Genomic DNA, 288,358 nt, shown 5'->3' with positions numbered 1-288,358 from the left:
GGGCGGTGGTACACAAATGACACACAAGCGTATGAGTTTTTGCGAAGCCCGTGGTAAATTTGGCACTTTCAAGCCCGTTAAAGAGGAGCAGTTTTTTGAGGAGCTTATAACTAGCGCCTTTATTCATTGATATTTCGGAAAGCATTTAAGTAAACTTCGAAGCTTACTAGAAGTTTTGATGTTCACTGTTAACTGCCAAACTACCTAGTGATTGGAAGTATGCTTGTGATGTTCCTATATTTAAGAAAGGCAGCGATTTACTCTTAAAGAATTACCGCCCTATCTCATTAACATCACCAATTTCTAAAATGCTTGAATATGTAATATTAAACGCATTTCAGAATTTCTTGAAGTAAACTCTATACTAACTTTTATAATAGCTTTAGAAAGGGTTATTCAGTCGTGACTCAGTCAGTCACAGTGTTTAATTCAATTGCAGAAACTCTGGTTAAAAATGGTCAAATGAAGGTCATATTCCATGATTTCAGCAAGGAATTTCACAAAGTTATTCATCGTAAACTAATAACAAAATTTAAGGACATTAATCTGCCAGATATATCTATTACACGGATTGAAGACTACTTGACAGATCCTGCCGAGTTTATTCCAGTAGATGTGAACAATTTGAGCTTTCTTCCTGTAAAATCATGCGTGCCCCAGGGCAGTGTTCTGGTGCCAATTGTTGTTTTTGCTTTATGTAAATGACATTGTTAACGTAGTACTAGCAGAAACTGAAATCAGACTTTTCGCGGATGATTGTGCGCTTTTTCAAGTCACTTCTACTAATAATAAAAATAATTTCAATTTAAGTCTTAATACCATATTAAACTGGTGTGATGAATGTGGTGTGGCTCTAAAGGCCCACAATACTGTTTATCTTTTCGTAACTCGTAAAAGAACACCTCCTGATTTTACGTATAACATTGTCTCAGCATCATTTCAACAGGTAACAAATTACACGTATCTCGGCGTAACAGTAATTAATGTCTTGTATTGGAACCTACACATAGGCAACAGATGTTCTGCCGCCTTCCGTAAGTTTTTTTCTAAAACATAAGCTTAGAAATTGTCCTTCTAATATTAAGCTATTTAGTTACTTCACGTATATAAGAAATAAACTAGAATATTCTTGTGTTGTGTGGGACCCCTTCACTAAAGCTAACATAAAACAGTTGAAGCTGCACAAGGAAAGGCTGTTAGCTTTGTTTATTTTAAATTTAAAATTACCGACGCACCGCCTAAACTCATGGCTGCTAACAACATTGAAGAACTTCAACTGCGACGAAAAACGAACCGCCTCAACTTTCTTTGCTTACTTCCCAGTCATAAGTTAGCCCTTGGCCCGCATGTATATTTATCTCCTCTGTCCATGAGACATACATGAACATACATGAGACATACGTCCGTATTTTACTAACACCAATGCTTTAGCTTTTGCTTTGTTTCCCGCGTACTGTATTAGAATGGAATCGTCTAACTGACCTTAGCCAATTTTCTGTGACCTAGAGCCTTGATATGTAATGTTAATTGGTGTTTCCATTTGGCGTAATTTTTTCCTATGATATTTTTTCTGTTTATGCTTTTAACTTGCCTCTTGTACCTGTCCTGCTTGGACCGTTTCTTGGTCCGCAGTATGAAATAAGTAATAATAAAAATAAAATATAGGAATTAGACATTTCGAACAAATCAAAGACAAAGAAAGAAATGGTGACCTCAACATCGTGGCAAATTTGATTCACAGTAGCTCATGGGGTTTTGTACAAATTATTGGAGTACGTTTGCGAATTATTCCAGTAATCGAAATTACCAAATTTCAAAAGCCTACGCCCGCGCAATTGGTCTTCACGGTGGTCAAGACACCAAAGAAAGCTTATTGCAGTTGAATAACATAGCGGCATCGTAATTTTGCTTGAAATGTTAGCGCTGTGGTTTTGTAATACGGTTCCTACAGCTAAGATGCGTCACATTTTTAAGAAATAATCTGTTGACTAGTGTAATAAGCTGTTGGTGTAAAGTGCTCCGTGTTATTCATACATTTGAAAACAAAACCTTACTTAAAATTTCAAGATTAAGTTGTATTAGTCTCACACTATCGACAAGCTTCCATGGCTAATATTCATTGCACTCTCGTCGTTTTTTCAATGCATTATAACCACGCAAATAAATTTACACGCTCTCTTAAATGTACTATAGACTCTATCGAATTTGATTTCTTTGCTATTTCGCCACAATTTTATGCAGCATTCAGTACCACTGCATAGGTTAATTGGGTAGTGAGATTACACGTGAGTTACACTACTAGTTCCTGGTGACAACATATTACTGATTTAGGAAAAACCTCCTTATGAAAGCATACTGCGGTTTAGGAAAAGAGCAAAGTGCTTTCGCAAATAAAAGGACACCTAAGCAAGTATAGTTGTACAATCCCCAGTACTTCGCATTATTTAATAACACCCAATGCAAGGCGGCTGTGCAGTTATTGTTGTTTCTTAAAGTTGTTCTCACGATTCAAGCAGCACTTTAACGTGTGTTGTACTATGACAAAGCGCGGGCAGTAAAATGGAACGTTATTTACCTCGGTGCATCAGCGACATTTTGCAAGACCTCATACTTCCATTGGTACATAAAAAATTTTCGGCGTTAAAAGCTGACCCAATAGAAAGAGAAAAAAGTTGCTGCGAAACCCATCCAGCAAAAGTGCTCAGGCAATGTAGAGACACGCTGTCTTACTCAAGGCAGTTTTATTTGGAATCTGTAGTGGTAAATCTGAGAGGTTGCTGCTTCAGTTAAAGGCGGGATCCAGCCCACTTCGACTCTACCTCGCCTAGGGTCGTCCATGACAATGACGGCATGAAGATGACGGTGTGATGACGACGCAGTGACGACACTGTAATGACGTAGAAGGGATGATGTCGACGTAGTGACGAAGACGCCATCACGATAGCGGCACGACGGCAATGGGATGACGATTCCTAAATGATGAAGATTGTATGACGACAGTATGATGACGACGTGATGAGGACGATAGAATGAAGATCATGCCGTGACGACGGTGGTATGAAGATAGTCAGGTGAATATGGAATGGTGACAATGGAAAGATCACCATCGCATTGCGACGACGTTATGCCAAAGAATGTACGACGATGACTACCTAACGACGTTTGTATGACGGAGACGCTATGACGAGGATGTTATGGCATAGGGGCGTATTCAGGGCGTATTCAGGGCGTATTGAACGATGATAGCATGATTACGACGGAAGGGTGAAGAAGGACTGACGTCGATCGCACGACAAAGGCACCGCCACGGATGGTATGATGACGATTGGGTGACGTCTCTGAAATGATGACGATGGTACGACGACAGCGTAGTAACGACGGCATGTCAACAATGACGTGATGACGACGATGGCATGACAACGGTGGCATAATCATGATTCAATGACAACAGCGTGATTACGATGGAATGACATCGACGCGTCGACGAATAGCGCAGTTGGTGGTTTCCGCCTGTCTTGCTCACTTCTGTCGCTGCGGACGGCGTCAAAGCCATAAAAAAGAACAACGAACTAAGGAACGTTATTGCTTTAATCAAGCAGCTCGGATTACTTATTCTTCTGAAACATCTATAGAGTGTTAAAAAGAGTCTATGTATATTCAAACGCCTTTATAGCAAAGTGCTCGGGGCTTTCCAAATTCTTCGTTAAACAAGTCACCTTGGTGTAAAGGTCGCGCACCATACCACTCACAATAAAGCAGGCTAAACGAGTTCAACACAAGAAAACCTTTATTTATAATTTGAATACGAAAGAGACTTAGTCAACTAAGCCACAATGCTTTTTTTATTGTTGTTGTTTTAGCGCTTTGTGTATGACAGTATGGGTGGCTACGGCCAACCATATTGCACGTATGCTCACAACCTGATCTGTGGCGAAACGCAGAAGAGACGCGCAGTAAAGCTGCAGGTCGTCGAATGTTGCTGTCGCCTCCCTTGCCGTTAAATGTTTTGGTTCGTTCACAGGACCTTCATAACCGCGACTTTCTTTGACTTCCGCGTCCTTTCACCTTAGATGGCTTTAAAAACGTCGTTGGTCGACAGTTATAATCAGATCACCACGTCGTCATCAACTGCGGCGTATTCGGCTGTTGTCGCGATCGCTGACGCGTTGCAACAAGCAGCGTGCGAGTTGAACCATTCCTGGAGAAGTGCTGCAGGACTATACTCCCGATATCGGCACGCAGTGCGCCATGGCTAGCGCAGCTTTTAGCGCTAGCGAAGAGCGCGGTGACCCCTGCGGAGGACAGCGTGGCCGCTACTACGTGGCGTTAGTTTAACGAAACAAATCAGCCCTCGCGAACGACTAAATTCCTTTGCTTGTTGCAAATTCGTTGCAGTGCTCTTTGTTGTAGAAGCGCTCACAATGGCTATACTTTATTTCGGCAGGGAGATAATCAATATTTAACTGTAAAAGGCATTTCGTAGCAGATGAGTTCCGTCGTAAGGCGTTCGACCATAAGCAATAAGCAACGACGGTCCTGAAAAGGCTTCAGGAAAACGAAAGCAATGCAAAAAAATCTGTGCGTGCGAGTGTGTGCGTGCGAGTGTGTGCGTGCGTGTACGCACTGATGTCATAGAGGCCGCCGTAATGTTATGCTCTGTCTTGATATATGGCTGCGAATAAAAGAACAGTTCCGGTATTGATCCGCATAATACCAAAGTTGCGTGTTGTGTGCGTGATAAATCAGAGCACCCGAACGCCTTCATTCCTCAGAATGCGCCGTGGAAGGCTCTCTCCCCTCACTAGTGACGACGTTGGGAAAAATTTAATTGAAGCTTCACGGGCGCAGTACGAAACAAATTCGAGGCTGCTCCCATTCTGGCAGCCATCCTGAATACGCAATGAGTTTTCGACGACAGAAGGCAGCCTCATTACTTATGCTGTAGCAGTCTTCGGAGCACGGATAAAACCAGCCGCCGGTAGAAAGCGAGCTGTCTTGGGTCGTATATCTTTGGGTACGTATAGCGAGCAAGGAGAACATTCGGACATTGCCATGTGGAATATTTTTTGAGCACTACAACGAGTGGTCGACAACTGTTCGTCTTAGAGGCGACAATGGGAAGGAGCCTCAGTCGAGCACTTTTTCGCTTGCGTTTTGGTTGTTAGGAAGATAATGAGATTTAGAAACCGAGCAAACAAACAAACAAACAAACAAACAGAGCTTCTCTTTACAGATGTGTGTGTGTTTCCAATATCACCCCCCACTCGGTAAGTGCCCCGAATACAATTACGACAAAATGTTGGTCCTAGCCCACGAACAAACGAACATGTTTTGCTTGACCGAAACAACCTTTGTTTTTGCGTGGACGGAGACTATAGCCACTTGCTCGTATAACCGGACAAGAACAAATGGGGTCTGTAAGAAGACTGATCGGCCTCACACGTGGCTCTGTGGGCTGGTACGTACATGCTTTGTCTCTGCAGGCATTTAGGGCCAAGAACTAAGCCAAATAAAACCGTAGTTTTTTCTGCGCTCGGTATAGGAATGTGGCGAGCCAGCTATTTTGACTTTCGGCGCATTCGTCCTTCTAACTTCTACACGTGCCGTTCCAGGCCCTAAGAGCTGAAAAACCAACCGCTAGCAGCGTTCATTGGAATGGGCGTCTTCTACATGCCTATAAGCTGGGTTCCATGCAAAGCTGCGCGTACCCACAAGAACTATTGTTTACAGTCTGTATTCTTGCCCGAGGCTTGCAGCTCTGTGAGTATTGCACGGAAGACTGACAAGTAATTCTTTCTTTTCCTGCAACACTATCTTCCATGACGTCTTATGTGAAAAAAAAAATGAAAAAAAAACACGTTTGCGGGAAAATCAAGACCGACAATAACAAATATTTGCGTCCTTGATGCCAGGTTCATTTATTAGCTTAGACGGTTAGGTTCTATTTGAAAATGAATTGCTGCAAGGCATGAAAATTCAGTGAGCGTAGCTTTTTCTTTGCCGCCCAATAACTTTTTCCTCGAAAGCTCGAAGTAATGGGAACTTTCTATTTAATTTCACCTGCCTTTGCAGAAAGGCAACGAAAGAGAATGAATAATTATGTTGCCTCGATATCCAGCATAGGATCAATAATTATCTTCCTATTTGTCGTGGTACACTATATTACATTCTGACGATTAATATTAGATAAGACAAAAGAAGAAAAGTGGAAGAAATGCATAAAACAAAAACAAACTAAGGGGAAAAAATAAACTTACAGTGACCTAGAGCCAGTCGCTTGTTTCTCTGTTTACCAAGAGATTTTAGCGGACATAGGAACCAATCATGAGTGTTCGCATCGGAGGTCTTTGCCTTCCTATACCTCGTTACTCTGAGCATCTGTTTCAGGATTCGTAATATTTGTTATGGGCGAAAATCGTAACGTTTAGGGAGACCATTCTTGTCGCCTGTCTTTTTTTTTAGATTGCCTAATATTCAAGACAATTTTCCAAAATTCTAGATATATATACTGCTTTGCGAGGCATAAGTATGCCACAAGCTAAATGACCGTGAAGGCGACACGATCCTGCTTTTCTTTCGTGGGTTAGCTTGACAGAACATTTGTTGCACTACTAAAATTACCTAACCAGGAAATGTCGCACACATCTGCTTCGTGAAGGCTATGGGCTTATGGGAACGGCTGTAGAACTCATCCACTTAGTATTTGTATGCGTTGTTGGCTGCAGGAAAACAGCATCACTGAGGTACTCCGCACATTTTTCATAAAATGTATACGAGATACAGCCGCTTGTTCACACGCACGTTGCATCTATAAGATGCTAATATAATTATATATGTGCAATATTTCCGCAAATGCAACTGCGATAATATATGGCCCACGTTTCCTGCTCGTCTACGCCTGATCCCTCCAGCTGCATTGCGCCTCCAGTTCTTCGAGTCCACAGGACGCGCCTCCTCGGAACCCTCTGATACCCTCATCTTCAGTTGCTCGCGAGGCTGGGTCTTATCTCCTTGGCGGATTCGGGGTTGTACTTTGGAGTCAGGCTTCTGCGTATCGCCCTTCACTTCTTCCTTCGCGACGTCGGGGATGGGCCTAAGGAGGCTTAACGTTCGGATTACTCGGCGCACTGATCGGGAGGAGGAGACGGTGCGACAACCACTCGGCACTGATGTCCGAGGAGTGCGCGCATCGATCGTGCATTCCGAGCCAGGCGTGTTTCCCCCAGGCGCCTTGCGAAATCGCGGCTCTAATTAGGATTAATTGCCTGTCGCCAATAAAGTATACGGGGTTGGTCCCCTACGTCGGAATGGTCCAGCGTCTTGAAACAGTAATGCGGGCAACGTAGAGTCGCCACGCTACGTAGAGAAGACAAATTGATGAGGGTGATGATGTTGATGAACTTAAAGTCGGACACATACCCATTCGCGGGGATTGGCCAAGAGTCTGGGAGATTTTACATGTGTTCAATGCGAATAAAGTTAGGAATCTATAATTCTGCTGAATAAACTAGCGCGAGTTAAACCTACAAAGATTCACTTAGCAGTCATCTTAAGAGAACACAATAAAAGAAAGAAAACATGTTTATATATTTATAAATAGCCACCCCGTTATATATAGGCATCCCGTCAAGATAGCCATCTCGTTACGAGAGGCGAGGTTGCACTGTAGTATTAGTAGCCCATTATTACCAAGTATCATTTTCAGGGCGCTGTGCTTATGAACCAAGAAGCATCTGAAAAGTAGAACTTCGTTTCCTGCAGCTGGTGCTGTGAAGTCCGGTCGCAAAAAGGCGAGCATTAGAAATCCGCAAAAATCCTGCTCATCCTTTTGCTAATCCAGCGTTGCTGCGCCGCCTTAGTGCCATTTGCCTCCTTGCTCACTATTCTACTGGTACCGCGGCGTAATGAGTTAGAAAGGCTGCACTGCATTGTAGTTCATATAAGAAATACCTGCAGCGTACCGCCGCCTAGGACGTTTATTCGTTTCCGTGTTCAGTGCCCGTGGTTGCGCCTAAGACTACTTACTTGTTTGTACGACATTATGGACCAGGCTGCTGAATGGTATGATCTCCCCTGCGACCCAAATGAGTCATATCGGCGCCCCGCAAAACGTGCTCGCGACAAATCCCCGTACTGCTTGCTAATTTACCTGAGCGTTTGGTACTCGCTGTTTCTTGTGTCTGATGTGCTCGATAGGAAAGAGAGCCTAAGTTGAAGACAGTTACTTCGCGCGCACGATACGCGACAATCTTGCGCATTTACGCCGATTTTAATCCATTGTTTGTATAGCACAAACGTGACAAAGATTCCTGACATTATTTTGAGTGTTCATTTATTTGTTTGTTTGCTTGTCTGCTTGCTTGCTTGCATGTAGGCCAACAATCGGCGCACTCTGTCCCCATCGCAGGCCCCTTTCGGTATAGGGCCCGCCTGGCCGCGCGCGGCCGCGTCATATGCTGCTGCCGCCGGAGTAGAACGCCCCCCCCCCCCCCCCCATCCCTCTACTCCCCCGGTGCCCTAGGCGCGATGGAAGACGGCGTGCTTCCTTTCCGCTTTCCTCATTTGCGCGCGCGAGGTTTAGCCACCATCATCGGCTCACCCTCGCTCGCTTGCACTCGCACATGCAGCATACGGCGCGCGGCGGCGATTTTATCGCCCTTGGGCTTGATAAGAAATATCACGGCGACGGCAACGGCGACAGCAGAAATGCACGTGGAGAGTCCATATAATTGTTATCGCGATAAAGAGAAACAGAAACTGGAAAGACATCGCATCACTTAGCCAAAATACACAGTCGTATTTTAAGTTCCCTTTCTCTCTCAAAAAAAAAAAAAAAGAAAACACAATGGCGCCCTAAATTGTCCTATAAAGAGAAACACACAAGCATTCTACGCTTCCGACGCACCTGTAAATGGCTTTAGCGTGCTCTTCGTTTTCGCAGGGCAGCTAGTCTTTAAATTCAGTGCTAGTTCTTTGCCGTATGCTCGCTTAGATACCCGCGGCATCCTATCTCCGCAGAGCTCAGTAGCGGTGACGGTTTTTGCTGAGGATTCAAGACAAAGTTCTTCCTTGTCATTGTCTCTTCAATTTCCTTGAACTGCTTCATGTGTTTATTTGGTTCAGTCGTGCTTTAAAATCTTAATGTATTGTAAACGAAAGCGGGAATCGAAACTACAAATTATCCTGATCCTCCCCTGCTGGTTTTTGTTCTTTAAGTTGGCTTCTTCAATGTACAACAAAGTCGTGCAGCGAGAACACGCTCTACAGGAGAGACGGAAATGTATTCTCGGATAGCACTCTGTGTGGCCTTCTTTCCCTCAGTTATAATTGGTCGCTTAGGTATGGTATCCTTGTTGCTGTGTTTCTTTTGCCATGAGCTCCGATTCTGTTTTCTACACCTATTTCTATGTTCCAAACTCCAGAATAAGCCTTCGATCCATAGCTCCCTAAACAAAATTTATTCAATTATTCATTACACACCTGTAACTCACGACATTTTGGCCATGCAAACTTTGTACAGGTGAACCACGTAGAGCCATTAGCATTTCAGAAAAGCAGATATGAAGATACCTAGAAAATAAAGCACAGTCATATGTCCACTCATAGTACACTTTACTAGAAATAACTGAAGTTATATGCAAGTCTCATAAAAGCGCGCCAAGGTAGTATAACAATTACGGCTAGACTATGACGTTAGCTTATTACCGCTTCCCATCAAAAATAAATACTACAGGAGACGAATAAACCTGACATACATTAACAATGGTCCTGGCTGTATAAACTAAATGATGTCCTAATAGCATTCACACCTCGGAATATCGTGTAGTCACAGGCGGTCTTTCGCAGCGTCTTTCTGGAGGTACGTCGGGCTTTGCTATCTTGCTGTGTACAATTTGAACCTCGACTTCACCGTACGCATGAAATTTTGCTGTGTAGTGAATGGATATATCGACACTGAAAACCACAATGTTGTAATATGCCACAGATACAAAAAGCCCGCTCAGGTGTTAGAGAGGTACGGACATTGGTGGAGCTGCGAGCATAGTGCGAAAGTTACAGTGTTGGCATCATTTAGGTTGCATGCGGAAAGTACAACGGGAATAAGCAGGGCGACATGGAAACACAAAGGAAAAACAAATTGATCCTGTTTCCTTCACTGCCCTTGTTAATTGTTGTTCCGATCTGATTTATTACAACGTGCAAGCATAGTAGTTTATTAAGTCGAAGCACTCGCTACATTTTTTTTATACAAAAGGGAACTGTACATATTTTCTCATTTTTTGGCCCGCTCTCTGTTCGCACTATTTAGGAACCATAGATATTGTTTGCGTATAATAGAAGGACATGTAGAAAGCATATGTAAGAAGATAGCTGAACAACCAAGAGATGCGGCGCAATAATTTTTCACTTTACTTCTTTTTTAAGCAGGCAGCTACTGTCGTAGTAGTGCCTCAAATCATATCGCAGTTGCTGCTGAGGGTAACGCGAGCAAAATTATGTTTTGAATTTCGGCATTAAACTAGTCTGCCATGATATCTGGTAAGCTTCTGACGATCGCGTTGATCTTAGGTGGTTCGGTAGTGTGTTCCTATATCACAAACGTGTATAATATCAGTGTCCTTCACCACATAAGCATACCGTTTTGTGACGTCACTCTTGTAATTTAACATGATGAAAACACACAGGTAACATAACGCACTCAGCGCTTATTCTTTACACCAGCAAACTGGTGTTCAATAAGATGCTTCCTTTATTGGCAGGCCCCTACGAATTAATCAAACTGTATTTACGACAGCTTCTAAGCAACGCCTGCTCTTGATGTGGAAAGAAAACGTTATTGGTTCCGGAATATAATCTTGTAAAGGTACACCGACAAGACATTGAAAAGACGTATAAAAAGAAATCTTGTTACTTCGAACGAATAGGAGTTCCTTCTCCTAATCTCAACCCCTTACCGTTTTCAAAATTCGTTTATGCTGAACTCTAACCGTATCCATGTTGTCTACCACTCATGGCAATGTGTCACTGGTGGAACCAGTCGAAGACCGCTTGCGGTGTGGCCTCCGAGCTCGCCAGAGTCGCGCCGACGATGACTGAGCCCGAGTGCTCGCACGAAGTGCCCCTAGGCTGCGGTGCAGTCGAGAGCGTCTATGTAGGAAAAGTGTTTTACACTCGGGCAAAAAACGATATAGAGAAAGAGAAGAGCGCTTCCTCCTGATTCCGGAGTCGGAGCTGAGCCGTGAAGCCCGCGTCACGGCACTCTCACCGCCAATGGCGCAGCCAACAAAGCAGCACAACCTGGAAGGACAAAGCGGAGGAGCTGACAGGCCTTGCTCCGCGCGCACTTTTCGGATGACACTCGAGCACTCGCTCGACAGGCTGAGAAACGAGGTGCCGACTGTGCTGGGTGGAGACGACTGCGGGAAGCTGAAGTAGTTATGTGCGTGGGCGACAAACTGACAACGAGAGGCACAGTTGCCCTGAGGCTCGCCACGAGTTATCTCCGAGACACCGGCGAAGCACCGCGGGTGACTGTTCATCTGAATTAACAAAAAAAAAGCAAGGAAGCAGCTGCGTACAAAGGAGGAAATCAGGTGACGCGTACAAATATTCTTGTGGTTTACGCTCTAGGACCACAGATCCGGAAAGAGTAACTCATCATTTTCTTTCATTTTTCCTTTATTCTTTTCTCTTTTTCACCTATCGCATCCCTTTGCCCTTTTCCCAGTACAGGGTAGTCAATCGGAGATAATCTCTGTCTGGTTAACCTCCCTGTCTTTCCTTTGCCCCCCTCTCTCTCTCTCTCTCTCTCTCTCTATATATATATATATATATATATATATATATATATATATATAGGCGGCGCAAATGATTGCCACCGTCTGCATTGACACCATCAGCGTCCACGCACGTCTGCAAATTTTGGCTCACTTTGACAATAGCAATGCTGAATCTGCTTTGTGGTGGGCGGCTCGTCCAAGAGAAAAGGCCTAAGCGACACACACTTCGCTGAATGCAACCATTACTCGCATTATCTCTGATGCGTTAAAGGGCACTGTGCCTTTATAGAATCGCCTCTTGAATGGTAACAGCAAACTGTAAGGAGGAGCGTCAGTAATTGTAGAAGATTAAAGCAAGTATCGCAGCAATACAAAATGACAGCGACGTTATGAGGAGGCACTACTGCAACTTACCGCAGTGTAAGAACAGTGCCTGCGAGCATGGAATGATGCATCTGTCAAACTATTGTGCCTCCGAAAAGCGGGTACGCTTTTCTATCGTAAAGTGGTGATGCGGCTTTTTTCCCTACGAACACGTTTACGGTGCTTTACTGCGGGAAAAATTTATTTGTATGGCCTGCAATCTTATCTAACTTTATTTTTCAGGTGCTCACTCGTCAGAGGGAGCTGTTGTTCGACTGCCGCGCGTTTTTCGAACGTTTATCACGAAAAGCAGCAACGATATCTTTTACATCTCTAATATACACTACCACTGATTCTTTGGTCGTATGACGCGAAAGTTTAATGCAAATATGAGCGGTCAGTGAAATTTGAAACGGGAATAGGAAACACCTAAGGAGCATATTTATTAGGTGTTATTGCATGCAGGTGCGACACGTGATCACTCTGAAGCCGGTTTCTGAATTAAGCTACTGCTAATAATGCAGTGGAAGCTGGATGCGCAACATCGCATTAGAATTTGTTAGCGTTTGAGCGTACGGTAAGATTATACAATTCAATATCGGAAGATTTCAAGAAGAGCAGAATATGCGCCGCGTAACCTCTGCTGCTTGAGTCAATCCACGTTGATTCTGTGCATACAGTTAAGCTGTAAGGAGTCGTGGCGAAAGAGCAAATGAAGCGCATGTTACAAAAGTGACTGCGCGAACCAAACGTGACGTAATCTTTGTTTATTTGACCTCATGATGACACCACTAAGTTTTGCGTAACACACGCGCTCGCGTTCGAACTACCAACGCTAAAACAGTGTTGCTTCATAACGCAAGACCTGACTCTGGTACGCCTACATTTTTAAGAAGAGAGACTACAGATACTGGAGACGCTTTTATTATAGCGGCGCTCGTTGCCCTTTTGGGAGCTATTACGATCGTACATCTTCATAATAGCCTCATTTGCCGTCCCCAAGCAGCGTAAGGTGATGGCAAACGACCCAATATCCTTCACAACCATCCTAAATGACTGCGCAGAAGCAAAGAAAATAAAGAAAACATGACTTCGAGTCTACTCTTCTGACAGTCCTAAGACAGATAATAACAATAACACAACAAACCGACCCCACATCAATTGGGCGCGGTTCGAGAAGCACACTCACATCAGGCGCCTTCTGCGCAAAGCTTGACCTCGCTGTCGCCTCGAATCCTTACGCTATGTTCTTGCTCTTGTACGAACTACCAACGCTAAAAATGCGTTGATTCATAACGCGAGACGTGACTCTGGTACGCCTAATTTCTAAGAAAAACCGACTACAGATACTGGAGACGCTAATATTACAGAGGCTTAACCGAAGGCTCCTTCGCCTTCGGGCCATACTTTTTGAAGCGACTACGACTTTTGAAGCTGCCACCCTTTTTGAAGCGACTACGTAACAAAAAAAAGCGGTTGTTTCGTCGCGCAAAAGCTTCACGCAGTGACGTTATTTGGTCCGCTTACTACCGCACTGAAAGTGACTACAACGCAGCCGCCGCTAGTGCGAAACAGCATTTTTATTCTGTTACACTTCCCTCTATCTTGCAAAGTAATTATCGTAAATTCTGGACCATAGTTAACGGTACTCCAAGCAAAATAATCCAATTAACGTACCCAAATGATGAACCTGTTGCTCCTGAAGAATGCTGTAACGTATTTAATAATGTGTTTTCTTCCCATGTTACCACAATGCCACGTAGATTACCGCTTGTATCCAATTCTGGTTTTTCGCCCATGGATTCAATCTCTATTGACAGGGTCGGTGTTAGCTGCCTAATTAACAATCAAAAAACGTCCTCCTCTGCTGGCCCAGACTGCCTGAATTCAAAAATTTTGAAGTGTACTAATGTATTTTCTGCTCTGATTTTGTCGCACAATTTCACTCAGTCATTACAGCAGTCTGTTCTTCCACACGACTGGTGCGTGGGAAAGGTGATTCCAGTTCACAAATCAGGTAACACACACTTACCCAGCAATTACAGGCCTATCTCACTAACAAGCATTTCATGTAAAATTCTTGAGCATATCATATATTCACATTTGGCTGAGTTTTTAGAATCAAACTCCTTTTTCAACCCCTGTCAACATGGTTTCCGTAAGTTCTTTTCCTGTGAAACACAGCTCTTATCATTTGCTAACGATCTCTTTGCAATTTCTGATCTAGGTACCGACATTCACTGCGTATTTCTTGATTTTGCCAAGGCCTTTGACTCTGTGACCCATGATTTACTTCTTATTAAGCTGGCTGAACTTGACTTGGACGAAAATGTACTCGAGTGGATAAAAAATTTTCTTTCTAACAGGATGCAGTTTCTAAACACTAATAACTAATTCTCGGTTTTCTAACGTACCAGCAGGTGTTCCTCAAGGGTCAGTCCTGGGTCCACTTCTCTTTCTAATCTATATTAACGATCTTCCGAACTGCGTTCTTTCCTCTTCCATGAAGCTTTTCGCGGATGACTGTGTTCTGTACCGTAAAATTATTAATCCTTCAGATTCCCAAGAGCTGCAGGACGACCTCAACCACGTAATCGAGTGGTGTTCTAATTGGTGCATGCAATTAAATTCAAATAAATGAAAGGCCATGCGTATATCTCGTAACACTGTCACGCACACGTACTTTATTAATGGTGCACCTGTGACGTCAGTTACCTCTTACAAGTATCTCGGCCTTCACATATCAAATAACCTTTCTTGGCACTCGCATATTGACTATGTTACTAAAAACGCTAATCGCATGCTTGGTTACTTGCGCTGTAATTTTAGCTATGCCCTTCTTCCCTGAAGCTAACTCTTTATAAAACTTTAGTTCGCCCCAAATTGGAGTATGCTTCAGCCATTTGGGATCCGACTCAGTCTTCATTAGTTTCTACTCTTGAAAGTATTCAAAACCGCAGTGCACGCTTTGTCTTATCTAATTATTCTCGCTATGCAAGTATCTCTTCAATGAAACGAACTCTTAACTTACCTGATCTTTCGTCACGCCGCAAATCTTCCCGTCTCTCCCTTTTTCACAAAGTTTTTCACTTGAACCCCCTTTTAAAAGAAACCCTTCTTGCCCGTCCGTTTTATATTTCGGCCCACACTGACCACAGCCTTAACATCGGGGTGCCCTTGTGCCGTACAAAGCGGTACAGTGACTCATTTATCTCCAGGACAAGCACGGACTGGAATCGCCTTCCCGCATCAATCGCACTCATCACCGACCCTACTAACTTCAAGACCGCCGTTCCGAATGCCTTTCGTTAATATTTTTTTTTGTTAATACTTTTTGTTTGTGTTTTTACTGCATTACTTCCTGTTTTGACTCCACTCCTTTCTGTAACGCCTTCGGTCCTTGAAAGTACGTGAAATAAATAAATAAATAAATAAATAAATAAATAAATAAATAAATACTGCCAATGCTTTTTTGGCTCGATTGAGAACAGTGCATACCAATCGCTTTGTTTTTTTTTTTTTGCAGGCGTCCAAAGTTTCGGTGTGGGCCGAACTAGCGTTACGGGACGCTGTCGTGCCCGATCGACGTCTTGTACTGCGTCAGCGGCGTTGCCCAAGAAGCTAACGAAGATCGAGACTGCGTCCGGATGCGAGCGCGCATCTACCGGCGATTACAGTGGCTGGAAGACTTCTGAAATTACACGACTGAGGCTACTTTCTCGCGCCACGGCTTCGTCAGCTCCCAAAACACTTTATTTCGAGTGTCCTTGGGCCGCAACAAAGCTGCGCGTCTACCAGCTCCTGATTACCGGCGTCGTGACGTCGGTAGTTCCTGTGACCGGTCGCCGAAATAAAAGCATCTCACTCAGATGCAGTGGCAGAATATACGTATTTCTTTTTGGTTATGAGTTCACTGGGACTGATACTCACAATACACAAAACGTTTACTCAGCGAGGCCCCGCTCGGATTAAAATTAGCCCAAATTTCATCTCAGAAGGGATCGTCAAACTCACCGACGCTGTGACCTGAGTCTGAGTGAGTCGAATCGCGAATGGGTTTATTGGTCAACGTAGTTTGATTATTTTGATTTATTGATGCATTGGTCTTAACGTGCCAAAAGTGACACTTCTGCTTGTGACTCTTGACGTTGATTTCGATGCGTGTTAATATTGTATAACTTTGTTGCACTTTGCTATTCTTGTCATGTAAATAATGTTGCCCCCTTACACAATGACCTTCAATGGGCATGTAAGGTAATGTAAATAAATAAATTAATAAACAAATAAATAAATAAACAAATAAATAAACCGGACTGGTACACCATTTTGGTGAGATGACTATCCTTACCACCCTTCTGAAGTGGAACCAACATTTCCATCCACAGTGAACGCTGCCTTTTCTGTGTGTGATTCACATTGTGCCCTCTAGTCTGAGTATGCGCGACTAATGAATGTTTTATCGGGTTGACTGCTAATGTAAGCAATACCATGAAAGGAAGAAAAAAAAACCGACAGTTGCTGAATCGGTTAGCGTGGTGGTTTCGCAATCCAAGAAGCAATTTTTATTTCCACGCGGCTTGAGTTTTTTCGTACGGTAACACCGACGCCGACACGAGTGAGGCTATACGAGCTTCGTTTGAAAAAAAAGCGAATGCTTAGTCTCAAAGGCAGAACAGGCGAATTGTTGCCCTGGCTTGTGGGGCTTCGACACACGTTATTCTTCTGGTAGGTGCTCATACTTGTGATGATAATGGTCCCCCATCATGCTATTTATTTTCTCTGAAAAAATGAAGGCCCCTTCCAAGCGACTCGAACTACTACTGGCTTACGTTGAATCCATAATTATGAGGTTAACGTTATAGCGTTTGTTTGTTTGTTCAGTCTGCTTTTTGCATCCATTTAAGAAAAAGTGCATAGCAGAGTTCGCCTTCCTTAAATATTTGCAGTAGAATTCTGCGTAGCCAATGTTTGTCTTCAAATACGTACCTAAATATAATAGGAAAATGGTTTAAAGATCGTAGTGGGATTCGAAATGACACTAGTCACGTCACTGATAAGAGGCAGTTTGCCTCTTATCACTGATCGTCACTGATCGTACAGTTTGCCATTACACAACCATTTTGCGTTGAAATGAACAGGCTTCTGAACAACATTGGTATAGGGTTTCCTAGGACACATGAAAAACATTCTTTTCCAGAATGGACGCGCGCAGCGCGCAAAGAACACGAAGTCGCAAATTATGTTCACATTTATGCTAATTCCTGAATAAGTTACGCCAAGATGACACGCATTCGTGATACGCAAAAAGGCGCTTCAGCGCAACGGTGGCCAGAGCGGTCCGCTTTACCTGTGCCAGCACCATCCGCACAAACGCAGGTATGGGAACGAGATAAAACGAGCTGCGAGCAGCATTGCCTGAATGCAGCATTCTTACGAAGAACGGCCGGGAGAGTCCCAGAAAAAAGAAAAGCAGGAACATCAGATGAGAGTTAGCGAGATAACCCAAAGAAAACGGTAAGACAACAACGTTTAGTCGATGCGAACCGCGTCGTCGCTGTTTATATAAGTAGCCAACAACAAGGCAACAAGCTTTCCTTCGGCCACGCTCCATGCGTGGGCTTCCAGACCGCCCCTCCGCATCGCCGGTCGGTATGCGGAGAGCTTGCACTCGTTCTAGAGTAATGGAATTTGTGCTCACTTAGCAATGGCCGTCCTGTCCCTTCCTTTCCTTTTCGCCAAGCCGGCCATGTTTTTTCTCCCAAGAAAGAAAGCGAGCCATTAGAGGAGCTCCGACAACACTGTGCCCTTCCGTACGCCTGGTTGGAGTCAAGATAACCGCGTTTGTGGCCCCTGACTTCCCTCCGTGTTTGTCGTTTCCACACTAACGTGCTGACACATCCTTTGTTTGCGCAGGTTACCGAAGACGCAGGAAGTGCAGTAGCATAAGAGAGACTGCCCCTTGCGTTTCGGACAGTGAGGAAAGTTTACGTCGAGGATCGAAGACTAGTAAACGTTAGTGTGACCACGCACAATATTAAGTGCGTCTAGAGTTCTGCGCTGATCAATGTGACCGATAAGATGTATAGGGGACTGGCGATGCTTCTTGACACTTGAGGAAAGCTTAATTTAAATGTGGTTAGCGGCAGCTTATAACTTACCGTAACCTTTACTGTTACATTTCTCTTAAACTTCTGACCTGAAGGAAACAGCTGCGCAATGGGCAGAAAAATCCACTTTTAAACGAAACACCAAACTTGTAATAAGGCAATATAGCTGAAACCCTGGAATGAGAGACGGTAATATGGCTGACAGTACACATTAGGCTGAGATTTACACTTTCAAGTTTAGTTTACAGATTAGAGATTAGTTTATACTTTAAATATAATTTTACAAAAATTTACCTTGTGATTCCGCTGCAATAGGTAGTAAAATACTAAGTGCAATTTTCCTTTAACATTGTAAGGTGCTCCACGTTTCCTATAAGTCCTGTGTGCGTTTGCTTGTGCCTTTATACTTCGTATCAATTTTGTATTCCCTTTTTTAGTAAACGCAAGACAGTTGCGAATAAGTGCGTTAACTGGCTTTTCAGTAACTCTGCAACGCGTTCAGTTGTGTTCTTCCGCAGCTTCTTTAATCCGGTCTTACTACAGGGAACTTGCAGATTGTCTTCGTAGCTAACATTCCTGTCTTTGCGTTCACAGCGCTTAGCGCATTTTCTCCCTAAGTACATTTAGTTGTGCGCAAAGTGATGCGCACAAAGTACGTTTAATCAGCCAAAGTCAACAAGACAGTTGGCTACGATGCAGAGCTGTTAAACAAGATTCGATGTAAATTGGCGAGACATTCGGGGATAAGTTAGTCTGGGGAATTATTCAGAAGTCCCCTTTGCAACGCTCTTGAAGAAGCCTTAAAGAGTTTGTTGAAGACGTGATGAAAAATATTAATAATAACACTGACTCGACATTCCGGCCCGACGAAAGTGGGTCTCCAGCGAAACTGGTGACAACCATCAGTGCGACTGGTGAGGAGGGTATGCAACGCTCCTTTGCTATAGAGTAATGATAGTCGTGGTAACTTATAGTAATGGTAGTAATGGGAGTAATTGTAATCGTAACAGCACCCCGCCAACCATAGAGGCGCTGCAACAACATTGAAATCAGGTTGCTAGGCTGGTTCTTTCACATACGAAAATCAAGGGACGTCACACCAACCTCGCTAGCTGCCGTCGGGGCGGCAGATTGGGCAACGGTAATCTTTACCGCGAAACGTATGCGGGGAGGGCTTCATGCTTTGCATTCCTAGCAGGAGCGCCTTATCATCAATTATTCGGTTTTGATGCTTGTTTTGTGTTCGTTCTTTATTCAAACGAATGCTGTTTTGTATGTTGTATGCGTGATTTCAAAAAATTTAGGCACTGTTCGCTTCACTTTGCCGACTGCTTGAAGTCTCTGACTTACAGAGGGTACAAGCCAATGTTCCTGGCTCTACACTGCCGCCCGGATGGACTCACATTTTTGCTGACGGATGCGGACATGACAAATGCCGACCAGTGGGAGGCTAACCGCTTCACTGTCAAACAGCGTAATTAACTAATAATCGCTGTTTCAAGTAAGGACTGGTCTGTGGCCTAAGAGGGGTTAATGTTTGGCTGGTGGCGAGTGTAATATTAAATTGAATCAACTTTCTTTATTTGACATTATTGGGCGTGACCTCAGGAGCGCAGATGAAAATACAGACGTAATGCGGCATGGCCTGGGTCTATGCTGTCCGATATGGTATTCATTATCAAGCACATATAGAAATACACGTAGAAGCCATTGAAACTGAATACGACGACACTGCGAAATTGTTCGCGCAATAGTTGTAAAACCTTGATGCTGCAAATAATAATAAAAAATTCCCACAAACCAAGCACCGCGAAGCGGTTAGGGTAGCCTGCACATAAGCGATTTAACATAATGAAACAGCGATAGCACCCTAATGGCGTTATAGGCAGAACGCTAAAGCTTCGAAATATCCAGAAGAGCTCGCGGTGATGAACTATTTGAACAATAAGTCATGTGGCATTTTTTTTTTCAATTCATACGTTCAGTATACATCCTAAAACAGCAATTTCTGGTGTTGGTCGCAGGCGGCAGTGACCACAACAAAGTCGTTTCTGTAAAGAAAAAAAATAGGAGAGAGAGAGAAAGAGAGAGAGAGAGAGAGATTCTTGCATAAAACCAGCATTGAAATGCTATCATATGGAGAAACATCCAAAAAAACAATCAGTGCATGATATTACCAAGGATTATCTGTACGCATTCATGCGCAGCAAATCTATTGGGATAAGACATCTTAAACGCATTTTGACACCAATGGTACAACAAAATACAATTTCACGGTATTACATTTAACAGTCAAGCTTTGAATTTTGCCACGTTATCGTGCATCATGGCAGCATTTGGCAGTTCACTCCAGGTAACTACAGTTTTAACAATAATAGTTTCTTTAAGATTCTAGTTCGTATTTTGAAGGTGTGATGCGCTTGACGTATACTGTACGTGGCCTTTGTGTATCCGGTGTTTATATTAGACATATTGAAATGTTCCCTTTGGTATAGCCGCGGGATATATTTAAAAAAAAATTAAGATTAAGCTATTACTCTGCATCATCTTATGAACAGTCTGAATTCTGGACTTCTTCTGAAGATCTCATATCGACAGTTTTCTACGGTAAGAGTTAAAAATTAACGCAAGTGCCCTATTCCGCACGCTCTTGAGCTCGGTGGTATTTCGCTTTGCATGTGGCTGCCACACGGGACCTGAATGCCCTAGCAGCCGTGCCACAATTGCTTTGTAGGCGAGCAGGTTGACGTGTAATGTGACATGGCTGTTTTCGCCGTAGCATCGACATTTACTTCATGACTTACCACACACGTGCAAAAAAAAAGATAATCAACAGTTCGAGTTAATTTTGAGCTGTCAGTAATTAGTAGGCCGAGATATGTTTATTCGGATATTCTGTTTATAGGGGTTCGCCGTGTATGTTATATCGAAATGTAAGTGGTTTCTATTTGTGCGATTTGTAGTGTTTGAATCCGTTTGCCCGTTTTCGCACAGACAACCTATCAAGTTTCAGTGCCAACTGAGCTTAATCTTGTCACCAGTTGACCCTATATTAAGTATACAACAGTGTCATCCGTTTGATAATTTATGAAAAGAACCAGAGCCAAAAGAATAAAGAAGTAAGAAACCACAAATCATAATTATGAAATATCGAAAGAGTCAAATCAACTGAACGGGAGAACAAACTAATTGCGTCACTGTTTGTTACTTCGTGCGTTTGCCTGCTCGTTAGTTCGTTCGTTAGTAAGTTCATTCGGTCTATTCGCTTACATTGAAAATATATCTTCGATGGTTTCTTCACACTTTTTCAAAACACAAAAAAACTGCGAGCACAAAAAACTGCGAGCACGTCTGTCACCCTTAATCTCATTCTACGTAGGTCCTAATAAAGTGGAACATATTCGCAGAAATATTACGTTTGCGTGGAACCTTCGTTGAACGAATGACTTTTTTTGGGCGTCAGCGCTTCTTTTAGTGGGAGTTCTTTCCATTGCTACTGTGTAATACTCTGTGTTCCTGTAGGTTTCACTCAACAAGTAGAATGTGAACTGCAAAATCTTCCAATTATAATTGAAGCCTATGTGGACAGAAATTAAGGAGATTTAAGCGCGTAACATGACTGCCCTCACTAGAAGAGTGTTTGACTGCAGAGCATTCACCTAATTGGAACGCTGCCTTCTGGGGAAGCCATGGAACAGCGTCCGTATCGTAGCATCAGAGCAGCACCTTTCATGAACGAGTTGGCCAAGAACTCTTGAGTCGAGTGGAAGAGGCACACGCTTTGTGGCCCTTTCCACTACGTCTGGCTGCCGAAATGCCTCAAGGCCCAGTTTATAAACAAGGATCTCCGGGGCTTCTCATAGGGGTGGAAAGCGCTTTATCTTAAGGAAGGCGAATTTTCTCAGCGGTAGAGAGAGTTGCAGTTCGGAAGTTCTTCGGCAGGCTTTTGAGGTTGTCGCCGATTCTCCGGCGAATACACAAATCATGCACTCCGCCAGTTTTCTGCAGGTAATTACCCTGAATTGACTTTAGATTCGCTGTTCCTACAATCTCTAGCGCAACGACGATTCCCTTTGATGGCCTTTGGCTCTGTAAGACACGGAAAAAGACACAAGAGTCAATTACCAGCAGAATTCGAACAGGGAAAGGGCATACAGCTGAGTGAACCGCAGCAACAGGGCTTAGCTTGCCCCTCCCCCCACCCGACCTACCTTTCTTTTTTTTCTGACAGGTACGCTGACGTTTTTTCATGATGTAAAGCAATGACCTCTTCAAAGCAGTCAAGGTTAATTCGGAATACCGCGGTTAAATTCCAGAGTCATGTTTTTTTTTTTTTTTTGAAGTTGTCGGAACCAGTCGGGCTACTCACATATCCGCCATACTCAAATTACTGCTAATGATCCATGCCCATTCTGCGCGGCTACTGCTCTCAAAGGGGGCTCCAGCATCCTTCTCTAATACCAGGGCTTCTCTCGTAATGTAGGAACAAATCCTGCAAGGAATCGGCTTACCGACGATAATCAACGCACAAAAACACAAAGATAAGCATTGCCACATGGCTGGTGATTCCCAGTGTCAGCCAAGTTCCGTGACCTCGCTGTGGGACTGGCCGTGTAGGAAAACGAGACATTACTCAGACTTACGACGAAGTGCCTTTCAGGCAGAACGCCGAGTCTTCCAGCTCTACTCATTTTGTGAATTTCTTGGACTCTGCCTTGAACTGCTGTTTCCTCCTTAACTGCGACGGAGATGGAGTCTCACGCGCGTCTGCCGGACTCGGCAGTGTCCGCGACGGCTGCCTCCAGGAAGCGCAACGGCACCGAGAGCGACACTGACAGCGACGACACGATGCAGTACTACGTCAGCGGTGAAGATTCTTGTGACGACACCTTCGAGCTGGTGCGGAGTCGTAAAGCAAAGCGAAGATTTCTCAGCGCATCATCGAATTCGAGTGAGTCCACCGTGAGATCTTCGCGCAATACCGAGGAGCTCACCATCCTGTTCGCGCCAGTTCTCGCCACTGACAACCTGAGACGCCTCAACAGGCAAGCCGTGTCTTCACATCTAGAGGCGCTAGTTCCGAATGAAATCAAAGACATCAGAGTGAACACCCGTAAGAACGTCCTTGCGATTGACGTAGAACACGCAGCTGCGTTGGATTCTTTGCGCAATGTCACGGAACTTGACGGGATGAAAGTCCGCCCTCATATTCCGCTGGGCAAACAAGTCAGTACTGGCGTAATTTACGATGTTGACGAGACCATTGTCGACTCCGATCTGTCGATCTTAATCAAGCCGGCTACCGAAAACACCGTCATCACAAACGCGTTTCGTCTCGGCACGTCACGGTGTGTGAAGATCATATTTAAGGGCGAATCCCTCCCATCGCATGTAAAAGTGGGCCACTTTCGACACGCAGTTCGCCCATTTATACCAAAACCGCTGCAGTGTTGGAAATGCATGAAGTTTGGACACGTGAGTAGTGTGTGCAAGAACACTACCGTCTGTTCTCGCTGCACTGGGCCCCACACCACTAACACTTGCAAGGCCAATGTGCTGAAGTGCACAAACTGTAGCGGCCCTCACGATGCATCCTCGAAGGAATGCCCTTTGATACGAAAGGAAATGGCAATATTGAAAAAAATGGTTAGAGACCACTCGTCTCACCGAGAAGCAGCAGCATCTATTAAGCGACGACGATCACGTCGCCGACGTCGATCAAGAACCTCCAAAGCCTCTGCAGAACGCCAGCCGCGGACATTACCACCCGCTCATCCGCCCCGGCCAAACGCAGTCAGCTCAAAGGACACAGGTGCATCGAACAGCACGGCTGCTGACGCTTGGCCTGCACTCCCGCGGCTACATGCCCCTACTGAGCGAAATCAGAGCTCTACAGCAAGGGATACCTCATCTGTTCCTGATAAATTGTCAGACCAGGATCAACAAGTTGTTGTCATGATAAGCTCTCTGATGAGTGCTATTCGTGTTCTCCTGGACAAGCTACAGACACCAACAGCTCGAAGTGCGTTGCAAGTGCTGGATGCCATCAATCCGGTTCTTGAGAGCCTTCAGAAGTCCAGTGCTTGAGGGCTTCTACAGCGGAACCACGGCTCATCGACAACAACAGCGATCGTTCCGGGATTATGTCAGAAGTGCCTCAATATTCCAATGGAATGCGAGAGGCTTGAGGTCACGTATTTCGGAGTTGCGGCAGTTCGTGTTTGACAACCACTTCCCTATACTGGTTATCTGTGAACCGAACTTATCAGCCTCCATAAGACTATCAGGGTATGAACCTTTTGTTTCAACCACGTGTGTCCGAAGTAGTAAGGTTTTGGTTTACATCCGCAAAGACCTTACGTATTTTTCCCAACCCGTAGCGCCACACGACGGTAACCAATATGTCTGTGTTACTGTGAAAAAGAAGAGGCTGTCTTTTACTCTTATTGGCGTCTACCTATCCCCAACCAGTCAGTTTGATAGCAAAAGACTAGAAGATATCATGACTGCTACTCCCGGTCCTTGGATAATAACAGGGGATTTCAACGCTCACCACCATATATGGGGAAGCTCCAGGATAAACTCGAGGGGCAGGTCACTAATATCTTTTGCATCTGGCCACAACCTATGTCTTCTAAACGACGGAAGCCCGACATTTCTGCGAGGAACAACGTACAGCAGCTGCCTTGACTTGACTTTTGTGTCACGTTGCCTGACTTCGAGCGTGCAGTGGTTCACCGATATTGAAACCCATGGAAGTGATCACATTCCGACCTATGTGAGAATCGATGGATTAGACGCCGCATTACCGGTTGTATCTCGCCAAATCGACTGGTCAGTCTTTCAAGCTCGTGTAGAAGACACATGCAAGAAACGTATTGCACGCAAACTAGAAGAAATAATTGCTGACGCAATGCAAGATTGCACGCGTTGCTTCACACATTCATCAAAGCGTACAGAGAATGACATTGAGTTGGAAAGGCTTCGTGCACTACGTCGCTGAGCTGAAAGGAGGTAAGGGCGCACGAAGTCAATTCTTGACCTCAGAGAAGCTCGGCGCATGCAAAAGAAGATAAAGCGGCGAATGGATAAGCTAGCGGATCAAAGATGGAAATGCTTTTGCGAGTCACTGGACCCCCGCAAGCCATTATCCCGTGTGTGGCGTACCCTACGGGGTCTTAGCTCAAGCCCCCAGCAACGATGCCCTTTCAACGCCCTTGCTCTCTATGAAAACCGCCGCGAGATAGAAGTTGCGGAGGATTTTTGTGCGAAAGTCGCCGGCGGCACAAATTTAGTCTTTGACATGACTTTAGGTGACATCCCCGGTCCACGAGATACAAGTATGGACGTTCCATTCTCTATGGAAGAGTTAGAAGCTGCTATGGCGCTCTGTAGGTGTTCATCTTCACCAGGGCCCGATGGGATAACATATAGTGCTTTGCGCCACCTAGGTCAAGAAGCACGAAGAGAACTCCTCAGCCTTTTTAACAGCTCATGGCGAGATGGTGTCGTCCCACAGGAATGGAAACGAAGCCGCCTGGTACCGCTACTAAAAACTGGAAAGTCACCGCTCGAACTGGCATTGTATCGGCCGATAGCACTTGCCAGCTGCGTCGGGAAACTCATGGAACGTATGATCCTCATGCGTCTCGAATGGTACCTTGAACACAACAAAATTTACCCTGACTCAATGGCGGGATTTCGACGAGGCCGTTCATCGATTGATAGTGTCATCGATCTGGTATCATCTGTAGAAGAACAAAAATCTCGGAAGCGATTATCAGCAGCACTCTTTCTTGACGTGAAAGGCGCCTACGACAATGTTTCCCATCAAACCATTCTAGACGCACTTCTGACTGTTGAACTAGGAGGGCGAGTATATCGATGGATCAGAAACTACTTGACACAAAGGTCCTTGTTCGTGCGTACGGAAGATGGTCCGACTACCGACCACTACACATGCCGAGGCGTTCCCCAAGGCGGTGTTCTAAGCCCTGTTCTTTTCAACCTCGCGCTTCTTGGGCTGGCTGAATCCCTACCGGAAACAGTGAGTGTTTCAATATACGCCGACGACATCTGCATCTGGACATCAGCGGTCACTCGCCTGCAGGTTCGCACAAGGCTACAGCAAGCAGCAACACAGGCATCTGACTATCTTCGGACACAAGGGCTTACCATCTCAACAGAAAAATGTGCGTTAGTTGCTTTTACGCGAAAAGCGATGTCTGGTTATCCAGTGTACATCAATGGCCAGCCTATCTGCCACAAGAAAAATCATCGGTTTTTGGGTGTCATTGTTGACCGGGACCTCTCTTGGAGCCCTCAGGTTGCCCACTTGAAGAAGAGGCTCACATCTATTGTTCACATCTTCAAGTTCATCGCCGGCAAAACATGGGGATCGTCAGTGGGCTCCATGCTACAGTTATATCGAGCACTCTTTATCGGATTTCTACGCTATAGTTCTCCCGTGCTTGCTAAAACATGCAAGTCAAATCTTCGAGAACTTCAGAGCGTGCAAGCACAGGCACTACGTGTTTGCCTAGGCCTTCCGCGGAGCACCTCAACAGCAGGAACCATTATAATGGCTCAAGACCATCCAATCACGACTTACATCAGCACCGACTCGCTTAGGGCCCATGTTCGTCATATTTCACGGATTCAATCAAGCTTTCTTGCCTGTCTGCCAGAACGACGACCACAGGCATCCTTCTCCAACGAGGTCAGCAAGCATCGTGCCTCCCTACCATCGGGCTTCACACCATCAGCACGTTCAACCTCAGCTTTGTGGTGTTTAAAACAACCTCAAGTGCGTCTTATGGTTCCAGGGATAAGAAAGAAGACCGACCTGCCTACCTTGGCCTTGAAGCAAGCAGCTCTGGATTGTTTGCACACTTTCTACTTTGACCGCGTCCACATATATACGGATGGCTCTTCCACCCAGACCACCTCCACCGGGGCAGTGGTTATACCATCACGATCACTAAGCATCCGATACAAGATTTCTCACTTGACAACATCGACCGGTTCGGAGCTTGTTGCCCTCCGAGGTGCCGTAGATTATATTAACAACCAACCGGCTAATCGGTGGGCAATATTCTGTGATTCAAAGGCGGCCTTACAATGTCTTCTGTCATCTCTTCGTCGCGGGTCCTGTGAACAACTAGTGTCGGAGATACGAGAAATGCACCATGGTATCATAGCGAAAGGACACGACGTCGTGTTGCAGTGGCTGCCTGGCCATTGCGGTATCTCCGGCAACGACGTCGCTGACGAAGCTGCTAAGAAAGCACATGAAGGAGCAACCCTTGTTTCTATACCTTTATCGCGGACTGACGCAGCCCAACACTTAGGCAAGCTAGCGCACCGTATGACATTGGAGAAGTGGCACACACCTGATTTCACTCAACATCGATTGCATTCCCTCGATCCATCTATGCAACTGCGGCTGTTACCAGGGCTTCCGCGTAATGAGGAAACAATGCTGTGCCGCTTACGCTTGGGCGTCGCATTCACGAATGCATATACGTTTTTAATTGGAATGGCTGATAGCGCCGAGTGCAATGCCTGCGGTGTCGAAGAAACTATAGACCATCTACTGTGCTACTGCCCATCATTTGAAAATGAAAGACAAGAACTCTGCACAGCTCTCAACCAGTTAGATAGAAAACCGTTCACCTTGAACAAGATCTTGGGACCATGGCCTCGCATATCGCAGCTACAAAAGGCCACAAAAGCGCTGCTGCGATATTTGAAAGATACAGGGTTGAGTCAGCGTCTGTGATCCGGACTGAGTGACTGAACGATATCCCCGGTGGACTTTCTCTTCTTTCTTTAATCTTTCCGTCCCCGTTTCCCTTTCCCCAGTGTAGGGTAGCCAACCGGGCTCAGTCCTGGTTAACCTCCCTACCTTTCATTTATCATTTGCTCTCTCTCTCTCTCTACTCAGACTTACGAAAAGAACTACCTGTCGCTACGACAAAAGAGATACTGTTTGCCGACAAGGACGACTAACCGCACAACCCAAAATCGCAAATTTTGTAGGCTGCGAGGTAAGTTTCGGCTTTGATAACAAGCCTTACACCCCAAAGTAATAGAACAGTTTCTCTCGCTACGTCAAGAAACAGTGTTTCATTTCTTATTTGTGTTAGTTTAATCATGGTGTAGTACGTAAACCACGCATTTCCTTAGTTCCCTTTTGATAATACCGGTACAAGATTTCTTACACATGTATGCTAGAAGATCTTTATTATTAGCACGATACTACGAAAAAGCTTGAAATATTAGACATACTATAGGATATACAAACTACAGGTTTTTCAAGCAACGAAACGCTTGACATCCCACTTGAGAGCGGGGATTTTGTATGTAGCGTCAGGCGTTTGTTTCCTTTCTTTTATTGTGATACCAATTACACGCACCCTCGACGCCCATTCACGTTGTCCGTGCCGCCACGCCATCGTTATCATGGCATACCGATAACCATGCATGTGCGACTAACGCGCGGAGAGTTAAAGGGTCTACGTCCAGAGACAAGGTGTGCGTTTGGCAGCAAAAACGAGAAAATGAAGTAAGGACAAAGGCGGCGTTCTGCCTTCCGCTAATATAAACGCACACGCATTCCTACTGAGCTGCTGCGTACATGCTCAGATGTGAGCAGTAAACGTCAAGCTAACGTTATCTAACATTTCGCTCAGCGCTGAGAGAGGAAGCAGTCGGTTGGCCGTCAGCATCATTTTATGCGCAGTTGAGGTGTGACGCCCGCAACGCTTCTGACGGGGCTCATGACGCCAGCGTTTTCAGACGCCTGATAGCTGCGAGGGCGCTGTTCCGCCCTCCCAGCAGGAGTCGCCTCGCGTGCTGCGTGGTACCAACATATTGCAGCCGCGTATAGTTAGAACACTGCCCGAGGGGCTAAAGCGAAGCGCTAAACCTTGCTATCCCGGTGAGTGCTTCGCACCCCCCCTCCGCCTTTGTGCGTAACCACAACTATTTCTGCTCTGGTGGTCGGTATTTACTAGAATCATTGGCTGTGTAATTCAGCCGGAGTATATAGTTGAGCTACTTGGCTCAACAGTAGCCACTTGGCTACTGTTTGCTTCGTCTTAAAGTGAAAATGAGGAGGATTGCTTTTTTTAGGGTTGGAGGGGGGGAGGGGGGGGAGTTGGAAATCCTCCGATCGTTATGCCCCATCTATCATACTATAGTAGTTTATTTAGAGAGAGCGAGAGAGAGAGAGAGAGAAATGAAAGAAGGCAGGAAAGTTAACCAGAAACAAAATCTGGTTTGCTACCCAGCACTGGGGCTGCGAGAAGGCTACGTAGAGATAAAAAGGAGAGAGAGAGAGAGAGAGAGAGAGAGAACACATGCACACAATGACTGCTGTTCATAGCGTAGGATAACAGCCAACACTTGTCTATACTACAGTCGCTCGCGCATTATTGTTATCCGTGAGAAGTGCCACAGTGCATACGTAGCCATCTGCTCCAACGGCTAGTGAGGACGGGGCACGGGACCACTTCCAGAATGGCAGGCTTACGTCCGTTGCCTTTACAGGTCACGTTCACCTGGGTCGTGTGTTCCGGACTGCTCATTAGTGCCATGTTCCTGCAGAGGATTCGCTTCCAGCGTGGCCAGCATGGTTGCGCAGAAAGATGAGCTTGGATACAGCCAGCCAGCTCATTTTGCAACATGGATGATTCAGCACGACGACGGTGGACGCAACCGGCTACCTTCATAATCGTCAGCTAGAAGCCGCTTCACGTGGGCACGGCACCACTTCCCGAATGGCAGACTTACGTCCGCTGCTTTTTCAGGTTAGTTACCTGAAAGGTGCGGCTTGCGTTAAATCCAGTAATTATTGCTTGTTGGTGGTGTCGTGCCCACGAGACCTGAATGATGTGTTGAAAATGTCCTTGGCTCTTGCGCGTGAAATGTGCTATGCCTTGTCTGCAATAACACTGATGATGTCACGAGACGTTGAAACAAATCCTGGACCAATGACTAAGGCTCAAGAAGAGGCTTTTGCTGCTGCACTAGAGGCTGTTAAGAAATTAGAAGTGCACTCACGCTTGCTTTATCAGCTAACTAGTGTCAAGGCCAATAATACGACAGTTATAAACAAGTTTCAAAAGCTAGAAAACGAGCAGGTAACAACACTACTCACTGGACTAAAAGTTTCTAACCAGAACAGGAGGCCGCTGAAGGTGAAATCCAGTTGCTGAACGCCAAGACCGCCGCGCTGGTCAATACTACCGCATCCGGAAGCTCGGCTGTTACAACAGCAGGTGCTGATATCCTTCGCGATGTATCTGCTCGATTATGCACAATTTCTTCAACGTGCGATGACGCTGAGAATAGAATGCGACGCTCAAACCTACTCTTCTTTAACATAGCGGACGACGAAAAAAAAAGGACTGGGCTGCGTCCCAGCAGAAAATCGTTGATTTCTGTGCTGAAAAACTTGACTTCAGCCTATCAGGCACGCACTTCGAAAGGGTGCATAGACTAGGCAAGCATGCTGATAACAAACACAGACCCATCATAGCGAAGCTGACCTTTTATAAGGATGAAGAACGCATCTTGTCAGCTGCGCGAGAGCTTAAGGGCTCTGGGTTTTCGATACGAGAAGACCTCTCCCCAGCTACACGAGAAGCAAGAAGAAAACTGATCGAATTCGCGAACGCGAGAAAAACGTATTTCAAGCTCAGCTTCGACAGAATGCGCATAGATGACACAACCTACGTGTAGGACGGCGTCACTAGCACAGTAGTGCAGATGAGGAGATAGCTGAAGCATAGCACTCGGACCCATGACTGCCAGCAGGCACCAAAACCTCGGATCATACCGTCACTATATCGATATCATTTACTAATATTCGAAGCCTTGTGCGCAAGCTCGATCAAGTCTCTTTTTTCCTAGACGATACAGGTTCTGACATTATCATCTTCACGGAAACATGGCTCCATCTACGTAATACATACCTAATATTGACCCATGCGATCGCACTAGTAAATGAGGCGGAGGCGCACTTATAGGCGTTAGCAAGACGGAAACAACTTATTTAATTGATTCCGACACTAACCTAGAAATTGCCTGAGTTGCGTGCATGACTCGTTTGGAAAATTCTTGTTAGGTTGCTGTTATCATACTCCTGACTCAAGTCTGTTGTTTGTTAGCGACCTGCGAAGCAGCATAACTCACGCCGTTAGGGCTTGTCCTGATGAAAGTATTTTTCTCTTCGGCGACTTTAATCTTCCCTCCATAAACTGGAAGCAGTTGTCATCGACCTGCCGCCTTTCTTCAGAGTTCATTGCGTTAACATTGGATTTCAACCTGTCACAGATCGTCGGTCAGCCCACTCGTGGTTCCAATATACTGAAAATGGTATTGACAACGGTCCCTAATACTGCAGAAAAAAATAACATATTTAGATGGTTTCAGTGACCATAAATTATAGTAAGTAAACCTTAAAGTCCCGTCCCGTTTTTCTAGTGCCACAACCAAGATCATTCTTGATTATAACAGAGGAAATTACAGTGTTATTACTGTTCAACTTGAAACATTTCTTGTTAGCGTATTACTTCCTTGTTTTAGTAATCGAACAGTTCAAAATAACTGGGCTTGGTTCAAAAACAAGTTATTAATACTGGTTGGTCAGCATGTTCCGTTAATTAAAATAACAAATGATAAACGCAACCCGTGGTTCACTGTCACTTAACAAACTGAGAAATAAAAAGAAGCGACTGTACGCGGCCGCAAAACGCGCGTGCACTCCAATATCTTGGAAAAAATACAGCTACTTATTTATTTATTTATTTATTTATTTATTTATTTATTTATTTATTTATTTATTTATTTAATACATACTGCAGACCAATCTGGTCCAAGCAGGATGGGCAATACAATTCACAGAATATCTGTTTTACACAAAGGGAGAACAACAACAAGAAAAGAAGCATGGTAGTACCAGAGGAAAGAACACAAAAAGACATAAACATGTAGTCATATAGTGCGTCATAAGGTTCTGTTAGGCTATTCCAGTCGGACACAAAACGCGGAAAAAACGAAAACTTATAAATGTCTGTTCTTGCGAAGTAAGGGGTTAGAAAGTGTGTTTCGTAATGTCACGTACGTCTTGTGACCAAACGGGAAAGAAACTGCGTCTGATCAATAGCCATATTACCGTTAAGAAGTAACTTTAGGAAATTCAAACGACATTTCTTTCTTCTCGATTCAAGTAGCTCAATGTTGTTAGCTTTCATAAGCTCAGAAGGAGAATCAGTATACTTGAATTTGGAATAGATAAACCTGACAGCTTTCCGCTGAATTCTAACTTCTTAATGTTAAGCTTAGTATAAGGATCCCAAACAATAGAGCAATATTCAAGCTTAGGCCGAATGAATGTGAAATAGCTAAGAAGTTTGACATTAGGAGGAGGATTACGAAGTTTATGTCTTAAGTAACAAAGTTTGCGGAAAGCTGAAGAGCAAATGTTATCAATGTGCAGATTCCAAGGAAGGTTATTAGTGATTGTCACTCCTAGGTACTTGTAATTGGTAACCTGTTTAAAGGAAGAGATTTCTTAGAAGGTTTCTTGCAAAGCTACTGCTTTAGAGTACGCGCTGCTCGAGATAAGTAATTTTCGCACGATTTTCCATCATTGCTCACAACGAACACAAAATATTTTCGGAATCAGGGTGTCCGGAGCGACAGGACAGCAACATCATCTTGCCTGATAACGACCACATTCCAATTCTAGACCATGACTGTCCAAACGGGTTCAATTCATTCGTTTCATCAGTATGCACCATAGAAGATGAAGAAGATGACAAGATACACCATAGAAGATGATGAAGAAGATGCCTGAGGTAGCTGATCTTGACTACCCTTTTTTACAGCCCATCGACATTACTGTCGAAGGCATCGGATCCATTATAAGTAACCTGAAAGTGTCCACATCAGCAGGCATTGACGTCATAAACTCAAAGAGGCTAAAAACACGAAACACGGTAAAATATTATCTCATATATTCTGGCAATCGGTATCGACAGGAATGCTTCCCCAAGACTGAGTTTACATAATCCCCACTGGACACCTGCCTCTTTGCTGCTCTGTGTGAATCAACCCGGACGGACGCCACATGAGAGGCGGCGCATGGTCGGTGACAGCCTAAGAATTACGAAGATGCTCCACCCACAAAAACACAGTGGATGCACTCTTTACCTCTGCAGGGAAGATGAACCAGCTTGGGTCCGCTCACAGATTAATAACTTTGGGTGGCTAATGTAAATGCTAGGCTAATGCTAAATGAAAAAAATAAAAGCTAGTTGTTTCAAGCTGAATTAGTACCTCTGGCTGAGTAACATCAGGACGCCATATAACATGTGCCTAGGCGTTCAGGTTTCATATCAAACGGGTTAATCAAATACCGACCTACACGGGGGAAACAGTTGTTCTATAAACTCACAAAATCACCTGACGTCAGTTAAATAAGCGAACCTGATTGGCTGGCGCATCTTCGCAATATTTATGTTACTTATACAGTGTACATATAGCCTTGTAATCTTTAGGTTGTCGCCGACCGTAGTTCGAAAGGGGTGGCACCACTCCAAGATTTCATTCTTTTCATTTTCTACCTTACGAAAGCTTTGCTCTCGCTTCTAATCAGGAATTGTTTATTACAGAAGCCTAATCGTTTATTCGAGATCCGCCGATACAAGTCGGTCAGTGATCCACGCATGTGCTCTCTTTGGCCGGTGGGGAAAATGCCACAGCTATGCCTTAGTTTTTGTGTGCACACTCGTACGCGCATATTCATACACATACGCATGCACGCACGCACACACACAGATATAGTCATGGCACATTGGCACACGGTGACGCACGCACATGCAAACACATGGAGAAACAGACGTACACAAACACGCACTAAGACACTCATGCACAGAGACACACATAGACACGCACAAACACAGGCACGCACACATAGGTATTCATACATAAACACAAGCATGTCCACACACACGTGAAGACGTTTGGACGCGCATTGGATGATGCAACCACCATTACTGCGCGATATTTTGTTGTGTGGCGCTAACACCCCTATATTTCTCCTGGCTACGTCTGTAACAATATCGCTACAACTGCAGCAGATGTAGTTGGAATTAGCATGTAAGACGGCACACGCAATAGAAACTTAAAAAAAAGGCGCGTGTGTACGGAAGCAATTCATCTAATTTGAAAGTGGGAACGACGAGCTGTCCCAAGAAGTTTGGCCAATTGCTTTAGTCGCGTCTGTTGGCATGAATACTGTCGAGCGTGAACAAGGCTCAACTGTTCATCCCCACAACCCTCTAGCACCAAAAAGCTAATGCATGGCTCAGCACAATTGGCGGGGAGCATCTCGCATACGTCTAGGTGCATTTGGTTGAGAGCGACCTTTCACTAGCGACTAGCAGTGAGTCAGGAGCTGATCATTCTCCGCTCAATTACTGCAAGCTTCAATTATATCAACTGTGCCAGGGCTTCTCTCATGTTCCAAAAAGCAAACAAACAACAAAAAAGAAAGCAAGCACGCAAACAAAAAGAAGACAAATTATGCAGATTTGACGCACATGCTGGATGCGAAGCTTCTGTGGTGCGAGTTATTAAGTGCTGCGCAACTTCATGGCGATGCGTACAATCGTGTTTATCTTCAACTTACTAAGCGCGAAATTTCGTGCAATGTTTACGCTTATGCGGCGCACAGGTCATAATTTCATACAATCTTTGTCTGCCAACTGCACCATTCTCTGGCTATGCAGGAATCCAAGCACGCAATCGTGCAAATGAACAACTTGCAACGACTACGCATCGATGCCACGACGTGATGAAGGTTATAAGCACGGGTAAGTACGGCGCATACCTAAATACTATTACGAATTCCACATCCCTTCTGTCCCAGCAAGAAACACCCAATATGAAGGTGGTGGTGATAAAAATTCTTTACCTCTGCTATTTTCTACGTCGTTATTACAGCCTGCCCCACAGTCCTGCCTGTGAGGCCGAGCCCGATGGTTCGAATCCCAGTCGCCGTAGTCACATCTCCCGTGGACGCTGAATGCGAGAATGCGTACCAAGGACTGGGATCGCGTGAGAGAACAGTAGGTGGTGGAAGCCATTTCTTTCGTTGAGGAAAAGTCCTATTTAGCGCACAATTCACACAGAAGAAAAAAATAGGCGATAGTTAATCTGCTACCTTAAAAATCCAATTTTCAGACTCTCGTAGCCCCTTTTTCTTTTGCGAAGCTAAACTTCACAAATCGACTTTTTGAATTCCGTCCATTGTATTGTTTGACTTCCTTTGAGGGCGGAATGCAAGGACATTTATCAATTACAGGGTGAACATCGAAGAATCGCACGTGGTCAAAAAATCTCATTCTGAAACTCATAGTCCATTCTCATTTGGGACTTGGGACTCTACACCGAATAAATCAACCTCTCTGAAACCTAGTAGTCGTATCACTTGAAATTTATTAGCTAGCTCTTAGATTCTTTTGTAATAACCACAGATTTATTACGTGCCTGCCACTCGCTTCTTGACGAATACAAACACAGTGAGTTTGTGCCATAGATTTACAACGAAGTTGAACTAGTGACTACAGACTAGACACGGAACTAGATAGTGGCTTCATGGATGAAATTTCGGAATGTCAATCATCGCAATGTTGAACTTGCTTTCACCGTTGTGCGCCCCTCTTTCTATGTCATCACCATCCCTCATCATCCCTCCCCTTGTGCAGAGTAGCAGGCTAGAGCGCGTTAGCTCAGGGCGACCTCTCTCCCTTCTTTCAAATAAATTATCTCTCTCTGTTAGCTTGTCGCTGGTCGGCATTTTTCGCGTCGTCGTCCGTGGGCAAAAATGTCGGCGGATCCCAGAGGTTGCGAAATAACGGGCCGACCTACGGCGGAGGAGAAGCAGGCTTGAAGCACTCAGCAAAGCGAAGCGAAAAGAGTATACACACTTTTCAGTTACGCATACAACATACACAACATCGCTCGTTTCAATAAATAACAAGCCCAAAACTAGTATCTGAACAACATAATTGATGATAAGGCGCTCCCCGCATACGTTTCCTGGTAAAGATTACTGCTGCGCAAGCTGCCACGGCGACGGCAGCTTGCGACGTGGGAAATCACGTCACTAGCCTTTCATATATGAGATCACCAGCCTAGCAATTAATTTCATTGGTGCTACAGCACAGCTGTGGGTGGGCAACGTATAGTTAAGACTCCCAAGGAGCAGCGTGAGTATGAGGAGCGGCACAGGGAAAAAGAAACGGCAATACGACGAGGGGCAGCCTGCTGCCAAAATTATCATTACTCAAATATACCGTTACTACCATTACTCTGAGGCAATAAACCATTGCATACCCACCTCTGCAGTTGTAGTGGTTTTCAACAGCTTCACTGGACATCCATTTTCGCGGGGCTGGGATGGCGAGTCAAGTCTGTTCTTTTTTTTTTTTTATGGCACAGAGGAAGAAATCTCAACCGAGAAAGAAACTGGCAAAAACAAATAGCATGAAAGAAAGCAAGGTGAGCATACCCTGATGCAACGCGCTGTCGGAATGGTTCCCAGTAGGCTCCGACTGCTCTTCTGCAATGGAGCAGCAATTATATTTATTTTATGACGAAGCGGCTCTTCGGTCGTTCTCCAAGTGCTCAAAAGTAGCCATTAGGGCAACTGAGAGCTGGTCATAAATGGGAATGTGCTGTAACTAGCATTCCTTGTAGCCAAGCAAAGACCGTCGTGGCTGTTTTCTCTCAAGAAAAAAAAGAAGACGAGTCAGTGTTGACCGTGTCGCAATTCAAAAAAAAAATTATGGGGTTTTACGTGCCAAAACCACTTTCTGATTATGAGGCACGCCGTAGTGGGGGACTCCGGAAATTTCGACCACCTGGGGTTCTTTAACGTGCACCTAAATCTAAGTACACGGGTGTTTTCGCATTTCGCCCCCATCGAAATGCGGCCGCCGTGGCCGGGATTCGATCCCGCGACCTCGTGCTCAGCAGCCTAACACCATAGCCACTGAGCAACCACGACGGGTAGTGTCGCAATTCATAGATAACCATAAGATAAACCACTCCACAGCTTACACTATTTCAGGATTCGAGCTACAAGAATCGATATCATCGTTGCCGCTGCGGAACCTTGCAAGAGGATTTAGGATTTCCTTTGCTGCTACGCGATACATAACGCCGAGATACCAAAACCAGAAAAAGGGGGGCGAGGGTTGCTCAGCGAAGAGGATATGCTTGGTGATTGGATCGCGTGGCAATCGATGGGAAATGAAAAAAAAAGGTTTTGTTTTGCGTTGCTACGATCTTGAAATAGCATGCGGCTGTGCATTTATGGAGAAACATAAATAGGTTTCTCACGGACCTATATTTTTCTCACGAGGAAGGAGAAGAAAGGCTTATCCGATCTCCAATGCAATGCCGCGGAAATAAAAGGACCCTGCGTAGTTTTCATAAAAAAGGGTGCCGAAATAGGTAAAACAGAAAGGGCGAAATGCAAGGATGAAAGCTGCATCAGATCAACCGTTCGAAGCTCCTGAAAACAATGTTGCAGCTCTTACCAAGACTGATGGGCGTGACCAATAGTCACTGATATTGTTGAAATGTGCTCAGAGTGATCGCAGAACAAAAAGGGCTTTCGAATAGTGAAGCCCTGGAATTTATATATATATATATATATATATATATATATATATATATATATATATATATATATATGTAATATTGAAAAACCATACCGTCGGAATATCGAGTGAAGCAGTAAATATTTTCTGAGTCTTAATAGGGAAACCGTATCGTGGAGAGACAACATTGGAAAATGAAAACCAACAAATTATAAGTCCAGATGACGTAATTCTTTTTTTTTAGTTATTGCAGCGGCAACGTTTATATAGGAGTAAAACATTGAAATGTTACGTCATTTACTGGTTGCTTGTAGAACGCGGTGTGGCCGATGGAAGGGCATGGGTCGTTTCTTGTCCTATTATGGAGAGGCAATGACCATAGTTACCTCGTAAATACGGACAGAATCAAATATAATAGGCCACAAAATGTGAAATATCCTTGAGAAGAGTACTTCAATTTGATACAGAAATAATGAACCAGTGTTCAAAGTTTTACGTTTAACTAACACGATAACTTAACATAAATCCACTACAACTCTTAGCCGGATACCGATTGATTTAGTTGAGTAATTCATCAACTAGCTTGACCAAAAGTGCCGAGCAAGGGTGCATCGCATCTGGTCATGATAATAGGATAAATTACGTAAAAATAGATTACCATTACCAAGATTCATTGAAGTCTCTTAAAGGGAAGCTGAAGAGTTTTCCAGAAAAAATTAGTGAAGAGCTGTACGTAATGGTTTTCAACCCTCCGAATCCGAATATCGCATCGAAATTGAGCGAATGAAAGCGTAAACAGGTTTTATTTCGACGAAAAGTGCAGCAGAACCCTCGGGCAGCTCGCGCGCCTCGTTTCCGTCTGTGATTGGTCGGGCGCCTCGTGACGTCAACATTGGTATTCGTCCGGACCGGCCGCTGCCGCCACACATGAAGCACGGTGCAAGGTGGTTTGGCGCTGTGGTTTGGTGAGACGGTAACGGTAAATTTCGAGAGCTTGCGTTTCTCTGAGGAGTTCGGCGTTGCTCCCTACATGTATACGTAGCCGGCCTCTCCAAGAAGCAAAAGATGCTGGTAGCCAGCAGTACTTTCGACGCGAACGAAAGCGAAGTCTTAGCATCTCCTCGGGTTAGAAATGTTCTTTGGTGAGTGTGTTTCTTGCAGAGCTGTATTCAGCGATCCAGTGGGTTCGTTTTCGGCCATAAAATTGTACTGTTATGATCCTGCATGCCTCCTCGTGGAACGTAAGGAGGGATGGGATCGTCGGCATTTGTGCGCTGCCCCAAAGCTGTCGGCAATCTACACAGACGGTTTACATGCGGGAAACAATTTTCCGGCTCTTGTAGCACGTGTAGTGGCCTTCATCAGCGAGCCACCCGCACGCTAATCGTAACCGGAGCCGTAAAGGCGGAGAATTCCGTCGGCTACGTGAGACAGCCGCTTTCTCTCTGTGCGCGAGGGGGAGAGAAGCGTCGTGGCGTGCGCCGGCTTTCAAACACATCAAAACTTTCCACTTGCACTGCATTATGGTAGCTGCATGTTGACTGTTTCACAACACGCGTGCGAATAGAAACTTAACGGCGGTTTGCGACCAAACCTGCGTCAAGGGTGGGAGACGAACATGTACCTTCCGTTCAGCGTGCTAACACGAAGAGCTAGCAATAAATCAAAATCCAGGGTTGGACAAGTTCGTGTATTCATAAGGTCTTCCAAGACCAGTTACCATCCATCCGCCCGCACCCGTCCCGCCTTTGTGCGTTCGTTGCCCCGACCTTTTCCCGCTGCGTTTAGAAAGCCTGCTAGTAGAAAGTCGTACTCTCCCTCATTCACGCCTTATTGATAAACTCTGGTAGTAATCGTCGTCACGGACGTAGTTAGAGCGCAGCGCTGTTGTTCTTGAACGCTTGAAATTCTTTTGATTCACAGCAGCCTCCCACTTAGCTGCAAGCGTCTTGTCTTGCGGCGAGTAATGGAACATCGTCGCGGCCGCTGGTGTTCGTGCAACCGTAGGCTGCACAGAACGCCAGCATGATCGGCCCACCACTTCAATTGATACTGCGCACGTCAACTACCACTCTACATACGCACAAACAAAGGAATGCAGGCTCGAGCGAGGCAGATTATGACGGCACGCACGCAGAAACAAGCGCGGTCAGGCACGGTCGCGGAGACTGCGAAGGAGCGGGACACCAGGGCTGACGTCACTACGGCGCGGTTTCCGGTCTCCGCTCGCAGCGTTAGCGTCAGGAGTAGCGCGCGGCGCTCGACGGGGGGCAGAGCGACAGCGCAATTTTAACCGGCGATTACGTTGTTCCTAAATGGAAAATACCGGCCAAAATTTTACGCGCATGGTTTATAAGGCTCCCGCATCCGTATATGAGCGTCTTATTGAATTCGACAGACTCTTCAGCTTCCCTTTACCTATAGCCTCGCTCAAACAATGGCACCAAAACTGTAGTACTTCCTGATGTAATTATCGCAGCACTAACCTCACGTCCATCAGAAGCTCTGCCAGCAGCGATAGTGGTTTTCTATATATTAGCTGAAATACGCCGGCGTCTTTTGAAAACACCGCTTACGGAGAGTTTTATACAAACTAAAGGTTCCGGCCCAATGCACGGTGATGACGTATGTGCTCCCTATTTTGCACGTGAACATACTCATTACCTAATAATATTTATTCTTGAAAGAAGAGTACGAGAAGCTTGCGGCATCGAACACGCTTAGTACAGCACTTCTGTCAGGAAAGTGAGCTCAAAAAGCCAACAATGCACTTCCTCTTCCCCGTAGATTGCACATGACAGCTGACGGCAGAGAAGGGTAATTAAATTAGCTTTACTGAAAATAAAAATAAAATAAAAATACCAGCTTCTGGTGTGACATCACAATCTGACTTGAGGGCTCGTCCACAATTATTCAGTGGCGTCGTCTTTCGCTTTCACAATCGGTCGCGGTTTTCTGCGAGCCAGAGCCCAGGCAAGCGAAAACAACAGGCCTGTATACGCACACTTCTTGCGCGTACAGATGAATCACGCTTGCAGTCTCAGTTAGTTGAGAGCTGCGAAGCTGCGGCAGGCCTTGCCGCTTGTACTAGTGTCGATGTTTCCACATACCAAGTAGGTCCATGGAGCCGTAACACCGACGAGTGCTTGCGGGGCAAGCGTTCTGTGCGCTAAGCGTCACGCATTACATGCGCACGTGTTTAACCGTATAACTGAGCGAAGGAAGCCTTGGTCTCATATAGTTTGCTACAGAAAATCACTAGGGAAAACAGTGGCACTGCTATCGCACAGCAATCACATGGAGACGAACCATGCAGGAGAAAAAAATACCAGGGAGCGCACCTAGGGTTCACAAACCAACCTACTCGTTAATTCTTTTTCTTTCCGCCGGCTGTTTCAGGGCGCTGCAGACTCACTCTACCTACCCGGAGAACGAAAAAATAAATATAAAAGTGGTACTGGCGTGAGCGCAGGCGACAAGCGTGCCCCGAGGTCGGGCCTGCGACACACCACTTGCGTATCATGTTACACGATCACGTGGCTACAGTGGAATTTCCGGAATCTCCTTGGATTACACTCTCTCTCTATCCCTGTTTTTTTTTCTGTTTTTTGTGGAGGGGCGGGGGAGCTGGGCGTTGAGGTTGTCACGTGGCACTCCCTCCTATTTTTTTCTTTACTCCATGGGACGAAGGGTAGTCGTTGGATATGTCTATTCCCCGTGCTCGTTGCTTCGTACGTTTCTGCGGAATTATTTTTTACGCTTTAACTTTCCGAATTTTCAAGAAATCAAAGTATCGTTAGCATAGCAAGGCAGTAAGCTACTGCGCACATGCATAATCATTGCACAATGTGTCATTTATAGGGCAATATTGTATCAAAAATTAGGATGTTAAAAAAAAAAGAAAATAATGCACGTGCTCCATGCATTGGGGGCACGTTAAAGATCCCTTGGCGGTCAAAATTAATCAGGAGCCCCCAACTACGGTGTGCCTCATAATGAAATCGTAGTTTTGGCACGTAAGGGCCCAGAACTCAATTCAATTCAAAATTCTCAAAGCCGTTTCAAATCACAAGGAAGAAGTTTAGGAAAGCCTACGTATTGCCCATTATTCCCCTGCTGGCTGATCCACCCTACTTGCGACTGTTGTTGAAGACCACGTGCGGTAGGAAATGAGCATCTGCCAAGACTCAAGTAATATTGCGCAACAAATAAACGACGCGGACGTAAGAGAAGAAGACACACTAAGCTTCTGTTACGTCGGTGTCGTTTTTTTTGTTGCGCGATATTACTAGAGGAATACATTGCCAACTTGCTCGGAATGCTGTTCTCATGTGTCAAGACTTCAGCTTCAGGCGGAATACCTGTGGCTGCCTAACTTCTGTCTGCAGAGGATAACTAAGTTGCGGTCGACTGACAACTAGTTAGTCTCGTTTAGTATTGCCCGTAACTAAGGGCTCAATCGCCTTAGAGACGCTTTTGCTACTGGTAATTCCAGGTTTCTAGCAGTGGAGCGTGCCGACATAAACATGATCACTGCTATTTCGATAATTAGCGCTTCTTGTAAAGGAATGTTTTATCTCTTAGGAATGTGGACGTCATGCGATATTCCCTTATGTACTTCACACTTCTGCAATGGCGCAACGTGTTATAGGAGATTGGGCTTGCGAGGTCGTGATCGATTAAGAGTGCTTCTTGATTTCCGGGCAGAGTTCTGGTGTACAGGTGATTTGATATCGAGGCTGGTGCTCCTACAAGATAGAAGCTCTTTTTATTAGTTAACAGTAAGTTAACAGTTTCAATATGTACTGTAATTATCCATGATTTATTGTAACACCCTTATTAATGTTCGTCCATACGAATAAGCAGATCGATTCGATATGGGCACGTTGAAGTTTCACTTTTACGCATGGGGAAACGTTTATATAGGAGACATTTCCAGAGGCAAAAAGCGCAACTCGTCGATACATTTAGCAAGAATGATCGCATTTTTAAAGAAATAGACAACTTTAGAAAAGCGTTTGTCTCCTTATGTACGTTGAACGCAAGCTCCTTTGCGGGACGTTAAGGTGCGCGTCCCTTCAAGAGTTTAACTTGCGGTAACGCAAACGCAAAAAAAAAAAAAATTATGGGGTTTAACGTGCCAAAACCACTTTCTGAATATGAGGCACGCCGTAGTGGAGGACTCCGGAAATTTCGACCACCAGAGGTTCTTTAACGTGCACCTAAATCTAAGTACACGGGTGTTTTCGCCTTTCGCCCCCATCGAAATGCGGCCGCCGTGGCCGGGATTTGATCCCGCGACCTCGTGCTCACCAGCCCAACACCATAGCCACTGAGCAACCACGGCGGGTAACGCAAACGCAAGGAATACGTTAGAAGACAGGGCACCGTCTGGTGCCTTGTGCCAAATGTATCCAAGCCAAGGCAATTCATTAACAACCATCCTGTTGTTACTATGCGGACGCATCTCATTTATGCCTACGGACGCCAGAATCACCGAAAGATCTCAGAAATTGGACGCACTATGCACTCATATCTAGAGTTTCAGGTGAGTTTACAGGAAGCGAAAGCTTATTTCGATAGTTACTGGCGATGAACGACAGTGAGAGCTTAGCAATCACGAGAATGTGCGGTGAAGCGGGAGCCATGGGTGCAGTCATGTCCGACAATGCTATTTCTTAGCGTCCGTAAACACTAAGAACGTTAAACTAGCGCCTCCTCTATTTGTTTTTTAATGCCAGCCAGATGCGGCCGATCCGACCGTCCGCTACCCGCTCCGGTCGTCGTTTCCTGCTCTTCCCCGTCGGCTAGCGTTCGCGCTTGCTTTACGGTCGTGGGGGAGAGTACCATCTGGGTGGCGCCTCACAGCGGAAGTCGGAGGAAAATCGACAGACGCGTAATAACCTGACACCTGACAGGCGTAGGGACGCCTTCTCATCTGCCACTTCTCATCGGGAACGGCAGCGGTGCGCGCTCAGACGCCCACGTCACGCAAGCAGGCGTAGCGAAATTAGTCCTATTATCTGGGTAGCGTCGCATGGCGGCAACTGACCGAACTAACGCTCACGAACGGCTCCCATTGGGGAGCGAGCGATTGCACTGGCATTAACAAGAGAGAGAGAGAGAGAGAGAAAATGATAAAAGAAAGGTAGGGAAGTTAACCAGGACTGAGCCTGGTTGGCTACCCTACACTGGGGAAAGGGAAAGGGGGACGGAAAGATTAAAAGAAGAGAAAGTCCACCGGAGATATCAGTTGGTCACTCAGTCCGGATCACAGACGCTGACTCAATCCGGTCGCTTTCAAATATCGCAGCAGCGCTTTTGTGGCCTTTCGTAGCTGCGATGTGCGAGGCCATGGTCCCAAGATCTTGTTCTCCAAATAACGTACGTTGTCATTGCGCATGTAAACCGCAGAAACTCAATAACGTTCGCAGCATGCGCAGTGAGGACGACGCTATTTCTTTACTGACGTAATGCGTTTGCGTTCGGTTGCAAACGCTAAACTAAAACTGTCTAATAGCTATCAACGACTAAACGAAAATGTACATTCCAGAAAGATTATAATAAACGGGGAACGGTTATTATCGCGGTTACTTCATTGTTGCAAGAAGTACACAAGTACATGATTTATGCAACTGTTATCTCGCTTCCATTAGTGGAGCATTCGCCAAATTGAACTACTTTTGGGACGCTGGTGGCGAACTTAGAAATCCAATCTTTAATATACGAGGGCCTTTTGTATGTAAAATGAAGCGGTATACCAAGCAAACAACAATCGAAGACATGCTCCCTTTTAGTGAATTAGAGAGGGGCAAAATGCTATAGGTCGGTGAAATGCGAAAGAACCAATTTATTGACCCGCCGGACACAGTAATCTTCGGGAAGCAAAGTTTTAAATGACTTCCGAAATATCCATGCGATGCGCACACCATCATATACTCCACTGTAATGGCCTTTAATGACGTGTAATGACTGGGCCGTTTCACGGCGAGTTCGCATTTTCACGACCACTGCGCGAACAGTTTGAAAGTGGGCTTTGGGACCAGCAGTGGTTTGTCGTAAAAACAGCTAATTTCTTTGGCATAAACTCGGCAGCCTAGCCACAAATTGCCACGGGATTCTCTGGTACGCTTTTCTATTCGAGCTTTGGTTGAAGCCAAATCAGACACAGTACGTCTAATTGCCTTTTCACGAAAATAATCATAGCGTAGGGTATCTTGCGCAAAGTTTCGATAGTGTTCCATTTCGAAACTGCCAGGGCGTGGTGTTCTATTCATATGGTTATGACCAGGCACCTCATAAGGCGCTGAGGCGGGAGAGGCGGTCGAACGATAGGCGGAGGGAAGCTTGGAGCTCATCTGCGATTCCAGCTCTTTAAATTCAAAGCCTGTTATTCGGGGCTGCCGCACAAGATATGGCGCATTCTGTTCAAACAAAAAGGTGAAGTTTTTTTCCACATTAGTTCTGCTCTTCACGCAGGAAAAATAAAATAAAAAGTGTTTTATCCCCCTACCCACCAAGAAGCGAGATACGAAAAGTCAGGAGGAAAAGCCGGGGTGTCAATCAAAACACTTAAAAAAACAAGAAGTAATTTGCTGTAGTAAAGCGGAGATGGAGGGCAGAGCGTCCGCAGATTATTATCATTATTATTATTACTATTATTATTTGTTTTGAACACATATACACATATACACAGGTATCAAGAAAGGGAAAGCGAGGAGCAGGCTGGCAACTGCCACCGGAAGGGGCACAACGCCTGCCTACTCTTCTGAAGGGAGGTGACAGCAACACAGAAATGGAAGATAGGAAGGAGGGGAGGAAAAAGGAAAGAGGAAGATAGGTGCAGAAGAAGCATAGGAATAAAAAAAGAAGATACGCAGCAGAGACGCGCAGAAGGAGAAGCAAAAGTCAGTAGTCGTCAATCCTATGCATACCAAAGCGGTAGAAAAGAAAGAAATGTTCTGGCGCAACGCGTAGGAAGGACGCGGATTAAAGAAACACAAAGGGCGAGAACACTATCTCGTCTTCTTTTTTTTTTTTTTGCGCGTGCTCATTCGTTTTGTGTCATTCATTTCTGTCTTGCAGTGAACCGACTCTAACCCAAAACGCACTCTTATATAGAAGAAATAAGAATGTAGATACCGGGATTGTGATGAGATGTTGGGAAGAAGAACACGAGAAGGAAAGAGAGACAGGCAGAGACAGAGAGAGACACACAAAAAAAGAATTACCAAGGCTGCCAGTTCATCGTAGTATACAGTTTAGTGATGAGATCTCGGTAAGAATTCAGCGTTCCTTCGGTGAAACTTGCTGGTACACTGCCATCTGTTCACAGCCCGTACCGAGAGGCAGCGAACAGACTTCTGCTTTTGATTCTTTCAGCCGAGGCAATTTCCGTCTGCTGCCGCAACGACACGAGCAAGGTGGACATACTCTGTGGTTTGCGACGAGAGCCATTGATGCGCGTACAGCGTTTCTTCCTTCCCCTTAACTTTACTCCGACGCAGAGTAGCAGGCTGTAGTTAGGTAAAATTTAGGTCCCTTCTGGCTATGTAAATAAACCACCCCTTCCCCCCTCCACCCAGGCACACAATCACACGCGTGGGCGCACAGATCGATATTTCGCGGAATTCTAGCTCTAGGTTCAATATGTCAAAAGCAGAAATGCTGAACATGGCAGACCAATATCTCTATAGTTGCAGCGTGCTGCAATCGGGCGACTCGAAGTCTCTCTTTAATGCGACAGGAATTATACGGACACTTCAGGCGCATTTTTGCTGTCGACGTCGTCGTGATGTTCCGTATAAACTCGAAGGGAAATTGCACCGTTGCCGCACGCCGTCTGCTGCATGTGCGAGTGAAAGCGCGCGAACGGTGCGGACGATGGCGCCTTAATCTGGCGCGCGCAAGGGAGGAAATCTGAGATAAAACGCGCCGTCTTCCGTCGCGCGAAAGGCAGTTCGGAGATGGGAGGGAGGGGCGCCGTTGTTTACCACAGCAACTGCGTATTTCGCCACCGCGCACAAGGGTAAGCGACGATCGCAGCTCAATGTCGCGCGCGCTAGGGAGGAAAACGGGGAGACAGCGTGGGAGGCAAGCGGTGCGGCGTTCCACTCCGTCAGCAACTGCGCACTTTGCGGGGCCGCGCGCGGTCGCTCGCGCCCTATCTTGAAAGCTAGCTGCAGATGGTTCATACCATTGTACGTGCTGTGTTCTCGCAGCTCAGTTTGCGTTGAAGTTATAGACAGCACGAAGGTCACTTCGCTCGCTGCTGCTGCCGCGCTTCTTCACGCCAGCGTTTTGACAGCGAGTGTCAGCGGTCATCGAGTGTGATGTGTTTATGTTTGACTGCGCGAGCTGGCACCGCGCTTGTTAATTTAGTTAGTAAACGAATGTTTCCAAGCTTATACGGCCGATGAAACAGCTATCCTTGCTTCGTAAAGCTGTCTACTAATTTGCTATCGCAACCGATGCTACACCTTTCGGGAGAAACTGTGACTTTTTTTTTTTATTCGGGGCATTCGCAGCAAGTAATATGGTAGGAAAAACATCAAAATTTCATCAAATCTACGCATTCACGCCTGTGTGATGCAGGAACTGAAACAATGAGTTAGAGCATTTGTTGTCCGTTATTCAACGGGCTTGAGTTAGGTCTCCCTGAACACCTGGTGCCTAATATCCAGGACACGAGGTACAAAATGTGACGAATTTTCGCCGTAGACGCAGGTTCGGGACACTCAGGACACGTTGTGGGTTTGTCACGTGCTGCTCTCCAGGCACAGTTGACAGCAGGTGTCAGTGCCCCCCTAGCCAAAAGACTCCGAAGACGAACTTCCTCCACACGGGAATGGTTGCGTCGAAGGAAGCATACACAGAAATGAAGTTGACTACTGCCAGTGAAATATCCATGTGAACAACGAAGTAAAATTAGGCCGGCGAAAAAGAAAGTGTTCTTAGCCGCACATTCCGCATGCGATCGTATACTCTCATCTACGGCTGAATTAACAGTCCACTGACTTGCGAAATTGTAAACTTCGTAGTTTGCGTAAGCCAAATATTGCGCAGGAGAGAACGGTTTGTCATGCATGTAGTACATGTAGTGAAATTTAAAGCCGGCTACATCTACTGATTTTAGGGGCCCCGTTCCCATTTACTACTGCAACGGGCATTTCACGATCTTCATCGCAGATACAGAATCGCACTTGCGTGGAAGTTTACATGCAACTTGCATGCATCTGTGATCCAACTATTACCTGACAGACTCCGTGCGCTGTTCAAAGTGAATTACTTCAGCAAGTACATAGGACATACACAACCTGCTGCGGTCCTCCCCAGAAACGAGGACTACTGTGGAGAGGATTCTAGTAGCTGCCACGTGGGGGCATACGAATGGATCAAGAATAGAGTTACAGGTGCTGGCTCATAGACACCAAGTTCTCAATGCCTCTGCTGCAGTTTCTAAATGAGGAAGTCCTCGACATTTTGATTTAAATACACACAAGCACAAGCTTCAATTTCGCATCACCAAATGCACTGCTCGTCTTGAACCATACATATGCAGCGTGTGACCTGACATGCGCTCCTTAGAGTGCTTATTGCTTCAATTAGAGCTTGGTCGGACGCCCAAGGTGTTATCAAGCGTAGTTATCTGTGCATTACGGGCATGAGCCTGACACTGTTCAAGATATCGTATTTTTGTTGCGTCCCCTTGGAACGGCGTGAGCATATTTTAGTAGCACGCTCAAACAGCCGCGCGCCTGCTGGTCAGCGCTGGTTTCTTATGGCCGCCCGCAAAAGTTATGCTAAGCAATTTTAGAACATGTACTGTGAAGCTACAGTAACAGCGACAACACTGTAATCACATGCATCGCTGATCTTCGCATTGAGAATAATGGTAGTGAAGCTACTATGTGAAGATTTGGTTGAAAGCGAGAGAATTGGAAGTAGCCTATCAGTGATTTTGTAGTTGGCATTTTCGATTGACATTTCTACCTTTTTTTCTCTTTTCATGGCAAAGCTGTTAAGGGCGAGTTCCCTGACGATCGTGTCCGTGTGTTAACGCAAAACTGTTATCATCACGACTAGCTCCAGCATCGTCATCTTCTTCCACATCTTCTTCCACAGCTTTGTTAGCGCCCCTCGGCGCTACCGCGCGAAGGCGCTCGTGCCACTGCTCCCGCGTTCGCCGTCGTCGTAATAAATAAATAAATAAATAAATAAATAAATAAATAAATAAATAAATAAATAAATAAATAAATGATGCGTCTAAAACGTAATTACTTACTTTATTAATTATTATTTAATAATTAGTCAACTCAATGACGTAACCAATTTTACAGCAAATCACAGCAAAGCTACTAAGAGTTAATTCCCCCAGGATTGTGTCCTTGCGTAGACATAACATTTCCCATACGTGGGTCGAATTTGAAGACCGTGCAATGCCGGCCCGACGCGCGGGGAAGGTGAAGCAGGCGTTAAGCACTCCCCATACGTGGGCCGATCCCGTAGACAGTGCAATAGCAGACCGACCCACGGCGGAGGTGCAATTCGCCATTGTGGGGCCCATATACGCAGCGTCGCTTGTAATCCTTCTTCACAGAGTGGAAGGGCACTGGGTCCTTACCTCTGGGAAGCATCAGACACAGGACGTGCGTACGGCTAACCTACCTATTCTTTCTGTCTTTTTTGTCTCTTACAGTAGCTGCTCCCTTATCTAAAATGATGAGCCCGTCCTTTTCACACACGTATGCAAAGTATGTATAATGCATTAAGTAAAAGGAGGAGAAAAGAACATTTTCTTTGCTTCATTCCGTTCTGCGGTTTCACTCTCTCTCCTTATTTCTTCAGTTTCTCTATTCCGTTTATCCCTTATCGCTTTTTTTACAGTTTTCTTCTTTGTTTAGTCTTTTCGCGACTCATTCTTTCTAGAAAGCTCGTCGCACCGGAACTTTCATTGAATGCAATGCTATTTCTTTCAGATATTTCACTTATTCAGCATCGCAGTCGGATTCCAAGGTTGACAGTCTTATCGCTTGACGACTGTCGCCCTACGGGCCGAAGTGTTCGACATTTCTTCAAAACCACCGGCTTAAAACAACTGCGCCGCCACTTTCTAAGTTCCCGGTGATAACTGAAATATCTACTTTCTTTCAGTTCACGCTGCGGGTCTGTCTGCGTAAGTAGAGATCCCACGACGAGTATCATCTCCGCAGTGCCAACTTCTCTTTTGTTCTATTCTTCCACACTAACTTGGGGAATGGAAATACTCGGCAACGTTGCACATTGAAAACTGACACTACGAGTGACGGTCCACAAGGTGCCATCTAGATTCGAAAAGCCGCTCGGAGATACGTCGAGGCACCTGAGGCCCTTCCGCCGGCATGGGGATGCGTTCGAAAGAGTGTACCACACGTACTCTGGAAAGGAAAACACTCGCCAAACTAACAAGGAGTGACAATAATAAATAAGTTCAAAGTAAACACAAATCGGCACACTTCAAATATATGTGCTTCGTCAATTCGTAGGCCTCGTTTCCCACGGCGGAAGCTTAAGGCCCCTTCGCCCCTACTCCTCCCACAGCTCCGCCCAAGATCAAGACTACTCGATTTTACAACAATTATCAGAACCCACCACTGATGCGCCTGCATGATATCAGATCCCATGCAAAGAACAGGCCTAGAAGCATTTCAGAATATTGTACCGTAAGGTTGTCCCTTTCACTTTTTCGATATGCAGAACCACTGATTCATCGACAGCTCTTTGGAAAACGCGTGGAATTCAAACTTTAGAAGAGCGACGCATGGTTCAGCGACTCAAGTTTCTATTCATTTTTACTAAATATTGGCGACATGACCACAAAGACTTGCTATGTAGCTGAAACTGTTGAAAACTCGAATCACGAGGCACCGCCATGAGCGTGCTGTTGCCGCACACAGCCGGACGAACTAACATATTTAGGTATCCTTTCTTTCCTCCGCCAATAACAGACTGGAATGACCTTTTTCCTTAAGTATTTACCAGCAGTGAATCCAAAGAACATACCCCTTATTGATGGGTGTATTGCGTTATGTACGTCCTACGTTCTTGCTTGATGTGCATTTTTTACGTGCGCTGTAATGCTTGTATATTGTGTTTTTCTACGCCTTCCTGGCTCGCCCAATGAGGCTCGCAGTGCTATATAAATAAATCCAATGAGAGGACTAGGCGAGGCAGACACGGCCGACCAGATGCGCCTAACCCACACGACCGCCGTTCTCTTCCCGAGATGACCAGAGGCTGAATCCACAGAGCTTTTCGCTGAAGGTGCGGTTTGCCAGTGGCAGGCCGGCCTTATCCAATATTATGTTTAACATCGAGAATGCATGGTATCTGATTTTTACGAACAGTTCTACTGTGAGAGTATGCTTTGTTAATGCGCTTGCTGGGCCGTTATATTGTATGTTTTTCTTCTGCTCCTTTCCACTGCACACTTTTCATCCACCGTTCACGGCCGGCCGACTTGGCGAAGACTAGGGTCTCCAGGGTCACTGTGAAGAAGCGCGAAAATAAATAGCATCGGAACGGAATTGTTTCATTAAAGAACCTATCTTAACCCCTCCTCCCCTCCCCCCCCCCCCCCTTCTCCCAGTATGTGCGGTCGTAAGCGCTGACGACTTGCAGCTACTCCATTCCTCATGTGCTCACTGACGCCTAGTGGAAGTGTCCACTCAATAAAATAAAAGAAAATGCATGTCCCAAGGATGGATTCGAAGCCAATTACCCAGCTCCAAAGCCGGATGCTCTAGTAATTACGCAACAGACTCTCTTCCTTGTTGTTTCTTTATTGCACTACGCCACCGACGCATTGCGGAAAAGGCGGAATAAAGTAGCCTTGAGAATTTCCTCTCCTGCAAGTCGGTGCTCTGCGACGTTTGACGCGTTACTCGATTCGCGTGTCGACAATTTATTCACAAAAGAGTCAGTGCGTCAGTATCTTCTAGCTGATAATGACGACGAAGGTTATACGGGGCGCGTTGGGTGCCGAAATTCTCTGCGCGTCTTTCGTCGTATCGTGGAACTGTGGCGTGTTGTACAAGGTGGTGCACGTCACGTATTGTGTAGCGGCACGGTCTGATGCTGAATAAAATTTCCGCATGCTCTGCCAGATCCACCACGGTGGCCGAAGGAGGCGTTCTCTATGGAAATCTGAAGTGCGTCTCTGGTCGGAATGCGCCATTTCGCCTTGCTAGCTCATGGGTGCTTCGCGTCTACCGATCCCCACTGTTCGAGAGAACTGCAGAATTCCTATCCCAGCCCGAAATCCTGCCTCGATAACATTCCGCAAGAAAGAAAGGAAGAAAAAGGCAGCAAACGCGTGAAATAAGACGAAGATGAAATAACTTGGGATTGGTGCGTCCAGCGTTCTATAATAGCGAGTCCACCGGCCCGAGGACAATTGAACGCTGCCCGAACAATAAGCCTATGCCGACGCCAGGACCAGTTCTGTTTTGACAGGGTAAAGAAAGGATGAAGCCCGGAGTTGTCCGCCTCACAGGCTTGAGTTGAAATACTCCCGCCGGCGTCGTGCCAAACGTCAATTCGCACCGGCCACAATAAACTGATCCAGGGAGGTTTCGTAATACCCACACACGCTTCACCCAAACTTCGATCGATTGCGTTCGCAAGGCGAAAGCCAGCGGAGGAAATACAGTATCGCATTATTTTCTCAAACCCAGTGGGCGGTGCATGTCGCAACCTGTAAGTTTGTCTCCACGCGTTCTTTATGAAGAAATTAGGCTTACTTCGCGTAACCGAGATTTGATAACGATCAACAGGTGCGACTAAAACAACACGATCGCGGCAATCACGTCAATGTACGCTTCTTCTGCTCCTTATCCACCTGCTTGTTCGCTAAGCTTAGCAATGCGGGATTCTAAGGTTCCGTATTCGCCTCGTTCGAGCCGGAAACTTCTCAGCATTTGAGGAAACAATAGAAATAGATAGTCTACTGGGTATATAGTATTAGCTAAGTCTGCATATTTTTCTCGTTATGCGTGGTCTTAAGAACGTTCTGCTGGATTAGGTGTAGTCTATAGGTGGATAAGTTAAGCCATACCAAAAAATTGCGTAGCGGAAGAACGAAAAAAAAAAAATCACAGCTTTGCCTTGTGAAACCCCTGACATTGTTTAGGAATAATTATCGCGCCATGTTACGTCAAAGTGTGGGCCGGTCCCTGGGTAGTACCTTGTGAAACCCCAGAAATATTGTATGATTAATTAGTACGTCATCTTAAGTAAAACTGTGGGCCGATCCCAAAGTTAGTGCCGTCTAAAACTGTGGGACGTACCACAACATTGTGCGGTCACAAAATTTAAGCAGTCAGACGCTTATCTTACTCATCTTACGTGAGAGGTGACGCGATAGAGTGCCGTGCGCACTGATTCCACCCCATTCTCATCCGCAACCCGATTAGGAACACAGTCTTTCGCTGATTTCAAACAGAGGTGGAATACCCTACCAGCTTCTTTTCTCAATCCTTGAATGACGGCACATAAAAACAGGAATTTTAAAAATCAAAATGGGGAAAACATATCGAGAATAAACATAATCATCCATTGTCACTTGGGATGATACTTGGACTATGGCCAGTCAGTGGAATTGAACGAACAGCCTTCAATGCAACGAAATTGTTCTTTTTAATATAAATACGGATATCTGCCTAGGATACCATACGACAATTCTGGGCAGGAATTCACCTTGGCTGTTGATGCCTGTAAGTCTTTTTTGTTTTTGCTTTTTGTTGTTGTTGCTATTGTATGTGTTAGTGTTCGCGCATGCTAAAGTATAATTTTCTTTAACTTAATTATTTACTTCTAAAGCAAACTTTTTTTGAGAAAAAGTAAATTGAAGTAGCCGGAGATGCACGGAGCTTCAACCTCTCCCGTTAGACCCATTTCATCCTAAATAACCACGTAAAATCAACGGTAAATTGCAATTTAGCATCGCAGTTCCTTCACCTGTGAAATCTTAATCTTATTTTGCCTGAAGAAGGCTGCCTTGATTCGTGATTGACGGTATCCGTCCTCGGTGTACGTAGATAACACTCATAGAAAACAGACTGCCGGCGTCTATTGCCTGAGTTTAATGAATTCGTTTTATTGCTGAAGAGCATCGGGATCATAAAGCGTTCAATCATTTCTTTTTTTTAGTGCATGTGTGTTGGGAGTTTCTGGTGTCTCGCTGAGGCACCTGCTACTCCTGTGCATTCAACTTTATTTACAATGTGGTCTGTGACGTATGTGGAACTCAGTAAAGTCAACAGCTCGGCGAGTGGGTGACTGATCATCTTAGTATGTGGAAAGCAGCTCATATAACACGATTAAAGAAAGAAAAAATAAAGAAGCAATAAACGGACAACACAAACGCTTAATTCCCCCGCAACCACGCGATATTTATAGAAAAGCGCTGTTCTATGCATACACACCTGAGCCATCACCGTGTGACCGGAAATTCCACGATGTCACAAAACCAAAAACCTAAAAGAAAGCTATTTTGTCTGTAAAACCACACATCACGTTATCTTTTGTCTTTTTCTCACCTTCCAAAAGCAGTTGCATTTTCAATTCATCTCGTTTATTACCGCGCTTCGTGGGCTGCTTACCACTGTTCTAAAACGCATCGAAGTTAAAAAAGATACAGCAAGATTAAAACTGAAGATGAGCATTATGTTCACAAACATGCGCTGTGCTCCGCGGCACTTCATTAACTTGATGCGTAGAGGCTCATTCTCTTTAAACTCTTGCGCCAGAATAAATATTGCTTGCAACATCTAACAGCGAACCCTACCCAGCGTCGAACGTTCTTGTTCAGAAATGTGATAGGGTCTAGTACGGCTTATGTAAACTCAGTTTCTCTCAACTCCGCCATGATCAAACAGTATCCGTATTCTGTTCCACATCGTATATGCCGTTGAGCCTTCAAGGCGAAAAGAATAAATGTGGCTCATGCTGCAGCATAACCGATTCGGAGGTCCGGGCAACAATCAGAAGAAAAAAGGTGGTTTTGTTCTGAAACTGCAGGAGGCCGTTTCAAAATTCGTGCGCTTCAGCGCACTGCTCGGCAAGTGTTGTAACAAACGTTATGCAACACATACTTCGGACACCGATAATGTACGTACATCACTTAAACAGCAAGTCGCGTTATGTTTTACAGTTATGCATATAAAGTACGCAACTGCGCCATATTTGTACTTTGAAGCTTACTTTCTCCATTTAGCCGGCTCTTAAGGTCAGGTCAGTTGTAGTAATCCTTCGACCATTTCTCCTTACTTACTGTGCAGATCATGACCATGTGATTTATGTTCAAAGCTTGAAATATTTCGCCGCACATGTCTCCACTGACTGCACAATTAGCTTATGTTTTTTTTTTTCCATTTGACCAAGCCTCGCACATTACGAGAAAAGAAACTGCAAAATGACTTTTTTCCGGGCTTGTTGCTATGACGACTGAATAAGGCAAAGAGCGCGAATAGGTAAGCAGAGATAACAAGAATGAACGACATGGGCGTTTACATACAACTAAAGGTTAGTGGGCAGCGGGGAAATATACAGGCAGAAAAAGAAATGTTGCAAAAACTAAATCTCAAGCCGAGGCACGGACCTTTAGATTTCCAGCGATAGATTCCCGACAGGGGGTCCAGACGATCACGATTCTTGTAGGTAGGGCGCACTTTCGTAAGATGAAAAACGCTACTTGTAAGGTCTTATTTCTCGTGTGATTCTTGCAAGTCGCGTGTGAGTCAATGAGCACACTGATATCATCTCAGCCGGTGTTTTTGCCAATAGCCAACGTGATACCAGATTATTCCGAGCCAGAGGTGTCTTTGCGCAGCACCGCCATCACTGCGACCTCTGTCAGGTTTCGCTTCATTATCCGAACGGCGTGAGCATCCTGGTCTGGATATATGCGCCCCCCCCCCCACCCCCATGACACGAGGTACTCTGACGTCATCGACGCCGCGGTATCGTTGCAAAACCTGCACGGCGAAAAGCTGCGCTTTACTTCGATCAGCTTTTTTACCAGCAACCTGCTAATAAAACTACAATCTGGCGCGTGGTGAGGACACGTGAATGCTCCCTATAACTTCCGTAACTGGGCGGTAAATTGTAGCTTTATCTCATGTAACATTTCTGCGCTGCTTGCGCGATTATGTCGCAGGAACGAAAGCAAATCTCTGCTAATAACTGAGTCAATAAATAAAGAGCCCGAAAGCCTTGATATCGCTGATTCGGTTCGAGACGGCTTTCCCTCACCAGTGAGGATGTCAAAAGAAATCGGTCTAAAGCAGCGCGCGTGCAGCGAAAGCCAATTTCGAGTCTCCTGACAACCTTGTGCGATGCATCCTGAATAGGCGATTTTATTTATTTTTTGTTTAGGAAGTACTGCAGTCATTAAGGGGAACAGATAATCAATTATGCACACATCATCGCGATGGGCTACGGCGACAAATGAGAGCCTCATTAGTTATGCTACAACGCTCTTCAAAGGGCGCGTAAAAGCAGCCGCCATGCGAGTAAGCGAACTTATTCGCGTCGTATATTTACGGGCACGTACACCACTCAAGAAATTCATTTAGGCGTTGTCAATGAATTTTTGTTACCGCCAGAACAAGACGCTTGGCAACTGTTTGGCTTTGAGTCGATGATGTAAACGAGGCCCAGTAGTCTATAGTTCAGCTTCAGTTTTGTTCATTGGGACGATAACGAGATTTAGAGGCCGAGAAACGAAACGGCGCTTCCAACATTACATGCGGGCCTGTGCGGTCTCTCTCACTCACCGCGGTCCCTCAGTGGTTGTGGCGCTAGGCTGCCGAACACGAAGTCGCGGGTTCGATGCCGACAAGGGCGGCTGCACACACCGATGGGCGCGGCCTGCAAAGCGTATTCGTGTGCCGCGCATTGGGGCACGTAAGAGAACCGCAGGTGGTCAAACTTGCTTCGACATCCCCTGCTATATACGCCGCGTCTCATAATCAGATGGCGATTTGAGCTACGTAAAACACCAAAATTTATTTAAGTCTGGCACGCATCGACACTGGCCGAAAAAAATAAACTGTGCAAAAAAACAACAACAAAGCAATCGACAATGACTGTTTACCCAAGCGAACGGCGTAATGCTTCGAGTTATTTACTTGTTATTAGAGGAATGGCGCGCTTGAATCTCTACATTTGTTGCAGTGGGGATACGTAGGTAGGCTTTAGGTTAGGTCCACGACGCACGCACGCTGCAATAGCACCGCGCAAGATGACGTGTCCTTCGAATCGCCACCTTCGCGTCGGCGGTGAAAGTCTGGTCACCACCACGAAAACGCTCGAAAAAAAAAAAAAACCAAAGAAAGCAATTCGCTTTAAAAAAATATATACAACGGGTCGCACGGCCAAAGACTTTGACGAGCGGCACGATCATTATGAAAGCCTCGATGCTGTAAGAATAGCAGCCGCACTTCCCCACGGGCGAAAATCGCAGTATAGTTGCGCCTTCTTTCACTGTGTATCTCTTGAATTCATGTTGAGTGAATGCTTTATCTCTATGAATATACTTAAGCTGGTTTGTTGCGAGTAGTATGTTGCGGGATCTTTAGGACGAAGTGACCGGTATAACTAGCGAGTTCTTGTTGTCTTCGCTATTTGATCACCTAAGTCAAGCGCTTCGCTGTTGAGGCATTCGACTACGGTGCGTGCTTGTGCTTATGCGTCTCTGTATTACCCGCCCACACTTGCGCTTACGCTTTGTAATGCTGCTCCCGCTGCCGTGACAAAAATTGGTCAGCGTGCACAATGTGACCTCTTCTTCTCTCCATCTTCTCGTCTTTCGTGTTCCTTTTTACCCTTCCGGAAGAGGACAGCCGATAGGGCTCAGCCTGTCTAGCCTGCATGTCTTTCCGTTATCTTATCCCTCCCTCTCCGAGCCAAGAATGCAAATAAAAAGAAAGAGTGCATTCCAGCCGACGAACAAACGAGCTTGTTCTGCCTGACCAAAATAATATCTCAGCGTTCATGGAAGAGGTTTCCAACGCTTCCTTCATCATATAACCTGACCTGAACAAATCGGATGTCCAAAGACTGATCCGATTACGCATGGACGTAAGGGATGGTTACGTTCATATTTTGCTTCCCAGTCGATGTAATGAAAAAAAAAAGACCAAGCAGAACAATAAAGAAGCAATTTTCGTCCTTCAACGAGGAATGCGACGACCTTTCAGTGCTCTGGTGAGGCTATCTATTCCGAGTTTCCTCGCATTCATTTTTGCAACTTCTACATAAGCAATTCCAGGCACTCAGACCTAAGAGAGACCGTCCATGGTGTTCATTGCAGCGAATGTTTTCAACATGTCTGTAAGTTTCCTGCTGTGCACAGCTATGGAGACACCCAAGAACTCTCATCCACTGGCTGCATTCCCGTCGGAAGCACAGAAGTCTCCCAATAAAATCTTCTGTGTTTGCAAAGCTCTTTCTAGGTCATAATTTCTGTTTTTTTTTTCTTTTGCGCCTGCTATTCAGAGAAATTAGGTGAAGTCGTGTGTAGCAGTTCCAAAGGAAGCGGTTGCAGCCATGGCTGCATAGATGTGTGACACCCTATCATGCAGTCGCAAGATGTGGGTCGTACCAACATAAAATTACAGCCTAGAACATATAGATAGGGATAGGTAGGAAGTACAGCTCTAGTTTCGCGGTTTGTTTCCAAAGGCGTATGCCTTCACTAGGCAAAACTCTTGCTCGATATATTGTGGGAAACTTATCTTAGCCTAGTAATAACGGAGCCGTGAAACTTTTGTACGACTGCAGAGACGGGTTACAAGGATACCTTTACATAAAATTATAGAGGAAGAAGCAATACAACCGTATGCAGCCTCGTACGAAGAAATTGTGTGGGTGCTGAAAGGGGATGTACAAAAAAAAAAGTGCTGACAAATGCGCTGGAAGGTAACCTTTGTCATGCTGTTTAGAATGACAAAGAGGGCAAGGTTTTAGCAGGGTAAAAACGTGGACAACGGCTAATCGGCAGCATAAAGTGATTTCGCGTTTGCGTTAAATGTCCTGTCAGTTTTACCGTGAACCTTTTGTTCACAAGAACAGCGCATTGTTCCTGCGGCGAAGATAATGAATCACTCTCTAGTGAGCCGGAAGTTCCGAGTGCATTATGAATAGGGGGCGGTATACGATATCGCGACGTCCTTTGTGTTCGACGCTATTGTGTTAACGTCCGCCATCTGCTTTCGCATACGGTAACCTCGACGACTGAAAGACCATATTTATTAGATCAATGACTTCGATTCAAAGTATACCTGACAACAGAGACAAAAAATGTAACGGGGAACCTTTAAACTGGCAGACAGAGCTATTTAAGAAAATTCAGCACACCTTGCAGGCTTTCAGAAAGCATAAATTAACAGCAGCGTCAGCTCTGAGCGACTTCCTAAAACCGCCGAAGAATTCAGACATACAACCTTCAGCCATGGTGGAATATTCAGCAATATGATTCAAATCTGCCGAGAGAGAGATGGGGAGGGTTGAAGCAGTCGAAAGGGAAAGGCAGGGAGAATAACCAGGGTTACCCGATTGGCTACCTTGCACTGAGGAGGGGGAGAAGTGAATGAAAGATGAGGAGGAAAGAAGTCCCCACTTAGCACAAGCACACGCGGAACGCAACGTTCATCGTTCACCTCATAACAAGCAGTCGTACGGACTGGTGGGAGAGAGAGAGAGAGAGAGAGAGAGAGAATGAAGAGGAAAGGCAGGGAGGTTAACCAGATATGAGTCTCTGGCTTGCTACCCTACACTGGGGATGGGGGATAGGGGTTAGCAAGATGACAGAGAGGAAAACGCTAAAAAAAAGGAAAAAAAAGAAAGCGGGCTGGTGGACTTCAAGAGCACCGATCGATTACGTGGCTTTACGAAGTCCGTCATATCGGCGTCCTAAAGCTGTCCGAAACTCACATGGTGACCATTAGAAAGCTTTTTGAAATTCCGCCGGCTGCCACTGCAGCCACTTGATCTGCGAAGTTCCATTAAACATTCTGTCAGATGCGGGCTTTATAGCCTGCTAATTCCGTGAGGAGCATGGCGAAAGCTATCGGGTTTGTGCCAGTCAATGGATGTGGAGAGCCAGCTACGTGTTTCAAAGAAGGGGACGAGCGATTGATTTTCCCGAAATTGGAAATCTTAAATTGGAATTGGAAATTGGAAATTGGAAAATGTGTCGCCATCTTCTCCGGAAACAAGAAATTGTATAGTGAATAAAAGGTTATTCACCTGAGATAACATGAAAAAATGTTCCGTCAATAAAGCAGATTTCGCAAGCGCGATTAAACAATCAATGTCGAAAAATAATTAAACAGAAACAACATCTTAACGACACTTTCGCAGTTGCTACAATAAAACACAAATCAATCAATCGCGTCAGTTGAATAATGCGAACTATCTTTTAAACCACACTCCTGGACATGCTAAGTGCTAAAGCATACGTGCAAGATCCTGTTCATTAAGGACGAATAAGGAATCTTTTGTAGCAGACCGCAGTAATGATCTACGTTACTATATACTTTTCTACGCCGAAAGGACGACCACCAAGGCCATAATCGTTTGGTGCTTTGCAAACCTTCCATTTTGTTTATTTATGTCAGTTGAAGACGGCGTTTCCGTCAGAAACACTGTGAACCAATATCGCCCATTTCAGACGTCCATTTTTTCTACCTTCTTTTCGTTCAACAAGGAACCGTATGTAATGCAACTTGAACCTACACTCTGTAAGTAATATTTACAGTGAGCGACATGTACAATTTACGGGGCTTAAATTACGTAATAATTTACCATTAGAATTAAAACGGTCAGGAGCACCTAGTGATGAATTCAACAGTATTTTTTTTTTCGATTACTTGCACGTTATCCCAATTTATCCCGCATACCTGTTCTGATTGTTACTTTGTAACCAATTTACATATCGTGTCAGATTACATAGGTCGTGCGATCCCATGTTTAATAGTTAACTCTTCTTTTTGTTAAAGGATATAAAAACTTAATGTTTTATTATACCATTGCTTATCACTTTTTTGTATGTATGTTTGTATGTAAAACTCTATATTGGTTGTTGTGTATGCTCTTGAACTGTTATATTCACTTTTGGTTACACATAAACAATGTTCTTACTGGAAACTTGCACGGTATATATCCAGTGAAAGTGCCTGTGTCGTATTCTGCGATATATATTTTTTTAGTTCGACTCGTTACTAGCCTTTGGCTATGGGCCCAAACACGAATGTGCACATTTGCACGACATAATGTATAAGTAAAGAAGTTAAATTGGAAACTTGAAGTGCTCGGCCATAGTGCTCTATTAAAAATTTGGCGAAATTTTTCAACATGTCAGCGTGGGTGCAGGGCAATCACAGGCGTTCAAAGGAAGACATGGCGTTGTGTGTTGAATACGACAAGTACTCTTGTTAAAACGTTCATTCCAGGCAGGGGGTTCTCTTGTTCGACCACTATAAATCCCTTCTATTTGCAGGGAAAACACGAAGGCGGGAGATGGAAATTCAAGACGACGGGGAAAACGTGAACAAGGTAAATGTCGGAGCCAACGTTTCGACAGGTGGCCTTCTTGTCCATTTGTTGAGACGTTGGCTCCCACTTTTATCTTGTTCTCGTTTTGCTCATCGTGATATACCTGCAAGAGAGAGAGAGAGAGAGAGAGAAAATAATGCAGAGAAAGGCAGGGAGGTTAACCAGAGGTAGTTCCGGTTGGCTACCCTGCGCAGGGAAAGAGCTTATGCTACTGGAGAGGCTTGATTAGTAAGGAAATGAAGGCGTTGGTTATTCGCGAGAGCGAACGCGTTAGCGACGGTGGCAGGCCAAGTATTAGGCTGCAGCTGTGCACATTCAAGAATATGGAACGAAACTGTTTTCCATATTGGGTGCACAATTTTCTCATCCGCTTTGCGACGAAAGCAATCAAGTCACGTTTATTGGTGGTGCTAACTTGTCATTTCTAAACTGCCACCCCAGCCACTAAAATTACACGAGGCATATTCAATTAATCGAGCAGTCCATTGCGTGAAAGCCACATTTACAAATATAGGTGCACCTACCGAGACGTTGGCCCACCTCTCTGAAGCTGTTCCGGCGAGCCTGTATCATTTCTAAAGGTGCTTTTAGCTAGGTTAGAGTTAGCGAGTGAGTGAGTGAATAAATTTTATTTCAGAGACGAAGCTCTTCATGCCCGGAGGTGGGCGGCCATCCTATTTTATACGACGAATAGGGCGGCGGGCCGCCATTGGGTCATGACGACATTTTAAAAGCACGGTATTCGAACAACCACCGTTTTTGCCTAGCGGCTATTGTGTTGCACCGCTAAGCACGAGGTCGAGGGATCGAATGCAGGCCGCGGCGCTCGCATTTCCATGGGGACAACATGAAGAAACGCCCGCGCCTCGCGCATTTGAGGCACGTTAAAGGTCTCCAGGTGGTAGACATTTCCGGAGTCCCCTAAAACGACGTCCCTCATAATCATATCATGGTTTTGGCCCGTAAAACCCTGCAATTTTTTAAAAGTATCCGGATAAAACTTCGACGCGGGGTACAGTGCTGGCACTGTGTATACGTGTTTCTTGCGTCCTCGTTATATTTGCGCTGGTTAAATCTGCAATATCTCGCACCACGTGGCCCAACCTTAAGTACTCCTCATGTTATTCCAGGAAGCCGTGGCGCTGTCTGATAGCCTAGACCTGTTCACCAGCCGTAGCAGGTCCTGACGAGTTGAGTTTGTCTGCTGGGCCTTCCGCTGCTGTGTGACAATAATAAAATAATTTACCGAAGAACCCTGGCTATATGTGCTATAGTGCAGAGATGAAAAGCAAGCGCAGAAATGAGACAAGAACTAGTTAAGTATAGACACAAAACAATGCACAAAATGTTTTTCTTTTCGTGCAATGTTTATAATGCGCCCACCGAAAAGAAAAAGTAAACTATGGACACCACGTAAATTACCACCGTATAGCATTGCTGTGTTGTCTCACTGTAATAAATACAAGGCACTCCGGTTTCGGAACAATTCATCGCTCGCCCATATGCATAATTCCGGCGCGGCCGTCAAACAACATCCACGCGACGTCTTTATATTCCTGGATATTGATGTGACAGGCCATGCGCGCTTGCGAGAGCTTCTCCATTCATCGTGACAGGGCCTAATGGCATGGAACGGCCTATGTGCACTATCGTAGCATAAAGCATTCGACCATCATACCGAGGTGAAGTAATGTCGCCACTGCCTTGGCGTACAGACAGGCAACACCCTAAATATAGGCCAGCCAAGCATTGTCTCCATGAAAAAGTGCTACGCCAGTGGGAGACGCAGCGACGCATGTCATCTTCTCGGTGCCTGCATACTACGCATAGTAATAAAGAACTGCCTCGATGGGATAAATCGCGCTGCTCGTGTTGCAAACACAGGTCCACTGACACGCACACCCGAAACGTACATACGCAGAACATTAAGGAAGAAACGTACGCAGAATGAATGCTTAAGGTCCAACTGCCGCATAAATGCACTTGTGCTACATTGACAACAAATAATTGGTATATACTACTGAAACAGTCTTGGCCAAGCTGCGGGTAAGCATTATATTATCTCGTTTTCCTTACTAGCAGTATTTAAATAGCTCCTAAGCAGACGACGCGTATGCTTGGTTAGCAGATACGACGAAAGTCTCAGTATGTTGCCTCCGACATTTTTAAGCGTGCCGCAGGAAACTTTGTACAGCGCCTTAGCTCCGATGTCATCCCAAGGAGTCGCGCATGCTGCTGCTGCTGCTATCTTGTCAAATGCGTTCGTCACTCTTACAGTATTGTAATCACGCCGTAATCGTCACACCGTTCTCTTCCCTGTTGGCTCCTGGCTGCATTCTTGGATGATTGGCCGGTGCCGGACATTTTCAATTTTCAACATTCAATTTCCCGGTACCGCAAGAACTGTCAATGAATAAACGCCTCTCTGATGTTTGCCTCAATGCGAACAAGTTATTCTATCGGTGACCAACTTTCGCGGAAAGCACATTGGAAGTGTTCTAGTGTTTTTCTATTTGCCAGCAAACAACTTAGGCAGCGGTTTATTACTTTTTCAAGCAGTTCGCACGTTCAGCTTGTTAGCGCTATCGACCTATTGCTGCTGGCTAAGGACGCGTCTTTGACTTGTTGAAGTATCGAAATGACTGTTGCTTCCTTCCATGAAAGCAAAATATACCGAGCCGCCCACACGGCATTAAAACCAGACAAGAGTGTTTTCAGTGTTACAGGACCTAAGTACTTAACCATTTCATACATGCTACTATCGCCACCTAGTGCCGAGTTGTTGCAGCAATTGAGGGCAGTTTTAAGCTCAGCTAAGCTAAATGAGCGGTTGTAGTCGTCACTTCGTGCATATTTCCTATCAACAGGTTGTCGCTGTTCGCGTTATCTGAATCCCAGGAATGTTTGCGTGTAATGGGAAGCACTGTAGATATATTCAAAGTGTTCGACCAGACAATCCGTCGGATATTTTAGGTTCTCACCTTGGGTATTTACTATAACCCGGCCCTTTAATTTGTTTACCCTATTTCATGCTTTCTTCTCATCGGTGTCAGAATTCATACCGCAGGTGTACTTCATCCAACCCTCTGTCTTAGCACGTTGATGTCTTCTTTTACCCCGTGTCTTTATTTGCTTAAAATTATTCATGGTTTCGGAGGGTAAGGAGTAGCGAAGTCGTTACCAAGATTCGTTTCGAATTTTGAGTGCTCTTTCACATTCGTCGTTACACCACGGGATGCGACGCTTATTTGCCGGTCCGTTAGTTTGATGGGTGCATTTAGTGGCAGCCTGAATTATAAAGCCTGTTACAGACGACACAGCATCGAAAAATATTCGAAGCAGAGCACATATCGAAGCGCCGCACAGCATATTAGAAGAGGCAACATCATGCCGGCCTAAATCTGTAAGTTGTCGAAAAGGTTCTCAGTTGGCTGAGTCAACATTCAATCGGCGAACGTGTTGGGAGCCTTCATACTGGTTTGTTTGACTGCCGGGAAGGTGCCACTTCCGCAGGGGTTCTAAATCATGATCCACTCTAGATATGACAGGAGTGTACTTGACACTATGCTTAGGCCTACGGAAGAGTATGCCTTCTGGCAAGCGCTATGGAATCTAGGCTCTTTCTAAATAAGTAGGTATGTGCCGGAAAAAATTTCAAAATTCTATTAGGCGAGTTCTTGCATCGCTGCGAAAGTCTCCCCACAGAGTTTTGTGCATTGAAATCTCATGTGGGCATATAAGGGTCGGAAAGTTCGACGATAAAGTCATGAAATTCTGTTCTGGAAAGTTCATAGCTAGGAGCGGTGTATAAACTATTTGTAACTAGATTATCGTACAATATACTGCTCTAGGAGCAACTGGCCCAAGGGTTGTTCGGAGTTTTAATTGCTGACAAACAACACCCTTAGCAACTATTATAGCCACTCCGGCCGACGAAGCGGTAGCGTCATCGTGGTTCTTGCGAAAAAGGGCATATTGCCTTAGAATATGTGTGTGTGTGTGTGTCTGTGTGTGTGTGTGTGTGTGTGTGTGTGTGTGTGAGTGTGTGTGTGTGTGTGTGTGTGTGTATGTGTGTATGTGTGTGTTTGTGTGTGGGTGTGCGTGCTTGTGTGTGCGTGCGCGCGCGCGCGCGCGTGTGTGTGTGTGTGTGTGCGTGTGTGTGTGTGTGTGTGTGTGTGTGTGTGCGTGTGTGTGTGTGTGCGTTCGCGCGCGTGTATGCGCGTGCGTGCGTGCGTGCTTGTGCTCGTGTGCGCGCGTGTGTGCGTGTGCGTGTGTGTCCTGCTTCGAGATGGCTTTCCTGAACACACAGCACCCTCGGACTATATGTACGAAGAAATTGTGTAATGTCACAAAGGTTATGGAGAAGACCCCCAACGTTCCATTGAATTATTTGTGTGTCCATATTGAAAACAAGTGCGCTGTGTGTTAAGGGAATGCACATCTGCTTAGAGAGACCTTGTTGGGCCTTGTCATGCAAGGTTTTTCTTTTCTTCTTCTTTTTTTTCTGAGTGATTGCGAGAATCTCGCCACACCTTGGGCGCTGGCGGAGCCGTCAGACTCGCTTCGTCCGTCGCTTCTTGCGAGGCGATGCGCTGGACACGCACTCTCGCGAGCGTGTCCAGCGTGAAGGCCTCGTCTTGTGGGACTAGGCATTCACGAGCTCACTAGCCCTCTGTGGTATGTCTTTTCTTGTGTCTTCGTCTTTTTCGCGCTGTTCAACCTCAGTTCTCACTAGTCCGGGCTAGTGAGCTCCGAGATCACTAGCCCAGGGATCGATAGCCCCCTCATCTGGGACGGCAGAGCGGCGCTGGGTGCAGCTGCCAAGGAGCCGGATGGCGTCACCACCGACTCACAGTGTGAGGGCCGGACAGCCACCGGGGGCCGTCTTGGCGCTTGCCACTGATGCGTCACTTCGGCAAAGCTGTTCTTGAGCAGGTATGATACCCACCTGCGTGCCTTCTTGGATGATATTTTTTTCTTTGACTTTGATTGTGACAATTTATTTCTCCTTTTTCGATGATAGGCACTATCGCGATTATGCGGCGTGCTACCCACCAGAGTTGACCCAGTGTGGACTGCCCTTGCATGTTTCCGCGGAATGTTAAATGGCACTATGCTTGGCACAAGTCAACCGGCCTCGGCCATTCTTTGAACTGTGGACAAACCTTTTGTGCTTTTATCATCTGAGAGGATTTGGAACGTATGGCCTAACACGAATCTTGATGTATCAGGCCTCGACAGACACGGGCAGAACACTTTTACCGAAAGTAAGTAGTAGGTTTTTTATCTGCATTTCTTTTCCGTCCCACCTCCTCTTAACTCGTTTAACATTGATCAAATTCTGATCACTCCAGCCCTCAAAAAGTTCCAGCCACAGTCACCTCCAACAAATCAGCATCGGAGACGACGTCATGGGTGGTATTCATGGTATGATGCGCGGTCACTTTCACTGGAACATCCCCAAATGACACTAGATTGGGCAGTTTGTCATGTTGTATTTGATTGCGAAGCGACAGAGGCTGATAACCGTTATCCATTTGCGATACTTTATAACCTGTATGAAAAACTTTAGTCAGAGATTTGGAAACAAGAAAAGGTAAAATCGTTTTCCCTAGTGTGACTGGTTTTCAGAGTGAAAGACGTTTAATCGAACAACGTTCCGTATTTGACGTCAAAAAAACTGGAAAGCATGTTCATTGCGCCCTCTTTCCTTTAGGGAAAAAGGGCGCACCGGGAAGCACCGGGGGAGTTTAGGGAAAGAGCTGTGGATGCGTATGCCTGATGTTTTCAGCAGTGAAGCCAGCCACCTACAGTGGAGCCCCTCGAGCGGACGCCGCAAGAGTTGTAAGAAAACAAATCCTGCAGACACCAACTATACATTTCTGCTATAACCAAATTTTTCTACAACCAAGGTTGGTTCTTCGACACAAGGTTAACCCTTGCTGTCTAGAAAGTCGGACGCAAGAGACCAGACGAGACGACAGAAAAGATTGAAAGTTAGAGAGAAAAACGATGACTCGAGAAAAGGATAGGAAAAAAAACTAGCGATTTCCCACGGGTGAGTGAGTCCAGGGGCAAAGCTGAGGTCAAATAGAGGGGGGGGGGCGTTGTTGTCACCGCCAAGGGGCCTTGGAGGTCCAAACGTCCGGTATCGGCTCAACCTCCAGGTTCCCCTATTCCTCGGGCACGGCTAAGCCACGCACGGCTAAGCCACTCACTGTTAGGCGCTGGAGGGGCTGACCCCTATATGTCGGGGGGCTGACCCCTGTCGACCCCTAAGATGCAGATATTCAAAATAAGACCACGATGATTTGACAGAGTCATCAAAAGCACCGAATTCATCCTGGGCAAGGAAGACAATGAAGTACCTCTCTTTAGCTGGAACCGTTTCGCCCATATATGTCTCCTAATTTTCTCAAATTTGAATTAACTTATGGGGCTTTACGTGCCAAAGCCACGATCTGCTTATGAGGCAGGTCGTAGCAGGGGACTCTGGAATAATTTGGAGCGCCTGGGGTTCTTTAACGTGCACCTAAATCACAGTACACAGGTGTTTTCGCATCTCTAGTCTCAATACCGCCTACTTGGAAATCTACAGAGACAATAAAGATTAGTGAGTCCACAGTAACAGATTAATTTACATGCTTGGATGATCACCTTTCATTCGAAAACTAATCGCTGTAAGGCGTAGAATTTCAGGGAGCGCAGTCTTTGTGCTCGCTGTGCACTTATCTTGCAATAGGTGAGCTCGAAGTTATGAAAACTTTCAACTTCGTTTTACCGGCCTTTGTATAGGAAGGCCAGGAAAAAGTGAATCATTCATTATATTGACCTGACACCCAGCAGATTTTTTATTATCATCTTCTTTTTCTGGCTACCTTATACAATATACTGGCAATCGATGTAGTATAACACAGGAGTTAAAAGCGCAGGGAAATGTCTATAACGAAGAAGTTAAGGCGAAAGATAAAGAAAATAACAGCAGTCTTGAGTCACTCGCTTGCCTCTCTGTTGCAGAGAGGTTTTTTCGAACGCAGACACCAATCATGAGCGTTCATGATTCGTTTCGTGAACTTAATTCTGGGAGAAAACTATAAGCTTGCAGTAGCAGCCAGTTTTATTATGTTTCTCATCTTTAAAACGGTCATTATTTAGGAAGTGCTTTGGAAGATACGTGCTAGATGATCATGAAAGTTATATTGTATGTTGTGTTGAATTTTATTTTTGGGTCACATTGATCGAAAATTCGCTATAGAATTACATTCGCCCTGCCAAGCAATGTGCTGCATATCTGCTGAGCCAAGCCCACTGGCTTTCTGAGAGCTGCCGTAGCATACACGCAGTCAGTATTTATCAGCGCTGATGGTTGAAGGAAAGAAAAGGAAACATCAGTAAGCATCCCTGCGTATCTTTCACAAAATTATACGAGCTACAGCGACTTGTGCGTGAATAAGTTCCTTCTCAAGGCTGTGATACGGGTGAAAAATATGCGCACTTATTGTACGAATGCAAGTGCGATAATTTATAACTCACGTTTCCCGCTCGCGTACGTCTGATCCCTCTTGCTACTTTTCGACTCCATTTCTTGGCGTTTATCGGGGCCTTCTCCTCAGAACGTCTGGATAGCTGGCGCTCACGTGACTGGGGCTTATCTCATGGGCAGATTTGACGCTGAACTTTGAGTTTATGGTTCTGCGTATTTTCTCTTTTGGTTTTTCTTCGCGACGTTAGTGACTGGCGTAAGCGGCTTAACGTTCGGATTACTCACCGCACTGATCAGGATGCGTCCATGCACCAACCACTGGGCAATGCTCTCCGCGGAGTGGGCGGATGAATCGCGGATCCCGTGTGCGATGTCTGTCCTCAGACACTTTGCGAGATCACCGATATCCAAGCTGCAATTACAATCAATCGCATATGGCAAGTAATGTATATGTGGTTGGTCCTCAAGTTCCGAAGATTCCAGCGTCCTGAAGCAGTAATGTGAGAAACGTGAAAGTGGCGACATTACCCAGACAAGAAAATCAAAAGCCTGCGTTCCGTAGCGGGAGATTATGTTTTCAGTGAGGGCTCCCACAAATACTAAGAATGATTTTAAGAACGCTCTGTTTGGGAACGACGAAAAAGCACTTACTAAGTAAGACTTTCACTGTTAATGTATTGCTGGTACTGCAAAGTGAGGTTATAAGAAAAAGCAAAGAGAGAAAATAAAGCTGCCTGGGGCTGTTGACATTAATCCCTTTATCTTACCGTCGATGCAGCACTACGGCGCCACTTTCATTTCACGTGGCCTTTCTTATCTCTCTGCTCCTGGAGTCAGCGCGTCGTGTTTTAGAAAAGCTGCACTGCACAGTAGCCGCTATGAGGTGTGGGTGCAGCTGTACCACAGACCGCGTTGGTTGGGCTTTCCATAGTGAAGTATCCGTCATTGCGCGAAAGATCCCTTGCTCGTGTATGTCCCGCGTTCTAGACGAACCTGCAGCATAGTAACATCTCTTTTGTTTCTCAAACAATTCGCATTGGCGGCGCACAACAATTGGTTACCACGAACCAGCGTACGAGACGTCGCTGTCACTCTGTCTCAGTACTCTTTAGTTGCCGTTGCCTGTGTCTGACAAGCTCGCTAAAGGTCGGGAATAAAGCGTAAGTTCAAGACAGCTACTTTGCGCACACAATGCGCAACATCTTTTTTTTTTCTTTTCCGTTGGCTGTATTCGGTCTTTTGTGTAACCGAAATGTGACAGCGCATCCTGACGTCATTTTGGTTGTTCGTTTGTGCCTGCGTGCTTGAGTATGCGTTATTGTGTGTTTCTTTATGTGGATAATACAAGTATATTCAAATCAACGCTCGTCCTTCTGTTTTCTTTAGACAATAGCCTCATTCCTTCTTAACATGTTCAGCTGCGTAACTCAATGTAACACAGACACATTGTCAGAACTCGGCACGCAAAATGACGCACTCTTTTTATAGATACTGTAATGTTTGGTGGGCTCTCTTGCATATTCCAACAATCTTATAAGCACGCAGTAGTATTGAACGTAACAACGACAAAAAACAAACACTCAAACACTTGTATGATAATTTTTATATCATAAGCAGATTAAGACAGATTTCTAAAAAGAAAAATATTGGCTCAAGCTTTGTCAGTAAGGTAGCGCTCATGCAATGGCATAATAGTCATTTTCGTAATCTAGAAAAGAGGCGAAAACAAAAAAATGCTCGCCATGCTACCCTGAAATTCCCGCACCACGTCGCTACGACATTATAGAGCTTTAATGCATTTTGTAGGTTTTTGTTTAACAGTGTAACTAAAACAAAAAAACTAACTCGCAATTTAAGGGAACCGATTAAAAAAAATTAAATTATGGGGTTTTACGTGCTAAAACCACTTTCTGATTATGAGGCACGCCGTAGTGAGGGACTCCGGAATTTCGACCACCTGAGGTTCTTTAACGTGCACCTAAATCTAAGTACACGGGTGTTTTCGCATTTCGCCCTCATCGAAATTAAGGGAACCGACAACCCAACTAGTTGCATGAACCTTCCTGTTCCGAAAGGAAAGAAAAAGGAGAAAAAATGTTTTTATATCGGCAACATTGCGGTCTACTGACATGCGGTTGTTCAGGTTTGGACCAGAAGTTCAAGAAATTGAAGTTAGGTCCTAACGCCCTTCAGAGAGATAGATTTAATGAGAGAAATAACACAAAGACGTGCTATGTTCTAGTCGGCTGGAGGGGAGATGGAGGGGCAAGTCGCCATCTCCATCTTCTCTCTCTTGCTATCTCTCTCTCGCTATATATATATATATATAGATATATATATATATATATATATATATACAGAGAGAGAGAGAGAGAGATGAAGAGATAGAGATTTCTGTGACAATGATCAGACACTAGCCGAGACGACGGAAGAAGGTGAACGTTTCGCAATTTGGTCCGCTCTTTTGTTATACTTTCTTTTAAAACCTTGATCACCCGGCGGCACACTCACTTGATAATAGATAAATAAATAAATAACATATATATATATATATATATATATATATATATATATATATTCGAATTACTGTTGCATTATAATCATCACCATTGTTTGTCATCGGCAGACCGAATATTTAATCACGCATGATGAACTCTTACAAACAGTGTGGCCAAAATGTTTTTCTATCCTTTCGCTATAACACGACATATGAAGCCACTGAAATTCTCGCTAGAGCTGTCGAATCATATCTGTCTGATGTACATACAGGTGACAGATAACCACTGAGTTTACCTGCAGGGTGTCGAGGGCTTTTACTTTACTGTGAATATAGGGCTTTTTTTTAGCTGCACCAAATTCTCAAAAGGCACCGGTGACGGATTTCACAATTATAATTCTTAGCTAAATTAGTCGATGAGGCGAACAATACTTGCACGAGCAATTATATACATGGTTGACTAATTAACAAGCGTTCGCTAATTGAGTTTTTTTATAATTTGTTCACAGCACGTTTTGCAATCTATTAACTATAGCTACGGAGCTTGCAAGACATATCGGCTTTTAACGAATTCTGAGGCTGGCACTGGTTGCAGTGTTGTTCTACTTACCTTGTGAGAAATCACTGTTTTATACATTGAAGCATAAAAGTAAATAGAAAGTTAAGGTATTTGACCACGTACCTTGAAAACAATATTCAAAACAGGTGTCAACCTGAGAATTCGTTCCAAGTGGGTACTCTTTGCGAACTCACCGGTTACAATTCCTAAATTTCTATATGTGCCATAGAGGAATTAATTAAAAAGTGCATTAGCACAATTATGCAAATTTTTCAGTTTTTATTTGTTCATTTCAATTATGTTCCCTTCAGTTTTTAGGCATTTGTATTTGTCCTAGAACTAATGCCCGCCTCATTGAGGAATTTCGTATAAGGGTTCTAATAGTGATATCTCCAACAGGCTATTTCTAAAATTTTGGTACAGTTAAAAAAACCTCACATTATATATATTATATATATATATATATATAATGAATCGTGACAACGGACATTTTGCGTTTACCTTCTGATTCTTGTGTTACATCATATAGAGCGCGACTAGAAAGAACACAGAAAGCTAGTTTTTTTCTGGCCCGGACAAGGCACCTGATTTTCATGATTTCTCAATCTATCTGGTTCTGTCGAAGTTCGTGGTATGATAACTAAATTCTACTTAACGCACTTGGCCACATGTTGTCACACGGTAATATCAACTACCCGAGCTTTATAGAATCGGTGAGTCACTAAGTTGCTTGAATTCTAATCGCATTGCCGTCGAGTCATCGCAAGCTCGGTTATGCGATATTTGATTTTATTCAATTTATTGTGCTATTGTGAAGGAAAGCTTCGCCTCAGTTGTTGTTTTGGATTTGCCAGTGTGCAGCCGACAGTGCCCGCTTTTAGAAGCCGGGGGGAGGCAGGGGGGGCAAATGACGTACTACTGATATTTTGGAAGGGGGTCAGGTGCCCCCCTGCCCCCCTGCCAGGTGGTAAATATGCCAATGGGTAAAGGGGACGGCAACCGAAAGTAAATTAAGCACACAAAGATTATAAAGAAAGAAGAATAAACTAAAAGCACTTACTACAGCCGCATATCCAATTCGCTCGATCTCAAGAAAGCAACAATAGCTTTCGTGGCCATGCACACAGAACATATGGCCAGTTTATTTGCTCCCCTAAAAAAAAAAAACACAGCTTTCCGCAATGTGAATGAGAATAGCGTCCTTGGAACTACTTTGCAAGTACAAGTTATTCTAGTGTTGTTACTGAACATATATTTAGTTGTAGGGTTAATATACGTCTTGCAGCTTTCTAGGTGAAAGATGGTGCAAAAGAAAAGAAAACACAATAATTCTACTCTGCCAGAGTGCCTGCAAATGTGTTTTCGTTTTCGCAGAGCGTCACGTCTTTCACTCTGGTGCTAGTTCTTTGCCGGCTGCCCGATGAGATACCCGCAGCGTCCAACCTCCGCAGCGCTCAGTGGCCGTGACGGCTTTTGCGGACGAGCAAAAGCAGAGCTCTTTTTTTCTCATCGTAGTTTACTTTTCTCCAAACTGGTTCATGCATTTGTTTTGTTTAGTTCCGCTTTTAAATGACACTGTGTTGTAAAATGCAAGTGGAACTCGGAACTACAATTTATCGTCGTCCTCGCCGGCCGGCCCTTTGTTTTGAAGTTTGCTTCTTCCATACACAGCGCTACCAGGCAAGCAAGCACGCTCTACAGAAGTAGCAAAGAGATTCATTGATTGCGCTTTCTGGTCTTCTGCCCCGAAGTTGTAATTTCTCGCTTCGGTGCTGCCTTGTTTCATTTCTTCGGCCACGTTACCCGCCTCTCCTTTCTGCAGCCCTTCTCATATTTCGCATCCCAGAATGGGCGATGGAGCTATCCCTGCCGAAATAATTTTTATTAATTTATTGATTACGCACATCTATCTCAGAAAAGTTAGCCCCTTGTTGGTTTGTGCAAGCGTATCGTGTAGAGCCATTACCATTACTAAAAACAGATATGAAGATACCTGAAGGAAAAAGGACTGATGTTTACCAACTCGCAGTATATTTTACTAGAAATAGCTGAAATGATATAAAAGATTTATAAATGCGCAAACGAGGGTAGGGGAAACATACACCTGGAATACGTCGTCAGCCCGTCACTACTTCTCGTCAAGGATACTTCAAGAAATAAGTAAGGTTGCGGAACCAGAACAACAGTGCTGCCTATATGCACGAGAAGATTTCCTAAAAGGGTGGAAGTTCGGTATCTCAAGCAGTCGCAGCCAATATTTCTCAGCTTCTTTTGGGATGTATCTAGGCCTCTGGTATCCTGCTACGAACACACTTAATCTAGTCCGCACCGTAACGTGAAATTGCGTTCGATAAATGATTTGAAACAACTGACCATGATAATGATTCTGGTGTAACTTGCTACGGTTACAAATAGCCTGCTGAGCGTGTATATAGGTTTGGGCGTTGATGGAGCTATGAAACTCACCATGTTACAATCATTGTACTTGCACGTTGAAAGTATAGCATTAGGAAAAAGGACAGGGGGCAACATAATGAAAAAAAAATCCGGCAGAAATCATCTCACAAATTTCGTTCACGTTGATGCGATTGGGATTGAAGCAATGCAGTAGCGCCTCATGAATGAGGCGTTACTGCAGCCAGGCTGCCCTCTCCCGCTTCCCGCTTGACCCGCTGCGCCATCTAACTTCGTGAAGCGTGGACGTCACAGGTGCCTGAATCCACATGACGGCGGTTTGCTTCGGCACAGGACTGGATAAATTTTAAAGAATTTTGGTCGTCGTCACTGAAGAGCGCCACATGGCAAGTGGCAAATAACCAGGGACCTGAAGTTGGCAATTAAAAGGTTCGTTGAAAAGCGGCACATAACCGGCATTACATGCCCAGGGACCCAAGTTGCTCTGATGGTTGGTTTAGAAAGCGGTTTCCGCAACAGAAAAGTCCGATGCTTTAATCAATAGCCGAAGGACTACCCAGTGAGGGAAGTTGGGAAGAACGAGGTTAGGTATGGATGGACGGACGGATGAACCGACCGACCGACCGACCGACCGACCGACCGAGCTCCACACGGATGGACGGAGGAACGCCGTACAGATGGAAGGAGGGAGAAACGTACCAAACTTCTCTTGCTGATTATTCTCTGACTTTGAACAATTTCAACATGCAAGCGTGATGTCAGTTGATAATTTCTTCGCATTCACCGTGTTTTAGAGAAAAGGGAACTAAATATAATCTTATTCGTTGCCACCTACTTTGTTCTCGTTCTTCGGGAACCATAGACGCTGTTTGCGTAGAACAGAACGAAGCGAGAAAGGCATAATTAAGGAAATAGCTGAACAAAAAAGAATCAGGTGCCACATAAGAATCTCTTATTTTCTTTCCACAGCTACGGTTTGATTCCTGTATAAGTGGATGTTTCGGCTGCTACAGTGGGCAGCACGTGGTGAACTGTGTTTTGAATTCCAGCATGCAGCTACTGCGCCATGATCTCTGGCATGCGCTTTGTCATCGTGTTGGTCATAGGTTCGTATCTGGTACGCGTACGTTCATATAGCACAGACGTGCCACATATATGTCTTGGTGACAGTCACCACACAAGCATATTGTTTTGCAACGACACCGCCCACGTTTAACACAATGAAATTGTGTAGTTTGCGGGACGCACATAGTGTTTATTCTTTGGAGTTGCTGACGCCTATTTCGTAAAATGCGTTTAATGCCCGTCGCCTATGGTGTGCTCGATGTTCAAATAAGACAGCTTCTAAGCAACATTTGTTATTCATGAGAAAATAAAATGTCACCGGGGCCCAATATATAATATTACCAAAGCACACCACCTAGGCACGACAAAGAGATATGAAAAGCTGTGTTACCCGCCTCGGTGGCTTAGTGACTGGTTTAGCCGCTGCTAAACAAGACGTAGCGGGTTCAAATCCCGGCCGCGGCGGCCGCATTTCGAAGGAGGCGAAATGCAAAAACGCCCGTGTCCCGTCGTGCGTTGGTGGCACGTTAAAGTTCTCCTGGTGGTCAAAACCAATCCGGAGCGCCTCACTATGGCATGCCTCATAATACAATTGTGGTTTTGGCACGCAAAAGTCCACAATCCAATTAAGAAAAAAATGTGTCGCTTACTTCGAACTAGTAATATTTCCTCCTTATAGTCCCACCACCAAAGCCACTTCATACTTTTTCTACCTAACTCTGACCGTCTCCGCGTCGTCCTCCGCTTACGCTTGCGCGGCTTAATTTTCTATGTATAGGCAGTGCCTGTCCGACCGATCACCGGTGGATCCATTCTAAGGCCTTCTGCGGCGTTGCCTCGGAGCTTGCCAGCGCCACGCCGACTATCACCGAGTCCGAGTGCTTCCGCGAAGTGGCGTTAGGCGGCGGCACGGTCGAACACGCGCACATGGGGAAGGCGTTCCACAATTTGGGGAAAAAAAAGGAGAAAGAGAGAGTGAGAGAGCGAGAGGGAGAGAGAGAGAGAGCTCTCCCTTCGGAACCCGGAGTAGGAGCAATGCCATGCAGCTCGCGTCACGGCATCCCTCTCGCCGGCGGCAGCGGTGCAGCCAAAGAACCAGCAACTGCGGCGGAGGGAGCGCCAGAGCTGCCAGACCGGGCTCAGCGCGCACTCTGGGATGGCACGGGGGCGCGCGCGCTGGACAGCCGCGTAACGAGGTGCCGACTCCGCTGGGTGCGAGGAGTGTGGCAAAGCCGAAGTGCTACTGTGTGTGGGCGACAGGGTGACAACCGAGCGGCGCGACTTCTTCTGAGGCTCGCCCGCTGCTTGTCTTCAAGTACCCCGGAGAAGTACTGCGCGTCTGTGTCAAAAGCGTGGAAAGGGAAAGCGGCTACGTAGGAAAGGAGAAATCAGGTGAGTTGCGCAAATGCAAAAGCCTTCTAGCATGTCAGATTCCAAAGCCAAGTTCCATATATATATATATATATATATATATATATAGGCTGCGCCCCCAAATGATTGCCCCCCAACCAACTGCATTTAAATTATCAGCGCGAGCATTTGCAAGTTTTGCTCGTGTCTTCAAGTGTAACACTGCAATCTGCCTGTTGGTCAGAGGATTGATTGTCCAGGAGAACCCGCATAGCTATACGATACCTTGACTGGTATGATACTTGATGCAAGGAAAGTCAACGCTCCCTTGAACAATGGCCCACGGAATATTGAAGCTGAGTCTCTCAAGCAAAAGCAATCCTGAAAGATTCCAGGGGACGCTGCAGCGATGATAAATGGATGCGGTGGGATGACGTGTAAAAAGGGGAACACAACGCAATGTAAGAACAGTGCTTGCGAGCTTGCAATCGTGCATCTGTCAAACTATCACGCCTTCAAAAAGCGGATCTACGCGCTCTATTGTAACCTGGTGGTTCTGTTTTCTTTTTATTTTTTAATGTCGCGCTTTCGGTGACTCACATCTCTCAATAAAGCTTCTTGCCTTACCTACAGTATTACCTATTCTACTTTATGTATCGCATGCCTGCCTTCCAGAGGAATCACTGGTTTATCTGTTGTACGTTTCTAGAACTATCACAAAAAGCCGCAGAAATACCGTTATTTTCTTTACTTAAGAGTGCCGCTGGTTTCTTGCTCTTAAGACCCCAATCTTCGTGCAGATACGTACCGTCAACGCAAATTAAAAGGGTTCTCTCTATCTCTCTCTCGCTTTGAACTTTGTTAGCATTTGAATTTGCGCAGATAGTAGATAATTGAATATTGTGGCATTTCACGAACAGGAAAGGAATCGTGCCGCGTAACCACTACTGCTTGATTCACTCCACGTTAATTTTCTGTACAAAATTGAAAAGTGGAATTCTATGAATCGTAGCGAAAGAGCAAAAGATGCGTACATGACAGTATCGATCTATCTATCTATCTATCTATCTATCTATCTATCTATCTATCTATCTATCTATCTATCTATCTATCTATCTATCTATCTATCTATCTATCTATCTATCTATCTATCTATCTATCTATCTATCTATCTATCTATCTATCTATCTATCTATCTATCTATCTATCTATCTATCTATCTATCTATCTATCTATCTATCTATCTATCTATCTATCTATCTATCTATCTATCTATCTATCTATCTATCTATCTATCTATCTATCTATCTATCTATCTATCTATCTATCTATCTATCTATCTATCTATCTATCTATCTATCTATCTATCTATCTATCTATCTATCTATCTATCTATCTATCTATCTATCTATCTATCTATCTATCTATCTATCTATCTATCTATCTATCTATCTATCTATCTATCTATCTATCTATCTATCTATCTATCTATCCTCTAACATTGACTCAGTGGCCCACCTTGTCTATCAGCTTGGAGAAGAAGGAGGATGGGGAGGATGAGACGGAAATAAAGAGGCAAGGCAGGGATGTTAACCAGAAATGCGTCTGGTGGGCTACCCTTCTCTAGGGGACGGGGAAGAGGGAATAGAAAGATAGAGAGAGAGACGGGTGGGGAGGAAAGTCGCGGTGAGGTCACGCGCGCACGCGGATGGCCTGAGCTAGTCAAAGGCGTTCACAAAGGACATTCGCCCTAAAGAACGACAAACGTGCCTTCATAGAGCTTTGTGGGCCGACGAGCGATGGGGACGGTCTTCAAGTAGCACATGCAGAGACAACAACCGATCGTCGAGTCGTCGCAATGGGATACATAATGTTTGTCTTTCCAACTGAAATCGATGACAGCAGCACAATAAATGTTTGATGTTCTCTTCCATGTCGCAAACGTCGCATGCAGCACTGTCAGTCATTCCTATGAAAGTACTGTTCGCCTTCATGAAAGCCACTCGCAACCACAGTCGGTATAGCCGGTATATCAGCTTGGGTCACTAGAAATTTAATAGCAGTGGTGATGCCTTCGGTGTCGTTCCATCGTCATCACTCTAGTTTCATGGTCTGACTGTCATACCGTCGTCATAAAGCACAGAGTCCTAATTTGTCTAATGGCTTCGGCCACTAGGCATGCGGACTTGATGCCATCGTGGTCGTTCCAGCGTTGTCACTTCCGATTTGTTATCTGAATCTCGTCATGCCATCGTCACGTTATCGTCATTCCACTGGTTTCGTGATACAGCCTCGTCACGTCGTCATTGTCGTCATACACTGGTCGTAATCCCATTGTCATCATACCGTTGTCATGCCATCGTCGTGATGCACTCGGTGTATTACCGTCGTCGGGATGCCGTCGCGGCCATTTCACCGTCGTCTTTCTAACTTCATCACCCGACTCTCGTCATGCCGCTGTCGTTGTACCGCAATTTTCGTTCCATCGACGTCGTCGCTTCGTCACTCCAACGTTGTCCCTACGTCGGCGTCATACAGTCATCGTCATGACGTCATGCACGCGGGAGACCTTGGCAAGCGAATGCCATATCGAAGCGGCACGTTACCGAAGTACTTCGCACATAACCGAAGCAACGGAAGTCTCAGAATGACGCCTACAAATGTTAACTAAACGTGAGAAATACGCTGCGTAGCTGCACTATTCGAATGCTAATCGCATCGCCGTCGATGGTCATCGTGAGATTAGTTCTGCCGCAATTTTTTTTTTAGCATCATGAGGCCGTCACAAAATATTGCGTCACGTTGTTGCTGTTCACACTACAGATGTTTTAACTTTGACGCGGTATACCGCTACAGATTACTCTGGTACGCCTACTTGCTTAAAAATACGAACTATAGAGATGGGAGCCGCTAATCCCCGCCGTTACTGTCTCGCGATTGCAATGCGAGAGGGAGATGTCGCGATGCAAAACTTGCATGCCCATCTAATCCAAATTGTACATAATATGGAAAGCCTTGCCTCGCTTTCGTGGAAGGTATTGCGAATGTATATATTAATAATGGGCGTCGTTTGCCGCCGACAAGCTCCATAACGTTATGAAAAACATCCCAATATTGTTCACAACTATACTAAAGACTGGCACTCAGAATAAGGCATACCTGAAGAAAAACTTCATTTGCGCCCATCCGCCCGTCCTAAGAGGGAAAAGAACAATAATGAAAAACTAACGGAACATCAACTTCACTCAGGTCTAGGGCACATTTAGCGCGCACAAAGGGAGGAGGAGTAGATTTTAATGAGGAGAAAGGAGGAGAGGTCGGCCTGGAGAGCGTGTCTCTAGCCTGCTACTCCTCACTGGGGAAAGGGGAAGTGGGAAATACAGGGAAAGTTAGGTGGCGGGTGATTATGTTATGGTACAATGAGATACTATATACACGCACAAAGAGAATGTGACTATGCTACGGTGCGTATGAGCAGCGCTTTTGTAAAAGAATACTAATTTTGCAGACGCCTGAATGAATTTCTGTTTTTGTTTTCATGTTCGTTGAAGTTTCCATCATAGGTGAACATAATAAGGGCCTACACGCAGTAAAAGCAATCACGCGCTAATATGACTAACATCGGCAGACGCCTTGTGATAATTTCGACGTCTTGGACTTCGCTCGGTCCCTTCTTCGTTACCTCTGAACAAAGAGAAGCTGTGAAAGCCTTGTGAGATTTTCTTGTTGACCGTGACCTGATTAGTAGCTAGTGAATAGTGTTCTGTGAGGGACGCAAATTTTGTCTCATGATAACGTCCTAATAGCTTTGTTGAGTCATTAAAAGTTTGTGTGAATGGACGCGTTCTTCTTTTATTACCTTAATTTATTATTTTGACAACTTCTGCAAGTTAGTGACTTCTCCTGCGTTTTTGCTTGGAACTGATCTAGTTCAGCATAAAGAGAGAGTAATTGTTATGCTGACAGCCCATGCTTCGACATTGCATTACGCATAATTTGTGTAGATTTGCAGCTTTGTCATTCATTTTCCATGTTTGCAGAGTTTTTTCGTTTACTCCAAGCTTTGGGACAACTTTTCATTAATTCAGTTTCTTTCGATTCCTATAGTTTCATAGTCTGGCGTTTTCTTTTATTATGTGTGGTTGTTCAGTTACTACACTGGGAAAGCAGGCTCTTCATTAGCCAAATTTCCAATTCTTTCGCAATTAATAAACTCTAACAAAAACATTTGCCGAAGAAGTGTTAGGCAACACTAATACTCTTCGGATAATAGAAACAGATTTGTCGCTCACGAGTTCCACTCCACTAATCACCGTATTTGCACGATTGTAAGGCGCACCCTTTTCGAATAAAGAGGTGCGTGGAAATTCGCATGCGTGTTACAATCGTTACCAACTGTACTCGACATTAAAAAGACAAACCGATTTTAACTACAAAAAAAAGGGAATCCCAATGCAAGCTAGCTAGCCGCACTGCAATCCAACGGATAGTTTGAAGAAAGCGGTGCTCAGAGACATTGCAAGGAGGGTTGCGTGGATTGCCCTCCCGCAGACAATGGTTTCGCGAAACTTCAATGAATGAATGAATGCTGATACTATACTATACTGATCTGTACTCTGCTGACATAGTAATCTATGTATGTATCTCGACGCCGTAATCTAAATAAAATCTTTTAAAAAGGCTTATATCATTAACATTGAACAACTGATGGGCTGAAGGTACGTTTCATAATGCGAAACTTACGCAATTCTTACGGAAGTTCAATGCATATTAAGCCAAGCTTACGCCATTCGAAAGTTCTGAACGCCACCGCAGCAGTCACATTCTGAGGAGGGTGGGAAGCAAAAATGCGAACGAACCGTGCTTTGTGCAATGGCGTAGCCATCAATATTTTTTGGGGGCGGCATACCCTTGGGGGGGGGGGGGGGGTGATGCAGTCCCTGACTACTCGAATGGCTTTGAGTGCACAGGAAAGAACCCCTCGTGGTCTAAACTATACCGAATGTGTGCAGCATTGGTTACTTTGCGGGCTCAAACCCCGTAATGTGAATTCAAAGCTTGGAACATGTGGCGCGATGTCACCGACGAAATAATAACCCCAATAGATGAAGTACATCGAGATACCACAGCGAAGAACAGCGTTAACAATCACATATCTCTATGTGAGCAGACTTTATGTTCCAACGTGTTCTTCTAGACCTCATTTGTGAGTTGTATTTTCTGCACCTATTTGAGCTCACATTAAGTTCCAGTATTTGTTAATTCCTTCTTGTTCTGGCGTCTCTTTTTTTTTTTTTTTGGTGTGAGCGTTTGTAAGACCTGACTTAGCCTTAATTTCTTGTCATTCTTATTTTTCGTTTGCTGAGCACCTTATAGTTAATTCATTTCGGGAATTATAAAAGATATAGAACAAAATCATCACGGTGTCAGCATCAGTATACACATGGCAACTAAAACACAATGTTTAGCAAAGGAGAAATAATACCTTCTTTTTAAATAATGTCAGAAGATGTTGAAGCGTTGTAAAGGCGCCGGATAGTCATCTGTTCTAAACTATGACGAAGAAGTAAAGGAGAAACTTTGCGAAGAATGAAGCAGTATGGCAGTCACTGATCACTTAAGCAGAGAAACACACGCAATGTTCACAAGTCGTGACACAGCCATCGCAAGAGGACACAAGATAAGTTCAGCAGCTACGACGGAACAAACAATAACAAAGCGCGCAACGCGCGTAGATCTTCATTAGACAAACAGCAATGCCACCAAGCAGCCATCGTCAAACACAGAGAAAATCCTCACGAGCGCATCTCTAGAACTATTGGCTTTGTGTAGTTACCACTAAAGCAGGCAAAAGAAAAGAGTTACGCAAGAACAAAAGTAGAAGGAAACATCGATCGATCTCCGATTATCGTTCAAAGTACCGTTTCTTTAGAAAACTTTAGCAAATCTAGCTATGTCTCTAATTGTGATATTTTCTGCTGACCGCACCTCCAATAATTTCTCCTCAAACTGTGGTCTTCCATGAAGGATCTCGGGCCTTTGGCGGTTAGGCTGAATATTTGCTACAGTGTAGACGAAAATATTCAACATAGCAATCGGGTTCTTCATTAGAGAAAGTTGGTCCATTAGCTCATCCTACTGTGTATATGAATCACTTCGTGTCGGCCCTACGGGGTCTTAGCTCAAGCCCCCAGCAACGACGCCCTTTCAACGCCCTTGCTCTCTATGAAAACCGCCGCCAGATAGAAGTTGCGGAGGATTTTTGTGCGAAAGTCGCCGGCGGCACAAATTTAGTCTCTGACATGACTTTAGGTGACATCCCCGGTCCACGAGATACAAGTATGGACGTTCCATTCTCTATGGAAGAGTTAGAAGCTGCTATGGCGCTCTGTAGGTGTTCATCTTCACCAGGGCCCGATGGGATAACATATAGTGCTTTGCGCCACCTAGGTCAAGAAGCACGAAGAGAACTCCTCAGCCTTTTTAACAGCTCATGGCGAAATGGTGTCGTCCCACAGGAATGGAAACGAAGCCGCCTGGTACCGCTACTAAAAACTGGAAAGTCACCGCTCGAACTGGCATCGTATCGGCCGATAGCACTTGCCAGCTGCGTCGGGAAACTCATGGAACGTATGATCCTCATGCGTCTCGAATGGTACCCTGAACACAACAAAATTTACCCTGACTCAATGGCGGGATTTCGACGAGGCCGTTCATCGATTGATAGTGTCATCGATCTGGTATCATCTGTAGAACAACAAAAATCTCGGAAGCAATTATCAGCAGCACTCTTTCTTGACGTGAAACGCGCCTACGACAATGTTTCCCATCAAACCATTCTAGACGCACTTCTGACAGTTGAACTAGGAGGGCGAGTATATCGATGGATCAGAAACTACTTGACACAAAGGTCCTTGTTCGTGCGTACAGAAGATGGTCCCACTACCGACCACTACACATGCCGAGGCGTTCCCCAAGGCGGTGTTCTAAGCCCTGTTCTTTTCAACCTCGCGCTTCTTGGGCTGGCTGAATCCCTACCGGAAACAGTGAGTGTTTCAATATACGCCGACGACATCTGCATCTGGACATCAGCGGTCACTCGCCTGCAGGTTCGCGCAAGGCTACAGCAAGCAGCAACACAGGCATCTGACTATTTTCGGACACAAGGGCTTACCATCTCAACAGAAAAATGTGCGTTAGTCGCGTTTACGCGAAAAGCGATGTCTGGTTATCCAGTGTACATCAATGGCCAGCCTATCTGCTACAAGAAAAATCATCGGTTTTTGGGTGTCATTGTAGACCGGGACCTCTCTTGGAGCCCTCAGGTTGCCCACTTGAAGAAGAGGCTCACATCTATTGTTCACATCTTCAAGTTCATCGCCGGCAAAACATGGGGATCGTCAGTGGGCTCCATGCTACAGTTATATCGAGCACTCTTTATCGGATTTCTACGCTATAGTTCTCCCGTGCTTGCTAAAACATGCAAGTCAAATCTTCGAGAACTTCAGAGCGTGCAAGCACAGGCACTACGTGTTTGCCTAGGCCTTCCGCGGAGCTCCTCAACAGCAGGAACCATTATAATGGCTCAAGACCATCCGATCACGACTTACATCAGCACCGACTCGCTTAGGGCCCATGTTCGTCATATTTCACGGATTCAATCAAGCTTTCTTGCCTGTCTGCCAGAACGACGACCACAGGCATCCTTCTCCAACGAGGATAGCAAGCATCGTGCCTCCCTACCATCGGGCTTCACACCATCAGCACGTTCAACCTCAGCTTTGTGGTGTTTAAAACAACCTCAAGTGCGTCTTACGGTTCCAGGGATAAGAAAGAAGACCGACCTGCCTACCTTGGCCTTGAAGCAAGCAGCTCTGGATTGTTTGCACACTTTCTACTTTGACCGCGTCCACATATATACGGATGGCTCTTCTACCCAGACCAGCTCCACCGGGGCAGTGGTTATACCATCACGATCACTAAGCATCCGATACAAGATTTCTCACTTGACAACATCGACCGGTTCGGAGCTTGTTGCCCTCCGAGGTGCCGTAGATTATATTAACAACCAACCGGCTAATCGGTGGGCAATATTCTGTGATTCAAAGGCGGCCTTACAATGTCTTCTGTCATCTCTTCGTCGCGGGTCCTGTGAACAACTAGTGTCGGAGATACGAGAAATGCACCATGGTATCATAGCGAAAGGACACGACGTCGTGTTTCAGTGGCTGCCTGGCCATTGCGGTATCTCCGGCAACGACGTCGCTGACGAAGCTGCTAAGAAAGCACATGAAGGAGCAACCCTTGTTTCTATACCTTTATCGCGGACTGACGCAGCCGAACACTTAGGCAAGCTAGCGCACCGTATGACATTGGAGAAGTGGCACACACTTGATTTCACTCAACATCGATTGCATTCCCTCGATCAATCTATGCAACTGCGGCTGTTACCAGGGCTTCCGCGTAATGAGGAAACAATGCTGTGCCGCTTACGCTTGGGCGTCGCATTCACGAATGCATATACGTTTTTAATTGGAATGGCTGATAGCGCCGAGTGCAATGCCTGTGGTGTCGAATAAACTATAGACCATCTACTGTGCTACTGCCCATCATTTGAAAATGAAAGACAAGAACTCTGCACAGCTCTGAACCAGTTAGATAGAAAACCGTTCACCTTGAACAAGCTCTTGGGACCATGGCCTCGCATATCGCAGCTACAAAAGGCCACAAAAGCGCTGCTGCGATATTTGAAAGATACAGGGTTGAGTCAGCGTCTGTGATCCGGACTGAGTGACTGAACGATATCCCCGGTGGACTTTCTCTTCTTTCTTTAAGCTTTCCGTCCCCGTATTCCTTTCCCCAGTGTAGGGTAGCCAACCGGGCTCAGTCCTGGTTAACCTCCCTACCTTTCATTTATCATTTGCTCTCTCTCTCTCTCGTGTCGGCCATGCCAAGTGATACATAGATAACATTACACGTTCAGAAATAAATACAGAATTAATTGAGGTAGTCAACGATATAAGAGTTTCTGACGCGCTATCCTGCACTTGCGTCAAGGAAGACCATAGGCTGAAGCTGTGCGGAAAACAAAGTACAGATAAAACAGACCCTTCACACGTTATCAGATAGGCATGTTCTTTACATTGCTTACCGAACACTGGAACAACCGGAATGCTCACTGACAATGCTCGGAATATCAATTCTTTAGGTGTAATGTGTGCGTGGGTGCGTTTGATTTGAAAGTGTCCTCTTACTCTGCGCGTCCAGTTCCTTCGGTGAGAAAGGAGCGGTGTAACTAACACTCATTACGTTTATACCGTATGAGGAACTCACAAGACTTTTCGTGAATCACAATGTAAGCCCGTAAATAATAACTACGCTAAAGACGTTGATCCTTAGAAATACACTACTAAGAGCAGTGGCGAGAAAACAGCTTTTCTTTCGGGACACTAAGTCTCATAGCCGTTTACAACAAGAGGAATACCACCACTCTTTAGTCTGCGTCAGCATTCGCGAATGCAAGTAGTCAAACCTAAACCCAGCAGTTCGACCTAACCTACTGTCGGCGAGAATATCGCGCGTGTGTGTGCTAGAGCTCATTACGCCGACGTCGATGGGTAGGAACTCATTACCAGAGCCGAGTAATCACTTTTCGTTTCGTATGCACTCGTGCCTTACTTCCCCAGACAGCTGGCGCATCTACTGGATTCCTGGCGACAATACGTACGTGGCTTGGAAGGCACCTATACAGACGTCCCATTGCGTGGTGAGGGAAAGTCTATTAGCGAGAATAGTGGCACGGTCTTCCGATAACACAGAAAGCAGTCGAAGAAACGCTTTTTAGATGTATTGCCATAGAACATAGCCTGCGAAAAAGAAAACGGTAATAGAGTTTAAGCTAAAGCTATGCTGAAAAAAGGTAAGCAGCAAACAAATCATCGCTTGTTCTCTAAAAAGAAGTGAGAGGCAATGCGCCGAATACGTCCGGTCGTACGAATATGTTCCGAAGAAAATAGCGAGTCACAACGTGGAAGGTTCTCACGACAGTGTACACACAGTGTACACTGGAAACGAGAGATATTACTTAGAACTAAATAAATGTGACCAAACTGTCACAAATTCATGGTACGGAAATACAGGCGTTATCACACACAGCCACAATATGACTGAGAAAGATGCTTTTTTTTTTTTTGCTGTTCTTGCGCGCATGTTTTGTACGCCTGTCTTCCCGCACCAAGATGAGGTCTTGCATACACTGATGTGATTGCGCAAAACTGTGGAAAGCTACCATAAAAAGGCATTCCAAGGCTTCGAGTAATCAAAGGTCAACGTCTTTATCTACTTATATTTATTATGCAGCTACCAACCGCGCTATCAAGGACACATTTTTGCAAGAGGGAAAGAAACCGACGAAGTGCGCCGAGTAATGAGACCACATAGGACGCAGTTCACAACTGCAACAAATTTTACATAGAATAATGCAACAAGGGCACAAGAACATAGGCCGAACAATTATGGAGACAAACACGGCATTTTGTTAATAAATACTTTTTTGAAGGCAATAAAAAACAACACGAGTACTGCAGTAGCAGTTCGCTCTGGGAGGCAGTTTCATTCTTCTATTGTTCTTTAGAAAAAGTGAAGATTTGGAAGAGAAGTCTCCACAAGCGCCAAAATTACGCTGTCCATGGTATACAAGCTAACGAGAGTATACGTGCCTCGCTCGACAATTAGTACTAAAGATGAGTACTCGAATGCAATTCAAGGGCAAGAAAAGTTAGGCTTACCCAGAGGAGCCCCGTTGAGGTGTTGTTTTATAGCCTTCGCCGAGAAAGAAGAAACGGCTTTGTGATGAAGTTCCTGCCGTTGGCAAGTTTTGTTGGAAATCCACAAGATTGCGACTGACTCATGAAAAGGTCGTCAGAGTCTCGCTTTCCGTGATTCTGCCACTCCATCATGCGATCTTTTTTTCCGCAATGCCCCGAGAAGCAAGAATCACTGCTCGCGATTTCTTCCAACAATACCGAGCACAGATCTCCGTAGACAAGTTCAAATCTGCCGTGCAGCGAAGAGAGAAGTGCTCCGTTGCCGCCCCCTAGGTGAGTGTGTAAGAGGATGTATATACTATTTGGTTCCATCGACTTTTGACCATTTACCTCAAGGCACTAATAAATCAACGTAGGGAAAAAGTCGTCATTCCTGGCCAAGTTGGGAATCGAAGCTTATAACTGTCTGTGCTCAGTCTAGAGACCGGCCAAAGAAGCTGTGAAACAAAAGGCATAATCACGTGATTGGAGAAGCAAGGGCCGTTTGCAAAGTTTGTGACGCACGCTATAATAAGAGAACATGTGCTCATACGGTGAAGGGGAACCGTTGGATAAAAAAGAAATACTGCGTGAGTAAGAAATGTCACTCATTAGGATCTAACAAAAATCTGTAAACGCGCTAGGATGCAGGTAAAAAGATGTGATACTGGTGGTTTGCCATAGTTACCACGTGCGCAGATTTTTTTAACGGAGGTATGCAGGCATGCTTCAATGACTATACTAAAATCAACGGACCTCAGAAGAGGCTTATACAGACCCTGTATCTACTATATGCACGTAAACTCTTCCCGTTTATATTTTCTTTCCTTCTTTTTTTCTTTCAATCGCTCATCTCTCCACTGCGCAGGGTAGTCAACGGGAAGACCACCTCATTAACCTTCATGCATTTCTTTGTTTCTCTCTTTATTTAACAGGGAGCAGCCATCCTTATCTAATTCCAGCGTAATAAATATTATACCATCTTCCTTTCGCGTTTTCAAATGACTGACTATATCAATGTGAAACTCACTTGCTGCTAAGAAAGCGATTTCCGTAAACAAATAATCACTAACCTCGCTCAATTCTGGTTGTGGCCTATTTCTTCTGTGGAACAATCTCCTAGTTGTAACTCCTTTTTCCTCATTATACACCAGAAACAAAACAGGGTCCGACCTTGAACGGCAATATTGTGTTCGTTCAATTAAGGGGGCAACGCGTGATATATTCTATTCAAGTTTCGGGAGCAAGTAAAGCAATAAGTTTGCACACACAGCGCTGGCGGAATGTCTCTGGGAAAGCGAGCAGCTGAACACATCACTCAGACAATGCTGAAAAAAAAAAAGGAAAGGATGCGGCATCAAGCGGCCTCGGGAATTCGCCCTCTTTTCTCTCTCTCTCTCTCTCTCTCGCACAATACGTGCCTATGACACCGCGATACGATGCGGAAAGGAGCTGGATTCTGCTGCGTTGCCAGGAATCGATAAAAAGGCAGCCAGAGTGGCATCAGCGGCCCACCGTAAAGAATGCAGCGACGTCGAATGCCTTCAGAGCACCTGCGCACCATTTCTTGGAGATGGAGCCAGTCGCGAACTGTCGCTTGCATTTCATAGACTTTCCCGGTTCCGTTTGCCTTTGGTGTCCTATATCTGGGTCGCCGCTGGCAGTAAGCAGTAACTCGTCGTGGCCTTCTGTTTTTAGTGCGTTTACTTCTGTGCCCAGCCTCTTTCCAGTGTGATATATGCATTTGCTTCCATTTTGAACATGATGCATAGATTCTACGGCGGGTCGCATCTGTTGTCTCCCTGTGGACGACCCATTTGTATTACGGCGGCGAGTGATATGTTCGCGGTTCTCTTCATTGGTCGATGTCGAAGAGAACGCGATCTTATTTTTCGTCTTTCCAGTGAGCACAATAAAGCTTGTGCGCATAGAAAACAAGGAAAGACAAAAGTGGGTGAAGTACAGACACGCTTGGCGTCCTGCATTTGTTTACTTACTCCAGTCTGGTCTTTTTGTTATTCTTGCTAACAAACTTGAGTACGCTCAACCAGCCAGACGACGGTAAAATATTGCAGTGGGCTTTCTTTCAGAATGGAAGGTTTTATGTTCAGATGAGAATAATAAATTAGACTTACTCGATATGGGATGGGAAGGTGTGCTTCTGATTGAGCCACTTTATAATAAGCCCGGTTTTAGTTAGGATCTGAAAAAAAAGAAGAAAAGCGTCATTTCGGTTCGTACCGTCTTTCTCAATAGTATCTAATAAACCAGCTTAGCATTGCCACTGTGCAAAAATTATATTTAAGAGAATGCAACAGCAGATCAAGCATGGCCAGTGTAAAGAGCAAAATCCTTTAAGAAAGCTCGAATTATTTTGGCGGAATACTGAAGCTATAGCGTTGAGCTTCTTCTTCATTTGTACGTCTTAAAAAATCTCAAAGCTTCGTAAGTCGTGAGAGCAAAGAAGTTGACGACTGTTATTTTGTCACGTTTGGTACAAAAGATGGGCATGTCGGCCACGTTGGTATGAAATTGACCTTTCAGGGCGAAACCAGTGACCGACTTTGTAGAGCGCCAAAAAGCAACAAATTATTACCTTACCTCAAGGTTGTTCTCTGAATCACGTTTTTCCTGAGTCTAGACAATTGCTTCAGTCAATTGGCATTACCTCAGTCTGGTATTTGCTTTACCTCGTATTTCTGTCGCTATTAACCGACATGGCAACGCAGAAAAATATACGAGCGAGTCTGTAAGAATGTTGCGACGTTCAGCAAGCGACTGTACAAGTTTCGGCAAATACTAGGAGTGTTTCGCGACCGCGAAGTATACACATCTTTTTGCCTAAAATAGGTACACCACAAATTATCGACAACTTCACAGATAGGCAATAAAAGTGCAGCTTGGAGATTACCACAACGATAACCTAGTCATTGCCCCTTAGATGGTGTGGTTTCCCTGTACAGCTGCATTCCTGAACGTTTGGATTTATGCGCAGAACCTAACAAAACCATATTTTCAGAGTGACTTCGCGGCGCCCACATTAAGCTAAAGGAAGGAGGATAAGGCCATAACGGAATTTAAAGTGAGTAACGAGTCATTGCCGTCTTGCTGGAATGTCATGTGCTGGGCCTATGATTGCTCGTGCTTCTTAGATTCTCTCGGAAATTTCCCTTATACATCGCCCCTTGAATACTGCCTATTCATTTTACGCATTGTAGCTGAATTCCAAGTGTCAATTGAGCGTAGTGTTAGACACAAATAATTTCTATAGCAACGGCCATATGGCTCAAAGGATGGTGCAGTGCTATAAGGAAGCAGTCATTTCCCTTTTAAGTTACTCGCGACCTCTTAACTATTCCTCGAAACTCCGTTGTTTATGCTGGCAATAGCTACACCGCTGACTTAGTGCACTCAAACGGCAAACAAAAAGGCAAAGAATGCCAGTGAGCCTTGGGAAACATGACAGAATATAGCCATGTGTCACGTGACTTTAATGGCGTTCTGCGAGAGATCACTTCTTCATCGCGCAGGTTGTATGTGTATACAGCCTCTTAAATTATGAACTACGTTGAAAGCACTTGAACATTAGTATTTGTTGCGATGATTGACAATAACTAAAATAAACGTGTCGTGAGTTAAATGCTTTTTATATCTCAATTATATTATAGTTAACCTCGAAGTAAAACGCGTTATACCCGATAGTCTTTTGCAAGCATTCACATCCTATAATCGTTATTCGTTACGTCGTCTGCACAAAAAAACACACACACAAAAAAAGACACGCACTCCCACATAGCTTATAGCAAGGCGAATTGTTGTGGCGCCGTTGTTTCGACAACATAAGAAAAAAATATATATGTCAAATTTCAAATGACGCTCTGGAAGTCGGAAACACGTTCTGGTATATGCTCTAAAACACATGCGTCGGTATTACAACAATGGCAGTGGAACCATTGTTTGCAAGGCAGCTCGGGCCAGATAAATAAATAAATAAAGCCGTAGAAATGTGTCCTCTACGAAGCCGCCCTTACTTTCTGCGTATTCACGAAAACCTTAACAAAGAGGCTGCCAGATTTATACCGCCCTGGTTCATCGGTTTATCGCATATTCAGAACCGGTTGCCAAATGTTCATGCTCTACCTAATTTTATGCTTCTTTTATTATTATTCGATTCGCCTCCGCGAAATGCTGCCGCTGCTGGAGTTTATGCGATCGCTTTACCTAGTTGCAGACTACTACCTGCGAACTGTAACTGCGAGCGAGAATTGCCTGCGGCACACATATGCTTTCATGCATTCTTAACACCTATCCATATAAAACAATATTGGTGGTTTTTTTTTCATATTTTTATTACGTTTAGTTAGTAAAAGGCCTGTGAAATAAAAGAAGCTTTCTGATTTTTTTTTTTATTCAGTCGGTAACCTGTCATGAGCAGTGAACCTGCGAGGTATTCGTACGAACTTCTAACGCTGTTTATTCGCCATGCACAAAGCCAAGCCAAGCCAAAGCGCTGACACCCGGGATTGCGGTCACGTCTGGCACTGGCACGATGACTGATGGCGTTGCTCGCTCGAATGGGGCAAAGCCAATATCCCAGAGACGTCAATTCAAGCAGGTTGCTTCCACTGTGATATGAGTACGTGATTTTGTGATGGCAGACACGGGAGGAACTAAACTTGTGCAATCGCCACGTTTCCGTCGACATTCATATCGCGTCACTCAGATGTCGATTTCGCTGATGACGTCAACAGAAAAAAAAATGTCAGCAAAATGAAGTTGCGCAAGCACGATGTTTTCGTAAGCGTTAATTTACCGCCACATAGATGCCGAGTTTGTCGACGAGGTGGACTACAGGGTCGTCGAAACGTCGGTGACTGCCTGTCAGGCGTTCGGTGAAGATTCGTGTTCGTTGAGTGACAATTTGCTTGTACAAAACCTCAGAAATAGCTATTTTAACTTCAGTATGCTGCTTATTGTAAAAAAGAAATATATTTTCGTGCTGGTGCTGTGATTCAAAAATGTAAATTTGAACGGATTATCGGTATCCGTTTCAGGCTTTCAAAAACGTAAATGGGATTGGCTCGCAAACTTTCTTTCTATTCTGTTCACGCAATTATTTTACCACTTTGATGACAGCAGCCGATAATCAATATATTGCGCTGGTTGAATTACTACTGTCACACGTCAACTTTATCATATTTCAACGGTATTTACAGTAACAATTTAACTTTCAACGTACACTTACTACAGTGTGCGAACAGAACTCGCATCTCGTTGATTATATATCACTCTTTTGCTTGCAAATAGACAGAGCACATCGCTTTATATTTTAGCATGATTGGCTGGTAGGTCTTGAATCCGAACTAGAGTACGTTAGTGCAACCTCCTGGACGGACAAACACAAAGACATACAAGGACAAATGCGTTAGAAGTGTTAAGACACATTTTGGTAGGTAATGAGGAAGCCCTCTATTTGGACAGTACATAGAATAATAATAATAACTCTATTTAATAACTAAGTGTTATAGTGAACGCATGGACAACAAATATAATTTCCTAACTTCTATATTACCTACGGTTCAAGGCGTCGGAAGAAGCATAACTGAAGAAATTGAGCCGGAAAGCGTGCATATGGGTCGGAGAACGGTATAGCTATTGCAAGATAATTTGTTTGATGTAGTGCATTTCACTTTTTTCCTTGACGGTAAGCGGCTACAATACCTAAGAGATCCATCACCATGTCGCAAGAACTTTTGCAACATAACTACTTCGGGCACATATTTAGCGGCGATCAATTACATTGTCCAGTTGTTGCGCTCACAGATCATGAACATATCCCAAGTCACCCAGTTCTCACTACTTGTGCAGTACACTTGTGACTCAATTAATTTTCATGCCTCGCCTAATACGATGACATGCTATTTAACCTCATGCAAATTCTATCCCTGACCAGGTGTAGTAGACAAATTTCTGCAGCACCTTTTGACACAAACACACACAAGCTGTGAAAGAAAAATCTCTGAACACCGGAAAATACCTGAATTGAACCAGAGCTCTTCTTTTTTCTCCTGTGCCAGCGCAGCTTGACGGGCTAAAACATTGAGATATGCCGGCGAAACAATAAGCTCTCTAGAAATATTGGTCATTAAGCAAATAGCGTTCTTCATGTTACGGCCCATGAGTAGTCGTGGTACACAATTATTACAACATTAAATATTAGTACAATATTAAATGCAAAAACAAGCGTAAGGCCGCATTACATATGCATTAATAAATAAATTAACTAATTGCTGTGGTTAGACTAATTTTACTGGAACTCTTCTGCTTTACGAAAACAATGTTACTATCGAAGTTCAGTCTGCTTCCGCACTTCGGCTTTCCTTGAATCAATAAGACCTTATCAACCAGAATTGTTAGCGTAACCAATAATAGCCTAAGCGCCCTATAAGCACTTGTAGTTGCATGGGATGCTTTTTAAAAATCGAGGTTTATTCCTGCGTAGGATTGAAACCAAGGTCCATCGACCGTATATGATATTTAAAAGCGTGCGTAAGCTTATTGCGTAGTTAGACTAGACGACAGTGTAACGGTGACAGTATAACTAATATCCGCCGTCTAATATCAGCAGTAGTCTGCGCCTAATGCTGAATATAGAAAAAAATATTCTTGACATTTTTAATAACGTTTAATCTATGAAATGCAATAATAATGCCGAATCAATACTAGCACTTTACTACACTATTCACGGAATATCAGGAAGTTACATCCCACCTTCAGGAATTGTACTCAACAAACAAACATAAGTATTTCGACGTAATAGTCCTACGGAAAGCAACACAGAGGAGAGAAGTAATGAATAAAGGAAAAATGAGACATCCACCCAATTGCAGCAATTGTTACAAAGGAACCCATACATACGGTTCCTCGAAAGAAAAGCCTCGAAGTTGAAGAAAAATTTATCCTGGTCCGGTACTCGAACCCGGGACCACCGCCTTTCCGGGGCAGCCACTCTACCATTTGAGCTAACTAGGTGGCTAGCTAATGACAGGGCGAAGTCGAACTTATCAACAACTCAAAGCAAGGGAAAGAATTCGGCGTAATAGTTCTGAAGAAACCCCCAAGGTGGAGAGAATTAATTAATAAAGGGTTTAAATGAGACAGCCACGCAATCGTGGCGATTGCTACAAAAGAAACTCATACGGGATCCTCGAATTTTTTTTTTCAACTGCGAGATTTTCCTTTCGAGGAGCCCGTATAGGTTTCCTTCGTAGCAATCGCTACGATTGGGTGAATGTCTCATTTTTGCTTTATTGATTACATCAACATTTCAAGTCAAAATTACGAGGTGGTCATGGTAATTATCTGAATAAGGTTTCCGTGGTGTCTTAACGACACTAGAGGCAGCTTGCGCTGGCAGAGGCACTTGTAATTTGGTAATCTTGACTACTAGAGTAATATTCAGATGTACCCCACTAATCCACGCCAAACTCCATGAAATACAGCGAACCAAATTACGCCTAGCATAACTTGGCCGAAAACTTGAAATCACCGCTTTTATCTCTGTAGCGTTCGAGATTAGCCACTCCGAAAGCTCAAATAAGCTTTCAAGGTCACATATTATGAAATATCAAGGAAGAAAAGCATTAGTCCTAAGCTTCTGAGTGAACTCCCTTTAGATATTGGATTAGAAGGACTTGAATTTGCCACAGACTCGGCTAAATTAGCGCGCTAGTTTTACGTAAACTTTGATGCAAAGGGAAAGAAGACGAAGTGTCTTTCAGGCAGAACGCCGGCTCTTCCAGCTCTACTCATTTTGTGAATTTCTTAGACTTTGCTAGTGGACTGCTATTTCCTCCTTAACTGCGATGGAGATGGAGCCTCACGCGCGTCCGCCGGGCCCGGCAGTGCCCGCGGCGGCTGCCTCCAGGAAGCGCAACGGCACCGAGAGCGACACTGACAGCGACGACACCATGCAGTACTATGTCAGCAGTGAAGATTCTTGCGACGACACCTTCGAGCTGGTGCGGAGTCGCAAAGCAAAGCGAAGATTTCTCAGCGCATCATCGAATTCGAGTGAGTCCACCGTGAGATCTTCGCGGGATACCGAGGAGCTCACCATCCTGTTCTCGCCAGTTCTCGCCAGTGACAACCTGAGACGCCTCAACAGGCAAGCCGTGTCTTCTCATCTAGAGGCGCTGGCTCCAAACGAAATCAAAGACATCAGGGTGAACACCCGTAAGAACGTGCTAGCTATTGACGTAGAACACGCGGCTGCGTTGGATTCCTTGCGCAAGGTCACGGAACTTGGCGGGATGAAAGTCCGCCCTTATATTCCGCTCGGCAAACAAATCCGTACTGGCGTAATTTACGATGTTGACGAGACCATCGTCGACTCCGATCTGTCAATCTTAATCAAGCCAGCTACGGAAAGCACCATCATCACAAACGCGTTTCGTCTCGGCACGTCACGGTGTGTGAAGATCATATTTAAGGGCGAATCCCTCCCATCGCACGTAAAAGTGGGCCACTTCCGACACGCAGTTCGCCCCTTTATACCAAAACCGCTGCAGTGCTGGAATTGCAAGAAGCTTGGACATGTGAGTAGTGTGTGCAATAACACTACCGTCTGTTCTCGCTGCACTGGGCCCCACACCACAAACACGTGCGAGGCCAGTGTGCTGAAGTGCACAAACTGCAGCGGCCCTCACGATGCATCTTCGAAGGAATGCCCTTTGATTCGAAAGGAAATGCAAATATTGAAGAAAATGGTTAGAGACCACTCGTCTCACCGAGAAGCAGCAGCATCTATTAAGCGACGACGATCACGTCGCCGACGTCGATCAAGAGCCTCCAAAGCCTCTGCAGAACGCCACACACGTATATTACCACCCACTCTTCCACCCAGGTCAAACGCAGTCAGCTCAAAGGACAAGGGTGCACCGAACAGCACGGCTGCTGACGCGTGGCCTGCACTCCCGAAGCTACATGCCCCTACTGAGCGTAATGATACTTCTACAGTAGAGGACACTTCGTCTGTTCCTGATAAATTGGCGGACCAAGATCAACAAATTGTTGTTATGATCAGCTCTCTGGTGCGTGCTATTCGTGTTCTACTGGACAAGCTACAGACACCAACAGCTCGAAGTGCATTGCAAGTGCTGGATGCCATCAGTCCGGTTCTGGCGAGCCTTCAGAAGTCCAGTGCTTGAGAACTTCTACAGCAGAACCACGGCTCATCGACAACAACAAAGATCGTTCCGGGATGATGTGAGAAGTGCCTCCATATTCCAATGGAATGCGAGAGGCCTGAGGTCTCGTATTTCGGATTTCCGACAGTTCGTATTTGCAAACCATTTTCCTATACTGGTAATCTGTGAACCGAACTTATCAGCCTGCATAAGACTATCGGGATATGAACCTTTTCTTTCAAACACGTGTGTCCGTAGTAGTAAGGTTCTGGTTTACATTCGCAAGGACCTTACGTATTTTTCCCAACACGTAGCGCCACACGACGGTAACCAATACGTCTGTGTTACTGTGAAAAAGAAGAAGCTGTCTTTTACTCTTATTGGCGTCTACCTTTCCCCAACAAGTCAGTTTGATAGAAAAAGACTGGAAGATATTATGGCTGATACTCCCGGTCCTTGGATAATAACAGGGGACTTCAACGCTCACCACCATATATGGGGAAGCTCCAGGATAAATTCGAGGGGCAGGTCACTAGTATCCTTTGCATCAGGCCACAACCTGTGTCTTCTAAATGACGGAAGCCCGACATTTCTGCGAGGAACTACATACAGTAGCTGCCTTGACTTGACTTTGGTGTCACGTTGCCTGACTTTGAGCGTGCAGTGGTTCACTGATGTTGAAACCCATGGAAGTGATCACATACCGACCTATGTGAGAATCGATGGACTAGACGCCGCATTACCGGTTGTCTCTCGCCAAATCGACTGGTCAGTCTTTCAAGATCGCGTAGAAGACACATGCAAGACACATATTGCACGCAGATTAGAAGACATAATTGCTGACGCTATGCAAGATTGTACACGCCGCTTCACACATCCATCAAAGCGTACAGAGAATGACATTGAATTGGAAAGGCTTCGTGCACTACGTCGCCGAGCTGAAAGGAGGTACAGGCGCACGAAGTCAATTCTTGACCTCAGAGAAGCTCGGCGCATGCAAAAGAAGATCAAACGCCGAATGGATAAGCTAGCGGATCAAAGATGGAAATGTTTTTGCGACTCACTAGACCCCCGCAAGCCATTGTCCTGTGTTTGGCGTACCCTACGGGGTCTTTGCTCAAGTCCCCAGCAACGACACCCATTCAACGCCCTTGCTCTCTATCAAAACCGCCGCGAGATAGACGTCGCAGAGGAATTTTGTGCGAACGTCGCTGGCGGCACAGTTTCAGTCCCTGACATGGCTCTAGGCAACATCCCCGGCCCACGAGATGCAAGTATGGACGCTCCATTCTCTATGGAAGAGTTAGAAGCTGCTATGGCGCTATGTAGGTGTTCGTCTTCACCAGGACCCGATGGCATAACATATACTGCTTTGCGCCACCTAGGCAGAGAAGCACGAAGAGAACTCCTCAGCCTTTTTAATACTTCATGGCAAGATGGTGTCGTCCCACAGGAATGGAAACGCAGCCGCCTGGTACCGCTTCTAAAAGCAGGAAAGTCACCGCTCGAATTGGCATCCTATCGGCCTATAGCTCTTGCCAGCTGCGTCGGGAAGCTTATGGAACGTATGATCATCATGCGTCTCGAATGGTACCTTGAACATCATAAAATTTACCCTGACTCTATGGCGGGATTTCGACGCGGTCGTTCATCGATTGACAGTGTCATCGATCTAGTATCATCTGTGGAACAACAAAAATCTCGGAAGCGATTATCAGTAGCGCTCTTTCTTGACGTGAAAGGCGCTTACGACAACGTTTGCCATCAAACCATTCTAGACGCACTTCTGACAATTGAACTAGGAGGGCGAGTCTATCGATGGGTCAGTAACTACTTGACACAAAGGTCCTTGTTCGTACGAACGGAAGATGGTCCGACTACCGACCACTACACATGCCGAGGCGTTCCCCAAGGCGGTGTTCTAAGCCCTATTCTTTTCAACCTCGCGCTTCTTGGGCTGGCCGAATCCCTACCGGAAACAGTGAGTGTTTCAATCTACGCCGACGACATCTGCATCTGGACATCAGCGGTCACTCGCCTGCAGGTTCGCGCACGGCTACAGAAAGCAGCAACACAGGCATCAGACTACCTGCACACGCAAGGCCTTACCATCTCAACAGAAAAATGTGCATTAGTCGCTTTTACGCGAAAAACGATGACTCCTTATCCAGTATGCATCAATGGTCAGCCTATCTCCTACAAGAGAAATCACCGGTTTTTGGGTGTCATTGTAGACCGGGACCTCACTTGGAGCCCTCATGTTGCCCACTTAAAGAAGAAGCTCACATCTATTGTTCACGTCTTCAAGTTCATCGCCGGCAAAACATGGGGATCGTCAGTGGGCTCCATGCTACAGTTATATCGAGCACTGTTCATCGGATTCCTACGCTATAGCTCCCCCGTGCTTGCTAAAACATGCAAGTCAAATCTTCGAGAACTTCAGAGCGTGCAGACACAGGCACTACGTGTTTGCCTAGGCCTTCCGTGCAGCGCCTCGACAGCTGGAACCATTATAATCGCTCAAGACCATCCGATCACAACTTACATTAGCACCGAAACGCTTAGAGCCCATGTTCGTCATGTTTCACGGATGCAGTCAAGCTTTCTTGCGTGCCTGCCAGAACGACGACCACAGGCGTCCTTCTCCACCAAGGTCAACATCCATCGTGCCTCCTTACCATCGGGTTTCACACCCTCTGCACGTTCAACCTCAGCTTTGTGGTGTTTAAAACAACCTCAAGTGCGTCTTACGATTCCAGGGATAAGAAAGAAGACCGACCTGCCTACCTTGGCCTTGAAGCAAGCAGCTCTGGATTGTTTGCACACCTTCTACTTTGATCGAGTACATATATATACGGATGGCTCTTCCACTCAGACCAGCTCCACCAGCGCAGTGGTTATACCATCCCATTCACTAAGCATCCAATACAATATTTCGCACTTGACAACATCGACTAGTGCGGAGCTTGTTGCCCTCCGAGGTGCCGTTGATTATATTAATAACCAACCGGCTAATAGGTGGGCTATATTCTGCGATTCGAAGGCGGCCTTACAATGTCTTCTGGCATCTCTTCGTCGCGGGTCATGTGAACAACTCGTGTCGGAGATACGAGAAATGCACCATCACATGATCGCGAAAGGACACGACGTCGTGTTTCAGTGGCTGCCTGGTCATTGCGGTATCTCCGGCAACGACCTCGCTGACGAAGCTGCTAGAAAAGCTCACGAGGGAGCAACCCTTGTTTCAATACCTTTATCGCGGACCGACGCAGCCCAACACTTAGGCAAGCTAGCGCACTCTTTGACATTGGAGAAGTGGCGCACACCTGAATTCACTCACCATCGCTTGCATTCCCTCGATCCCTATATGCAACTGCGGCTGTTACCAGGTCTTCCGCGAAATGAGGAAACAGTGCTGTGCCGCTTACGTTTGGGCGTCGCATTCACAAATGCTTATGCATTTCTGATTGGAATGGCTGATAGCGCCGAGTGCAATGCCTGCGGTGTCGAGGAAACCATCGAACACCTACTGTGCTACTGCCCATCTCATGAAAATGAAAGGCAAGACCTCTGCACAGCTCTCCATCAGCTAGATGGAAAGCCGTTCACCTTGAACAAGATCTTGGGATCATGGCCTCGCATATCACAGCTACAAAAGGCCACAAAAGCGCTGCTGCGATATTTGAAAGCGACCGGATTGAGTCAGCGTCTGTGATCCAGACTGAGTGACCGACTGATATCTCCAGTGGACTTTCTCTTTTCCTTTTTTTTTTTAAATCTTTCCGTCCCCCTTTCCCTTTCCCCAGTGTAGGGTAGCCAACCGGGCTCAGTCCTGGTTAACCTCCCTACGTTTCTTTTATCATTTTCTCTCTCTCTCTTTTTGATGCAAAGTGTCGGAGACCACAACCAAAAACAAAGAACGGAACAAGCTTTCATACACAGTTGTTTCGAAAAACGGTATTAACAAAAAATCAGTACATATTGCGGGTTCCTGTCATCATGTTACATTACAGATAGAGCCAATTTCAGCACTGTATTGGGCATTGAGTTGAACCCTTCGCATCTTCTCCCCACGGAGTAATGCCCTCTTATAAGCCGAGACCTTATGAATTAGAAGAAAACACTCCGACCTGTGGATTCAAGATGCGCTTCTTATGCAAACCCTGATGGTTAGCTCCCGAGATGGATATGAGAATCCTTATGTCGAAACATATTGCACATGTGAACGTAACACGCTTTTTGGTGTATTACGATATTTGATGTCGCTATTTTGTGTCGTAATAGGCTATTCGGTGTCCTAACCACATTTTTATGGCTGTTCCGACAAAAGCAGACTCTTTCTTTGCAAATCCCGGCTTGGAACAACGACGAATGAGCCGTGCACCATCGATGTTCAAATTTCAACAGACGGACTGTCGGCTTTCCCAGGTGGCGTTATAAGAGTTGATGCTAGTACCTGGACGTGTCATTCAGTTGAGATCCAAGGAAAACACGGGGAAGGCGGGAGATGGAAATTCAAGACGATGAGCAAAACGAGAACAAGGTGAAAGCAGGAGTCAATGTTTCGACAAGTGGACTTTTCTTCTTCAAAGCGACATATGCTTTCCTCGCCACAGTATATATAGGTGGGGTTCTTCTAAAGGCGAGAGGATGTAAGGTGGGTGAGTGTGGCAACGAGAATAAAGGAGTGCTGTGCACAAGGCCAGTGACACGGGTGTGTGTCAATCACGTGTACGTGGCCGTGTGTTAGCTTAGAAGCTTTGGAATATCTTTGGAATATCTTTAGCATATCTATTCGATATTGTTCAGTCGTTTTGCTAACGAACTTTGGCAACGAATATCGGCATGTACCGCGAGAAACGACAATCGCATTCCTTCGCGAAATCACTGATGTAACTGACATTGCTACATTTGAAACCACATCGTGTCAGCCTACTGGGTTACCCAGCACCTCCACCAGAAATATGTAACGTAGTTTGGAGACGGAGTGTTACAAAGGAGACGTTTCTCTTTTATGGCGGGCCAGAAGAAGAGCGTGGAGCTTACGTACTTCATCGTCTTTCATGGCGCCGACCTTTGCGCACGCCGTTCTGTGGTGCGGGAGCCCCACATCTTTGTGTCAATATGCTAAACTTCAAGCTACAGGCAACAACATGTAGTTTGGGTGCTTAGTGTTTTTTTTTCTTCTTTTATTTATTTAGCTATTCCATCTCAGTATGGTCTTCTAACTTTCCTTTTTTTTTCGAGCACCGCTTTCCACCGCTCCTTCTATTATTTCTTTTAGAGACACGATAGCCCACGACCACCAGTGAAACAGGTAATCCCGAGCCGGATTAATTTGAGCCGGATCCCGAGCCGGATTACAGGCAAGCGCAGGTCCCCTACCGCGGGCTCGACCATCCTGTCTGTGAGGAACAACCTGGTGTAGGTTGGTTCACCGGGTTGTAAGCCGGCTAAGCTCTCGAGCACGGCCATGTGGAGCATGTCGTCAAAGCCTTAAGGACGTCCCGACTTACTAGAGCTTTCGTGCTCGAACCAATGTCAGGATGCAAGAGGCCGTGGTGTAAATAAATGAGGACCCCCTGGGCAGACAAGTGTGCTCGAAAACCGAGCATCTCGGGTGGTAGGAGAACATGTTCCTCTGCAAAGACCTGTAAGCGGCGGAGTATTACATGCTCCATGGTCTTGCCTAAAGAGGAGGTGAGTGAAATGAGGCGAAGATTCTCTAAGTTCAGTTTCTTGTTCGGTTTTCGCATGAATAACGCCCTTGCGTGTTTCCACTCAGGAGGTAAAAGGCTGGAGCGCCAGCACGCGTTCATGTATTCGGTTATTGCTCCCACCAACTTCGGGTCGAGGTTACAGAGCACCTTGTTCGTAACCCCGTCGGGGCCCGGAGCTCACGTCGTCCGCAGCTTGTGCGTCGCAGCGCAGACCTCTGCCTCCAAAATATCAGCATCCAGCTCTTCACTGAGAGTTCCGACGTAGTGTGGCATGTAAGTACGTGTCGCTCTGTCTCGAAGTGTTAATGTACCCTCTGGCGAGCTCCGCCAGAAGATCCTCGTCGGCGGCAGGGTATTGGTGTATTAGTTGCGTCAGCTTCTTGTGTGCCGCCGACTTGGTGTCGCCGGGATCCAGTAGGTATCGCAGCAGATGTCATGTCTTCTTGCCGCCCAGCTGGCCGTTGAGCCTGTTGCAGGTTTGGCCCCGCGGCTGACGCTCCTATGTAGAGGTGTGAGCGTCTATCTACCATTCGAGCTTCGCTATGCGCCGTGTAGCTTGCCGTTGTGACGTGGGCGCTGCCACCTGCACATGATGCTTTCGCGCGCTTCCCACATGTGCAGGAGGCGGGAATCCATCGATGGCTGCTCTTGAAACGGCGCCATTTCGTACTGTACGTCGTGGAAGTCACGTCGCGGCTCAGCGACCTGATCCATTCGTTGAGATCCGATATGGAGTCAGGTGCTATTTCTTCGCGCAGATGACGGAATTCATCCTACTTCGTAATGCGGGCCGTGGCCGTCTTCACCCTGGTGGCGGCCGTTTGAAAAATCAGCGACAAAATGATCGCTGCCGACCGTATGGCCTTTGTTCGGCCAGTGGGCGTCCCGTATGTTCTTGCGCAGGGAGAGGTCTGGCGTGGTGTCTCTGCACACACTGTTACCGACCCGTGTGGGTTGTTGCGGGTCATTGAGGATAGTAAGAATGAGATCGTGCGCTGCGTTCCATAACCGGGTACCCTTGTTGTCGGGTTTTGGGTAACCCCACTCTAGGTGCTTGGCGTTGAAGTCGCCAAAAATCAGCAGTTGTGGTCTTTTAGCCAGTAGGGACGCTTTGCGGAGGACTAGTGGAATTACTAGTGGAAAACGAGGGTGAGAAAACACAAGCGGCCATTTTCAGAATGCGCCTACGGCGCAACAAGAGGAACGACTCTTAAACCTATCTATAGAACTTAGCTCCTTTCATACGTCTCAACGATTCAAGTCTGTCAACAATGACCTGGCTTGTATTAAAATCGCTAGGCAGTACGTCATCAGAAGACAAGGCAGAAAAGGTCTGTGCGATATGAACAGCACAAATCAATCGTCGCATTCACCCCACAGTTCATTTTTCATAAAAAGGACACGGCGACCTGTCACGTACGACTCACCCGGTCCCTTTGCCCGAATGGAACCTGTTTGCTTTTCCACACTTGGGACAACCGTACAGTTGCGAATGATTACTTTACGCGAAGCGCAGTCCTTGCTTCATGCCCTCATGTTTGCTCTTCGCAATTCACCGGTGCAACTTACTGTTTCGTGACACGAGGCAATGTAACCGGACAGAAAACGGAGGTTTCAGAACCTGCCGTCCCGCATCGATCAATCGCAGCGCATGGACATATATTACTTCGCGAACAACGAGCATTCAGTCACACGGGGGTTTGGGCCTTGAACAAAAGAACATGCGTGACTTGATCAACAATGGATGTGGAGGCTCTACTTTTTTGATTCTCTGTCACTTACATATTTTGCTGTCGATCGATTAAGTCCTGTACGAAGAGCATGAGCCACGACTTTGCGAGATGTTCCCGAGTTCTCTATGAAACTTAGGCGAAGTACGTCCTCTCCATCTTACGTTCGAAAATAGTTCCAGCCTCACGTCATTTCAGCGGAGAACAACTCAGTTGAATGCAGGCGTTTATTTGCGCTACCTACTTTCTTTCTTGGAGGCGAGTGAAAAGACGACCCTGTAGTGTGCATACTAGATGTTTGATATTAACGCCTGCAGGGCACCCCAAAATAGGTACATCGTCGATATGAATAGCAGGACAGATTAAGCGAGTGAACAAGTGAGTATATAATAGGTCAAGCTTCGAAGTGGATGTTTAATTATTCACAGAGATTTGGTGTGTGCGATGTGTGACAAGCACATTATATATTGAAAGAACATAAACTACATTACCTTTCAGCTTACACTACATGTTCTTCGTCCAAATAACTGTTTTTCATTGTCAGTACGAGTATCCCTTGTTCTGTAAATAAGTTTGCATATCCAATGTAAATAAACCCCCTCTTCCGCTTCTCCATCCTCTCCACCTTGAAATCATCACGAAAGAAAACGAATGGAAATCACATGGCGCTATCTTCAAGCCTGATTTTCTGAGCTTGTCATGTTACTTATCTTAACATTATTTTTTCAGTTTTACGGTGATAGCTGTTTGGTTCATTTCTTTAGCCGTTTAGGTTAAGATTCGAATACACTCTTAAGTTTTACATGTAAAAGCCTCCATTTAATTGTGAAGCATACCGTAAGAGGGACTGGGAAATAATTTGGCCACGTGCACTTTTTTCACGTGCACTCAATGCGCTGTATACAGGTGTACAGCGTTCCGCTCTCTTTGCTATGCGGCCGCCATGGCTGGGATCGAACCTTGAACCTCGTGCTCGCCGGTGTTAACTCACAACCACTCAGTAGCCACTTTGGTGTCGGGCTGTGCCTCCAGAGTCCGTCTCTAGAATCCAATAGTGGTTTATGCAGAATCTTATAAATAAACGAGAAGGCCTCACTGAGTCTCCGGAATTTGAACTCCAGGCACTAACTCGCAATGGCGCATCGAAGAACAACTGCGCCTGGAAATACAGCCTGCCTTGTGTCTTGAACGCTTGTTAGAATACATGGCTGACGCCAGGCCCAGCAGATCATCCATAAACCAGCGCCGAGGTTAAAGAATGAAAAACGAAGCCAGTTACAAGACGCGGCAGGCAGGATAAGCAAATGGAGGAAGAGAGGTAGGTGTCCTGTTTCTCCACTTGTCAACCACTATGGAACACTACTTATACTAGCGAAGATGACTGACTAGGGAGCCGCCACTGACAAAAGTTGTCATCTTCTCGAAAGGAGAGTGTTGGGACGCGCCTGCGTTCGTTTCCTCCAGCCTGTGTCATAGGATACAGGGCAACACTTACCACGCATAAAACTCGCACAACTACCGCGTTAGAGCTTCGCTTTATGGGTGCAACTGCAATGACCATATTTAATTACTACGATGCGAAAAAGCAGGTCGTCATCAGCACTTTAAAGTGAAACTTGAAGAGAGAAAAACTCGAGTTAGTTGGTAAGGGACATATGTGGTGTATAAACACGGACGTTATAGATACCTTAATGTTGTCCATTGCGTGCCTCTTGTGTCCGTATTTATATACGCTTAACCTTTCAAAACATGAATTTTCTAGTGAATGAGCGTTTTTCATCTTATCGAGTTCCAATATATTAAGAAAGAGTATTTTCACTGCACGCGGCGATTGCGATAAGGCCTAAGAAGACGATTAAATTTTTTAGAGAAACGAAGAGCTGAAATCTGGTACGCCATTGTTGAGAGCAAGATACGTCCGGTTTTCAACAGTCCACGAATGCTGGTGCTTCATTGACAAAAGAAATAGATACGTTACTCGCACGGGAGACGGGCTTCAATGCGACGAAACTGTCACAAAGTGCATTGGCTCAAAAAAATATATCTGAATCAGTTCTTTGAAGCACTAGACTGGAATACAAGTTGGTATGGAGGAATGCGCACGCTTGCAAACAAGCTGTACTGGTACATATATATGTGTGTGTGTGCGCGTGTGCGTGTGCGTGCGTGCGCGTGTGTGCGTGTGTGCGTGTGTGCGCGTGTGTGCGTGTGTGCGTGTGCGCGTGTGCGCGCGTGTGTGTGTGCGTGCGCGTGTATGTGTGTTCTTGCTAAAACGGCTGTCCTTAGAGCGAAAAAAAATTGAATTATGGGGTTTTACGTGCCAAAACTACTATCTGATTATGAGGCACACCGTTGTGGAGGACTCCGGAAATTTCGACCACCTGGGGATCTTTAACGTGCACCTAAATCTAAGTACACGGGTGTTTTCGCATTTCGCCCCCATCGAAATGCGGCCGCCATGGCCGGGATTCGATCCCGCGACCTCGTGCTCAGCAGCCAGAAAACTATAAAGTAAGAACCGAAAAGAAAACTACATCTAGGTGCTATATGAAGGGCAAGTAAAGAAGAAAGAAAGAAAAGAAAGTAAGAAGGAGTGAGTGAAGAGATACTGCTATTATTCTTTTTTATGGAAAACACACTAAGCAATAAAATAAACAGCTACATTACGAGAAAGGAGGGAAACAAGGAAAAATATATTTAAACGACACAAGTAAAAAAATGTTGGGAAGTCACGGTGCACAAGCGAAAGGAAAAAAAAATGAAATGAACTAGTTCTTTGGTTTACCTGAAAGAGAGTTCAAGTAAACCAAGTTCAAAGAGTAGTTTGATGTTGGGACAGCCGGGGGAGAGAGATCAATAGCAAGAAACAAAAATCAGTTGCTCGCCACCAGCCGGTTGCCTTTACATTTCTTTTCTTGCCCAGTCATAGCAGACAAATATAAATCGTTTCTCCAGGCTTCAGTCAGCGTCACTCGACATATTAAGATATTATCTAACACCTATATATCCTATAACACATCCAGAGAAACCCGTCACAAACATCACCTAACACTCCAAGAATATTCTTGCACTAACAATACATTCGGCTTTTCGTTCTTCCCGCGAGCAGTTCGCGATTGGAATGCTTTAGGCCAGACGGTAGTCGCTCAGCCCACTGTTGACAAATTTGTTGAAATCGTTGGCGCAACAGTACTGTCAACCACTACTAAATGATGTTATCAACATTGTCTTTATCATTGTATTAATTACCAAATGTTTTTGGAAATGAGTGATGTGAAATGATGTATGATGCTATCAATTGTATAACCATATGCTTATCCTTCTTCCTTTTTGTCTCTTTGCAAATCATTATATGTAATTGAAATAAGCTCTTTCTGCGTTATGTTTTTGCCATACTTATTGCTGTTAACATAGCTCCATGAAACTCTACTCTTGCCAAGTGCCCTTTTTTATTCTTATGTAAATGCCTGTACTACTATGTCTACAGACCTTACTAACCCACTCCTGTAAAAATCCCTGATGGGATTGACAGTATCACAAAATAAATAAATAAAGAGAGGGCAGAAAATTGGGCAGCATTCCGCGATATCGCCTCTAATATCCGTCCCATAAATAAATAAAAAAAACTTGATTTTAAAGTTTGAAGTAAAACGCAAGTATCTGTGGATTGCGGATTGCAGTGTGGCGTTCTCTTTTTTCTGGTTGTGTGTATTTTATTTGACCCCCTCATGACAGCCCCATCGGTTTCCACGGTAATTGGTTTTAATGCCCCTGAGAACGCTGGGGCAGCGAGACGTGAAAGGACGTCGGCCTGAGCGCAGCGCGTTCTCTCCGTTAATGCGAGGACCGATAGCACAACTATGCGGATTACGCTGTTTGTGAGGGTTCCTTATACCTTCCACGTACCTTATCGCGGCGGCGTTGCGCCGTTCGAAGTTTATTTAAAATGGTCCTAGCCAGGGCGCTTTCACTTTCAAGACTTGCTTCTTGGCTTTCGGTATTTGTGCAGCGCTTCCAAGAAAATGATACGTTCATTTCGGCTTGGGCGGTTCTCGGTGCAGAGTAGACACGCAAACTGATGACGGACGAGATAGCTGAACACTCACGACTTACTTTGCGTGTAGTCAGCCGAGACCATAATCAACGCTGTCTCACATCGAGCACGCGTATTTAGAGATCGAATTCGACTTTTGAGAAACTGGATAAGATGGGTGCACGTAGAAAAATAGGCGTTAGGCACAAACATTCCCTCCTCTCGATAGGACGTGCTTTAACTAGTTCGCGCACGTTCGCAGCTTCGGCTCTGGCCCCAGTTTTTGAAGCTCCAAGACACGGTTCAGACTTGCGTGGACGTTCGCAAATGCAGCCACTAATTACTTTTTAGTGTAATTTAACGTTATACCTTGTGAGATTTATGCAGCCTCCCGTCTACCCCGTATAGATATTGTTTGCTGAATATCAAATGATATTCTTTCAAATCACTTAATTTTGTGCAATACACGCACGCCTGTAACTTCGAAGGAAGCACAGGAACAGAAGTAGTACAAGTACAGGTAGAAATTATTGATAAAACTCTATTTACATATTTATTTAGTTACTTCCATTGTCTTGCAGTTCATTGAAAGTCGCATACGTTAACTGTCCCCCACTACGACACTTTAAAAGATTCTGGGCTCGGGCCTATATAAATATAGGATGACATTTATTTATAAAGAACAGGATTGATTGATTGATTGATTGATTGATTGATTGATTGATTGATTGATTGATTGATTGATTGATTGATTGATTGATTGATTGATTGATTGATTGATTGATTGATTGATTGATTGATTGATTGAAAGGCAGGGATGTGCTTATAACATGCTCTTCTGCACTGGGGAAGAGAAAAATAAAACAAAATACCAGTCGAGGATGATGAAGACAAGAATATTGGCGTGATGATGCTAGTCGCCAACAGAGTAGCCCACATAAAGTCTTGAGGTTATGGTGCTGAGTGCTGTCAAAATTGTAAAGTGGCTCGTACAGCTATTGCGGTATATCTGGGGTGGAAGCCCAAACTCGAGCCCTCTCGAAATAGCCTGGTGTTGTTGTTTGCCTGGTAAGACGACAAAGTCCACCGCTCACGTTTGTGAAAGACAGTACGTATAATAAGGAAGCGAAATGCGCCCCAGTAAACTATCGCAGTGGTTGTATCCTTAGTTTTCGAGCAATACACTCTAGTCTAGAATTCAATAAACACGGCTTTTGAACTTCGTTTTCTAGCACACTGCTAGAACTTAGCGTTTGCGACACATGCTCGACTTCCACAACGTCTGTGCAACGTCGTCATTGGAACGCCATTGAAGATGGCAGTGAAGTGACACTTCGTGGCAGGCCAGATGGCTGCCGCAAAGAAACAGAAAATTACTTTCGATGACTTTCGCAGGATTATCTGCATATTGTCACAACTAAACTGCAGCTGCTTCGTCACCGAGACAGTCTTCTAAACATGTGAAGGGCCCGACGTTTGCAACCACTTAACAACGTCTGACTCAATTTTTTTCACTATCTTCATGAATACAGAAGGCCACAAACAGGGGGCGCATCACAAGACACAGCGAAGTGACCCGGAGCGATTTTGTGTACTTTGACGAAATTGTGCGATCTCGCCAACAATCGTCCCTTGTTTATCATTTTTTTCTGTTTGTTTATGGCTGGAGCACGAGTTTCAGTCACAACGGAAAAACAGTTATCTTTGATGAAACGTCTAAGCAATATAATTAACTTGCGCTTGAGTATACTTCTATACATCTTTCACTCAAGGGGGCAAAATGGGACTGTTACAACTTGGCATGTGAACGGCACTTGTAACACTCAGTGGTAATAATGCTGCACTAGAAGTGCTAAAGCTGCTTTGACAAAAGATGGCTGGTTTCTCGAAAAACTAGCCCATCACTATCATAGCAGTTAGGCAGTGAAATGAAGAAAGAGGGAAGGAAATGCGGGTAACCTAATCCCGTTGCGCCCGATTCGCTACCCTACAAAGAGGAGAGGGAAGCAGGTAGAAAACCAAACGACATCAGGTAAGCAGTGCCCGTCTCGCATTGATGCTTCCAGTGCCGGACTTACTACACACAGTAAAGAAAACAAAACAAGTAGACTAGACGAGTGAAGACCAGCGGTGGTCCAGTTCTCACTGCAAACGATAACGCAAGCTCCAGCCACCAGCTAGCCCACCTCCCCGCATTGACCAATCTCGTTGCAGCGGCACACATCGGGAAATCGCAACGAAAGAAATATGAAGAAATTGTGCACATCCCACACACTGTGGGGATCGATGCGGCGCGAACCATCCTGCAGATACCCGGCTACCTAACATACTTTCGATTCCGCAAAGCGATACCAGGTGGACCAACGTGTTTGTGTAAGTTAACTGTAGTTCAGCGTATGTGGGCCACGAGCGTGCGTGTCTGTGACGACAACGGCATGATGACGAGCACGTTGAAGACAATCGTATGGCGGCAATGACATGATTTCGGCGCCAGCCGTTCGACGTGTACTTACGACAATTTTCGGTATCAGCTTAGGCAGTGCACGAGCGTAAGCAAGACGAACGCAGATTGTGACGTCATCAGCGACTGCGTGTCGCTGATGAGGTCTCAATGAGTGTTTCTATTGCTTACGCTGGTCCACTACCGAGGGCGAAACCAGAAATTGTGATGTGGTAAGCTCGTGGCCAACGGCGAGCGTATTGTACGTACCTGTGGCTGTGTCACATCGCGTACGTTATAACAACGATGGCATTTGTACTCCGGTGAATAAGTGCTAAATCGTGAATATTCGGGTGATCATGAAGTTGGTAAAACGTCGCATAATTTCTACGTTGCATTGGCTACAATGAGGATATTACTGGGGAAAGTGGGCCTGTCCCAGAGACGGTGCAGTGCCACACGGGCGCTTCTGGGCGCGAGCTGTCACAAGGAACGAGGTAGTGGCACGAGGCTTACGCGCCGAGATTTTCAAAGCGCTGTGTAGCTTTGGAACGAGATAAATATGCATGTTAACGCGGCCTAATGGTTAGAGCACCGGGCTGATGAGCTCGAAAGCAGAGGTTCAATTACAGCTTTCTTTTTACTGAAGCGAGGCGAAACGGGAACCCACTTAGCTCCCCTACTTACATACATGCCGCGAAGTGCCAACAGTGAGGCAAAGAATGCTTCGCACTGAAAGTCTTTTCGCAGAGGAAGAGTTGTGCGTCACCACGAATGGATTATAGACTTCGCATTCTATGTCCCGGAGGTAATACCGTCCACAGTATAATCTCGAACCAACAGTTTCCATTAGCTGGGTTGCTCCTCGCGTTGCAGTGCCTTGCAAGGAAGGAAGAAGATAGGGCCGGGCGAAAGGAAATATCGATTTCGCTGAGGACAATGAAATTGCCTGCCCCTATATGGCATGCTAGCGTGCAATAATCTTTTTGCAGCTGGGATTGGCGTTACTACGCTTTTATTTTATCTCTCGTCCTCCAATGAGGAAAAGGGAACGCCACAAAAAACAAAATGGTAGACCCCACGACCGCCGCGATATAAGACTGCTGCGAATATAAGCTGTGCGAACGAAACTCGCGTAATGTTTTATGGCCGAAAACTAGCGGTCTTGGTTGCCACTAAGCAGTAATTGCACCGAAGGCCATCAAACGCTCGGTCTTGGATATTACCGAGCCATTAAAAGAGAGGAGTTCTGGTGCACATGGAGACTAAATGATTTCGTTATCGGGCGGAGTTGAAAGTTTTTTTTTTTTTATGTTTGGAGTATTTTGGCATTATGCTTTGCTGTTCCGAGATTTATATTCTCGATGCTCCATGGAATACCGTCGGCCATTTCAGCGGCTGTGGAGGTTTTATTAGCGGAATAGACTCGATCAGCGTACCTCGATTATCGCTTTCGTCGTATTTCTTTATCGTCTATACGACGATGGTATATTCGTAATTCATATTTGCGAATGTACGCAAGAAGTGTGTCAATACCTTTTTCTAGCTGAAGCAAGTGAGCCTAATGGAAATAAAATGATGCATGTTCGTATCACACGGAACATATTGTTGCGTTGCGGAAGTCATATTTAAAAATGCATTTACAGTATTTAGAAAAGAGGCAACGATACATAAACAAGACAGTTGTCGAGACCGATTCCACTTCTACACGTCACACCCTGTTCTTCTGTCTGGCGCCACTCTTGGTTGCGCCTTAACAATATTATTACCACCTCGAAGGTTCCTGCAGCATTAAAGATAACTTGGCATCACAATTTAATCTTTCTGAAAAAATTAAATAATGTTCTTTCACGTTCCAAAACCACAATCTGATCATGAGGCACGCCGTAGTGGGGGACTCCGGAAATTAGGACCACCCGGGGTTCATTGACGTGCACCTAAATCTAAGTACATGGGTGTCTTCGCATTTCACCCCCATTGAAATGCGGCCGCCGTGGCTGGGATTCGATCCCGCGACCTCGTGCTTAGCAGCACAACACTATAGCCACTAAACAACCACGGCGGGTTCTTCAATCTCTCTGCTAGTTATCATTCGTTCCTATGATGTTGCTTCGGGTTCTTGATTCACAACGCAGATGTAGTTATTACTGGGTTGTAGAACAGTGTCCAGCTTTCTAATATTGCTAGTACTGCAGTGACACTATGCACAACATCAAGTCAATTTAAAGCGGCTGATATGCGCTCCAAAATGTGTCAAGCGTCATTTTTTACCAACATATAACAATACCTTGCAAGCAGTTAGCAATCAACAAAGCGAGAAGGCTGACTTAAACGTAAAACATCATTTCGGAAGCTTTTCTGCATAAACGAAGCTACATCCTATGACACCCTGCTGTTTGTTAAACGCTGAAATGTTTCTACACGCAGTTAAAAATAATTCAGCCAGTTTTATGTGCTACATCTGCTCGACTGATATGACGTTCGGAGAAACGTCCTGTTGCATTAGCAAGAACAGTACGACGTAGCAACCAACAGCGTAAGTGTACGGTACCGCGAACGCGAATGGCAAGCGTTGCACACTGGACATCAGCAGATTTTACTACAAAGGCGTTTGATGGGTGCATTAGCCAAATTACGAGGCTAAAAAGAATTACAGGTTTTTACGTGCCAAAAACACAATCTGATTGGGAGGCACACCATACTGAGGAAACTCCGGAATAATTTGAACCACCTGGGTTCTTTAATGTGAAGGTAAATCTAAGTACGCGGGTGTTTTCGCATTTCGCCCCCATTAAAATGCGGCCGTCGCGGCGGGGATGCGATCCCGCGACCTTCTGTTCAGCAGCCCAACACCATAGACACTAAGCAACCACGGCGGGTAACCACGAGGTGAAGAGGCGCAAGACAACCAATGCTAGAATCGTCCCTTGTCACCACTCATGCTACACAACCTCTGACTGAAGCACTTACACAGTACTTTATCAGAGTATTTCTTGTTTTGTTTATCGATATATTCCGGTACAACAACAACAACAACAAATGGAGCAGCCGAGGTCTATTGTAAACTAATTTCTCCAGGGCATATCGTCCATACCCTCCCTCCCCCCCACACACGCACACAGAATGTTATTGGCTTTGGTTTTATGCGCAAAAGGCCTTCTAAATCAGAGATCTACGCTTTGTGAACAAGTCTAGAATCCGAGCGCCGGCTAGCTAACCCACGTTCTCTGCGCCGGCCTTATTGCTTATCACCTTTTTAAGGCGAAAGCTTTAAATCTGTGTTTCAAGGCCGTGTTGTGAGGTGCAGACAATATCACGTGACCCAAGAAAGCCCAGAAGTGAACCAAAACATGTCCAACCGTGTGTAAGGAAAGGTTTAATGATTAGCAAAGTTAATTAATGAATGATTAGTGATTTGAAAAAGGTGGATTAAGGTCGAGTAAGGTAGATTAAGGTAAACATTGGCGTCGATTAAGGTGAATTAAGGTAAATTAGAGTCGATTAAAGAAGAATGAGGTGCATTAGGGTGGATTAGGGTGGATTAAGAGAATTAAAGTGGATGAAGGTCGATTAAGGTGGATACAAAATGATTAAGGCGGATTAAGGTTCGTTAATCTGAATTAAGGTGAATTGGGGTAGATTAAAGTAAATTATGCAGGATTAAAGTTGAATAAGGTAGGTTAGGGTGGACTAAGGTGGGTTAGGGTGAGTTAAGGTGGAACTAGGAGGATTAAGGTGGATTAGGGTGAATTAAGGGATTAAGAGATTAAGGCTTTAGAAGGCTTTCACGTTCGCGTCTCTTAGGCGATAGAAAAGGACACCTGAGAATTTTTCTTCAGTCGTGACGTCACTGTTCTGGATCTGTGTACACAATAAGTGAGCACCGACTTTCCACAGCTCTGTACGCAATCGGTACTTCTTCATTTCGGCTGCAAAAAAATTTAAAAAAAAAAACGTGATACAGGTGGTCTTATATCGATACGTTACCGGTGACTGACCCATAAGCGGCTCACTGGGTCACTGGGTCGCAAACAAGCTACAAATGCGTGACAACTGCACATACGTGGCACCGCAATCAGTGGTGGCAAACTTCCTCCTGAGAAGATTCCAGGCAGCTGTGAGGGGTTTAGTTTCTTTTTTAATTGAAGGGGTGAACTATGGCAACGGAAACCACAAGAAAATGCGTCGAATTTGTGGTATTATTTGCAAGAGATACTCGGAAGTGGCTACATAACGCTTTTCTCGTGAGCACGAAGTCGAAGGTTCGATGCCAAGTCGTGGTGCGACCGATCTAGACGGGGACGCAATGAGAAAACGTTCGCTCAGTTGCCCTAAGTCAACAAAAACAGAACACACAGATAGTCAGGATGTCATAGCCCCACCGTAGATTTGGGACGTGAACATCTCAGTCCTCATTCACCCACTCACTTGCAATTATTAGTATTCATGAAAAAAGAGGTACATTTTTGATTCCCATACTCCAGTCGCCGAAAATCTAATAATTACAAATAATCTCCTTCCGCAAAATGCATTCCATATACCCTTCATCTCTGAAAGAGAGCCAAGCCAGCTGTAGCCCGCTCACAGCTTAATGAACTTTCTCCACTAATGCAAATCCTGGCCTAATGGGCAATTAAAAGCGCGTTGTTTCAAGCGACAATATAATTCTAGCCGAGACGTTATATCAGCATCGGCCATAATACTTTCCCTAGAAATTTATGTTTCATCGTGAAACCAGCGACGCAGACAAATCTATAACAGAATGAAAAAGAACAAGAAAAACTGAGTTTTGAAACACGTAGTAGTGCTTGGCGGCAGGGAAGTAAGCAAACATTATTATAATTTGCGTAAAACTGTGAGTAGACTCCTGCTGGCTCGGCTGTTTTTCAGTAGAGGAAGTTATGTACACCGCGTCATTGGGGGTGGAGCTTGTTCGTAATCTTTAGGTTGTCACCGGCTATGGTAGTAAGTAGCGTACCGTGACTTACAGTGCAGTCACGTGCGTCTGCAGACATTGTAGCTGATGGCCGTGGGGATGAGTTGTAGCAGCGAGTGTCTCTTATAGTATCGATGCTGTGTTTCACCGCATGTCCATCAGAATTAGTCAAGGCAAGGCGCAGAAGACCAGGACTCAAGAAGAAACACAAACGACAGGACCGCCGCCTGATGTTCCCAACTAGCCCAAACAAGAGTTTTACTTGAGCATACTTCATGTCGATCAGACCAGTCTCTCTTAAGAATGCGATAAAGAGACGTGAAGTTTCTTCGCCATTCAGCCATTCAGCGAACCCTCACAACATTGCTGCTGACCAGCAGGCACACTGCCCTCCTAATCCTGATCCTCCACCTATTCCCCTCCCAACTCAACCCCTTAACTCGCTCCGATCCCGCAAAAATGTTCGCCGGCAGAACACACGCGCTCTTATCCCACCGTGTGTCTGCTCCTTCCCCCTTCACCTTACTAGGGCGGAGGAAGTTGTGCTCAGGAGGCTTCGGGCCGGGGTGGCCCTTACACCGGCTGTTGTCTCAAGGTGGAACTGGTCGCATTTACCACTGGGTGCTACGTGTCCATACTGCTCCGTTCCTGTGGTGGAAGCAGATGCATACCACCTAATATGGACATGTACGGGTTTACAATCGGAACGCTCGCGTCTCCTACTGCAAGCCGGCCTCCGCTACAGTGTGACAACCAGCTATGACCGCTGGATACATGGCAACAGATTCCACAAAACACTGCTTCAATTCATACACAACACAGGCCTCACAGCACACATATAATACACATACATGCTCCAAGAATTATGCCTTAAGGGCAAGTCTTTATCGGAATAAAAAAAAAAACTGATCCTTCGCTGTTTAAAACATGCATGTGGGAGGTCATTTTCTTGCAAATTTTCCAGGCCCCTTTCATCTTAAAATTTCGGGCACGTCCACAGAAAGTGTCCAATGTGTCCTGTTCGGAGAATTGATAAGCCCCCTCTTAAATTGCCATGTTGTTGTGCTTGCAAATTCTGTCCTTATTCGATGTAGAAGTTAAGATACCTCTCGACGAACTCTCTTGCTCACGCAGGGCACGTGTGGTGGAAGCCAAAGTGACCCAAAGTGATTTCGAACGTCAGATTTTTTAACTTGGTTACTCTTTGCAGCCTTGACGTTGAGAGAATGATGGAGCGCTGCGTATGCAAGAGCATCCGCTCTTTCGTTGCCAGGGATACCAGTGTTGGAGGGAATCCACTGAAACCTTACTCTGAAGCCATTGTTGCCGAGTTCTTTCACGAGGGCTAGGCATATGCGCGGGAACTTGATGGACGGTAGACTATGGTAGAGCTTCTGCAACGCGGCCTTTAAGTCTGTAATCACTTTGACCACATTCTGTAGAGGCAATGTCTTTAGTTTGCGCAGAACAGCAGCTATTGTTGCGCCTTCCACAACTGTTGACGAAACTATACAGTCAAGACGGCTAGAACCCGCATATCTCAAGAAGGGAATATAGAATGCAGCTGCGTAACGGTCTTCGTCTGCCGTTACGTTTCTGTGTATAACCATCTCTGTATAATTGGAGGTCATTCGTGTAAATCGTGTTCAAACGTTCCAGAACTGGTGACTTGGCTTCTGCAGCTGGAATGCAGCTCTTAAACCGCAGTCGGGATACACTTAAGTTGCATACGATATCCTCGAATGTCCAGGGTGGGTCTACCTTTTCCCCTCGGTTTCCAGCAGGGCAACCCTAAGACTCAAAGCGCGTTCAGTGCGTCATAAAAATGTTAGCGCTGCCTGCTACCTAGTCTTCGCCCGGCAAAGCTGTCTTAAAGAAGGCTTTACCGGGTGGGTATGCGGGTATGCATACCCCCATACCCGCAAGTAGGGTATGCATGGTACAGATTCTGGTTATATATGTATTGCCGACGTCGCATTTCCTGCGACACGGGGCCCTTAATGCTGTCACGCTAAAAAGAAAGAAGCGGGCAGCACAAAAGGTGAATATCAACTGAAAGGTCACCCAGTGTCGAAAAACAAGGATGACAAAACTTATGTGCCCATGCAGTTAACTAATGTCTGCATACCTAAATATTTACTTTGCGCGGATGACCGCCGGTGTTCATGATTGACGCGTTCGCGTTGCCTTCCTTGAACATGCGCAGATCTTTTTTTTTGTCTTTCTTGTTTTCCGACAAGTTGGTGCAGAATTAATTCATGCTATTCATTAGTATCTTAGAACACAGTTTTATGAAAGTAATGCAAAGTCAACAGAATTAAGCACAACAGTATCTCTACAATTATATTTATAACGGTTGTGCTAACTATCACACTATATTTGGTGCTAGTGTTTACCTTTCCTTTCCGAGAAGCCGTGAAAACTTCTATTTAGCACCTTAAATGCTAAAACTTGCCATCGACATTCCTGTGGCTGCGTAAAAAAACACAAGTGTGTGTTTCTTTTTTTCCTCTAGCATTACCGTGCAATTTATTTGCTGCGGTTCCCTTGTGACCTACAGATTATTCTAGCATTCACGTCTCGTGCAGGTCCCCAATCATTGTGCAGTGTTGCCGTCATGGAAGCTAAATCTCACATCATATCATAAAAGACTGCGCGGTCACATTGCGCCATTCATTCAGGGTGCAACTCCTGGCTGGGTCTCTTCCTTGCGTGTATTGTCCAGGACGCATGACACAATTGGGATGGTTTGCGTGTGCACGGGAGATGGAACCCCGGCAGCTGTTCTCGGTGCGCCTTGTTATCTTCCTAAGCTAAGCTTTCCTAATAATTCATTTATGCGCTCTTCTATCGTGGCGCCTTTCAATGGTACCGACAGCGGCAATGCAGCGCTTTGTTTCCATATGTGGTATCGGTAGCGTAATCAGTGAATAGACAACGCACGCTACTTTGGCGCCGTCTCGCAGCCATTGTCGCCGCAGAGCCCGTCTTGAGCGGCATTACGCTTTTCTTCTCACGCTGTAAGCCATATCCTTCTCCTCCGCTTTCGTCCTCGCGCTCTCTTCACTCTCACCGCCTTTCATCGCCCGCTACGCTGCGCTTTGTTTGTTCGCTCGGCTACGAAAGACGCCGACGCTCGCCGCAGCAGCCAGCGTCTAAGAGCAGCACTTTATTAAAGTCACAGTATTGATGAGACAACGGGCGTGAGTCATAGTTGAGACAGCAAACCAATTAACTCAATATATAAAAACACGAATCCAGTCCTTAGCGCTGCTTTGATGGGCGAGGCCAGGGACCCAGCATCGGCGTCAATGTAAAGGGGCCTTGGTTGAGCTTTTCCACGTTCTTTCTTTCTATATGTTCAACCATTGCATCTTTGCTTGCTTACCGGGGTATGAGCCATCCCAGACTTATATTTTTGCGGGCATGAGCCATCGATGATGATATTTTTTTGCCACACCATTCGACTTGATGATGGTAATTTGTTTGAACCCCTCGACAAGACGACGTTCTTCTTTTTTTTTGGGGGGGGGAGGGGGGAAGGGTATGAGCCATTGAATTGAGCCAGTTCAGGCTTTCGTGTTAAAAGAGGGTTTTGTTGGGCGTTTTACTGAACCTTTAGTGCGTAGACGACCCTTCGACGTAGTAAGTTTTCGAGCAGGTCGCTGCCCGAACAACTTTAACCAATAACGGAGGGCCGAAAACTTGCGATTGCAAATAATTTTCTCTAGTTCCGTATGATGATGAATAATCGGTGTGTACACGTCATATTAGATGGAGAGTTTTCGAGGTTTTTCTGACGTCGCGTGGCGGAAAGGCGAAGTAGGGTAGCCCGAAAATTTTTCGCACGATCTGCGAAGGCTAGGAGCAGGAATAGAATATAAACTGATTATAATATCTTGACAAGCATCGGTTGTAAGCGCGAAGCAGGACACCTCGAACATTGTACGACGATATCCACAACTCGTCTCAGCGACGGCTGGTGCTAGGTTACACAACGGCCTTCGATCTGCAGAGAGATTTCTTCCCGAGAAAGATTGCCACTGTCGTATATAGGGATGCATAACAGGGAGTATCAGGGAGGTCGTAAATATGCAAGGGATAAAAAGTGGAGAAGTTAGAACTACTAAACTGTGTAGCACAAGAAAAGAAATTGCAAAGACACATTGATAATAAGAAGAAAAGACGTGCGAAGACAAGAATATAGAACGTTTATCACAGCGTACCGCAGGTTTCTAGGCTCTGAGCCGTGCTCCGAGCAAAAAAAGCAGAAATGGCAGACCTTTCCTCTATGTACACACACACACACACTCTGTCTCTCCCTCACGCGCACGCGTGCGCTAGGTTAACTTAGGAGAAGAGACAAACCAAAACGCCGAGAAAAATATCTTTAAAAGGCCCATATCAGCGATGATTGTTGTTTTCAAATAAAGGAGGCTCGCAGGAGCATAGTAAAAAAGAAGCCAACGAGAAGGTTGCGGCCCGCCCTCAGCGGCGCCCAATCGCTCATCATTTAGGACTCTGGCGGATTTCCATCTTCACAACGACGGTGCCGGCGCGGCTGCCGTGCTTAGTCTGGGCGCCGAGGCAGTTCGGTTTCTCCGATACATAGGCTGGGCTTTGCAATTTTAAAACACGATTGAGAGTGCTGCAGTCCATGACGTGTATAAAGTTTTCTGCAAGATTACCGCAGGAATCTCCAGTGCTCGATCATTCCACTGCCATAGAATTAGCGTTGGCATTGTGCTTGCGGCGTCAATCATTCTTGCGATGTTATTTATTGCGATCTGCCTTCCTCAATTTTCAGGAAACGAAGTTTTCCAAAAGCGTGCAGGCAAACGTGCTATGCGCATGTGTAATCATTGCGAATTCTACTGGCCAATTCTGTAATGAAACTTTTTTTGATCTTGTTAAAATTTATATGTATGCGTTTTGTACCGTTAGGATTAAACAAAACAAATACCTTGGATTAGTCGGGAAATAAGGTTTTGGCCATTCTGTGCACGTGCAATGCACTGGCGAGTACTTTTGTACTCCCTGAGTACTTTTGTACTCACGGACTCCCTGAGTACTCCCTGAGTACTCCTGAGTACTTTTTATTTTTTGCCATGAGAAAAGAACTGCCTAATAAAGGTGATGCAGCGCGCGATAATAATTTGCATGTCACAGTTCCGGGTTCTCTAAATAATAATTCTGGGGCAACATCGCGGTTGACAGTCTGCCTAAATCATCTGCTACGGAATAAAACTTCTTGAGCGAGTTGGTTGATATGTATCGAATCGGTTGTAGCGCAAAGAAGCACGGACAGAGAAGAGGACAGGACGCCACAGGCGCTAACTCACTACTTGTTTATTGGGTAGGCCCCAGAAAAACAGGAAATAATAGAGTACACTCAGCACAGCGCATGCTTACGCGTTCTTCGTGGCAAAAAGAGAGAAAATCTCTCTCCTCACCACCAAGTGATCTCCTCACCACCAAGTGAGGAGATCGACGTGTCACTAACGCAGTCTGTGCCTCTTTCTAATGCGATACGCTTCCACAAGTTCACGACCAGTAGCCCGCTTACTAGCACCCCTGGACTGCAGTCGTCGTCTTTGTCCGTGTTCCTTTGCGCTACAGTGGCTTCAATACATCTGCTACGGCCTCGTTTTCTTTTTAAATAAAGATTCTGGCAGAGCCAATTATGGGTTGACGTCTTTGGCAAGCCACATGTTGCACAGCATGAGAAGAGATGCGCCGCACGCTTTGAGCGGCAAACGTGATGCTATTGATCTAAAGAAATGAAAGAACGTGTCCCTCAGTCACCGTGGTGCACCGTGCAGAGGAAAGCGGCACTTTCATCAGGCGTGAACATGCGTTCGATCACGCGAGACGACGCGTTTGTCCCAGAAGCCCGCCACGATATGCGGCGAGAGACGCGCAACCAATTTCGCGGACGAACGGATCCCGTTAACAACCTTTTCCTCGTCGTCAGCGAGGATATGCGCGTGCTCACGCCATAACAAGCGACTTGCTGCTTTGCGACGCGCTCAGGTTCAGCAAGCGCGACAAACACCGGCTTGAAACCTGTTTATTCCGCCTTTTTACGGCGAAGCGGTATACCTCTACCGTCCAAGGAAATTGAAGTGTCGTTCTTGGCGCGGTTAGCAAAAGCACTCCCCATACGTGGGCCAATCCCGGAGATAATGCAATGCCGGGCCGACCCGCGGCGGAGCTGCAGTTCGCCATTAAGGGGCCCACTTACACAGCTTCGCCGGTCATCCTTCTTCACAAAGTCCAAGGGCACCGAATTTTTTTGAGAAATGCGTCCGTGTTTTTTAGCTTTTATATGCGCCGACTGCAGCTGGAAGCCTATGATACTGCTCTTAAAACAGTACCATGCTTTATAGCAGTATCAATAGCTAGACACAGTGGGCCAACTATGCTGCAAATAATAAAGGCGAGTAGGGAAATGCCTGTCTGACACTAGAGCGTATGTGAACATTATCGGTACGTTCGCCCTTTTAATAATTCGCGCTGTGTAGTTTGCGTACGCCACCTTGATACCGTCTAATGTTAAATTGTCCACGTACAAATATATATACAACCAAAGAGAAAAGCACATCATGTGAAATTACAGGTTATGCTGTTGATATTGCTCTTGTTTTGTGCAACGTGGCTGCGTCCACATCCCGAATGGGAATGGAGGCTTTGTCCGGGGTGCGAATAGTTTGTATGCTGGATGCCAGCTAAAATGGGAGGAAGGCTTAGGTTGTCCACACAGTTGGTACATCAAGCCGGAATGCTTTTCTCGATTGTGGTGGTCAGCCTTACCGATAAATTGTCATGGCATGGCAGGAAATAAATGCCACGACCAAGACGCACAATGCACGAAAGCTGCCTGGACGATGAAGGAAAAAATAAGGAAAGCAGATGGTTGGTCAGGAAAAGAGCTGTAAATATTTTCGCCAACCGCCACTGGCCCTCTGTTCGCAGCATCCAATATATGGTACGTAACGAACGTGTTGTGTGCATCGCATTCTCGCATGCATTACTTGCATAGGGTCTTAGCTGCATTTGTTTGGACCATGAACTGGGAACGAGCAAGCAGAATGCATTTGTTCAATTCCATCAAACGTGGTGGGCTTAGGTATGTTTATCTGTATTTCTGGCAAGTAGTTTCGGATTCTATCTTTTTATTAGAGTCTGAAGCAATGCCATTCTGGCAATAGTTATTAAATTTCCACTCCGCAGATTACTGCTGAGGTATTTTGTGTCATGCAGCGAAGATTTGCCTTGTTTTTTAAGAGGATACATTCCTGAAGCAGTGCTCTCTGTCAAGATGTTAACTGTCACATTTTTATGACATATTTGTGGAACGTTTAAAAAAGAACTTACGAATAACTTTTTGAAAAGCCTCTATTATTTTTAACATTACATACACACGTTGCTTACGCGTCTTGAAGTAACAAATAATCGAAGTGATTGCGAAATATATTCTATTCTGACGCTCATAATACAATTATCCACAAAACATGTAAATTTCCAAAACATGAACCGCATGACAGGCTACCAGCCTGTCATTCGGTCTCCTGTTCTGTATCTTCTCTAGCACAAAAAAAAAGAAGAAACTCAACGAGACAGAGCAAAGGCTCCCCTTTTCCAAATAACTCTCCAGGCTTTTACAAAACAGTAATGAAAAAAAAAACTTCTATAGCGATTGACGCCTTCATAAGCAAAACTTGGCATCGTCGTGTTTACGTGGTTCTTCAGATTACGCCCGTTTCTTTCACAACCAAATTTCAGGCTAATTTGAGACAGCACTGGGCCGCCATATTGAAAATACTAGCCTATAGCTACCCGGTCATGTCCACTGAAGTTAGCTTTACATTAGCCGCTGACACGTTAGGTCGTTGAAGACCACATCACATCACGTGATACAAGCAATGTTTGCCTTCTGAATGAAATCTGCCATTTCCTAAAAGCTTTCATTCCTGCGAAACTATTTTTATTCGAGCAAAGGTAATTACAAACTATCCTTGTACCGTTGTGAACGACATGGATCAAGCTAGGTCATTCTGAAACTTTGATCACTAACTTAAAATCGAAACGCATTGATATGTTTTGCAAGACCACCTTATTTGCTTCACATTTACTAGCCCATTAGCGGGCAGCAATTTCTTTAGCACACCTCTATGACAACCTATTAATGCGCCTTTTCGACGCTAGACAGTGTGCGAAAAAACATGGCTCGTGTTATGAATAGCCAGACTCATACAGCGTGTAAGCTTTTGTTTTTGGTCTCAATTCTTTAACCGTAGGTCAAGCATGCTATTGCTAAACTGAATCATTCTTCGCAATTAAAATTTGTTGCTTTTATACGCACTTCAACAATGTAACATAAAATGGTTTCCTGGTCTTCGGAAGTGTAGAATACTGTGTTCTTTACAATTACCGTGGTATAGGTATTCACCTATAACAGGTCGACACTGAAAGATATAGTTTTGAGTAAAAATTGAGAACTGTAATAAAATGAACAAGCCTTGTTTAGTCTATATGGCCAACTTACCAGTTTTGCAGTCTCGCCTTAAATAAACATTAAACGCTCCAGGACTGTGTGCCCATTCCACTTTAACTTCATTCCGAAATCTCGTGCTCCCATTATATTCCCACTCCATCTTCCTGAGTGCTGCCATCATTTCATTCTCATATCATTTCGGGTGGGCGAAAATGTGTAATGATTCCGGAATCATTCCAAGGCCGGAATTGTCACTCCGCAACTCTGGTACCCATACGTGTCCATGGATGAAAGGTTGGCGTTGTCTTCTTTTGAGCATGCGCAGGTAAATTTTAGCCAGTCTCCTACCTTACCGCCACTTTCTTACCGAAAGGATGCATTATATTTAATAACACCTCGGCAAACACTCTATTGAAGGCAACAGAAAGTCAACAGAAGCTTTATAATGATTTTTGTAAAGGCTGCGATACCTTTCAGTTGACAGTCGGCGATTATGTTTTTTTCTTTTTTGCCTTTCCAAAAAATGCAAGAACATTTCTACTTGGCACATTGAATGATACCTTAAATTCATTCCAACGAAAGTCCTCTGTCTGTGCAGTAAAGAAAGAGGGTGTAGCGATACTTTTAGCGTCACTATTTGCTTCCGCTCTCTTGCATTACACTGCTTCATCTAGTATTCATCTCGCATGCATGTCCAGAATCATTGGAAAGCATCGCCGTCACGCAAGCTAATGCTTCGACTGAATCACGAATGATTACGAAGTCCCTTTGTGTATATATAGTCAGTCAGTGGTCCAGTCAGGGTGCCACTGAGGAATCGGTTCTATCCTTGCGTGCATTATCCCCGATGCAGCAAGCGATGTCCCGTTTTGCGTGTGTGTGTGAGTGGGAACCTCCGCAGCTGTCTTCGCTGCCCTTGTTAGCTTGAGAAGACCCGTGTTCCTAATTACTCATTTATCTACACGTCTATCTTAGCGTCTTCATACGATCCTGACCACGATCTGTTCGCAAAACCTGGCAGGAAATAAATTAATCAACAAGTGATGGCAAGGCAAATACTTACGAGCCTAAGTGCACCCGCTTCGCTGCGCTCCCGTTTGTGCGTTTACACTGATCCCCGCAGATGGAACACTCTTTCCCACCATAAACATGGCGAGTTCTGTGCAAACATTGTCTTCGCCTGTATATCACAGGCGCTTCAAAGCATTTCACGATGCCTGTGCGTAAGTTTTCGCCTTCGTTTGTTCTCCAGGCTCGAGCTCTTCCCTTCTCCTCTCCCGATACATGTCGGTAGATAGTAATGAACGTGCAGGAAGCCCCTACCCCCCCCCCCCCCCCCTTCCCTGTACACTGTAATAAGAACCCCTGGAAGATTCCCTGGATGCGCTACTGTTCCTATGCCGGCTAAACCATCACACTTGGAGATACCATAAAAACTAGAGCCAGGGCTCGACTAGCGCCGAACCGACTACCTATGAAAGCGTGATTACGTGCAGCTGTACTTCGCGTCTGCGTGAGGAGTGCATATTTAGCCGCACGGGGAATCAGGTCTGCAAGTTATGGGCTCCCTCGAGTAACTTGTTCAGGGGACATAAGGACTCTAATATTCCCCGAGTTTTCGAAACTGTTTTTTTTTATTTCCCTATATATACAACACCTGAGTACGGCACGCGCTAGCATTAACTCGCACGAAGTCAACACCATTCGGCAAGACATTGGGCTGCTGAGCACGAGGTCGCGGGATCGAATCCCGGCCCACGGCGGGCCGCATTTCGATGCGGGCGAAATGCGAAAACACCCGTGTACTTAGATTTAGGTGCACGTTAAAGAACCCCAGGTGGTCGAAATCTGCGGAGTCCTCCACTACGGTGTGCCTCATAATTAGAAAGTGGTTTTGGCACGTAAAACCCCACATTTTTTTTTTAATTCGGCAAGACACGTCTCACTTAATCACTTGCTTGTCTTATCAGATGGAAAGAGCACGAAACGCAGCGCCTTCAAGCTCTCATAATTTGCACCAAAGCAATTCGCTTTCGGCTAGACAACTTTGTAGTTTAGTTCAGCTTCATCTCATCTTAGTGAGCTCAGTCAGAGCGCAGATCGCTGTCTTCACAACCAACAAAAACAGCCTGGCCTCTCATTATAAGCAAGAACAAAAATCTCCAATTGAGGTTCAGTCTCATCTGCTGTCACGCCATAACATACCATCACTGCTCAAACAGAAGTGTTTTTAGCGGTGACTCCAGAATTATTTTAATAGCGCACGCCGCACCTTATAGCGTAGACGTGCATACTCGATTATCAGACCTCGGTTTTCTTAACCGTCTAGACAACAATAGCGCTATCGGTTTAACATTTTGTTCAGAGCCTGTGAAATCTTTGTAGTCACAGATCTTGATGCTCGTAAATGACAAAGCTGTAGAAAATCATACGAAGCCGTGGTCCAGTTTAGTCCAGTAAGCATGACATTCGTTGAAGTAGCATTTCGGGCGTCACCATTGAGGATGCAATTCTATTTAAGACAAATATCACAGGCAAGGGCGTAGCTGCATTGAGGGGAAGTTATTGTGTGAAATTATTTAGGAAGGTCCAACGAACCAGTGTAGACTTGGCGACCGCGGCGGTAGCCGCCTAAGGGCCTTCTAAACATATTTTTTTTGATGGCTCTAGCGTTAACATTGTCGTCTTGAGTGATCTTATCTAAGAGCATCCGGAATCGGCTAAAGCCCGCACTATCCTCGATGCACGCCTACTCGGACTTCACGCGGAAGTGCTAAATCTTCCTTCGCAATGACGCTGGCAGCCCATCTCGTGAAAGTGCTATCGCTTAAAGCGCGGGTTTCTTGGAAACGTAATGAGGAACGGCTTATACTTTCGCTCTTGCGATTGGTATAAGTACGCAGTATGTTTAATGGCTGCCAGGGAGGGAATTTTATGCGCTCTAAGCGTGACCTTGTCTCGCCAAGTGAGCCTCGGGCGTCTCTCCCCGGTGCCACCTCACTGCAAGCAGGGTTAATTTTGACAGTACGGCACTTATCTACTAACTTTGACGAGCGCAGAACAGCAATCCCTACGTTGATATTGTTAAGCTCTCTGCATTTCCTTGCTTTTCTCTCTCTCCCCCTTAGATGAATGAATATTTGATGTTTAATGGCGCAAGGGCCATCTCCCCCTTAGATCTCGCGCTGAATGTACTATCTATTGAGGCTATGAATACAATCCTCCTAGATTCTGACTGCATATTTGATTTTCTTAATGATCTTCGCTCTGAAACCACGCGTTCTATGTATTCAATATCGAGTACCAATACTAGGCATGAGACAAAGGAAACGTGAGCCAAAGGGGCAATCACTAAAGCTAAGCAGCACCAATGGGTTCCAGCGGTATCAAGGGCTATTCCCGACTACAGTACGATAATCTCAAACGCGTGAATGGAGCAGGTATGTGATGCTATATCACTAGGGCATAGGAGAAGAATACGGTGGCGCCTGTAGGCACACGTTTGTACTGACTAATTCCATGTCTACCGCTTATATTGGAAATGCATTTTCTGTGCCAAAGGTCAAGTTTTCATGCAAGTGTTCTGGCAGAAATACCTCGACCTCTGCACACTGAGTTGTATTTAACAAAATCAGCGTTTGTTCTAGTTGCGATTACATTCATTAGCTTGCACGCTGATATAAACCTTATGTCATTTCTGTGGACTCACATGGATGCTTCGCAACCCTCTCAAATAGGTATGAACTTCTTGCGATACATAGATAAGCCACAAAGCGGTCGCCAAATTTCACGAAAGATATTTCGGCGTATAGTTTGATAGTTCAAAAAGTATAGAGGTGGAGAAAGAGAGCGAGAGGTAAGGTAAGAAAGGCAGCGGGGTTAAATAGACTGTCTTTTTTTAAAACAAAGTTTGCTGCTGGCCTAGTTGGTTCATGGTAGTTAGTACAGCCCTTGTGTTGTTCGCTTTTCTCCATCTCCTTTTTCTTTTGCAATCTTTTAACTTGACTTTATAACCAGACTTTCTCTACTTTGCTAAACTACAGGTGTAGAAGTCATGGGGGAGTGAAATAAAAAGAAGAAAGGAGACTAGACCAATAAGCCGTATACTACAGATGGTTCAACATTTCTATTGTCGGCCACTGAGGTGTGTCATTTCAAGTGCCGTATACGACCTTGTGTCATTAAAGTGACACATTTACAAGCAGTAGTGCTGGTATCGCGAGCGAATTTGTTACCTGCATGAAGAAGAAGCGCCTCCGTCCAGAAGCATCGCCAACGCTCTGCTCGCGCTGCCTGTTGCTGCTATCTTCAGAGAATAAGGAGCTTGAACCCGCAACTTCCTTGAAGGACAGCGTCAATAAAGCTCTTATCACCTGCTTTAAATCTGCCTTTGTCCATAACTTCGTCATTTCTCCCTTTGCTAAACATACCGCAAAGTTTTATTCTCGTTGTTTCTAACCAGGGTTCTTAAATTTGATTTTAATTTGGTATTCGAAAACGAAAGGTAGTTCCGACAAAATGACCACGCATTTCCCACTAGATAATCATTATGGTGTACTCGCTATTTGACTAATATATTCAAGAAATCTCCTTCAACATATTATTAACATGTTACTGGTTACGATTCAATGTTTGATTACACTGAAGAAAAAGATGCTCTGTGGGCCTACTTCGTAATAGGATACTTCGTCTAACGCTCTACTGGACGCTCTACTGAAACAGCTTTATTAACTCTTAATGAAAGTGTCCTACAAAACATTGAAAATAAACATTGGTAAGCAGCTCCAACTATTCCGTTCGTACTTAGCCAACAGGACTCAGTGTGTGTCCATTGACAATTACCATTCATCTCCCCTCCATATAAAATGTGGTGTACCTCAAGGCAGTATTTGAGGTCCCCTTTTGTTTAACGTATACATAAACGATATTGTCCGTATTGACACAAGCTCAAAATTTATCATATATGCCGATGATAGCACTATCCTACTCTCCGGAACTGATGAAGCCGATCTAGCGTTAAGGTGTAATCACATCCTTGAGAAGCTCGTATTCTGGTCAAATTCTAACTGCCTCATGATTAACCCAGCTAAAACCAAGGTACTTTTCTTCCGTGCAAAAAATAAAGTAATTAATTTAGAACAGGATGTATACTGCGACGGCCACAGGATCGAAATCGGTAATGAATATAAAATTCTCGGAGTAACATATTTAGCTCAAATCTCACATGGGATTCGCTTGTTGACAACTCATGCGAAAAACTATCAATGACCACAGGAGCTCTATCGCGTTGCCGTGCAATTCTCCCAGTGGAAGCAAAAAAACAAATTTATTCTGCATTGTTCGCTTCCGATATTAATTACTGTAGTCTCGTATGGTTGACCACTACACAAAGGAATTTTACGAGGATATTTTTCTTACAAAAGAATGTTGTTCGCAATATCGCAAATATTGATTATTTAGTTTCCACAGAATATTATTTTAGGTTGCACAACATTATGAAAACCCAACATATGTATGAATTTCGTGTTTTGCGCTCATTCTATGTGCCTTCACCTACTTTTAAAAACTTTATTAGGACAATATCACTGCTCCAGCAAAATACCACTGTTCGTACACGTTGTCTTGACTTTTGGATAATACCACGTTTCCGCACTTTTTACAAACTGCAGGCTTTGAAATGTAGTCTTCCGTTAATCCTCAATAAATACAAACATATACTGAAGCCCACACAAGCATTACTTCATCAGCTCTTTTCTTAAAGAAAAAATCGTACCTACCACTATTGTCGTGAAGCTACGTACATAATTAATTCTTCCTTTTTTTAAAAGAAGCTAAATCCTCCTCTGTGTGCTTGTATTTCACATTGTTGTGTTTTTAGAATGTTATATCTTTTCCTGGTGTATTATATGTGTTTGAGTGTATGCGTATGTAAATTCATATATATATATATATATATATATATATATATATATATATATATATATATATATATATATATATATATATATGTATATATATATGGCTGTATCTCTATATACATACGTCATTTTCCCCTTTTTTTTCGTTATATTTGGCTTTTTTTATACATTATTTTTCTTCTTCTGTATATAAAACATTATATCTAGTATTGTGTATTCTTAGTCTTGCAGTGTATTCTTATTGTGTTGAACTGTTGTTTTCTGTCTCGTATGTTTTTGTCTAACGGTTCGACATGCACGTCGAGGTCATGCCCTGAATTGAATATGGTGTCCAGGCCTCTGTCAAGCTGCAGATCGCAGCTTTTAGCCCTGTCAACCACAATAACTTGTTTTTGGAAATAAATAATTTGAAATTTGAAAATGAAATTTGAAACCAAATTCCGTGCTGCATAAACGGGAACATACGGTTGCACATACCAGACCATGCAGGGTAGCACAAATATCAAATATAAAATAAAGGCTTCTATATAATGCACTGTTCTATTAAAATGTTTGTGTTAAAAGCTTGGAGCTACTTATGAATCTACATTTACTTGCATTCTCGATTTATTCGTTATTCGTGATTTCTTGAGTCATTCCGCCCGTTAAAATAGCGCTGGCTCGAGCTGCTTAGTCGGTCGGAGCCACGTTAAGCAACTTCAGCTCGGCTTTTGTGAGGTCGCTGTAAAACATTTGTGATTCACTTTCCCCGTAAAGCAAATATTTAGAATAACTGAGCCTAGCATTTAGCTATGTGATCGCACTTTAAGAAACGTAAGAGAAACACAGCACCGCGACCAACAAGCCCCGCGGTCTCATTTTCCTCTGATTTACCACTTACTTTTCAAAGTTACTTATTCTATGCCGCGTGAAAGGCCTAGTGCATTGCACATCTCACTTCTCGGCAAAGAGGCGGTTACGCAGAAAAAGGCTGGCATTGGATTTTCACGCGCATTTGCCCGAACACTGTTGTCAATCGCTCTAGACAAATGGGACAACGAAGCACGTGAAGGACAGTTGCGCTTGATTACACGGCACTGCTTAGAAATACTATGAATAAAAAGATCCAGCAGGCAAAAAGAAAGAATTCAAAAAGAAAGAAGGAAAAGAAACTGGCTGGGGGTCTCTCATCTCGGGCGATTGCATAAGCTTCGCGCGGCTCATTTGCGTGCCCAGATGCCTGGGCATGCAAATGAACCGCGCAAACGAGATAAAGTGTTGCAGAGATCCTTGAGAAACAGCGGTTTAGTATATAAAAAATGCGCTGTGGATTCTTATATCAGTATTGCCAACTCGGCTGTTGAGAAAAGGAGGGACAAGGACAAAGCCTGAAAGGCAATGGCGCATTCCATGCATTCTGTGTTACGGTTCGCTGGTTTGCATTATGGTTAGCTGGCTTGCTGGTTTTCTACATATATATTTTTTTAAGAGAATACTTTTCTTTGGTTCCTTCGCCCGCTTTCGTGGTCGTCAAACTTTCGCCGCCGATAATATGGCTCCGGTGCGAATAGGCACCTTGTCTCGCGCAAACAAATTACGGTGCACATTTGTCGTTTAACGAGATTCACCGTGACATCGCGCGAGAGTTTTGGGGATGTTTGAACGTTTAAATGTTGTGGTGGAGCTTTCAGGAAGAAGAGCCCGCCTCTTCTCCCCCCCCACCCTCACCCCCCTTGAAGTCTGGGGGAGAGGGCTCAGGGGATCGGAGAGGAGATTGCATGCGCTTACATGGCGGAGTTCGCCGGTGTATATTTTAATATACTACCAACACAAATGTGTTAGTTAACAGCTATGCTCACCACGGTATTACCCAGTGAAGGAAAAAAAAATAACGCTGCCTGTAAATATCCGCCATGCGACGAATGTACGCCTGGAAGCGCATCATCCATTCTGTAAAGCGAATGGATTGCTCGAAGCGTTCGGCCATTAGCTTGCATCGACAACAATCGTCCATTGTTTCTGCAGAATTTCTAAGGCGATTAGCATTCTTTGGTTACTCCCACCAAGGGTGCGATCGGAGATCGTTGTTCGGTGCGTTCGCTCGGTTACCGGGGCGCGCGATTGGCCTACTCCGCGTCGACATATCCAGCCGCGGGGCGTGGCCGCGTTTTTGGTGACGTCAAAATGACGATCCGCACTTGTCAATCATCGTGCAACCGAGAACGTCGTCTGCTAAGCGCCGAACCCGACGGGAGTTGGAAAGTTTGGAGCGATCATACGTTCGTTATGAGACCGGCTTCGTATGGCGCGTCTGGTGGATTGGATTGGATCCAACCGGCGGCTGCGGCTGCGGAGTGGCCCGTTTGGATCCAGTCCACAGTTTAAGTCGAGAGAATGGCGCTTGCGTTGGGAACTTCGGTTACTGCGCTGGCGTTTTTCGAGGAGGAAGGAGAGCGGGAGGAGGTACGAAACGCGTTGGAAGAAATGGCAGAAAGCGAATTCCGGCATCGCTTTCGTTTGTCGAAACAAATTGTGCGTTGGTTGTACAGCGAAATTGACCCCATCATTGGGTGCCAGCACGCTACTGGAATCTTGCTGCCTCCTGGAAAGTGCGCCAGTGTCGCCGTCATTGCTTTTTCTTTTTTTTCTCGCTGTGTGCGACACCATATAGGGAAGACGCACAGAAACTAATAGTTATAAACGGCATTAGTCATAGGTACTGCTATTTGAAAACGTGTTTAAGCTTCAAAAGAAAGAAAAATACATTTTTTAAGATAAATATTACAGTCATCGGAATACGAGAAACATTTCGTTTTGTAGTATAGTGTCTGCAAGCAGACGACGAACGAGGGAAGTAAACTTCCGGGGAGTTCACCACTTGCCGATTGGCTGCTCTCTCCGCCCCGTTCTCACAAATTTTGCATACTGACACTTTGTGACGTTGCACCAACCGAACAGAACGCGTATCGAACAAAGATCTCCGATCTCGCCCCAAGTTTGCGGTATGTATCTAACCTACTTCGTGTGTCTAATTATTCAAGTTGTCTACCAGCTTGGGCTTCTTGCTGCTGTCTTCGTGAGCGGAAAACATGGGCTATTGGGCGCGTGCCCGAATAGACAACCTGCGTTTCGAACGAACGAACGAACGAACGAACGAACGAACGAACGAACGAACGAACGAACGAACGAACAAACACACAAACAAACGAACACACAAACAAACGAACAAACAAACAAACAAACAAACAAACAAACAAACAAACAAACGAACGAACGAACGAACGAACGAACGAACGAACGAGTAAAAGAGCAGAAGACAGAACTAACGACCGTTTACCGCATCCAAACCTTCAGAGACATCACATCTCAGGCGCAGTAGCATGCGACGCCGGAATGTGATGGCGCCAGAGCAACATTTGCCGATCACTTCGCGCCGCTACTCAAAGCCACGCGTCCACTCACCACCCACATTCAACGCGCTCGGCTGGTTCTCCAGGGTTGTCTCGCGAGCAGCCGCTAACCAAAGTTCAGCTACTTCCCATGCTTGACTGCAGATGGCGGTAGTTGTCTGCTTGTTGACGCATGAAAACGGTGAGATACAAAACACACTGCACTGGGTCCAAGAATTTCTCGCATCAAAAAATTAAAATTCTTCGTTTTTTTTTTGCTATTTACTAAGACGAGCATTGTACAAAGAAACATAGAGTACTGCATTTGAGATTTGTAGCTTTTGAGTGCCACTGGCCAACCACGAACGAGAAAGGAGATCGTGGGTGATCCCTGAATCATTTTAGCTTCGAAAGCCATCCCTCAAGCTATCCATTTATAAGTTTGTTCTCCTTCTTTAAGACATCGAACAAATAATATTTTTGTATTATTTTTTTATCCGGACTCTCTTATGTTACCTTCTGTTGTAATGTTTTCGACTCCATAAATGATCGAAACCGCTTTATGACGCAGCATATATTTTGTGTCATGAGTAATTAGGCATAATATAAAATATTTCCCTGGAAAAACACGAGTAGAAGCTGTAGAACTAACGCAGTAGATTCACATCTGTGAGTCCCTTGTTAAGCGAAACTGACTTGGGTCCTTTGTAGACACGGTGCTGAAGAGATTAAATCGAATAGATGTATTTATTTCAAGATAGAGTATAAGGTCGACAGACATTATATCTGCGCGTTTAGGAATTTGTGCGCCTAATAGTGAATAATACGCATAGAGGGCACAGATTTGAGGACAAACACCCAGTGATAAACACCCAGCTGGAAGCTGAAACTCTTACATTTAGTAAACAAAAGTGGAATACTTCATCTTTTGTTTTCTGAATGTATGAGAGAGCTTTTCCTGCTAACTAAATTAATTTTTCAACAAAACCAGAGGTGTTCAGCTGTTCATTGTATCAAGAAGATACAATTGCAAACCATACCCACGCTTCTTGTAAACATTCTACAATTAACGCTCAAGCAATGCTTTGAAAGTGAAAGTTAAGCAAGCATTCATAGAAGGAAAGGAAAGAAGGAAAGAAATAAAAGAATACGCACATTTCAAGGTAATCATCGCGGAAACCACCGCTAGGCGCTCTCTCTGGCTTGCTGTTATGCAAGAGAGGTGCCAGCTTTCTCCCTGTCATTGCCACGGCACGCGCTGGCATGACAAAGTGCAGAGTCATTTTTCTCGCTACAGCATGCTCTTTAAGTGTAAGGAAATAACGCAGGCAGTTCACTCTTCGGGGTGGAAACATTCCGCAAGCGCCGCACTGTCCTTCGCGTAATTAAACACGAGAATCCCTTCGGAATGACCGAAGAGCTGTTGCGGCCTTGCGGCGCTCAGCTTTCGGAGGGAACGACTAATTTCAAAAAAAGAAAAAAAAAGAAAAGATATCGCAGGCTTCCTAAGCTGTTGTTACATATGTTGGAGGCTTTCGTCTTAATAGAGCTGTGTAAGACTCGAGTGGAAAATTACATGTATATGAACCCCCCTATGTAGTGATTCTTAAATAAAATACAGATAATTTGAGTCGACGCAAATGTACCAGGTAGTAAATGTGAGGTATGGCGTAGAATATGCACGCACCAACAGGAAGCACGTGTTTCTTTCTTTTCTTTTTCTATATTGTACGTGGAAACGCCGCTTACAGCCGGCACGCAATGAGAACAAAGTGTTGGACTATGTACGCAAACAACTAAGAAGGGAAAGAAACATAGCATTAAAGGGATTAGCTTTCTTTGGCTCTTTCGCCCGTTTTCGTAATCGGTGGTGGCGGGACTTCCGTCGCCGACAGAAAGGCGCCGAAAAAAAGGGTGCGCGACCTAGGGCGACCGAGTTGGCCGGCGCGTTCGCCGCCGAACGCCAATTGTTATAGACGGTTTCACTCACGCGACAACAGTAGCGAAAGTAGGGCCCCTAGAAACTTCCGGTCACGGGCCTTATCAGTGTACTGCTCCGGAACACAAAGCGTGTTTTTAAGCTGTTTCACTGTGTGGAAAGCACCTGAGCAGTATCTACGCTGGGAAAATGTTTCGGCTTTCGTGTGAGACATCGAATGCAATGTGCTTGCCGAAGGCTTTCTGCTCCGTCTTGGCCCGATTGAGTGTGGCCGTGCGCCTAGCCATAGAGTTCTAAGGCAGACAATTACTAGAAGAAACTCTGGTACTGGCGTTGTAGAGCTTCCTCGGGAATTATGGCCAGTATACGTGAATTCGTCAAATATTTCTGACGTCAGACGTTTCTGCGACGTTGTTTCTTAGCCTTGCTTTGTCCTAATCTGCGGGAAATGGCATTTTTTAATATACGAACGCGATGCGTTTCCGCGTACGCGGGTAGTTATCGCAAATTGTTAAATTTACCATGTAATATTTTGTTATAAAATAAGCATTTTCAGTGGTACGACGAGGTCATTTAGTGTCACAGCGGCGAAATATAGGCAAATCTACGCACCATCTAGCATTTCCATTCCAGTAGAACCACCGTACTCACAAATAAATGCTTGCTAATTTCTTAGAGCAGAGAGAGAGAGAGAGAGAGAGAATAAACTTTATTCAAGAACCCAGACCTGGGTTCGCCCGCTTTGTTCTAGTTGTCTGCCAAGCCGAGCGTCGTGATGAGCTGAACAAGATGTTTCAACAGCAACCAACGGGGAGAAAAAGAACAGAAAAAAAGCACTTGTATGTTGATTTTACTCATACAAGAAACATCTGTTCACATGTGTCGGAGGCTCCTTTCGACCGCTATATTTAGGTATATGTTGATGGCCTAATTCCTCTCGCTGGCATGAGTTAGTGCTTCTAGTAGGTTCAGTCAAATGCTCGCTCATTAGCAATGTCCGAAGCTGTCGTGCCACAGCTCACTTTTTAGCTTTACCTGACGTTGGTTCTGGCGTTAGCTTCAGCAGCACTCCTGACTGCATATAGTCTAAGTTATGGGGTTTCGCGTGCCAAAACCACGATCTGATTATGAGGCACGCCGTACTGGGGGACTCCGGAAATTCGGACCCCCTAGCTAGGATTCTTTAACGTGCACCTAAATACACGGGTGTTTTCGCATTTCGCTCTTTTTGAAACGCTGCTGCCATAGCCGAGGTTCGGTCCTCGTACTTGGCCGGCCACTACCATAGGCACCAAGCAACCGCGGTGGGTTGACCGCACATAGTCTGGACACCAATGGAGAAGTGAAGTCAAAGGTGTGGTTGGTATGCTGGCTGACGCAATAGAGATCAAACAAGGAAAAATAAACGGCCTTACGGAATACCATTCATCAAGAAACGGCAGCTCGCCGGCATCACTCGATCTAACCGTGAAGGTGAAAACAAGTATCAAAGGGGAAAAAATGACAGCTAATTAGCAGCTTTGTTTTGTCATAATTACTCAGCAATGCGAAGATTGTATAATGATTTAATCTCTTCATAGTGCAAAAACAAAAATGATACAGTTTATTTTTGAACCCAATACGTACATTAAGTAAACAAATATCGCCCTATTTTCATGCGAAGGGTAGTTATCGCTTTTGCAGTCTTTCCACCGACTAAGAAAGCATTGGAAAACATCTCACTTTCGCTACTCAAAAGTGAAGACCAACAATCGCAAAGAAAGGATGAGCCAAATTTATCACGTCTGCAGTTTATTGACAGGTAACGCGCATAGTTTGTCATCGAATACTATATTCCAAAATGATTCTGTGCCGTTTTAGCGTACCATGTTTTCTTCTTTATTGTTAACATCTGCACTTCCTCTTCGGTTTTGCGCACAGAAACTGCTTGCTATCACGCTGTGTTCCGAAGTTATAAATGACCTTTCTAGATTAATGACGTTCGGCGCGCTGAGCATCGACCGAAGCAGTTCAGTGCAATAGAGCGCGTTGGAAAACTTCGAAAGCAATCTTCTATTGCCACAGACACCCCACTGTGCTCAGTTTTGTCTCAGCTCTCAATATCTGATCTGAAAGGGCACTTGACGTGCGCTACGCCACGGCCACTTCCATGTGGGCATCGTATCCTATATACAGAAGGATACGCAGCTCTTTCAATCGATAAGCAGGTCAAGGAAAAGATTATGTGTTGATAAATGATGGAGTATTAGAATGAGGGAGGGGGAGGGAGAGAAGGGAGAGAGAATGGTTGAAGACATTTTGTAAAGGACAGATATACGGCGCCCGGATGTGGACGCTCACAAGTATATGGGGAGCAATATTGCCGGCCATTTTACAGAGCCCGTTGTCTTTAGGGACACGATAGAAAGGGATGTTGGCGCAGAAATAGGATCTTGTTCAGTGTTGGCTCTTCTACGCATGTGGGCCATATTTTCAAAGATGCTTCCCTTATTAGGAGAAACCTATCTTTATTAAATGCTCTTGAGCGTCGGTTGTTCCTTCACCAGAACTTTTTGCCACTGCAGCCGTAGATCACTCCTAATTTCATTTCGAAATACCTTCCACAAAAAGGTTTCACAATGCAGATGGAACGTATACGAAAAAAGTGTTACACTTACGAATATGTGCTACGCAATTCAGAGGTTCCGGCGCCGGCTTTGCCTTCGTCCATGAGCAGGCGGTGCAGTTGCATGCACAGGGTGTCCCGCGTCTCTTGTGCCAAAATTTAAATATGTGCCAGTGTCACGTAGTGTTGCTTTGCCCTCGCTTGGACCAAGTCGAGCAATCTACTTTTATTATTATTTCGCCTAATCACATGATTAGTTATTAACTAATTAACTTCCAAATATTACAATTGGATCAAAAGTGTAAATCGAAAAGCTGTAGGCCATAATGAACAATTCCCTCTCCCTCTTTCTGTTGCTCTACACGTGCTACACAAAAGTTATTTTCAAGCCTGAAAGAAAGCCCGCGAAACGCAAAACGCGGCGCTTTTTTTGTTCATGTTTTATTTGGTCACCCCTCTTGGCGTTTGTTATCGCGCATGTGCATACCATGAGCACACGGCTTTTACTTCTCCCTTTAATACGCCAGCTGTTAGCGAGTCCTGTGCAGTGCCCTGTCTTGCCGCAACCATTTATGTTGCTCTTTTAATTTACTCACTATCACGAGCCAATTCGACCAAAAACATGTCGTCTTATGTATAGTTGTTTCTTTGTGAGTGCTGTTGTTTTAGCGGTTGTTTAGCTCCTTCAGATCATTAAGAGACTAGCTGGACAATCGTCCGCACTCATCGATCAAAATGCTTGAGCACCCGCCTAGCAGAACATCAGTGCAAGAGGCTTTATGGGTGCTACTGCCTTACTGAAAAGAGACCGGATTGTGCGAGCGGAATACGCTGCACTGTGGCAACATCTTGTACAGAACCTTAATAAAGTTTATCCTCCTCCTCCTCCTCCTCCTCCTCCTCCTTTTCCTCACTGCGTAACGCTTTATGGCTCTTTTTCACTGTGTGGTGCTTTGACAGACCGTACGTTAAAGCTCCTGGTTCTTCGAAAAGTAGCGAAACGCATTGATCTTGCCAGCGAGCTACGCTATTGGAACACAACTTGAGCTCGCGCTCCCTGGTGTTGGCCAGGAAAAACTGCAGAGGAGATACGCGCCCCTCGCCTCGCGTCTTTCTCCTTTCTCAACCGGCACGTACGTTTGCGACCGGATGTGCCTTTCGATCTGTTAGGGCGTTGGTGTGATCGAAACTGCGTTCGCAGTTGCCGCGATCTTCGGGGTTTTCTCCGTTGGTTCACGCAGAGGAAAAAAGGAGCGAACGGTTTTAGAGAGGCGTCGAACTCCCCAGATTGGCCGCCTACTGTCACACGGCCGCTCAATGTAACGCGACTGCTAAGGCCCACGCAAATATTGTCCTCTTGGCACAAACCAAGAGGCCAACCAAGGAGTGGTGCCGGCAGTTTTCTCTGCATTAGGAAGATACAGGGTGGCTATATTGTGCCCGAAAACGCACATAAGTAATCTGACGTATTTGCTTCTCTCCTCTGTTGTGTATTAATGTGACGCTTTCATTGGAGCAATGGCAGGGCTTTGTTTTTCCGTGTCTCGTCGATTAGCTCAACATAGGACTGCGCACACATTGCGAATCAGCTTATATTGCCATTGCACCACCCCTACAGTAGTGTGCATGTCCAGCTCTTCTTTCTATTGAGGTACGCAATGGAACAAGAAGTGGTGCCTAAATATTGTCACTATCACAAATATACGCCTCCAAGCGCGTCGTTCTGCATGAAAAAAATGTCACCGCCCTAGCACTCCGTACGGGTTGTTAACCAGCGAAGCTGAAACGTGCGGCCCCGATGTTTATCACTGTGTTAATCCCGATGGTTCATTAAACGACGGCTTGGTAGTCTGCCGGCTCCTCGGTACGCAGTTGCTGCTTCCGCTAGCTTGCACGAGCTTGTTCTCGTGCGCGGGCTGCAGCATCGGCACGGCGTAGACGAGATCGTTCCCGGTTCTGCTCGCGGCGTTGCTGATCTAAAGCTACCTGCTCCTAAGGAGTACGCATGACGCGTGGCCTACCCATTTTGGAGCCGCAGAGAAACTGCTGTGCGCGCGCTTGGCGGCGATGAAGAGCAACGACGTCGCTACTGGCGCAGCTAATCCAACACCACATAGATAGCACAAGACCTTTTCACTCTAATCCATGACATCATGCTATCTGGCCCGACCGCCATAGAATCTTATCGGGATGTTCCCGAGCAGGCAACATTAGCTTTGACATCACCGCTTTCAACACGTTAGCTTTGTCAATGGAATTTTCGGGCCAGGTAGCATGAGGTCAGGGACCGCAGCAAACAGGCCTTGTGCTATCTAAGTGGTGTTAGCTAATCACTCGCCTCTAGTTATCTCTTCCTTTTTCTCGCGCATGCGCATGTGCTTGCGCCCGAGGAGCTTTTGGCGTAAGGTGGCCGACAGGTGGCCGGACGGATGGACAGATGAATTAGCGAGCCATATACAGCTTCGTTGTGAAAACCAAGGTTTCTTTGCCTTCTTCCCCAATTCTTGGCGGATATATTTGGTCAAGTTCACCGTAAATACGCCCATATTGCATAGTGCCGTAGCAAAGTGGGTAGGTTATGGAGGCAGTGTAGACCACGGTCGCCGCTGTCGCAAGAGTCACGTTGGGGCCGACACTTACTCCTAATGCTGTGAAATGTGGTACAGCAGAAGAAAAGTTGCATGCGCGTTGCGGCGAAGCAAAAAAAAAAAAAAACGAAAAGACGGAACGCAAGGACAGGAAAAGTATGCCGGTCAACCAAATGAGTCCGGTTTGCTACCCTATGCTGCGGATAAAAAAATATGAGGAATAGAAAGAGAAAACGAGAGAGAGAGAGAGAGAGAGAGAGAGAGAGAGAGAGATAACACTACACTCACGCGGCAGGATGCACCGATGGACAATAAGCGGTAAATTGCACCATTGCACTTGAAAAACTTCACCAGTGCGCAAATAGCTTCTTCTACCAGCGACGAATATTATGATGAACAAAACATATTGAGTCCAGCCGCTTTAAAGTTGTCCAAAGAGAACCGTGAAACTAAATGACACAAAACGTCTGCGATATGGGGAAAGATCGTTAGCAGTTCTTCGCGCATGTTCGGAAATAAAATAAAATTGCACGCATCGTGTGTACCTTTGGATGGCATTTAATTGATACGTTTAAATCAACCATCCGAGCTTCGTTGATTCAAACAAGTGCGTTCGATCTATCGTAATTTTCCTTTTGTCTCCCCTTTTGCTCATGTTTTCCCAATAGAAGGTCCCCAACCGAAGATATCCGCTTGGTAATCTCCTTGTCATTCCTTCACATTTAAGCTTTCTTTGTTGAGTCATGAAAGAAGACCACCGTGCTATAGCAACAATAAAAGAACATTGGCGCTAGCGCTATTAGTCTCTTAACGATACCGGCGTAATCCAAAGAGGATTACGCGAACGAACATAAGTACCAAGGGGCTTAATGTCATTAATGTTGACATACAATCATAAAGAAACCTTGAACGATAGCAACAAAACAAATGTACAGGAGGTGACGTTCATGCTGTACAGGACAGAAGCTTTCATCTTCAAGACCTTCTTTGTGAAGTGGACGATTGTACTTAAGCCCGAGCTTTCGGCTTTGATATAGTGTGACAGGCGAAAATCTACTTATATTACCTTTTCTTTTAAACTCAGAAAGAATAAGACCTGAGAGAGAGAATTTTTTTTAATAGCAAATATGGTTCAGTCGCCAAAGTTGGGGTGAAGGTCGCCGGTGCAGAAAAAGAGCAAGAAAGCTTCAATGCGTCGGACTGCTGCAGGATTACTTCTTTTAGCTTCCAAGCCACCTTCGCGTAAGGGTGTTGCTTTCAAATTGCTTTCAGGAAGTCGGGATGTTTCTATTTCAGTCACATATTCTCTATATTACTTATTTTGTTTCTATTCCTTTCTTTAACCCTTATTTTTTCATATACATTCCTTTACACCCGCCCCCTCTGCCAGTACAGGGTCTAGCAAATGAAATGCGCATCTGGGTGACCTTGCTTTTTCTTTTTTTTTTCTTTCTGTCGCACTGGCTTGCTATCATTTCTGTTGCTTGATTTCCCACTTTCTTGCCACGTGTACTTGTTTTGTGTCGGTTACTTTACTGAATAATAAAATTGATATTCTTGTTCGACTACGCACGTATCCAATGGTCAGGTCAAAAGAAAAACAAAGCGGGAACCTGGAACTGTTGTAAATAGCTGAGATTTTTTTCTGGGCAACTTAACTATACGATAAAGACAGATAGTCGAAGAAGGACGCTGTTCGGAGTGTACTGTGCTGGCGCTATATATATCGATGACACGCTTATATATTTGCAACTCTGCCTTATATTTTGCACCATATACCGAGAAAAGATCACAAAGTTACACGTGCTATGTGCTTCGCGCAAACGAAAGTTTGCTATAGTATCACGGCAGCAGCACTGGCGTCGCATCGATTCACTGCAGATGCGGCTCTTCTAAGGAGAGCCGGTGCTCCGCTCACCAAGAACCAGCATCGGCTAGTGTTGAAGTCATTGAATGAATCAACGTTTCATTTGATTGGATGGCACTGTGGGCTGATGCGAAAATAAATGGGAAAAGGCAGAACGTCTGTCAGAAGATGAAGGCGCGATGCGAAGAGCAAACTCCTACAACCACTGCCCTGCAGGGAAGACTCCAAGGCTGAGGGTTGGGTGGGGGTGATGCAGAAGATGCATGAGACTGTTGGTTAAAACGAACAAGTTGCAGGCATGCCCTGTCTGCACTCCTCCTCCCGAGGAGGCCTGCCGAGACCTTCGAGTCAGCCCTGTCGCTCGTTGCCACAGTAGGTTCAGCAGTTACGTGGTACCTTAGGTAATTGTATGTGCATGCGTTCGGTCTACTCGTCTGCAAAACTGCAAACTTGTGTTAGTGAATTTGTTTATTTATGAAACTATAACGTTTTCAGGTAGGTGCTCGTGCGCTTCCTGGACTGGTTTGCAGAAGTGTGTATCTGTTCGTAGCCTTTGATTGCATTCACAGTTTTTGTTGCGGTTTTCGCGCTTTCATTTGGTTCGCAACGCGACGAGCAGTAGCCCGTGCTGCATAATGGCGCTACTTCTTGAAAGGTCCTTAACCAACTTAGGCCTCGAAGGCCAGAGGGTGCTTTCTCTCTCCGCTTCGCTATACCTTCCCCAAGGGTGCTCTCTCCCCCTCGCGGCGTACCCCTCTAAAAGGCACGTGGGCCCTCCGCCAGTATTCAAAGTCCCGTTGATGCTCGTTTAAAAAAAAGACCCGTTAGTTACCTCTCATCAGCTGTCGCTTCCCTGCACGCTTTTTCCACTATGGGGGAAGTTTGATATTGATAGATTGTGTATGACACTCAAGGTACACTTCCAGGGAAGGAGACTCCTCATACAGAAGTTTCGTACATAAACTTTTCTACTAGACTTCCAGGACAGTCCATAACGACCGTTTCTGCTAGACCACGACTCTGCTTCGATACTCGCCTAATTATTTTAAACTGTTTTTGTAGGAATTATTTATAGCGCCAAATCTAGCGAGTGTCGTCGCACGAACCTGTATAGATCACCTTCTGCGCTACTACCCGTCCTAGGAAGATGAAAGTCTCACCCTCCGAGCCCCTGCAAACCAGCTCGGGTTGAGGTATTTCTCGTTGGAAAAAGCTTTGAGGTCATGATCTTGCATACAACAGTTACACAGAACAGCAAATACGCAGTACTGGGATTTCTAAATTTGACAGGCCTGAGCAACCATCTGTGACACAGCGTTGAGAATTCTCACCACGTCGGTGACTCTAGTGCACATGAAATATTAGACTATCTTGTTCTCTCAGCTTTTAGTATCCTTTATCCAGTGCAGGGTGTATAACCCGGCTTAGTCCCGGTTATCCTCCCTGCCTTTCGTTTACCATAAGGAGACACCAGAGTTAGGAGACGAAAGCAACATGACACGGCGTTAAAATATATAGTTCTGTCCGCTTCGCCACTTGTCCCGCCTGCAATATATTAGCGCTGGTTTCGCATAATGAAGAAGCATCAAACCCGACGCCTTCTGTGACCTCCTTTCAATCGCCCTTTCCTCACTCGTACTCTCCTTCATGACATCGCGTTCTAAACATATTCTTTCTTTTTTTGTTAACAAACGTGTTCCAACCTGACCAAATGATACATTAAAGAAAACTAAGCTACGTGAGCGACTTTTCAAGCTCTTCGGAAGTACTATAGGAGTCTCTTTGTTAGTTCTTCTTAGCGATGATTCATCACCAGTGCTCAGGTGATGTGGCTGCGTCCCGGCCCCTGCACGTAGGCTTCGTTGCTGAACCACGCCTTCAGCATTCATTACTGTGTACGTACCAACTTCGATCTGACCTCTAACCAGGAGCCGGTTAGAATACGACGTGAGGAACAATAATTACGGATTAGTGACTAAAAAAAAGCACCAAGGAATCGTTCTCTATTTAAATGAGATACAAACAACTTGCCCCTTTTTTTACATAATCAATATTATATATTTACGTCTCAAAGCAATAATTCCGGATGTCCACTCTGGTTTTGGTGCTCGCTGCCTGATTGGCATTTGATGCGGAACACGCGTGTATCCTTCGCGGCTCGAAAATCTACTTACTCCGCCATAAAAAACAAAGAAAAATGGAAAGAAATAAAATAAGGAGAGAGAATCAATTTTTTGTTCACCATTATTAGGAGCGAACCTCGGGGTGCATTCCTTAGCGTTCCAAAACGCGACGGCGCTGCCGCCAAAGCCCATTTGCATTTGAAAGCTTCTCCTCGCGCACTTATCACACGCGGCGAAAGCAAGCGGCAGTCCCACTCGCGCTGTGCCTCTCAACGTTCGCCTGAATAGCGGGAATAACGCTTCACAGACGCTCCGCGGTAGACGCGTCGAGATAGCATCCCCTACAATACTGGCGAAAAAAAAAAAAAAAAACACGGGGTTGGTTCAAAGGCTCTCTGCTCCGTTGTGCAGTTGGGCCTGTTCGTTAGTTACCAGGATCGAACGACTCGAAGTCGTTGGCGCTGAAGCGATCCGGGCACCAGTGGCGTAGCAACAGAAGGGGCCGGGGGGCCGTGGGCCACGGGTGCAAGGGGCCAGAGAGGGGGGGGGGGTGTGTCATATACGTCTGAAGACACCCCTCTATCCGCCGGCTACACCCGGGGAGGGGAGTGACAGAAGACCTATGGACCCCGGTTGCCAGACGACCTAGCTACGCCACTGCCGGGCACCCACGTTTAGCTATATGCACTGACGATAACTTGAAACGGCATCGAGGCAGCATTTCACGAGACTTCACCGCCTTTCAGTTTGTTGATTCTTCGTAAGTGGTGCATTCATATCGAGGTTTATTGGAGGAAGAAGTCTCTCCTGTTATGACTTACTTAAGAATGCATTATAATTATTATTTTACATGAACTCTTTAGGGAAAGGGCAAAGAAAGTGTTTTGTTACCGTATCTTCCCAGTTCAGCAGCGGTGCATGGAAATTTATCCGGATTAAAGAAGGTACTGAAAAATAAATCATGAACTAGGAATTTTCGCATGTACACGATTTCCAATCTTGTAGTGCGATTTGTGCCAAAATCAATGCAATACTATGTTATCTGCGGTGCTGCTCCATTTTTCTTTGTTATTGATTGTAACTTTGTTCATATCTTGTTCTATATTATTGATTGTTGGGAGCTATGTGTTTCCATCTGCATATTTATTTGACATTCTTGCCTGAGAAGCCTGTAATGGCTTCTTTTTTTACTACAGTTTACGAACATTTAGTATGTCCTGTAATAGGGCTTCGGAAGGCATTGCCTCGACTGCCGCGTTCCTGTCATACAAACTCACGAAAGCCTTCGGCAGATCTATCAAGGATATCATTTCCAATCGTTCTTATCTTTATTAAAATGCTTATCATTAGTATTATTAATAACATATCGATTATTATTACTAGAACACTTACAATATCTAACCCCTTTTGATTACATTTCTTACACGTAAAAAATGATGCAGTGCAGCATACATGCCTCCCCCCCTCCACCCGCGGCGAAAAAGAACAACAGAAAACAACAAAAAACAACGTGTGGAGTACAAGTCAGTAAAGGAAAGCAAACAAGAGAGGAGGGAGGGGGATGGTGAGCAAAAAATAAATTCCTGGCACCTCTTGCGTAATGAGATGCATCAAGGTCTCTTTTTTTATAGCAATGTGAAATTGGTGTATTGAAAGCAACATTTCACTGCAGAGCTTCGCATCTTCTTTTTCACAAAGCAGCTGCTTACGCCATCGCTCCCAGACCGCTTGGCTGATGGGGACATCAAGACGTATCTCCTCGCAAGAGCCGGGATGTTTCACACAGAGCACAGCACTGCGTGCTCACAGACAAACAAATGAAGAAAGAAAAGGAGTTGGTATATTAGTCAGACCTGAAGGACAGCTTGGCAGATAGTCTGTCATATGGCCCTTTCTGTTATACATGGACGGCTCTGCTACCTGAAACGCAATAGAAAAAAAAAAAAAGGTCTTGATGGAAACTCGCCGGATGGGGATGTTCTTGGCTCGTCTTCGCATTTATCGTGGAGTGTGTCAGCTACTCTTATTGAAAATAAAGGACGCCTGCTCGGTGGGAACAATAAAATGAATGCAGGCGTGGGCAATAAATAATCAAAATTTTGCGTATAGCTGCTGCTATTTTGCCGCTGGCTTTACGCTTTTTTTTCCCTTTCTTTCTTTCGTGCTTCTTTTAATAATTTTTTTAACAATCGAGATCCCGCTATCATGGTAACGTGGAATAAACACCTCGAGGGTAAAGCATCCTAACGGAGCGAAAAAATTGTCCTTGCGAAATTTGTTTACCGTGCTTTCAAGTTGCTTTGTGTGTAGCTAAAGAGCGTGGCCCATGTATTTTACGCTATAGCTGTCAGGGACATCAGATTACTGTCAACGGTGTTCTTGGGCACTAATATTGAATAGGTCTTATCCATTGGCAAGCACCATTTATGAACGAAAAGCTTTCTGAATTCGACCCCCTAACTTTAGTGACAGGACATCTGGGAGTGCTTTTAATACGACCTTCACTGTGCATGGACTAGTTTCGCTGCTTTAACGTCGCTGTAAAATTCGATGATGAAGTAGCAACTTCCCAAGTGGAAACCTTCCTTACGAAATTCAGTAATAGGCTACTGACAACGTACGAATGCAGCAGCACATACATAACTGAGACCCTCAGTGTAGAAGTGCCAGTCAATAGCGTTCGCTCATTTCTACGACGTCAGAGTGGATATGAATTCCTTTCAATATCGGCGTTTCTCAGGAAATGTGTTACAGCACGTACGCATAGAAGACACGTGCAGCGGATTTTCCTGGGGCCGATTGTGCAGTGAACGCTAAGGTGCACTCCTAATGGATCGGTTCCTCTTCGTACATGTTTGTGGTCGAAGTATCCGTCGCCGTTCCCAAGCACGATCACTTCAAATTGAGCATTGCATGTGTGATGTGGGAACGTGTATAACGACAAGAACATGTGTACAGCCAGTCATGGGCTTCTTGTGGTTCCTGCGAAACACTTGATCACATTATATTAGAATTTCATGCCTTCCTTGAGCAGCGCACATCGCAACTGATAGACTGTGGTCTATACATGGCCTTCAGGGTGCAAACATCGAAGATTGTCTGTACTTGAGTGCTTGTATTTCTCGACGCGACCAGGCTTTCAACACACCTTTCTTACTTTCCTACAAGAAACTGAATTGGCTTCCTCCGTGTAGCACATTTTCTTTTATTCGCGAGAGACAAAACGGCCTTTATTTTTATTTTTGTCCTTTTGATATTCTCTTGTAATTAGTGCGACCTGCGAGATTTTCTTCTTTTCTGTAGCTGCGTGTTTTTGTCTGTAATTACTGTTCCTACTGACGTACTCTATTCTTAGCATTGCTTTACTTTATTAATGCGGAAGCATTATAGGGCTCATGAGGCGGAAAATGTGGCGTTAGCGTGACCAAACGTTGATCGACAAATGCTAAAAACTCACGACCTTTGGTGTTAATAAGGCAAAGCTAAATTATGACTACAGAAAGAGCATAGACATCGCGCGGGGGTCGCAGTGCCTTCGAATTCATCCACGTAGGGATAACTAAGTGCCTGTTCAATTTTTTTTACAGTCTTTGCGATATGTCAGGTACTTCTTTCCTTCATCTGTACTTCCATTTTTCCTGCGTTCATTTTATATGCTTCTATTCCATCCTTCTGCAAAATGTAGGCAGGTGTTCTGCCCTTTGCTGTGGCAGTTGCCATCTTGCTCCCTATCCTATTGTTCTCTCCGTCTATGGTATAAACGTTTTCATGTGTACATTGACTGAACCCACGACCTACGTCTGAGTGGCAGAACGTCATGTCTGCTAGGCTACCGGGAAGGGTCCTGCTGTTGTTCTACTATAGAGGGTACTTTCATCCTTTTTTTTTCTTTTGCTGCACCAAACATTTGGAAATTGCCTGTGGTATTTAACACAGTACTAACCGTTGATTTAGATTACTCGATGAGGTGGCCATTACTTCTACGAAAAATAAGATTTTCAATGTAATAACAGCAATAATTACGGTAATTAAGTGATAACTTACTTTACAGCACATATTTAAATCCATGAATTCAAGCAGGTGAGCTCGCAAGGCATATCCACTTGGAACGAATGCTCAGGGCTCTATCAGGTTCGAAATCTTAATTTTCAAAGTGTCCGGCGCAATTCATTTGCGGTACAGAGGATTTCGTGCGTGAATGCATAAAACCTAATTTCTTTAAAAAAGCAAGTGGAACAGTCAATTATTAAGGCAACTTTGACGGCGCATATCTCGAAAGCAGTGCCATTCTCAGAATTCGTTCCAAGTCGATATTCCTTGCAAGTTCCCCGGTTAAAGTTCTTAAATTTAAATAAGTGCCGTAAGGTCGGTCCGCGTCGCTTCTCTGCACTGCATTCAGTGCGCCCTTCTTTGCTCCTTAAAACTGGAGCAGGACTGCGGCAAGTCTCAAAAGGAGAAAAAATGTTTTCTACGAATTGGCGCTTCCCAGCGTAATAGAAGAACTGCACCTCGAACTTCTCCTTTGAGAAAAACGCCAACGGTCCCATTTCTCATGCTAAGTGAGGTTTTCGTTAAAGTTCGCACGTATACATACTAACACGGAGTGCAATATCTTCTTATCTCACATTTCCAGCCCTTCCACCAAAATAGAAAAGCAACAGGAAAGGCTACCGTAAGGTTACCGAAATTATAACGAGAAAAACCAATGGAAGGGAGGCTATTAGTATTTGCACTGTTATAAGAAAAACATTTCTTCGCCTGATATCCTTCGGGGAGAATGCTGCGTATCAACAAGCGAAGAACGCATCTAGCGGAAGCGTCCAGTTTTCCTCATCAGCGTTCGCCGTCTGCCCTTTCTTTTCCTGCAGACTACGTGGCAAGCATAACATAGATGGCGCCCTTCTGTCTTCCGGTGCAGATACTGCCGTCTGCTGCAGTGGAGGTGGGCGAGCCTTGAGTCTGTCGGCACGGTGCAGCTTCCAGTGCAGATATTGCCGCCTGCTGCAGTGGAGGTGGGCGAGCCTTGAGTCCGTGGGCACGGTGCAGCTTCCGGTGCAGATACTGCCGTCTGCTGCAGTGGAGGTGGGCGAGCCTTGAGTTCGTCACGGTGCAGCTTCCAGTGCAGATACTGCCGTCTGCTGCAGTGGAGGTGGGTAAGCCTTGAGACTGTCGGCACGGTGCAGCTTCCAGTGCAGATACTGCCGTCTGCTGCAGTGGAGGTGGGCGAGCCTTGAGTCCGTCGGCACGGTGCAGCTTCCAGTGCAGATACTGCCGTCTGCTGCAGTGGAGGTGGGCGAGCCTTGAGTCTGTCGGCACGGTGCATCCACAGCCGCCGCAGCCGTGGACTCGTCATTCAAGGGGCGAAATGTCGCTGGCGCGCTCCTCCTGGGAATGGCACTCTGTCTACGGTGAGACATTGCCGCGAATCGCCATTGACAGCACCCGCGTGCTCCCAAACCCCCTATTCCATGAATCCCATACGAAACGCGTAATTCACTCATAAAATCCCGTATTTTGTCACATGTCATGCGAGACTTGCGGTAGTTATCGGGCATTTTGCGTTTCTTCTTTCTTTTTTCTTTTTACAATAGGAATATGCTTGTTTACATCTCGCTTCACCGCTTCTTGCCTAATTTTCTTCGTTATTGGGTTATGACTAGGCCCAACGTCCGCTTCCTGTACCCGAAATTTCCTTAGCGTCGTCCCCAAATATACAGCTACCTCCTCCTCGGTGGCTTAGTGGCTATATAGCTACGCTGCTAAGCACAAGGTAGTGGGATTAAATCGCGGCCGCGGCGACAGCATTTCAATGGGAACGAAATAGAAAAACGCTCGTGTACGATGCACTGGGTGCACATTCAAAAACCGTAGGTGGTCATAATTAAGCAGGAATCTCCCATTACAGCGTGCCTCATAATCAGGTCGTGCGTGGGCATGTAACACCCCAGAATTTGATACCTTTAATTCGGCAGTGACAGAGGCACATGTAACAATACGTAAAATCTCGAATTTACTTCAGCGGAAAGGATTGGTCTGGAAACCACGGTTACTCATTGTTATATAGCGCTCGCATTTGCCCGTGAGACACCTTAGGATTACGCATGCGTCTGGATAAAATGCTCGCAATTATTGGTGCAATTTGTGTGTTGCTTTGCTTTCTTGACACAAATTCGCCCAATGAAAATTATAGTGCAAAATCACACTTTATATTGCTTATACTTCATCATTCTCGCTACACCGTAATACTCTAACCTTTACAGTACGGCAGCCTCTATGTAAGTTCAATTAATTGCAGCCTAATCCACTCGATCATCTGAAACTTCTAGTCTAAGTAACAATCCAATGCACACGACGATAAAGTGAGGCTTCCCTATCCTCGGAACTGAGGCGATGTTTGGAACAACAAAGAAGATATAATCACAGCCAACTAAATAACGTTATTGACGATTCTTTGATGCTAATTATTAGTGGCTTGCGCTGCATGCACACAACAGTTGAGGACAATTATCAAAACAGACATTTATGCTATATTCTTGGTTCTAATAAAACGGACGTTCGGTTTGCTTCACGTATAGATTATTACATGTCACTGCTTTCACAGGCAATGTGCAACTCGACTTTCTTCGAGCAAAGTGTATAACGATTACCCACAATGTCACCAAGGAGACAAGTCATACAAATTATTTTCGTGTGCTCGAGTTAGAAGAGAGAGAGAGATTTATTTACAGAAAGGCAGAAAGGTCGGCCTGAGCTATAACTTGCTCTGGCCTGCTGCTCTACACTGGGGAAAAGGGACAGGGACGAAAAGGACTGCTGAATGATGATGATGGTATGGTATCTCGAATTAGAAAGCACTTACCAATGCTTAAGCAAAACTCCGGTTTAAGTGTCTGCCCACTCCCGTCTCTGTTATTAGTTCATTCCACACGCTTTGTCCTAAGCTAATTACCAAATTACTATTGTGCTTCTGCTAATCGTGTGCGAAAGGCAACACAAACTTTGTTGTCTGAGTTCATCGAGATATGTCGGGCTTTTCGGTTTGCGTGCTTCGCAATTTGCGATGATACTAACGCAATACCGCATTTTCTAAACTTCAAATCACGACAGGAGCTGTCGGTGTAACCTGACACTACAGGACATTTTGCCTGACGACCCCAGCCAGTATGACAGGTCGTCACCGCCAAAGAAGGAAGGTGAGTGCATAAAATGCTCCTACGCTTTCAACTGAAGCTAGAAGAACCATGGACAGCAATGATAAACTTCCACGAAGATCTCAAGGTGAACATCACGAGTGTTCAAAATCAACTAACACACCTGCAAAGTTGGACACAAAACACTTTGCACTGCTGAATGGTGTTGTATTTAAAGCAAACAAAAGAATGAACTTGTGGAAATATCCTCTCCGTAAAGGATCTATTCTCGTGCTTGTCCGAGAGTAGAACTGCAGTTGAATCAAGTGAGAAACCAGCAGTTAAATTAAATCTACCATGTTTAAATTCAATCCAATCGGTGCTCAATTTCTACCGAAGCCGGAAATGGAATGAGAGAAGTCATGCGAGCTCATGAGATTCTACTGATGTTACACACTGTTATCCAGAGGTAAAAAATAAAACAAGATCAAGCTCTGTAGGCGCATGTAGAGGGATCTGTAGTACGTTCGAATTCGCAGATAATTGCGGTGACGATGAAAAAAAATTGCAAATTTTTTCTTAAATATCTCAATCATGTCTATTTCGCTCTTTAAAGATCAAGACGCAATTTAGCTTTCCTTTGCTAGTTTATTTTCACATGAAAAAAAAGACAGGAAGGGAACATGACACAGATCGTGCTCGTACGCGTAGATAACTTCGTTAAGCAATACGGTCGAATGCTACCAGTTGGCATATGATTGAAGGTGAAAAAAATAGCGCAAGACACAATGAACACAAGGACGTCCGGTCGTCTTCTTCCTTGTGGACGTTGCACTTTTCCCTGGGTTTTCACCTTCAATGAAGGCGTTCAATTTATTCGTTATTTCAAGGGTTTGTTACACCTTTGAGCGTCAGCTGGTTAGTAGGCTATGTACCACTGACTAACTTAAAAGCCTTCTGCGTGCAGCGGGCTTTGTAAAGAGTTTGCTAACTAGAGCCGCTGACTTAAGCAGCAGGCTTTCGCAGGGCAAGGTTTTCGCACACCATGTCAATACAAATAAAGAACGTTCCTTGACTCTTGGTGCCTTGTCTTACCTGCTCAGGTCGTCCAACAGTTGTGCTTTTCCACGTGACTGTCATGAGCTTGGATTCTATCGACGAAGAATCCATGGTGAGTTATGCAAAATATCTTTTACTGTATGTCTTTTGCATCCTCGAAAGCATTCGAGCAACCGCGATGACTCTAGAATGAATCATGCTACTTGTTTAAACAGCAGATTGACTCTGGGCGTTTGTTTCGACACGATGATTATGCTGGCGACAATTGTTGCGATTGGTATGTTGTCTGCTTTCCTAGAAACAGGTTGGCCGAAGAAACAGCCTATTATTGGCTCACAGCGTTTTGTAGCCTTTTATTCGTTGCTTCCACATTAACGTGATGACCTTCACAACTTTAGGAACTGTCTTAAAATATAGTGCTTTATGAGGTGTCTTTTTTCGAAAAGCACAAATTGGGCATTAATAACAAAAGGGCAGTTTATTCGTGAAATAAAGACTCACTGGCGGGTGCAAATCAGAGCTGTTAAGCATAAAACGTCCGGTGAGGGGGGCGGGGGCGGTGAGGTTAGGGAGACGGCTGTATGAGTTATGCAGTGTGTTGCCCCATGCATCTCATGAAGCGGAGACGAACGGAGACCTCTGTTATGGTTATGAATGAAGGATTTAGCAGGTGGCTTCACGAGACCGGCTTTTAGTAGTCTTTCTCATTCCTGCGTCAACTTTCCTAACTGCTACTAGGTTCAAGAAACGCGCAGTTATGCGGATCCCATGGAACCCATCACTAAATTTTATATGAGTATCGATACCTGCTACTCCCTCTAACTAGACTTTTTTTGCCGTACAAGAAGAATGCAAGCACATTTGACTACATTACGTTGTCGAGCATCTGCTTGAAACTATTACCTTGCTTTTTTTTAGATAGTCCGACGCCCTCTCCTACTGTGTCCATTATATGGTGATGATCAAAGGACAGATAACTTCTTAACAAGCAACAGTTTCTCATAATTAAGGGAAGCTATTTTAGAAGGACAATTTCGCCACACTGAACTAAACCTTTCCATTCCTAATTTTCCGTTTGTAGGAGACTCCTCCTTAGGATATTGCCATAGATGTCTGCGCAGCCGTGCAAAAGTTTGTTTGATTCAGGAAATTTTTTTTGCTAACCTAATAAGAAGTTGTTGCACCATATCTTATGGTCATACCAAAACCATACATGACTGTGTCTTTATACTAGACAAAATTATCCTGCTAATAGCATCCGAACCTTGGTTTACCCTTCAAAGTGGGTATGAGCCATGTATACACAGGCAAACCAGACAATCAAAAGACTAAGAGAAAGCTCTTTATTTAAAAGCACAGAGTTTTGCTGGAACAGAAGTAATCGAACACATGCTACCCTGCAAGTGAAGTGGAGAAGGGAAAGAAAATGCCTAAGAAGAAGAGCGCATAAGAGAAGAAAAACCACTTGATATCTTCATTTTGCTTAGGCTTATGCTAGTGCGAATACATGAGGCATATTGAAAACCAAGAAATCTTCAGATTGCCATGGCTTTCGCGCCAGAATCCGGTTAGTAAGCTTTGCAGACGTCTGAGTCTGGCGTTCCGAGACAATCCGCAGCAGTTTAAAACACCAGGGACCTTTTGGCTGCGACGTCGGCGCTTTTTATTCGTGCCGCCTAAGCGAATACATTGAACCCTAATTTATGTAAAGATATGTCGCAGCAGCACCTTGCATCAAATTCACATAGGAATATCGAATCCCCACGTTGGGCTTAACTTGGGTTAACGTATACATTTATGCCGCCACAGCTAAAGCTTATGTACTGAAATCTGACACGAAGAAGAAAACAAATAGCTTACGTTCGTACAATGTCGCGTTGAATGACAGCACTAGCGGGAACTTTTATCCTCTCAATGCCGTTGCGCCTCAGGAAGCCCTAACCCTCGCAGTTTTCCCGGTCTTTGTTTTCGTTACTTATATAGGTTTAAATATTCTGCTGTGGGCTTATGTAAAGGCAGTTTAATTGTGGAGAATAACGTTTTATTACTAGTCCTCTTCCTTTTGGCGAATCCTGCTCTTTTATGAGGGTCGGCCGGATATACATGTAGAGGGTGTATGTTTTAGACTTAACAGATTTGTTTGATAAGAAGGCTGTGAGCGTAGCGAATGTGGTGTTCTCCCAGACGAGTTTCTAGGCGAGACGAAGATAATTTGCCTTTAATAACGGCTATACTCAAAAGGCTAGCTAACGAAAATGTCAGTTACCTTTTTTATTAGAGCATTGGGAGCCGTCTAAGGCAAATGTGTAGGCAGCGACGTTCAGCCAAATTTCTAAGAAAATTTCAAATATTACACCTTCTTTGAGATGTTCATAATCAATTTTTCAATGCTGAATCCAGGCAATAACGATACCGAGCGCGCACTCTCCTAAATACGTCACTCAGAAGCGTCCCGTGACGAAGTATGTGAATAAGTTGTTCTGCCACGGCAAATGCTGATAAGGCCCATCATGGCAGATATGCTTGCAGGGTGAATCGTACCGTGTGAGCACGTACTACCTGAACTAGCCGCGACGCTCAGTTTTAAACTGCCGTTCGCTATTTTCGTCACACGACGTTTCCCTTTGGTATGGTACCAGGCCAGTAACTTACGCGTGGCTTTGTTTGTATAGTGCAAAACCATTGAATACAACAGTAGTTTTTTAGCAAGGTCAGCGGCCGCAGAAAGTTTGTGTTTATAGAAGACTTGTTTTCTCCGCAAACACATGCAACAATTTTTAGGCTGAAGTACCAGAACAAGCACTTCCGCAGACAGCTGTCCTAAAATTATGTGAGCAAAAAAAAAAGACTTTGCCATCTCGCCCTGTAAAGGCGTCACTGTCGAGTCGCCGTTGGCGATGGTCACGCTGACGCTGGTGGCGATACCGATGGCAGAAATGCGCTTGGAGTGTCTATATAATTGATCGTAATTAAAGGAAATTGAGAATGCACTGGAAAGCACGCAACAGGCCATGAGGACAAAAAGTAGTACGGGCATAATCGTGCAAACTTCAGTGTCAGGCATTAGAAAGCGAATTGATTCAGATGATATTCCAGATGCGAGTGTGATGTAAAGAGTGGAATTTCGTAGGTGCGTAGCACGGATAATCGGTTGTTTCTTAGAGTTGCAGGATGGACACCAATAGAAACGGAACGTAGCCGACAGCGGCAAGGAATGCGGTAGCATCATATCAGTTGTGCGAAAAATCGGCAAGGCCAAAGAATTTTCATCAAAGATAAAAAAGAATTGACATCTACCGGAAAATAGGGTGAAGCTCAGATGGCACATCGTAATCGCAACTGAAAGTCTTTGATCTCGTATTCGATTCCGGCTCAACACGACGTTATTTTATAAACCTTTTGTCAATCCTTCTTTCCGAAAAACGCCCGTGTTTCATACGTAGCTTCGTGCCAGAGTCGAGTGGATGACCGTAGTTCCCTGTCATTTATTAGGTGTTTCGTAGAGGTGTGCAAATAATTTGAAACTTACGTATATGAATTGACTAGTGCCGATATCGATTCGGCCTTTGAATACAGTAGCCACTGTTCGCAAATGAGAATTATTTTCGCATAGTGTCCGAACATTTCAATACGTCAATTGTGTGCAATGAAACAAACTTAGAGCAATTGTACGATAAGTTTCATCGCCACGGACATAGAATATACATAAGCATACAACATCATAACTTATATAGCGTAGAGCAGGCTACATGGCTGAGAGATTTCTACTTGACTGGCTGTACAGCAATCGTTCGCACTATCCAAAATGTTATGTGCATGCGAACAAACTGCCTCTGTGTTCCTAATGCTTAATTTGTGCTTTTTAATAAACAGCACTTCATAACGTGGAATGCAATGACGGAAACTTGCTAACGCAATGAATACCAGGATATTAGCGTCGTTGCATGTCAGTTCTGTTTTGAAAATGGCTGCTTACGATTCGAAAACTACACGAAAAGTATTCCAAATCCAATTCGATTTGATTCGGCTTGGGCATCTATTCGATTAGTATGCGACTCGGTCTCAGAATTTATAGTCGCCCACCCCTATAGTGTCAGGAAATTAAGAAATTCGCCCACACACAGAGTGCAGTTGGCTGACGTAAGATAGCGCAAATTAGAAATCGCTGGGAGAAGCCTTTTTCCAGCAGTTGATTCGGTATAGAATGACGATGATCATGAGCATCGTTTTTCAAGCTTGCGCTTTGCGCACACAATTTTTTTCTTCTTTCTGACGTGTGCGCTTTTGTTTATTATATTTTATGATCCCGTCATTTTTATTGTTTCTGATCTTTTTGATGGTCGCAATATTGTTTTGTCACCACATATACTGTCACAGAAACTGCGTGCGCCCGCACTTTGATGTCGTTTCGTAGTTAGTTTCTGGGCTCCGGCTGTCCTCAAGCAACTGCCCTTTATCTTTTTCTCTGAGGTTCTTTCCCTAATTGACTGCTACGAACAAAAGCATTCATTCATGCATCATAATTAGGATGATAGTAGACGTTGTTCTAGGGTCCACTGTATTCTGTTAATTTCGTTCCACGCACGTCCCACTAAGCAGGTGGAACACATTTCCTAATGTGCTCCGCTTATTAAGCCGATGAGAAAAACGAGAACTAGGTGAAAGCTGGAGCCAACGTTTCGACAAGTGGACTTGCGCGTTTCAAGTGCCTTGAAGAAGGCAAGTCCACTTGTCAAAACGTTGGCTCCAGCTTCCCCCGTTGTTCTCGTTTTGCTCATCGTCTTGAATTTCCACCTCCCTCCTCTCCCTGGTTTTCCCTGCTTACTAAGCGGAATATATGTGAATCAAATATGTTCAAGCGTCGATTCTTCCTTCGTTTGAGCTTCTTTCAACTGTTACTGCGTATCACTTACACAATCGTTCCGCAAACCTTTCACCCCGATAAGTTCACCATAATATCGTTCCACGAATGTTCTTAGAACCACTAGAGCATATTTGCAAAAACGGTTAACTTAGTGTAGCTGCAGTGACAAAAGAAAAAGTTGAACGTCACTAAAGAATCCTTACGTAATTTAAAGGCGAAAGCATGAGGACTTGTAAACTCCCCCTTAATCCACCTTGCTCTAATTTGTACCAACCTTAATTCGCCTTAGTACACCTTAGTCCATCTTAACCCATCTTGGTCCTCTTTATTCGACTGCACTCCGCCTGAGTCCATGTTGATCCCCCTTAATCCACTTTAATTCACCTTAATCAAATTTCGCGAGTGGGCAAGGTCCGTTTTCCGGGTGTGGGCCACGGCGTCCGGCTGATGCCGTGGCTGTTCACCGTGGGATTTCGCCGTACCAGCCGCAGCAGGCCCATTGCCGGGAACGTGACGCCACCACTTGGTCACGTGGGTTTTGGTACCATCGGATGATAACGCCGGACACCGGATTTTTCGCTTCATGGGGCATATAAGGCTCTCTCCTACATAGGAGAACTTCATTCACTCGCTGGATAAATTAGGCAGTGAGCGCATCCCTTATTGGGGCGAGGAGCTTCAAGGCCACTCCTATAATGGTTCTGCGAGGTCATCACCGAGGCGACGACTGGCGTCCCGTTGGGCTCCCGCGCTGGCTTAGCCAACTGGCGCTCCTTATCGATCCCTCGCAGGCGCGCACACGGTTTAAGGGTTCGCGGGGAAGAGCAAGAATCTCGTTTTCCTTCCTTCTCGGAGTTTTTTGCTGCGGCATCGCGATCTGCATGCCCCGTTGGTTCCTTTGTCGTGGCATGCTTCGCTTGACAGCGCTGGCACCGATACTCTAGGCAAGTTCCGTTACAACGTGACCACGTGACCGATGCCCCTATTTCGTATAGAGACACTGCGGGCCCCGGGTACACCGCGCGTCCAGTGAGATTTCCAGTGTTATTCAAGTTGGACTGTGATGAGCGTTCGGCTGTTGCATCCTGGCGTGCGCTATGCGTTGAGGGGTTGCTTTAAGCATGAAATGTTTGTAGCTCCCGTTGTCGGCGACCTTCAATTGACCTTGAGCCAAAAGCCAGAGTCGCTATCTGGGCACTCGAGCGAGAACATCCGGGGAAGATGCGAGAACAAAGCGAGATCATCCAGGAAACCAGTCAAAACTGCGGTCTCCGGTCCCCAATCCTTTGTACAGGACCAGATCAGCCAGTTACTGCCAAACAAGTTACAAAAACATTGCTTCCGATCGAGTTCTTCCTAATGCTTGTTCACAATATCATTCAATCTGTAACTCCTAGTACGATGAAATTTAATTTGTCATTTGCGATAGCGAAGTTCAAAAGGTAAGACACAGGTCACCATACACTTCATTGTCATTTTTTGGCGCTGAGACAAGGTTGCCTGTTCAACGCCAGCGGTCCGTAAGTTCCGCGGCGTTAGTTTTGCGTCGGCTCGAGAGATTGCGCCACGCTGCGTGACCATTCCGGCAGCGTCCGGCGCGCTGCGGATAGCTGTTTAGCCAAGACGACACTTGCAATGAGGTCCAGTTCAAAAGAGGTTCGTGTGGTGTGTTGTGGTGTGGTGGGGTGTGCCGTTCCGAAACATGCACTATACCCATATTAAGCTTGCGGCCAGCATCATCTCCAACCAACCTGCTTTACCGGTAGCCATTTAATGCTTACATCTACTCTTGATTACGGGACAGCCATATATTTTTTTTTTTGAAAATTTCAGTGCTCAGAATTCCTTGGGACCTTCCAAATGCCCTATGCGATTGAAAGGGACTCTTGTTATTCATTTCATGCGCCCACCCACACGCACACAGACAAGCCAGCTACAGAAATTCTGAATATTGTCTACTAATGCGTGAGCATTGTTTGGCTCGACTGTGACTTCGTTCTATCTTAGTTTTGCTTACTTGCTTTTCCTAGCTTATACGCGTCTACCCGTGGCCTTTCCAGTGGCAGACAACGCTTAGGCTATAGTAGACAATTATTACACTTTCTAACCGCATCTGGCCTCTTCAATGCAATCGTATCAATTGAGCCGGAACGCAGGGCACAAGCGCGCCTGGACGGAGGAGAGCGGTCGAAAGGGAACACCAGTTGTTTAAGCAACGCGTGAGGCATTGCGTCAGGAGTGAATGCATCGTCGCGATGCCACGTAACCTCCGCTGCCGCTCTCGCAAGCATGGAGGAAGGAAATAATAAGAGGGAGCATGCCACAACGTGATTGAAGCCGATGTGGCGGCCCAACACGTGGCAAAAACGTCAGAGCGCGCGGTAGGTTTTAGTACTGCCGGTTGATCTCCTTTTTTCTCAATACACATTCTAAACCATTTGAAACGCTTAAAATAAACCAATAACATGGCTACCACCGCGACACTTTCGCTTAATTCCACGCTCAAGTTTCTGGATTGCGGCATTGAATCGCGGTGTCGCGCTATGCGTGCCCGTTCGGCGGTCCGCATCAGAGAAAGCCTGTCAGGAGTTGCAGGCCTTGTTGCAAATGTTGCAGGCCTTTCCGAAAGGTGCCCGGCGTTGCTACACTGCTGAGTGATATTGCGGTAAGTGTGCGCTGCGGTTCGTGTTGCAGAAAATTGCATAGTAATGTCTGTTGCCATTTCAGAAGCTAAGCAAGGGTATCCTTCACTTATAAAGGCAGGCTAGAAACTGTTTTGTAAACTGGTCAGTTCTCGTGTGAGGGATAAAGCAAAGTTTAATTTGCGAGTTGGAGTGCAACTTTCTCTTTCATTCGCCGATACATGTTATGTTTTACCCGCCGTGGTTGCTTAGTGGCTATGGTGTCGGGCTGGTAAGCACGAGATTGCAAGATTGAATCCCGACCACGGCGGCCGCATTTCGACGGGGGCGAAATGCGAAAGCACCCGTGTACTTAGAGTTAGGTGCACGTAAAAGAACTCCGGGTGGCCCAAATCATCACGGAGTCGTCCACTACAGCGTGCCTCGTAATGAGATTGTGATCATGGCACGTAAGGTCCCGTAAATGTTTTGTAATGAGATCGTATGTGTCTGATGACCTACCACTTGGTCGTTTTCGCAGTACGCAGTGCTCGAAGCAGGGTCAGTGCTTGGGAACATAGCACAAACCGCATGACCCGGCCGTATATGGCTCTCAAACTCCAAAAGATGGAACAAGCGGTGTTTGCAGTTGCTGCTGCTTTTCTTGGGACCAGGTAAATTGACAGCGCACTGCGTTTCACGAGAAAACAGCATAGCACGTACGTAACAAATGCAACTCGCCGTTTCTTGCGGGAGTCAGCGTCATCTGAGGCAATAAGCTCCACCGCGCTTCGCCTGCAAGGATGACTCCGCTCCCGTAGTGCGGCCAATCGCATGCATGCAAACCCTCATGCGTAAGATACCACTGATCTAGCGACAATGCAAATCAATAAAGCTGGCATAACAGGGCAAAGTACGCGCGGGCAAGGCTTCTGTCAAAATTGTGAGGAATACATATCGCTTCTTATCGCTCCCAACGATCTGTTTACTTCAGCCGAAGTATGCCTGTAGCCTAAATACGCTGACGTACGTCGGAGTGTGTACTTCTCACAACTCGCCCGAAATGCGGAACACATGCCTTGCAGGAAACGACCGAAGCTGAACAAGCATCCAGGCAGAGCAGCTAGCTTGTGACAGCATGTGACAGGCAGAGCAGCTAGCAGCTACCGGCCGAGCGCGCACCGAATAAAAACTACCGATAACCAAACGTCTCGGCAAATCTAGAATTTCGTCCGTGATCTCGACACAGGAGCTGACGTGTCGGGCCACCACTGTGGCTTCACGGAGCGTTCGCTTGCCAAGGCTGGCTGCATGACGTCATGCTCCCTCCTATATTTTCCTTTCCTCCATGCTCGCAAGACTATCTGACTGCGCCTCCGTCAGGCCCAATGAAAACGCACCAAGCGTCTCAACGCACACCGGTTGCCGGCGATTTGTTCATGACTCGAAGGACGCTCAGTAGCGTTCAATTGGACATCGGCCCACCCCCAAATTTAAGTTAAACCACCCCAAAATTTGAGTTGGCCCACGTTCAAATTTTATGCTGGCCCACACGCTCATTTAAGTTCGCCCACTGCCAAACTTAAGTGGACCCACCCTCAAATTTCAAGTAGGCGCACATGCAACTTGCAAGTTGGTCTATCCACAAATTTAAGTTCGCCCACCTCCGATATTCAAGTTGACCGAACCCCAAATTTCAAGTTGACCCACCCCCTGATTTCACTTGGGCCACTCCTAATGTAAGCTTCTCCATGCATTTTCTAAGGAAACCTGTGCATCTCTATGGGTATTCCATTTTATTTTATTTTATTGCTTTAAGTTGTTCCATGTCGCTTAAAAGCTACCAATCATATATATTTACACTATCATAACGATAAATGTCTTAGGAAATCACGCATTTTTGTGCAAATGCAAGTTATTCACTTTTCGTGTGCCAGGGCTGGTGAGCTCGCCAAATAATGCGTATGCATTAAAATTGTTTGAACAAAATTCATGTGAAAATGAGTCTACTGAGGTCGCTTTATGTTTATCAGGCGCTAACCACACCCTCTCCTCAGTGTGTACAATGTTTCTGCCAAGACATGCGCTCTCGATTCGTGCTACGCAGGCTGAACGCAGCCGAAGCAGCACGCGGGCTTATACGTAAACTCATATTTGACGAATCAGGACGCACATTTGCATTGTTGGCGCGGAGAGGTTGGAATGATTCTGAAGATAGATACCTCCATATTGTTACAAAACTGCCAGGAGAATACAGCGACGCTCCTGCGATGCGATGTATATACGCAATTATATACACACACAATTTGTGAGGAATATCGGCAGTGGTGGCCTTGGTTTATGTGTTCTCCAGCTAAACACATTGCTGGTTCATTACCGGGCTGGAGCGGCCGGGTTCTGGTGGGAGCGGAGTACCAAAATACTCCTGTAGTGACCAGTGAGTGCTCGTTAAAGATACCAAGCTGGTCGAAAATAATCCGCAGCCCTTCACTGCGGCCCCCTGTCAGAGCTAACCTTTCCCTCTGCAGCGTTAAAATCCTCCCATTGTCTCCAATCATTGGTTCGTAGCACGACGGATGGTGCTTAAAGTTCGCAACTCATGCTGAGTCTGCCTCATTGTATATCGGTCACGAATACATTTCACTTCCCTGCTATGTGAGACCTAAGCCAATTAGAGCCGAAACAAGATGACAAAGAGTTAACGAATGCGCTTGCAACGCTACTCGCCTAAATACTGACGATATCGGCCGTCTTTGGAGTTGGAAGTGAAGACACTATCAGAAGGAGTGCGCAATTGTGTCGCGACTCAGCGACCTAATGTTCAAAAAGCACTCCGATGATCAAACCACATTGCGTTTACAAGAATTGGGACACCCACTTTTGAAATTTTATAAGGTGTAACACGTGCTTACCCCGCGTGAAATTACAGAATAGTATAAAAAACATTAGGAATTTCAAAGTGCATGCTAAGTTCGGCCTCCAAAAATCGGACCTTGCTCAATCGATATCATCGTGAAGTCATGACACACAGCAAAATTTCGCTGATGTTGTGCAGTAATAAGGATAAGTGTGACATTTCTCGCGAAACAGCATACTTTTGTTTCAAATGTTTTCATTTTGATGCATTGTTGTCAGTGCTTTCCACTGATTTATGATTGGAAGTTTTGTCGACAGGCGATGTAGCAATTATTACGGTGATGTTGGGTGAGATGTTTGGGGAGTGGGGGGAAGGGGGTTGACACTGTCAGGCATTGATTGCCTTTGTCTGCCACCTAGGCAACCGTTTTGTGAGGCCTAAATAAAATGCTTTGACTTTGACTTGTCTAATAAATTATATAAAGAAGAGTTTTGCACTCGTGTTTCGTCTGGCTGTACTAGCGTGTGGCAGCTGTGTGAACGTAGCGAGTCAGTGGTTCATCACGTCATGGAGCATCCACATTTCGGATACCGAAGCTGAAACTATTCCTTAGAAAGAAGTATCACTGTTCATTATTTACTGAGCCTTGAGGCAGGGCTAATAGCGTTTGTATCATTAAGACAAAGAAAAAGGAGTAGGAAATGTCATTTTAGTACTTAATCAAAAGTGTGCTGGTATGATATTTTTGTGTATTCAAAATTGTTTGCAGTAAATGAACGTCCTACACCTATAAACCATAGAAAAATTACTGGTAAGAGTGAGAGCGTCCTATATAATTTAATAGTATCCTTTGCTACAGCTAATTTCGGTTCGTTTTCGAGCTGATTGCTATATACTGACGTCATGACGCAGGATGCGATCACGTGGGAGCTGCACATTGTGACGTTTGGCGTTTGCTCCGGGTCGCTCGGCCGCTTCCTGTGCTGCTACTAGTTCTGTGGGTCGATGTAGCAGCACACGAGTCGGCCGAGCGAGCCGGAGCGAGTGCCAAGACCTCGCAATATTGTGCTTCCAGGTGACTACCTTGTAGGCTATGACGTCACCATACAGCAGAAATTTTGGAAATTATGGTGTATTACGTGCTGTCTTGCTTAGTACGTGCCAGAACCACGATCTGATTATGAGGCACGCCGTATTGGGGGAATCCAGAAATTTGGACCACCTGGGGTTCTTCAACGTGTATGCAAATCTACATACACGGGTGTTTTCGCATTTCGCCCCCATCAGAACACAGCTGCCGTGGCCGGGGTTCGATCCCGCGGCCTCGTGCTTAGCAGCCCAACACCATAGTTACGAAGCAACCACGGCTGGTATACAGCAGAAATGAAACCGATACTTGCTTTAGAAAAGCTATTATATTAAATTGCTCCCGGTATTCTTTTTTGTGGTGTTTACGAGTCTCGGACTTTCGTTTAATGCAAAAAGAGCAATAAGAGTCGACAATATCATGTTAGTGCTCTTTTAACCTGTGTATATGTGATGTTTTAGCTGGCAACCGATTCCTGCATTTAAATTTAAATTTTGGGCAATCTGACGCTCTGAGGAATTACATACAGATGGTAATGCAGTGTGCCTCGTGGGTTATAAGGTCTGGTACACAAGTGAGCAAGGTCACCAATAGACGTACTTGGCTGCAGCCGTCGCCGGCCAGCGATCCATGGCATTACAATTACTGTACTCGACTCGCAAAGGGATATGTGTCTTTTTGGGACTAACATATAGTAATTTTACATGACATGCTATAACCTTCATCACCGTCTTTTTGAGAAAGTAGCCATCACATCTAACGCACGCAAATACCGGAAACCTGTGCTTGACAGTGAATAAAACAGCCAAGTATTCCCCGAAACAACGCATGCTGTCGAATTTTTTCAAAGCAATAAGAGCAAACTTGAGGAAGTGAAAAGTTCTGACTCGATGAGTACGCTATGTGACCAAGTCTGCCGAAGCCCTGGTTAATTTGCTCAATCGCCGGAACTGGCGCCCTAATATGTTTCCGGCCTGTTCGCGTTGCATGTTCCGGCCCTCATTACAGCGACTTCCTAATTTCAGTCAAATGTCCGTCGCCCTGTGGAAGCGACCCGTTTATAAGCAAGAACAAAAAGTGCTTGCGCAGTATGACTTTGCGACATCCCTGACACACGTGGCCGAGCGTATAAGTAATTTCCGGTTCCCTACCATTCGCTGCAAAGGGCACTCTGATTTTATTTTATTTTATTTTATTATGTACGGGCAACACCAAATGCTTCGTCGCAGTTATTTTGCCAATTCCCCAAGCGATGAAGTAACCTGAGGGTATTGCGATTGAAAGCAATGACATCAACCGCTGCTGGTTAGGCCTGACATTAGGCCTGACCTTTTTTAACTTACGAACGCTACCAAAGGCGGAGATTCGCAACGGACTTTACCAAATGGGCAATACAAGCAACGACACCCTAATTTATTACGCCTGCATCCCGGGGCTGTAATCCACTTGTACAAGACACTTTGGATGTGTCGATGAAATGACCTGCTGTGCTTTTATTTGTTTTGTTTGTATTGTCGTGGACAATCCCGTTGTATGTGGAAATGCGTGCAGAGTAGTTGAAAGCAAAATGCGCCACCATTGCAGCTCTAGCGCGTAGAAACAAGGCGGCAAGAGGAAGAGAAGGAGAGCGAAAGCAAGGAAAGCGAAGGCAGGGAGGTCAACCAGACAAGCATTTGGTTTGCTACCCTACACTGGACGTAAGGGAAAATGGGGGGATAGAAAGAAGAAAATGAGGTAGAGAATTAGTGCGTTCACACTGTGTGCCCACAATAGGGAGCACAGCACATCTACGATAGGTCACTGAGGCAGGTGTTCCTGAACATCCGCAGCAGCGCCCAAACGGGTTTCTGCGCCATCGACGGACGTGACCAAGGTGCAGGAATTTTCGCTTCGCAAGATGTTCAATTGGAGTTGAATAGGCTTACAGCGGTCTGTAAACGAATACGCTGGATGTCGTATTGAGGACAAATGCCCAAGATGTGTTTGATAGTCTCTTCATTAGCAAGAAAAATGTTGAGCTTATTGTTGACTCGAGCTAATGAGGAGTGGGAGCTTGCGCAAGCAGGCCACTGTTCAAAAAGGTCTCCGAGCGAAACAAAACCCAGAAGCGAAAGAAAGGCTAATGAGAAGGGAAAAACGTGGAAGGTAGGCTTACAATGCGGCTTGACTATTACACAGGTTTAGACTGGCTCCCTCCCCGTTGTGCTTATTATGCGATGAAGCTCAGTAGAATAGATCACTTCTTTGTGTTCTGTTGATGTTTCCCTGTACTGAGAAAAACAATACTACAAGTTCCACTTCCAAGTCTTGGTCTGGATGTGCCTGCGGTACTGTTTCTTGCAGCCTATTTGCTTCTGCCCAGATACAGATATTTTTGCTCCAAAGTTCGGAATTGCCTTACTCAAAGCAATCGATTGTCTTGATAAATTATTTCTTGTTAGTTTGCATTTTATTTCTATTTCTGGGATTTTGCTTCTTTTTTTCTCTCCCATGCCCCAGTTTTGTCATTCGTATGTCACAACTTACGAAACAAAACTTACCCTCATTTTTGTCCATTTCTGCTAACCACCCGTATATCGGCCAATTCACGATTATAGACACATGTATCAAGGCTCTTCAGGTTACGAACAGCAACAACGACAAACGCTGGAATTCCAGCTGAACCGACGTAGATGTATTACTCGGCTCGTCTTCCTTAGGCATGTCTTTTTAGACGAAGTTTTCTTTGCCTGTCCGCAGGGTTTATTGCTCGTCGTTATTTGCTGGCCAGATGCATTTATGTTTATAAATGGACAAATTTGTATCATTGGGCATGTGCTGGGAGCTGTCTTGCCTAGTAGACAACTTGGTCCGCTGGCTATGTGCTCATTCTTGGTCGATCCTCCAGGAAGGATGTGCCCCTTACGACACAGTGTGTACGAAGCCCTAGGTGCATTTAGATACCATCTCGTGATTCTCCGTGCGTACACCTTGGTCATTGTTCTTCCCTCCATAAGCATCATGCCTCGCCTTTGTCCTTGTGACGCAAAGCTAACGGCTACAGGCTACGAGGAGGTACTCGTGTCATCCGCTAATGCTGCTGCCTCGCTAACTAAAACAAGCTTCGCGTCATGTTAGACTCCAACGTTGCGTTGAATCAACGTGCCTTGTTTTTTCCCGCTTTGAAACACTTGAGTTGCATTCGTCAACGTTTCATGCATATCGCGAAATTTATGGCCATACAAGCGTCAAGAATGTTGGTTAGGACAACTTGTAGCTGTCGCCGCAATGCTGGGCCTCGCGATTGCTGTGGCTAGTTGTGGCGGCACCGGAATAGGGAGCGAGCATAAAATGTGGCATGAAGGTGATTTTGGTAACATGCACTAGTAAATAAATCTTTATAACATTTGAACCAATAGTAGGTGGTGGTGATGCTATAGGCCTTTTGGTTGAAATCACGAGTCGCTGTCCAGTGAACAAATTTTATTGACATAGAACCTCATTCGAACGTAACGACGTTACAACAGTGGCGCCATTTCATGACGCAAATGTAAGAGATGCAGAATATCTTTTTCTTAGACGATTTGTACTGACATATCCCCACCATGCTTACGTGCTTACACGTCATTTGCAGTAAAGCGCACAGATACGCTGCCAATGCGTTGCGCAGCCTGACTTTACGCGTATTTCTGTGCGCCATCTTCATCGGCATATATGTGGCCTGAATTTATACGTCTTCATTGTGACATGTTATCTAAAATTATTATTATCTCAGTTGTCATCTTTTTTGTTTGGTGCTACGTTCTTCTAGTGCCCCAAGAAAATTGTGCGTAGATGTCAAAAGTGAACTTGATTTCATACTATCTTCACTTACAACCTTGAAGAAAGTAATCTCTAAAGCGATTCGGCATTAGTTGTTTCTTCTGACCGTGGAATAGCTTTTTGTCACTGTTACTATTATGCGAAAATGAGCAGCCGTCGCCATTATAGGGTGAATGAATCTCTCAGTTTTATCTCAAAGAAAAAAGAACTATCCGTGAAGTTGTTGCTTTCTTTTCTTTTTTTTTTGGAGAAGATTATTGTGCCGTAGACGTCACGTGGACCATCCATTTCGTTACAGGATAAAGGAAGGGGAGTGATGCGACTTGCCTGCACTGAATGAACGCGTAAGAGAGGCCCTTCGAACACGAAGATGGTTCATTTTCTGTTTTCGCCATCTCCTCGCAACATTTAATTGGCTTCTATATCTGGTTTTACTAAAACAAACAATATTATTGGGGTAAACGACAGAATATTGATGTGGGGAGTAAATAATACAACATATATCATCATCATCATCATCAACCTGGTGATGCCCACTGCAGGGCAAAGGCCTCTCCCATACTTCTCCAACTACCCCGGTCATGTACTAATTGTGGCCATGTTGTCCCTGCATACTTCTTAATCTCATCCGCCCACCTAACGTTCTGCCGCCCTCTGCTACGCTTTCCTTCCCTTGGAATCCATTCCGTAACTCTTAATGACCATCGGTTATCTTCCCTCCTCATTACGTGTCCTGCCCATGCCCATTTCTTTTTCTTGAATACAACTAAGACATCATTAACTCGCGTTTGTTCCCTCACCCAATCTGCTCTTTTCTTATCCCTTAACGTTACACCTATCATTCTTCTTTCGATAGTTCGTATATATATAGCATATATAACAACATATGTAGCAATTGGCATTCTTCTACTTTGCCAACTCGGTGCTATGTTTGCACCCAACCTCTCTCATGCCACAACTTTAGCCATTAGAGATGCGCCACTAGATCTGTAACCGAATAAACAATTTGGACCCATGGTTGTGTGGAACGAAGTATAAGTCACTGGGGATGTATGTACCTATTTTTGGGCGAACCCTAGAAAATGGGTATGTGCCACACTTCTTAATTTTTTTTTCAAATTTCTGCGGTGCTACGGGGAGTACGAGGGAACAATTATCAGCCTTCGCACGCACCGGCGCGCCCCGAATCTCGGAGCCCACAGCTGGAGTTCGCGGCAGCGTCGCTAGGTGGCGTAGCGTGTCCAGGGCGTAGGGCGGGAAAGGAGATCGGCTGCAGTAAACGCGTCATACATTACAAGTTTCTCGGCATTCGCGTGCACCGGCGCGTCAAGATACTCAGAGATCATGTGAGGACTTTATGGCGGCACCGCTAGATGGCACACCATACCCATAGGGAAGCGCGAGAGGGGAGTCCAGCGGCATTACACTCCTCATTACACGCGTCTTGGCAGCGTGTCGCGACACTGTTTGATTGCTAAACCCACTGATGTCGACATTTATCGTCGTGAAGCGGGAATTTTCGTTTTAGCTATAACACGTGCGTTTCTGTCCCTATCGCAGACGTACGCGGCGGACATCTTTTTCTCGCAGTCGTGGAAGGACCATCGGCTACGGCTGCCGGACAACATGACGTCCGAGTACCGCGTATTGGAGACGGACTGGCTGGAGAGGGTTTGGCGGCCGGACTGCTTCTTCAAGAACGCCAAGCAGGTCACCTTCCAAACGATGACCGTGCCCAACCACTACATATGGCTGTACAGAGACAAGACCATCCTCTACATGGTCAAGTGAGTGACAGCAAAAAGATTCTGATCACCACCACCACCACCATCTGATATCAGTGAATAGCCGAGTAGCCAGTTTTCACGCTACAGTGGCGTGGACTTTAGAACTAGCCTAAAAGTTTTCAGAGCCTTTTGGGTACTTGGGAATATGTTTCGTTTAGCCTTTTTCTTTTTGAACAGTATGGTTATTATGGTCAGTAAGGTCAATATGGTTACTCGTAGCATGGTTAATAACTAGCTGGTTGTGCACCGTAAAAGAAAGCGATAAAGTTATCATGAAAGTCAAGAAGAGATTTCGATATGTAGTGACACTGAGCATTTAAAGTTTTTTTTTTTTTTTTTTTTTATACACTGCAGGCTGACGTTGACGCTGTCCTGTGCAATGAACTTCGCCTCCTACCCGCACGACACACAGACTTGCTCGATGCAGATGGAAAGCTGTAAGTTATATTTACCTGAGATATACTTGGAAACGTTTAAATTTGCATGGTAACTGATTTATTATAGATGCAACGCACGCCGAACCTGAAATATTCCGGCTACCAGTTGCTACTGGATTACAGTGAGTGCCGTGGCAGCAATATCTTCCGAAAAAAAAAGAAGTTTCACTTGCACGTTACAATCTTCGATTGTTGCGTGGTATACACGTAATCATACGCAGAATTTTTTACTAGGCTATTTTCTTAGGCTTTAGCAGCGATAGAGACCATTTTGCCTTTCTTAATTTCTACGTCCACTGCTTTGCGCTATAACTAGAAATATTACTATTACGTCGGTCGGAAATTTGGCCGAACACTCACCCTGTGAAGCTCCCTTAGCTCCTAAACTAATTAACGTCACTCGTACTGGGCTCTATTGATTTTTTTTGAGTTCGAATGTCTGCCTTTCAGAAAAACACAAATATATGTTCATAGCTGTGAAAATGATGTGTATCTTACAGGAAGTCTAATAAGAAATGCGCCAGCTACGTTAACATATTTAGGGCTTAATTCCCCAAAACATTAAAGCAGCTAATTCGTGCATCAGAAATTTTAACATTTAACGCAATGCGTGATTTCTTCTGTCAGTGTCGCACACGACGGATGACCTGGTGTTCGAATGGAATGACCGAGATCCACCCGTGGTGCACACCGATTTCGAGCTGCCTCAGCTGGACCTGGAGCACACTGCCCCCCAGGACTGCACAGAGTCTTACTCGACAGGTATTGTTATTAGGCCTTATGATTTCTTAGTACGCGGCACGAGGCAAACTCCAGCCGTCCTCCCAAGCTGAAAAATGAGGCAAAAGTATCGAACCAAATTACAGAGACCACTTTGTCACACAAAAAGACATCAGCGCCAGTGAATCGTTGTCGGAGGTGAGTTAGTGGTCACGTGAACAAGCTGTAGGTCGTATTCAAGAACGGCCCGCTCCCGTTATGCAGGCGTAGCAGATTGTGCAATCGACGTGGGTTGCTTCTTTCGGGACAAAGCGTTAAGTTAGCAGGAGATGTCCGGATTTGAATGCTTAGTTAGCCACGTTTATCTCTGAGGTTATAGACATCCTACATCTAACTTAGTGCATGTGAAAGTGCGGTATTGACTCATGTTTTCTCTCTCTCTCTTTCACTCCACAGTCCCCTCCCCACGTGTAGGGTAGGCAACTGGACTCAGTCTGGTTAACCTCCCTGCGTTTCTTTCTTCCTCTCTCTCTCTCTCTTATCTCTGGGGACGCGGAAGTCCGATTGCGAACATGCACTACAGCGTGCCGAGACTCATCATGGCTCTGTGGGGTTACTCTGGCATAACCTACCACGTGACACACAGCTCCAACACTACATTTGCGAATCCAATGCGTTTTCTTCGATATAACTTTCAGTACAAATCAGGTTCAACTTCTTCAATGCTTTGAGAAACTCCTCGTCCTGGCTGTATCCTTCCAGCCTTAAAATATTTAATAATACTATCAAAGTGCGACTGTAACGCCATCCTTGTATTCGATTAGCGCAATGTTCAACCGCGTTTGTAATTTTGTCCAACATTGCAGGCAACTTCACGTGTCTTCAACTTACGTTCAAGCTGAAGAGGCGCCTCGGCTACTACATGTTCCACACCTACATTCCAACCTGCCTCATCGTCATCATGTCGTGGATCTCTTTCTGGATCAAACCGGAAGCCGTCCCGGCCAGGGTGACACTCGGTGTGACCAGCCTGCTGACACTGTGCACGCAGCATGCCAAGAGCCAGGCGGACTTGCCTCCCGTCTCCTACATCAAGGCCATCGACATCTTCATGTCGTCCTGCACCATATTCGTGTTCGCCTCGCTCATGGAATACGCTGTGGTGAACATCATCCTCGAGGACGGCCAGAAGCAGTTCGACGCAGGGCGTACCCGCATGGTGAGAAACTTGATGCGAGTAGCGCAACCACGAATTTCATCTGTGGACATCAGGATGAAAGAGTGGTGGCTCTGAACAGAGGTTCACTTTCTGGGGGAACAGGTGCGGAGTGGAGTGGGAACAGAACATTTTACATGTTGCCAAAACGATTTTGTTATTGTATAGGCAGACACTGGGCTGCGTTCCCACCTATTGCGAGATCCAGCTTAACTGTGATAGCTCCCGCATTCCAACTAGGTGAAACTGCGGCCCAATCGTGAACCATGTCTTGCCGTCAGGCTTATTTCGTTTCTTGGGCCGCAGTATCTACGTCACTTAGACTTTACCACGCTATCGGTGCGCATGAATTCGGCAGTTTCGTTTTTCACTTCAAGCCACGTATTTAAGCTATATTGCGCTCTAGGACGATGTCTTCGTAAACACTGATGTGCAGTATGTGTCGGAAGTCCGTCTGGTCGGGATGATCGATTTTAACGCGGTTGCGTTAAGGGCCTCGTGTCGCATAAAATCCGGCGCGGCGTCCCATGTCCTGCGTCCAGCGTCGGCCGTCTCTTCGGGAAATGTGATTCCGAACCACGCATACCCAATCACTCTTCCATCACTAAAGTTGCTCATACCTTGTCTTCAATTCTTTACAAAGATATTCTTCGGAATAACTTAGCCATGGCGTTCCCCTTGTTCCCTTCCGTCCTTCATTGTTTGCGCCAAAGCGATCATATTTATGGTCTACTCAACATTATTGCTCGGAATTTTGAGAATGACAGCCGACAAATAAATTTCATGAAAAGAAACACCAACAGCGCATACCTTTTATGTTATATCTTCTCAGACATAAACATTAAATGTGCGAAACACTAACACGAGATCGGCCCACGCAAGAGGCCGCGTTCTACCTGAAAGCTCGTCTTCGTGCATAGCGTTCGCCGTCAGCGTTTCCCGACAAACATTAGTTACGTAAGCTGCCGTTGCTGGGAAGCGTGAAAAGCAGTCAGGGATATTTTAATGCTATCGCGTTCCACTCTTAAAGGCGAAGCTCAAGCGTGTGTGAGTGAGTGAGTAAAATAATTTTATTACGTCCGGAGAAGAGGCAGCGGGACCCCGCGCCACCCGGCTAGTCCCACGTAGGGACTGCCAAGCCGAGCTTGACGGCCCGACTGCGGGCACTCTGGACGGCCAGGGTTTGGTCGATGAGTTCTGGGCTGCCCAAGAGCGCAGCCCACCTATCCTCGCTGAAGGAGGAGCCGATAGCTTCACACTCCCACAAAACATGGCCCAATGTTGCCCTTACTCCACAGGCAGGGCAGTTCACAATGGGATACTCACACCGTCTATCCCTCACACCTTTAGTCTCTCACTAATGCTTCATCTTACGCCTGTGAAATGAGCACGGAGCGGGTACGTGTTAACATCACACATGAATGAGTACGCCGAGTTATGCCAGTGTAAGCCTCACTGAAACATGCTCGTCGATTTCGTTGCAGGATCCGGGCAGTCCGTCCCAGCCTAGCCTCAGAGAACAGGGTCGACTTCGGGCTCTGCTCATCGACAAGGTGTCGCGCGTCGTATTTCCCGCCAGCTTCGTGTTCCTCAACGTCTTCTACTGGTTCTTCTACGTGATTTGCGCGTGACCCTCAAGACTGGTGGCGACGACGAGGACGCAGATTCGCACGAATACGCTCGCGCGTGTATTTTGCGCCTACGAACACGCGACACACATCATCGGCACTTCCTGCTGCACGGTGCCTTTCGAGCGTTTCAAGCGTGACGGAGGTTATTTGCATTGACTAACGAACACGTCACGTGATCACTGGACCGCACACCTAGTATCGTGCTCGCCTACAACGAACTATCGTGTTGTGTTTCAACAGACGTATACGCAACGCACATCACCGGAATTATCTGACGCACATATTTTCTGTCTTTCAGAGTTAAGATGCACAATAAAGAGCAATGGTTTTAATCTAGAAATGTAGAAACGAGTGAAGTTCCGCAAGTCATATAAGTGTTACGCCCAAGCACTGCAAAATAATCATCAATATTGACTCCTTTGTTCTGTCGATTTTTGTGTGTATGTACGTATGCTGTAAGCAGCCTCACTACAAGCGACTTGTTGAAACTTCTCTTGACCTCCCATTTGTCGATGTTTCCAAAGAGTAAAAATTAAGCTCTTTGGCTTTAGCTGTGCTAAGCTGGGCGCGTGCTAGTCAGATAATAGAATATTATGAGAAAAACATTTTAGCTCGAAGCTGTTTATGGCTAGGACACCGGGATTTGTTCGTGGCGTAACGCCGACAGAAAACTATCGTCATCTATGGTTCCTAGCCCCAAATGCAATGGCCCACACCCCCATAAGGCAGAGGCACTCATCAAAGTGAAGCGAACAGCGCATACACTGTTTGAACTATCACGCATACAATATAAAGAACAGCATACGTTTTAATAAAGACCAAGAAGCTCAAAGCAGGCATCCGAACCACATAATTGACGGTAAGGCTCACCTGCGCCTACATGCAATGCGAAACCGTAGCGCTCCCCGCATACGTTTCCCAATAAAGATTATTGTGGCGACGGCAGCTTGATTGCATCGTACGAAGCAGGGAGTGAGGCAGCGACACTTGCGTACGTAAAAGAGAAACCCGCCTAGCAAGTGATTTGTCTTGTGACAGCACGATGGGAAGGCCCCGTATAATGAGGACTCGTGAAGAGCAGCGTACATACGGAGGCGCGGCGAATTTCTCTTATCTCTGCTGCACTCATTGTATATAGGTGCACGAAGTAGCGGCGCAAGCCAACTCGCAGGCCGTCGGAACACCTTAGGCTAATAATTAGGTGAAGTACATGTGAATGTCGCCGCGTGAATAATTTCAACCTACGTTGCAATGTATACTCGTTCTAGTTGTCATATACAGCTTCGCTGTCCAAACGCCTTCACAGCGAGGATTGGAGACCATTTTCTTCAGGTGGCTTTCACGTGATTTTTTCCGCTTCTTTAAATTACTGGGTGTAGATCAGGATACCCCTGAAATGCTTAGACAGCGGTGATAGAAATGAGGACCCTTTATCGAGCACTACCAAAAGCTACCACGCTACCATCAGATGCTCAACAGGAGCAGCCTAAACTCGCATCATTTTCTTAAATCACGCAATACACATTCGTCTCATCGGTTTAATATGCAGTATCACTCAGGGTGAGGGTGAGGGGGGCTGTACCGCGCGACTCTACCTGGCACCTAACGGAACCATAAGCCAGGTGAGTTGTTTCGTTCTGTTCCCAACAGCTTCTCAGCTGCGTTTGAGCAAGCCCGTGCGAATAAACAGTTGAGGCAGAACAAAGTGCTGATGTGCTCAGATTTTACACATGTTGCTCCCACATATCCTGGGTATAGCATCGTTGCATTTGCTTCAATGGCAAAAAAGAGACCTGCCTTCAACTTACGCCAAGCGCAGGCGCCAAGTAGGCAGAGAGAAACGAAGCAGTGCGGGAAAATGGGTAGGTTATGGATGCAGAGGGACCGTGGCAGCGCGGTCAATGCGCATGCGCAGTCCAGGGCCCACTTAATCCCCACATGTTCCTTTTCCAGACGCGCAGAAACGAGCCACTAGCCCGTGCCGTCCGAACGTCCCAAAATCGGTGGGGGGAAGTGGCTAAAAAAAAAAAAAAGAAGGGTTATCACAGGCCTGCGCGGCACACAGTGGCACAGTGGGCACAGTCACAGCATAAGCCGGAGGATCGGCTCCATAGGGGCTCCGTTTTCGGCATAACGTACTAGAGGGTCTTCGCGTCGTTCTAACAAGAGTGATCTGAACAGTTCATGCGGCGTCGACGGCGATCTGCGGCTTGTGCTGCTCTCTGCACAGTAGTCTGCTAAGCCCGACGTTACCTGGCTACAGCCGCGTGGGTAGCTCTACGATTCGCTTTTTCAGCAGCCGTTCACACCTTGCGAGGAGGTGCCATACCGTGTACCGAAGAGTACACGGTATGGTACACAGGTAACACAGGTACTCAGACTACGCGGCGTGCCTGTCACATCGCGTGTCTCCTCGCGCGCTAGGGCGCGAGTGTAGGGCATGTTTCCGTTGCAAGCTAGAGAACGCTGGCGTGGCTCAAAGGTAGGGTAGCTTACTCCCGCGCAGCCGACCTGGGTTCGATCCCAGCGGGAACTGTATATAGTTCTTTTTTTCCATTCCCGGCGATAGCTGCGACGGACACCTGCGGCGGCGGCCGACGCCATCGCCAACCGCAACGGCTATTGGAATGAGCCAATAACAGCTTACGCTGCGAAAAAAAAAGGAAAGCAGCTGCTGCCGATATTTTGTTGTTTCTAATGGTCCCGAACAATGCTTCCCAATGTTGTCGAACGTAAGTGCGTTCCTCAGTAATCACGGCATAAGTGTGTTTAGAACGCTTAATCCAAAAGTATTTTTCCTTAACATACCCGATCGAAGGGTAAAGTTTTTGTTTCGGCGCTCGTATTTTTGCTACTGTCCTGCTCGGCCGTGAATCGTCAGCGGCAGCAGACACAATGCTCGCTTTCCCATTTTTATAAAGTTGCCTTGAGGGTGCAATTAATTAGCTTAGCGCCATGTGTAAAGTCTGCATCCTTATATAGCTATGCAACGGTTATGCTCGAATCACTGGTGACATCTGTTCAAAATGTTGACGCAATAAAGATTACGAGCCTATATTCTTCTACAGCTGAGACTACGGTCGGATATCTTGCGCATCGTCGCTTTATTCAATCTGCGATCACTGTTTCATTCGCGTCCACTTCAGATCTAACACATACAACGGAACAGAGCGAAACGATGTTGCGTGGCATTCATAACGTACTACATAGTTTCATGTTCCTAGGGGTGGGCAGCGCAACCCGGACGAAGGACAAAATGAAGTGGATGATACGAGGGCAGGCTAACACCCCTGGGAACATTATCGCAATTATCGCAACATTATCATTATCGCAATTCCGCATCGATTTGCACCGTTCAGGTCGAAGGGGCCGCAATTTTATTCTCAAGCGCGTTGGTGCCATCGACCCAGGCACTGGCAGTAGCTACGTTGGCAAAATCGTGCGTGGGCCGAGTTCGGCTCACCGTAAAGCGCCAAACCTGATGTTAAATGCCCCCCCCCCCCCCCCCCCCCCCCCCCGGCGAAACGCACCAACCAGGGACGGCAAAAGAAGTGCCGCTTCGACATTACGTACTTATTCTCGATCGTTGTGATCCAGTTTGGACGGAAGCGTTTAAGCAGTGGCTCTCGCGTAGTGCCCATAGCCACTTCTGGTTGCAGCACACTGCTTTGTGCACATAGCACCACATCCTTCTCGCCGCTTCTGGTGACACTTTGGGACGTCAAACCACCATCGTTCAAAGCAATACTTGTGGATGTCGAAGCGGAGAATTTCAATTTTGGCCACAACATGATTGCGGTTGCGGTTCTTGGCTCAACCTGAACGAGGACTTCAAGCTTACTGCAAGCGTCAAATGTTATGCAGAAGGCTGCAATCTGCGAGGTGTGTGTATTCACATGCGTAAAAGAGGCTTACACAGTTCGGAGTCGCGAACACTAGTAGTAGGCTCTCTGTCTACAAGCGCACATTATTAACTTTTTTTTTTCCAGTGACAGGTTTTCACTGGCTAAGCACTGTTGCTAGGTTATTACAACACGTTCATCACAGGTATGGGATCTTTCGTGAATGCTGTTGTCACACTATTGGCATAGAATCTTGCATAATCTAATTGCATACGTGATGCGAATCGTGGTGTACATTCTATAAGATATGCGAGCGCCAAGCATTATGCCATTATGCAGGAATGTGCAACGCCATGCGTTAATAGCCCGCTGACTTGGCCCGCACATCAGATTTCGACAATAAGGATCGCCGCTATCGTTGTTCTTTGAGCGTAACGTGTTTTCCGGGCACAAGTTCACCCAGCAATGATATAGTTATTGGGGTCTCATAGTTTGGCATTGGTTGATTCTTCACTGTCACTACAACGTGACAATATCAAAAATTTAATTTGTTGTTTTACATGCAAGTAAACCAAGGTATATTATTATGAGGCACGACGTAGTGAGGGACTCCAGGTTAATTGTGACCATCTGGGCTTCTTTACCGCGTACCAAAAGCATGGTACACGGGTTCTTTTTTTATTCCGCCGCCATCGAAATGCGGCCGTCGAGGCCTGGCCCTCGGGCTCAGGAGCATGACTCCAAGGAACTACGCCACCAAGGCGGGTGTAGCAATATCAGTTTTATAATATATGAGTGTCCAAAAGACCCATGCCTTCTTGGAATGTCATTGCGTGCGTAGTAAACAAATGCTGGGATCCTTCTTTGAGGTCGAGCCTATTGCGTTGAATCGTCGGGTGGAGAAAAGCCTACCTCTCCGATTTGTTGCCTAGCCATTCGCGAATGAGACCCGACTGCCGAGCTTTAGTCAGACGGATCGATAAAGGCTGCCAGGCTCGAGTTTTCGGTTATTGACCTTTGCCTAACGATGATACGTCGCGAAGGTGCGGTGGACCGTATCCGCAGGGCATTACCGGTCGTGAACTTGCCCTCGGGGTATTTGCTTGAGATATGTTTCATCTTGATGTGTCGTTGCCTTTTCTCGCATCTTGTAATGTTTGCATTATACCCCATCGAGTTATTCTTTCCTAGTGCTTTCATAGGACGCCTGCGCTGTGATGCACGCAAAAATGCCACGCTACTGGCCGCTCGAGGCACTTTGTTTGTATTCGCGGGCTTCTTTCACGGTCGGAAAAAGACTTTTTATGCAGCACGTGTTGAGCGACAGAAAGCTGTATCGGGAGTTCTTATGTCTCTCTACAATTTCTTCTTTGAAACTTTTCATCTCATTATAATATTTGAGAAGTTGTTTAAATAATGAAGACTAATTATCTATTTAGGAGGAATTAAAAAGAATATTAATTTGAGTATCTCCAAGCGACGGCAAACAACATTACTTTGGTTCTGTCCAGCTACGTGGCATTTGCATGTTTTTAAACCCTGTCTAAAGTTAGCTGGGACACCCTGTATAAACGTAAGAGAAAAGGAAAGTAGAACAACTTGCCCCTGTTCGTAGTCGAACCAAGAGCTTCGAAATACGCTAGAGATTATCTTACCGTTTGAGCTGCCACGGTGCCATTTTCCCATCCACTTTTTTCGAGCATTTTCGCACTCAATTTACGCCTAGGGAATGTTACCATTGCCACCACTCACGGCCACGGCGGTATACATGCAGAGCATGCTTTTCTACCACTACAGACTACACACCCGTGGTGAATATGCCGATGTTGATAGCCTTCCACAGACACCTAGGTGACGCTGTTTTCTACTGAATTACGCAGTACAACAAACGTTGTATCCTCACTGCAACAAATGGACGCGTTCAGGTGCACCATTTCCGTATGAAGGATAATACATGTCAAGAAGCGTTTTTCAATACGCTTACACTTACAATCGTCGTCGGTGGTTTTTATTTTTTGCACAACTTTGTCTACATTTTGTTCTTTTATTCTTTCCATGCTTCAATTGTGTTGTCTATAATTTGAGGTTTGTTCGTTATCTATGTATTGAACTGGGTGGAAATATTCACATAGAACTATTGCGTGTGTCAGTTGCATTGTGCTGATGTAAGGATCATCCTACAAAATTGCGAATTGAGAGGCTAGCTGGGCGAAAATTTTAGTCGAAAGGCGCTCGGCAATGCGGAAGATGCAGAAGAGAGCGTCTAATTCGCTGTCCAGTTCCGTCCTATAGCCAGTTACGCTAGCGAACATCATTACCGACATGTATGAGGCCTCCTTTATCGTGCTTTGAGTACGTACCAAAGAAATATAACTGTTTTCGTGTATTAGAGCGCGCGCACAGGTGAGTGCCTGTGTGAGTGTGTGCGTGCGTTTGTGTGCGTGTGCGTGTGCGTGCGTTTGTGTGCGTGTGCGTGTGCGTGCGTTTGTGTGCGTGTGCGTGTGCGTGCGTTTGTGTGCGTGTGCGTGCGTTTGCGTGCGTGTGCGTGTGCGTGCGTTTGCGTGCGTGTGCGTTTGTGTGTGCGTGCGTTTGCGTGCGTGTGCGTTTGTGTGCGTTTGTGTGCGTTTGTGTGCGTTTGTGTGCGTTTGTGTGCGTTTGTGTGCGTGCGTGTGTGCGTGCGTGTGTGCGTGCGTGTGTGCGTGCGTGCGTGCGTGCGTGCGTGCGTGCGTGCGTGCGTGCGTGCGTGCGTGCGTGCGTGCGTGCGTGCGTGCGTGCGTGCGTGCGTGCGTGCGCGTGTGTGCGTGTGTGCGCGTGTGTGTGTGTGTGTGTGTGTGTGCGTGTGCGTGTGTGCGCGTGTGTGTGTGTGTGTGTGTGTGTGTGTGTGTGTGTGTGTGTGTGTGTGTGTGTGTGTGTGTGTGTGTGTGTGTGTGTGTGTGTGTGTGTGTGTGTGTGTGTGTGTGTGTGTGTGTGTGTGTGTGTGTGTGTGTGTGTGTGTGTGTGTGTGTGTGTGTGTGTGTGTGTGTGTGTGTGTGTGTGTGTGTGTGTGTGTGTGTGTGTGTGTGTGTGTGTGTGTGTGTGTGTGTGTGTGTGTGTGTGTGTGTGTGTGTGTGTGTGTGTGTGTGTGTGTGTGTGTGTGTGTGTGTGTGTGTGTGTGTGTGTGTGTGTGTGTGTGTGTGTGTGTGTGTGTGTGTGTGTGTGTGTGTGTGTGTGTGTGTGTGTGTGTGTGTGTGTGTGTGTGTGTGTGTGTGTGTGTGTGTGTGTGTGTGTGTGTGTGTGTGTGTGTGTGTGTGTGTGTGTGTGTGTGTGTGTGTGTGTGTGTGTGTGTGTGTGTGTGTGTGTGTGTGTGTGTGTGTGTGTGTGTGTGTGTGTGTGTGTGTGTGTGTGTGTGTGTGTGTGTGTGTGTGTGTGTGTGTGTGTGTGTGTGTGTGTGTGTGTGTGTGTGTGTGTGTGTGTGTGTGTGTGTGTGTGTGTGTGTGTGTGTGTGTGTGTGTGTGTGTGTGTGTGTGTGTGTGTGTGTGTGTGTGTGTGTGTGTGTGTGTGTGTGTGTGTGTGTGTGTGTGTGTGTGTGTGTGTGTGTGTGTGTGTGTGTGTGTGTGTGTGTGTGTGTGTGTGTGTGTGTTCGTTTGTTTGTTTGTCCATGTGTGTGTTCATTTGAGTATGTGCGTCTGTGTGCGTGTTCATTTGTTCGCGTGCGCGTGCATGTGAGTATGTGCGTCTGTGTGCGTGTTCATTTGTTCGCGTGCGCGTGCATGTGAGAGTGTGCGTACGTGTGTGTGTTCGCTTGTTTGTTTGTTCGCATACGTGTGCATGAGAGTGCGTGCTTGTGTGTGTTCGCTTGTTTGTTTGTTCGCATACGTGTGCATGAGAGTGTGCGCGTGCGTGGGTGTTTGGATGCGTATTCACGCCTGTGTGCCTGCGTGTTTGTGTGTGCATGTCTGTGTTTGCTTTTACCGGAAGCAAACTTTTACCAGCACGAAGAAAAAATGAGGCGAAGGACGAGGAGTACTAAGAGACACAGATGTGCGCCGACTTCCAGCTATTGGAATGTCTCTATGTCTCTTCCAACTATGTCTCTTCGTGAACCTCATCCTTCGACTCGTTTTCCTCGCGCTTGCAAAAGTTCGCTTCAAGATCATGAACCAACTAACTCACTCAGGAGTCCTGCTTCGCTTGTTTGTTCGCGTGGGTGTTCATGTGAGTGTGTACGTGTGTGCGTGTGTGTGTTTGTTCGCATTTGTGCACATGTGAGTGTGTGCGTATGTGCATCTGCAAGTGTGTATACGTTTGCGCGTGTGTGTGTGGTTGTTGTTAGAGCGCGCGTAGGTATGTGTGCCTGTGCGTGTGCATATTTAAATATGCATGAACATATTCGGCTAATGCCCCAAAAAAAGAGAGTGTGCCATTAGGAATGTCATCAAATATACAAACGTAACAAGAGGCAAGAAGTTAGGAAGTCGGCAACAGAAAAATGAAGTCACAGAAACAGGCGAGTGGGGGGAAAGAAATTATGTGAACAAAGTTCGACAACAGCTTGCACTGAGCGAGGAGCGTTGCGTTACATAAAAGTGAATATGGCATGCAAGGGAAGAAGTATTCCACACGTTCGTGGGATCCGCCAATCTCTATCCGGACTAAACTCATTCTCCCTTTATGTACTTATAGTCGAGCAGGTTTGCAGACTTACGCGTCTGTTAAGTATGCGCCAATTAGCGCGGCTTCCATTTGTACCATAGCCTGCCACCATGTCTGGCAAATCGCAACCATCAAGCACGTGAGAGTATCACCAACGCGACTGTTTGACCAACCAAGGTGCCTTGCTAATAGGCTCCCACTGTCTATGCAGCCAAGCTCGTTATGCCAGTTTGCATCGGCAGACGAATCGCTCCGGAAAAAGTCATTATCGAGAAGCAATCTGCTCGAGCCCTTATCCAGAAGAGGATAACGAAACTACCCGCGCACCATTTGCCCTTCGTCCTTTTCCTCTACAAGCGGGCCATTCCCTGCAAAATTATCCCCGGTCTACACTCTCGATGCCATCACTTGGTGTTTTGAGAGACCCCGACCCTTCTAGAATAACTAGCCAGGAGGTCATTATCGAAAGGGGTAACCACTCTCGTTTATACCACGCTGAGAAAATGAGATATAGGGCCATACTTTAGAGCGGGCTTTCCACAGAAAGAGAAGAAGATAAAGCTGTGTGAACTTTTTGAAGAAGTGCTTAAATTTTAAGGAGAGGAAGAAAGGCGAAATTCATAGGTTTACCATTGCATACAACCGCAGGCTACATTCTGCTGACTGAAGGAGGGTAAAGAAAATTGCACGTGATAGGAGACACGAGCTGTGAAGCTGATGCAGCCAAGTTTTAAGTTCACCTTATTCGAGGTGTATGCCTCGTTGAAGTCCCGCTGCCTCTTATAGCATTTAGCTATTGTTGAAGTAACACTCTCACCCGCTCTTGTTTATACGAGCTAGATGCCTGCGGCTGATGTCCACCCCCGATAATGCCTGCCACATACACGTGGAGTTGCAAGGCGTTAGCCCCCTTTGTGTATACGGTTACCATGAATAACGAAACAACTGCGGTTAGATTTTTCCTGCGAGAATTGTATAACTGCAGTTCACTATAACAGCGAGTTAACCGCTCTGAACGCTCACGTTCCACTGAGGCATTAGGGTGGCTAAGTTTGCACGAATCTGTCCTATTTAAGCATGACGTCCTTCTAGATGGTAGTTTTTTTTATAGTTTTAGCATACTTAAGTGTGCGGTTTTGAGGGACCGAAGATACGCTTGTGGAGACGGTCAGGTAGGTTCTATCGTCAGTGTTTATTCAAAGGCTCACGAAGCAGGAGATGGGCTACGAGGAGATGAGTATGATGGTTACATGGTTGCAGACGCACCATTACTAAGCTGGCCTAATTTTCTCCACGAGCTGATCGTAGTGGAGTCGCCCACAACTCCCCCACCCAGTACGAACGTGGAGTAATGCCGAGAGGAAGACGCAGGAGCGAGCAAAAGGAAAATAAAATAGGCCAGAAAAAAAGTGTAGGATAGCAAGTGAAAGAAAAGAAGGATGGCGGCAGCATGCTCCCCTGGAAAAAGTTCCCATATGCAAACCTTTTTCCCGTGTGTATCGTGTGAGAACCGTTAACTATTTATAGAGTCCATGTGCGGAGGCTATATGTGCAAAATGTCCAGCATTATTCTAGCCAAAGAGAAGCTCGGTTCGGCAGAGGAAAGATTCCGGAAGAAACCATTTCAGGATTACTGTCGACGTTAATGCGACTAGCATTCCAGCAATGCAGGAACGCACCATACTTCCTTCCCCAAAAACGCATCACGTTAGAGATGTGTACAGCGGCCGGACACCTTTATCGAGCTGTCTTCCGGAGACACAGCGTCATATCGCGGCGGCGCCCCGTAGTCCTCTTGAGGAGTTTGTGAATATATAAATTCTGGGAAGACTTTCCGAATATATATTCTATAGTGATGTTCCCGAAGAATTTTAATCGCGTTAACAGACAAGACCGGTGAAATAACGCAGTTTGGGAGGTCGTCCCTGACTCTCATGTGTCAGTCTGGTTGATTGGCAGTGAGCCCACGCTGAAGAAACACCGTGCCTTATGCAGTGCACGTGCTGAATCATAACTCTAGTCTCATTCTTCCCCTCGTGTACGGTCGCGAAGAGAAAAAAAAATAAGGACAGCTAATGGCCTGCCCTAACTGCTTGAGAACAGCAGCACAATCTTCTGCTTGAGAACAAATGATGCCCTTTATTTCAACATCGTTGATCCTAGAGTAGTATTTGATGTCCGCCACCTTTTTTCTTATGGTCTCGTTTTCATTCACAAGAGCTATCTTCGCTGCACTGAACTCATCCTATTTCGCACGCGTTGCATCGTGTTCTTTACTAATAAATTTAGCTGTCTCACAAGGCAAACCGTGTTGGTCAACATCACGGTTCTTCCTTTCTTTTCTACAAGCCTTCCAGTGACATCATTCAAGAGATCTTCCAATTCGCTTTCAAGCATTGTCTCAAGCGACTCGACCCTCTTCAGGAGTTCAGCATCGGAAGGCATCCTGTTGTAGAATCAAGTTTATGGCAAGAGCACAAATGTTCAGCAAGCACTATGGTTCATCAGCAGTCGCGACGAAGTGAGAACAAAGGGCACCTTGACATGGTTAGCAGTGCCAACCTGCAGATACAGGAAGATGAACTTAAGGAGATGCTCTCTTGGGCAACACCTGCTGCCAAAACTGGCGACGATGCTGCCTCGAGCGTCTGTGTACCCCAAGGACAGGAGCTAGTTGAGTGCGCTGGGAAAGTCACTGCCTCCATGGCGGCCGAAACTCATCAGACGAGTTGATGACAGCTATCCGCCCACGTGGAAAGAGAGCACACTGAGCGTAGAAGAAACTGAGGCTGTCGTTGTGGCACCTTGCGGATACAGGAAGGTTAACTTAGGGCGATACTGGCTTGGTCCCAACTGCCACCGAAACTTTGTCTCTTTAGAAGAACGAGAAGCTTTGTACCGGGAAAGCTTTGCATACCGTAAACTCGGCTTCTAAATCTCGGTAGTCGATGCCACAAGCTGGATCTTCGTTTGAACTTCCAGAGAAGTCGTCCTCGGCACGAAAAATGACGTGGGTGCGGGTGCCGTCGTGTGTGTTGGGTATATAAGCATTCCCTAAAGTTATTCAGGGTAATCTTTAGAGTGTGTTTACGGTGGACGTGACGGCGAAACTGCGTTAGCTCGGTACTTTTGTTAGCTCTTTTCCAGAATATAAGTCGACAGCCCCTGGTCACGAATATAGGTCGATAGCTCATTTTGGGTAAAATATTAAAACAATTAAATATACGAAGGTTGATCCATATTCAGATAAATACGGTACATAATAAATCACGAGGTATATGATAACCTAATTATCATTTTGTCCCTTTTAATTTATTTACAGAGCTCAATCGCGTATAAGCACGGGCTTTCTATCAGTGCCTGTACTTTATTTAGACATGTCTGTGTGCACTGTGCACACCACCGAAGGGAGCTGTTATTAAGTCACCTGAGCTTCCGGACTTCCACGTTATAAGCATGCATTCGCAGTTTGCATCGACAGAAGTCGTATTCACTTCAGGCTTTAAGCTTCCTTTACAAGATGTCCGACGTTGCTTTTCGACTAAGCTAGGACCGAGACTGCTACTATAAAAATGAAAACAAGTCTACTTCCAAATAACACGTATGCATGCCACAAGTAAAAAATCTTCGTCTCGGAAGGAGACATTCTCTCATGCAAGGTGGTGCGCCATCCTTGTGCAGGAGTCAACAAAGAAAAAGGTCACTACAGTTTACGAACGCTATACACTATCGTGTCATAGCACAGCCGACAGGTCCAACGACTTCAGCTGCCACGCAGCATTAAATTTTCATGCGCAGTCACGGCAAGCAAGCGCGAACTACGTTCTTAGAAAGCTCATGCATAATGGACGCTGGCCAGTATGCGCCCGAAAGGCTTGAATTTAGATTCGAGGGGGAGCGAGGGGAAGTGGGGGTTAGGCATTGTAGCATGTGCTGTTCGATCACGAGGCAGGCGGTGTTGTCGTCTGAAAATGGAAGTCATCTCAAGGGGTCACACACTTCTCGGGGAAATATAACTATATGCGTAAGCGCGGCAAATCATCTTTTTCCGTATCTAGTTTTCTTGCGAACAGGGTCGAAGGGAGATGATCGTATACCAGAGCGCCGAAACTTGGACCTCTATAAGTTCTTATTTGGTTGAACAGCAAAAATTGAGATTTTGAGCAGCGGGCACTGAGGGATGACCTTGCGGCTTTTTCCAACTACAGTTATTATCTATATTTTATGCGGTGTGAACATCGCTCGCTAATATTTCTTATGTGTGTTTGTTGAGATCTTAATTTCCTTTCACGTTAGAGGCTTCATGATTTCTTGGAATTCTTGATACCTTTTCTTCTGATCAACTCACGTGTTTAAAAAGAGCATTGGCCACGGTGTTTCTGGCGGGTACTTGATGCGCAAGTTATCTTGTGCTTCTAACGTGCTCCTTATTTGTACGCATCGGAATGTCTCCTCAGTCATTGATGAATGTTCTTAGATATACGCGATGCTTCTCATAAGAAAGTTCCCCATAAATTGTATATATGATGTGCCTAATAGGTGAGACCAAAAGAAATGAAGCCTAATAAGAAGGATGGCTCGGTGCCCTAAGCAGGTTTGAGAGTCCACTGTGGGGATAGTAAAATAAACATAACAGAAAAACAAACCTTCACAATATTCCGGTCTCACCCGTTTCATGCACTTGCTCTTATAAAGAGTTGATAGTTCGCAAGGCGTCGACTTGAGGCGGTGGCGTAGCTCATGCCTCCAGTGAGGTAATGCCCCATCGCTTGTGTTTTTCTGCTACGGTCGCGACGCCGGGACAGCGCCACAACAGGTGCCTGACTGAACGACGTTGCAGGTACTGCGCTTCCCTGGCGATTAATTCGTTTTCAGCTCCGCCTCTTCCTCCTCTCCGTTGTCGAGAAGAGAAGAGTGTCATGTACGTACGATGGAGACTCCGTCGTCGAGGTGTTGCCCTAGATGATTTCGCGTCGTTCTCGAACATATTCCTGCAGGTGGGCAACGCAACCCGGATGAAGGACAATAGCAAGTGGACGATACGAGCGCGGACTAACAACTGGTTTATCAATTGGGTTGCGCTGCCCACCCCTAAGATATTGTTCCGTCACCCACTCGCCCAGCTTGCTGTGCTAACTCGTTCTTGAACTGGCGCACGCGCCGGCTACTTAGCCATGGCGTCCTCGGTGAGGCCTGAACCGGTCCTGCATGGTCTTGTGCACCAGAACTTGTGCGCGCTGAGAAAGCCGCTTAAGGCAAAGGGTGGGCATGATGGGGCGGTGCCCTTGGCCTTCAGCTCCTGCTTTGCTTGGAGTCGCCCCCGTTACACCTCGGTGTTCAAGTGCACGGGAGCCAGAGGAACTTGGTCAAAGGGAGACGGGTGGTGCCTCACCGTCGCCGTTGCTGCCCGAGTGCCTGTTGTTTGCAGCGCACCCGCATACATATGCCTAAATGCCTACGAAGGTGATTCCGGCGTGGGCGACCTTGATATTATACGCCCACGTGTCGAACTCTTGGTCTTCTGGTCAGCGCCATTAGGACGTCGAAGGAGTCTGTAAATATTGTAAACTCTTTTCTTCTCGTTGGTGGCTGCATGCGGCTCGAGTCGTTTTTGTAGCACTTACGACCTTCTCATTTGTGCACATGGAAATTTCATCACAGTGGTGCAATTATGTTCTTCAGATAAGGCAGTGATTTTCGCCAATTGCTGCAAATGTTGTGTTTAATAGGTGACAAAAAGAACTTTATACCGTAGAAAAGAAACGGAAGACAAACGAAACGCTAGATACACACTGCTACCAGCATTGGGACTTCTCACCTAAGAATTACGAGCCGTCTACGTTACGACTTCGCAATGCCAAGTCGTGTTTTTATTTATAGGGCAGCAAAACCAAAGCACATACACTATACACATAAGCCAATGATCAGACAGAGGTAAACACTAATCGAAGAGGTGAAACAAGTCAAGTGGGCGTCGACAGAGTGCTCGTAAATACACGTATGGTAATTATTAATTCGTGATAGATGCTCTTGCTTGCTCAAGGTGTTTCGGCATTTCTGTATATCAGCCAACACACAAAATGAGATGCTGCGGCAACGTTTCACCTTTTCCCACATCAAGCTACCTCATTCTGAAGGGATTAATATTTAGCCTTTTCTTTCGTAGCCAGCTTTGGAAGATTCCCTACAAAAACACCGCATCCCAACAATCAATGAAGCAATTAAGGACCAATACATTGTCTTTTTACATAATTTTCAATCATTGTAACAAGGAAATATTAGAAGCTTTTACCACGGAAACAGTAACGGACACTGCCTACGCTGGCGTTTTCATTTCGAGCACCTATAAGGCAGGTACAATTTCACTCTGTCAACTAGAAATTGGAATAACTGTTGCTTGTTTAAAGCAGAGAAAACTGGCGTCGGAGTTCCCCGCTTCTTCCACGTTCGACAGACGCCTTATGAAGAAGACAGCGCTCTATTTAATACACCAGAGTTAAAAGTAAACTCTAGAAGCCTTTTTCCTTGTCGGAATTTTTATGCTTGACCCCGGTAGCATCGCTTGCGCATATGCAAACACAACTGGTGCCATAAACCTAATCTCAAGTCGAAGGGGATGATACAGCGGCTATAATTCGACCTGGGTGGCTAGGTAAGGCTGAAATTTGAACCGTAGGAGCCTTTTGATATTCGTTTTGAGTACAAACAAAAATATAGGAGCGCTGACATAGCCACAACTATCTTTTTGCACGGATAATTTCGATCATGAAAGGGCCGATTGCCCGACGCTTGTTCTTACTTCGGTAAATTCATTTCCTTTAATTATACGTTATTTAAAAGACAAAAATTTGTAATGTTATAATACACAAGAGCAACATTTGAGTTTAGTCGCGTGGTACTACAACAAAGTTTATCCACGACGAGAGCCATTTGCGCATTTATTTATTTATGTATTCGTTTGTTTATTTATTTACGAGTTTATTTATTTGTATATTAACTTATTAATTTATTGGCTGTGGCTCACCGCTAATGCCAGTCGTAATTATAAGTACCAGCGTTTTACAGAACGCCATACAGTGTATTTGAATAACAAAAACACACAAAGCAGCTCTTCACAATGCTCATTAAGGGACGCAATTAACGTTTCAGGCGCGGCGGCGCACATTACGACTACATGCTTTAACAATAAAAAAAAATCGAGAAAGGCACTCGATTACAACTCCGAGTAAGCCACTCCATTCGCAAATGGTTCTGGGCAAAAGCGAAACCATAAAAGCGCTAGTACTGCAAGGGAAATCGCTAACCATGTTAGAGTTAGAACAACGAGTGAGTCGCTGTACAACCCAGACAACCAAACTACCAATCCCCCTCCCGTCCCCTCCTCCCGCTTTGTCATTGCCAATTTTGCCCACACCTGAGTTTTCCTTTGAGTTGTCTAACTTTACACTCGGTATTTTTTTTTCATTTCGCTGCACGCTCGTTATAGCTTTGTTTGCCCTGGCGTGCTAGCTGCTATTTATTAACCAATATTTTCGCCGAATTCTAGCAAACTCGATAATCGGGGGAAATGCGCATCAACTTGGCTGGCCGTGGCTAACTCCTCTGCATGTTTATTGCGACATAATTCATATGCACCCTTCTGGTAAATCTTTGTCGTCGCCGTGAATGTTCCGAATGAAGTTCCAAGTGCGAGGAGTGTGAGCTGCTCACATGCGGTATACTGCGGGCGCGATGGGAAACAAGCGAGAATGACTATCGATTCGAAATTTTGCAAAACAGCAACCCCCCGCTCCCCCCCCCCCCCCCCCCAAAAGAAAAGAAAGCCACAATTTAACTCCATAAAATGGCGTGCACTGACTTACATCACGCGAAACTTAGGTTGGCTTAACTTCGTGAGAACAAACGTTCAGTAGACAGAATAATTTGCCCTGCTTGTGGAACACTTTTATGGTACTGGTATGCTGCATCTCCATCTTTTGTTGCTCTAACAGGAAAGCTTTACATGCGTCCATTACAGGGAGTATTCACTGGCATTCTGCCGCACCACTGCGCTGGTTATAGCTACTTGGAATCAAAAGTGTCTTGCTATTGCGATACTCCCCAATGCGGAGTTTGAGCGCAACCGTGTATGTGTTTTTATATCGCTACATAATGAGGCAAAGTACTAGAGACCGAAATCGCCGCACCGACTGGCAGTGGGCCAGTGCCGTCAGCGCCTTCGCAGAGGGAGGGGCACTATGGCAACGCTGGCACGATGAGCGGCATCAGACCAGCCTGGAAGAAGACGACGACGACGAACGCGCATGCAGTGGCACGAGCGAGTTTAAAGCGGTTACACCGAGGGACGCCGACGCTCAACCCAGGAAAGCGCGCCTAAGAGCTGCGCTCTAAATGTTCGCAGCCTACTGCGTTATATTTGAACCCCCGGCAATAACCGGCGGCTCAAAGCGTCGAGGCCAGGCACACCTGTGGTAAAATTTCGGTGGTCGTCTGCAGGACGGATACCCAAAACGCCAATCACCACTGTGCAGTTTCTTGTGTGCTGGTACATAGCAAAACGATCAATTACCGACTCCCAAATATCGAAGGTTTACCGCGGCTCCGTTAAGTTGTCGACACCGCTGTCTTCCACACCGCTGTTTTCCCGTCTGTCAATCCTGGGTCTATCAGTTTTCGTTCCGTCACTGGTTGCGCAGTCCCAAACTACTTCTCAAGCTTCTTTGCTAGCCTCCAAATTACCACATACATTACTACCTATAAAGTCCAAAGAATCTACACTTTTCCAGGATAATGGTTCTCTACACGTCATGACTTGCTATGCCTGCACAGGATGCGCTCCAACCCATTTTTCTTCTTCTGGAAAATTTCTTCTGATCAGAGTCTCCTGCGAGTAATCCGCTTAGAGTAATGTACTCTTGCACAGATTCTAGAGGCTAACTGCCAATCCTGAATTCTCATTTTCTTGCGAGGCTATTGAACATCTGGCGCTTTCTAGACCAAGGTCCTCGCTGCAAGTCATCACCAGAATTGCTGAAACGGACAATGTCATCTGCGAACCACAGATTTGCGGGACATTCGCCGTGGATCGTCACTCCCAATCCTTTCCAATGTAATAGCTTGAATTTTTTTTTCTAAGTGTCGAGCGAATAGCATAGGAGACGTTGTGTCTCCTTACCTGACCTTTTTGCTAATCTGTATTTTCCAGCTTTTCTTCTGGAGAAGCAACGTAACTGTGGAATTTCTGTCCATATTTTTCAAGATGTTCACGTACGTCTAACGTACTCCTTGATTACGCAATGCCTGCACGACTGCTGGTATCTCTACTGAATCAAATGCATTTTTCTTATCTCTGAACGCCATATATAGAGGAAATTTGTACTCGCGTAGCATACCCCTACCTGAAGCCGGCTTGTTCTCCGGTTTCACGGAAGTCAAGGGCTCCCTGATTCTATTGGAAATCGTCTCGGTGAATATTTTGTACAATATTGAAAACACGCTTTTTAGATTCGTTAATGCCTTCTTCCGCATTGAATAGTATAATTTCGCCATTCATCGAACTCTTTTGTACACGTGAAGTCTTGAGGCATCGCTTTTATATGTTCAGAATCGTTTCAAGTATAATATCTTCACCTATCATTAAATCAAGTGTTATTCCATCTGCTCCGGCTTATCCCCGGAACGTGTTGTTAAAAGCCCATTTATCCCCATCGATAGTTATACCCGAACTTTCCTTATTCTTTTCGTCACTGCGTCTAAGCAATGTTACTTGGCTGCTCTGGATACATTTCAGTTCAGTATATTAGAATTCCTCTGCTAGTTCTACTATATTTTTTTTTAATTGGCGAGTAAATTGTTGTGCTCATCTATCACTGCACACATACTGTTTTTTCAGATGTTTTCTTCTTGCTGGTTTGATGCCGTACCCCCTCCCCTTTTGTTTAGTGCTTAATTAATCTCTCCGAGGTTATAATGTTGTAAATAACTTCTTTCTTGTTTGTCAACTGTGACACTAGAGCAAATTATGTCTGCTCTGTTGAGTTAGACATCATTATGGTTTGCTGTTTCTTGATTCGGTCATTTGTTACTTGGGAGTGCTTGCCTACTTCTTGCCTTACCTCTCACTTCTCTTACGGCTTCGCAAATTAGTCTAGTGACAGCCTCACTCATTATCTCGGCGTTATCTTCATAATCTTTTTTTTAAAGCCGCATATTTGATCTTGAGCACTATCGGGAATTCACCTATTTGTCAATATGCTACATACACTGGCATCATGACGCAGCTGTTTCTATGATCGGCTATCTTGCTTGACAGTTCGGTAAAATCAGCTGAACCAACGAACGCCTTTGACAGTATGCACGACTTGCGATACGATTCTGCTGTCAGCTAGTCATTATGTGTAGTCGTAGGAAATCATAAGAGGTGGGAAAGTAGCCGCAACGTGCTACGAAACTGCGGCGAGTGTTTTTGGGTCGACAGGCCTTAACAAAATCTGAGTTTTATTGGACACGCGCGCGTCGCTTTTACATATGGTTTCGTGCTAACTGTCAATAGCATGTACACCATAGTCATTGTCTAGCGCATGGAACATTTGTGCCAGAAGAGAGCATCACGTGAATGATGATGATGACAAAATGTATTTATTAAATGATGGCGCGAAGGCCTATAATGGGGAATAGGAACAGGAGGGGGTAGGCATCACGTGAATAAAAAGCTGCTTTGTACGGTCGTACGCACACATACAACCCTGCGCAACCTGGCTAGTTTCCTAAGTGGTTGCGTCAACATTTCTTTCATATCTTGCTAAAGCCTTAGCTAACCTCAATTACCAAATTTTTATAATTAGACACTTTACAGGCGGCGCATGCCCTTTATTCTAGTACCTCAAAGTCGCGTAGGAGAAAGACAGATTTTGCGCTCCCATTACCGTACAATTATTTCTAGAGAAAACGCTAAATACCGCGGCACCAAGGTTACGGTGGCTAGTTGGGTAGGGGTGCCGTCCGCCGGGCGCCAAGCGGGCGCTGCGGTCACAAGCGGCGCCCGTCGCATGCTGCTGCGACCGTATCGCAGTCGAACTGCGGCACATCTAACATCATGCTTCAAGTGGAAACCGTCTTACCAGTGACGTCATAGACAGCCGCAATTTTCGGAATGCAGCTGAGCACTGTCACTTGCGAAGGTAATGTACTTGCCTTGTCCGTGATCTGTGTGGTTGTACGTTTGAGGGGTAAAATATAATAGCTCCTAACGCTGTTTAGTCCAATAAGCACGTCAAACTTTAGTCTATGAAGAGAAGCACAGATTCTGCATGGACGAAATAGCCCTTCGTCAGTTCTTGAAAAGCGAGAAAGGCTAAAGTTTGCTTTGCGAAACTGCTAGTACGTAGAGGGTGTATGCAAACGGCAATTCGTGCAGGGTGCATCCTTATGCCACGGAATGCGCAGGAGAAAAGATTTCGCTTGAAGGGATGTAAGATACAATGAAAGAAATATTGGTATCGGTACAACTACGCAAAATCCTTTCGTTCAATTTCTCTGCCCATATTGGGACTATCATAAACGACGCACTCTTGCAAAATAAATATTAAATGTTTTTGACAATACAATTAAACTTGTTTTTGATGAAGGAAAAAAAACATCCTTACGTTGTTCGATGACGTATGATGACCTATGTACAGATGGTTAACGAGCGAAGCTGAGACGTGCGGCCCCGGTGTTTATCACTGGGTTATTCCCGACGGTTCATTAAACGACGGCTTGGTAGGCTGCCAGATCCTTGGTGCGCAGTTGCTGCTTGCAATCGGCTGCACGAGCCTGCTCTTGTGACCGGGCTGCAGCATCGGTACGATGTAGACGAGCTTGTTCCCGGTTCTGCTCGTGGTTTTGCTGATTGAAAGGTGCCTGCTCCTCAGGAGTGAGTATGACGCGTGGCCTGCCCATTTCGGTTCCGGAGAGCAACTGCTGCAGGCGCGCTCGGCTTGCGACGGAGAGCAACGACGTCGCTCCGATCCATGACGTCATGTTACCTGGCCCGACTGCCATAGAATCTAATGGGGATGCTCCCGAGTAGGCGACAGTGATTTTGACCTCACTGTTTTCGCCACGCCGGCCTTCTCAATGGAAATTTCCGGCCATGTAGCGTGACGTCATGGATCAGAGTAGACAGACCTTATGCTATCTAGGTGGTGTTGACAAATCGCGCGCTTGTCTTTCCCTCTTTTCTTTTCGCGCATGCGCATGGAGTTGTGGAGGAGGAGTTTTCGGCGTACAGGCGAGCGATAGAGGGCCCGACGGAGGGACGAATCGGCTAGCCATATGCAGCTTCGCTGTAAAACCAGCTTGCTTTATTGCATACCTTGACTGATGGAACTACTGCTGGACATTGCTTATAAAATATACTTGGGTTTATTTATATCTTCAGGCTTATGTGAAGAGAATGTGAACAGAAATAATTTTGAAGCTGTATTAACTAACTAGCAAAATGACCACACTTAGTTTAATGACAAACTTGGTAAGACAAGATGCAAATGATGGAAAGGTGGATTGCAACACTCCTCTGAAGACATTGCGTGAACTCATCGTGATGTCAGTAACTTCGACAGCGTTTACAGAAGTTGTAAAAATGTTCGGCACTAGTTTCTTCCTTTTTCTGTAAAAGCTTTCCGTAAGTCTAGAAAGCAAACCTTTCGCCATTCAGTTTAGGACACTAAACTACAAGTCAAACACTTTCTTCTTCAAAGCTTTCCACTAATGCTGTTCCAAACATACCCTAAAAACACGCTGTTATTCAACAGAAGCTCATGGTCATTAATTTTAATCTTGTCACAATAAGTGTAGCAACGTGTGTGTAAATCCATCAGGTGAATATCGCAACGCTATTGGAAAATTGGAGCAAGGAAAGAAACTGGATGTTGAAAGGAGACAACACGTCCTTTCTGCTCTGTCAAATATATGAAAGACACAAACAGTAACAAAATGGTGTTGAGGTGTGGATTTGGAAGGCAAATAAACTTGGTACAGACAGACGAAACACACGTCTCCTTGGTCTTTCGCCACTGTTGCCCAATGCTTCAACAAAAAAAACTTAAAGCATAAATAAGCGCACTGAATACCACAAAGGATTCCGTACGCAGTAAGATTGTTCTCGCCAGTCACTTTCCAGAAATAGAGAACTGCTCAGCGAACACATAATGCTTTAGGACTGCACAAAAGAAGGCAGCCTTTCGAAACCCCATTGACCAGACAGATGCAACACACTGGAAATAAATTGAAGGCGCATACAGAAAGTAGTGTCTTTCTTTTGCAAAAAGTTGCGAAACAAGCGAAAATTCATCGCCTTATTTCCGCCGCTACATAGTCTCTCTCAGACGGGAAAACGCCACGCATGCTGAGCGATATTTGAAAGATTCACGCTTACTTAAACCCGGCCTGCAAGGGTGCGAATAAATATTGATAACCGAGTTGTTGTGGGGGGGGGGGGGGGTTGAGTACGTTACTTATTTAGATTGATCGCCTGTCAAATACCCAATAGGAATACCATTTCCATTTTATGCAAGGTGGTACACAAAAAATTTCGAGACTGGTTTGGTTTGAAGAAACTAATGTATTTATGTGCATTCAAAAACTGTCCCTTTCTGTGCACTCCTTTTGCACAGTAAATACAGTGCTTTCGGCACAGCGGTCTAAAAAAAAATTGAACGGGAAGCAGTGTTTGCTGTACGAATCAACCACCTTTCATGACACGTTCTTTATTTCAGTAGTTGTGTCAATTTGGCGGTCTTTCAGCTGGAATTTTTAATTTTCGGTAGAGAGTGAGGTAAGCAGGACCAAAACCTCACGTACTCTTCCTTCCCGCCTGGGATCATCTCTAGGGTCGGCACTTGGGTGGACGGGTACGACCTTAAAACAAAGTGACAGTCGTCGCAGTGAAAAAAAAAAAAAAAACGCAATGTCTCAATGGCCGACAAAAAATATCAGCTGGGCATGTCCGCAGCATGGAAAAGTGCTTGCTGAGCGTCCCTTTTCTTTCGGCTTCGGCAGTTTTCTGAATCAGAAATACTTCCTTACTTGTCAGACTATGAACAGCGATTTTTACTTCCAAGAAAACTCGCTTGCTTGGCGAGAACGGCCCGATCTGAGGAGCACGAGAAGTTGGATGCTGCAACCTCCTGTCACAGAGCACCCCGCCCATGCGATTTCCTCGACGTATACAATGCTGTTTCTTTTGCCTATTTACCCTACTCGTTTACCAGCTCGTTTAAGCCAGCTCGAAGGTCGCCGTTTTCGACACGATTACTGAAATCGAGAACGAATCACAGAAGGTGCTCGATTCACACAGGAAGGAATACTTCCAGTAGATATTCGGAAAGTGGCAGGAACCATCTGCATTTAAGATAATATACGATGCGCACTTCCCACTAAAAAATATGTGATCACGGCATCAAGGGCGTGGAATCCCCTGGATGACTTCTGAGTTGCTCCGTACGATTAACCATAGGACCAGTTTGTACGCACAATTCGTAAAATCGAAAGATGAGAACTTGTTTCGCCAATTCAAAAAGTACAAAATAATCTTGCATCGAGATCAAAGATGGCTCGGGGTGCTTACTTTGCAAATGTCTTTTGGAGTCCGACTGAACAACAATCGGATGTTATCTGTCGGCAATTTGAATGCCTTATTGCAACCAAATATTCTTGATACTCTCTATAACTTGCAGAATGAGGGAGAGCGAATTTCTAGCACTTGCTTAGCTGACGCTTTTAATAACTTTTTTCTATAACAGGCTTCTCAGAGTCAGATAAACAGTGACCAAAATTACATTGAATTTCTGATTGGAAGGAGCAGTCCAACAACACATTTTTGTATTCCTCCCGCCAACTGCGGAGATGTTTTCTTGTGCGTGAACGCTATAAAAGATATCAAGTCAGTAGATGCAAGTGGCCTTCAGATAGCGCTCAATAAAGAAGTTGCTCATTTCATATACTCGGCTATTACGCACATTTATAGTCTGATATTATCTACCGCTGTATTTACAAAGGCATTAAGAACTGCTCGAGTGACACCGGTCTTTAAAAGTGGCAAGGAAAACTTTGTTATTAACTATCACCCTATACCGACACTACCGGTATTCTCTAATAGAATGGTAGGGTAATGCATGTTAGGGTACTATAATTTTTTTAATAAGCATAACATTTTCCTTGATTTCCAACACAGCTTTCGAAAGAATCTGCCTAAAGAAACAGAACAACGGATTCAAAGAGAAATAATAATAGAAGAGTTTCAAAATAAGCAGATAGTTGCCGGAATGTACATAGATTTTACCAAAGCCTTCAGTTTAATAAACCAGAGAATTTTGTACATAAACTGGAATCCTATGTTGTCCGTGGTAAAGCACGAAACCTTACGATATCCTACCTCGCAAAGACACCTCAATATGCGGATTCTAAAAATTCACTGTTTTCAATACGAAACATTCGCGCAGGAGTCCCTAAAGGAAGCATTTTTGGAGCCGCTTTTGTTTATAATTTATCTAAATGACGTTGTGCATTGTGCAACTGACTGTAAATTTGTGTCTTGCGCTGATGACACTTCAATGCTCATATCCGGGAAATAAGAAAGCAATATCGAAGAGAAAACTAGTAGAATGGTAGGTGCATTGAATACAGGGGCAAAAGCATTTCAAAAAGACAAAAATAGTATTACACTTTCCAAAAGGGAAAGTAATATCCAGGTCACTCAACGTAATCTTAAGTCATGATATTGTAGATATAGCAGATTCTGTGAAAATCTTGGCGTCATATTTTCTAAGCTTTTGACTTGGAATGAACATGTTTATATCTGATCGCAAATGTCTCCACCAGTCGGTGTTATCTTACGCCTGCGCGCTATTCTTCCTGTTAAAGTTAGGCCACTGGTTTATAACAATTTCATTCTCTCTTTCTTACAACATTGCAGTACTGTTTGAGGTAGGTATCATCAATTTGTCCAAGTTGCACCTTCTTCAAAAATGAGCTGCGAGATGCATCGCTCGTGTCCCTTGCTGTTTCCCAGCAAGTGATCTCTTTTTCAAATATGACATCTTACCAGTCTCTGCTTTATACAATTACAGACTTTTAATGAGTTTCAAGTCTTCTTCACGAAGTGTTGAAAATTTCTGATCTCGCAGAACTTGAAAAAAACACCCATATTTCGTAGACTAGACATAAAGAAATGTGGTTACTTCCGACACCTCAAACATATTACATTGAACATTCTCTTATACTCTACCGGTGTCGTTAAATAAGTTAAACCAAGAAATGCTTGACCCCTTTAAGCATTCGAATATTGTTACTCAACTTTTTTTCTGAACAAGTTTACGCGACGATACCACATGCATTTTATAATTAAATTCTTGCTTTCTTTACCATGGCGTGTTGCTATTTTTTTTCTGTACTGCAATGAATGAATATTTATCGCTGTTTGTTACTTTGTGTTTTCTATTCTCTTGTCCCCCGAATGTTTGTTTGTGTGAAAAATTGTTCTTTGTTGCTGGTCTGCTGTATTGTCAATTTGAAAAGGGGACAAGATTTTCTTCAAGCTTGCGAGATTTTAGTCCTGTCACCTTCTATACTTCAGAGAAAATAAAAGACGGATTGATTGAACCCTGAAAGCGCTATATTGCTGCGCAATGGGACTATTTAGAAGGTGACAGTGCTTCAACGCGCGTACATTTTCGTTTCAAGACAGAGCCAGTCTAGAAACTTACGGATACCACAACGTAGCTACTTCTGGTGTCTCAAGTCTCCCTGCAAAGAGAAATTGAAAATACCGTAAACACCAAGCGAAAGTAATGCGCTTTGCTTCGCTGTCTTGTAAAAGCAATGGCTCATATTAAGAAGTTTTCAAAATAATGTTCATCTGAAACGCCTCTGTGTAGTCCTGAATTCTAGAGGTATTCCAATCGGCGCCTTTTTTTGTATACTCTTCTCATAGTAGAGGAGACGGGTCACGTAGCTCGAGCGTTAATGTAATACCCTAAAATATATTCATACATAAATATAACCTTAGCGCTAAAAGAAAGACGAAGATTTCATGTTAACTAACAGGTATATGCCTAAGCGGAACTAACGGCAAATGCAAGTTGAAAAAAATACATGTTGTTACAAACCAGCAAGCCAACTGCTTACATTTTAAGACATCACAACATGCCCTGCTCTAGCGCTGCTTGTGTTTTATTTTTTGATGGAGCATGTGTTCTTCCCGATTTCTATACGCATCACAATTGGCTGGCCTTACAAGAATTAACTAGGCATTGCTAATTACGCTCATCCTTAAATCAACATTGCTGTAGCCTTGCCCCTTTAAGTTCTACTCATTAATACACGGAAGAGCTTAAATGTAACATTACATCCTTGACTATTTCGTTCTTGTTCCTTTTTCCCCATGTCTATCAGTATTTTGATCAAGTATAATTTCTACTTCCTGTAATACCGTAGCTCCCGTAGGAATGAAACTGTGTATATATAGGAAGCACCTGCCCCCTATCTCTACACCTAATCCTTCAACTAACCCTAACCTTACTAATCTAGTAATTATACGTCGTATTGAGCACTACACGTGGAATTTCATTAATGCTGATGCTTAAAAATGTAACGCGTCAAGCTTGACCACGCCAATCCCCCGCGCAGGCCTTCCATGTTGAAGAGTTACCAGGCCTTCCGGCAACTCCGCGTTTCCGCCTTGCGAGATTTAGAGTTTATTGCAAGCCACAACTTGACTCGGCCCTTAACGTCACCACTTATACTCCGTTTTATACATCAGGTGCAACGCTGTGGAAGCTACACAAGTAGTGCGGTCTCCAAATGTTGTCACTCCGTGCGTTGCGTCTATGCTTGGCTGGGCGTTTGCTCGCGCGAGCATGCACGTGAGGCTGCCGCGACGGGAGGAAAATAAAAACAACGAAAAGAAAATTCATATAAAACGACGTGTTAGCAGCGGAATGAACGCATGGTCTGATTGCTTCTAAGGGTAAATTCTTATTTTCATTCAGAACTGACCTTATATAAAGAACATTTTCACAAAAATCCGCCAAAGACACCAACTGTTTCTAAGTGCGAACCCAGCCAGCGCAAAAAGTAACCCTAGCCTCCACAGCGTTGCACCTGATGTATGAAACGAAGCATAGATCGCCAGTTCCAGTTCCTTATAGTCACGCGATAAAACACATGTTATGCACAAGCGTGATGCAGCTTGAACTAATTTCGTTTCTTCAACACCAAATTGCGAAGCATTCTTCGGGGGGATAAGGACAGGCACCTTGCTGTATATGCGCAGGTAGGTAGGTTTCGGCCAGGCCAAGTTTCCATCCTCTTCAATTAAAGAATCGTTCACCCGTTCGATGATGGTGTAATCGAACCTCTGACTCATGGCACAGCAGTTCGATGCTCTAATGGCCATATTCGTTTCACTCGAGCCAATGCCAACAATCCCTTTGAGCTGAAGGTCACGTGCGTCACGAAATAGCACGAGTGTTCCGTCCAGTAGGACGCGCGAGAGCAGGCACGCGCACTGCAGCTGTCGCTCAGATCAACACGAGCGGTAGCAAGCCGCGATTTCATTCTTGTCTCGTGGTAGCTAACGCTACGAACGTGTCCCGTGGGGCATAGTGCGGGCTTTAGGATTTCTTGCCCAAGTTGTAAGGGAACACGTTGCGACGTTTCTTCGGCGCTGCCAAAATAAAGAAACGAAACTGAACTACCGTCGTGCCGTGGCCGTTATGCTACAGTCGCCGCCGTGGCCTTGCTTCCGTCGTCACACGAAGGCTTGCGTCACTCACGCACACACACACCGTAGACTTCGCTACAATTACTGGATCGAACTCTGGCGCTAGCGTCAACGGGCGATGCAAGCAAGGTGGTTCCGAGCCAGCATGGGAACGATGGCAGGGATAGTGATGTAACCACTTAGCCAATAGGGGACGATTTTGGGGATTTCACGAGCGACCCCTGGGTGCAGAGGCAAACGCGTAAAGCCTGTCAAGTAATGCGTTTATTGAACTTCTGGTTTCACTGCTTCCGTAAAACTACTTATTTAGTTTGTCAGCACTTAGTTAAAGGTTGTTATTGTTATTATTACAACAGAATAACTTAGTAAACTCTGGACATAGCCCTTGACATATGGAGCCTAGAAATACCGGTCGGAACTGTCGTAATTATATACTTGTTCCGTTCAACTTGTACGTGGCTGAAGTTTCATATATATATATATATATATATATATATATATATACGTTGGTTTTACGTGGCTGCGACTCAAAAGAACAGCAAACAGCACCCTCTGTTCCTCTCTCCCATACATTACAAAGTGGAACAGAGTAAGTAACAACCACATAAAGCCAGCAGATATTATATATATATATATATATATATATATATATATATATATATATATATATATATATATATATATATATATATGTATAACCTCAAAGAAAAGGGAGAATAGCCCGACGGATGTTTGTGCACAGCGTATTTCTGACGTTTCGGCTACTGGACCAGCCTTCGTAACTGTAACCGGTTTCGTCGACTAAGTGTATAAGCGGCAAACTGTGCTCGCAGAGTATGACTAACATTAAGAAAGATACATGGTTCCTAGCCGGCACACGAGCGCCGTCGTGACCTTGGCCTACAAGGCATTATATCTACACTGTCAAAAAACGTCTCGGGCCGTAATCACATATAAAGAAGCGCTTGGGCTACAAAAACGATTCCTCAAAGTATAAAAACCCCGCACCGTAAAATATAGCACCATGGTTTCCATTTCGCCAAGAGGAAAAAGTTACACATAAGCAGCAGCCGCTGAGCTTCCCCGAAACAGCTAGTTTTTAAACTGTCTTTTTTTAGTGCTCTGGATCGCGAAACAAAGAAGAAAAAAAATACATGTGGCATATTAAAGGCACGCCTGAACGTTGTCGGCGGTGATCGACAAACGCTGGGCCTTGAGGAAGTAATCAAGGTATCGGGCGACAGCCGTTAAAGGAGGAGAGCTATCCTTTCACAAACGACCTAAATGGCAGTGGGTCATTGAGCACCAGCGTAAAAGAAGGAAATAGAGAAAACTAAGACAGCCATTTACTTAGAGGAGGGGAAATTAAACAAGAGATTGGAGCAAGCCATGAAAAGTCAAGCGAAACCAAAAAATAAAGAAAACGTGACAGAAATGGAACAACCAAAGGAAAAATGAAAAGAGGGTAAGCTAAAGCAGAAAGCCAGGAACAGTGGTATTCTGTAGAAACGAAACAAGAAAATCACATTAGAAACCAATAAAAAGAACTAAAAAAACAAACAGGCAATGCCAACAAAGTCAGCTAGTGAACGAGGAAAGAAGCGAGAATCACCGTTACTGAGGAAAAACCACTAAAGAACGAAGGTGAAAAGAAAGATTCAAGAGCGGTATAAAAGCATTCGAACTACCTCCTCGAAGGCGAACCACCGCCAGTAATAGCAAGGTGTCGCGTTACGCCTGAAGTCCTCTGACGGTGTTCTAACCATGCGTGGACTCGACATCTCGGCGCGACGCAACACGCAAGGCAACTCCTGCAGGAGAAACAGTGCTCCGACAGCTACCAGGCGTCCCAGAACGCTAACGTGACGAGGAGCGCCGCCAGTGGCGTCGCGTCGCACGACAATGGTCCTACGCGGCGAGAGAAAGGTGATTAAGAAAATATTTTTAGAATTGCTAGAATGAAAAGCATGTACAGCACGCCTAATTAACTCAAGCAGGCTGGGCAACTATTTGTCACTGCCCCGTTTGGAAAGGGATGCCAATAAGTCGTCATCATCACCATCATGGGGTGCGCTTGGCCTCGGAGATTGGGCGACTTCAGAGGTCATACAGTTTCTCGCTATATTACCTAGAAGGAAATCTGGCGCTGCTGCGCTGTGGTATGCATGGGAATGCCGGTATATTGTGACTTCGGATTAGCATCGTTCTCGGAGAGCCAGGCAAGCACCGTTCCGTGTGTCCCAACGATTCATTTTCTACTTAAACTGCACGTACAAAGCTGTTTTAGCGTTATTATTAAACAGAAACATGTTGTGTTTAACTGTAAGAACTTGTTATTGCATGTACAATTATATGATACGTAAAAAGTATCAGAGGGCCGCTAAAGTTGGAGGACAGACGAGAAGATTCGCACTCACATTGAATCAGTTTGTCGTCTGTTCTTGCTTTTCTTCCCTTCGTCATGCATTGTAGGTGAGTAAAGATGCAATTTACGCGGATGGAAACATTTTATGAAGATCTTACTTTCAGAACGCGTTATTTATGTAGCCATATCAACGTTTTAGACGAAGCCTCTTACAACACCAGCCAACACAAGCTTCGCAGACACATATACCGTCATCATGACGGCACAGCGCCCCTTAAGAAACTCCAATCATTCTCTCCTTTACTAGGTGCCTGTCGCGTGAGCCGACAAGCTGGTTCCTGCCCCTGTCCTCTTTACTCTTCCCCACCCGGGTTAACCCAAGTCGGCTGCGAGCGCTATCTACGGTGGCCACTGCAAGCCTAAATCACGTAGCCCTGCCTCCGAGATCTTATAAGGCGTCTGTTGCGATCCCGGAGGCAGGACACGTGGTCTCTCATCAAGCCATTGGTCGAGCGCGTGCCAGCCTAGTAATCGTCACTTCCTCCGCAACAGGAAGTGGGTCGGCTGCGAGCGCCGTCTCTCCGCGACTATCCTGAACTACAGGAACCTCCGCTCCAATGGGAAGACTAGCGACGCGGCAGGCATCTAGTAAAGGAGGCATTGCTCCCATAGACGGTGGCGCCAGATTTCGCTCTTGGTACTAGAGGGAGAAACTCTATGTCAGAGGTCATGATGCGAAAGATAACATCAACGGGAAACCATTGGCGTTAGTAAGAAGCCCAGCGAATTATCAGGGAACATTAGTTTAACGCTTACAGTACGTTCCCTTCAGACCAGTTCATAAACGCCTCAGCTCAACAGCGACGCTGGTGTCCTTACAGTGCGCATGTGCGCAACGCCCACGTCTGCTTCTGAAGCAAAACGCTGTCCTGGCTCCGCCATCTAACAGATTAGGCGTAGCGCTCACGGTGCGTTCACTTCGCCTGGTAGTGTTTCCAGCCAATTGCACTCCGCGTCTCTGGGAAAACCTCCACTCACAACTTGTGCGTGCGTTGTCGATAGCTGGACAGCACGGCGGCGGCGGTGTGAGGGACGGGAATGCGTCTAGAGCGTCCATGTATTAGCTGTGGCAATAAAAAAAATAAGAATGATCGAAGCCAGGCATTAAAAAACAAACGAACACGAGCAAACGCAAGGTATCAGCTTCATCGTTATTGTCGCATGTTTCACGCAGTTCACAAGTACCACATGTTCGTCTTTTTCCACTGTTGAATAGCTGTGTACTTGGCAAAGTTGTCGACGGCTATCACCGAGTGTTAGGGTTAGAAACATAGTGCCTTACTGAAATAGCCTCGCCCACACAAATTTCACAATCTACCCTTATTCCTTTTTGCGGAACGCAAGTGAGTGGAGCTCTTTTTAGATTACAGCAAACTTGTAACTGTCAAAAAGCAGTTCAAAACCTTTCCTGTCATATTTGTTCAAATAGTATGCATATATTCTTGTAATATTCTAGAGTGAATGCGGTCGTACTTATAAGCACAGTGTTAAACGCATTATTATTACCGTAGTAAGACAATTTTGTATGTTCTTCAGAATAGTATCGTGATATATATATATGTATATATTGGCTGCGTTCAGTACTCATTTCCAGTGAGGTTGCACGTTATGTGCAACCTTGCTTTAGGCCTTATGTCACAGCGAAGACGGCCAACAACATCCAAAATTAAAAAGAAATAATAATAAAGTGCCCACATTTTCCCGAATGCACTGCCCACAATGAAAAAGATGACTGCTTCAAAACTACAGTAACGCTGCGTTCCCACTTGGTCACAAAGCAGACGGAAGCCGAAAGGAATCCATGAAATTCACCCGCTTTTTCGCCTAAGCTTATACGAGAAACAACGCGACAAGCCCAATCGGTCTCAGACCGATCTTTCGCAGTACATTTAGCGAGAAGCCTTTTCCCTTCGCCCGAAGCAGCACTGGGATGTAAACTTTGGACCTGGCGCCCAACTTGTCAGCGGAGATGCTAATAGATCCGATCAAAAATGACCTCGTCCAGTGTGAGAAAACTCAGGCTCTACAAGCTTGCCGTGGCGGCTTCGCGGCTGTGCCCTTGCGTTGCTATGCACGAGGTCGTGGGATCGAATCCTGGCCGCGGCGGCCGCATTTAGATGGGCGCGAAATGCAATGATGCCCGCGTCTCGTGCGTGTGAGGCACGTTAAAAATATCCTGGTGGTCAAAATTATTCCGGAGTTCTCCCACTAGGGCGTACCTTCTAATCAAATCTTGGTTTTTGCAAGTGCAACCACAGGATTAATTCATTCAGTCTTTACTCGGTACGTAACGTAAGAGTGAAAGTTGGGTGAAGATCTCCTAGGAGCTGGGGATGAGCAGAAGGTGCAATAGTAAAGCGTAGCGGTGTTCCAACATCTCACGCTTTTGCAGGGCCTAACGCGAACTCATCACCACCGCCGCCGAGATGTCCGCTTATTCGTGTGTCATTGTGTATCTCCAGAACACAAGAGATTAAATGAATGCAAACTATTTATTCGTCTTCTATATACGTCGTTAAGACATTATTGCGGGCGAAGTTGCACGCAATCACTCCTTTTGGTGATCAATAGAGCAATTAATGAACTTTCTGCTTCAAGTAATGTTCATTGGCTTCACCTTTAAAACGGGATGGAGAACAGTGGCCACCTAGCCTGCTCGACGTCTTCAGGTTTTATTACATTTATCGACATCTATTGCAGCAGGACTGATAGTTGGGCTAGTTGGTACGAATTAATAGTAAAATATTTAGCGCGCACAATTGACAAGGACAGAGTGAAGGGGGACGCACGAGAGCTCGTGTGTCCCCCTTCACTCTGTCCTTGTCAATTGTGCGCGCTAAATATTTTACTATGACAACTCGTGCTTTCTGTATCTGATCTCGATCTCAAGATTCGTATATGAAACCTCCGATTATTATATTCTACCATTACCCACGCTTGCAAAGACTACCGTTCTATCAGTCTCGTCGCGTTCTTTTTTTTCGATATGCCAGTACTCTAATTGTCTCTTACTTATCTCCGCTGCTAACCGGTTAATCTTTCCGTCTTCCTTGAATTCTGATGCTCCTGGAAGGTCGGCACACTCCTTACGGGTCCTCCTGGGTGAATGCGATGGGCCGAGTCATTTACGAGCTCTTTTGTTTTAGCACACACACACGCCTTATCCTGTGGCGCAAATTGGCACCACTGCGTCGCACCATGATGGGCAGGCCCCACTGCGTGTTGCCTGCCCTCAGGCCTCACACAGTGGTGTGCTGGTAAACGCCACCAAGGGTAAAAATTCGCTCGCAGTAGCAAGATTTGTCGACATCTTGGACGTGTGCGGAGAAGAATTTCTGCCCGCTTTGACGTTCTCACTTTCTTCTTTAAAGCGAAGCTTTCTTGGCTTTTTTATTCGGCTTTCCTCCGCTACTGCTACTGCTGCTGCTTCTGCTGTTTGCTTTGCTTTACTCCTAACAACTGTGTAGCTTCAAAGAAATAGCGTTCGGCAAACGTCCGCTTCGGCATTTCACCCTGACCGTAGTAGTTAAATTCACAATCAATAAAGGCGGGTCTAGTTGGTGCATTATGCTGTTCCGTTGAGCACAAGGGCGGAAGGAAACGATATTGACAGGACGGTTTTAAACTGCTGACATATGTTTGACATTCGTTGCAGCAGCTAACCCATGGGGAAAACCTTGAAAGTTACCAAGGAATATTGAGAACTTAATGATCGCGCAGTGAGGGAGAGAACAAAAATATTAGACGTAAGATTAAGACTGGAAGACAGCAGTGTGTATTCGAGATCAAGCCCCGTTGGCCGATATTCGAGTTGACATTAAAGGAAAATATAGGTCTCCTACATTTACAGATTGTATGCCAAGAGAAGGCAAGTGCAGTTGAGGATGCATCAAGCATTCCGCATGCAATGCCCGCTAAATACCGAGGTTGGGGGTTTGGCTTTCACTGGCGGAAATTGTTTTATTTTTTCGTTGACTTTCATTTCCATTTTGCAGACCACTTCTACAGTTTAATTAAAACAGCAACTAACTTCCCCTGTGCTTTCCTTGGCTTCATAATCTGTTTGCGGTGCATGGTTGTCACGAAAAAACCTCTAGCATCTCATTTTCCTTTGTACTCGTTCAATGCATGGTGAGGGTCTCGATTTCGGCAGGTGTGATGCAATGAGGTTGCGTACGAGGGTTTATTGGTCAGCTGCTTGCTAGTAAAACTCCCGTACCACGATACGCCATCGCTTAGAAGGATGTTCCACATCCTGCTCCACATCCAGATCCATTCCACAGCCTTGACCATGAGTGGCGCTAGCTAACGCTGCAAAAATACCACACTTACAAAAATACCTAAAAATCTAGAATTGGAAGCAGCTGCCGCCGTGCCAGAATGGTAGGGCATTGCGCGCGTGATTCGGAAGTTGTGGGTTCGACTCCACCAGCAGCAAGTTGTTTTCTCGTCCTCCTTTAGTTCCCTTTATCTTATCATTTTTACACTTAAAGTAAGACTAGAAATAACTTTTCTTATGCTGTCCTTGGCTTCATTTTCAGTTGGCTGCATATGCTTGTGTTTAACAAACAACGTGCCCCTCGGTTCCTCTTCCCGCTTCGGTGTCTGGATGGTGTGATGAAATTAGGAAATATGCAGGTGTACTCGTACGGTGGCGGCAGCTGACGCAAGATAGGGGTAATTGGCTTAGGTCGGCAGACTAACCTGATATTCCTGCATGGTCGCTGACCAATATTTCCGAAGGCTATTTAATCACTCACACTCATCGGCATTCACTCTCGTTTCTACTCATGTCCATTGTATCTTCAATGTTATGACATTCTATCATGTATGTTGTAAAAAACGTATTCATAATAATAATTTCAGCGACAGGACACTGGTGCTGTATCTATAAATACTACCACACAATACCCATTGCCGAATGGCGTGTTTAAGCAACCTTACATTGCGAGTGGCCCAGTTTAGCCACAAGAGTATGGCTGTGTGAGCGACGCAACGTGCTGCCCAATGTTGCGTTCACTATGTGACTGGATGAAAGTTGTCACATTTTTGGTTTAATTTTGTCTGTGCTCGCGTACAGTCGACGAGGCAGTGTATTCGGAGAATATTCGAAAACAATTCGAATTTTCGAATAGTGACTATTCCCCACGAATACCTTATTGAATAGGTGCAGTATTAAACTTGTTATTAGATGATGTCGAATATTCGTGCACCCCTATAAAATATTGTATAGTCTATGTTTTACGCAGCGATCAACAGTAACGTAAAATTGTTCACCAATTTATGTGTGTTTATTCGCGCATGGAATTACAAACAGCCAAAATTCGTCTGCTGTTTACTAAATAAAGTTGCGACTAAACGACAACAAGTCACCTGAAGGCCGACTGTGAGAATCACCAATAAACTACAGTAACTAAGTATCATAAGAAAAAAAAGAAACCAAATAAAATAAACAGGTGTAAAAGGCAGAAAGAAAGAATAGAGGAGGAATATAGCATCACTTAACACACGCGAACGTCTAGTCACAGGAGCTGCATTACTAAAGCAGTTTCGGTCTGTAGCAGTCACGCCACGAAAAACTAAACAGCAAAGCGTAAAGTACACAGAAAGTAGTGCAGGTTGACATATATGTGCTCAAAGTTCCGTACTGAGCAAATTCACAACAGACTGTCTTTGTAAGACACTGTCATATAACGAGTGACGATGCAAGCACAGAAATGTACTAATTGAGCACTAGAGGGATATGTGAAATAACTGGCAAGAAAATTCAAACGCATCCTGCGCTTGTCCGAATACAGGCAGGCGTCCGCATTCCTTCGAAGACGGCTATAGATTTGCGTTGCCCGGGAAATGGAAGAAATATTCCCCCTCAGTAGGCGCGAGCCCCGGCTCAACGTGGGGAATGTTCTTCAACTACCGCGAGCATTTTATTAGTTTTGCTCAGGAGTGTTGTCTTGAACCGAGTAGCGACACAAAGGAGTCACCATCATTTTTTTTTTCACTAGGCAATTCGCCTTTGAACTGCTATTGCCGACATACTGACGTGTTTATTCCGCAGTGCTGAAAGCCCACACACAAGAAGTCTAGAACAAAGCCATAGTGCTTTCTTCGTCTTTTTTTATGCATGTTGCAATCGATGAACTCAACCACTTGTGTGCGACATGTACGATACACCAAGCGCGCTGCTGAAAAAGAACACATCAGAATAAAAATGTCGTTAAAGATACAATAAACTGGAGGCGTGGAGAGAGAGCCTAAAAACTGGTAAATAGCAAATAGGAAGGCTATTCCGCGCCTTGGGAAGCTGACAAAATGGGCGTGTAATATTGTACAGGAAGATTGTCCGTGTCATTGAAGACGGAATATATCAAGAAATTGCACACGGAAGCCGGAAAATGTCAAAGTTTGCTCAGTTCGAGGACTCGTCGTCGTCGCATGCCAGAAGCAAACGTCGCTGCGCTGGTAGCTTAGAACGAGGCGCCCGGAGGAGGCTGTCGCACACGCTTCGAAGGGGGGCGCAAGCAGCGAATCAGAGACGTGGAAGCAGAACAAGAAGTAACGAGATGACAGCTTCTGTTGCGCGACCCACAAGGAAACTAAACTGTGGCGCACAGCAGCAGGCAAGAAATGGCCGTGCTCGGGAAGAAAGCAAGTATGGAGGGAGGACGCAAGGGATCCATTGAAGAGAGTGAGGAAGAGGGGGAAGAAATGTAACAGGTAAGAAGGAAGAAGGAAAGAACAAAACGATGGAAAGGCGGAAACCGGCAGAAAAGGGGAGCAAAGGGAGAATTAAAGAGAAACAAAATGAAGAGAAGGAGGGAACAAGCGAAAGGACTAAATGAAACAACGAAGGAGAGAACGGAGATCAGAGCGAAAGAAAGTAGGGAGAGCATATTGAACTAAAACCAAGTGAGAAAAGAGAACGAAAGGGAATTTGAAAGGATGTAAAGAAGGAACGAAGTAAGAGGGGAAATAGGAAGCGGACACAGAATATGTACAGAGTGGATCAAATTTAGGAAGGCGAACGAAACAAAAAGCACACAAGAAAAGCTAGAAAAGCTTTTTGTAACTGGAGAAGCAATCCCTTTGTTTGACCCTAATTTACAACGCCAAAAACACTTTGTGTTCAGCAATTTCTAAACTACCATGATTTACCGCGATATAGAAGCACATAGCAGCGGGGAAGAAATGGTCGTGCTTGGGAAGAAAGCAAGTGTGGAGGGAGGACGCAAGGGTTCCACAGAAGACAGTGAGGAAGAGGGGGAAGAAATGAAACAAGTAAGAAGGATGCAGGGAAGAAAAAAACGATGGAACGGCAGAAACAGGGAGAAACGGAGTAAAGGGAGCAATAATGAAAACAGAATGAAGTAAACGAAGAAGCCAGTGGAAGGACTAAATGAAACAACAAAAGAGAGAAAGGAAATAAGAGGGAAAGAAGGAAGTAGAGCATATTGAACAAAAAACGTGCGAAGGATAAAGCGTAACGACGTGGCTATCAAAGGCAGTTGTCCTACTTCAAAGAAAAAAATCCTTTATGCGAGCATTTCACTGTGTTTCCTGATTGTTGAACACTTGGTTATTATTCCGGGCGGGCGTGAAAAATTTGTACATTTGTTTGACCTTGCAGGTTCACGACCAGATTTCCAACAAAGCTGTTTCTTTGAAGCAGTAGCAATTAAAGTTGCCTGTGATTAAATCGCATACTTAAATACGTTCACCCCACATGATTGGTCTGTTTGAATCTTCACTTTCAAACTTCATATAATGTCTTTGGGCACTCGGCAAAACATTTTACAAATGCAGTAGTTCATACACACATAACTTACTTTGTGTAAACGTTGACTATATTGTTTACCCCATGTTCACCTAACCTGATGAGGTGGACGTATACACTTCCCCCAGGACAGCAGGTGAAAATGTGCGTTGCTACTAAAACACATTTATAACGCTCCATATAGCCTGCATACGTAATTAACTCCTAACGCAGTAATTTCTCCACGCACTTAAGACTCAGCGCAAGCCTTCTTCGCCTATTTCGCCTGCCGTTCTGGCGGTCCACTCTGTACAAGACAGCGTATCTTGCGACTGTCCAGACTGCTTCAAAGAAAGCTGCCGCCGTTGACCAGCTCTTCAAGGCAACACGGAGAGAACATCGGCCTGCTTGCCTTGGCGCTGTAGAGAGCAAGGGTATCATCATCATCATCATCATCATCATCATCATCATCATCATCCCGGTTACGCCCACTGCAGGGCAAAGGCCTCTCGCATGCTTCTCCAACAACCCCGGTCATGTACTCGTTGTGACAATGTCGTCCCTGCAAACTTCTTAATCTCATGCGCCCACCTAACTTTCTGCCGCCCCCTGTTACGCTTCCTTTCCCTTGGAATCCAGTCCGTAAACCTTAATGACCATCGGTTATCTTGCCTCCTCATTACATGTCCTGCCCATGCCCATTTCTTTTTCTTGATTTCAACTAAGATGTCATTAACTCGCGTTTGTTCTCTCACCCAATCTGCTCTTTTCTTACCCCTTAACGTTACACCCATCATACTTCCTTTCCATAGCTAGTTGCATCGTCCTCAATTTAAGTGGAACCCTTTTCGTAAGCCTCTAGGTTTCTGCCCCGTAGGTCAGTACTGGTAAGACACAGCTATTATGCACTTTTCTCTTGAGGGATAATGGCAACCTGCTGTTCATAACCTGAGAATGCCTGCCAAATGCACTCCAGCCCATTCTTATTCTTCTGATTATTTCCGTCTCACGATCTGGATCCACCGTCACTACCTGCCTTAAGTAGATGTATTCCCTTACCACTTCCAGTGCGTCGCTACCTATTGTAAGTTACTATTCTCTTCCGAGACTGTTAAACATTACTTTAGTTTTCTGCAAATTAATTTTTAGACCCACTCTTCTGCTTTGCCTCTCCAGATCAGTGAGCATGCATTGCAATTGGTCCCCTGAGTTACTAAGCAAGGCAATATCATCAGCGAATCGCAAGTTGCTAAGGTATTCTCCATCAACTTTTATCCCCAAATCTTCCCAATCCAGGTCTCTGAATACCCCCTGTAAACACGCTGTGAATAGCATTAGAGAGATCGTATCTCGCTGCATGACGCCTTTCCTTATTGGGATTTTGTTGCTTTCTTTATGGAGGACTACGGTGGCTGTGGAGCTGCTATAGATATCTTTCAGTATTTTTAAATACGGCTCGTCTACACCCTGATTCCATAATGCCTCCATGACTGCTGAGGTTTCGACAGAATCAAACGCTTTCACGTAATCAATGCAAGCTATATATAAAGGTTGGTTATATTCCGCACATTTCTCTATCACCCGATTGATAATGTGAATATGGTCTATTGTCGAGTAGCCTTTACGGAATCCTGCCTGGTCCTTTGGTTGACGGAAGTCTAAGGTGTTCCTGATTCTATTTGAGATTACCTTAGGAAATAATTTGTAGGCAACTGACAGTAAGCTGACCGGTCTATAATTTTTCAAGTCTTTGGCGTCCGCTTTCTTATGGATTAGGATTATGTTAGCGTTCTTCCAAGATTCCGGTACGCTCGAGGTCATAAGGCATTGCGTATATAGGGTGGCCAGTTTCTCTAGAACAGTCTGCCCACCATCCTTCAACAAATCTGCTGTTACCTGATCTTGCCCACCTGCCTTCCCCCTTTGCACAGCTCCCAAAACTTTCTTTACTTCTTCCGGCGTTACCTGTGGGATATCGAATTCTTCTAGACTATTCTCTCTTCCATTATCGTCGTGGGTGCCACTGGTACTGTATAAATCTCTATAGAACTCCTCAGCCACTTGAACTATCTAATCCATATTAGTAATGATATTGCCGGCTTTGTCTCTTAACGCATGCATCAGATTCTTGCGAATTCTTAGTTTCTTCTTTACTGCTTTTAGGCTTCCTCCGTTCCCGAGAGCATGTTCAATTCTGTCCCTATTATACTTCCTTATGTCAGCTGTCTTACGCTTGTTGATTAACTTCGAAAGTTCTGCCAGTTCTAGCTGTAGGGTTAGAGGCTTTCACACATTATCGTTTCTTGATCACATCTTTCGTCTCCTGCGATAGCTTACTGGTATCCTGTCTAACGGAGTTACCAGCGCCTTCTATTGCACACTCCTTAATGATGCCCACAAAATTGTCGTTCATTGCTTCAACACTAAAGTCCTCTTCCTGAGTTAAAGCCCAATACCTGTTCTGTAGCTTGATCTGAAATTCCTCTATTTTCCTTCTTACCGCTAACTCATTTGTCGGCTTCTTATGTATCAGTTTCTTCCGTTCCCTCCTCAGGTCTAGGCTAATTCGAGTTCTTGCCATCCTATGGTCACTGCAGCGCACCTTGCTGAGCACGTCCACATCTTGTATGATGTCGGGGTTAGCGCAGAGTATGAGGTCTATTTCATTTCTAGTCTCGCCATTCGGGCTCCTCCACGTCCACTTTCGGCTATCCCGCTTGCGGGAGAAGGTATTCATTATCCGCATATTATTCTGTTCCGCAAGCTCTTTTAATAACTCTCCCCTGCTATTCCTAGTGCCTATGCCATATTCCCCCACTGCCTTGTCTCCAGCCTGCTTCTTGCCTACCTTGGCATTGAAGTCGCCCGTCAGTATGGTGTGTTTTGTTTTCACTCTGCCCATCGCCGATTCCACGTCTTCATAGAAGCTTTCGACTTCCTGGTCATCATGACTGGATGTAGGGGCGTAGACCTGTACAATCTTCCTTTTGTACCTCTCATTAAGTTTCACAACAAGACCTGCCACCCTCTCGTTAATGCTATAGAATTCCTGTATGTTACCAGCTATGTTCTTATTAATCAGGAATCCGACTCCTAGTTCTCGTCTCTCCGCTAAGCCCCGGTAGCACAGGACGTGCCCGCTTTTTAGCACTGTATATGCTTCTTTTGGCCTTCTAACTTCCCTGAGCCCCATAATATCTCAGTTACTGCCCTGTATCTCCTCGAATAACACTGCTAGACTGGCCTCACTAGATAACGTTCTAGCGTTAAACGTTGCCAGGTTCATATTCCAATGGCGGCCTGTCCGGAGCCAGGGATTCTTAGCACCCTCTGCTACGTCGCAGGTCTGACCGCCGCCGTGGTCAGTTGCTTCGCACCTGCTGGGGACTGAGGGCCGGAGGTTTGATTGTTGTATTCATATAGGAGGCCGTGGCCAAGTAGCGCACCAGGGTGGCCAATCCTGCTCTGGTGAGGGAGTGCGTTACCGGTTCTGGCCACCGGGATCAGGCCACACTACAGGCCTGTTTATACAATTTTATTAACGCGCGGATTTTTTTTAATCCGGTGGGAAATCGCGTGGCACGGGGATTCGAACCACGAACCTCTTGCATGCGAGGCGGGTGTTTTACCTCTACGCCACTGCTGCAAGGGGATACCAGTGCTTTAAAGCACCCCACCCCAAGCTATATTTTTTTCTGTCCAGGATCTCTCCTGAAACCTCGTCTGCGGAACTGACTGCGTAATTCTCTGCAAACGTCTCAAGACGAAGCATGAATCGTATGCCTCCTTCGACGTTTGCGTCGATGAAGGAGCGTTTCTTCTACTGAAGGTCACCTATAGAAATATTACAGGAGTTTCGGATAACGTTAGTATAAGAATTACGTGAAAAATTACTGGGGCGTCTCGACATTTTCATGTATTTACTTCTGGAGTCTCAACGAATCCCTTGGGCCGGATTCGGCAGGCCTGCAATGGACCCTCACAAAATTCACGTGTTCCAAAGACATTTGACCAGTTTTCAAGCAACAGTCGACTTCATTTGATGACCTACTTTAAGAGACCTATTTTGCATTTTGTATATCAAGTGGTTGAATACTGGTAAACCGCATGTGCACTTTTTGTTCTTATTTGTTGGTATTTATGTGCCCACCTTTACCGATGGAAAGCATACCATGTGCTTGGTTTCCAAACTTCCAGCAATCTCAGTGAATTCTTTTTCGTGTTATATTGTGACGGGCTCCCAACTGATCATTGATATCTGCGTCCCCATGTCAACGAGAGCCGCGATAAGTGTACCGTCTACCTTAACCTCAATTGAGTTGCGTCTAGTCGGCAATGTGGTCTGAGAATTTTACGGAGTGTGTCGTCAGTGCAGCGTCACCTCTGGGAGCTGCATCGTGTAGTTTTCTGGAGGTAGGCGTCCAATTATTGATGAAGGGCGGCGCTATTGCGGGGAGCGAGATGATGGGCGAAGAGACCACGGCGAACGTGACTGGTGACCACGCGGAGATGGTGAACGACGGTACGACATGGCCGGAGCGTCAGCACCGTTGGCCTGAGGTGACTGACAGTAAGGCTGGAAACGGCCAGGATCGGTCTGAGGTTGACGGTTAGAAGCATAGGGTGCACGGGGTCATGACCACCGGTTATTGCAATAGCGGGCAACATGACCAATCCGACGGCAATCAAAGCAAACCGGTCGTAAAGCAGTCCTCCGCTTGGCCGCATTGCGGGGACGTAGCATCTGGCCCTGGGCATACGAACCTGGGAAACGGCCAGTCGGGTGGGAGGGAGCGACGGCGCACACAGTCCAGGCCAGCATTGGATAGCTTCTGACGAACGATGGCTTGGGCAAGTGGTATCATGGTACAGCTGGGCTCACAGGCAGTGGAGCACAGGGAAGCAGGAGGCATCGCCTCGAGTTAACGCCGTATGATCTCCGTCACGTGTTCCGTGGTTAGCGGCAGCTGTGGCGCAGGTACGTGTTCGCACGACGATGTTGCAGCCATGTGGGGAAGTCGGGTGAACTAATGGGCAATACGTCGACTTTTGGCGGTTTCAGAACACTTGCACTCGTGAATGATGACATCCACCGTGTCACCGTCCTTGAACGCATCACGTGTCACAGATTGAACGCATCATCTGCTATTCCTTTTAGGATGTGTGCCACCTTCGCAGACTCGGTCCTGCCATCTTCCGCTTCGCGGCAAAGTGCCAGTGCACCCTTTATGTAAGACAGCTAGGATTCCGTCAAGGTTCGGGCACGTGATGCTAGCTTCTTCATCGCAGCGATCTTTCGGCAAGAGACTTGCCAAAACAGACCACGCGTCTTTTCCTTGCAAGCATCCCAGCTTCCAATATCCTCCTCATTATTCTGGAAGCGGATCCTTGCTGTCCGTTGAAGATAACATAGGATGCTGACAAACGTGACCGTATTATCCCATCGGTTGTTCTTACTCGCACATTCGTAGATCGCCAGCCACTCTTCTATGCTGACGTCATCAGTCCCATAAAACGTGCCTGGGTCTCTTAAGTGGGCAACGACAATTGTTAGCGTCGTCACTGTTGAGACGGGAACCGTCTCTTCTGTCATTGTGGGAAGACACAGATAACGACCACTGCGGAGCTTCATGGTATCGAGACGGCACCCCGCAGCTCCGGCGAAAATGTGAGGGGGTTAAGACAAGGCAAAAAGAAAGGGAAGATGTATTTAGGCAATTTATACAAATAGAAGCCGAGATGGCGGAGCAACAACCACACGAGCGTTTCTTCTATCCTCGTCGTCCATCCTCTTGCTTGTGCCTTCTCCGATGTACGGGAATGGCTTGTAACAATGTGTTATACTTTGTTATGGTCTGTTATGTTATGTTGTGTTATGCTGTGTTGTGTTTTATTATGTATAATATACAGTGCGTCCCAACTATCATGCACCAACATTAAAAAAAATAGAAATGCGATGTAGCTGGATGTAAGGTAGGTAATATTATTTGCCGTCGCTTGGAGATACTCAGATTATCTTTTTGCATTCCGCCTAACTACATATTTAGTCTTAATAAATAAATAAACTTCTCGAAAAGTATAATTAGATGAAAAGTGTGATGGAGAAAATTCTACAGCAACATGAAAAACTCCCGATACAGCTTTCTGTTGCTCAATACGTAGTACCTAAAAGGATTTTTCCGGCCGTGAAAGAAGCCCGCGAGTACACGCAAAGTGCCTCGAGCATCCAGTGGCCCAGCTCATTTCTCATCTTTGCATGAAGCTTCGCGTTTCAACGCTGGCGTCCGTCAGCAGCATGCGACGGTTCTTATATCTGGTGCCGTTTTATATGATCAAAAGCTCATTAGCGAGTGCCACAAACGCTTGAAGCCTTCCCTATCCTTCGGCCCCGGTGGCATCCCCTCCGCAGTTCTAAAATTTTACAGGAGTATAATTACCCCAGTATTGATATCCATATTTAGTAACTTTTTAAATATTTCCACTTTTCTTCCAGGTGGAAAAACCGCTCTTGTTTTTTTCTGTGTTTACCTCAGGATTTAAAACCGATGTATCGAATTATCGCCCGAGTTCTCTTTGCCAGGTGCAAGGTTTCTCAGCTTGCTCTTCACAACATATGTCTCTTACTGTGAAGAACTTGATTCCGAATCAAGATGAATTTCTCACCGGCCGCTCCACTACCATAAATCTCGAAAGCTTTCGGGAACAGATGTTCGCAACGGTAGTTCAAAGGGGGCAAGTTTAAGCCATTTATTGTGACCTCAGCAAAACTTTTGATTTCCTGAGGCCCTCACTGCTTCTGATCAACCTTATGCACTTTGTTGTCGCCTTGAAAACTATCAATATCTTGTGCAGTTATCTTACTGACAGATGATGTTATGGTAATGACAATGGTCAAACGTCTTTTTTCATGGCAACTAGCGGCGTCCCTCAAGGATCAGTGTTAAGACCACTCACATTTTAATCTTTAATAATGACGTTCTTTGCACTACTCGGAATTCTTCCTTCCTTCTACATGCCGATGACAAAGACTGTTGATGTTTATCGCATACTGCAGTCTGACTGGTTTTTCTTTCCTAAGTGCTGCAAAGATAATAACATCATCTTAAATGATGTCAAGCGCAACGTCACCAATTTCACACGCAAGACATCAAGCAATTCTTTATATTATTCTCTATGTTCCGTACCAATGCGTAAGGTCTGTGAGATCAATGATCTCGGTGTACTTTTTGATACAATCTCACAATTGTCAGCTCACACTAAACGCGTTGCCACGCGGGCATGTGCTCTCTTGACTCAGTTTGCAGACTATCTAGAGAATTCAATTCTCCTACACCGTCCCGCAAGTTGTACGCTACAGTCTGTCTTACACAGCTCGAATACGGGTTTGTCGCCTGAAATGGAATTTCTGAATCCAGCGGTGGCGCTATAGACCGGGTACAGGAAAAAAAAAAATATGTATGACGATTACGATACCCGCTAATGCGAAATTTGGGCGCATTCGTATACATGTTCTCATTTCGCGATATATTGAAGCAAAGAATTACAGACCGAAATCGCCGCACCGACTGTCAGTGGGCCAGTGCCATCAGCGCCTTCACAGAGGGAGGGGTAGTATGGGCACCCTGGCATGATGAGCGACATCGCAGCCAGCTGCGGAGGAAGACGACGACGAACGCGGGAGTGCTGGCACGATCGCGTTGGCGGGGTTACGCCGAGGTATGCCGACGCTCAACCCAGGAACGGGCGCCTAAGTGCTGCGCTCTAAACATTTCTAACCATAATCATCACCGCTTTGCTATAAGGGACACTGGACCTTGTTCTAGTACTGTTGGATTATTGTCATCACCCCGACTTCGCGGCCGACGTAATCGCGCTGAACTTCTGTTTCTTTTCAAACTCCTTCACGGTGTCCTCACCTGCCCTACACTCCTCAGCTGTATCGTGTTTCTTAGTCCACGCAAGATCACCAGAGAACATAGATCTTTCCGTGTTCCTGCTTGTCGTCAACAACAATGAACTGCTCACACAATGCAGAGTCTTAATAACGGTTATTTTCCTGTTCTTGATATTTTTCGTAAGTCGCTCTCATTGTTCTTTTCCGACCTTTGCGTAGCTGCGTCAAAGTTTCACATACTGTTCAAGTGCCCTTCTGCACCTTTTTCTTTTGTATTCACCTTGCGCCTTGCTGTATGCACACTATTCTTTTCAAGGTTGTTCTTCTTATTCATTTTTTTACCTATATTGCCCTGCCGTATTTGTTTTCTGCTTTATTTTAATGTATGCGCGCGCGAACACGCAGACCTCATGCTTGCTCCTAGGCATTTTAATAAACACCTTTAATTGATTATTATTATTATTAATATTATTATTATTATTATTATTATTATTATTATTTTTGCAGCCAGTACGCACCAACCACAAGCTTTTTTTTAACTATGCTTTCACAAAACGAGACCCCCTCCCACTTAATTGACGCAAGGGCCACGTGAAAGACGACGCCATCGGCACCACCTTCTATGACTGCTCATCGAGATAATTTGGACAAAAAGTGAAGGAGCACTCTTAAGTAAGCATGGGCAGTGTTGCATGTCCGTCAGAAAGAACGGAAGACAAAATGTTTTCGAAATTTCCCTACAGTACAACGTCGTTCGGCGCATGGAGCAAATTATTACTGTGATCTGACAACGCCTTTCTGCTTTACTAACACATATGAACAAAACATTACGCTACTTCTCCTTCATAAATAATGATCAAAGGAAGGTGAAATAACTGTTGGAAAGCATTAGGTTGTAACAAAGATTAAAGGCTCCTCCCTAGATGGAGGAAATCCTGAAGTATATTTATTCTAAACGTTTATAGTAATCCAACCCTCAAAAAGCAGCGCTTCATAACTCTCTTTAGAAAGGCTGTAATGATGGCAGGTACTAATACTCTAATCACAGGGGGAGACTTCAATGGCATGATTTTTCGAGAGTGAAGGGAAAAATGCTATGGCAAGACATTCAAGATACAGAGTTAACGCTCGTAAATGAGCCGGACTCCCCTACACGTATAGGGACTGGGCTCAACAGGGTTACCACATCGGATTTACAATGGTAAACAAAGTCGCAGAGGTCAAATGGAGAACCACCTTCGCAGTTCTTGGCAGCGATCATAGAATTATAGAAATTACGATCAAAGAAGCCGCAGATGCCGATAATAATAGATCCGTTAAACGGATTGACTGTGACAACTTTCGCAAAATAAGACACGATAGGAAGCAAGAGCCGATCGAAAACATAAAACAATGTGCTAGAGACCTCATCAAAGACGTAAGCGTAGCCATTCACACCATGACGCCAGACCAACCGGTAGAGGAGATTGATAGTCGTCTCGCACATATATGTGAGGAGAAATAATCGTTAATACATAGATGGCGTCAGCGAAAGTACAATAGGGGTCTACGTAAGCGAACAGCTGAGTTAAACAAAAAGATTGAATAGCATAGCAAGCAGCTATGCAAGCAACAATGGGATGAGTTTTGCAATGCTATGGATGGACAAATTTTCGCTGGCCAGACGTGTAGTATACTCAAATACCTGCTAGATCCAGACAATCCCAGGATAGCTCAAAAGCATAACTTGCGAAAGCTTCTGCACGAGCACAAAGGGAAGGAAGATGAACTCATCGCTCAGGCAAGCGTTTCATACGTCCCCCCAACCCAGTCGTCGAGCATGGGCGGTATGAGGGAAAGCCTAGCTAGACTTTGGATGAGGACTTCATTACATAAGAGATTAGAACAGTGCTGCAAAAACTCAACACTAAATCTGCTCCAGGGCCAAACGGGATTAATAACAAGGTGCTAAGAAACCTGGATATTCAGGCAATAGAGAATATTACGACATATATAAACGAATGTTGGGCCAAGGGCTCTTACCACAGGAGTGGAAGGAAGCCCAAGTTATACTTATTCCTAAACCTGACAAACCAATTATTATCGAAAATCTATGGCCGACATATCTCACTTCTCGCGCAGGAAAGCTTATGGAGCATGAATTCCTTATCAGAATAAACCATTCTCCTGAAGGAAACGAACTATATCCAAATACTATGTTGGACTTTTGGGCTGAACTGTCAACTCAGGACGTTATGCTGCAAATCAAGCTGCAAGTACTAGACAGTAAAGCGAATTCCACCAGAGCAATGTTAGGGTTGGATCTCAAGAAAGCCTTTGACAAATCAGCACATTAAGCCATACTTAGTCTGGTCAGCAGCGTAAGCCTAGGAGAAAGGGCGCACAATCACATTCGAGGCTTCTTAACGAATAGGAAGGCTACCCTCACCATCATCATCATGAGCAGCCTGGTTACACCCACTGCAGAGCAAAGGCCTCTCTCATACTTCTCCAACTACCCCTGTCATGTACTAATTGCGGCCATGTCGTCCCTGCAAACTTCTTAATCTCATCCGTCCACCTAACTTTCTGCCGCCCCCTGCTACGCTTCCCTTCCCTTGGAATCCATTCCGTAACCCTTAATGACCATCGGTTATCTTCCCTCCTCATTACATGCCCGGTCCATTTCTTTTTCTTGATTTCAATATTATATATATATATATATATATATATATATATATATATATATATATATATATATATATATATATATATATATATATATGATTTCTGAACAAATTAGGCAGCATACTAGGTTACCTTGCCTGACATCTACCAGATTATTCTTCCTGATTTTAGTTCACTAACCCGAGCACGTACATCCCGCGAGACAGTCTTCAAGAGATAAGTTCTGCCGGAATTTTCCCTTGTGCATTTCGTTGCACAATTAGTTATGCCGCCACTCCTTGACGAAGGAACCATTACACTACAGAGAAACCGGATAACCAGCTACGATGCACCGTACATAGGAAGCATTCACTTTCATCGCTGACTGCCTGCAGTGCCGACGGCAAGAGAAGTACACGCATTGGCAAAAAAGAAAATGTCGGTCTGTCATTGCCAGTATTGATCGACTGGCCCTTACATTTGTTTCTTCTTTTCTGTTTTCCATAGGATGTACAAATGCGAAAAGCAGCAGCCGTCTTTCTAGGTCAAGAAGTCTGTCGAATACCACGAAAAAAAGAGGTAGAAAAGCGCTCCACTTCAAGTGATCATGGCAAACAAAGGCTGTACAAACACACCGCTCTGTTTAAGTAGTTCTGGCAGTTTCCTATTGCGTCTATGTGTGCGTCTCTCCATTCTTTTTTTTTATTTCCTATACACTCAGGCCTCTCTCTTTCTGTGTACCTGAATCAAGGACACTAGAAAGACTGAGTAAAGAGTCCATACCTGCGCCCCAGCAAAAAGAAACAAAAAAAGGAAAGAAGGAGAGTTGGAGCACCCTGCACATATCAAAATGAGACAGCAGGGCGTAATCGATTGGCTTGGAGGGTAGAAAAAGAGCTATAGAAAATTCATTCCACATGTTCAAATGTATGCGAACCGAAGCCTTCGTGAAGGTATTATTTAAACATTACAAAATTAAATGCCGACGTCGATGACTAGCTATCACTAAGACTAGCCAGCAACGCTCACCCACATAGGGCGTCGGTACGCAGAGCCAGATTATCACGTAGGTAAAACCGACGCAGTGCATTGAAACATGTGCCTGATATAACAGATATTACAGGATACCGAACGTGGATATAGAGAAGTATCTGAAAAAAGAAAAACTATGCGGCATACCAAAGGAATTGCAACGCCTACATTAAACCGTTTTCGAGTTCTTCAGTAGAGTACGGGTAGTGGTAACGCTGAACCGCAGGACTTCTGAAGTCTTTGAGGACGCGTTTATGCTGATTCGTGGTCGTGGCGCGTGATGTTAGTTGGATTCGAAATCATCCGCAACGGTTTGGTTTTTACAGCGATAGTAACCACACGGACACTTCAGGCGCATTTCCGCCGTCGGCGTCGCCGTGATGTTCCGTATAAAGTACAAGTGCGATAACAACGTGGCCGCGCGCCATGCGCTGTGGGTGCGAGCGAAAGCGTCCACGGATGAGCCGAGGATAGTGGCTCGGTCTCGTGTGAGCAACACAGGGGAAGCAGACGGGAAGGAAGCACGCAGTCTTCCACCACGCGCAAGGCATGGCGAAAGGGCGAGGGGGTTCTACACAGGAAGCGGGTGTGTATGGCGTGGGCGAGCGCGGGTAGTTCTGAAAGCGATCAGCGATGCGTACAGAGTTTAGGCGTGACAAGGGCTGATATCTTCGTGTGCACTGTGTTCTCGCCGCTTAGTGACACCGAAGCCTGAGGCAGCACGAAGGTCAATTCTCTCGCTGGTGCCGCCGCTCTTTCTCACGCCAGCGTTTTGGCAGCGAGTGTACGCGGTCATCGAGTGAGATGTGTTCCTGTCTGCCTGAGCGAGCGTGCCACCATACTTCTTTATATTAAGTAGTAAGCGAATGTTTACATGTTTATACGGCCGATAGACATAATATCCTTACTTCGCATAGCTAGCAAATAATTTCCTGTCGCAATCGATGCTTCACCTTTCGGGAGACACTGTGTCTTTTCTTTATTTTTGACTTTGTCTGTTTTTAGGATGCCACTGTTTAACTTCATATGCTAAAACGTGGATTGGAAGAGATAACAACCGCAGCAAGAAGTAAATCATTTATTATTCTGACCGCGCTCGCACCGTTTCGCGAAAGCGCGGTCAAGTTAATGGAGCTCCTCATTTGCACTGGCCAACTGTGAACGCTTCGCCAAGCTTCCCAGTCTCAATCAGACTCTTGACATACGAAGTTCCTAACCAGACCTCCGGTCGCTGGAAGTGTTTTATTCATACACTATTGGCTTTCAGTCGAACACCGTGGGCCGAGCTTCCGAACTGTAATTATGCGACTGTGTAGAGCGTGCCAGTTTCGCTGCACTGTCGTATTGCGAGCCGTTCTTCCAGAGCTGATTGCGTTTTCTCTGCCGCCAGCTCCCTTTGATAATGAATGTCGGGAAGCTAGAAGCTTCCTTTGTTATTTCGACCGCTCAACAACAGTTTCGGCGCACTGTCAGTGGTGGTAACTTGTAATGGCGTGGTTGGTATCGAAGAGCCCTTGGATCATACTAGAAGAGCTGACTAGGAAGTTTCGTTTAATATACCGGGTGTTTCACGTAATTTGAAGCAAAATTAAAAAAAAAAAGCAGTCGCCCGAGTTGAAGAGCACACTAGACCCACGGTACATGTCATCATCATGGTGAGTTACTCGGAACCTTTAATACATATATATATATATATATATATATATATATATATATATATATATATATATATACAAGCTAGAATAGAACTGGCAGAACTTTCTAAGTTAATCAACAAGCGTAAGACAGCGGACATAAGGAACTATAATATGGATAGAATTGAACAGGCTCTCAGGAACGGAGGAAGCCTAAAAGCAGTAAAAAAGAAACTAGGAATAGGCAAGAATCAGATGTGTGCGTTAAGAGACAAAGCCGGCAATATCCTTACTAATATGGAGGAGATAGTTCAAGTGGCTGAAGAGTTTTATAGAGATTTATACAGTACCAATAACACCCACGACGATAAGGTGAGAGAGAATAGTCTAGAGGAACTTGAAATCCCACAAGTAACACCGGAAGAGGTAAAGAACGCCTTGGGAGCTATGCAAAGGGGGAAGGCAGCTGGGGAGGATCAGGTAACAGCAGATTTGTTGAAGGATGGTGGGAACACTGTCCTAGAAAGGTTGGCCGCCCTATATACACAATGCCTCATGACCTCGAACGTACCGGAATCTTGGAAGAACGCTAACGTAATCCTAATCCATAAGAAAGGGGACGCCAAAGACTTGAAAAATTATAGACCGATCAGCTTACTGTCCGTTGCCTACAAAGTATTTACTAAGGTAATCGCAAATAGAATCAGGAATACCTTAGACTTCTGTCAACCAAAGGACCAGGCAGGATTCCGTAAAGGCTACTCAACAATAGACCATATTTACACTATCAATCAGGTGATAGAGAAATGTGCGGAATATAACCAACCGTTATATATAGCCTTCATTGATTACGAAAAAGCATTTGATTCAGTCGAAACCTCAGCAGTCATGGAGGCACTACGGAATCAGGGTGTAGATGAGCCATATGTAAAGATACTGGAAGCTATGTATAGCGGTTCCACAGCCACCGTAATCCTCCACAAAGAAAGCAACAAAATCCCAATAAAGAAAGGCGTCAGACAGGGAGACACGATATCTCCAATGCTATTCACAGCATGTTTACAGGAGGTATTCAGAGACCTGGAGTGGGAAGAATTGGGGATAAAAGTTGATGGAGAATACCTTAGCAACTTGCGATTCGCTGGTGATATTGCCTTGCTTAGTAACTCAGGAGACCAATTGCAATGCATGCTCACTGACCTGGAGCGGCAAAGCAGAAGGGTGGGTCTGAAAATTAATCTACAGAAAACTAAAGTAATGTTTAACAGTCTCGGAAGAGAACAGCAGTTTACGATAGGTAGCGAGGCACTGGAAGTGGTAAGGGAATACATCTACTTAGGGCAGGTAGTGACCACGGATCCGGATCATGAGACTGAAATAACCAGAAGAATAAGAATAGGCTGGGGTGCGTTTGGCAGGCATTCTCAAATCATGAACAGCAGGTCGCCACTATCCCTCAAGAGGAAAGTGTATAACAGCTGTGTCTTACCAGTACTCACCTACGGTGCAGAAACCTGGAGGCTTACGAAAAGGGTTCTGCTGAAATTGAGGACGACGCAACGAGCTATGGAAAGAAGAATGATAGGTGTAACGTTAAGGGATAAGAAAAGAGCAGATTGGGTGAGGGAACAAACGCGGGTAAATGACATCTTAGTTGAAATCAAGAAAAAGAAATGGGCATGGGCCGGACATGTAATGAGGAGGGAAGATACCCGATGGTCATTAAGGGTTACGGACTGGATTCCAAGGGAAGGGAAGCGTAGTAGGGGGCGGCAGAAAGTTAGGTGGGCGGATGACATTGAGACGTTTGCAGGGACAACATGGCCACAATTAGTACATGACCGGGGTAGTTGGAGAAGTATGGGAGAGGCCTTTGCCCTGCAGTGGGCGTAACTAGGCTGATGATGATGATGATGATGATATATATACACACACCAACAGTTAAATAAGTATTCACATCTATTATGCGAAGCTTCAAATATTCGTTCTAGGGCATCGGTCGCATTTGCAATATTATATACCAGCTGTTGAACCCGCCTCGGTAGGAAGAAAGAATTTCGCGACATCGACCCGACTTAACATCGCATCAGAAGGCCGTGCAAGCGCTACTGCGCTTCTTGATATCGACCGGCCTGTGTGAACGCCTTTAACTAGAACGCCTTTTTTGTTACGTGTTCCTGTTTTATTTTTCTCTCTCTCTTTGCCCTCTTTTCAATTTCTATATTTCCCACCCCAGCGCAGTTTACCAAACCAGAAACTCGCCTCTGGTTAACCTTCCCTGCCTTTCCTCTCTCGCGTGCTCTCTCTCTTACACAGCGTGTTCAGAAAACACCAAATGAAGTGGTTTTCATGGCATAGTTTATGGGGCTCTTCTTTTTTATAGGCTCAGCAGTGCTGTTTGAGATGCTTTCACTCGCTAGACCAAGCCGGAAACGCTCTCGTGAGATGGGCAAGTGGAGTGTTGCTAGCCTATCAGTGTCATCACGCTAGCAAGTTTTGAGCCCCAGAATCTGCAAAACGACGCTTCGATCTACTGGTTTATCTACAGATTGAAAAGTGTGAAATGGCTATCAGCGCTGGCCTGTATAAGCATGCGTGCTCACTTTTCTTGCTTTCCGCTGAGGCTACTACTGAATGGCACGTGAATACAGTTCGTCCACAACATTGATGTTCCAATTACTTTGTTCCGCATCTGAGTTACGAGAAGAAAAGTAAATGCTAAACGTATATAGCTTCATGCCGCCAGTCAGCGAAAGCAGGCGACAGCACTGGGCTAACAACGACAGAAGACAAAAATTTTGATGGTGAAGTTCACATTCTTCAATAAAATGAGCGTTAGAGAATAAGAACGCACCAAGCTCTGGTGAACAGGAGTTTTCTTAAACTCAAAAAGACAGCGGCGCTACGTGAAGTAAACAGCGTTGAAAATTGTTTCGACCGCCGCCTGCCGGCTTTCATAAATATCCGCTTCACGGATAGCCCCAGCAACACGCTATTGCAAAGTGGCAGCTTCCTTTCTTTGTAAATTTATGCCGTGGTGGAATAACGCGGGCCCTTTATATAAACGTTGAGTGCACTGTGATGTTTTGTTTCACGTGCATACGCTTTTCAGTGCCAGCTTAATTACACGAAGATGAGTTTTTTTTCGATAACCCGACAGAGGCTGCCCGCATCCGCCTGGAATCGTCACCTTAAAGCTATTAATTTCCGGAGGCGTCCTTTTACGCAATCTTTGTTTTAATTTTCTTCGCATGCAGATGCCCTAAAGTTTTCCTGCGCGCTATGGAAAGCGGGAACCCCGAATGAAGTAAACTGAATGCAAAGCTGACGTTCTTAGGCTTTTTCAAAGCGAAGCTTTCGATCAGGCGGGGTCTCCCGTTCATGGCCGACCATGGCTGCCATTGTTGTCTCGACGAATAGCTTGTTCGCGTAACGGCACTCATGTAACGAATCGGCTTGAATGTATACAAAGAATTGAATTCGCGTCGGAGTGAACGCCTCAGCGCAGCGAATCGACGAATGTACTTCGACGCGAAGCGGGCATTATACTCTGTCAGTATTTTTTTTTTTTTTTTTGAGCTCGTCTTGTCAATCCGTCCTTGCGCGGTTGTGTTGCCTTTCGCGCAAACAATCTCGCTAACCTCAACAATCACTAACCTCACAATCTCGCTAACGCGACCTCGCCAATCTCTCCAAATGGGACATCTTGTTGTTCTTGTGGACAACCAACTGCGTAAGCGAAAAACAGAAAACTGCTATTCGGATAGTCAGTACCGAGTCGCGACGAGACGGCCCTTAATGTTATTGCTAAAATTTTCTAAAACAACGTATTTAGCATAATCGCCGTGCCACGACGAAGCATTAGGGTAAGTGAAGTTAGGTATGAAAGCTTACATCATGTTGCGTGGCAGTCTAGCAGAAACCACTTGCCCTGGTACGTGATTAGCGAACGTATAAACAAAAGCGTACCAATGGGACGAAAACACAAAAAGAAGCACACAGCACCCGTATACCACCGCAATTCTTTCTTAATACCGCGAGGGCGTTGACAGCACGACAGATCAACGGCCTTGAAGCGGCAAGAGGCGGCGGGATCGGTGACAGTGTGCGCGAACGCCCAAGGCGATTTCCAGTTCGAGTGTATTAAACTGCGTTTTTTCGCTTCAGGAGTGCCCCTCACCCCAACAAGGCCGCTACATAAAGCCGCCACAACCCGCCGTGGTTGCGTAGCGGCTTTGACATTGCGAGGTCACGGGATCCAATTCCGGCCGCGGGGCCCGAGGCGGCCGCATTTATATCTATACGAAATTACAAAAAAAAAAAAAAAACGCCAGCTTACCGTGCATTGGGTGCAAAATAAAGAAATCCAGGTGGTCTAAATTATTCTGGAATCCACGGCTTGCCGCATAATCGGATCCTGGGTTGGACATGTAAAATCCCAGAACATAAACGCCGCTACAAGGCCGCTGACACAGCCTGAGGTTGACGCTAGCGCGATATTATCAGAAAATTGCAGGGGTGTTCGTTTCCCGTAATGCCGTTCCGTTTACGCTGTTTTAAGTGGGAATGCTAACCAACTCACCCAAGTGTCTACTACTCTGATAGACAGTGCTGCTGTCACCACTCCGCTCTATAATTTGGCACTGACCCTTCATTGTCTATCCACTGTCGCACCATATATGAAAATATTTCTGCGGAATTACAGTCTTGTATACTTACTATGCATAAAGATTGAGTTCGACGCAGTAAATCATGACCTATAAAATCTGAACTCTATAAAAGTCACGGTTGCGATTTAGGATGGATTCTGCATGTGTAAGCAAATAGCGGGCAACTGGGCTATTAAATCGAGATATTGTGTGCAGTTACAGAGGCACAATGAAACTGCAGCGTCGAAGATGAACTTTACCGGCTGGTTGTCTTTCTTTTGTTTTTGCGTTTCCACTAATCCCCAACAATCTTCCTCAGGATTTGCTCATTTGTGTGGTTGCATTACACTGCATGAGGAGTGTGCAGTTTTCTTTATGCAAAAAGGAAGTGACGCGTGCAGACAGGACACAAGAGTAGAGAAGTGGACAACACGAACGGCGACTATCAACTGAAGGGAGCACTGAGGCGAAACTTGTTTTTGGCATAATGAATCCTTACCAACTAGCTCAGCTTTCTGTCGTTCTAAGCTTCATTTGTAGTTTTCTACATAGTTATCCTTGCACAATTTCAAAGAACAAGGCTTTTTCGCCAAAACTGAAGTAACCGTCTTTAAAAGAGATGGAGGTAATAAATAAACGGCGTTTCTTAACTGTCACTCAGGGTTAAGCTTTAAGTTATCGTTAATTACACGTAATGACAGGGTCGACTGCTTATGACGTGCTTTTAGCTTTAATCATGTTGAAAGTTTACTTGTCCTGCCTGCTTACAGGAACGGGAGCATAGACTAAAGGCCACCTAACGTGACAAAAGGCCTCTGCTACTATTACAGTTTGGCAGCAGACGGATGTACATGACGACAATATTGTACCTCTAACGATTTCGAAAAAAAAAATTTCTTTCATAGTATGGAGGAAAAGAGCCCTGACAAAAATCCAACCAAGAAAATCTTAAACTATATGCAGTCTTTTGAGCATTCTTTAACGCCATTTCTTGACAAAGTTCAAATGGAGTGGTGCTTCACAGAAAAAATATGTTATCAAGATGTCTCCCATATTTTTTCATTTTTTACGCTACATGATTCATCCATTTACAGTTGCTCTCGGCAAGCCGTGCCAAACTAGCCTTATTTCGACAACATCAAAACAATCTTCTCCCTTTTTTTCAATACGACAAATACCGAGCTTCAGACAGAAGGAAGCGAATTACCTCGTAAGCCTTGTCCCATATAAGTACCTGAAGGAACTCGTCATATCACAAAGCAAACGACGACTCAATATATTCTAAAAACAGGAGTCACTATAATACTGCTAGCTGAACGTCAAGTAACGACTCGGGCAATATCTCTGTAGAGCTGGTTGCGCTCAAATATCCTGCCTAACTGTAGACTGACTGAAATGGCGATTTTGCCGAAAAGCTCAAGTGGCTTTTGTTTTTATGGGTGGAAGATTTGGCGAGCGCACTTCAGAACAACAATGAGGCGGTTCTGCTCGTATTCTAACAAAGCGAGCGATGGGTATGTCTCAAGAGAGGAAGGCATCGCTTTGTTGAAGCGAAGAAACAGCAATACGAATTCAAACACGCGTTTCGTAACCCTGATGCAGTGACCCCACAGGGCACAACCAACGCGGTCGATGAAAATAACATCCAATCCCACAGGTACTGCAGAGTGCGCCCTTCTCCCAAAGAGAACTCTGAAACCAGACCAAAGTTACGCTAGCTGTCCAACTTTGCCACGCTTGAGACGAGAAAACAAAACTTTGTGTAGAGTAATTGTCCTCGCGAAGCAAAGCTAGTCTACCGAGCTTTCTGGCTTATGTTTAAGCTGGCGAGATATTTCATCAGGAATCCGTATAAAGAAATTTCGAAAAGTCAGTCCTCTGCGCGGTGACTGGGCTTAGTACTCAACGGTTCGATTGTGTGAGATGGCAAATAAGAAGAAAGAAAAAGGAAAAAGGACATATTTGTGTCTCAAGTGGCTATTAAACTTTCTGACGAATAGTAGAGCATTTTTCTTCTGGTAACTATTATATTCACGGTAGTGTAGGTAAATTTTTTGTTCCGAGCTTAGACGTTCCGCAGACGGGGATCAATGCTCCAGAACCGTAGCATATTGCGCTTACATTTAAACTTGGATCCGTCTGTGTATGTCCCCTGTGTCAGTGATTTCGAATTGTTTCTCAGAATAAGGTAAGATTATATTGAAGCTAGAACTTCATTGCAATGTTGGATACGTCTGGACGGAGAAATTGTATTTTTTCTTGGCTACCATCGGGAAAAAATGGTTAAGGTTTGTTGCACTAAAAAAAAAAAAAAAAACGCTGAAATTCAATAACCATGTAAGCGGATTACTTTTAATTACGCTGTCAATTCAGAAGAAAGCGCGTTTAAAGGTGCATAATTTCAAGCAACTCAGGTTCAAAGTTTGCAAGCCTATAACCCAGAAAAAAGGAAAAGAAGCAAACGATACACAACACAATTATGCAAAGAGCCCCTAAGAGGCATCCTAACTAGGCGGTCACTATTCATCATGTAACATACACTCCTCTGAAAAATGCCACAATTTAGAGTAGGACATTACCGAGAAACTCGTAAATATTTTAACATTGTCTCGTAGCTGCAAATTTATATATGTTTTCTTCCTTTTTCGTTGTAGATGTCTTAAACAGATGCAGGTTTCAAAACTGTGATAGCTGTCCTAAATGCACAGTTATCGATTTGTAAACTTGATGCTTCAATACTTGTAAAAGTTACTTATTTTCGGCATACTGAAAAAAAATTCTGGCCCTAAATCAAATTAAGACTCATGGAGTCACTGTAATCTAACATACTTTCTCAAATTCAGCAAAGTTCATTCGAATTGGCCCATCTGTTGTGTTGTCTCATAAGAGCATTTCTGCATCTTACAATTATTTGAATAGGCAAATCAGAGTTAAGACACAATACGAATTTGGTTTTCTATTTCAGAACTTAGAAAATTGGCTCCCCGCACTTTGAGCCAGCATGAAAACAGGTTTTCCTTTGGCACAGAAAGTTGACTTCAAACGGGACCGCGAAAGTCTCTTGGGCTCTCAGGCTCAGTTGCTACCAAGTCGTCTGCAAAACAGTCCACACAGGCTGCGCAATATGCGAAATGTCCCTCGAATCCTTTGGGGCGCCGGTGGCGCACAGCGTTCCGCTCCTGCGCAACATGTACTTCTAACAAAGCTTTGTTTAATACAGCTCCAAGTGAAGGGCAAATGCCTACCACACGACGCGGTCGGCGTTTTTTGCTCGCTTTAGTGCAAGTTTTCTTGCGCCTGGAATTCGAAAGTTCAAACTTAAGAGGATTACAGTTAATCATCTCCAATTGTACCGTGCGCTGCAGCAGAAATGCTCCGCCCACCGCCATTTCCAGTTACGAATTTCTCGTGCCAGGCGACTGCATCCGACGTCTGCAGATTTCATAATCCCATCCCTTCCCGTAATCCTCTGCCGGCATCGACTCCATTCCAATTCATGAACAGCGAGCGCTTTATTGATTATTTTCGTTGATCAATATGTCATTTTGCCAATTGCACAGCTGCTACCGGCGAAAGAGCGCCGTTGTATTTACGAAATCGGGAACGGCCGGGATGAGTTTTCAGGAAAGATAAATCGAAAGAAATATTTGAGTAATGCATTTGGCCCCGCACGTCTGGCGTCGAAGCATTCCACATTGTCTCTCGATCCATCTTGGCACCTTTCCAGCTTCGCGTAATGTTCTCGCCCATTAATCACCAGCCTGACATAAACAAATGTTCCTGATGAATAAGAAGCCCCAAGGTTCACTACAAAAAATATACGGGGTGTTTATTGGAGCATTATTAGCGTTTTAAAAAGTCCCTCGTAGCATCCAGAATAATTGCACCTTTTGCGCTAAGACCAGTCTGGCCTGAATGGAAATTATTAAACGATTTTTTTTTTTTTTATTTTTGCGAAGTTTCATGAATAAACATCTATGCTAATTACGTGCGGCACATATTCCATTTTGCAGATGCGCCCGGTCGCCCTGGAACTCATTTTCTCTTAGAACGAATTCTGCGGGTGACACCAGTTCCGAGATTGGAGTTCCGAGATTGGAGTTCCCAATGTTTGCGACAAAATGCCTTGGTGCTGCAATAATTTTTGAACATGCATCAATGTATAAAACAGCGTTTTCTGAGTAATTGCAACATTTAACAGTGAATTTTTACCGCAAGTTTAACAGCACAAAATTTCTTCCAAGTTGATGCGCTTTGGGAAGTCCCCGCCTCCAATTTGTGTATTTAATTGTGTGTGCTAAGTTAATTAGGTAAAACGTCCATCAGTCAACTTTTGATAATTAATCAATTACGCATTTTAATTTCCAGCATTATCCACCTCTGCCAGTAATCTGTCTAAATGAGTAGATTTGCTCAAACTGGCGTAGAGAATTCTTAAAAATTCTGATAACCAAAAGAAATGATTCAGCAGGGAGGCATAAAACTGCTTACGTGTGGGAATTCGAAAGTATTATAGTTACTTTCGTGAAATGTTTTCGACTGATGTTTTCATTTAGGAGGCAGCGTGCTTACTTTGTACGATCATGGCGGAGCGATGAAAAGTCATTGGCTGCGCCGTCACGTGCACAATGACGCAGGCACTGGCCACACCGTTTGTCAGCCAGAGAGCTACGGTGTGACGTATGCAATGACGCACGCGCTAGGCCACACATTAAGTCAGCCAGAACCGTGGCGTCGGGTGAGCGTGCTCGTTTCGCACCGTGCAGACCCGGGCTCGATTCCCACCTGACCGAAATGTACCCAATTTTCTTTTAAAGAAATTAATTTACTTTGTTTACAGGAACCTCCTTGACAAATTCGACCACAACCAGATCATTTTTGACGTGTTTTTATTATTTGCGATGTAGGCCATTTTTGGTACCATTGCCCTTTCACGCCGCCGACGGCGCGCTATTTTCGCCTAATGGGGCGTATAATGCTTTCGCAATAAGACGCTATGTGCTGTATTTATTGCAGGGTGTGTCACGTTATATGCGTTTATTGGGAGCCTAGAGTGCTGGACTGTTTCTTCACTATTTACTTTTTTCTTTTCTTTTTGTTACTCTCTTTGAACGTCTGTGTTCCACGGCGGCGGAATTCTCTTAACTGATAAAATTGTCGAATAAAGGCGTTTGATCTGCGTTGTAATGTGTTCTCTAAAGACTTGCTTAGATCGATAAGCACATATTTAATTGCATGTCCAAACAGAAACATTAGACTGTGCCTCTAAGAAACGCGAGCACCTGCCCATAAGTATATGTCCCTTACATGATGGTCCACGATAATGAGAATAACGTATTTTCAAGTTTGATAAAAAAATACTATAAACACTAGTTGTTCGAGTCAAATGCAAAGCTAAAGCAAAGAGCATCTAGTGTGCAAACGTCTCCACGAGAAATAAGAAAGCGCATACTGCCACTATGTATGCGAGGAATGTTTGCCATGGCACGCGTCAGCGCTTGCTGCCATCTCGGCATGTCGGGCGCGTTACACTCTCTGCCGATGTTTTTTTGTCCCTCAAGAAACAAGGCGTGACTCGGAAATAATATCAGGCTGCTTCCTGGGGGCAAACGATGACCAAGATGAAAGTAGCAGTTGACAAAGAAAATCCGCTGTTGACAAAGAAAAACGTAACGTTCGGCACAATTTTTCAGCCCTGTTCTCCGACACCCTTTCTCACAGTCCATCATTGCTTTCCCCGGGTGGCGTTTCTTTCTTGTTTTTGTTTTCTTGCAGTTGCGTTTGCGAGGTTGACTACACTTTATTACACTCAAGGCGTTTCTGTTTTGCTTCAGTGCGTTTTCCTATACTACCACACGAATCTTGGCCTATCCTCCCCAAGCGTGAGTTATCATTATCATTATCACCATCAATTTACGTATGACGACCACGTGCCCCCCATCTGCGCCTGCTGAGATGGTTTCATCCCCGGGCAGTCATCCACTCTCTTACGTGACATGCATGAAATAGCAAAGAGCAACAGTCCACTTGTATTTATTTTAAAGACGTTGGCTCCTTGCAGTCTGAAAGCAAGGAAGGACTGCACGCCCGAAGAAAGCGGGCACAAAGGCAGACGCCATCCGCGCAACAAAGAATTCGTTCGTTTCTGGGAGACACTTGTTATAAACGCGGCGTAAACTGTATGATCGATTGCTGTAGTGTATCTGTTGAACGACAGCACACTGTCCGCCTTAGACCCAGCAGACCAGGAGCAATAGGTTACCGGAAAGAAACGTACGCCCCTTCGCGAAAAGGAGTAATTGTCGGGGAACGTGAGCTTCATTTCATTTTGGAACCACCACCAAGAGCGCGAAATTGGTCCAACTCTCTTCAAGGCAGGCGCACCATGTACGTTCTCACGCCACGTGCAGTGGATATAACGAAGTTGACTTTCCAGTTCTTTCTTTTGAGCTGCAAGTGTGAGCGCTTGTAGTAATGAAGTGGGAGAAATATGGAAGATGCGAGTACGGCGTAATTGAAGCGAAACTCGCGAATGTGTAGTTGCAGCAGCGTCAGTCGTCTATGTAGCTACGTCGACTGATCGCACGGCGAAATGCCGCAGGCGTGTACGCCTTCTGTAACGGCGTGTTTGCAGGAGACAAGCAGCAAAACGCTTGGTTCCACAGAGGTGTCGAGAGAGAGGGGGCCAGACCATTTAATTAAAAGCTGGGGAGCCTTTCCTGGCGACGGGGCTGGCATGGCACGCAAGAAAAAATGCGATAAGATAAATGGTACAAACTTGACATACGACAAACGCACCGCGCAATGCGTAACAAAATTAAAGTATTGCTTTGATATACTTCATTACTGGACTTGAAGTTTGTTTTGGTTTATTTAAAAATGTAAGCAAACCATGCAGAGCAAAGCTATATGTGTTATTCGCACTTGACAAAGGCCTGTCAAGAGAAAACACCCAAACAAAAAAGCAGACACTCGCAGTTTAAAGCACATATCGCGTACATATATCCACGAATTTAAGCTGGTCGAATCATGTTATAAAGATATGCGAAACTGCGGAAAAGAAGCTTTGGTCCTTGCGACGGAAATTGCAGTTAGCCTCACAGTCAGCAAACCTAACAGCTTATTTAACGTACGTTCGGCCCACGCTAGGATATGCCAGCATAATCTGGGACCTTTATCAGTCAGGGTTATTTGAGAGACTGGAAAGAGTTCAACGTCGAGCAGCAAGGTTTATTCCATCACGTTACCCTCGTACAGATTCTGTCTCCGAAATGCTCGCTTTGCTCAACTTGCCAACGCTCGCTGAACCCAGGCGCATAGCTAGGTTAAATTTCTTTTTGCTTCTCAGTAAAACACATTCAACATCAATAGTGTCATGCTATCAATAGTATTTGATAGCACGACAAGGTAGAACGCAACGGAAAAACGAATATAGTACTTTTCAAGTACCTCAGATGCACACTGACGCTTACGCATTTTCCTTCTTCCCAAGAAACATTAAAGAATGGAATGAATTACCGGTGTTAACGCGAGAAAGCACCAGTGCGGAACAATTTGAGAAAAACTTAAAGCTACATTGAAAGATTCACGCAAGTATACGTGCTCACCGCTTTCGTTTTTTTTTTTTTGGTGGGGGGAGGGGGTGTATGAGCTCGTTTGTTAACACTGTATTTATAGTCTTGTATTATTGATCGGAGTATGTGCAGGATATTTTGCTTATGTAACTTTTTTCTTCGCTTATGTTCGCCTATTCATGTACTGCCTTATTCATGTTCTGTACTAATTGACGAAATACTACTATTGACGTTTTTTTTTTGCTATATGTATTATTGAAATATTCATGTATTGTACTAATTCTTGAAGTGCTGCTCTTGACCCACCTGTAACGGCCAACACGCCAACAGTACGAGTAAATAAAGAAATACTAAAGTTGAACGTATACCTGAATTTTGAATATATGTACAAATTAACAAGAAAGCACAAAAAGGCGAATGTTCAAACACAGTTTTAAATGCGCAGAGAAAGTAGTTAGCAGGACCAACTGAAACGCCTTGTGTTGTTAGGTGATAATTAGTAGAATCCTTTCTTTGTGCAAGCGAAATACTCTCAGTTGTCACGTACTGAAGAATACGTAGCTAGCATTAATTAATTCATACATTCATCTAATTTATTATTCATTGCAGTTACATGTTGTGAAAGGGGCCAAGGAAAAAAGCGGTTAGTTGGCGGCTTGAGAGAATCCCTGGTCCCGTATTTGGCAGCCACAGCAATAAACTACAATTTCGTCAACAAGCACAACAAACAAAACGGATGGACACAGTTCTAGAATACGTTATAAGTTCAGACGATACAAAAGGTACCACAGATTCAGAATGCAATAAAAACAAAATATTATATGCGAGAGACGTTGACATGTTAGGTTTGGTTCCCGTTAACAGAAGTGCGAAAAAAAAATTTACGATGGGCATAACAGGCATGTCACTCGTGCCGCTTGTTTCAATGAATAAATAATTCGGCTTTGTGTGAAACTAGCTTTATTGCAATAGCAATTACATGGACACTAGAGGCTCAGTTTCGCCGTCGTCGTCGCCGTGCCGTTCCGTGTAAAGCCCAAGTGCGATAACATCCCCCTGAACCTCGCGCGCCAGATGCTGCGGGGGGGAAGAGAAAGCGTGCGACGGTGAGCCGAGAAGGATGCTGTCTTGATGCGCGCCCAATGTCAGTCACGTGATAATGCACGTGCAAGGCGGAAGGGATGAGTATGCACACGCGGCACCGTGATCAAGCCCGCGTGAAAAAGACAAACTGTGTGCCCATCTACTCCGCTGGCACTTTCGTGTCAGCTCATGGCTACCAGCGCGATTTAAAAGCGCACACTGTCCGTGCTCTATCTTGGAGGTAATCGCCGGCGGGTGCAAAGCAGGGGCGAGCAGAGATGGCTGCTGGCTGTGTGCGCGCTATGTTGCCGGCGCCTAGTGTTGGAGGTCACGTAACTTCAAGTTTCTGAAGCGAGTTGAAGCGCGAGGCAGCAGAAGTGTTCGCTCCCCGATGTTTTCCCTCTTCGTCACGTCATCGTTGCAGTAACAAATGTTTGGGGTTATCGAACAGTATCTGTGAATTTTGCCTTTACGCGCGGAACACTAAGCTTCTTAATTTATTGAGCAAGCGAACGTACCTTTCGGGTGAAACTGCAACTTTGTGGTAATATTGCTTGCGGGTTTCAGGTACTCAATGAGCAGTCGAGGCCGATAACGTTGAAGCATTTGTAAGCCGCAGTTAGTGTGAAAGCGGCGAATCTTCCACTGATAAGTATCTGTGGTGTTATAAATCGGATCTTGCAGTTGCAAGTGACAAATTATGAGAAAATGGTAATACTTTTCTCAATGCTAAGGAAGTTTTCGCGAGCAATTTTCTTATCGTGTGATTAACTTACTGGGACTATACTTTAAATCTTTTGATGAGTTGGACACTTGGTGTTCAAGTTGGTATATTACGAATAACTTCCAAAATCTACTTTGTGACCTCCGAAGACGCGTGAAGTGTACGTCAGTTGTCATACCCCAATCTAAACGCTAATAATACATGTATGAAGAAAATAGTGAAGCATACACTAATTTTGCGGACTTTAGGATCAGGTATTGGTTTCGATTATACTTGCGGTAGAATTTAGCATTCGTGCAGTGTAAATTACGCAATCGTGCCATTACAATAGGGACAAGAAATGAACTCCGAGCACCTACGTACTTACAATTTCATATTTCTGCAACTGTGCTGCAGGAAAGTTGAAAGCACCTTCGTGACATTGAAGGCGCACGCAGGCAGAACTAGTCTATGGTCCAAGTGCTTTTCACACCTCAATGTGCCATCTCTGACATATCTCCTGGGAACAAACGTAAGGGCTCGCACTGATGAGAAGTTATCTCCAGTGTTCGCTCTCATTGTCGACATGAAGGAACACTAAAGAAAAATATCAAGTGAAGCTGTGTTACTAAATTACACGCCTAGATTGGAGTGAGAAAAATGACGAATGAAAAATGCAGGGAACTTAAACCGAGGTAGTTCTTGTCCTAGAATTGCGTCTCCAATCAGCTCGCCGTAGCAGATGGCGCGGTCTTAGAACGGGCATTGCTACGAGCCGCCGAAGGACTGCGCTACTCTGTCGTGTCAGAACAACTACAAAAACACTGTAACAGGTTTCTTGATGCAGGCCCGCGCCACGATAACGTAACTGTCTCTGTTGTTTGCTGACACTCGCACTGACAAGCCTCAAACGCAACTTTAAAGCTTACGCACCACACTCCAAACTCAACTTGTCTCGCGAACGAAATGTGCTTCGAGAAACACCCGGGCCAAAAAATATTTTCTCACTTTTCAGCTGCAAAGAGCAGCAGCGAGAGCTTAACGAGGGAGGTTCCTCATCCTCGTTGCCGTAGCGCAACGAGGACGCTTGAAACACTAGTCCCAGTGCTAATTTGCGAAAAACAGCACGTGTCTTCTGCCACAGTATCCAACTCGCTCAAGCTGGCCGGGGTTATGGTGTACTGGAAGAGGGCAGTGTGTCGCCCGGCTGCAAAAACGTGGCTGTTCTGGCGATAACTGCCTGGTGTGAAGAAGCATTTCGGTCGATTGCATCGTCATCTGTTGTTGCAGCCTGGAGTGATTGCTGGCAAGCGAAGAAAAAATGATGCAACGCAAGTCCTCCGGGATCAACAGCTATGATTGTCACAGAGGCCGTGCATGTCTGTGCGGAGCTCGTCGATTGCTTTCTGCGGTGATTTTGCCACGTTCGCACATTTGTTTGTCCATGGCAAGCACTGTGTTTGTAATAGCTTCCTTTCTTTTGTCCATTGTGGTTACTGCACATTAATTAGAAATACCTCGGGATTCTTCAGATCGGGTGCATTGGGGATGTGGGCTACATCACATTGAATGTATTCTCGCCTTTCGGCGCCCTTTTGCTAAACGAAATGCCCAAATGATGGTGATGATTCGTCATAGAGCATTTTTTTTTCTTCTGAGAAACCTGGTGATCTCTTTTCTGGCTGATGACGCGGGAAAAAAATCCTGTGCAACCCACCTGACACAGCCAAGGTGCTCCTTTCGGGCTTCTTATCGTCGTGTGTTCCGAAATACTATGAGAACAGAAATATATGCCTACTTACCGAACGGAAGGAGCGGACGAGCATTTGTTTATCTTCTGCGACCGAAAAACTGAGCAGCTGATCGGAGACACTGCGTGATCTGTGATTGGAAACGTGCAAACTTAGACGGCATTATTGATATACCCTAACTGTTTGTATTGTTTAGTGTAGGTAGTTATAATAATTTGAGTTCTGTTTTGAGAGCTTTTTAAGTCATAAATGCAGAAAGCTTTGCAAAACATAATTAAATTTCGTACTTTAGGCATACCGGCCGTTCGCAGCGCCTTTTTAGTGGCGTCATCGCAGAAGCGACCACAATTCTACCATAGTTTTGCTAGACGGACGCGACGCCATTCCTTACCAATACAGCCGTACCGGGACCTCTTCTACTTTTTCTTTCTCCACGCTATTATCGTTCCCCTTAGCGATAACCCAGCGATCACCGCTGGCAGAAACAGCGCCGGCTGCCTTGTGCTCCGAGTTGCGCTTCAGTCAGTGAGCACTGAAACATGATACCAAGTTCGTATTTGGAAAAATGTGGCTCATGTCAATTATTTTACTCGAGAAACTTTAACGTTACCGGGCTTTAATATAACTGTTGAAATAATTACTTAATTATGTTTTCTTTATGTTTTCGTGCTTTATTACGTGCTCCCTAGTTTGTTTCTTCAATGTACTCGATGAACTAAAGAAGGTACATTGTCTATATTTGGGGAAACGGAGGAGCACGTTATCGGTGACACGGAGACAAAAGAGTTTGGAAAGTGTGGGTGAATTGCGACCCTTGCGATAAATTGCGTATTCAAGGACTTCGAAGCGTTACGAGCGTGTTTTACAAACAGCGCAAGATTTAGCATGCTCGCCTTGAACAACAAGTGCCACCGAGATCAAACATTACAAAAAAGCGGGCGCCATGATGCCAAATCGGTACATGAACTTACGTACTCGTGGATAAACTGCAACCTGAAGGTGTCATACAGCCATTATCAGCTACATAGTGTGTCGGTATTCCGAGAGAACTTTACGTTACACTACGTTTATACTGAGTGGCAATGGAGGGCATCTTTTTGTAGTGTTTAGCAAGCGTTTAATTTTTGGGATTCTTTCAGGAGCGGTGCAGTTATTTAGTGAAAAGTCAACATTTCTTTGTTTTACATCGTACTTAAGTGTCGCATTGCGTCAGCCTATATTTGTTCATTTTCCATTCTTTTCTCATTTATTTCGCATTTTGAACGAATAATTCTCTTCCCTCGTAGCGGTATCGCCCCACAAATGGAGTAACGGAAAGAGTCTGCTTCCAATCTCTATACGTGATCACATTGCTAACTCGAACCTGAGGCTTTGGAATAACTTGATATGTCACGCCACACGTAAAGAAAAAAAGAGGGATGATGATGATGTGTGGTGTTTTGTGGCGCAAGGGCCAGGTTTGGCCAAAGAGCGCCATGACAAGTGGTAATGTTGAAGATGTATTATGGGAGATGTGACTTGGCTGTAAAGTGGCCTAAAAATAGTCGCAGTAAAGTGCGTAAAATCTACGTGCTATAAAATTATGGCGATGACTAATGAATACTATGAACATTAAAATCCATCGTAAAAGAATGATGCATTGTTTAAAATATGCGAGATGTTAAATTGCTTACAGCACTACTGCCTCGCCAGAGCCCTTGAACCACAAGGGCCTAGAGGCATGTGCTATTCAAAATAATTATCGCAGCGGCATCCTCTGAAGAGAGGAAGCGCTACGAACGTGTGGGGCTAATAACAAGCAACACAACATCTTTCAAAAAACCTAGGATGGCGTTGGTGTCAAAGAGTGGTTCTGGACCAAGTAACATAACAGGGTGAAGGGGGATGTGCTGCTGATAAGCTAAGAGAAAATGTTTTTTTCTTTCAGATTCGGCTTCCCGACACTCCAGTAGGACGTGGAGGACGGTCAGCCTCTCCCCGCATCTACCACAGGTTGGAGGCTCGTTTCCCGTGAGTAAAAAGTTATGTGTGCCAAAAGTGTGTCCTATTCTTAGCCGGCAGAGTAGGACATCTGTCCGGCGTGATTTTGTTGCAGAAGGCCCGAACCCTAATTGTGGCTTTATTACGTGCAGTTTATTATTTGTTTCCATGTCCCACGAGCGTTGCCAGTAGTTCCGCAGTTTTCTGCGCAAGTAGGGCCTCAGATCTGTGACAGGGACTGCTGCGGTAGGATTTACAGAATACGATGCAATTGATGTGGCCATCTGGTCCGCCAGAGCATTGCCTTCGATGCCCCTATGACCCGGCACCCAGCATATGATGACATGCTGGTTACATATATACGTTTTACATAGGACGGAATAGAGTTCATTGATTACTGGGTTTTTGTGCTTAGAAAATGACATTAGGGCCTTCACAGCACTTAGTGAGTCCGTATATATAACTGATTTCTCGAGTTTTTATTTCTTTATATACTTTACAGCCGACAACAGTGCGTAGGCCTCAGCCGTAAAGATGCTTGTTTCCGGATGCAGTACACCGGATTCCGAGAAGGATGGGCCGACGGCTGCATAGGACACCCCCTCCCGTGACTTCGATGCGTCTGTGTAGAACTCCGTGCAGGAGTGTTTGTATTGGAGTTCCCGGAAATGCATTTGTATTTCAATCTCTGGAGCGTGTTTTGTAACTTGCATGAAAGATATATCGCATTCTATGTGCTGCCACTCCCAAGGAGGTAGCAGCTTGGCTGGCTGCATTAGGCGGAGCTCGAGGAGTGGGACGTGCATTTCATCACTAAGCTCCCTCACACGCATCGAAAAAGGCCGTCTTACGGAAGGACGATTAAGAAAGAGCGTAGCATATGTCATATCGTTAATGGTATTAAAACATGGATGTTGAGGATTAGAGTGGACTTTCAGGAAATATGTTTGGCTGATGTATGTTCTCTGCAGATGTAGTGACCACTCATTTGATTCTGCATATAAACTTTCTATGGGACTTGTTCTGAAAGCTCCAGTGGCCAGTCGGATTCCTAGATGGTGGACCGGATCTAGCATCTTTAGCGTGCTCGGGGCTGCAGAATGATAGATCACGGCACCGTAGTCCAACCGCGATCGGATGAGGCTCTTGTAAAGATTCATTAAACATTTCCTGTCGCTGCCCCATGCTGTGTGGGATAACACTTTAAGTAATTTCATTGTTCTTAAGCATTTGACCTTGAGGTACTTTATGTGTGGAATGAAAGTTAATTTCGAATCAAGTATGATGCCTAAGAACTTGTGTTCTTTGTTCACAGGAATTCGCTGACCATACATTTCGATACTGGGTTCTGTAATGAGTCCTCTCTTTCTTGTGAAAAGCACACAAGAACTTTTGTTGGGGTTGACTTTAAATCCGTTTTCTTCTGCCCATTTGGACACTTTGTTCAAGCCCTGTTGAACTTGCCTCTCACATACTGTAAGGTTGCAGGATTTGAATCCTATCTGTATGTCGTCTACGTAAACAGAATAAAAAATGGCTGGCGGTAACGAGGCACGAAGGGTGTTCATTTTCACGATGAAGAGCGTGCAGCTAAGTACACCTCCTTGAGGTACACCAGTTTCCTGTATAAAAGGTCGCGACAATACATTGCCGACTTTCACGCGAAATGTACGGTTGGACAAATAGCTTTCTATTAGGACGAGCATATTGCCACGGATGCCAATTCCCGACAAGTCTCTCAATATTCCATAGCGCCACGTAGTGTCGTACGCCTTCTCCATATCGAGGAATACGGATAGGAAATATTGTTTATGTAGAAAGGCGTCGCGAATGTTTCCCTCAATACGCACATGGTGATCGGTTGTGGACCGCCCTTCTCTGAAGCCACACTGAAAGGGATCGAGGATATTGTTGAGTTCAAGGTAATGTACAAATCTGCGGTTAACCATTTTTTCAAAAAGCTTACAAAGACAATTTGTAAGAGCTATCGGACGGTAACTTGCCGCCAAGGAAGGGTCCTTGCCCTGTTTAAGAACAGGGACCACAATCGCTTCTTTCCACGTGGATGGGAGGTTTCCCGCAGCCCAAATAGCGTTGAAAAGCGTGAGTAGTGTAAGTTTGGTGTCAGCGTGTAAGTTTCTGATCATTTCGTACATGACCCTATCAGGTCCCGGCGCAGAGCCCCTGCATGTGGTCAAGGCAGCTCTCAACTCAGCAATATTGAAAGGCCGGTTATAAGGTTCATTCTGCCTGGATTTTCGTATTATGGGCTTACATTCTTCTATTTGTTTGTATTTCAAAAATGATTGCGAATAATGGTTCGAACTCGACACGCTCTCGAAGTGTTCCCCAAGTGAATCTGCCTGATCTTTTAGTGTTTCACCTTGTGTGTTTACCAAAGGAAGTGAATATGTTTGTCGCCCTTTTATCCTATTAACCCGTTTCCAGACTTTGGCCTCATCTGTATACGAGTTGATACCGGATAAAAACGTCTGCCAACTCTCTCTTCTAGCCTGTCGGCGTGTTCGCCTGCCTTGCGATTTCACTTTCTTAAAGTTAAACAGATTCTCCGCAGTGGGAGAGGCGCGTAGCAACCCCCACGCTTTGTTCTGTTTCTTACGAGCGATCCTACAGTCCTCGTTCCACCACGGGACACGCCGTTTGCATGCCAAGCCATTTACTTGTGATATACATTTAGTTGCGGCATCTATTATGAAGGCTGTAAAGTATTCCACGGCAGCATCAATTTCTAACGAGGACATCTCATCCCATGAAATATTACTGAGAGTTCGGAATTTCTCCCAGTCAGCTGTATCAATCTTCCACTTGGGAGCCTGTGGTGGATATTCCTTTTCTTTAGGTGTTCTTAATAGTATGGGGAAGTGGTCGCTTCCGTAAGGATTGTTTCTAACTTCCCATGCGAGTTCAGGAAGAATAGAAGGAGAAACTATGCTGAGATCAATTGAAGAAAAGGTTTTGTTGGCAAGACAGTAATATGTGGGTGCCTTCTTATTAAGCAGACACGCACCGGAAGAAAAAGGGAGCTGTTCAACGAGACGACCTCGCGCATCGGTACGAGAGTCGCCCCATAGGGAGTTGTGCGCATTGAAATCGCCAAGAACAACATAAGGTTCTGGCAATTGATCTATAAAGGATTGGAATTCATGTTTTGTTAATTTGTAATGTGGGGGTATGTAAAGAGAGCTAATGGTGATGAGTTTGTTTAGGAGAACAGCTCGAACCGCCACTGCTTCGAGAGGCGTTTGTAGCTGTAAAAGTTGACACGCAATGCTCTTATGGATAACAATGGCGACACCGCCCGATGATGCGACAGCATCATCGCGATCTTTGCGAAAAGTTATGTACTGTCGGAGAAAGTTTTTGTGTTTGGATTTTAAATGTGTTTCCTGTAAACACAGCACTTTTGGATTGTGTTGGTGGATCAGTTCTTGTACATCATCAAGGTTTCTAAGGAGACCTCTGACGTTCCATTGTATGATTTGTGTGTCCATATTTAATGTAAATTAGTGCTGTGTGTACGGAAACGGAAAGATGCCTTAGATTACAGAGCCCTTTCGAGGCCCTGTAATAGGTGTTTTGTTCTTTTTGAAGCGTTCGAGCGATTCTCGACGCTCCTTAGGCGTTTGGTGCGCCTTGGGGACAGGTGTAGTGTCCATTGCCTCTTGTGAGGCTCCGGACACGTGCTCTTGCGAGCGAGAGGTTTTCAGGGGGAGTCCCACCTTGGAGGGCAAGACCCCTGCGCCCACCAGCCCGGAGGTCGATGGGGCTCCCTGAGGGATTTGGCTGCGCTGGCCGTTGCCAGCGCTGGAGGGGGCCTCGGAGGTTGGGGCAGCCTCGGCTGCACTCACCTTCGGGGTCGATGATCCCTCATTCTGGGTTGACGGAGCAGCACTAGCTGCATCCGCCAGGGGGGCGGATGGCGTCACTGCCGGCTCACTGGGTGTGGGACGGACAGCCGCCGGAAACCGTTGTGGCGCTGCCCCCTGACGCGCCACTTCGGCAAAAGTGTTCTTTGGCAGGAAAGATACCCGCCTGCGTGCCTCTTTGAAACTTATGTTTTCTTTTACTTTAATCGTAACTATTTCCTTGTCTTTCTTCCAAGATGGGCACGACCGCGAGTATGCAGCGTGCTCGCCTTCACAGTTTACGCAGCGGAGAGAGTTTTCACAAGATTCAGAAGTGTGCTCATTAGCACTGCATTTAGCGCAGGTTTGGCGGCCTCGGCAGCTCTGAGAGCTGTGACCGAAACGCTGACATTTGAAACAACGCAGGGGATTAGGGATATATGGCCGAACACGGAGCTTGATATACCCGGCCTCGATGGACTCGGGCAGGACACTTGAGCCAAAAGTTAGTATCAGATGTTTGGTCTGTATTTCCTTGTTGTCACGCCTCATCTTAATTCGCTTAACGTTGACGACGTTCTGCTCACTGAAGCCCACCAAGAGCTCAGCCTCAGTCAGCTCCAAGAGATCATCATCGGAGACTACGCCACGGGTGGTATTCATAGTACGATGCGGAGTTACTGTCACTTTGGCGTCGCCGAATGATACTAGGTTCGGTAGGTTCTCATATTGCTTCTTGTTTCGGAGCTCCAAAAGGAGATCACCGCTTGCCATTCTGGTTGCTTTGTAACCTGTACCAAAAACTTGGGTGAGACACTTGGACACGAGAAATGGTGAGATTGTTCGTACGGGTTTGTTTGGTGTTTCGGAGTGGACTACGTGGAAGCGTGGAAAAGTTTCTTTTTGACGGGCGAAAAATTCTAAAACATCATCGGTGCGCCCCCTCTTCAGGGAGCGATCAGGTAGTAGGGGAAAGGAAGTAGCCATAGGAGATTGTAGTTTCGGCAGTAACGCCAGCCACCCACCGTGGAGTCCTACAAGGGGGCGCTGCAGGGCGTGTGAAACACGGCCTGCAAGCGCCAGCTGTACATTACCACTATAACCAAATATGAAATAACCTAGGTTGGCTATTAACACAAGGTTAACCCTTGCTGCCTGGAAAAATTGGAAGTAAGCGGAAGCTAGGAGAAGACAGGAAAGATGAAAAGTAAGAGAAAGACGAAGACTGGAGGGAGAGAGAGACAGGAAAAGGCAACTACCGATTTCCCCCGGGTGGGTCAGTCCGGGGGTGCCGTCTACGTGAAGCCGAGGCCAAAGGGGTGTGTTGCCGCCGCCGAGGGGCCGTAAAGGTCCAAACACCCGGCATTGGCTCAACCCCCAGGATCCCCTTTTCCCCGGACACGGCTAAGCCGCGCACGGCTACACGCGGGCGGGTCCAACCCTCGTGTGCTCGGGTACGTGGTGTCGCAACGCACCAAACGCCTGCTTGCGCAGACGCCCCTGCGGGGGAAAAAAAAAAAAGAGGGAAGAGAGATAGACAAATACAACCAAGGCTGCTTTTTGCCTGGCTTTTTTATACCAGGATAGTAAATATTAGCAATGTAAAGCCACACTTTTAGACCTCGAGAACTAATGCTCCACGTACCGCTACTGCGCAGCTGATGTGGTCATTTACAAGAGACCACCAAGCTGATGTCTAATCAGGGAAACCGCTCTGCCATTGCATCATCATTTCGATCGGTCGCGCCTGCTGGATTTAAATCGCTTCAGCCTCTGTCGCATAATGTGGTGATTTAAGTACGTACAGTCGGAGTGCTTAGACTTTCGTTTATTTATTTATTTCGGGCGAAGTTGCCGCAAGGTAGTGGAAATTTAAAGAAATCGTGCGAGAACTGCAGTAATGGCTCTTCAATCGTATATCGTTGGGTCACTAAGACTTTTTTTGCTTCAGACGAAAGGAAGCTGGAACGGTCGAACGTCTTACGATTTCTGTGTTAACAAAACCAAGGCGCCAGCTAACGTCGCTTCAGCCATTTGGTTTGAGCTGCGGGAAAGGCGGTCTAGCGGTAGCACATCCAGATCCTTTTTCGCTCGCAGGTGCTTCTGTTCAAAGCACGTACTATATTTTTTCTTCCCCTCTGATACCGCCAATCCATCAAATGCGGCAAGCAGGGTTTGGGAAGTTGATGCAGTTCGCAGTATCTATGCAACCGCTTTCACATACCCAGCGACTCAAGTTGTATAATAGCTTGGGTCACTCGGTGTTTGCTGACTGCTGTCTCGCCGAGCATACATCGTGGGTCGCTGTGTATGCAACCGAATACACAACTTTCTGCTGAGCACTTTAAATTGAAATTAAATTCCGGAGTTTCCCGTGCGAAAATCCCCATCTGATTATGAGGCAAGCCACGGTTGAGTTGAGTTGAGTGGTTGTAGGCTACTGGTGGTATTAGCCTTGCAGTAGCTGCCTGCAATCGCTCCACCGTAGCGACACTTAAAATACATAAATCATACAAATCAGACACAGACCTCACAACCATAGTCGGGGGCACCCGAATAATATTTGACCGCCTAAAGTTCGTTAACGCTCGCCGAATGCACGGTACATGGGTATTTTTGCATTTTGCTCACATGGAAATGCGGTTGACTGCTTCGTGACCAAGTAGAGAACTTCGGTCATTCGGCATGTGCCGCTGGGCTTGAGCACGGACAGGCAATTTCAGCATTGCGTATGTGTTATTACCCCATAATGGATGTGCCCATATCAAAGATCTTGTATGTATCCTTCAAAATATTAAAGCAATTGCGACCCGTCGGCAACAGACACCTCCGTGCCGAGTGCGGCTGCTTCGTGGATAACCATTGCAATGAACGTGCATCCAGAATACAAAGGTTAGCTGGGATAGCTACGGAGTTTCAACTGTGATGCAACTATTACGACAATATGTACTGTGACGAGATATTGTCGCGTTGTCGCGACGGTGAAAAACGCAGTTGCAACACTGTGAATCCTGACACTAAGTCTTTATTGCGCGAACATGTGCTCAGAAAAGCAAGTGAGACTCAAAGCACAAGGATATTGGCGAGCGTATTCGGCGATCTGCGAAACCTCGACAGTGGGCCAAGCGCTTCGGCTTTTGTAATGACTCGTCGAAGGCTGCAGCGTAATCGCTGGTGAAAGCGTGCCTTTTGGAATATGCTACACAGTTCGCGTCGCGCATACAACCAGATTACGCAAGGTTCGATGATAAAAGGCAACGGATAGAATAATTGATGACATTCGCGAAAGTCCGGATACATGTAGGCGCGTCCTATGCCGAACGATACCGTTTAAAACTCGTTAGCCGGTGAAAGGGAGTCACCGGAGAAAGATAAACTACCATGCGTGTCCATATGCTAAGAAGTATTCAAGCAATTAAACTGGTAATGGTTAGCAGCGAGAATTTACGGAGAAGGTCTCAACGACATTCACTTTGCAGATTATATTGTCCTGTTCAGAAACACTGGGGATGAATTGCAGCAGATGATTTAGCACCTTAACGGAGAAAGTGCAAGAGTGGGGTTGGCAATTGATATGCAGAAGGCAAAAGTTCTATAAGCTGGCAAAGAAACAAATATTCATGACCGCCAGCCAGCCCCTAGAGTCTGTGAGTACGCTTATCTGGCTCAACTACTCACCAAGACCCTGATCATGAAAAAGAACTTTGCAGAAAATAAAAATTGGTTGGGGCGCATATGGGAGGCATTACCAAATACTGACAGGGAGCTTATCACTGCTGTTGAAAAGAAAAGTGTACGATTATTGTATTCTACCAGTGCTTATGTGGAACGGAAACTTGGAGGTTAGCAAAGAAGCTAGGGAACAGGTTACGAATCATGCAAAGAATGATAGAATGAAGATGTCATGCGTGACGTGTGTGGATGAGAGAGCAAACGGGGATAGTCGACATGGTAGTTGACATTAAAATTTAAAAAAAAATGGAGCTGGGCTGGCAATGTAACGGGTACGGAAAATAACGGTTTGACCATCAGAGTTGTAGAATGGGTGCCAAGGAAAGGGAAGTGCTGTCGAGGATGGCAGCAAATCAGGCGGGATGATGAAATTAGGAAAATTGCAGGCGCAAGTTGGAATCAACTGGTGCCAGAAAGGGGCAATTCGATATCGCTGGGAAAGGCCTTTGTCCTGCAATGGATATCAAAATAGGCTGATGATGCTGTGACGCGGTATCATTGGGTATTGTGGTTGGTGGCGTGATTGCAACTTCGTGTGTCTGCTGATGTACGCATGAGATTTCGCGATTCAGGGAAGGCAGGCAGATGCATTAATCTTCATATTAATTATTACAAGATATATAACATGTGAACAATTATCAACCCGTAATAGAAGAATTGCTAATCCCATTAACGTCACCAGTCGTCACCCAAGGGTGGATGCGCCGCCAATTTTTTGATGATTGCAAGGTTAATGATCGTTAACAGACATTGCAAGGTAAACGATCGTTTCCTAATGCACAGTTTACTTCGGACGTGGGCTCCTCATCGCTCATTCACCAAATTCATAAATTGCCTTACAGCTATCTTTGCTTCATAATGAAGTGGCAGTACTCTAGATATTAGGCGTCGCACCGCGTATTTTTGACGATTTGGGGCGGCGCCGAAGCAACGAGAAAGTAACACTCGTTAGGCTTCGTCTTTTGTGCACTCTGTGTGACATGACAAGTTACAGAATGTTTAATGATGTCTGGAGAAGTTAAGCTAGCAACCGGTCTGAAATGCTACTGCAGGTTATATGGTGCGAGATGAAAGAAATAGAGATAGAAGCAAAACAAACCGCACCCTAACACACACACTAACACAAAAGTTATTTTGCGCAGGCATGCTGTAAACGACTTTGGATTGTAGCGCGAAGTGACACGGACAAAGACTAGAAGCAAACAGAACGAGCGCTAGCGCTCGTCCTGCTTGTTTCTAATTTTTGTCCGTGTCACTTCGCGCTACAATCCAAGATCATGTTACCGTACCCACTCGCCCAACTTTCTGTCCTTATTCTGTAAATGCTTTACTGGGGTGCAGTTGGGATTCTAGACACGAGGTCCCGGGCCGCAGTTCATGAAAGTCTCACAGCTGAAGTCTCGTGTTGCGTCGCGTCCTCAAAACATTCCTGAATACAGCACTTGCCAGTGTAAGCGACAATACACGAGCACAACTTAAATAACCATAGTCTTCGTTGCAACCGCAAGCGGGACCTAATGGCGTGCTGCGCAAGTTGATTTTAAATAATGTTTGTCTTGCGCAAGTGACGTTCAAGCGAATACGACGAAGACACGTCCCTGTGTGAATCGCGACAGGAAACGTGACAGAGCAGCACCTGGGGGCGGTATTCTCGGACGATCACTTTTGTAGAAAGTTTCACTTTCGCGCGATTTCGCGAGACTCGGCACTGGACGCGTCGAAGCACACGGCGGATAGCGCTATTTGCACTGTACGAAGATAGTGAGCTCGCATTTGGCGCACATTTAGTGGTAATTGGAGGCATCATCAATGTAATTTACTGCAGAACATCGGCTTAATCGTAAGGGTGTTGTAAATATTCACTGAACCCTCGGTCTTTCCTACTTTATTCACTTTATTAACTTCGCATCAGCTTTCCACGGTGATAAACTAAATTAAGTGATGCGCGATTGCTTAAGTGCTAATAGGGCATGACGACGCCTCTTTTTTCTTGCGCTACTTCCTGCAACGAAATTTGCCAATGTTTCCGGTAACCCATACTCTCTGACGGGTGAAAATAAAGTGCTTTCTATCTCTATCTCTCTCCTCCCCGCGCGAGCATGGTAACGAAAGGGAGCGCGAGAGCAGACAAATCCGCGTGCACCAAGACCAGCACCCAAATACGGGCACGGATATGAGATTTCGGATTTCGGCCGAAAGTGTAGCATTGAAGGTGATAGGAAGACATAGCTCGAGTGCTCGAGCATCTCGGTCGGTGCTCTAACAATACCCAGTGGCGACGTGTTAGCTACTATTAGCGACAATATTACCGCTGTTAATAGTAGCGACACTACTATTAGCTGTTAGCTGCTGTTAACTGTTGTTAGCACTGTACCGCTGCTGGGGAACAAGTATAGCGTGTGGGTGTAGATCAGTTGGTGATTCATGATTTGGGAAGTTACCGCAAGGAACACACGAGACGAAGAAAGGGACAACACGAAGCGGTCAATACGACAACATGAAAGGAACAACACGAAGAGAGGAACAACACCAACTGGTGTTGTCCCTTTCTTTGTCTCTTGCGTTTCTTGCGGTAACTTCCCAAATCAGGTATAGCGCCCTGGCAAGCAGCAGATGTGCCACTACATGTTAGCATGATGAAGTACGGCATTACGGACATTGGACATCGATGGCGCAGGAGCCGAGAACGACGTAAAACCGCGAAGCTTTGCCAGCGCCCACTGAGCAGATTAGACAGCTTTAGTTCGACGCTTAATCACTGTTCAGCTCACAGCAGATTACGAACCACAGTGTGGAATACACAGAGCTATCAGCGAAAACGCTCATGTGTGTGAACAGCGCTTATGCCAGCAGCGTAAGCTGCTGGCATAAGCGCTAGAATACACTACTGTAGCTAGAAAACACTACTGCGGAGCAAAGAAACAGGGCGGTGAAAGTAAGATACCATCGACTACCAACAACGGACTACCGCAAACAAGGGCGAAATAAAGAAAAAATACCATTTCCTTCAAGATAGGTGTTATTATGTCTTTGTCGAGGCCTTCGAAATATGTTGAGCCTCCGCCTCCCTGGCAGCCCGTGTGGCCCGCAAGAAACGCCGCACGAATTACCACGTTTCAATGCTGCGCGTCTGTCTCTAACATCGCAATGATGATGGGGAAAAAAAATGCGTCATATTGTCATAAGGCAAGCGTGAAGCAGAGGAGGTACCCTGATGACGAAGAAATGATGCCCACGAATCCCAAAAACGAAAATCACTGATGGACGCTCAGAGCAGCTCCCTCACGACGAGTACTTCATGCCAACAACCCCAGAAAAAGAAAACAGCTGATGGACGCTGAGAACAGTTCCCTGACGACGAAGACTTGATGCCGACGACTCCCGAAAATGAAAATCACTGATGGACTCTCACAGCAGTTCCCTGACGAGGAAGACTTAATGCCAACGACTCGCGAAAACGAAAATCACTTATGGACGCTCAGGGGAGTTCTCTGACGATGAAGAATTGAAGCGAACTACTCCCGAAAGCGAAAATCGCTGATGGACACACAGAGCCGTGGCCTGACGACGAAGAATTGATGCAAACGACTCCAGAAAACGAAAATCGTTGATGGATGCAAAGAGCAAAGCCGGTTTCGAGTTTCTCTGATCAGAGTAAAATGAGCTGCAATACTGCCAAATGAGAAGGCTGTGTTATACTAAAAGTGACCATTGCACATGTTTTGCCACCTCGAAATGAGAGAAATTATTCACGCTAATCTTAATTCTGCGCATGAAATGTTAGGTACTATGTTAACGATAGTTGCTATGCCGTTGAGGGGCCCGTTTCTACAGTTACCTTCCTGCTTGTTCCTTTTGCTGTACGCCTACTAACCGATTGCCCCTTTTCATTGAACGTTTGCACACTTAATGTGCGCTTCCCAACACGACTGGGAAAACAAATCAGTTAGGGTGTCCTCACTATGTTCACCTCAGAAAAGGTCGCCGCTGGTCTTCTGCGCGCTATAACGAAAATGTTGGGCAGAGGCAATATTCCACTTCCGGACAAACAGGACGTCCTGGAGCCTTTGCCTGGCTGCGTTTCCACAGGCCATCGCCTGCAGGCCTTGGGTGTCTAGGGACATCTCTCCCGAACAAAAGAAAACAAGTAAAAAAAAATAAAGAAGGAGTGCTCTTCTCAGTCGGTGCTAGGAGCCACCGTTGTTCAACTGCTCTCTCACTGTCTTTCGCTACCGCACGCGTTGTCGCAGACACCAATAGAGGCCAGCCGCATCGGTGGTAAGCGCAAAACAAAGGACGGCACTAACTGGACATGGTTCTCCTCTCTGCATCCAGTCCTCAGTAAACGCGCCGCAACGGCTTTGTTTGCTGGAGAGGCTAGCCACGCTAATGGGTGGCCGTTCCTGCTTCGACAAGGAGCACAAGCAGAGGCTTGGAGAACAAATAATGATGAACATCTCTGAGCACACACCGGGGATTCCCCGAAACGACCCAAGTGCCTGACTGTAGCGCGTGGTACGAGCGGACACCATTTGTGAGTTCTTGGTTAACTTGCGAGGTAAAAGCAATGTCCCTGCGTTCCCCCTTGCTGCGTCCTTCAATTATTGCGACAGTCTGGCTAATGGTCAGGAAGGTCACCTTTGCAGCTTTTTTCCCCTCTAGTAGGGGTGCGCGAATAGCAGTCTTCGAGACCGAACTGAACACGAATGGAACAATGCCAGAAGCTAATACGAATCGAATCGAATATCGAATATTTTTTGAATATCTTGTGAACTGTGCGCAGTGATTTTCATGATTAGCATAAAATGATTTCCCATCCTAGTAAACTCACATTGTTAGAAAGTTTCATTATATCACACGGTTAAAAGTGTTGTTTACGCAAGTAACAATTGGAGCATTATGAGCGAATACGTTGTTTATCTATGCACTCAGACTCATGGCGAATTAGTCGGAAAAGACGAGTTGAATTCGAAACGACTAAGCTCCGCATAGGGTGCTCCACTATGTAAGTTCTCCTTCTTTATGTCTGTTATGACCACCGTGATTACGTTTGTCACACTTTCGCTCCGTCTTTGTGCTTGATGACGCATATTTGAGGATTGAAGTTTTCGAAAACTATCCGACAGATATTCGTACTTGGAAATAGTGATTATTCGATCCGAAGACGGATTCAAACAGAGCAATACTCGATTCGTTATTTTAAAGTATTGAATATTTTCAGGCCCACATGCTCCAGCGATCTAAATATGGACTATTTGGATATGTAGTTAGATCGACAGTTATATATAGTGTACTTATTAATCCATTATTTATTTCGTGATTAGCCTAATTGGCACATGTAGTGGTTAAGAGCCAAAGAACGGCCATGTCCAATGTACTTGTCAGGAACTTAATATCTTGAAAAGATGAATAGCCTATAGCCGAAGGCGACTAAATTTAAACTTTACCCTAATCATTCGAGTGATCCCACATACGTCGTTTCCTCTTACGTTCGCTTTATTTTTTCATCTTTTTGTTTAATCGTGCAATTCTTTGAATACGGCCTCGTTTCCATCTTACTTTACCTGCTGATATTGTTTCGTCCTTTCTTTAGCGCATTGTTATCCCTACATAATATGTAAAGTTTTATTGCTAAATGCACATTTCATCGGTAATGTTTCTTCTCATCGAACGGTGTTCTGTGCGCTCATGGCATTCGGTAGCAGACACATACCAGGTGTTCCAGCGAACACTTTCAAAATTTTTTATAAATTGCCTGTGACAGATATAGTCCATAAACACGTCTACTCGAAAGGCCAACATTACTTGCACAAAAAATCGAAATGCATAATAGACTAGTTAACAAAAACTAACTAAGTTTTGAACGAACTACTTTATGGCACATATCGCAATTTACAAATTCTAGCCGGGGGGTTCGTGCAAGGCGGATCAGCTTGGACAGAATTATCAGGATGACCCCAATGTCGAGATATTAATTACAGAACTTTGCGGAGAAATGCATTGGTGTTCTAGTTACTTTCGTGCTTCAATGCACAAAACGACGTTTTGTTAAGTAAGCGAAACGACAATGTAGTTTAACCGCAAGTTTTACTGCTCATATCTCGTAAATGCTGCCATCCTCCCAATTCCTTTCAAGTGGAATCAACTGGCGAGCTCCCCGGCTAGAATTTACAAATTGCAATATGTACCATAAGGTAGTTAAAGCTTGCTGAATTTTCGTTAAGTTGTCAATTATGAATTCCAATCTTTCGTGTGAGTAATGTCCGCTTCTCCGAGTAGACGAGCTGACGGGCTAGATATTTGCTATCTGTCACAGGCAATTTAAAATAAAATTGAAAATGTTCGCTGAAACAACCTGTATAATGGAGGACATGTTATAGCAATACGCTGCCTTTGCCTTCAATGTGGAAGATGGTGGTGTTACCGTAACGTAATGAAAACATTGTTGTACAGTTATTAAACAAAAAAAACTGTAATCCATCTTGATGATGATGATGATGTGTTGTGTTTAGTGGCGCAAGGGCCTGGTTTGGCCAAAGAGCGCCATGACAAGTGTTAACGTTGATGTGTTATGGAAGATGTGACTTGGCTGTAAAGTGGCCTAAAAGTAGTAGCTGTAAAGTGCGTAAAATCTACGTGCTATAATGAACAAAACTGAAGAAAACTATGAGCATTAAAATCCATCGTAGGAGAATGATGCAAAATGGAAAATGTATAAGATAGTAAAATTACTTGGAGCACTGCTGCCTCGCCAGAGCCCTTGAAACACAAGGGCCTAGAGGCGCGTGCTATACGAAAGAGCTATCACAGCGGTATCCTCTGAAGAGAGGACCCGCTACGAACATGTGGGGCTAAGAACATGCAAGACAACATCTTTCAGATAACTTAGGACTGCATTGGTGTCAAATAGCGGTTCTGGGCCGAGTAACATTAATGGGTGAAGGGGAATGTGCTGCCGGTATGCTAAGGGAAAATGTTTCTTTCTTTCAGATTCGGCTTTGCGACACTCCAGGAGGACGTGGAGGACGGTAAGCCTCTCCTCGCGTCTACCGCAGGTTGGAGGGTCATTTCCGGTGAGTAGAAAATTATGAGTGCCGAATGTGTGTCCTATTCTGAGACGACAGAATAGGACATCTGTTCGGCGGGATTTTGTTACAGAGGGCCAGAATCCTAACTGTGGCTTTATCACGTGGAGCTTATTATTTGTTTCCGCGTCCCATAGGCGCTGCCAGTGGTTCCGTAGTTTCCGACGTAAGAAGGGCTTCAGGTCTGTGACAGGAACTGCAGCGGTGGGATTAGCAGAATGCGATGTAACTGACGTCGCCATCTGGTCCGCCAGATCATTACCTTCGATGCCCCTGTGACCTGGCACCCAGCATATGATGACATGCTGGTTACCTATATATGCTTCACACAGAACGGAATACAGTTCATTAATTACCGGATTTTTGTGGTTAGAGAATGACATCAAGGCCTTCACAACACTAAGGGAGTCCGTATATATGACTGATTTCTGGAGTTTTGATTTCCTGATATGCTTCACAGCTGACAATAGTGCGTAGGCCTCAGCCGTAAAGATACTAATTTCCGGATGCAGTACATCGGTTTCCGAGAAGGATGGACCGACGGCTGCGTAGGACACCCCGTCGTGTGACTTCGATGCATCTGTGTAGAACTCCGTGCAGGAGTACTTGTACTGGAGTTCCCGGAAAGGCATTTGTATTTCAATCTCTGGAGCATGCTTTGTGACTTGCACGAAAGATATATCGCATTCTATGAGCTGCCAATCCCAAGGAGGTAGCAGCTTGGCTGGATGCATTAGGCGGAGCTCGAGTAGTGGGACATGCATTTCATCACTAAGCTCCCTCACACGCATCGAGAAAGGCTGTCTTACGGAAGGACGATTATGAAAGAGTGTAGCATATGTCATATCGTTGATGGTATTAAAACATGGATGTTGGGGATTAGAGTGGGCTTTCAGGAAATATGTTTGGCTGATGTATGCTCTCTGCAGCTGAAGTGACAACTCATTTGATTCTACGTATAAACTTTCAATGGGACTTGTTCTGAAAGCTCCAGTGGCCAGTCGGCTTCCTAGATGGTGAACCGGATCTAGCATCTTTAGCGCGCTCGGGGCTGCAGAATGGTAGATCACGGCACCGTAGTCCAGCCGAGATCGAATGAGACTCTTGTATAAATTCATTAAGCATTTCCTGTCGCTGCCCCATGTTGTGTGCGATAACACTTTCAGTAAGTTCATTGTTTTTAAGCATTTGACCTTGAGATTCTTTGTGTGGAATAAAAGTTAATTTAGAATCAAGTATGATGCCCAAGAACTTGTGTTCTTTGTTCACAGGGATTCGCTGACCATACATTTGGATACTGGGTTCTGCAATGAGCCCTCTCTTTCTAGTGAAAAGCACACAAGAACTTTTGTTGGGGTTCACTTTAAATCCGTTTTCATCTGCCCATTTGGACACTTTGTTCAAGCCCTGTTGTACTTGCCTCTCGCATACTGTAAGGTTGCAGGATTTGAAACCTATCTGTATGTCGTCTACGTAAACAGAATAAAAAATGGCTGGCGGTAATGAAGCACGAAGCGTGTTCATTCTTAAGATGAAGAGCGTGCAGCTAAGTACACCTCCTTGGGGTACACCAGTTTCCTGTATAAAAGGTCGCGACAATACATTGCCGACTTTCAACGGAATGTACGGTTGGACAAATAGCTTTCTATTAGGACGAGTATATTGCCACGGATGCCAATTCCCGACAAGTCTCTCAAGATTCCATAACGCCACGCAGTGTCGTACGCCTTCTCCATATCGAGGAATACGGATAGGAAATATTGTTTATGTAGAAAGGCGTCGCGAATGTTTCCCTCAATGCGCACAAGGTGATCGGTTGTGGACCGCCCTTGCCTAAAGCCACACTGAAAGGGATCGAGCATATTGCTGAGTTCAAGGAAATGTACAAGTCTGCGGTTAACCATTTTTTCAAAAAGCTTACAAATACAGTTTGTAAGGGCTATCGGACGGTAACTTGCCGCCAAGGAAGGGTCCTTGCCCTGTTTAAGAACAGGAACCACAATCGCTTCTTTCCATGAGGATGGGAGGTATCCCGTAGCCCAAATAGCGTTAAAAAGTGTGAGTAGTGTAAGTTTGGTGTCAGTATGTAAATTTATGACCATGTCATACATGACTCTATCAGGTCCCGGTGCAGTGCTTTTGCATGTGTTCAAGGCAGCTGTCCACTCAGCAATATTGAAAGGCCGGTTATAGGGTTCATTCTGTCTGGATTTTCGTATTATTGGCTTACATTCTTCTATTTGTTTGTATTTCAAAAAGGATTGCGAATAATGGTTCGAACTCGACACGCTCTCAAAGTGTTCCCCAAGCGAGTCTGCCTGATCTTTCAGTGTTTGACCTTGTGTGTAATCCATCTTGAAACTACAAAAATATGTAGAGGCCCAGACAATGCTTTGAAAGAAAGCATTCTAAACAACCTAACTTTGCAGTTTTGCTAATCATCTACAGCCTACAGAACGATTCTGCAACAGTGCATATTACTATAGTGGCTGCCTCAAAGAACATTGTCCTTCAGTTATTTTAGAATTTTAGTCGGCCATCTTGTGTTATCACTCGGGAAACTTTTTCAATGTCGTATTCCCTCTTTATGTGCCACGTGTATGGTTATCATTTGAACCCATTACACATAACAAATTATAAAAATTTTCAGTTTGCCATGAGGATTTCCCTCATGCTACTGATCTCCAAACATCCATCGAGAGAAAGCCTGTGGTGCTTCCCACATGCTGACGGGCATGCAGTTTACCACAGCCATTGCAGTGTGGTAGCAAATACTTGCATAGCATGTTTTGCAATCACCTTCAGTGTCTCCAAGTTCAACTGAAATCAGTATTAATTTTCATGTGCTGCACATGAGAAATGGTTCGAGTAAAAGCAGCACTGAAGCAGCTTGGCCAGCTCCGACTGCCTACAAAGGGTAGCAGAGCAGCAACGTATCATTGTGAACAAAAACCAACCTGAAATACTGAAATCGTCACAATAATAAAAACATTAATGCTACACACAAGTTTAGCAAGCTACAGTAGTTAATAATTAAGCATAACGAAATACTTACATAAGTGTTAGAAAAGTACGTTGCACATATACTTACATAAGTGAAAAAATGGGACTACAGTGATACTATTTGGGAAATCAACGAATCCCATCACATCATGAACCTGCCATCCTCACTGTGTCTCGACTATTCCATAAGCCACCTATTATGCTCCCGCGTTCACATATATTCGCACACTGTCCTCCCACTATGTATCCCACCATCTACCCAGTACACCCGCATTCACCCAGCATGCACACCATTCATCCATAATTTACGCAAGTCACCTAGCATGTATCCCACCATCAACCCAGCACACCCACCGTTCGCGTAGCACATTCATCATTCACCCACCATTTACACAGGTCACCGAGTATATATCCCATCATCCACCCAGGACAACCTCCTTTCCCTCAGCATGCCCACTATTGAGACAAGTCACTCAGCATGTATCCCGCCAACACATCCCATCATCTACCACTGTACCCACCATCCACCCAGTATATCCGCTATGAATTTCATCATACCCACAATGTTTTCCATCATGCCCAGCATAAAATTCATGGAGGGCAGTCAGGGATTTTCAATAGGGTAGGGGAAACAAATGTACAGAAAGCAAATTGTGTGGGCAGTTAGTTCTTCACAACACATCATAAAAAGCAGCTTTGTTCATATATGAAATGTGATATGCATTCATCGCTCATTGTAATTATTTACATTCCATTAAAATGGCATTTCCGTGCGATGATAACTCGAGAGCTGTCAATGTTCTATTTATTATGTGAACCATACAGAAAGGGTTGGTGCTAAATTTATTACGTTAATGCAGATACCTAAAAAATCCATGAGAAAGTGCGTTAAAACTCAGAACAGCTTTGCAACATCTGCACGACTTGCGACGATGTATATTGGCAAATCTAATCTTTATTTCGGCGACTTAGCGCAAATCTCAAATGAGATTATGCTAAAGAGCACTTGACTATTGATGTGAGCAGTAATGCATAAGCGCAAGTTTTCTGTGCTGAGGTAGGGCGAGGGTGCCGACGCTTCTGTAATATATTCACTCTTGGCCGTTGTCCGAAAAAACAAGTAACACAATGTTCAGCACTAGATTTTCTAGTAACAAAGAGAGTATGAACACGCTGTATTAGATTTTTGCGGCATCTGCTTGTTTTTCTTGTGTTCTTCTTTTTTCGTGCCTGCTCTATTAGTTACTGCTTTGAGTGTGTCTTGGGCGCATACACGCATTGTCCTGCTGCAAGTAAATTTTCCGATAATCGTAGCCCTCCTTCCTGCATATAAGTGAAGCAAAACTTTGTCTAGATGCACTGCAATGCAAGTGTTTTTTTCAAGCAATAGATAAAAATTTGGCACTTTCATGTCTACAACCACTTTGGCCATGCATCGCAAATTTTACCGTATTGGCTGCCTCTTCAGCACCAATTTCAGCTGCGACTGGTTCCTTGCAACGCCAATACGTGACAGCCCTACGTTTTCGGAGGCAATTTTCGGTGAGGACGTGGACGATTGGCTCACCCACTACAAACTGCTGAGCTACTGTTACCATTGGGACGGAGAAAGTCAGCTCTCGAACATTGTGTTTCTCTTGATGGACACTGCGCTCACGTGGCTGTACAACCACGTAGATGCGGTTTCAACGTGGGATTGCTGCGCGCGTTCGATGGGCCAATGAGAGTGCCGACGCGCCTTGAGCACGTGATATCCACGCAACGTAGACGACCCAAACAGCTCGCGCGGGGCCCGTCTCGGTCAAATGCGTGATTCGCATCGCCCACGACCGGAGCAGTGGGACATCGAGCAGCGTTTGGAAACCCCAGCGGGAGAGAGCCGCCCAAGAGAGACGCGGGCTGCCCAGACTACTCGAGACTACTACGAGATTACCTTTGCAGGACGGCGTTGTGATCGACCTCGCAAGTGCGGGGAACTTTCAGGCGTGCTTTCCCATGACGAGATGACTTGCCTCGTCCCCCCCCCCCCCCCAAAAAAAAAAAGGCTGCTAGGATTATACTGGACTTTTACTTCTCAAGTGCGGGAAAGATTAATGCGGGCGTTCCCATGTTGAGGTAATTGCCCTCTTCCCCGATAAAGCATCCCCCCCTCTCTACGCCCTCAGCGCACACTAGGGGGAGGACAGAAATGAGAAAATACGAAGAGAGAGATCTCGTCGACTTACTTGACAAAGGCACTGACACTTCCACAAGTTCAAGTTTTCCAAGGGGACATCGAGGACCGCAAGACTTCAATGGGCTATTTAAGGCCGCCCTGGCCGCCGTGTTAGGAAGAATCGCTAGATTCGGATAGAGTCACAACCATGTACCAATGAGGTGAATGCATTATTTTCTTATTTTTTCATCATCACGATGGCCGCCTTCGTCGTCGTTTCCTGGGAAGACCCATCTCACCCGGTCTAGGTGGCAAAGAAGAAGGCAAAGGCAAAGAAGGCCCAATGGACATTATCGTAATTAAGCATCAAATAATATGAGATTAAGATACGAATTAAGTGAATCGAATACATGAAAAGTGAGCATAGAGATATAATCAACATTTCATTATCGAATAACTTGAGCCGCCATATACGTCGAGCTTGTCTTCTTTAGCGTCAACGCTAGCTTGAAGGTCGTTTTATACGCTGGTTTTCTCTTCCTAAATGTTGGGCACCAAACGAGGTTCTATTTGGTTCTCTCTCTCTCTCTCTTTCACTGTGAGCAGGAAAGCGGCGCACCAAATTTTGTTGGGGGAAATCTGTTCGTCTACTCGCTCAACCACCATGTTGAATGATGCGTAGCACGTAGATATTTCTACCATTTGCCATCGCCTCGTTGCAAAAGGAGCACATTGCGCCTCCTTAGTAGGTTTTCCGTATTTTTATTTTTCTGCATGCTAGTAGAACAATATTGTTTAAATGTTCAGGGTCGTACGTGCAGTACTATTGCACTCTATCATGTAACTTACAGGATAAAATTAATCGCCGCACGTTCGAGTAGGCGCGCAGCTGAATCTAGATTACAGATGATAAATGGTAGTAAGGTGTATCGCTGCACTGTTGAAACGGAAAGCAGGAAAACTCATACGAAAAAATAAAACGAACGCGTACCCTGCGCGCTACCAGCTGTTTATTCATTTACTTACGTTCGTCGTACATATTGCATTTATCAGATGATAGCAGGTAACCTGTAGAATGATGCAGCTAAAAATTCTGATGACATAGTAATGGGCTTTGATTTAAAACAATTCAAATTACACTGACATACGTGTGGCTGAACTGCTCAACAATAAAAAAAAATGCTTCTAATATTTTTCTCTTTCTTGCTGCATTGAAGCACAAGCTAGTATTTTTGCCCTGCCAAACGTTGGTCGACGCAGTCATTTTGAACAATATTCTGCTAAATATTGCCCTTATATCGGCATTTTGCCTACTGCATTCTCAAGCTAAGTCGTTTATTGCAAAATTCACCCATATGGTTTACGTATGCTTTAAAAGATATGTGTGCAATATTATAAGACTCTTCACACATGTAATCAACATACTTCTACTGGTGCTTCACCGTACACTTGTTCTCAGGTCACACGACTCACGTTCACCTTTCTACACAGGCCCCGAAAATTGAAAGCAGCAGAGAATGTTACCCGAACCGCATTTCTTTCTCCTGTCTTCTTTAAGGCCGTGTGGTATAGCCGTGGGATCATACCACGACATACCAACTAGCCCTGTAAAAGCACTTGGGAATGGTAAATGACACTTTCTACACCTAATTATACTTTAACTCTGAACTAGTACTTTTCTGTCGTAACTTACCGAAAAAAACTACATAATGCGAAATATTTGTTACTAAATGACACTAAATTTTCATACAATAATTTATATATATTTGTGCACGCATAAACTAAAGCAAATGTTGGTCGTCAGCTCCTGTTCAGACTTTCTTGCCACTTTACTTTTTGTACTGCCTCCCACAACGAAGCCAACCAACAAGCTCAAGCAATTTCACGCCCTTGGAGGGTTCTGGCAAGAGCTTGAAAAGATTGATCTAAGAATTCACAATGTTTTTCGAAGCCAGAACAAATTTTCTGCAAAGCCATGCACAGCTATTTATTCCCCTTATGGAGTGTGTGGGCGCCGTCATACTGGCAGCACTCAGACACTCAACACAAAATGTCCCTCTATTCTTCTGATTATAAAGCACTGTGCAGTTAACACTCTCGAGAACGAGAGGAAGAAAGTCAGGGAAAGGTAGGGAAGTAAACTAGTCTTTGTCCGGTTTGCTGTGCAACATTTGGAGAGGGGAATGGGGAGCGAATGCAAAAAAAAAAAACAGAGACAAAGGCAACAGTTGATATCAGCAACACATAGGTAACTCAAAACCTGCTTGCACCGAGGGTGACATCACCAATGTAGACCCACGCTTCTCGCACGGCAGTTGGATTTAAAAAGAAAAAACACGCTTTCAGCGAGCGACCCTTCTCGCAGCTAGCGCCGGTCTTTAACCTGTTTTCTCCTGTTCGTCTGCGTGTTTTGCGATACGATTTGTCGTGATGTAGAACCAACAGCCAAAAGGCCCAAACAGCCACAATTCTCGCAGCTGGCCATCTGCAGCGGCTGCTTTCTTGTTTGAGCCGCGAGCGATCAAGCCCCTTTAGCATGCTGCACTTTTGTTCTTTTCTTTACAGTGAAGCTGTATATGACTAGCCGATTCGTCCGTCCGTCCGTCCGTCCGTCGGTCACCTGTACGCCGAAAACTCTTCTGGCGCAACCCCATGCGAATGTGCGAAAAAGAAGAGAAAGGAAGGCGCGCGATTAACCACCACCACCACCTATATAGCACAAGGCATTTTTACTCTGTTCCATGACATCACGGTACCTGGCCCGAAATTTCTGTTGACAAGCCTGGCGTGAGGAAAGTGGTGACGTCAAACTCACTGTTGCCTACACGTGAGCATCCCCATTAGATTCTGCGGCAGTCGAGCCCGGTAACATATCATGGATCGGAGTGAAAAGGCCTTGTGTATCTAGGTGGTGCTGGATTAGCTGCGCCAGTAGTGACGTCGTTGCACTCCATCGCAGCCGAGCGCGCGCGCAGCAGTTTCTTTCCAGCTCCGATATAGGTAGGCCACGCGTCATACGTACTCCTTAAGAGCAGGCAGCTTTCGATCAGCAGAGCCGCGAACAGAACCGGGAACGAGCTCGTCTACGCCGTGACAATGCTGCGGCCCGGGCACAAGAACAGGCTCGTGCAGCCGAGCGCAGGCAGTAATTGAGTACCGATGATTCGGCAGCCTACCAAGCCGTCGTTTAATGAGCCGTCGGGATTAACTCAGTGATAAACACGGGGCCGTACATTTCAGCTTCGCTGGTCAACCATCTGTACGGAGTGCTTGGGCGGTGATATATTGTTTCATTTCTACGTACATAGTTACCAGTCACGACGCCCCCTTGGTAACAGACTAGACTAACATTCGTTTTAAACAGAACAGGGCTAGCTGTAAATCTATAACTATTCAGGCGACGACGAGAACTTTTCAAGGGTTTTGCGCTGACAAGTGAAAAAGAATATCAATGCTACATTTTCCGTTGCCGGCCCTCGACAGTTAAACGCATGTTTCTTTTTATTATTTGTTCCTTAGGAACTCAAGATATTACGGCAAGAAATAACTCGAGGGCGTTTGAAAAGCAATCGCGGGTGGGGCCTTGCGCCTGGTAAACTTTTCGGAATGCCGAGCGCATACCCGAGTAAACATGAAAAATTCTAGTCAAGCGTTTTATCGCCATCTGCGAACGCACTGGCGTCGTTTTCCCGCAAGGAAGCACGGCTTGCAATACGCAGGTCCCTATCGTTTGGACTGAAATATGAATGCTTATTTTGGTTGCGCGCGTATGCGTTGCAGTGAAATATCAAAAGATGTACCTTTTACGTGGGCGCGCGAACGAACGGCAGTTTTGTTCACTTCTTTCGTTTACTCATCCCCCTATGAAAGCGCAGCGTTCGTTATTTCACAAGAAGCGCAAACACGTTATGGTCTACATTCAATGAAACGACGACGTATGCTTCTCAAGCCGCAGTATTGATCTTCACGTGCGACAAAGCCATACACAATTCTAGGTGGCGTGCGCTTTGAAACACTGCATTCAGACAGAAACCAGAACAATGCAACAAAAAAAAAAAAGCCGTTTCTTTATATTTTGGTGAGAAACAGCCGTGATAAACGATGGCGAGAAGCGCTGATGGGGGTGCGGTTCGCGGACAGCGGCATTTCTTTTTTTTTTTAATAAATGGCGCTTGATCTATCGATGAGTTGTTAGAAATAACTTCACCTACCTTTGCATAGCAAGCCTTTCGGATTCATTCCGTGGTATTGCTCCTAGCCACTTATATCTCGGCTTCCTTCCTTCGGGGCAGGAAAACACGGGTACATCCGGATCATTGGGGTATAGTTCACGGCGCCCTGGCACGCAATACTCCGACGGCAAGACTTGGGTGCCTCTCTCGCATTGCACAGAGCAGCAAAAGCACAGCCGCGCAGTGACCGCAACGGCGTCGTCTGCACACGTCGAGGTAGCACAGGCACGGCATACCACAATCACAGAACGAGACGTTCCCGCTCCGGCATCTCGTCGCCTATATTTCCGGACTATACGAAAAGCGATGCACATGACGTCACGCCGCAGACAAGAAGACTTTCAGTTACGGTCATGTGGTCGGAGGTGTTCACATCAGCCACGGCTTTGAGCCACGACAACGCCCAGCATCACGTGGACAGCCCATCCATTGTCCTTTGTTCGGTCAGTTTCAAAATCGTTGCGAAAAAAAAAATAATAATAAAGCGCACAACACGAGAAAATTCTGCAGAACCGCTGGCTTTTATAAAAGCTCGTAAATTGCACCAGTCTTCCGGGGCCATTTGTCTGCTATGCTTCGACACTGCAGTAGCTACGCAGGCCTTGAAAAGCGACTGAAAGGTTGAAGAGTTTACGCAGTTACGCTCAGCGCGACGCCTACACCCCTGAGGGGACGAACTAAGGGGACGAATACTGAAGAAGGGATACGCGTAGTGGCGAAGTATTTAACAATTTTTCCATCGACCAAATTGACAGACATACAATAAGGTAATGTAAAAAATGACATCTAAAATTCCACTTCAACCTTGTTATCCGATTGCATGAGTCGCCCGATTAATTACGTGATCCTTAATGGTCTACGTACAAACTGTCACATGCTAACCGCTGTCCCATTATTTCCGTGGTGGTCAACGGCAGTAAGGTGCAGATGGGTCAACTCTTATGTTCGTGTCCGAGTAAACAAAGAACTTGCCCCGTTCGGAGCGACGCATAGCCGTTAACTAGAGACCGCTGAAGCATCTGCCAACGTCGCTGCGGACAGTCGTTGCCCCGCAGTCGCCAGCGCATGCGCGAAGAAAAATCCTCTTTTCCCCAAGCCGGGTCTCGCACAACGGCTCCCAAGTCGCGCAACTCCTGGAATCAACGAATCAGATAATCAACTCCTAGAATCAAGGAGCGGTGGAACCGCGCTAATTTCTGTCTCGAAGGATACAATGACGAAAGAGTCGGGCGCTGTGGCGCTTGCCGACACCCTTCTGTAATACGCGGCTGCGCCAGCTGGTTTGGTCTGATGGTACGGCGTTAAGTTCGGTGCACGCCGCACTACCACGGCGGCTCTTATACGCCTGCTATGCAAATGTAGCGGACACGATTTCCTAGCCTGTTCGGTCATTGTCATTCGTTTGTTTACCCTCGCTACAGAGTATGTCTCTCCGGTCTGCCGAGATAATTCCTCGCAAATTTACGCAAATAACACGCGCTCGCGCTTCTATGCTTGGGTAGGGGCGACGAAGGTGGAAAATGTGCAGTAGAGACCAGCGTTTTGGAGAACCTAGCGAAGAATGTTAACTTTGTCCTGCCCGCATACTGTAGCACATTGGCAGGCGGCAGCCCTAATGTTCATGCTCCTCAGAGCTTCGTTTACAAGGATCTGAGCGCCTTGTTGCACTGAACAAAGTTTTCTTCCAAACTCCTTGGTTCACAGAGACCAGGTCCGCATTTACACTTTTTTGCCACCACCTGAGAACGCATTCTGTATAATTCGCATTTCTCCCAACATTTCGCACAGCGTAAACAAATAATAAAGTGTTTATACCTTTAGTTATACGGGAGTATCGCACATTCTTAATTCGAGGCAGGCTCCCACGAAAAACCTCTAGTGGCTGTTTCCTTTTATAGGTACCTCGGAATGCACATTACAAAAAACGCATCTTGGGATACATGTCGATTTCGTAATTAGGAATACTAGCCGCATGCTTGGCTATTTGCGCCTAGATTTCTACTTTATATGTACCTGGTAGGATTCTCGAAGCTCGAGAATGCCAGTTCTGTCTGCGATCCATCCACAGCTACCTTATCGCACGCTCACGAAAGTGTCCACAACCATGTCGCCCGTCTTGCTGTATTCAACTGCTTACGTGAAGTCAATGCGTCTTGAATGAAATCAATGCTTGGTCTTCCTGTAGTCTCGAATCATGCCGCTTGTGCTGTCGTTTGTGTTTGCTTCATAAAATTTATTTTGCTAGACCCTTCCTCAGAGAACAGCTTATTCTGCCTCCTGCGTTTCTTTTCGCAGGGACCATGAATTCAAAGTAATAGTTCCCGACATGCCGGTTTTTTCTTCTATCCCTTTATGCCATGCACGAGCCTCGAATGGAATCATCTCCCTCCTTCGGTTGCTGCAAATACTGATGCTACCGCCTTGAAGAAGGCAACGTTTGAAGATTTTTGTGTATAAAGAAATACACCTTCATCTGTGTAAAGCCTTCCCGCCTTTAGAGTACCGAAATAAAAAAAAAACACATTTTCCATCTTTAAGCTTGTCCTCTTGGCTTTGTCCGGGCGTCCCATCTTTAAAATTTAATGGTGGTCAGGTTCCGAGTTACCGACCGTATAAACTAGATATAGGTGCTTGGAATTTGTTCCATTGCGATGGTGGTACTCAGACGGGGCAAGTTCTGGCAAAGCTTCTACCAAGACTGCGTGACGAGTACCGATAAAAAACTACTTCATCTCACGGCTTGTCCGTCATCGCTTTAAAGTGTCATAAAAGTTTACATGACCTAGTTATGTGAGGGGGCGTTACAGAGGGTCTTTCAGGCCATATGACCATATGGCCATCTGCGGATAACCCAAGTGAGCGAACTTTCTAAGGGGAAGTGTGATATAGCCATTCCTGCGTACTGAACAAGAGACACCAACTGCGAAAACATACAAGGTTCCGTCACGGAATGCTTACTATACGAACTAAACTTACTTGACTGGATAAAAGTTTTACATAAGCGCAATCGCAAACATTCGGCACTGGCAAGAGGATATAGTCCTTAGCGAAATTTATTATTTGCCATCTGCGCGCTATCATATCAATTTTCTGATTGGTGAACTTCAGTTGGTTGTCAGCGCTACGTGGGATAGTCTTACACTGCGTGGCGCTCGTCGCGCTTCTTTTCCTGCATTTGAGGTTCCACTGCAAGAAGGTAGTATAAATTACGATTGAAGTATAATAGACACGTGAACAACGACTTATTATTCTCCCATTGCACGAGCTGTTAGGCCATTTATGGTAGACTTAGGAGAACGTACGGTTATTCTAAGACATAACTGTCACGTCCTGCCCCTAGGACGCATTCTAGATGAACTTCCACAACAGAAGGCAACGACACCTAACTATTGACCCTTTTCGCGGCAGTCCCGAGGGTGATGCCGTGTTTGATCACGTGGTAACGCGTCCGCTGCTTCCCTCAACTGCTTCCGTTGCCTCTGCGTTTACAATGGATTTGTATGACGCCGGTGCGGCTTAGTAAGCCTTTGTTTCGGGAGATATCAAAGACGGTGACTGGGTGGACTACACGAAGCTTTGGCTACAGCTTCAGAGAAGACGCACAAGCGCTTTGGAAGTTGATTAAGGTATGTCCAAACGGCGCGAGCAATGTATATGGTGTTTGTTTTAAAAGTGAGGCTAAATACGTATTCCAAGCTATCCAAACCATCCGGTCATAAATTGAATCGGGATTAGGGTGTTTTGCTCTTCGATCTTTATTTGACAAATATATTGAAACAGCGGCTTCTTACATTTCTGACTAAATAAATTTCCTTAGTGCGATCACTATCTGATTATTTCTGCCTAATCGCTCGCATGTGTGCTCAATTTCGGTAGATTTGTTCTTGCTGTGCCCAGCACTTGAAACGTATTTGTCTTGTACAATGTAATAACTTGCCGCAAAGATGTATTATCGCTAGTAACTCGCTTGCTGTTGTGGACTGTCATGAAACATTCAGCTTTCACCATTCGTGCGCTATCGGTGTAGTTCGTAATTTATTGCGCGTATATGACGCGAATATACTCAAGTGTGCACCCATTCACTTATTGACACGTTGGCGATAGAATGGGCGTAAGATCCTATGCAAGTTGGGGTAGATGTGTGTAGATAGTGTGCGCGAAACATGTTATGGCAGGAAGCAGTGCTACCTCCTTTGTCATTGTTTAACAAACGGTATACTCACTCTTGCCAACGTTCTGGGGTTGAAGCACTGTCTTTGAACGGTAGCCGTACAACGCTGACGAATGAGAAAATATCTGCATCCTCGAAGAAAGCCGTTCATCTCAAAGTGCCAGTAACACGTACGGACAGTTGCAGCAACGGTCCGCGAACTCGGCTAAAAGAATACATTCCATTCCTTAACATGCCAGTCACTATTTTTGCAGCCAACTAGCACATACCCTCAACCCACATGATTCAATTTGGCGTGATTGGAGCACAGTGCGTTTGTGAAAACTCAGTTGCATTTTCGACAGCTGATCAAACAGAAGCTAGGTGGACGCGGTAATGGTTTCGAATTCGTGCGCTGTCGCTGAGGCGACGCCCGACGTGCCGCCGAAAGCGCCATCTCGTTTCTCTAGAACAGACTGCTCCACGAAAAGGGTCAATTCTAGTACTTTATAGCTAAGCTCGCAGAAGATACAACGTCTCAAGAGAACATAGTGTGCCTTCTTGCATTGCGTATACATGTTTGTTTTCGATACAAACCGCAATGCTTACCTGCTCAACCTCAGGAAGATGGTACGGGCAGTTAGGTTGAACACGATGTGTGTGGCGTTCCCTCGCACTTGGTCAATGGATGACGGCAAGGTGGCAGGCGGTGTTAGGTTTATACCCTATGCAGACCTCTTTTGCAAGTGGCCAGAGTCGCAGCCTAATGAAGTAGCAAATTCAGGCTGTGCAAATGCCGAGGCTGCTCTGGCAAGGCTATAAGAGCCGGCTTACATTAACCGCAAGGAGGTATGGAAAAGGGCTAGTCGACTTTTGCTGGCGTTACGAATCACGGCGTGCAAGCGCACAGGGGCGAGGACATTCGACTGATCTTCTCGGCCCTTTCCGTTGCGCGCTTCGGTTTCTAGCACCATATTATAAACAGACCAATCAATAGTATACTCGCAGATCAATCAAACAAACAGTTGTGGCTATATCGGACGCAAGAAATAATTCTTAGTATGATTTGATAAAACTTGTTGCTGCGCTAGTTTGTTCATGACCTAAAAACAAAAACGTCTGCTTTGCGCTGCAACCTTTGTTTTTAATTCTAAGTATGGTTTGAGAAGCTGTAGTGAGCCTGACATAGTAGTCTTTGAAACTAACCAAACAACATGCTCGTCAAAGCTTTTAGCATGTCTAGATATACAGCGACCCTTATGTCTTCAACTGTTTCTTGTTATTATTTTATCGGAACAACAGGTAACACTTAGGGTTTTGCACCGATTCGTCAATCCACTCGTCATTAACCTTGCGCCTATGTGTACTTTAAACATGTGTAATCATGCATATTTTGCTTAGCATTGCGAGTAACACTGCCTGTTCGCACTGTTTCGGGAAACCACTTGTTTGAAGCCTCCTCTGTATATCCACTTTTGAAATGTTTATTACGCATAATGTTACTTGCCATAGCACCTAGCATTACTTCCATTTAGCGTCTGTATGGCGTTGCGATATCTTCTTTAAAGCTTGCTGAGCATCGTATATCTATGCACGCGAAAAATAAAGAAGAATAAAGAATGGTGGTTAGCAAGCATAGATGTCCACAGCAATCTAAAATACAATCAATACAATCCGCCGAATCCTTTCTAGATGGCGACACCTTACAAAACCATGGCAATTCGGAAACTGTGTCTGTATGTGTATGTGCGTGCGTGCGTGCGTGTGTTTGTGTGTGTGGACCGGCCGCGTTCAAATTGCCAATGTTCCTGCGCTTAATAACGATGAGCAGCGTATTGTGCAACTTTCGGACATTCAATTCGCCTAAACAGAATATCCTTTATCGACTGCGGTCAAATGCAAGCTTTTCAAATCAGTTTACCGCACGCTTCCACAGCATCGGGCGACGTGTAGTTGTCGCGGAAGAAGCCGGTCAGTCTTTTGAGGAACTTGACGGGCGGGTAGTCACCCTTGTCGCACTGGTTCTTGGGGGTGATTCATTTAGACGACGTGTACGACGAGACCGTACCTGGCGTCGACCAGCTTCTTGCTTGCGCCTGCAAAGCTGGTAGATGAAAAATCAGCTGCTTGATGGCTGATCGAACACTCTTGTCAAACAGGTAAAAAAATATTTTATACGGTATGAGCACTACCTTTTTTTTAGATTGCCAACCTCACCTACACAGCAGAAAGGCCAAAACACGTTGTGTTAAATCCGCACTACGATAGTCCAGTGGCACTGCGTGGAAAAAACGTGTTACCTGTGTGCTTCCATTTAGGGGCCCATTAAGGAGCCCCATAGGTGTTCCAAATTATTGCGGAGTCCCCCACTACGGCGGGCGCCATACTTATTGGGCCATCAACGTCCTAGAGATGTCCAGCAGAGATCCGAAACGGGACCTTTGAACGACCCTAAGACATATCTAAGAAGCCTGTGGATCGTTCTTGAATGTCCACGGGATTTTATTATTATTATCATTATTATTTCAAATACTGTTGGCCGTTTTGGCCGTAACAGGGTGGGTACAGCAGGTTTGCACATAGCGTAAAAAATGTAAACACTTTATAAACGTAAATAGGACATGAAGCAATGAATGATGGAAATACAATGCAAAACAAATAACGAAATACAATAGTTTGGCTAAGAAATACATGTTTCTAACATTGTGACAGTGATATTGGAAGCCGCATAAAGGAAGGACTATTGTATGTATTTCTAGAATAGTGTGACAATGTTTGCACGGCACCACTAACATTCAATTTCATAAAAGGTTTTTAACGCGTTCCTCAAAGATTTTAATGCTACTCGACTGCAAAACAGACGCCGGCAAACTGTTCCATTCCTTAATCGTTCACGGAAAAAATGAATAAGCGTGCATGTCCAGATTTGCTTTTGGAATTGAGAACATACAATCGTTGCTTGATCTGACGTTTCTAGCCTGCCTGGGAGCAAGATAGTGTGTGGTTTCATTATTGAAGTGGCCTTTTGATAACAAAAAAAGAAATTTAAGTCTAGCCAACTTTCGCCGTTGCGCCAGTGGAGGCAAATCAAGCAACTGATCCTCCCATGCACGCGAAGTGGCGTTCAGAGAAACGTCCAACGGACGTCAAAATGGGATATCAAAATGGTATATTCGGACATCCAAGAAAAGATTAAATATGGATTATTTTTATTGCATAATCCCGAGTACGTGCTAAGGACATTTTTGACGCTTCTGGGACGTGTTACCAATCGTCCAAAGGACGTTTGTGGGAGATTTGGTTGTGGATTTAGGACATCCACAGAACGTCCTCATTGATGATAAATTAACATAATAGGGACGTTCTTCATGATGTGCCCTAGCAGTGCAGTAGGCCTGTTGCATTTTACACACCATTACCAAGTAAGTTTGACCTGGTATTATGTTGGCTTGTGCGCAATGACAAAAACAATTGCATGGCTCTTGAAGATCCATTCAAGCGGTCCAATAAAGCGACCAAACGTTTTGGTTACGCAAATGCTGAAGTAACACGAGACTGGCCAGGAATACAGCCCACCGCATCTCAAAGCACGTTAGAGAAGGCTGCAGCGTAGTTAAGCATTGTGCACATAATCCCCTGCTACGGTAAGCTAACATACATTACATACAATTTTATAAAAATGTAATAATTCAAAACGAATAGACATGCAAGCTACTGTTGCATCTGGGTCGCAAGCCCCAAGGGTAGCGTTGGCCTGGCGGCCTGGGGCACAGCTGGAAGCATCCGAAGGTCCTGGCAAAAGATGAGTCGACTGCTAACAGAACAACTTGATTATTCTAGCATCGCAAAAGAGCGGCCGGTCAGGTCGACCGAAGTGGAGAGACGGGAGACCACGTTACTCGACGGAAGAAATCGGAGCCTCTCTCGGCGTGCGTGGGCTGCTGCTTTTATACTCTCGGAGTCGAGGGCAAGAAGGAACGGCTCGCGATGAGGCGCACGTGACGGCGCCGCACGGACACGTTGAGACTAGAAGTGACGCATCCGCCAGGCCGGCGCCGGTCAGACCTCCTCGCTTCACAGTTGGGGAGCTCCTCTCCCCGGCTGCCGCGCTTTGACAAGCGTGGGCACCAACATGCACACACACACACACGCACACACGAAGACACGTGGCATTGAAACATGCCTGGACGCGCATGGCAGGAGGCGTTGCGGCAGCGCTGAACGGGCCAAAATGTCCGCCGCTTTGAACGAAGCCCCGGCATCCGTTGCATCCGCGCCGGCTATACCGCGCGTCGTAGGCGAAACGTAACACTACACTTTCTTGTGCTAACAGGAATGAAGCTACAGAACTAACTTCTGCGGGTTGCTGAATCATTTGACAACCTTATTAAATATACAGCATTTATTTCAATAAAACCATCCTTTTCTGCCCCATGGCGTCACGTAAGGTGTGAACTCTGGAGAGCAGGCATGTGGCTAATAAACCTTCTATTTTACCTGAATAAGTGTATAAAATCAATTTTTCGAGGCACATGTTCAAAACACCTAGCGTTGACAACTTGAGGTCCATCTCGCTTGCAACTGTGTGGGTGAGATAGCGGAGCACGTGGTCCTGAATCGACTCTCCCGGTTTTGGAGAATAACGACATTTACCCCCACAGTATGATAGGATTCAGAGCACGCCTGTCAGCGCACGATGCTATAAAACTAATTAAGCCTCAAATCATAGACGACTCTAGCGACTCTCGGGCAGTTTCGGGACTTGATCTTGAGAAGGCCTTCGACAACGTTCTACACCCGCATATCCTAGCCTATCTCGGCTCAATCTGGGTGAGAGATTTTACAACTATGTTAGGTCGTTTCTCTCACATAGGAAGGTTATCCTTCGGGTGGACGATCTCGAATCACAACTGCTGGAACTTGTGAGAGGGGCAGGCCACAGGGGGCAGTCATCTGCCCCTCTTTATTCAATATAGCCATGGTCGGCCTTAGCAGAAAGCTTCTCGAAATTGAAGACATCAAACACACTATATATGCTTACGATGTAACTACATGGTACACTATGTATGCTGACGCTATAACTATATGATGCACAGGAGGCAATGATGGTCAGGTTGAGGGAGCCTTACAGGAGGCCATAGATACTATTGAAATCTACCTCAAACCCACTGGTCCCAGGTAGTCCCAATGAACGCAGTACAAGGCCAAGGGGTGGAGATCATTAGAAGACAGAGACATTAACCTATATACAAGAAACAGTTGCCGCATACCCAGAGCCCATTCAGTCAAGGTCTTGGGCATGATCATCGAGTTAGGGGGTACAAATGGCAAGAATATAGGCTTGCTAATTGCTGACACGGAAAGTGCCGTTCATTTAGTTCGGAGGGTATCACATCGACATCATGGACTCAAGGAGGATAACCTCATTCGACTAATGTATGCCTTCGTTCTGTGCCACTTTACATACGGGGCAGCCATGCATTGATGGAAACGGGCAGAGCGGGATAAATTGAATGCACAGCTTAGGAAGATTACTAAGCGGGTTCTCGGGTTACCCGTATACACTTGCACAGAGCGCTTAATGCAGCTTGGCATTCATAATAAGCTGGAAGAAATTGCAGAGGCACAGGAGCGCGCACAGCTAACTCGCCTCACTACAACTAAGGCAGGGATATCGACCTTGCAGGAACTCGGATATCATCTCCATAGAGTAGCGGTGGAGTTCTCTGACGTTCCTCCGTCGATTCGTGAGAACATTACAGTCGCGCCAATACCTAGGAACATACACCCCGATCATAATCGCGGTAGAAGAAGGGCAAGGGCGGCCAACCTCCTTAGGCAAATACGCAGTGATCAGCGAACGGTTAGCTTTGTGGCTACTGCTTCTTCTAAGGGATGCCAGGCGTTCACCATCGTCACTGTCGATGGTCGGCAAGGAATCACCAATGCTGCCTCGGTTCACACGAGGGACTAAGAAATTGCTGAACAAATGGCTATTGCACACGTCCTGCTGGATAGCTCACTGGATGTCGTCTATAGGGATTCAAGGCCTGCAGTCAGAGCATTTGAAAAAGGCTCTCGAAACGGCCCTCAGACTTCTTGGGGGCAAAGCAATCACGCACCACTTCATTTATTGGTTTCTCGCACATCAGGGTCAGATAAAGGGGGCTCCTCCCAACCTCAACGAGTGGGCTCATGGGGCTGCGCGTGAACTTGCACATTGCGCTACCTCAGACCAATCGGAAGCCGACTCCCCAGAGAACAGCGACACGCCCTCCACCTACAACGAGATTGCTAAACACTACTATCTCAGCGTTAGAACCTACTTCGTTCCTCATCCGCGGCTCAATAGAGCTCAAGCACTAACGTTCCGTCTACTACAAACGAATACGTATCCCAATCCGTCGCTCTTACAAAAATCTATCCGGATACTTACACCGATGGTACTTGCCGTGATTGTGGAAAAATATCCACCTTAGAACACATGCTCTGGCGGTGTGCTCGGTCACGCTCTACCATCGATAACAGCTCGGCCAGATGGGAGGCGGTTCTCCGCAGCCCTCTTCTGGCTGACCAACTCTGGGCTGTGCAGCAGGCCCACGATGTGGGCGAGAGGCTCGGCCTTCCGGTTCCCACGTGGGAGCGGCCCGCTTCGTGAACACTAACGATCTGCAGGACTTCAATAAAGTTTTACCATACCATACCATGTTCAAAATATAAACTAGGCTTTGTTCGTTGTTCTTCAAGTGAATACATCGGCAGGAAGCTTATCCTATCACTGTTGTAGTAGCGTCTTGTTCCTGTCCAAGCATTCTTATTGGCACGCGCATCGATTGTCTCTTGTTTCTTGCGCAGCACTTCCGGTTCACCTCCTGAGACGACCGGGTAGAAAATTCAAAATAAATCAGAAAAAATAGAAAATGATTGTACAGTAGAGATTTCACGGGTTTCATTACATATAGGACATCAGAGCATAAGTTTAGTTACAAGTTGAGTTACTCAGCGTCTGGAATAACTAGAATCAATTAGAAATCACTGAGATGACCGGGGACGACCTTCAAAATAAGTCAGAAAAAATAGAAAAAAATTGAATAGTACAAAATTAATCGGTTTCACTATCGGTTTCACCAGTACTCACCTACGGGGCAGAAACCCGGAGGCTCACGAAAAGGGTTCTACTTTATTTGGGACGACGCAATGAGCCATGGAAAGAAGAATGATGGGTGTAACGTTAAGGGATAAGAAGAGAGCAGTTTGGGTGGGGGAACAAACGCGAGTTAAGGACATCTTAGTTGAAACCAAGAAAAAGAAATCGGCATGGGCAGCGCATGTAATTAGGATGGAAGATAACCTATGGTCATTAAGGGTTACAGACTGGATTCCAAGAGAAGGGAAGTGAAGCGTAGCAGGCGGCGGCAGCAAGTTAGGTGGGCGGATGAGATTAAGAAGTTTGCAAGGACAACATGGCCGCCATTAGCACATGACCGGGATAGCCGGAGAAGTTTGGAAGAGGTCTCTGCCCTGCAATGGGGCGTAGCCGGGCTGCTGATGATGATAATGACGCTATCAGAACGTATGTTTAGTTACAAGTTGAGTCACTGAAGTGTCTGGAATGATTATAATTAATCAAAAATCACTGATTACCGCACACCAAAGCACAATATCGTAGACTTTAGAGACCCGCCACGTGAGCACGACTTCTGTGTAATTCCCAGAAACCCGGAAGTAGAAATAGGAAGTAATGACGTTACTAATGACGTCACACACAAAAAGGTGGCTTGGTATTTGACCGGCTAATTAATGGAAAGCAGTCGCCTCCGAGTTCGGTTCGTGCGTTGCGTTCGCCTAGAGTTAAGAACACCAACGCCGAAGAGTGAGCTCCACTAAGAGGCCCCTAAGTCAAAGATTAGGGTCGCCTACCATCTTCGTTTCACCGCACGACCAGAGGCTCCGTTGCGGCGGATGCACGGAGGCTAGCTCCATCTGGTGGAGTTCAAAGAACCAAGCGCCGCTCTGTGATTGGTAGAGAGTTTTCGCTCACGCTCAGCGCCTTTATCGTCGCGCTCACTGCATAACGAGGCCCTTACAGCTATCGCTTTAAAAAGAAAACATGGAGCCAATTCTTTCGAAGGCAGCGTCACCTGAAAAGTGCTGTAATACCTATGGAAATTTCAAAACATTACATCTGATACGCAATGCCTCATTTGCAAATTAATTATCGTACTCTGTTAAAAGACACACTTCCTCTAAGAAATGCCATTTCTTGTCTAAAGTTATTGCATATGTTATGAAATATTTAGACTTAGGGCCCGCAAAATCCCATGGAAGGAACGGTAGTTTTCCAGATGGGATATCAGTCTGACTGCTACAGCGTTTCTGCCTTCGACGTCAATGTTTATTCGAGAGCTTCATGTCTTTCTTTTTGTTCTTGTTTCATTTCTTTGTATGCAATACCCTCCCCTGCTGAGGCACCATATAGCGGTGTTGTAAAGGTGGTATCACATTGTATCTTGGGAACGAAGACAGCTTTTCAGGTAGTCTTCAAATTTTCAATGAGTGTGGAAATATTTCAGCTGCGGCGCTAAATTTTTCACAAGGACCTTATTTGTGCATTGGTTTCCCAGAGGCACGCCTAAATCACTTCCGTCTTCAATAGAGCGATTCTATTCGTACTGCAGGCCCTGATTACATCTATTATGGCATATTCGAGTCTGTGTGGCTTTCAGTTTTTGAAGATGTAAGGCTAAATATTCAGGATGATATAAGGTGTTGTTTACACCCATTAGATAGAAAGTACTTAGCACAGTCTGTATTTCACGGCCGTGTATGGTACGTGCGTCCCGTTGTACAGCCACCATTATGGGTTACTAAGTCATTGCAGTTCCTTCTTAGTTCCTTCTTCTGGTCGGGCAGTACAGAACTGGTCTGTCACGCGATGCTTGGGCAACCACGCTCTCGCGGTGGGTTCGCGCTCCCATCCGTGTCTGTCCGCTGCCGGCTGCTTGCTCTTCGATTTCTGCTCTGCCTGTTGCAGCGTGATCAGTGTCCCGCGCGTGAACTTGGCTGTCCTATTTCCTTGTCACAAAAATTCGTTACATGCTACTGAGCGTGCACCTAAATCGCGGACCACAAGTGTTAAACAGACCTGCAATTTACTCAAGGGCCGTGGCATTTTATGGCCATTTACAACGTATATGTCCTTATGTAGGCGTCCTAGGGAACCGCGTTGTATATACGTCAGCCTTACTGCTTGCTTCCTCTAGTTCCCCCAGCGCGCCACGCACGTTCAAATAGCGTGCCGTGGGGTGGGATAACGGCGTCCTATCTGCCTGACCATCTACGCGACTTCATGTGACGTCTTGGGTGGCAAGTGCTCCCAACGCGTGACAGACTAGAGTGGTGGGGCACGGTCGCGTCTTCGCTGAGTCCCGATTGTCCCCTTCAAGAAGCATGTACTGTTGCAATACGTCGTTGCTATGGTATTAAAGAAGCTTTCTTTGGACATTATCCCGACTTTCTGAGTGCTGTGATGGTTTTGCCGCGGGCGCCGATGGGTGCCTTGCAGTACCACAAAATGGTTCTCTCTTCCGCGCATCCCTAAAACCCTTTAAACTTCGTAAAGTAGTGTCATGCTTTGAAGAATGCCGCCTCCTCCTCGCGCACTCTGGCCGAGGCCGACGCCGCGTCGCTATTGGCCTAATAGCATCACGTGGGCCCTAGGGCCGTGCATGAGCGTCATTTTTGCTCGAGAAGCGTCTACGCAGTTGCGAGGAGCGCATGTTGGCGCCGTTGGTACGCTCGAGCAGTGTAGGCGGCGCCACACTCGAGGAGGGAGCATGAAAGAGAGGAGAAACGAGGAGTGAAGGCGCAGGAGGAGAGTGTCGCAACTTTACGAAGTTAAAGGGTTTTACACATGCCGGCTGGCGCCGCCGAGGGTCGAGATGCGAAGTTTGTGCGTATGGCACGTACTGTGCTTGCTTTTCTATGCGACAAAAAAGCAGGTGCCGGGCTGTGGAGGTCGCGTGCTGGGCTTTGATAGCGGAAACGCTACAATCGTCCATTGCCTGAAGAGAGCGCTCGGAGCTGGCGTCTCAAGAGCGTGCTCACGTATATGCGCGAGGAGAACCTAAACACGCGCCAGAAAATCATCTGGATCCCTGCGCACTCGTCCCATCCGGGGAACGAAGCGGCTCACAATTTCGCCCGAGGACTCGTCAACCGGGCAGTGAGCCAAGCGATCCTGCTAGGAGCAAAAGAGCGCATGATAACCTACCACGAAATTACGCAATACTATAAAAACGAAAGACTCGAATACCCACCCCCTGACAATTCCTTAACCAAAAACCAGCAGGCGACGTGGAGGCAACTCCAAACACACACCTTCCCCAACCCGTACAAGCTATCCATAGTCTACCCAGGGACACACTGCCCCGAATGTACGCTATGCGAGGCCGACAAAGCCGATTTAGCACACATCTTACACGGATGCCCTGAGCTCAAACCTAGAGCCGAATGGCAGCTATCCAACCGAGAGCAGTGGGAGGCTGCGGTGACCAGCTCGGAACCCGCGGTTCAACTGCGGGCCGTGACCTGGGCTTTAGAAGTCGCCGTAAGACACGGTCTGACGGCCACCTCACGAAGCCATCATGACTTCCCACATATAAACTCATAAATCATTTTCTGTTGACGAATTAAAGTTTTTACCACCACCACCACCACCATGCAAAGCGTGCACTCAGCGTCGAGAACACCCAGGCCCGAGAGAAGCGTCGCGCGGAACAGGAGCATCTTCGCTATGCAGCGAACCGTGGTGCAGACCGCGAATGTACGAGGTCTGTTAGAAAAGTATCCGACCATTGGCCGAAGAAAAAAAAAAAGTGGCCCAACTGCAGCGTTGGAAACCTAATCACCCTGAAAGTATAGTCTCCATGGGACTCCACACACCTCTCCCAGCGGTGCTGCCATTGCTGGAAGCATTCCGAGAAGGCCTCTTTCGGAAGGGAGTTTAGCTCAGCTGTCGTTGCAGCCATAGTGTCCTCTCTTGACTGAACGTGCACTCCTTTCAATGACCTCTTGATGTTGGGAAACAGCCAGCAGTGCCGCAGGGGGGCATATCAGGAGAGTAAGGAGCCTGTTGCACTACAGGAGTCTGGTTTTTCGCCAAGAAAGTCTGAATCAAGTGCGAGGAATGTGCAGGAGCATTGTCGTGATGGATGCGCCAATTTCCTGTTGACCACAAATCCGGTCTCTTGCGCCGCGCAGCATCACGTAGGCGACGGAGGACATCCCTGTAGTACTCTTTGGTGATTGTTTGACCCTGTGGTGCGTACTCGTGGTGTACCACACCTTTGGTGTTGGTGACGTGGGATGCTTGCATTGTGGCGACTGGCATTTGGTTTCCAGGTCGTACCCGTACACCCAAGACTCGTCACCAGTGATTATGGTGACGAGCTTCGGCACGAATTTCGCCGCAACTCTCTTCATGGCCAAATCTGCGGCCATAATGGAATGTGCAGAAAAAGTGCTGATGCCCATCACTTCCACAATTTCTCGGATAGTCACAGGATGATCCCGCATCACCACAGTGTTCACTTCGGTAATGACGTGGTAATTTCGGCATGTTGATGGCCCACCGGAGCGTGGCTCGCTCTCCACCGATGTGCGGCCGTCTTTAAACCGGTTGTACCACTCTTTAATCTGTGTGCCGGTCATAGCATCGCCACCGAAAGCCGTCTGAAACTTCCGAATGGTTTCCACTTGGCGGTCGTCCAGTTTCTGGCAAAAATTGATGCAGTAGCGCTGCTCCAGTCGCTCCGCCATTTTCCTCGCAATAAAAAACCTATGAAAGCACTGCGCACTACCTCACTCAAGCGCTGCGTGCCAGTGACTGACGCGATCGGCAGGTGGGAAAAAATTCGCGCATGCGCATGAAGGTTCGAAATCGGCTGATGCAAGCGCGCTTGTTTCATATCCATTAGGTGTTCGCAAAAAAAAAAAAGAATAAGGTCGGATACTTTTCTGATAGACCTTGTATGTATTCAATGTATACATGCAATTTTATAATAATTAATTGAATTTCGTACAGCCCCATAAATCATTTAATGTTTAACACTTCTGCCACGATGCGATGTGCCATGTGAAGTAATGGTAATGCTCAAATCTCAGAGATTGTTAACAACGACGCACAACAACAACTCAGACAAACACGTCTCCCAGTGTTTTGTGGATTACGCAGCCAAACAGCAGTGGTAACATTTAACATCAGCTCATCACTCTCGTATTGGACTAAACGCTGTAGAAATTGCACATTCGCCGCCAACGTCACCGCTAATTATCGTCAATCCAAGCAAACACCACAGAAAGCTTCGCTTACATCGATTGCCACAGTGCGTGGGATCCGCATATTTAGTTTTTGGAGGGCCGTGCATTCTGGTTTCCGTGGCCTTCGAGTTAACCGCTTTATTACATTTCGTCGCTTCTCACGCGGCCACTTCGCGTGACTTTAATTGCGGTTGGGCGCCTTTTGCTTATGACGTAACTGGTGCGAGGTGGTTGCCGCAGGCCATCGTCGCCGAGCTCTCTTTCCACTTCTGGAGAGGCTCTACTCTTAGCTACTGTCGTTTCTGTCAGAGGAGTTGTTCTTCCTTGCAGAAGAGGAGTTCCTTCGACAGTGGTCACGCCGTTTCCTTTCGATGGATGATGGACGCGTACGGCTTAATTTTCGGCCAGTCTGGTTCTTCTAGCCAGGCCATCAAATTTATTCATGCAATGTGCATAGAACGCAGGTGCCCGTGATTTCTGTGTGTGAATGCTTTCGTATACAATGCAATTTTTTATATAAAGATCTCATAGCATCACTACAAAAGTATGTAAAATGTCTCTACCACATCAGCATATTGCGCATAATCATTGTGTACATTGTATGTACTGAACATCATTTTGTATAATGTGAGAATTATCTTATGTGTAAGCGGTCGTTTCCGTAGGCCTGTTTGGTTATACATTGTAGGTGCATGTGGACTCAGACATTTCTTTGAAAACGTGCCATGTATACTACGGTCTGTACATTGTATATGTTAACGTACTGGTGCAATTGTGCCGTCATTGTGACTCAACTTGTTCGCATCGCCTTTCGCTGAAACAAACTTTTTTCAACCACAAAATCACTTGGAATTGCTTGAAAAATAACTTTCTCGGTCGATCCTAGCATAGTGGACAACCAGTGTATCGCGATGTGAACGAAACACGTGACCACACTATGTAGTAGTGTGACCGGCGCGCGTGACCATTTTGAATTTGACGCACTCTTGTGCAGAATGTGCAATGCTTTTTCCATCGTTTCTCAGTAACTGCCAAATGGAAACAACGGGCTTTATTTTTTCTATCCACGTCACAACGTGTCACTTCTGATTTGTTTACAGGGCTTCTATAGCACCTCCGATTTTTTTTTTTAAAGCACGCCAACCTAACGTAAAATCGACATCACGCAATTTGACATTGAGCGTAGGAGCAGCCTTGAGTCTACGAACCCGTAAATTAAACATGTAGAAAGTTTCATGGAGCGATGCTTTTCAGGCTTTACATGGTCCTCATTATTACTCCCATAGGCCGTGCGTTTACTTTGTGTAACACAATCTTACGTATACTACCAGCGGACAAAAATGTTCACCAAAGGACACTTGTTCGGCACTGCGGTGTTAAAGAGTGTGGCGGGGGCTAGGGATCGTCAGGGTATACGCTTGGTGCTCAACGTCCGGCGACACAATCTGTGGTCACTGCAACTCGACAACGATAATTTAGTCACGCTGATAGCTTGTTCTGTCTAAGAAAGACGACAGCCAGCTCTTCACGCAGCAAAGGAGGAATAGAGAACGGTCGCTTACGTTGTTGTTTCTGTTGTTGTTGTTACCTCAAAACATGGCTCATACCCGGAAGGGGGATTGGCCACACTAGGCTGATTGAAGAATGCATCGAATAAAATACCAAACGGAGGTATTCTTGAAGGCTGGTCTTCAAATTTTCCACTACTTCATTACTTTTCTAGGTGCACAAACATAAGAAAGTAGGCTACGTCATAGCCGGCTGTGCCAGAACTTCAATTATTTTACTCAAGTAACAATAAAAATTTGGAAAGTAATAAAATGTCAAATATAGTAATACATGCACACATGAAGCTCATTTTGTCGTCGTCGTCGTTGTTGTTGCTGCTGCTGTTCGTGGCGCATACGGACGATTTACCGAAAAATTGGGTGGCAGAGTAAAACGGATAAAGACGAGATAAGTTACCATATTGTAAATTGGCACTCGCGAATAAAAGTTTTAGAGAATGCGAAAACGAGTGAGATACATTTAACACTAAACGATGAATTAAATAATGAGAATAAGGAGAACCAATTTAGCAGGACAGTCCATTAGATTTTAGTAAAGTAATTCCGGGCGGCACAGCACACGCTGCTGAGGCTGTATCCTAGTGTATGGAGAGGTTAACATCCATAAACAGGGGGTTACCGGGACACATAAATCTAGACCAAGACAGCGCAGAGGAGCAGGAAAAACTTTATTTGCTCTAATTGGTTAGAAATTAGCGGTGGCAGATGGGGTCGTCCGTCTTCACGGTCTTCTTCCCCATCTGCGCAGGGTCGACGCCCCTATTCCAAGGCACCATTGAGGGTGGCTACTCAGTAAGCGTGCTTTACTAGTCCATGCTGGACTTTCGGGTCGCTGCTGGAGAGCACCCACTCCCACTGCTCCGCATTCGGGTCTTTTATTTGAAGGAATTGTTGATTCTGAACGCATTCCCATGTAATGTTATATAAGGTGGGCTTGGCGCCGCACCAGGGGCAAATGTTTCTATACTGGCAGCAGAGGAACCTGTAGTACCTTATTTTTTTCCTATTAACCTCACAAAACCCGACCATCATTCCACGTCGGAGAAAATTAAAGCAACTTCACATTTATTTCCGGCCATGGAGAGTATATCGGCACGAATAGAACAGTGATACGATAATTGAGTAAACATTTATCATTCTGATAATTGCATACCTCGTAACTGATTTGCTGAACTATCCACGCCATTCAACTGCCTCAAGCATATAGATACGCTAGTATGGGTTCCACATCGGCTCTCCAGCACTTACATGAGAGTACTTAGGCAACATGTTCGGCTTTGTGGAGTTCAAGAATTTATGCAGATCCAACGCACAGACTTTAATCTATGTGAAGCGAAGCTTTTGAGAAGCGGTTAATGAAATGCTTGAAGTTTGTCTATTTCGCTGTTGAGTCTTTGGCGCAAAAGAAACCGGCGTGCTACGGAATGTGACACATCTTGCATCGCCTTTAACGTATTCATTTCATCTTATTCATTTCAAGTGTACCCGACCGCTTTTTCTTTAGCCAGCGCCGTGTTGTGTATATGTGCCACAGTATGGAAATTATAACCATCGACCACACGCAGCCATCTGAAAAAAGCTAGTTGGCGTTGGCACGATACGTCCTTCACGAGCCTTTGCCAATCCCTCGCTGTGGGATTTATTATCTTTAAAGAAACGTTCGCGTTCTTCGCCTCCCACGTCATCAAGAAACGCGTAGCGGGGAGTTGAAAGCAGACTTCTCAGCCAACAGAAACAGAAGCACGTGTCTCTGTGTTCTTCGATATTTTGTCCAGCTCATACAGTAGGCACTTCTGCACAGCGATGTCTAGTGCAGCACGAACATTTCCTCGAAGCGTAGCTTCAGCATTCAGGAGCGGATGACTACTGTAATTTCGAGAGATCTGATTGTCAGTGCTCGCGCATTGCAGTACTGTTCTCGCGTTTAATGATTCAATAATTAATTAATTGATTTCCAAGGTAGGACATGCTCACAGTACCTTAAGGCTTCCATTTGTACTGATTAGTGGAACAGGATGGTGGAGATTGGCCCGGCGGCTCCGCTTCCTGTAGGCTTTAGAAGAAAAGGAAACGAGAGACAAATATGCCACTCGCACGCCCTTGTAATACATGCTAAGCTAAACCGTCGCTTTGGCTTCAAATCTACGCACACTTTTGTCGCCGTTCGGAGCACTAAACCATAAAAGCGGAACGCGCGGGAAATGATTGTTCACGAAAGCAGGTTTTCCGTAACTTCTTCCCTCTGCGTATTTCTTTCTTTCTTCAACCGATTGCTTACTTACTCCAGCTTTCTCAAAATTGAAGCCGCGCTGCACTCTGCGGGAAAAGTTCGCACCTTTTGGTGTTTATCTTGTCCGCAGGTAGCAATCTCCATCTGATTTGCGTCTATTTAACAATGTTCAATGCAGCGCGCCCTGTATTTCATGCCACGAAAGTTATACACGTAGTTATAGGTAGAGTGAAATGGAGTTCAAGTTCGAGACACTGGAAGCAATGTGCCTCTGCGTGCTTTATTTCAAGTGTGCGGGAAATATAAATTTTCTTTCAGGAGTGAAAAGATAGAAAAGATTAATACCGAAAAGAGGACACATTAGCGTGACTTAGCGTTCTCGAGAGGAACGCGCCGAGCGCAGGTTGTTGAAGAAAGGAAACGCAGACAAGCAGATTAGAAGATAAGCGCCAGAGGGTGTGCCTCTTCTTGTTCTTTTTCTTTTTTAAATAGAGTGTAGTTCCTTGTTTGTTGGAGTGAAAGTGTGCAACTGCTGCAAATTGAAACTGCATTTGCTCAATCCATCCGCCGTTATTGCACTGTTGTCGTCATTACGTACGCTTCGCCGTTATTACGGAGGTCTTGAAATAGGGAAGCCAGAGTTGGGAGACGTAATTGGTCAGACGCACAAAAGAACGTCAAAGGCGTAAGGAGGAGTTAGGGTACTTTCTTTTTTTGTCGGCAAGGCTGCTTGCAGACACAATTTTCATTTTTCCTTTATTGAATGAATGAATGAATGAATGAATGAATGAATGAATGAATGAATGAATGAATGAATGAGCGAGCGTTTTAGCTAAAATTTCTACACAAGGTAATTGCTCTAAAACTCCCTATTCTGTTGTCATTGTCAGTGCAGATGCATACACTCGGCTTCTTTCGTGACACATGGCAAAGTAAAAAAAAAAAAAAAAAAGGGGACAGCCGGTTTGCGCAACCTTGCAGAATCACATCCCAATTTTTTCGAGATGCCGTTTCGGTCGAGCGTTTCCAATAAAAACTTGCGTGACGTGCAAATGTATACGACTGCTGCGTCCGAAACTGCATGCTATAAATTGTGCCACTCGTGAAACTGAATCATGCAGTGCTCTGGAGTGCTCAAATAACTATTTCATTGGCAGGGGCTGTAATTACGCCAAACCCATTAAATTGCGTCTGCACAAGACTCATACCGTGGCACTAATTTTCAACAAATATAACCTTTTGTATAACATAGTTCTTTCAGGACACTGGGAAAAGCGTAAAATGGTAATATAAAGCTTTTGTCAACTTGCTAAGTGATTTCGTTTTTTTTTTTGCAAGCGCTGCATTAAGCCCACATGAATTTCGCTCGGTGCATAAATTTAATTGCCATTATATTCCCAATTTGCTCCATTTTCTCAAAGTTCCATCTCGGCGGCATGTTTAGTTCTGCCAGGGAAACAGACTAGCTCCTTCGGGCACGCAAGACACACTCATACCGCTTACGTATGCTTGCCTATACGCAATTTATTGCAAAGCCCGCAATTTACCCACCAACGTTAATTTTGCCAGCACATCACGCATCTCGTGACCCTTACATTGGCCAAGGTACCTACATTAAGCAAGGTACCTCGTTTAGTGTACCGAGCAGACCGGAGGAACATCGTTTAAAGCATACAAATACTTCAGAAACAAGAGTTCAATATTTATTTGTGACGCCTCTATAATTAAGGAATAAACGTTAAGAATGGATCACGAATTTATCTTAAGGTCACCCCCCCCCCTCCCATTT

General features: G+C 45.4%; 1 protein-coding gene across 4 annotated transcripts; it reads left to right on the top strand.

Annotated features, from left to right (window-relative positions):
- Positions 1 to 76,634: 76,634 nt before the first annotated feature.
- On the top strand, positions 76,635 to 174,280 carry HisCl1 (Histamine-gated chloride channel subunit 1). Of its 4 annotated transcripts, none has more exons than XM_072284200.1 (10): positions 76,635 to 76,941; positions 149,575 to 149,738; positions 149,777 to 150,064; positions 151,764 to 151,849; positions 152,890 to 152,957; positions 169,636 to 169,862; positions 170,217 to 170,299; positions 170,927 to 171,061; positions 171,886 to 172,238; positions 173,720 to 174,280. In XM_072284200.1, exons 3-10 carry the CDS (start codon positions 150,048 to 150,050, stop codon positions 173,864 to 173,866), a joined length of 1,116 nt encoding a protein of 371 aa, XP_072140301.1. In that variant the 5' UTR covers positions 76,635 to 76,941; positions 149,575 to 149,738; positions 149,777 to 150,047; the 3' UTR covers positions 173,867 to 174,280. The 4 variants fall into 4 exon arrangements, with proteins under 4 accessions (XP_072140301.1, XP_072140300.1, XP_072140302.1 ...); XM_072284199.1 differs by having other exon boundaries at positions 149,770 to 150,064; XM_072284201.1 differs by having other exon boundaries at positions 149,575 to 149,875; positions 149,910 to 150,064.
- The last annotated feature ends 114,078 nt before the right edge of the window (positions 174,281 to 288,358 follow it).

The sequence above is a fragment of the Dermacentor andersoni genome, chromosome 9 (genome assembly GCF_023375885.2).
Source record: "Dermacentor andersoni chromosome 9, qqDerAnde1_hic_scaffold, whole genome shotgun sequence".
Lineage (NCBI taxonomy): Eukaryota > Metazoa > Arthropoda > Arachnida > Ixodida > Ixodidae > Dermacentor > Dermacentor andersoni.
Note: the sequence above shows the minus strand (reverse complement) of the source record. Positions and strands in the feature narration are given on the sequence as shown.

Bases quoted from the DNA above. Each gene is read 5' to 3' on its own strand.
- HisCl1 (XM_072284200.1), top strand. The intron at 152,958-169,635 runs GTGAGTTATGCA...TCCCTATCGCAG, and splicing joins CTATCGACGAAGAATCCATG to ACGTACGCGGCGGACATCTT. The intron at 170,300-170,926 runs GTAAGTTATATT...TTCTTCTGTCAG, and splicing joins CTCGATGCAGATGGAAAGCT to TGTCGCACACGACGGATGAC.